Source organism: Quercus lobata, chromosome 9 (assembly GCF_001633185.2).
Source record: "Quercus lobata isolate SW786 chromosome 9, ValleyOak3.0 Primary Assembly, whole genome shotgun sequence".
NCBI lineage: Eukaryota > Viridiplantae > Streptophyta > Magnoliopsida > Fagales > Fagaceae > Quercus > Quercus lobata.
This window is the reverse complement of record NC_044912.1, coordinates 7,864,933-8,153,290: the sequence shown is the minus strand read 5'-3', so window position 1 is coordinate 8,153,290 and position 288,358 is coordinate 7,864,933. Positions and strand designations below refer to the sequence as shown.

At 35.0% G+C, this 288,358-nt stretch overlaps 18 protein-coding genes, 1 long non-coding RNA gene and 1 pseudogene across 32 annotated transcripts in view; 4 read left to right on the top strand and 16 right to left on the bottom strand.

The window, feature by feature from the left end:
* LOC115961147 overlaps positions 1-1,296 on the bottom strand; it is a 4,583-nt gene extending 3,287 nt beyond the window's left edge. Inside the window, exon 1 of the mRNA XM_031080178.1 lies at positions 427-1,296. Within this exon, the coding sequence (XP_030936038.1) occupies positions 427-1,296 (870 nt within the window). The remainder of the gene's footprint in view (positions 1-426) is intronic.
* Positions 1,297-47,401: 46,105 nt separating this feature from the next.
* On the bottom strand, positions 47,402-51,698 carry LOC115960751. 2 transcript variants are annotated; one of them, XR_004085234.1, is made up of 5 exons: positions 51,590-51,698; positions 51,112-51,232; positions 50,885-51,019; positions 50,147-50,328; positions 47,402-47,732 (listed from the first exon to the last, which is right to left on the bottom strand). It is a non-coding gene; the product is annotated as an uncharacterized LOC115960751 (long non-coding RNA). The 2 variants fall into 2 exon arrangements; XR_004085233.1 differs by lacking the exon at positions 47,402-47,732 and having other exon boundaries at positions 49,968-50,328.
* A 1,442-nt stretch (positions 51,699-53,140) lies between these two features.
* Positions 53,141-161,258, bottom strand: LOC115960747 (kinesin-like protein KIN-14C). 7 transcript variants are annotated; one of them, XM_031079730.1, is made up of 20 exons: positions 91,260-91,676; positions 90,927-91,034; positions 89,849-89,959; positions 87,721-87,763; positions 87,541-87,593; positions 86,782-86,906; positions 79,191-79,265; positions 74,059-74,118; positions 73,931-73,978; positions 66,896-66,958; positions 66,437-66,527; positions 66,245-66,354; positions 56,118-56,243; positions 55,923-56,044; positions 55,579-55,645; positions 55,362-55,481; positions 55,084-55,268; positions 54,855-54,989; positions 53,753-53,859; positions 53,141-53,671 (listed from the first exon to the last, which is right to left on the bottom strand). In XM_031079730.1, the coding sequence occupies exons 6-19, from the start codon at positions 86,899-86,901 to the stop codon at positions 53,790-53,792; spliced, it is 1,392 nt and encodes a 463-aa protein (XP_030935590.1). In that variant the 5' UTR covers positions 86,902-86,906; positions 87,541-87,593; positions 87,721-87,763; positions 89,849-89,959; positions 90,927-91,034; positions 91,260-91,676; the 3' UTR covers positions 53,141-53,671; positions 53,753-53,789. The 7 variants fall into 7 exon arrangements, with proteins under 7 accessions (XP_030935590.1, XP_030935591.1, XP_030935589.1 ...); XM_031079731.1 differs by having other exon boundaries at positions 90,927-91,031; XM_031079729.1 differs by lacking the exon at positions 91,260-91,676 and adding an exon at positions 91,123-91,251.
* Positions 94,181-101,485, bottom strand: LOC115960745 (nephrocystin-3-like). Its single transcript, XM_031079727.1, is given in 9 exon segments — positions 94,181-94,528; positions 94,763-95,094; positions 95,661-95,796; positions 96,146-96,237; positions 96,336-96,558; positions 98,660-98,728; positions 98,731-98,809; positions 99,452-99,725; positions 99,979-101,485. Coding segments are annotated over 9 exon segments (1,689 nt in total). The 5' UTR covers positions 100,212-101,485; the 3' UTR covers positions 94,181-94,277.
* LOC115960750 (vacuolar protein sorting-associated protein 52 A-like) lies at positions 121,927-126,080 on the bottom strand. Its single transcript, XM_031079738.1, has 5 exons — positions 125,976-126,080; positions 125,689-125,790; positions 124,818-124,898; positions 123,213-123,356; positions 121,927-122,128 (listed from the first exon to the last, which is right to left on the bottom strand). Exons 1-5 carry the CDS (start codon positions 126,033-126,035, stop codon positions 122,033-122,035), a joined length of 483 nt encoding a protein of 160 aa, XP_030935598.1. The 5' UTR covers positions 126,036-126,080; the 3' UTR covers positions 121,927-122,032.
* Positions 156,362-161,512, bottom strand: LOC115960748. Of its 2 annotated transcripts, none has more exons than XM_031079736.1 (3): positions 161,328-161,512; positions 159,232-160,165; positions 156,362-157,089 (listed from the first exon to the last, which is right to left on the bottom strand). In XM_031079736.1, exons 2-3 carry the CDS (start codon positions 160,149-160,151, stop codon positions 156,624-156,626), a joined length of 1,386 nt encoding a protein of 461 aa, XP_030935596.1. In that variant the 5' UTR covers positions 160,152-160,165; positions 161,328-161,512; the 3' UTR covers positions 156,362-156,623. The 2 variants fall into 2 exon arrangements, with proteins under 2 accessions (XP_030935596.1, XP_030935597.1); XM_031079737.1 differs by lacking the exon at positions 161,328-161,512 and adding an exon at positions 160,279-160,599.
* Positions 161,513-165,376: 3,864 nt separating this feature from the next.
* LOC115960872 lies at positions 165,377-172,498 on the bottom strand. Its single transcript, XM_031079869.1, has 9 exons — positions 172,400-172,498; positions 171,084-171,317; positions 170,562-170,835; positions 169,849-169,999; positions 167,503-167,725; positions 167,305-167,396; positions 166,809-166,944; positions 165,882-166,213; positions 165,377-165,647 (listed from the first exon to the last, which is right to left on the bottom strand). The coding sequence occupies exons 1-9, from the start codon at positions 172,444-172,446 to the stop codon at positions 165,397-165,399; spliced, it is 1,740 nt and encodes a 579-aa protein (XP_030935729.1). The 5' UTR covers positions 172,447-172,498; the 3' UTR covers positions 165,377-165,396.
* A 2,377-nt stretch (positions 172,499-174,875) lies between these two features.
* Positions 174,876-180,475, bottom strand: LOC115960349 (50S ribosomal protein L9). 4 transcript variants are annotated; one of them, XM_031079198.1, is made up of 6 exons: positions 180,347-180,475; positions 178,433-178,608; positions 178,206-178,340; positions 177,532-177,642; positions 176,526-176,630; positions 174,876-175,294 (listed from the first exon to the last, which is right to left on the bottom strand). In XM_031079198.1, the coding sequence occupies exons 2-6, from the start codon at positions 178,574-178,576 to the stop codon at positions 175,130-175,132; spliced, it is 660 nt and encodes a 219-aa protein (XP_030935058.1). In that variant the 5' UTR covers positions 178,577-178,608; positions 180,347-180,475; the 3' UTR covers positions 174,876-175,129. The 4 variants fall into 4 exon arrangements, with proteins under 4 accessions (XP_030935058.1, XP_030935059.1, XP_030935060.1 ...); XM_031079199.1 differs by having other exon boundaries at positions 180,352-180,475; XM_031079200.1 differs by lacking the exon at positions 180,347-180,475 and adding an exon at positions 179,290-179,713.
* A 3,869-nt stretch (positions 180,476-184,344) lies between these two features.
* LOC115960348 (RNA-binding KH domain-containing protein RCF3) lies at positions 184,345-190,038 on the bottom strand. The gene is made up of 8 exons (XM_031079197.1): positions 189,050-190,038; positions 187,188-187,661; positions 186,642-186,890; positions 185,887-186,147; positions 185,482-185,552; positions 185,188-185,296; positions 184,973-185,099; positions 184,345-184,859 (listed from the first exon to the last, which is right to left on the bottom strand). The coding sequence occupies exons 1-8, from the start codon at positions 189,722-189,724 to the stop codon at positions 184,840-184,842; spliced, it is 1,986 nt and encodes a 661-aa protein (XP_030935057.1). The 5' UTR covers positions 189,725-190,038; the 3' UTR covers positions 184,345-184,839.
* Positions 190,039-196,900: 6,862 nt separating this feature from the next.
* On the top strand, positions 196,901-199,592 carry LOC115958840 (protein PLASTID TRANSCRIPTIONALLY ACTIVE 7). Its single transcript, XM_031077085.1, has 4 exons — positions 196,901-197,043; positions 197,300-197,356; positions 197,459-197,518; positions 199,113-199,592. Exons 1-4 carry the CDS (start codon positions 196,981-196,983, stop codon positions 199,446-199,448), a joined length of 516 nt encoding a protein of 171 aa, XP_030932945.1. The 5' UTR covers positions 196,901-196,980; the 3' UTR covers positions 199,449-199,592.
* A 2,619-nt stretch (positions 199,593-202,211) lies between these two features.
* On the top strand, positions 202,212-207,218 carry LOC115960227 (protein phosphatase 2C 57). The gene is made up of 11 exons (XM_031079012.1): positions 202,212-202,637; positions 203,643-203,771; positions 203,903-204,005; positions 204,319-204,429; positions 204,932-205,011; positions 205,142-205,195; positions 205,859-205,975; positions 206,157-206,211; positions 206,348-206,380; positions 206,478-206,524; positions 206,869-207,218. The coding sequence occupies exons 1-11, from the start codon at positions 202,315-202,317 to the stop codon at positions 206,990-206,992; spliced, it is 1,176 nt and encodes a 391-aa protein (XP_030934872.1). The 5' UTR covers positions 202,212-202,314; the 3' UTR covers positions 206,993-207,218.
* A 5,970-nt stretch (positions 207,219-213,188) lies between these two features.
* On the bottom strand, positions 213,189-214,135 carry LOC115960851. The gene is made up of 3 exons (XM_031079849.1): positions 213,998-214,135; positions 213,851-213,903; positions 213,189-213,579 (listed from the first exon to the last, which is right to left on the bottom strand). The coding sequence occupies exons 1-3, from the start codon at positions 214,059-214,061 to the stop codon at positions 213,463-213,465; spliced, it is 234 nt and encodes a 77-aa protein (XP_030935709.1). The 5' UTR covers positions 214,062-214,135; the 3' UTR covers positions 213,189-213,462.
* Positions 214,136-218,917: 4,782 nt separating this feature from the next.
* LOC115962102 (sm-like protein LSM5) lies at positions 218,918-225,235 on the bottom strand. Its single transcript, XM_031080972.1, has 5 exons — positions 225,137-225,235; positions 223,095-223,176; positions 222,853-222,976; positions 219,593-219,665; positions 218,918-219,300 (listed from the first exon to the last, which is right to left on the bottom strand). Exons 2-5 carry the CDS (start codon positions 223,126-223,128, stop codon positions 219,268-219,270), a joined length of 264 nt encoding a protein of 87 aa, XP_030936832.1. The 5' UTR covers positions 223,129-223,176; positions 225,137-225,235; the 3' UTR covers positions 218,918-219,267.
* A 4,238-nt stretch (positions 225,236-229,473) lies between these two features.
* On the bottom strand, positions 229,474-234,567 carry LOC115959488 (importin subunit beta-1). Its single transcript, XM_031077903.1, has 3 exons — positions 234,409-234,567; positions 230,868-233,291; positions 229,474-230,765 (listed from the first exon to the last, which is right to left on the bottom strand). Exons 2-3 carry the CDS (start codon positions 233,282-233,284, stop codon positions 230,567-230,569), a joined length of 2,616 nt encoding a protein of 871 aa, XP_030933763.1. The 5' UTR covers positions 233,285-233,291; positions 234,409-234,567; the 3' UTR covers positions 229,474-230,566.
* A 3,415-nt stretch (positions 234,568-237,982) lies between these two features.
* Positions 237,983-240,029, bottom strand: LOC115959157 (reticulocalbin-2). Its single transcript, XM_031077471.1, has 6 exons — positions 239,525-240,029; positions 239,090-239,192; positions 238,910-238,975; positions 238,590-238,745; positions 238,301-238,397; positions 237,983-238,200 (listed from the first exon to the last, which is right to left on the bottom strand). The coding sequence occupies exons 1-6, from the start codon at positions 240,027-240,029 to the stop codon at positions 238,075-238,077; spliced, it is 1,053 nt and encodes a 350-aa protein (XP_030933331.1). The 3' UTR covers positions 237,983-238,074.
* A 2,786-nt stretch (positions 240,030-242,815) lies between these two features.
* Positions 242,816-245,569, top strand: LOC115961146. The gene is made up of 2 exons (XM_031080177.1): positions 242,816-244,615; positions 244,811-245,569. Exons 1-2 carry the CDS (start codon positions 242,816-242,818, stop codon positions 245,567-245,569), a joined length of 2,559 nt encoding a protein of 852 aa, XP_030936037.1.
* A 14,686-nt stretch (positions 245,570-260,255) lies between these two features.
* Positions 260,256-264,122, top strand: LOC115960008 (luminal-binding protein 5-like). Its single transcript, XM_031078704.1, has 8 exons — positions 260,256-260,400; positions 261,214-261,481; positions 261,573-261,787; positions 261,893-262,135; positions 262,278-262,757; positions 262,845-262,999; positions 263,169-263,251; positions 263,344-264,122. The coding sequence occupies exons 1-8, from the start codon at positions 260,343-260,345 to the stop codon at positions 263,843-263,845; spliced, it is 2,004 nt and encodes a 667-aa protein (XP_030934564.1). The 5' UTR covers positions 260,256-260,342; the 3' UTR covers positions 263,846-264,122.
* A 336-nt stretch (positions 264,123-264,458) lies between these two features.
* On the bottom strand, positions 264,459-267,002 carry LOC115961145 (annotated as a pseudogene).
* Positions 267,003-267,244: 242 nt separating this feature from the next.
* LOC115959865 (acyl-CoA-binding domain-containing protein 1-like) lies at positions 267,245-273,285 on the bottom strand. Of its 3 annotated transcripts, none has more exons than XM_031078499.1 (6): positions 272,472-273,277; positions 271,298-271,403; positions 271,008-271,111; positions 269,311-269,402; positions 267,922-268,019; positions 267,245-267,659 (listed from the first exon to the last, which is right to left on the bottom strand). In XM_031078499.1, exons 1-6 carry the CDS (start codon positions 273,026-273,028, stop codon positions 267,480-267,482), a joined length of 1,137 nt encoding a protein of 378 aa, XP_030934359.1. In that variant the 5' UTR covers positions 273,029-273,277; the 3' UTR covers positions 267,245-267,479. The 3 variants fall into 3 exon arrangements, 2 of the variants coding, with proteins under 2 accessions (XP_030934359.1, XP_030934360.1); XR_004085032.1 differs by having other exon boundaries at positions 267,585-267,659; positions 267,922-268,039; positions 272,472-273,283; XM_031078500.1 differs by lacking the exon at positions 267,245-267,659 and having other exon boundaries at positions 267,921-268,039; positions 272,472-273,285.
* A 3,020-nt stretch (positions 273,286-276,305) lies between these two features.
* Positions 276,306-278,731, bottom strand: LOC115959864 (glucan endo-1,3-beta-glucosidase). The gene is made up of 4 exons (XM_031078498.1): positions 278,271-278,731; positions 277,161-278,137; positions 276,733-277,069; positions 276,306-276,617 (listed from the first exon to the last, which is right to left on the bottom strand). The coding sequence occupies exons 1-4, from the start codon at positions 278,347-278,349 to the stop codon at positions 276,595-276,597; spliced, it is 1,416 nt and encodes a 471-aa protein (XP_030934358.1). The 5' UTR covers positions 278,350-278,731; the 3' UTR covers positions 276,306-276,594.
* Positions 278,732-288,358: the final 9,627 nt, after the last annotated feature.

The window sequence follows — 288,358 nt, the reverse complement described above, 5'->3', positions numbered from 1 at the left end:
TGGACCCTTGTAACAATCAAAGACCTTGAAATAAATTTTCATCCTTCTGACTGATGATTAAAAAAACATATTTAAATTAAATTAAATTAAATGATAATCCTATTTGAAAAATGACTTGATTACACCACTACACATTGATTATGGTCATGAGATTAAGCTTATCAATACCTAAATTCTATTAAAACAATTTGAATCATCTAGATGAGTACGTTGTAGTTTGTACTACTAATAATTGATGTGAAAATGTGAGGTTTCCATTTAGTTAGCACCCCATCATATATTACTTCATATGGTCAAAAGTATAGTAAGTAAGACAGTAAATAGCTTAAGCATCAATACACTACCTAAATGAAGCACCAATGATGGTGCTGTTGATTCTGAAACCACAAAAGGACTGTAGTGTAAAGTAACAATCTACAGTGTTACCTGAAATGCTGTGAGTAAACTTTCCCATGCACGGTTCTCCAGATTGGAGAATCCCTTATTAATTGTCTGATCTAAAGATGAAGCCAAACTCTCATCATGGTGGAAATGATCTGTATGAGCAGACAGTCCCTTCCTAAAATGCTTGGCCTGTGGCCTTGGAAGATCACAATTCTCAATATGTTCAAGTGACCTCTGAGCAACCAATGAAGCCAACTCATCTTGACCAGCAATGCGCCACCAGGTTTCAGTCTTCTCAGCTCCCACCCAATCGGATCCTAGATCAGAAGAAAGCTTCTTAGCTTGTTCATGGACCAAGCAGTTGAAAGAATCCAAGCCCATGAATTTGTCATCTAAGTACCAGAACTCCCACAAGTCTTTCTTCTTACGAGTTTTCTGTGAATCATTACGGAGTACATCCTTGACTTCACCCATTCCAGTATTATTTTCATTTTTCAAACAACTGGAAGAAAAATCCCAAGGTTTCTCCATAAAAAAATTATTTTCTTTAACAGTTTGATTACTAACTTCTGCCTTCGTTTGATGATCCTCATTAATTTTTGTAGTTTTATTAACAAATCCAGAACTTAAAACTTCAAGCTCAGCCTCCAAGGCATTTAGCTGTTCAAAGTTTGGTTGCAGGTTCAACGACCACCTCATGTTGGTTGGTGGATCAGAATATGATTTATGAGGTGTAAGCATTGGGGAGGGATGATCAGGTCCATTTGCAGCACTATCAGGTGAAACATCGGATTCTGATTTTGAGGAAGAAGATGGGGAACAAGAAAAATTTGGAGCTCTCCTGGAATCTTCTTTGGCAAAGCAATAGTTAGCTGTTTGCTGCCTTGTTTCTCTTGCTTCTGATGCAGCCATTATGTTACCAATCTCTGATGGATTAAACAGCAGCAAAGTTAGAATCTCATATAGGCAACTATATCCAGTAAAGAATTTGTTATAGTCCATATAATCAAGACATTTGAAAGCTCAAAGCTAAATAAATCTGTTAGACACTAAGCTCAACTCAGCAAAGCCTTGTCACAATTCACAATTACTTCATTTACTTGGGTCATGGATACCAATAGTCTAGTACTCCACAAAATAAACGGAATTCAGATCACAGAATATATGACCCAGACAAATTCAGCACAACTAAAATACGGTTCAACTGATAAGAAATAGGATGCTAGAGATAAATTTCAACACAAACTGAAAATTCTGGGAAACCTTTAGGAGCTGCTTTTGTTTAGTTACCAAACATTAAAAAAGTGAACTGTACATGAAAAAATTATGCAAATCATGCTGACAATAACACTAACCTTGATGTATAAACACAAAATAAATATCACACCCTTGATTAACCTACATTTACCAACATAAAAAACTTCTCAGTGAGTGATATTGTTCTTATCGGATTTAAAAGCAAGCCATGTTCATAAAGTAGATCAATTAGAAACATGAAGCAAATACCAAATTCCTCATACAAGCATGGTTGACAACCAAATATATAAGTATGTAACGTAAACCCCCAAATCATATTGGCAATTATAGATTTGACCCTGTAGACAGACAACTATAATAAAAATAAAAAATAAAAAACCCATTATGAAGTATTATTGTATTAACCAAAACCCAGGTTCCAGAAAGTGCAAACAGGCCCAAAGTCCAAGACCCACATCAAGAAATCCATAGAATTCACTTTGAAAATAACCACAGAAACTTAAGTATAAACAAAATGAAAGAACACCCACTTCTCAAAATAAAGAAAAGATAGCAATCAAATTGGTTTCACTGCGAACCCAGAAGGTGAAACAAGAAGCTGATGCAAATTTATAGGCTCAAAAGACAAGACAGATATTTGTTAGAGATATATTAGCCAATTAGCATAAGCACAAGCCTAATTCTACTTTGTGTGCAAGCCAAGTCTCCTACTTGTACTAGAAGTTTATTAGTCTAGGGTTTAGTCTACTATATATATACATGTTATGATTCATTATAACACATGATTTGTACTACACTATAATATATTATTGATGTAGTCCTTTAGGGTTTCCTTCGTAGATGTAGGCCGTTAGGCTGAACCACGAAACCCTCGTGTGTTATTGTGTTCTATACTTTATACTTTCGCTTCCGCATCCATACTAGTATATTCAACATGGTGTATCAATGCTAATATTTAACATGGTATCAGAGTCACCTTCCTGTGGCCATGGTTTTCTATCCTTACGGTATATTTAAGAGTAATCTTTGTCTTCCTCGGTGTTTTTTTCCGCTGTGTTCATCTTTTTTGGCTTCCTACTACTGCCGTCAAAACTCTCCGGTATAATCAAGCCACTATTAGAAGTCGCATTAACACTGTAAGACCATTGTCTTCCTCAAACTACCGTCACAGAGCCAAACTTCATTCAAGGGATCTTCTTAACCCTATCAAATCTCAAGATTTCATCAAACTTCCATCTTGAGTTTGAGAGGAGGTGTTAGAGATATATTAGCCCATTAGCATAAACTCAAGCCTAATTCTACTTTGTGTGCAAGTCAAGTCTCCTACTTATACTAGAAGTCTATTAGTCTAGGGTTTAGTCTACTATATATACACATGTTATGATTCATTGTAACATAGGATTTGTACTACACTATAATATATTATTGATGTAGCCCTTTAGAGTTTCCTTCGTAGATATAGGCCGTTGGACTGAACCACGTAACTCTCGTGTGTTATTGTGTTCTATACTTTATACTTTCGTTTCTGCATCCATACTATTATATTCAACATGGTGTGTTAGCATTTAACAGACACAACCTCTTCGTAACAAACCAAATATACAGAAATGAACAGAAGCAGATTCGGTATCCTTAAGTATAATACAAAAAAGGTAAAGCATAAAGAGTTAAAGAAAGCATTTAAAAATGAAGAAAAGAAGAAGGAACAGAACATGAACATGAACCAAAAAATTTGATGAGATCAATAAAGAGAGATAATATTACCTTGCCAAAAGAGATGGGTTTTCTTGATTTGCCGCTAAACCATATATGTACTTTGGAGATTAAAACAAATAAAAATGGTTTCAGGTCTGAAGTCGTCCTTCGCTGTTTTTTTTTTTGGTTTTTTTTTTTTTTTTGGTGTTTTTTGTTAGTGTTTCTTGGCACTTACACCACTGTTGAATCTGTTGATCTAAATCTTTACTTTCTTTTTTTCTTTTTTTAACAAAAAAGAAAACTCATTTATAAAAGAATTTTTCTGAATTTTTTTTTAAAAAAAAAATATAGAGGAAGAGAATTTATCTGAAGTTGAAGTCATAACTCAGTGATAAACCGATAATTTTCTCAAAAAAGAAAGGAAAAAAACCCTCAACATATCAAAAATAGAAATAAAATATAAACGAATTTTGATTTTTTCAAAAATAGAAATAAAAACGAATTTTGTTTTTTTCATGATTGGTTATTTGTTATTACCGAAAAATTTTTCTAGAAAATAATTTGTTTTCATAAAACATTTTTTTCTACAAAATTGACTATTTTTTCTATATTTATATTTGGTTGAATGCTGAAAATTAACTAAGAAATATTTTCACTTTTTTTTTTAATTTTTTTGTTACCGCCAAATAAAATCACATCTAAGAGAGCCTTGTAGAACATATTATCACCATGTTTGCTAGTCCCTGAACTTCTTGGAGCACCAGTTGTGGAGTAACTTGGATGTGAATATGCTTAATTATCTTTTTTAATGTCACAATATCATCTATGATGGGGACATTCTCCAAGCTAATCAAGTGATGTGTCTGAATTAGCTTCACTCGATTTGATTTTAGAAAAAAGATTACCTCCTTGAAACCTTGCATCCACGCCTCATATAATGCTTCTTTGGTTGTGGATAACAAGTTGTTCTCATCATTGCAGGAGTGCCATGAATAACAAACTTTACGAATGGACTGGCCTAAACGATTTTTTATCACAAAGGCACCTCCATTCCAATTAGCTTCGTACGAATGCTTTTTTGTGTCAACTATTATTATTGCTTGCCAATTCTAATTTTGGCATGGAATCTAGTTTCCAACAATTACGGCAGTTGTTGAACCAATTTGGAAACAATCATCTAAATTTGTTTTCCATCCTGTCAGGAGGTTTTAGGTGCTTGAAATGGCTTGTTGAACATCAGCAGTTTTATTTTCAAATATAACCTTATATCTGTTGGTCCAAATCACCCAAAAAGTGGCACTAATATCTGTAAAAATGTTATCTTCCTATCCATTACCTACTTTGTATTTTTCGAGTGTGGTTATCAACCATTGTCGAACAGATGGAATAGCATTAGATTGAATGTTTTGAGGCAAGGCAAACCATAAAGCTCTAGCAAAAGGACATTACAGGAAAAGAAGATCCAATGTTTCATCTTCTTGATCACACATTACACATTTGGGGCTAGCAATTATTTGCCTTCTAATTAGCTCCATTCTAGTCAGTAACCCATTGTGTAACAATTTCCATAAGAACATACAGATTTTATATGGGATTTTTAGCTTCCAAAGAATTTTCCAACCCATTCCATTCAAACCATAATTAGCTATCCCATCTTACTCCTTAGTAATTAATTTGTATCCTTCATCCACCTTGTATATCCCTTTCTTTGACTGAAACCATAAAATTTTATCTAGAGCTCCAAACTTTGAATGAGGGGTATTTATAATCTCTCGTGCTACTCTCGTGTCATATATATTTGCAATGAGATCAGCTTTCCAAGTAACTATTTCAGAATCCATAAGATCTCGAACTATGCCTTTGTCAAGTCGATATTCCAACAATGTTGTTTCATTACGAGGTTTATACCATAGCGGATTCCTTAATTTAATGTTATCACCCATTCCTGCTTGCCATTTAGCTCCTGAAAGTTGTGTTTCTTTTGTTCTCCATATTCCTTTCCATATTTGGGATGCAGTAGCTGGACATCTTTCCATACCCCAGAGATTAGGAACTTTTGGAAAATACTTTCATTTAAGAGTAGTGGCTAGTAATGATTGAGAATTTTGAGCTATTCTCCAGTATTGTTTGGCTAGGACAGCTTGATTGAATTGTTCTGTCTTCCTAATACCTACACCTCTTGTTTCCTTAGGTTGGCAAATTATATCCCAAACTATGGTATGTAATTTCCTTACTTCTACAATGTTTCCCCACCAAAAATCTCTAATGATTCTATCAATTCTGTGGCATGTATCTTTTGGTAATTTATGGATCAACATAGAATATATTGGCATGGCTTGCATGACCAATTTAATAAGAGTTAGCTTCCCTGCAGATGACGTAGGAGTTTACCTTTCCGAGTTTGAAGTCTACTCTATAGCCAATCAATGATTTGGTTGCCAATTTCTCTCCTTGTTGTTCCTGGGTCCACCGGGATCCCTAAATATTTCACAATCTTTGCTGTAATGTTTACTTTTAACTTTTTGGCTAAGTCTTCTTTTATAGCTTTATCATAGTTGGGACTAACCACCATGACTGATTTAGTGCCATTTATCTTTTGACCTGACATTTCACAAAAGCTTCGAAGGGTTTGGCTAAGCTTGTCTATAGTTTGATTGGCAACAACATGCATGAAAGAATATTTGTGCAGATAATGAATATGTATGGTGATAGGGAGTCACCTTGCCTTATACCACAATTGGGTTTGAATTTTTCTATGGGAGCTCCATTGACTAGAATGTTGTATGTCACTGTGCTGACACATTGCATCACCAATTGAGTCCATTGCTAGCTAAAGCCCATTTTCTGAAGTGTGGCTTCAATAAAATTACAATTTAGTCTATCATAAGCTTTGCTCAAATTCACCTTCAATGTAGCAAAACGAAGTCTTCCATTTTTTTTTTTCCTCTTAATTGTGTGGAGTAATTCGTGAGTCAAGATGATATTGTCAGTGATCAATCTACCCTTAACAAATGCATTTTGATGAGGAGTAATAAGATCATCAATGATTAGTTTTACTCTATTTGCTAAGACTTTGGCAGCAATTTTGTATGCCACATTGCATAAGCTGATAGGTCTATACTCACTGACTTCCTTCGGATTAAGACTTTTAGGAACCAAAGTGATAAATGTGTTGTTGAGTTCCTTAATAATGTTGCCTGTTCTGAGAAAGCTTAATGTTGCTTGTATTACTGTTTGTCCCATTGTATCCCAACATTTCTGGAAGAGCATTGCAAGAATGCCATCTGGGCCTGGTGCTTTCCAAGAACCCAGTTGGAAAGTGACCTCTTTAATCTCCTCTATATTGAACTCCCTATCCAATACTTGTTGATGTAGGTGCAAGAGTCTTGGTAATGTGTATGTATTCAAGACCTCCATAATACTCTCTGTATTTTTGTTTGATTCTGATTGGAAGATACTTTGGAAATGTTGTTGTATATGTGTAAGGTTGAATTTAATCAACCATCTTGTTGGCTTTATTCCGTGCCAAATTTGCTTGTATTTCAGCAATTAGTAACCCTGTATTTAGGTGGGATTTTTGTAAGGGTAGTGAGTGAGACAGTGTGAAGAAATGCTCAAGAGTGTGCAAGAAAAACAGAGACTCACAACTGGATCTCGCGGGTGACTCGCGGCTACAAGCCGCCAAAAGCTGCACACGTGCCAGGCATGCCAGAAGTTGAAGCGTCATCCTAGTTGGAGCACTACAGGACAAAATAGGACAACTGGCCATTCAGTTATCTCGCGGCTGGATCTCGCGACTCAGCCAAGCCTCGAGCCAGCCTTGTTTTGAAAAACCTGACTCTTCACATTCCATTCTCACCCCAGTATAAATACCCCAGTATAAATAACCCTTATACTCACGAAAGAAAGAGAGCTTCGAGAAAAAATTTTGAGAGAGAAACGCTAGAGTAATACAAGATTGATTCATCCACAATCTTCACATAAGAGACTCTTTAAATTCCTCTACTCTCTTCCTCTCCATTGTTAAATCCTTGAGAGGCCTTTTACCAAAACCTTTTCTCACCATATCCATTACTGTAAGAGGGCTATTTGGTGTTCTGGGAAGCAGTTAAGAAGAAACCAATTTCACATTGGTTGATGCTGTGGTCAAGTAGCGGAATCCGAGAAGCTAGAAAAGAAATAGATTCGGCGTAACCTCGTTGGAGCAAGAAGGTTGGAGGGCTTAGGTACACTGGGTAGATTAGGCTTGAAGGGTCTATTGTTGTTCATGTATCCCAACTACATTTTCTAGTGGATTACTTACTGCTTGGAGGGCGGCGGAGAAGTTTTACGCCGAGGGCTTCGGTTTCCTCTTCAATAACACATCATTGTGTTGTCCTTGTGTTTGCATCTCTCTTCCCTTAATCTTTGCCTTTTATTTTCTACTGTGGATGTGATTTTAATTGGCTTAGATTGTTTGCCAATTCTGTTTATAGCTTGTGTTCATTTTCCGCACACTTATTGTTTGTCATAAAGCTTGAATTGGTATTTTTGTTATTGGAGGTCTAAATGTTCAAGGGTGTTTTATACACTATTTGAACTTTCAATATGTTCCCTTAACTTCTGATCTTCATCTATCCATTGATCTGAGTGGTTCTTGAGTCTTGTGATGCGTTTGATTGCTCTTCTCTTATGAACAATAGCATGAAAGTATCTAGTATTTCTATTGCCTTTTTTTGTCCAATACTTCTTTGCTTTTTGTGCCTAAAACACTTCCTCTGTATTTAGAAGTTGTTGGAGTTCTTTTTGTTTTTGTTGTTCTTGTTGGGAAATTTCTGGAGTGTCACTATGGTTTTGTATATATGTAAGCTCCTCCTTTATTTTGGAAAGTTTTTGGTGCAAATTTCCAAATTCATTTCTGTTCGAAGTGATGCAAACTTGCTTGACATTGTACAGTTTGGATTTAAGGATATAAGTAGGGGGAACTTGAGATTTTTTGCTGCCATTCCTTCTAGATTATTTGTTTACATCTTGGGTGCATTAGCCACATAGCTTCGAATCTGAACAACCTTCTTCCGTAGATGGGAATGTTGTTGATGTCTAAAATTAGTAGTGCATGATCAGATACCATGATAGACCAGGCTTCAAGAGTGCAATGTTCAAAGGTATGTAATCATGCATTGTTAAATAAACGCTCTGTCTAATTTTTTCAAGACTAGAGCATCCCCATCTCTTTTATTTTTCCATGTGTATTTGACTCCTGTTGATTGTAATGAAATCATTTTTGTTTCTTGTAAACAAGTAAGCAAATCTGATGCTCCTGGGCAATTTTGGGAGGTTGAAGATTGTTTATCATATTTTCACTTATTTGACTCACAAGGGAAAAGCATTAATATGTTTTCTTTCTTTCTTTTGTTCTTTTTTATTTTTTTATTTTATTACCAAAAGCATTAATATGTTTTATTATATTATAAAAATATGTAACAAAAAATTTCACCTTTTTTTGTGCCATTTAGGAAAACTTCCACTGTTGCATAACTCTATTTGAAAAAATATTAATGATTTTTCGTGTTAAACCAAACAACATAAAATATTTTCAAAACTATTTTCTTGTAATGTTGTTTAAAATAATGTAAAAATTTTGGTTTAAAAAGTGTTGTAAAAACACGTATTTACAATATTCATAAAGCAAAAAATGTATCTGGTACCATATTTCAAGTGTGAAAAAAAACATAATTATGTGTTTGATATGTATGTGTGTTTTTTAAAAAATAGTTGACAAGTACAGTACAAGTGGGCCCCCTGGTTGGAATTAAAGAAGGAAGCTTTATATGTTGTCTAATCAAGTGGGCCCCATAGTTTTCAACATATTTACAAAAGTGTCATTAAGCAATGTTGTTTGAAAATTGAAAATTGGTAAGAAAAGTTTTCTAAATTCAATATTTACACACCCTAAACTGAGCAATGTAACTAAACACTCCAGTTAAAAAACCCCTATCAAACGCCCTTTTTTTTTTTTTGGCCCATAGCTTTCAATGTTTAAACACTAAAAACTGTTGTTCAAACACCCTAATCAAATAGGCTTGTAATCACATAAGTCCATTCTAGTTAACTCAACTAATAAAGATTTTTGTCATTAAATAAGAGATTTAGGGTTCAATCTCGGCCTACACTAAAAACCAATTGGGGTCTTGGTTTGATGATAAAAAGTAATAATCAGGAGCAAGCGTCATAAGTTAAAAATTTATCTTAAAAAATAAAATAAAAAATAAAAAAAAACTAACTGTATTGGCATAAGGAAAATAAGTTATTTTTCTAAAGAGACAAATGTTTTACTTTGAAACGTTTTAGAAATATTCACTGTTTTACTAAGTCATGTCATTTAAAATTCCAATTTACTTGATAAGTTCCCGTAAATTACACAAAATTAAAAAAAATAACCATTAAATTTTTAAATGTTACTTATCTTATATCTAGTTGACCATAGAATTTTTTTATGTTAAAGAAATTGTGAGATACCTTGTCTTATTGATGGATTTATTTTTTATTTACGAGGATAGTTAGCTTACAACTCACATTTGTAGTGTGGCCAATAAAGCAAGGATTAATTATAAATTATATATAAATTAAATGAAATAGTTTACTACTATTATCAAAATTATCTTAATAACTAGTGAATCACTTCAAATTTTAATTCTTCTCGAAAAAAAAAAAAAAAAAAAAAAAAAACTTCAAATTTTAATAGAGTATCCAACTTTCAACTAAAGTAATCAATAAGCCACGAGGCAAAAACATATTGATTTTACGTGTTGTACACATGATGAATTGATGAGCCCTTAGAGCAAGCAGTGCCAAGCACATTATGCAATATATATATATATATATATATATCTCTTATTTTATTAACCATGTATTCCGTAAGATGTAACTTTTATTATATTAAACATAGAATCATAATAGGTGATCAAAATTATTTTTAAAAATATTAAATTTTAGTTCAAAATTTTTCTTGAAACTTTTGAAAATAGAATTTTAGTTTGAGTATAATTTTAAATTTCTTAAATTTAGGTAACAGAGTTTATCTAACAAATTATCTTAACAATTTTTTTCGTCTAAAGTAGATTGTCTTTATAATTATTAATGAGTTATATGACAAACACATATTATACGATGTGTAAGTGTAACATATTTGTTAAACCACTTGTCACAATTATGATTTTTAAAACCTAATTTATATTATATAACTAGTATTATGCTCATATAATGCACGGCTTAATAAAAAATATTTTGATATTATAATTAAATTGAATAATAAATAAAATGAAAAAAAAATTAAGTAACATGGAAGATGTATATTATGTAAGTTCAAGTTTGGCATTTTTTTTTTCAAAAACAAATATTATAAAATATTTTAAAAACTATGGCAAATTGTAAAAATAGTATAACAATTATTAATGAAATCTCTCTCTCTCTCTCTCTCTCTCTCTCTCTCTCTCTCTCTCTCTCTCTCTCTCTCTCTCTGTGCGTGTATAAAAGATAAAAACAAAAAAATATCTATTTTTTAAAATCTAAATAATAAATGAATTTTGTATATTTGTCCTTATATATAATATATCTAATTACAATGATCAATAAAAACTTTTATAATTTTTTTAATAATTAATGGTGTACTTGTACACCATTAATTCAAAATTCTAATTTTTAGATTTTAAGAAAAAATTATGATTTTTAGATTTTAAGAAAAAAATATAAATGATGCACGGCTTAATTAAAAAGTTATATGTAAATAAATCATAATTAATGAACCACTCGAATAAAACCACATTAATTTATAAATATAATGGAGTCAGTTTATACAAACACCATTTATGACTTCAAAACTTTTTTTCTTTTAGAAACTTCATGACTCCACATGTTTGGTTTCATAGAACCCTTTACTAATCTTTTTGCAAAATTAAATATTTATAAGTATTAATAAAATAAATGATGAGCAAAATGAATAAAAAAAAGATTTGGAACTAAATCATATGTAATATATATATATATATATATATATATAAATATATATTACTCCCATGAGGCTTAATTCACAAAACATGAATTGCATGAAATAAACTAAAATACCTAAAAAAGAAGAAGTATGAGGATCTCAAAATAACAATAACTTCTTATAAACAAATTTGAAAGTTAAGCCATAGAGAGTATTTCAAGCTACATGAAATTATTATATGTACAAAACCTAATCAACATGACACGTGGATAAAAAAGAGGGGGGAATCATAAATAATTCCGGTTGTTATTGATTAGAATTTTAATTCTATTAGGAGTTATTATGAAACACCATTCCTTTATGTTTAGCATAAATCTACCTAAGTTTTCTAATTTTCTAAAAAGAAATGACAATGCACTAAGACATGCAAATATAAATATTAGAAACTAAAACAAAGTGATTTTTGTACGATGAAAATTAAAGATAAAGATCAAGGTTAATTTACCTGATTGGCACATTCAATACCAAAATGAAGAAGCAAACTATGAACAATAAGCATCCAAACCCTTTAGGCAAAACCATTGATATATGCACCAAATATTCTAACCCAAAGCATCGTAGTGTCCCACTTCCATATTTATATAGAAATAAAACCAATTATATAAGAAAAAATAGAGAAGGGTTGCAATACTTGTAGTATGTTACAATAATTATATATAAATTTTAAAATATATATTTTTTGATAATATAATTAAATTTAATAATAATAAAACAGTAAATATGTTTTAAAGATTATGGCAAGTTTTAAATTTCTAAAAGCTTTCAGTAGTAAACCGGCCAAGCTTTGGACAGTTTTGGTCATAAACTTATAACATGAATAATTTTATTGAGAAACACTAATTAATAATTGAAGAGAAATGTTATACCCAGTTGGACTAAGACATAACTTTTACTTATTCAAATAACAATTAAGATGAAGTAGGGTGAGGAACAACAAATAATAATTATAACATACCAGCATAATAACATTTATATTTAATTATAATGAAGCGCTTGCATATCAAAGTGTCTAATTAATATCAACACTAAACATGTTATTAGGCACTTTTGGATATACACCACTGTAAGTTTCTTTAAGATCTTCTCCCCTCTCCCCGTGTGTGTGTGTGTGTTAAAAATACTTAGTATTCTCAAAAAAAAAAAAAAAAAAAAAACACTAAACATGCTAAGATGTTTATGTTAATTAATGTAAATAAGCATAAAATTAATTGAAAATACCTCCTTTAACATTAACATAAGATGAGAATTGAGTAGTAATACCTTTTGGCAAGGTCTTGCATGCCGAAATTGCATCCTTTCTTGGGCTATTCTTGTGAACAACAATTTGTATAACGAGTAAAATCAATAAAAAATAATTTGTATAGCCTATGTAAAACAAAGAAAAGATCAAATTGAAATAGGAAAATTTTTATATAAAAATATGTCTCATTATAAAATAAAACCACTTTAAAAAAAGGCTAACTTGAAAAAAAAAAAAAAAAAAAAAATTCACACATCCATTGGCATCGTTTAAGTTTTCATTACTCACCTAGCATCGTGATTGAAGTTTTATTATTTCATTTAAGGTCACACCAATATTATATAGGTGTTAGATACATCATATAGAAGTTTGATAGAAAGAAGGCCTCTAACTCGATGTTTATGATTATAATTTTGTGATATGGATTACATCCGGTAGGATTATAATTTTTGTTAAATCTTATCCCTTAATCAAGAGTTTTGTAGCTTGATATTCTAATAAAATATTATTTATTTAATAATAATAATAATAATAAGTAATATATAAAATGTAGGTTGCAACTTGAGAAAAATAAAAACAATGAAAACGTGGGATGAGATTTAAATTTAGAAAAATTTTAGAATAGACTTTTAGTTAGAGTATAATTAAAATTCTAAAATTTAGATGATAAAATTTTATCTGAATAAAATTTTTGTTTGTTAAATACTATCCCTTTATTTAAGAAATATATCCTAACAAATAAAAATCATAATGTTAATCTAATTTTATTTCAACACTACACGTAAAAAATAAGGATTAGATACATTAGACGAAGAATTTGGATTGTAATTAAATTAATATTTTTAGCAACTTAGAGTAGAAGAAAAATTCTATATATTTTTTCTTAAAATCTAAAAATCTATAAAAAATACTGCAATTTGGTGAAGCCACTTGACGCAACTACGGCTTCTAAACCCAACTTTTATAATTTAAAATAGTTTCCCATAGGTATTGTATAGGTATCAACCTAGTAGGATGCAAATTTTAAATAAATAAAAAGAGACTCTAATGGTGGACGGTGGCTGCTTTTGTTTTATTATTTATCCAAAAAAAAGAAATAGAATTTGATAGGATATGAACAAATAAATTGTAGTAGAAGAATTTTGATTATAATCAAATTAAGATTTTTATCAACTTAAAAATTATATGAGAAGAAGATAAGACTAAAAAAATAATAAAATACAATTTTGTTAAAAAATAATAAAATGATAATGATGTGGCAAGTTCTTAAGAAGTCAACAAAAAGTCAAAGACTTCAGTTATATATATATATATATATATATATAACAACCACTAAACACATTATTTATGTAAATTATCCCAAATAGTTGAATACTGAATAGTTTAATATTTGACAAAAAAATATTAAAAATAATAATATAAAATATTATTAAAAAAAAATGTGAATCTATTGGTGGCATTAGACCACTGTTTGGGTGTGAGACTGGTATTTTACATTACTTTTTAAGTTCAGTAGGTTTAGAGTAGTAGACTTACTTTTAGGTTTAATAGATGGACATAACCGATAAAAAATAAAAATAAATAAAAAATAAAAAAAAAGGAGATGGACATAAACATCCATAAAATTAAAAGTCAAAAAATTTCTAACCAAAAAAAAAAAAAAAAGAGTCAAAAAATTGTCAGTTGAATTTTGAAATTTGCGATTTTTTGATCTATGCATATTATACTCCACTGGGGTTGTGATTTAACCACCGGACAAATGATAAGTATATAACTTTTCGTGGTTTTATACGGGATAATGTTGTATAAATGCTTAGAGAAAGAGAGTGACAGATGTGGAGGCTTCCGGCTCGAAGAGAGACAATCAGATTTGAGGGACTAAAAAGAGGAGAGGAAGAAAAAGAATCGGGTACCATTGGCTAAAAATAAGCATAAATTAATAAATAAATAAATAAAAGAAAAGAGAATATGCATAAAAAATAACAAATAATTAGATGATGTCTAAAATTAGAAGGCTTCTAATAGTAGAGTTTGTTATGGAGTGAAATTCTCAAAAGTAGACGTGCTCTAATTGGAATTAGTTTTATATATATATATATATATATATATATATATATAGATGATATGATATTACAATATATATTTAGATGATTGTGTAAACACTCATCCAAATTTTTTTTTTACTATTTTTAGTTGTTTGGATGTGATAAATAGGCTTTGAAAGGCCTTGTTCGCAATTCACCATTGGGGCCACATACTATCAACAAATCAAAACACAAGTAAAGAAAATCTCGAATCATTTTCAACTACCATTCCATCAATCACAGTATCACATCCCATCCTTTTCAGTCCTAGCCTTTCTTCAATTAAAGAGATTTGTTTTAAGGCAACAAAATGTGCCCCTAAAGTCTCAACCATGTAGGGTCCATGTATAGATTTATAGCAGAGAAGCCGGATAGGACACAGTCATAACCTTTTAATAAAGACTCAGCATTTGCCCTAACAACCTGACCTTTGAAAAAAAATGAAATTTTGAAGCTAAAAACTAAAAGTTTAAAACCCATTATAAATATAATAAATCAGAAAATATATATAATAATATTACCAATAGTTTTATAGTCTAGTGGCTTGAAAATGGTTCCAATTGTTATATACTTATTCAAAAAAAAAAAAATACATATCTATATATATCTAAAAGCTGAAGCGTAGCATTTATTGTTGTTACGCTCCAGTTGAGCCACATCATCGTCCACCTCATTATCATTTTCTTTCCAATTTTCCTATAATTGTTTTTAACATTTACTTTTTATTTTATTTTAATATTTACACTTTTTCCACACTTTCTCCACCCTTACCTTTTCATCTCCCCATTACCTTCTATATAAATATTATTCTTTTTCTTTTCATCTCCTCACTACCTTCTACATAAATATTCTTCTTCTTCTTTTCATCTCCCCACTACCCTCTACATAAATATTTTCTTCTTCTTTCTCTTCATCTTCCTTTATTTTGTTTCTTCTTATTCACATTTTCTTACTATAAATTTGTAACTATCTATTCCATTCTATGCATAGTTTTCTCTCACAAAAAAAAAAGGTTCTCTCTCTCTCTCTCAATTTTTCGATGAATTTTTTATACATTCTTCTATTTATGCCAAATTACTAATCTTTGGGAATCCTTTCTTTTCTTTTCTTTTTTTCCTTTTTTTTCTACACTAGAATCATTATGCTCATTTTCTCACTTAATTAAATCGAGTAGTTTGCCAGAATTCAAAAAAAAGGTTCTCTCTCTTTCTCTCTCAATTTTTCGATGAATTTTTTATACATTCTTCTATTTATGCCAAATTACTAATCTTTGGGATTTTTTTTTTTTTTTCAACACTAGAATCATTATTCTCATTTTCTCCTTAATTTGATTGGGTAGTTTGCCGGAATTCAAGTAAAACCAGACAATAAGGAATTTTACAGCATTGGAGAGCACCTGAATATATACCAGCCAAAAGTTGAAAGTCAGCAAATTAGTAGAGCTATGATTAAGCTTTAAACGGGATTGATGGTATTGCCAATGTTCTTTAATTAGCATCCTTATTTCTATTTCTCTATATATGTTTCCTAGAATTAGTATTAGTCTCATTTTTATTTTCTCTATTATATTCTAGGTAGACCAAGAGTTCTTTAAAACTCCACATTGGTTGATGCCATTTAGATTTGTTTTTTAAATTGTTTTTTTCTCTTTAATTGTTAAATGTTATCCTATTTTTGTTCTTTCTTATAACTCTAATTAATGTTGATGTTTTTTTTTGGTTAGTTAAGGTTGATGGTTCTTTCTTACAGAAGAAAGAAGAAATTGAAAAAAATTGAATTCCGTATAAACCTGTACCTAAAGGGGACAAGAGCCTTTGTTTATTTGATTAGAGAATATATTAAAGGGGCATATCCTTTGGTCATTGCATTGCATTTCTTAGAGGTTAAAAGATAAAGCTTGTCATTATAGGAAAACATTTGGGGTGGATATCATTTTAATATTTTTTTTTTGTGTATTTCATTAATATTTTTTAAGGTGAACCATATTCTTCTAACTTGTGTGTAGTGTGTTACATTTGCTTAATATACAACTCATCTCTTATGGAATAAGGAAATTATCATAATAATAAAAAAATCATCACAAAATTACAAGGCTAACTTAACCAAAATTAAAATAAAACTAAAGAAATAAAAAATAGATTTTATAATAATTTATTAGTCAAAAAATTGGTACACATATTCAAATTCCTATTTCCAAAAACAACTAAGTATTAATCCAAACCAAAATTCAATGAAAATTATAAAAGGAAAAGAAAAGACTTTCTAATGGGAAATTAAAAAAACACAATACTAAAACACATATTAAAAAAAAAACCATCAATCTTAATTAGAGTTATAAGAAAGAATAAAAATCTTTTATGTGCAATTGTTTTCTTTATTGGTATTTATTGTTATATATTTTATTTTTACTTTTTTTTTCTTCTCATCTTATGTTATTCAACATTTAAATTCAGTCACATCTATATATATATATATATATATATATATATATATATAGGGATAATTACAGTAAACCCACCTGAGGTTAGGCCCGAAAACACTATGCCTACCCGTGGTTCAAAACTTATCACTTTGCCCACCTGAGGTGCCTTCCGTTAGGGCTCTGTTACCCACCTCTCCGTTTGCCGTTAGAAAAACACATTTTTAAAGAAAAACAAACATAACAAAGATCAAAAAGTTAAGACTTTTTATTGCTTAAGAACTTCTTTAAGAACAAAACACAGGAATAGCACAGATCAAATGCTATTCCTGATTAAAAGTGATATCATTATGCATTGAGATTTTTTTTTTTTTTTTGTTTTTTTTTATAGATCTCTCCAACTTTTATTCAAACCAAACCAAACCCAAAAAAAAAAAAATTCCAAATCCCAGAAAACACAAGCCACAAATCCAGAAAAAAATGCGATCTCGCCGGCGCGATCTCGCCGGCGCGATCTCGCGAAGGCGATCGACGCTTCGCGGGATCGCGACGTCGATCGCGATCTCGCCGATCGCGAGATCGCGACGTTGATCTTTTTTTCTGGATTTGTGGCTTGTGTTTTCTGGGATTTGGATTTTTTTTTTTTTTTGGGTTTGGTTTGGTTTGAATAAAAGTTGGAGAGATCTATTAAAAAACAAAAATAAAAGAGCAAATGCTCAATGATATCACTTTTAATCAGGAATAGCATTTGATCTGTGCTATTCCTGTGTTTTGTTCTCAAAGAAGTTCTTAAGCAATATAAAGTCCTAACTTTTTGATCTTTGTTATGTTTGTTTTTCTTTAAAAATGTGTTTTTCTAACGGCAAACGGAGAGGTGGGTAACAGATCCCTAACGGAAGACACCTCAGGTGGGCAAAGTGATAAGTTTTGAACCACGGGTAGGCATAGTGTTTTCGGGCCTAACCTCAGGTGGGTTTACTGTAATTATCCCATATATATATTTAATAATTAAACATGGAATATTTTATTTAAATTTAAATCAATAAAATTATCCTTAAAAAATTGTACTCTTTTTTTTTTTTTTTTTCATTTACACTTTGTCCAAGCTTTTTCCTTACCTTTATCTTTTCATCTCCTCACTACCTTCTACCTTAATATCACTATTCATCTCCCCACATCTTCCATATCATTAAATTATTTATATTTTAATTTCTCTCCTTTTTTTATTAAAAAAAATTAAAATTTTAAAATTTTACTTAAATTCAATAAATAAAAGTGTCCTCATAAAGTGGAGTAATACTAGGGACACACTCATTCTCAAATCCAATACATCAAAGAAAAAATATAATACAAAACAAATGCCAATTGGGAAACACTAAATTAAAATAATAATAATAATAATGAGGATATCAAACCAAATATAATATAAAGACACTAATAGTTATGGATATACTAACTTAAGGGTAGCAAAATTAAATGAAAAAAAAATAAAAAACTACAATGCATATTTAATGCAATAAAATAATCATCAAGTTTTGGAAAACAATAGGTTGCCTATGGAGAGAGAGAGAGAGAGAGAGAGATGGTAAAGAAAAAAAAAATCAAATGTTAATTAGTAACTATTAATTGGAAAACAAAGAGGTTGTAAGGAGAAGTAAAAATTAAAAATAAATATGACCAATATGAAGAACATTAAAATTTTATAGCACAATAAAATCAACTGTTATATTCACTTAAAAAATTAAATCAATAATCAATAATTAAACACAATCATAGCAATATATTTAAACTTAAAACTAATCAAACTCTAATTCATAACTAAAAGGAGATGTTCTCGTGTAATAATAGAAATTACATAAGAAATGAAATTATGACAATAGTAAAAAACGTTATAAATGAAATTATGAAAAAAAGTGATAAAACTAATTAGCTACAATCATTATGAAGTAGTAGTCTATGATTTTGCACATCTAAAGAAGTGGAATATATAGAGTTTACTTAAGGTATATGTAAAGATTGACATTGAACAAAAGATATGTAAAGGTTAAAAAAATGTATATTCTATAAATAAATAAAAAGGTATATGTAAGGTTTTTATTAACTTAGAAGAAAATGAAAAATCAATTATTAATAACAGCAACAACAACAACTACAACAACAATAATAATAATATATGGGTAATTACATTCTCATTTTTTGAGGTTTGAAGAAATGACACTCTACCCCAAACTTGAAAGGAAAAAATATTTTCACCCTTTATATTTGTTTGACCAAACTTTGTTAAATTAATATTAAAATATTGTGTACTAACTTGCATGTCCTTAAGGTAGGTTCCAAAATTAACCTTAATTTTAAAATTAAATTCTTATTTTAAATTTTAAATTAAAGTGTATTTCAAAATATTAAGTAATGTCTTTTGCTTCTTCTTCTTTTTTTTTTTTTTTTTCCTTTTCTTTTCCCAATGAGTTATGGAGAGATTTGTCATTTCAAATGTTTTGGTATTTTATAAATTTGTATTTTAATTCTAAAGTTATGAGTAATGTCTTTACTAACCATGGTTAAACATTTATAAACAGATTCTTAAATAAAGTTAAAATATTTTTTTATTAATATAAACAAAATGGGAGAGTGTTATTACTTATTACCCCAAATATATTTAATAAGATCACCCTAAAAAAAAATTATCTCGCGCAATGCGCGGGTCTGCGACTAGTATATATAATACCAATAGTTTTATATATAGTATAGTGGCATGGAAGAGGTTGAGAGTGTCAATTTCAATTTTAATCCCCACTTGCAAGTTGTAACTAAACGATAATGTAATTGAAATTTTCATGATTACCCTCTTGTCAAAAAATCGAATCACTAGACTTGCAGTCCATTGGAATCACTAGACTTGCAGTACATTGGATATATTTTCAATTAGAACTTAACATGAGTTTCAATTGGATATATTTTGAAACCATGATTTGTAGTAAGCAGGCAGAACTTTGAGTTGAAAGAGATGGAATTGCCAGTATATTGATTTTACACCAAGTACTTGTTGTAAAGAGAATAGTATTTTTATATCCAACTCAAGTTGCCCTTTTGGCATTGTTGTAAGAAGTAAAGCTTTAATTCTAGAGCACTACATTTTACCACTTGTATACAACCAAGAAAATTGATGTTTGAATAATCAAAAACTTGCTAATGAAGTTTGAGTCTTTAGTTGTGGGTGGTGCTGAGAAGTGAGAACGTATTCCAACTCAAAAGTTAGGACTTGGGGGGTGTATGGCTATTGCTCTTGCTCTTGCTCGCGCTCTTGCAATGGCAATACAACAGTCCTGTAGATCCAAAGTATGCACATAAACCAGTCTAACAGACCAAAAGAAAAACATAAAACGAAGTACGCTTATGATATGGTTAAATAGATACATTTTGCTATCAACGGGGAGAAAAAATTAGAGACTTGAAATATACAAAGATAATATGCCATTAATATTGAATCCTTTATTTCATTCTAAGTATGGACAATCTTTTTTGCAGTGGAAACTTTTCATTCTGCCTACCCAGTTTGTCTAAGTAGTATACAATTATTTTCAGGGTTTCCATGACCTCTTCACTCTCCTAGCCAAATTCTTTCTCTTGGATACTCACAATTCTCTTGAGTAGCTCCAACAACTCACCATCATCGTTCCCTAATCTAGTCTGAATGGACACCAAACAGTCCAGAGCCTCCCCTGCCATACAAATTAGAGAACATCAGATAGACACAGATTAGACTTGTATAAGTAGTTCATGTGAAAATTTCAAATGGATTTTGACACTAGTCAAGATTGTTGGTCACAGCCAGATTAGGTAACGTGAAGTAATGGCTAATTCGTAATCATGACCATATCCAACATAAATAGAGAGCATAATAAACAAAATGACCCAAGTATCTCATCAAGCAAAAAGTAATAAAACAAGCTTACCAACAGGTAGACAATCTTTTCCAAATGCCTTTTCACGGATGTGCAAAACCTCCAGTGCAAGTTGCTCAGCTTCTTCATCCCGCTTTAGATTGTACAGAGTAACTGCAAGATGCAACATAGGGAAGGTGATGGATTGATCATCAGGCCCCACTGTCTTCCTCATGATTTCTAAACTAGTCCTGAGCAATCATTCAGCTTCCACAAAATTCTCTGAGCGTGAATAGGACGTTGCAAGATACAGCAGGTGTGTCACTGAGCTGGGATGCTCTTTTCCTTTATACTTCTCAGTGATCAACAAGCATTCCTCTAACATTTTTCGGCCTTCTTTTCCCCTAAGAGCAACAAGAGACGAAAGGGAAAGCAAACTAAGTGAGGTTGAGAACCACAAGTGCAAAAAATGAATTACTTGGTGGAGCTTCTCTTATTTACTGAAGTTTCAGAACTGTAGCCCATAAATTTTAGATTTTTTACATTCCAGCTATCCTTAAAAAAGGTAACTAAGCAAAACCATATAAAAGCTCAATTATCAGGCCCAAGATTTGACATCTCATCCAAACTTAAGAAAAGGATGTTTTGCTTGAAAAGCTTCGAAAGAGCAATTATAGGCCTTAAGGATGCTCTTTTGTTGAATTGGAAGTCATTTCAAACTCTTGGCAACTGTTATGGATTGGTTCCTGATGCTGATATTGCATGTAATAGCATTTGTTTGCCAAATGAAGATCTATGGCATCAACGGATGGGACATGCTAGCTACAAACATCTTTCCATTGTATCTAAGGCTGCGTTTGAATCGGCTTCAAACCAATTTCAAAAATCAATTTCCGGAAAATGCGTGCGTTTGGCGGTCACGGAAAACATTATTTTCCGGAAAATGATTTCCTGTTGACTGAAATTTTCAGTTTGACCACGGAAATGAATTTCTGCCTTCATTTTCACTTCAAAGGATTTCCGGAAAAAGAGAGAGAGAGAGAGAGAGCGCGCGCGCGAGAGGAGAAGACCAGTCCGAGCTCCAGTCCGCGCCGATCTCCAGTCCGAGCTCCAGTCCACGCGCGCGGACCAGTCCGACGACGGCGATCGACGCTTCGCGAGATCGCGCCGTCGATCGCGATCTCGCGAAGCGTCAATCGCGATCTCGCCTTCGCGAGATCGCGTCGGATCGAGATCGCGATCGACGGCACGATCTCGCGAAGCGTCGTTCGCGAGATCGCGCCGGATCGAGATCGCGATCGACGGCGTGATCTCGCGAAGCGTCAACCCGAGATCGCGAACACGAGATCGCGACGTTGATCGCGATCTCGCCTTCGCGCGATCTCACCTTCGCGAGATCGCGCCGGCGAGATCGCGATCTCGCGAACGCGATCGGGTTTTCTGGATTTGTGTTTTCTGGGTTGTGGCTTGTGTCTGGATTTGTGTTTTCCTTTCTTCTTTTCCAAACACTAGAAAATATTTTCCGGAAAATTTTTTGAAATGCAACCAAACACACAGAAATATTTTCCTTTTCCAGAAATTAGCATTTCCGGAAAATATGTATTTTCCGGAATACGTTTTACGGCAACCAAACACAGCCTAAGCATGAGTCAGTTTTAGGGATACCAAAGCTTAGTAGAATGAGCAATGTGGTATATGGACCGTGCCAACTTGGAAAACAGACTAAAGCTAAGCATCCTATCACTCAGACATCAGCTACATCTAAACCATTGGTGCTTCTACATCTACATCTTATGGGTCCAACTATAACCAAGTCTCTTGGTGGTAAGAGATACATCATGGTGGTGGTAGATGACTTCACTAGGTACACTTGGGTCATTCTTTTACGATCCAAGTTTGATGCTCCTGAGCACATTGAAGCTTTGTGCACAAGACTGCAAAATGAAAAGAGTTTGAAAATTGATCGAATTCGAAGTGATCATGGTAAAGAATTCGAGAACTCATATATGGAGTCGTTTTGCACAAGATCAGGTATCTCTCAAGAATTCTCTGCTCCTATTACTCCTCAGCAGAATGATGTAGTAGAAAGAAAGAACAAAGTTATTCAAGAGATAGCTAGAGCCATGTTGCACAATAAGGATGTGGCTAGAAACTTGTGGGGAGAAGCTGTTAACACTGCATGTCATACGGTTAACAGAGTATATTTTAGACGCGATACCAAGAAGACTCCATATGAGTTATGGAAAGGAAGGAAGCCGAATGTGAAATATTTCAGGATCTTTGGAAATACTTGTTTCATCCTAAAGGATAGGGAGAATGTGGGAAAGTTTGATTCCCGAAGTGATGAAGGAATATTTCTAGGTTATTCCTCTACAAGTAAGGCTTATCGGGTATACAACAAAAGAACCATGAAGGTAATGGAGACAGTGAATGTTGTTATTGATGAGTCTTCAGATTCTAGTTCTGAAAAAGGTATTGAGGAACTCACTAAAGAAATCCTTCCTCTTGAGCCTAAGGAAGTTCAAGAAATTGTTGAACAAGAACCGGCATCCCCTAGCACTCCAGGTACTCCTAGTATTATGGAAGATCCTGTAGAGATAACCACTTCACCAGATTCTGAATCCCATGAGGAGAAAGGACCTTCCTCAAGGATTAAGCTAAATCATCCTCCAGAAGATATTGTGGGAAACTTGAATGAACTCACATTAAGGAAACGTATAGTTGATAAATATGTTGCTAACTTTGTGTCTTATTCTTGTTATCTGTCACAGGTTGAACCCACTAAAGTTGAAGAAGCTCTTCAAGATGAAAGTTGGGTTGAAGCAATGCATGATGAACTACTTCAGTTTCAGAGGAATGATGTCTGGACTTTGGTACCTAGACCGAAGGGTGAACACATCATCAGCACAAAGTGGATATTCCGTAATAAGACTGATGAGGAGGGCAATGTGATCCGCAACAAGGCTCGACTTGTAGCTCAAGGATACTCACAAATGAAAGGAGTAGACTATGATGAAACCTTTGCTCCAGTTGCCCGTATGGAATCCATCAGAATTCTTCTTGCTTTGGCTTGCCAATTGAAGTTTAAGCTTTATCAGATGGATGTAAAGACTGTTTTCCTAAATGGGCTACTTAAAGAAGATGTCTATGTGGCTCAACCAAAAGGATTCATTGATCCACACTTTCCGGATCATGTATTGTATCTCAAGAAAGCACTTTATGGGTTAAAGCAAGCCCCCAGAGCTTGGTATGATCGATTTACACAATACTTGGTGTCACATGGGTTCACAAGAGAAAAGGCTGATCAAACTCTCTTCATCAAAAGAGAAGATGGTGAGCTGATAGTTGCTCAAGTTTATGTAGACGACATCATCTTTGGATCGACTAAGGATGAACTTGCTCATGGTTTCTCAAAACTCATGCAAGCCGAGTTCGAGATGAGCATGATTGGAGAGCTGACTCACTTCCTTGGATTGCAGATTCATCAACAAGATTCAGGTATATTCCTATCTCAATCTAAATATACTAAGAATCTTGTGAAAAAGTTTAGTTTAGAATCTGCTAGTTCTGTAAGAACTCCTATGAGCCCAAATGTTAAACTCACTGTTGACTTGTTGGGTAAAAGTGTTGATCATTCTCTATATATAAGCATGATAGGTAGTCTTCTTTACCTTACTGCTAGTAGACCTGACATTGGCTACAGTGTTGGAGTGTGTGCTAGATATCAGGCTAATCCCAAAGAGTCACATATGACTGCTTTAGAAAGAATCATAAAGTATGTCAAAACCACGGCTGAGTTTGGTGTGTGGTATAGCAAGGACACAAGTGATGTCTTAGCTGGGTACTCTAACGCCAATTGGGCGGGGAATGCTGATGATAGAAAGAGTACTTCAGGGGGTTGTTTCTATGTGGGCAATAATCTTATCTCTTGGATGAGTAAAAAGCAGAACTCCATCTCATTATCTACTGCAAAAGCTGAGTACATTGCTGTTGATAGCTGTTGCACCCAACTCCTATGGATGCAAAAACTCCTCCATGACTATGGTATTTGTCAAGAACATCTCACTATCTACTGTGACAATACCAGTGATATTAACATCTCTAAGAATCCGGTTCAACATTCTAGAACCAAACACATAGAGATTCGACATCACTTCATTAGGGAGCTTGTCGAAGATGGTATTCTCACTATTGAGTTTATTCACACCGATGATCAGAAGGCTGACTTTACCAAACCTCTTAATAGTAAATGTTTCAAATTCCTTCATCAAAACATTGGTGTTATCTCCATGGGATGATCTTCTTCTCTTTTCTCTTTCTTCCTCATGCATTTGCATTCTAGTTTTTATGATTTGGTTGTTTAACATGTTTTTGTTTGGTTATTTTTCAGTTTTGCTTTTTTTTGTTTTTCATATAAAAATAAAAATAAAAATTGAAAAATCAGAAAAATACAAAAACAGTGTGTGTTTTGTATACATTGGTACTTGTGTACCTTGGATGGCCATTGGAACAAAGTCTTCTAAACTTTGTATCTTTTGTAACTTAGATGAGCATCTCTATGCACAACTAAGCAAGTGAGCTTTGTGGCACGTGTTTGTGATGAGTAAGATTAAGTTGCCTCTTATACTTAACACTCATATCACTCTTTTTGACGGGAATGACTAAAAAATCCTGAGAGAAAGGCATAAGTAACCATCTCACCACTATTGCATACCAATCATAATATGACACTTGTATGCTTCGGCATAGCAAAAGTGCAGTGTCAATGACATTTATGTGCTTAGGCATAACAAAATTGGAGTGTCAAATATCATTGGGTATTTCTTTTCTCTCTAATATACCCATGCATGATATGCTTAAAAAGAAAAATATGCAAAGAAAATAAAAAGCAAAAAGATCAAAAATGTTTTAAATATGATTGCAAGCCTGTATTCTAGGAGATGTGGGAGTTATAGGATATACCTCAAAGGTGATAGTCCCCATCAAGCAGTTATGATTATGTGTAAGTTAAAGTGATTTTCTCATATCTCAAATCGTCATACCATGTATACACTTATGCAATCTTGCGATATTTTTCACACACAACACGCAATATTCTTTGCTATTCTTGATACATGTGCAGATACAATGTGATTTGGCCATCACAAGGTTTTACATGTGTTGATGTATGCTCACTAAATTGTCTGGACTTGTTTTTGAAATATAAAATTGGTTAGACATGTTTAGTGTGTGTGTGTGTGTGTGTTTTTGAGGATCCATGTGCTTAAATTTTTTTTTTTATTGAGAGATGATTTTAAGAGCTTAATATGTTGATTGGATCATTGATTGAGTTGCATGTTAGATTGCATTCATGTATGTGTTTTTCACATCTCGAAAAACTGTATTTAAATGCTAGCTTGACACCTCCTCGATACCTAGTTATCTGTCGAGCTTCTTCAGCTTTTTATAATCGCAATCCCAACAGCTTCTCGATACCTGGTGGATCGATCGAGAATGGTTCTGCAACCTCGATAGCTTCTCGACACCTAGTGGATCGATCGAGCTTCTATTCTTGGTTTTATTGAAATTGTTCCTCGACACCTCCTTGATACCTCAACTGTCAACGATCATTTTTCTTGACACCTCCCTCGACAGGTATCTCGATACCTCTCGACACCTGCATCTGTCGAGATTTACTGCAAGCACTATTTAAGCTCCTTGTGCGATCCGGTTCTCATTTCAATCGATCTCTCTCTCGATACTTCTCTGTTTTCTCTCCCAAAACACTCTCACCTCACTCCAAACTTTGTTCTTTAAGGATTCTTCAAGCTTTTTCAAGAATTTCTTCCCTTGGTAAGCTTCCAATCCTCTCACATTCATGCATTTCATGTTTTGAAACCTAGGTTTTGGGGTTTTTCAAAATTGATGAGTTATTATTGAAATTTTGGGACGGGTTTTCACTTAAATGAGTATAAAACCTCATACATTGCATCACATTAGCATTATAATGATATTGTCATGCATTTAGATGTGTTCTATATGTTTGTGTGCTGATAGGTTTGGATTGGGCTGAGCCCATGATGCAATTTCTTTTGCATGTCACATGTTCATGCATTTCCCATGCATACGTACTCTTTTTCAATATACTTGTTATATTTGATTTTGCTTGGGACTTTTCTGATTGTCATTCTTTCTATCCCTCTCTGTTTGTTTACGATAGTCGTGTCTATGGCACCTAAGCGTAAATCCACTCCTGCACGGAACCCTCTTCGTTCCGATGCTTCTTCATCATCTGATCCTACTCTATCTCATATCCGGTTCCGTGACGATGATGTCTTTAAGGCATTTTCGGAGAACTTTTATAAAACGAGGCATTCATTCGGAACACCAAGTCATTCTGTCAGACTTTGCCGACACCAACCTTCCCTCTGTCATTCATAGTAGAGGATGGGAGTCACTGTGTGACGTCCCGATCACTTGTCCTCTCATGCTTATCTAAGAGTTCCACTCCAACATGCACGGGATTGATCACTCAGTACCTCTTTTCTTCACTCGCGTTCGAGGTACGCACATTCCTATCACGCCGCAACTTGTTGCGAATATGCTTCGGTTTCCTAGGATAGAGTTTCCTGACTATCCTAGTTGTGAGCATCTCAGGACTATGTCTAGGGATGAGCTCATGTCTGCTTTCTGTGAGCGCCCTTCTGCTTGGGGTGAGCGTCTATTTACACCATGTCACCTTTTGCTAAAGGTCCTAGATTTATGAACATGGTGATAACCTTTGTTTTGCATCCACTCTCTCACTATAACTCCATTACAGAGTCTCGTGCTCAATTTTTGTTATCTCTTCTTGAGCATCTTACTATAGATTTTCCTTCTCATTTCATTCTGCCTATTATAGATGTTCATCTAGATTCGGCGTCCCGTGATAAGCTTATCTTTCCTTCCGCTATCACGAAAATCTTACGCCATTTTTCCGTTCCTTTTCCCTCTTCCGACCATTTCACCCTCATATGTGCCATAGATTACGCTACCGTTAAACGTAGCGAGGCCCAGTTTCGATCGCGGCAGTCGGATTCAGCAGCTCCTCCCTCGTGTTCAGCTCCCTCCCTTTCTGCTCCATCCACATCTGCTCCTCCCTCTTCTTCGGGCGATGTGATTTTAGGAGACATCATGGCGCAGCTGCAGCGCATGGATGCTCGCCTAGATACACTCTCTATGGAGTTGTATCAGGTAAACATTCGTGTCGGTCGTATTGCACGACGACAGGCGTCCATGAGTAGTTTTGCTCTTAAGGCTACTCCTTCACCACCTTCTCCCGTGGCTTCTGATTTTGAGGATGAGGATGATGATGATAGTGATGACGATGATGCTTCGGATGATGCTGATGGAGATGCTAGCTCTACCGATGAGATGTCTACTTGACACTCTTACCCTTTGTCATTCATGACAAAAAGGGGGAGTAGTTTTGGTATGAGAGTAGTCTATCTTAGGGGGAGAGTTAGTATAGGACCATTTTGTTAAGGGTAGTGTTGATACATTTTGAGGGATGTAGTGAGGATAGTATGTATCTCTTCTTTTCTTTCTGTTTAGATACATTACTCTTGTACATGAGGTCTTATAACCATTTATAGACATACATTGTACTTATCTCTTTCTTTATATTGATGTATGTTTTTTCTTTCACCTACCCTTTCATGTGTTGTTTCTTTTCTCCCTTTATACACATGTTTCTTATACTTGTATGTAATCTATTATTTCTGTTTCACACAAAGATGCCTTGATGAGTTTTGTTTAAAGTGTTTCAGAAATACAAGTTGTCAAAGTCTATTTGCCATAAACTCTCTTCTTGCAAAGTTTTTCAAGAGTTTGTATTAGGATAGATTTTATTGTATTCAACAAGTGAATATGAGTTGAGTGATTTATGACTTCTCTCATATGTTCATTTGTTTGTTGTGGTTTTGTCACGGATTGCTAAAGGGGGAGATTGTTAGGACATATGTGTTTCAAATTAAGAACATATGTCATGATTTTATGTAATTGGCTCATCCTTTGACAAAACGCACTTTACTTGTATTTTGGTAGATTTAGGATGTGTTTAAATACTTCAAGAAACCAAGTTTCAAGATCAAGTATTGAAGCCTTCAAGTCTGTTCAAGAAAACAAGTTGATAGTGCAAATTCATTAAAGCTCGACAGCTGACTCGACAACTGCATCTATCGAGCTTAAGAAAGCTATTCAAAGTTCAGGTATTCTCGACACCTGCTTGACAGCTGCTCAACACCTCCTATCTGTCGAGGTTTAAGATTTTTAGAATTCAAATATGATTTTCTTGGGATCTGTGAATATGTCTTTGGGCCTTCTTTTCTCCTAACCCTAGACATATAAAAGGATTGTTTTAAGGGCCGTCAAAGAGTTCACAAGTTGCACAAGCTTTGAGCAAACTCTGTTCAAGTAAATTGTGACCGAAGACGAAGTTCTTACCCTAGTTCATCTCTTTCTCTTGAAGAAGTTGCTGTGTATGTGCACCGTAGAGTTTTGTGACCAAGCATCTTCTTGATCTTCATCGTGTGGATGAATTGAAGAATTTTGCAACCAACAACCTTCTTAGTTGGTGATTGAAGTCGCATACTGGGATCCGCGCAATTGGTTAGTCACGTACTTAGGAGTCGTGCATCAGAAAGGGAAACTGTCACTACAGAACAAGTCCAATTGGGTATTGGGGTAAGGGTTCAACTGTAAGTTTGTAAGGTACTTGGGATTCCTTTACTTGTAACTACTTGTTATGATAATAGTGGAGTTTCGAGAGTGGTGACCTGAAAATCACCCGATGGGGGTTTTTGCCGTTAGGTTTTCCCCATTCGTAAACAAATCACCGTGTTATTTATTTTCTGCTGCTTAATTAGTTTATTAGTGATTTGTTTGTACTACCACGCGTTTGCATGATAAATTGATTAATTAATAACTTGGCTAATTAATTAATTAATTTATATCATAATAGGTCATTCAGTTTGTGGCCTATCACACGGAGTTGCAGAGATTTCACTATTATCAGGGAAAAGTACAAAGTGCGGCTACAAATATTCTCTCACACAAAAACACGGCAACACCACCTCTTAAAACCCTAATCACCAAAGTCGGATTCTATATATACAAAACGGGCCAAAAAAATTTTCCCACGCCCCCGAACCCCCATGAGGCTTGTCCATGAGTGCTCCGGCTTAAGCCTATCGGCCCAAGCCTTCACTCCATGGACTAAGCCTCAATAAATCTTCCATTAAAAACCATGCAATATTATTCGGGTTGGGTCGGGTCGTCAAACCGAATCAAACAAACCTAGGCTCCATAAAGCCCAATGAATCTCCCACTTGGAGACTAATTCAATCACCAACATCAACCGCAATCCTCCAAACACACAGTCCCCTCATCCCTGCAACTCATCCTCCTGTCGTCAAGCTAGAAGGCTAACTGAAGCTGCACACAGCTTCAGCTTCTCAATAGTGACACCCTTAGTCAACATGTATGCCGGGTTCTTAGATCCACAAATCTTCTCAAGTATTACCAACTTATCTTCAACAAGGTAACGGATAAAGTGGTATTTTGTCTGTATATGCTTCGACTTTGAATGAAAAGCCGAATTTTTGGCAAGAAAAATTGCACTCTGATTGGCACTGTGTAGAATGCCCATCTCCTGCTTCTTACCTAATTCATCTAAGAAACCATGTAGCCAAATCATCTCCTTTCCAGCTTCAGTTGTTGCAACATACTCAGCTTCTGTAGTAGACAAAGTAACAATCTTCTGTAAATTTAAAACCCATAATATAGCTGTACCACCTAGAGTAAAAACAAACCCAGTAGTACTCTTTCTACTATCAATATCACCAACAAAATCAGTATCTACATAACCCTGTAGTTTCAAACTTGCACTTGTGAAGCAAAGACATGTATCTGATGAACCCTTCAGATATCTCAGAATCCACTTGACTGCCTCCCAATGCTGTTTCGAGGCCTACTCATGAATCTGCTCATAACTCCCACTGCATGTGCAATGTTTGGCCTTGTACACACCATAGCATACATCAAGCAGCCAATAGCTGAGGCATAGGGCACCTTGCTCATATGGTCCCTTTCTTCTTCTGTCTTTGGTGACTATTCTTTGCTTAATTTGAAATGACTACCCAAGGGTGTGCTCACTGGTTTAGCTTTATTCATGTTGAACCTGCTGAGAACTTTCTTCACATACGCTAACTCTGAAAGCTTCAATGTACCATTAGCCTTGTCTCTAATGATTCTCATACCAAGGATTTACTTTGCAGCTCCCAAATCCTTCATTGCAAACTATTTGGACAATTGCTTCTTCAGATCATTAATCTCCTCAATGCTAGACCCTGCAATAAGCATATCATCCACATACAACAGTAATATAATATAAGAATTGTCAAAAGACTTAACATAGCAACAGTGATCAGCTTCACATCTCTTGAACCCAATTCTATGCATAAAATTGTCAAATTTCTTATACCACTATCTGGGAGCTTGTTTTAGGCCATACAAGCTCTTTCTCAGCTTGCAAACTAGATTCTCTTGTCCCTGAACAATGAACCCTTCTGGCTGAATCATATAAAAGTCTTTCTCCAAGTCACCATGAAGGAATGCTGTCTTCACATCTAACTGCTCAAGATGTAAGTTTTCTGCAGCCACCATTCCCAGTACCAGTCTGATTGTTGACATCTTCACAACTAGAGAAAATATCTCTGTGTAGTCAATGCCTTCCTTCTGCTGGAACCCTTTAACAACTAATCTAGCCTTGTAACGTTTGCTACTATCATGCTCATTCTTTATTCTGTATACCCACTTGTTGTGCAAAGCCTTCTTTCCTACTGGCAATTCAGTCAGTTCCCATGTCTGATTCCCCAACAAGGAATCCATCTCATCTTTCATGGCTAACTCTCACTTGCCTGAATTCTCATTTTGCAAGGCTTCATCATAACACTCTAGTTCACCACCATCAGTCAACAGGAGATAATTTAAAACAGGTGAATAACGCTGTGGAGGTCTAATGTTCCTGGAAGATCTACGAACTTCAGCTACAAGTGTACTCAGATCTACCTGTAAATTTACATTCTCCTTATCTTCTTCACCCCTTTTCTGGACAGTACTTTCAGTCAATTCATCTAAGTTGACAAACTCAGATTTCTTTTGATCTATCTCTGTAACATCTGACATTACAGTTGAACTGTCCTTGTACATAACCTATTCATTAAATATCACATTTCTACTTCTGATGATTTTCCTGTTTTGTTTATCCTAAAACCTATAGTCAAATTTCTCATCACCATAGCCAATGAAAAAACATATTTTAGATTTTGCATCAAGTTTACTACAAGTATCAGAATCAATATGAATATAAGAAACACAACCAAAAACTTTTAAATGTGAAAATTTTACCTCTTTACCGCTCCAAACCTCCTCAGGAAGTCTGAACTCCATGGGAACTGATGGCCCTCGGTTTATCAGGTAAGCTGCTGTGCTAACAGCATCGGCCCAGAAAGTTTTTGGTAGTCCAGCATGTAAACTCATACTCCTAGCACGCTCATTGAAAGTTCTATTCATGCGCTCAGCCACACCATTCCGTTGTGGTGTCCCAGGAATGGTCTTCTCCATCCTAATTCCCTGTGCAGCACAATACTCATTAAACCCTCCATCTATGTACTCTCCTCTATTATCTGTTCTCAAACATTTTACTTTCAAACATGTTTCTGTCTCAACCATGGCCTTCCACTTCTTAAAAGTTTCAAATACATCAGATTTATTTTTCAGAAAATAAATACATACCTTTCTGCTTGAGTCATCAATGAAAGTGATGTAGTACCTTGAACCTCCAAGGGATGCAACCGGAGAAGGCCCCCACAAATCAGTATGTACTAGTTCCAATTTTTCAGCCTTCGGTGTCCTGCCAGTTTTCAAGAAGCTCACCTTTTTCTGCTTTCCTAAGATGCAACTTTCACATATGTCAAAATCAATGGACTTCAATTCTGGTAGTTTTCCTTTTGACAGCAACATCTTTATCCATTTCTCACTCATGTGACCAAGTCTGCGGTGCCATAAGCTTATATCAGTACTTGCATCAGCAACTGCAATTGTGTCTCTTAGACATGAGGTCATATACAAAGTACCAGTCTTCTTTCCACGAGCCAATACCCTGACTCCCTTTATAACCTTCCAATTACCACTAACAAATAGTATTACATGTCCTTCATCATCAAGTTATCCAATAGAAATTAGATTCCTCCTCAGGTTAGGAATATGTCGAACCTTCTCCAGTAACCAAACAGATCCATTGGGCAACAATATCCGAATGTCTCTCATACCTACAACATTCATGGCTGAACCATCAGCCAAGTACACCTTACCAAAATTACCTGCAACATAATTCTGTATGATTTCTCGGTGTGGAGTGGTATGAAATGAAACTCCTGAGTCCAAAACTCAATTATCAAGTGGACTGCCTACTGCAAGAAGTAATGCATCTTGTACCTCTTCTGTTACAGCATTAGCAGAATCATCTTCATTCTTCTTCTTAGGACTTTTGCATTGCCTCCTAAAGTGACCTGTTTTCCCACAATTCCAGCATTGTACCTGTTGGCCTAATCTAGATTTACTTCTGTTCCGATTAGAATTTCTGGATTTTGATCTGCCCCAGTTTGAATTTCTGTCATTACCTCTGCCTCTTGTCTCAAGGTTTAGGGTAGAATCAAATCCTGAGGTTTCGCCTGCATCTCTTCTGCGAATCTCCTCAGCCAGAATTAAATCTCGTATATCATTATACTTGAGTCTTTCCTTTCCTGTAGAATTGCTTACTGTCATCCTTATTACCTCCCAACTGTTTGGCAAAGAAGCCAAGACGATCAGAGCACGAATCTCATCATTAAAATCAATTTCTATAGACGACAATTGATTTGTGATAGTGTTAAATTCGTTCAAATGTTGTGCTATTGATGCATTCTCTACCATCTTCAAATTGAACAATTTCTTTATCAAATGCACCTTGTTATTTGCGGACGGCTTTCCATACATACCGGACAAAGCCTTCATCAGATCTGCTGTGGTCTTCTCCTTTACAACATTGTATGCAACAGACCTAGACAAAGTTAACCTGTCTATCAGGAAGCGTCCATTCCTCAGCCTTCACAGTCTCAGGTTTTGTCCCCAAAAAAGGCAGATGCAATTTCCTCCCTTAGAGATAATCTTCAATCTACATCCTCTAATATGCGAAGTCTGTGCCATCAAACTTTTCTATTCCAGACGCCTTTCCTGCTTCCTCTGCCATTGCTCCCACTCAAACATAACCCTAGGTTCTGATACCAGTTGTAGGGAATTAACCCGAATTCCCAACCTGTGAGAAACAGAAAAAAAAAATAGAGAAAACACACGCCAAAGAAAAAAACAATCACACGCACAAGATAGTATTTACATGGTTCGGCAATTTGCCTACGTCCACGGAGTTGCAGAGATTTCACAATTATCAGGGAAAAGTACAAAGTGCGGCTACAGATATTCTCTCACACAAAAACACGGCAACACCACCTCTTAAAACCCTAATCACCAAAGTCGGTTTCTATATATACAAAACGGGCCAAAAAAAATTTCCCACGCCCCCGGACCCCCAGGAGGCTTGTCCATGAGCGCTCCAGTTTGGGCCTATCGGCCTAAGCCTCCACTCTATGGACTAAGCCTCAGTAAATCTCCCATTAAAAACCATGCAATATTATTTGGGTCAGGTCAGATCATCGAACCGAATCAAACAAAACTAGGCTCCACAAAGCCCAATATAAAAAAACTCACAAACCACACTTCATGATAAATATAGCAACAACGTTAAGTCTAATAGCAAATCTAAAAACCTATACACGAAATTACTTTAATTTTGGTTAAATAAAATTTTTTTACAAATTACCACATATATAGAAGACTGTAGCACTCTAAGAGATTGAATCAAAGGATTACAAATCACCTTTCTTAGAGAAATTTGATTAAACACATTACATGCAACAACTTTTTCTATTCATAAAGTTGATCTTTCAAATAAAATAAACAAACAATAGTAATTGGCACAGTCTCATTGACGGGTTAACGTTGATGAAGAGAAGACGTGAGAGAGAGATAGTAATTGAATTTAAATATATTATGGCAATGACCCTTAGGTTCATTTCACTTATAATAGATGAAAACAGGAATGTAAGAATAGCCATGTTAATTATGACGAGGACAAAGAGGTTGGCAATTTGAAACGACTAAATCTTGTAGAAGAAGAGGAAACAATAGCTAAGTTTTTGAAGAGAAGACAGAGAATGGAGTCCTACATAGCACTACACAATGTAAATGCTAACAGTAAAAATAAATAAATAAATAAAATAAAATAAAAATAAAAAGTTAATACGATCTTTTGGATAACAGTAAAAAAAGGTAAATGAGAAGAGGTTAAAGAAGTTAAATGCAATATTAGAGCGTCATATGGCAGGATCTCATGCATTCCCGCATGAGGTCTCTGCTTATATATATATATATATATATATATATATATATTGATGTTTCAGTGCTATGGGTTCTCAGAGAAATGGAGAAAATGGATAATGTATTGCATTTCAACTGTAAAATTTTCCATCCTGATCAATGGTAGTCCATCTGATTTCTTTGGAAGTTCTAGGGGGATTCGGCAAGGGGACCCATTACCTCCATTGCTTTTTGATATTGTTATGGAGGCATTGAGTCCACTGGGCAATTCTCAAGTTTTTCTGTGGGTAGTATGGCTGGTTCATCATTGATGGTGTCTCATCTTTTATTTGCAGATAACACTCTTATTTTTTGTGATGCTGAACCTTCTCAGATTGCTAATTGGAGGGCGATTAATACTAGATTTGAGGAGGCCTTAGGGTTATGTATTAATTTGGGAAAGTCTGAGTTGGTACCTGTTGGTGTGGTGCACAATTTGGAGGCTCTGGTGGGTCAGTTAGGGTGTGGGCAGTCTTCTCTGCCCTTAAAATATTTGGGCCTTCCATTAGGTGCTAAGTTTAAGGATTTATCTGTTTGGAAACCTATCTTAGAGAGAATGGAGAGGAGATTAGCAGGTTGGAAGAGACTATATTTATCTAAAAGGGGTAAGGTGACACTCATTAAAAGCACACTCTTGTCTTTACCTACATACTTCCTTTCCCTTCTTCCTTTACCGGGTAAGGTGGCAAAGCTTACAAAGAGACTTTCTGTGGAGTGGAATTGGTGGCGAACCTAAATTACATCTAGCTAAATGGGCCAATGTCTGTAAGCCTTTGCAGGTTGGGGGGTTAGGTATAAGACGTTTTGGGAGCTTTAATTCTGCCTTGCTAGGAAAATGGTTGTGCAAGTATGGCATGGAGACTGATGCTTTATGGAGGAGGGTTATAGAGGCAAAATATGGGAATATTTGGGGTGGTTGGTGTATGAAAAAGATGATGAGTCCTTATGGGGTCAACCTGTGGAGATTTATTAGAAGCTGGTTGAATTTTTCTAAACTCCTTGTGTATGATGTGGGGGATGGTATTAGAGTGAAGTTTTGGAAGCATGTGTAGTGCGGGGATTATACCTTCCAAGAGGCTTTTTCGGAGCTTTATTGTCTTAGTCTATCAAAGGATTCCTCAATGGCTGAAGTTATGGGTTGGTCTGCTGGGAGGTTTTACTGGAATGTGCAATTTCGTCGTCCACCACAAGATTGAGAACAAGAAGCCTTTGATCGGTTTATGCGGTTGGCCTATTCTTCAACTATGCGGGGGTTTGGCCCAAATAAGGTTGTTGGAAGCCAACAAGGAGTAGAGGTTTTGAGGTTAAAGGATATTATAGCTCCTTTACCCTCCTACCCTTGTATCCTTCCCTTGGAGAATGATATGGCAATCGAAGGTTCCTTCAAGGGTAGCTTTCTTCACTTGGTCTGCTTCCTTAGGTAAGATCTTAACAACAAATAGCCTTCGTAAAAGACGTGTGCTAATGCTTGATTGGTGCTATATGTGTAAGAGATGTGGGGAGTATGTGGATCATCTTCTGCTTCATTGCCCCATAGCTTGGGAGTTGCGGTCTCTGGTTTTCTGCTTGTTTGGTATTTACTGGGTTATGCCTTATACTGTTCTTGAGTGGTTTAAGGCTGGGCAAGGAAAGTTTGCGCCACATCATAACATAGATGTTTGGAGATTAGAGCCTCATTGCTTGATCTGGTGCATTTGGCGTGAAAGGAATGCTAGAAGTTTTGAAAGTTGTGAACGTTTTTTACTAGAGATTAAGTCTTTTTTCTTGCACACTCCCTTTGATTGGAGTGTGGTCTTTTCTCATTTTTCCTGTTATTCTTTTCCTATTTTTCTCGATCATTGTACTTTTGGTTCCTGATTTGTGCCCCCATAGTACATCCCCAATGTACTCGGTTTGGCACTTTTTCTATTATTAATAATATTTTTACGTTACTTATCAAAAAAAAAAAACTATTGAGGCTTGCAACAAAGAATAATGTACCAGTAAAATCCTTGACACTCTAACACATTATATTGCAAAAATGGGTAAAAACATGAATACTGCTGTCTGCACTTCTGTATCAGCTGGACAATCATTTGTGAGCATATATACCAGGAAATCTTCAATGGTAAATGCAACAAGTTTTCTTTGCAATTAAACAAGAATCAAGGTCAAGAAAATGCAACAATAATTTAGTCTTCTTTTTTCTTTTGGCTATGATTTAAGATAATTCTTGATAAGTATGATTTAAGATAATTTATCCTTTTATTATTCAATAAATCCCCATCTCCTGAATATAGTTGATCCTCAAAATTTCAAATTGAAGTGACAAATGTTTGAACATAAATAGCTCGAAAACCACTAGCAAGGCAAGTATAAGCATCATTCAGGGTAAGTGAGATAAAGCAAATCCCAATGGATCTCAGCTTTGTAGTCAGAGTATTCTAACTTCACAAAAATGATCCCACGTGAAAATTTTTTGCACGGTGGATATGTGAAAAGTGAGTCAATGCTAACCCTTCATAAACAAGGATGGCGTCTGGGCTTAAAAATATACTACTGAAAAATGGTTTGTGCTTAAAATAACCAAAAAATGTTAGCATTTCAAGGCGTCGTTAACTCACTGTAATAGAAGATTTAAGCAGTTACTTTAGCATTTTGTAGTAAAAGTTTTACAGATATATAGATTCCAGACTAGATGTTAGCTTTGTATTTTGTAGGAGTAACAAATAAAAGATACAGACAACTAATCTGCGATTCAATTTTTTAGACACCAGCAAATACAAGTAACAACAACTATATAAAAGTTTAGGGCCTTTAGGCTCCAATTACCGTATCTGTTCTCCAAAATATCAATAGATCTCCGGTATAGAAGCAATGATTTCTCAAACTTCCTCAAAGTCGAATATATACTTCCCATATGCACAAGCACAGAATCCAGAAATGGTTCGTTGTTGATTATCCTTTAGACTTTCAACAACCTTAGTCAACTGGCCATCAACAAAAATGCACCCAAAAAAGAAAAAAGGCTTTAAAAGGATAATTAAAGAAATGCAAAAACTTTATGAATTTGCACCCAATACATTATTTCCCATAGTGATCTAGGATGTACAAAGGTAAGCAATAATCTGCTATAAATAAATGAATTAGAAGGATTAAAACTGCTAGGTATAATTTCAAAATCTGCCCTAAAAATGGTTCAGTGTCGGAGTGAGAATAGTTCCAAAATCAATAAAACACGCAAAAAGGGACAATGCCTACTCTCTGAACAAGATGAGGTACATGTTTATGTTGCACATTAATCATCATTCAATTGGGTTTTCTTTTCTTTACTCCTTAAAAAAAAAAAAATATATATATATATATATATATATATATAATAAAAGAATACGGTTCTTAGCCTCTTCTTATCTTAATAAAGTCTGACGGAAAGCCCTAAAATCTCAAGTCTTTAATTTTATAATGGATTAGCACGAATAAATAACTTGGAACTTAAAAAAAATTATCCTACTATTTTTGGTTTCTTTTACCATAAGAGCATTCTCATCAAGAATTCTAAAAATTTTAGCATTTAACACTTCAAAAACCTACTTTATTCACTATACCATCCCACTTTAAGATACATCAAACATCAAAACTTCTATATTTTTTACCATTTCATTTAAATAATATAAACTACTCATTAAAATAATAATATAACAACTTCACAAAAAATTTATACCAAACAGCCAACCACCTCCTCCACCCACCCCTACTACCTCTCCATAACCACAGCTACAACAACTGCCACTATCGCCACCACCCACAACCATGACCACCAACCACCAAAATCATAACCAAATCACAAACCCGAACCCACAACCTCTTCACCATTCACCACCAACAACCGCAAAAAGAAAAAGAAAAACAACCCTCTAAAATCACAACCAAATCACAAACCCACAACCTCATCACCACCAACAATCGGAAAAGGAAAAAGAAAAACAACCACCGAGAGAGACCCACACCAAACTCTTAGTCGATGACCCACGCCGATCTACCCTCAACGCCGATGCCCACACCAGTCAGAGACCCATGAACCTAGACCCACAAAATAAAATCACCCTGCCGTCAAGCTCTACCTCCATATCGGCGGCAACTGCGTCATCATCAACATCATCGCTTCCTCCAAGCTCCACACGAGGACCAAAGAAGACCCGGGACCAGAGATGGTTCCGCTTACTCCTGTGCCGGTTGTGAAGGTCTTCGATGACGTACAGATCAACGATTATAGTGATGTGTATGAAAGTGGCGTCGTTTTGAGTGGTGGAGGATTAGGATATAGTGTTGGTTACAATGCAGCGGAGAAGAAAGTGATGGACGTGGTGACGATGAGGTTGCGGTGGATGTGTCGAGGCCGGTAGAGAGGAAAAATTCAATGGAGGGGAGGAGTTCAAATCGTGAAATTGAGAGAAACAGAAGCTACGAGGAAAGAGAGAAGAGGAAAGTGAGAGAGGAGAGAGAAGAAAGAAGAGAAAAAATAATAAAAAATAAAAAAGAAAGGGAAAAGTAACGGGAATAAAATATTATTTTCCATTTAAGATTTGTGCTACAGTGGGCTTGTATTAATACAAGCTCACTATAGCAGTATCTCAAAATTTTTGAGATTTGAAATGTTTGATGGAGTTGGTTTTGTAGTGTATTAGTGCTAAAATTTAGCATATAACACTTTTAGCATTCTTAATGGAAATGCTCCAACGGAGAGAAAACTTATTAGTAGGAAATCACCAGAGCCTAAGAACATGACATCAGAGTGATAGTACAGTACATGAGGAAAAGACAATTACCATAGCAAGTAGGGAACCAACGAACTTTGAGTCCCCAACAGCCATATAACCAAGGGCAATAACGTCAAGAAGAGCAGCCTCTTCTATGCCTTTCGTACCTGCATTCATCTGTTCTTTCACAGCTTCATAATTAGCTTTAAGTAGGTCTATGGCATTACTTTTGTTCCCCTTCATAATCATTCTTCTGACTTCACCAAATAACTCTTGCAATTGTTTTTCAAAATCACTCGTGTCATCCAAGGGATAACTTGTCTGGTCAAAAGACATTTTAGACCTGATAATCATAAATATCAGTTAATGATGATTCTGATCATGAAACTTCACATGTTTAGAATGCCTTGTGCTAGATCTTATATCTACAAATTTTGAGATAAATTTCTAATATCAGTTTATAAAAATTTACACTTTAAAATTTCAGATGTCCAAGAAAGTACAATACACATAAATCAGCATAGCTCATAAAAGAAAGCAATTGCAAGTACTGGAATTATCCCACCTTTTTTGAATGTTGTATGGAGTTGAAACACCAGGAGCATGATTTTTGTTAAGGACATATTTGATGTAATCCTTTAACAAAACACACTTTACTTGTAATTTGGTAGATTTAGGATAGGTTTAGTGCTTTAAGAAACAAGTGTTCAAGTTTAGTATTGAAACCATGCAAATCTGACCAAGAAACAAGTGAAAATTGTGCTGCTCATTAAAGCTTGACAGAAGTCAGAATCCTTTCTATCGAGAATTACTATTGAAACTCGACAGAAGCTCAACACAAGTTGTATCTGTCGAGAATTACAAAATCAGGTTTTCCAAATCTGATTACACGCATATCCTTGAGTATTTGTATAGGGTTTCTTTTTTCACAATCCTAAATATATATAAAGATTATTTTAAAAGCCGTAACATGGATGAAAGATGATGCAAAGTGATTATACACACATATTGTGACCGGAGATAGAAATTGCTCTAGTTCATCATATTTTTTGTAGAAGTTATTGCGTCTTTACACCAAGGGTTTTGTGACCAAGGAGCTTTTTGATCTTCATTGTTGGATGAACTGAAAAACTTTGCAGCCAACATTTTCTCAAGTTGGTGTGTTAGTCACATACTAGGATCTGTGCATCATTGGTTAGTCACGTACTAGGATTCGTGCATTGAACAAAGAGATTACCGCTACAATACAAGTTTAATTGGGTATTGGAGTAAAGGTTCAACTGTAGGTTGATATTGGTACTGGGATTCCTTTTACTTGTAACCGCTTGTTATTGATAATAGTGGATTCTCAGGAGTAGCGACCTTAAATTCACTCGGTGGGGTTTTGCCTCGGTGGTTTTCCTCATTCGTAAACAAATTACCTGTATCAAATTTAATTTCCGCTGCGTTTAGTTATTTAGTGATTTGTTTGTGCTACCAAACTATTGCATGTTAAATTGGCTTAATTAATTAATTAATTAATTTGCCAAATGGGTCAATATATTTTTGGCCTATCAATTTTCTTGGCTTGACAAATCTGCTTCTAATGAGCCAACTGATGCAAAAGGCAGGGTCAGTTGAACCATATAAGCAATTGATGCAATTTTCTAAAGCCCCCAAATAAAAAAAGGCCCCACTTGTAAAAAAAAAAAAATTATATTTATCTATATATTTTAATTACAAAAAAAAATTATTTTAGGTACTTTTATTGATCAATAAAATGCATTAAAAAAACCACATTGTATCTTAAAATGCAAAATAGTGCACAATAACAGTGCACACAACTTGATAGGATAAGATTGCACAGTGCACATAGCATTGTGCAGTCTTGTCCACAAGCCCCAACACATCACAAGGCCTAAGCTAAGCTGGCCCCCACACGATCCCACACTAATTAATAAGTTATCACATTTTTTTTTAATACAAACTCTTACTTTATCAATTATTATAAATTATCATACCAATTAATTATTTGATGTATTTTATATCAACTCATTTGTATTATAGTGATACTAATTTATTGAACCATGTACTAAATTAATTTTTATTTGTACAAATTTAGACTTTAAGTTTTAAAAAAAAAAAAAAATCCACTTAAAATTATCACCTAAGGCCCCCAAAATTGTTGAGCCGGCCCTGGCAAAAGGTTTCAAGACATGGTGACCGGCAATGGCTCTGAATCTGAAGGGGAACATGTAAAGCTTGATGCTCCATTTCTGCTTTTGGAGACAAACTGAAAAGCACGTTATAGCTTTCCGCAATTGATCTGACTGCATGTGTAGACACACTTGACTCATCCTAAAATGTTCAAGTAAGAAAAAAAATGAACGTGACAGCAAAAGCATGTAGCAAAGTCAGCCATAAAGTTAGGAAATTAGAGTTCATAATATTAGATTAAACTATCTGAAATGACTAATACACAAGTGACTAGGCCTCCCATCAATTGAGTCGAATTAATAGTCCCCTTACTTGAACCCCAACATTTTGTGTCTCTATGAAATGTGAATGAAGTACACACCCCTTTCCCATTAGTTTGATCACTATTAATTTTTCCATTCATAAATATCCATGTAATAGTTGATACCATCTTAATCAACAACCTGCAGTCTTTTCTTCAATTTGACCAAAAATGCCAAAGCTTTGCACATAAATCTGTATGGCTTCAAATTCAATTGACGTACATAATTGATATTTAAAATGGAAAACATATTGGGTGATTGAACCATATTCATAATTAAAATGGAAATCACTGTAAAAGCACCACCATGAGAGACCTTACTAGTACTACCTTGAGAAATTGCATCAACACCATACTTACAAATAGATACCCTTCGAGTAAAACATCAATTTTCTCCATTTATAGGACTAAAACATCATGTCTTTTGGCCATGGTCCCAAAAAAAAAAAAAAAAAAAAGAGGTTACTCTGGAACTTAGCACTAGCTTCAACATAAAGGGTATCACTTTATTAAATGTCCCATATGAACTCAAATAAAAATCTTTCCACAGTTGAGTTAAGCAATTTTCTTTTTTATCACTCAGAAAGCAGTTGATTATCAACCAGTTAGAACATTATAATTCCAGTAACATAGCTAGCAGAAGCAAAACTCAGTTAAAAAGAAACATAAAACAATGCTATATAGCTAGAAGGAGCAAAACCCAATACAAAACACTGATAGAAAAATTGAACTTATAGTAGTTAAAACACACAAATTCTACCAAAGTGTAAATTTCAAACAAAACACAGAGAAATTCTACCAGAGTGTAAATTTCAAGAAACCCACATGGAAAATTTGAATAGAGAGAGAAAGAAAGGACCTTTTGTTGTTGATAGAGGGAGAAAGAGAGAGAAAGGAAGTTGCCATTGTAGAAGTTTGCAGTGTAAGGAGTGATGAAATGAAAAAGCTTAGCATTATAAGGAAAACGATGTGGCCGAGTAGACTCAGCGAGTCACTTGAATGTTTTCAGTACTGGGCTTCAATATCTGATCATGGGCTCAGGATTTTGGGAGCCCAACTTGAATTGGATAAATTAAGCCCATCTTTGAAAAATCTTGAACTTTAAAAATAAAAAATAAAAAACTATAGGAAAAAACAGATTTTATTGAGGTAAAAATGGGGGAGGTACTGTTTGTCACGAGATGTCCCACAATAAGACACGATCACAAGAGCATTTTTTTGCGGATTAGTGTTTAGTGCAAATGAGTTTTAATAATTGGGTTAATTGTAATGAAATGCTTAACCCGAAATTACCCGATTTATTATTCAAGTCAATATCTTTTAACCCATGTAAATAAAATTTATTTTTGTTTGACTTAATTTTACATTTTAAGAATAGAATTTAGCAATCATATGATTTGTAAACTAAAGCCCCTGTTGATGCCCATTTTCTATGAAAGGCCCAATAATAGAAGAAGCCCAAACAATAAGGGAAATGGAAGGAAAAAGAAGTAAGAATGGTAAAAGCAAGTTAGTAAGCCCAATGAGCCAGCATGGCAGGAATGACAGTTAGTAGGCCCATGGGAAGAATAAGAGAAAAAGATTAAGTAAGCGGGCCAAGGAAGCCCAAGAAAAGAGCTAGCAAGCCTAATGGACCAACATGCCAGGAACGACAGCCAGCAGGCCCATGGGAAGAATAAGAGGTAAAGATGAAGTAAGCGGGCCGAGGAAGCCCAAAAAAAAAGGTAGCAAGCCCACTAGATCAACATGGCAAGAATGACAGCTAGCAGGCCAATGGGAAGAATAAGAGGTAAAGATGAAGTAAGCGGCCGAGGAAGCCCAATGGGCTAGCATGGCAGGAATGACAGCCAGTAGACCCTTTGGAAGAATAAGGGGAAAAGATGAGGAAAGTGGACCGGGGAAGCCCAAGGAAAGAGGTAATACGCCTAATGGGCCAACATGACTAGCAAGCCCGAGGAATGGCAAGAATAGGCACCCAATGGGCTATACGGACAGAGGCCCTTGTTTGGGCAATGCCTATTTCACTGAATGTAATGCAAGCCCAAAAGCCCACACATGCCTCACGCTGCAGAAGACAAACTTTACCCAGTATGCGTGATAGAAGAATACGGTGCAGGAACGGCAAGAATGGCGTGGGAATGAAAGAAGACAAACCCAGATGATAGTGGCACTCGCACAAGGCCCTGGGCACCACCTAGTTGTACATAGCCAATACATGGGAGGTGGGTCCTCGGTCAAAGGATTTAAGGGGGTGTGGTTTGGCGATGGGGAGAAAAGGGATCTATTCTAGGGTTCCTACCGAGACTCCTTTTGAAAAATGCCTTGCAAGGCATCACGTGGTCTCAGCAGAAGACAAGCTGAGACCACGTGATGCATGCCATAGGGGTAGGTATAGAGAGCCCTCAACCCTTATCCACCGAAGGGAGGCAAGGTAGTGAGCGGGAGAAAACCAAAAACAAAAACTTTTGTCTAGAAATGGGGAGTAGTGTGGCAAGCACCTTCTGAGCAAAGATAATGGTTGGACAACCAACAGGCCAGTGGGCAGTCTTGGAAAGATGCCAAAAGTGGTTGGTACAACCTTAGAGACAAAAGAGAGAAATCCCATAAATTTGAGCAAGTATAAAAGGGATAAAGCTAACCATGAACAGAGGATGAATGGGAGGAGGAAGGAGTGACAAGAGGTAGACAGAAAACACCCAGACAGAAAAGAAACTTAAAAGAAAATAAGAAAACTAAGTGATAATGTAGAGAGAGTTATGGCAGAAATAGAGGTATGCATCAATAGATCGATTTTTCTCTCCCCTTGACATTCCCACTCTCTTGAACCCATAATCCAGGACACGAAACCATTTAAGCCCTCTTCCTAGCACAAGTAAATTTTGCAACGGAAACCTGCATTGAGTTTGCCTACGTTGGGGATTGGTTCTCTTTTTGGACTCGTTCCTACCAAACAGCCCAACCAAAGGCTGGGGAAGACGAGGGTACCTTCGCTGCTTCACTGGACATCCTGTGACAGCTTCCTTTTAGTTTGTGTTGACAGTATTAATATTACTAGTTTCATTTTAGCGTTACATGTCCTGTTGTAGCTTTTCCTTTTCTGTTATATTTGTTGTATCAGTTGTTCTATTATAACTCTGCTTAGTTTACTAACAGCATTAGTTGTCTACTGTGACTCCATTAAACGTGTTTTACCAGAACATTCTGCCATAGTATATTTCTATTGTAACAGCCATCCAGCTACAACAACGCCTTGCATTCAATCTGCGATGCTCTCCATGGCCTGTCTCAACATTAGGGGAGCCTAGCTCGTGCACAAATTGGTCTACGGTGTAGTTCTAAACTAGGCCAGTCCTAACTTCCTTACCCTAGATTCATAGGCCTTGGTACGACAAAAGGGTAGAGGCCCAAGCTCACAAAAGGCCCCCACACTCTCTTACCCAAAAAAAAAAAAAAAAATCTCATTTAATTTATTATTAGATTGTTTTATTTCTAAACTTGAGTTGAATAAAAAATTTTAGATTGTATGTCATTGGAACTTTAATTGAATGTATAACAAAATATAAATTCTGTAGAATTTATTTATTTATAATAATTATTATTATAGTTTACATGCTTACAAAATATAAAAATATGTTAAATATTTTGGGTCATATTTTTTAAAATGGGTTGAGATGGATTATATTTTTTTTTTTTTATTCAGAGATGGATTATATTTCTGTTAACCCAACTCAATATGCTTATTAAAGGAGTTATGTAGGTCATGTCATGTTAATAAATTGACTCTGTTAGAGTTGGCTCATGAAGTTGAACACCTTTCTTATGTATCGGATACATGTTATACTTTTTCCTTGATAGTATTGATTGTGGGAGCCATGCTTACATATTGGTTTTGAGCCATGCCAATGCAAAATGTCGGAAGTCAAAAGTCTTGGTCAATGAGTCTCAATCAGCGGTCTTGGTCAGTGGTCAACCTGCTAATGTGACTAGTTGACGTGATTATATTATTAGCTTTTAGTTTACCTTTGCTTTAAATCTCTAGGTTATCTTTCAAATTGTTCTTTTAAGACATTTTTACTCATTAATAATGTTGGAATAAGTAACCTTTGGCCCGACCCATTCAATATGTTTATTTAACTCAATAAATAGATTGTGTTCGAGTTGGCTCATGTAATTGAACATCCTTCTTAGGTAACTCCACCATAAAATTTCTACAATTTTAACTAGTACTTTGAATTTTGCCACATCATCAATAATTTAAATAAATACCATAACAATGATGATCAACGTTTGTTGTAGAAACAAAACTTAAGATGGAATTGAACAGCCTATCTATAACATCAATCAATCTTTGTTATGATCATTGTATGATTGAATGATTGTGTTTGGACATATTCCATTTTCTGTTTTAGAATTCGAAGATGGTCTAAATTTCAAATTGCAATGCTTATAATGCTTTTGTAGTCTTTCCATCTTGTTGAATAAGATTACGTTATTCATATATATATATATATATATATATATATATATAAAAACAAATCTCCATTTTTCTGAACCAAAAGAGGGGGAACCAAAGAACCAAATTTATTCTTTTGACACCAAATATCAACTGAGAAAATGGACAATCTTTGTCACTTTTTCAGACAGAAATTTATAAGTAAAAAATACAAAATCGAACGGGCAACTTTTAGAACATCTTTTACTTAAAATACGAAACTTTATCACTACAATAACTAGTTATCAAATTGCAAAAGACAAAACTGACATCCCACAATAAGCTGGGACCTTGAGTGCTCATTAAGCTAACAAGAACATCTTTATTTACCCCGGATTTAACTGCAAGAGTCCACTGAACCTTCCCCTCCGGCAAATGGATAGATTTTGGGAAGCGTAGTGGCACCTCATACTCACCAAAAGTCGTCAAAGGAGAAAGTAGATGCACATTATCAGGTGTGATGCGCACACTAAGCTGCCTTTCTACCTGAAATGGTGAAGAGAACGTATCAGTAGGACAAATATAAAACAAAGCGGACAATACTAGCCTTACACCGTCTTTAGAAGACACTATTTGAATCTAAGTACTCAAGCCTCCACAAACACCTTAAGTGTGTGTTTGGCAAAAATTATTTTTGCCAACTTATTTTACCATTCAGCTTTTTTAAAACTATTCATGAGTCCCATTGTATTTTTTGATATTATTCATGAGTTTCACTGTACTATTTCAGCTAATTTTTACCTTTATTTACAGTATTCTTAGCAAAAAATTTTCAGTTTTAGTAAAATAAGCAGATCCTAAACAAACCTTTAATCTGTCAACTAGTAGCTTGCACAACTCAATAACCATAGCACATCCAGCAATAAAAGGACATTAAGTATCTACCTTTTGCCTGCTGGTTTAGAGTTTAGACAGCAAAAGGTTTTCTATTGTAAAAAGAAGTAAAGTTCTCAAATCAAACAGGGTTCAAATATTAACTTCCGAAAAATACTCAAATCAGACCATCCAGATTTTCTATGTCCTTTATAATTAGCAGGGTGGATCCTTGATCAGTTAACCATTGAAATTATTTGGTTAAGTTAAATGAAAGCCATCTTTCCGGTCAAAGGACTACGTGCAAATTGTTTCCCAACTGTATACACAAAGCAAGAAAAGGAAGTTTAAAACAGAAATCAACAAACCCAAAAGCGAAAAAAAAATAAAATAAAATAAAATAAATGATGTCTAAAGAGGAATCACAAAGTGAATCACATTGAAAAGTTTACAGATCAATAGTCACTAGATTGATTTCAGTCCTAGAATTCAAAAACTTTCAAGGTGCATTAAAGTAATTGCAGGTCCATCTAAGGAAAATTAGTACTCAAAAGTAAAGAGGAATCCAAGGATTATAATCACAAAGCCAACTTTTCTTTTTTCATGGGAACAATTTATTAAACGTTAACAATAAGACCAGCTATATTTTATGGTATGAATTCTTGGATGTTAAAGTGCAACATGTTCATTAGATACACGTAGTCAAAATTTGAATGTTAAGATAGATGAGTGGAAGTTATAAAAAAGATAAGGAATGAAGTCATCCACTCAAAGTGGTTAGCTCTTATCAAGTAAAAGAGCTCAGAAAAGTTACTTACGATGCATTGCAGAGAGGGTGATTTAATTCAAATTTAAAAAGTGAAAAAGATAGTGAAACCCTCAAATAACAGGGCAGAAGCAGTGATATGTTAAACAGGAAGACAATAGAAGTTAGGATAGGGAAGAATGGCGAAAAAAATATACGTGGCCAATTCCAATTAGTTAGCGAGCATCCACAGAGCTGAGTCCATAATTAATTAGGATTAAGACTTAGTTCACTTAAATAATTTATCAAACATATGAAACAAAACCAAACCTCAGCTATGATATTCTCCTTTGTAATAGGTGAACGCAATTCTATAGGCTCTTCTTTTGAGGCACATAAACGAAATTTTTCGACATTGATGAACCTCCACAATACCCGCAAATTCTTAAAAATGTCAGATACCCCAGATCTAAATTTAATGCAATCAACATTTAATTATAGTATTAGATACCTCTATTATTTAAATGATGGAATAAACTGTAATAGTGCAGCGTCCCATCAACTTTAATGGGACCGTACCTAGTTTCTCCTACAATAGTTAGATTATTAATAACTTCAAACCATTCAAATAAATCTATCAACTATAAAGGTATACAACATTGAAATTTTGCTTAAACTGAAATGGTAAATTTACTTATATCTTTACTAATATTTGTATAGTGAATAGTATAGCATGTATAAGTAAAAGATCAACATTGAAATTTTTATGACAAGAAATATCCAATTCACAATTTTCACTTTGTAAGCTTTCATATAAGACAGCTTTATGTATTGAACGGTTTGGATTGTTGTTAAAACCTACAATCATAAGAGAAAATAGGTGAGCACTATTAGTGTTGAAGGGCTGCCAAAAACTATTATAGTTTATCCCTTAAATGATAACTCCAAAAACATACATACAACTTCTTAATTGTTTTTTTTTTCCCTAAATGTTTGAGATAACTTCTTAATTGTTAAGCAACATATTTTTACTTCATTAACAAAGTTGTGAGAAATCAATTTGATCAAGTTTTTTTGGATAGGTAATTAGAGGGAGGCAGGCGGGTGGGTTTGAACCCCAGAGCCCAATCACCACAAGAGGTGCTAGAACCACTGGGGTATTGCTCAAATATCAGCATTTGTTAACAAATATCATAACTTTCACTTTTACACAAATTAAAGAATCATAGATAGATCAAACTCTAACCCTGAAAGAAGAAAAGGGATATACATATTCAGAGTCAAATGAAATGCCATAAACTGTTCTGATTGGAAACCATAAGCATCAAAATTAGGTGCAAACCAGCTTAGAATTATCAAGACATCTTGCTGCCTTCTCGAATTCTTTCAGCTTATCTTCCTTAGACTCTTTAACTACTTTAATCTCCTCTTCTTCCTCCTCATGTTGGTATATCTAAAGCAAGAATCTTCCTTAGACTCTTTAACTACTTTAACCTCCTCTTCTTCCTCCTCATGTTGGTAGATCTAAAGCAAGTAGATAAGAGGTATATCATCAACAATTTGATACATGACAAAAGAAAGGCATGGATGTCTCCCTTCTTGGAAAAAGACGTTGCTGTGATTTGGGCAAATAACATAGGTAAACAGTTTTCCATTTCTAGGTAAACAATCAGCTCATGCTTCACTAAAATAATGAAATAAATACGGTACCCTTAAAGATATGTAATGAGAGAGAGAGAGAATGTAATGCCAAATGCATAAGAAAAGACATACCCTCAAAGATCCAAGAGCATATCTACTGTAACTAATAAGATATGTAATGAGTTACACTAGCAGAATGTAACTACCAGCTGACAGCATAAACACAAGAACATTCCATCCTAACCACAGATTCATAAGTTTGCAATGGTGTAAGCATATTTGCATATGTGTGTCCATGTCCACACATTTTTGCTAAAAAAACTCTCTTCAATGCATTAATTTACACACACACAAACATGTTCAATGCATATGGGTCTAAAGCATAGTTACATGGAAATTAAGTACTGTAATAAGGCGTATCTGTGCAATAGAAAAGAACCTTGCGCTGTTCCCGGACAAGATAAGCATACTTCTCAATACTTGGAACCGCTAGAAACTTGGGCATAAGGTGGTTGCGGAAATGTCCAGGAGCAACCTTCACTGTTTCACCGGCTTTACCAAGCTTCTCTATGCTCTGAATGCATCAACACTAATCAATACTTAACACCCCAAAAAAGAAAAATCCAATCAACATACAAGCAAATTCTTAAAAATACCCCTACTCACCGTGGTTAAAACAACTTCCTATATCTAAGTCCTTGGCCAGTATATAGCACCAGATTCACCACACGATCACTGCTCCGGACACTAGTGTCCGTAATAACCACCCTCTTAGCTGAATCTCCTCCTTCACATTACAACACAATCAATAACAAAGACAAGGACTTTTTGGTCAACCATTGAAACAAAAATAAAAATAGCATGAAATGTAAGTTTTCCTTTGAAATGCTTTGAATTATAATCCAATCCAATCCAATCTACAATGATAACAATTTATGCCATTCTAAACAAAATTATCCTAGAAATGATTCAATATTTGAGTAGACATACAGTGTTGGGTTTGAAAATTCCACATTGAAGAAATGGGGTTTTTGAATTGAGATTAGAAGTAGAATTAAGGGTTGTTAGAGTGGAGATTGAGTGCTTTCTCGGGAACCAAACACAAGCCTTATGAAAAATAAGAGAAAGGAGAAAAAACACGTACCGAATACCGCGACGGACAGAGGGTACGACGGTGGATACGGTGGTCGGAGAGTAAGAGAGAGGGGTTAATGGTTAAGGTTTATGTTTGGGTGTGTTGGAGAGTTCAAAGAGAAGAGACAGAAGGGGATTATGGGATTTTGGTGATGAAATGTCTGAAATACCCCCTAATTTTTTTTTTTTTCAAGTCCCCTGAGTCCGTGACATTAACAATTAAAAAAAAAAAAAAAAAACCAAGAGTCTAGTGCAAGTAAAGAAAATAAAATTATACTATATATTTTTATGAATAAGCTCCTAAACAATATAACTCAATTTAAAATAACTAAATTTCGGTTCATTTATGGGCTTGATAATAAGCTTGGTATGAACTTGAAAATAAACTCATATATTACTGAGTCTTTAATTAAGTGGGAGATGGGATCACTCATCCAAATCATATGAGTTTGATTATGTACTTTGTTTGATCTTAAGTTTAAGAGCATTATGTTGATCTTGAGCTCGACTTGTTTAAGAATCAAGCCAAATTCAAGCTTGTAGACTTTTTAACAAGATCGAGTTCAAACATTAGTTAGGCTTGGTACTTTTGTTATCGAGCTGAACTTGACAACAACAACAACAAGAAGAAAAGGTGTATCCAATACCATATTGTTTAAAATTTAGTTGACGCGACGGTTAGATCTAAAAATAAAATCTTAACTATGAAATAGGGTGAATCATCTTCCAAAAAATAATTAGCCAAGAGTAGAACCCAAACCCAAACCCAATCAAACTTCAGATTACTCATGAATAAGATTTTTTTTTTTTTGTTTTTTTAATCCAAACCCTAATAGATCATAAAAGGAAAATAATGATTGACTAGATTACATAATTTAATCCTTAAATTTTGGACTTGATTTCATTTTTGGTCATTTTGATTTTAGTCCACCAAATTTGATTTTATTATAATCTTTCTACCCATGTGGCAAGTTGTGAACCTATTATTCACAATTCACCACATGGGAACGAGTTTATTATGATTTTATTATGATCTTTTCATCTATGTCCATGGCTAAGAATAATGCTATACCACAACAAAATCCACAACTAGTTCACGTGATGAGTTATGAGTTATGAACTTACAACTTTTACTCCACAACTCACCACGGGCAAATTGTGGGTTTTATTGTGATACTTGTGGGCTTTACTGTGATACTAGTATTATTCAGGGCTAATCAGCCTAATCTAATCTTAGCAATCATGAGAGAAAAGATAACAATAAAGAAAAGGCTTCCACACAAACAATCATAGAAATGAACAGTAGAGCAATTTAGCAAATAGAATCAAATTGTCTGGGGATGCATTTTGCTTATTAAATTTGAGAGTGGGAAGGGAGTTACACACAAGTATCTGCGATGAATCATGAACCTTGTAGTATTAAGTAATTGATGAGTTATCCGTCACTCTCGTTTACCCTCCTCTCTCAATCACTGATAAAAGTTTGCCTTTCTCTTTTGCTTGACAATGAAACAAAAAAAAAAAAACAAAAAAAACAAAAAAAAAAAAAAAACGAGTACGATTCATTACAATAAGGACGAAACTAATCGAATAAAATAAAATAAAATCATTACAAAGATTACTTCATTGACTAACTTTCAGTCAAAACTTGCAAAGCTTTACCCTAGGGAGTGTCCATTCAGGCTTTGTGGGAAAATTCCAAACTTGAAAATCCGAATGCTGGATGGTGGACACTACTCACACTAGAGCATTACAGGTACAATTGAAAAAGAAAAAAAACTACTTAAGTTCCCCCATACTCATGCAGGAAAATTGAAACATTGCAGAAATACAACAATTGAAGCTCCCTTAGATGTCAACATTTACAGTGGAATGGTTCTTTCAATTTGAAATTTTAATACCCTTTTTAACGGCAGCCAGATGATAAAAATATACAAAACATGCGTGGACCATGGCCCTGGCCCCTTGCACTCTGGGACTAAAAAACTATGGGAAGTCAGATCACAGATGAAACCTCAATGGCACCATTCCTGTTTAGGCTGCCTTTCCATATGCATGTTGTCCATAATAACTTAAGGGCCATCTTCTTGAGCTAAAAAGGGCAAAAAAGGTGTAACTGTCACTTCATATAACCAGAGAATCCAAGAATCAGGCATGCATGTACACAAAATACCGTTGTATGTGTGTCAGAGAGGGACTTGCTGCTCAAACTAAATCCCTGAAGCGCTCTCTCGGTCTGGTCTGTAGTACCTAATATTTGAATGGTCTTTTGTGTACAACCTGCAGGGAAACAACAATATCATATTTAAACTCCAATATCTTTATTGATAGCAAAAGGTTGAATATCAAATATTCAGAAAGTTTTCTTACATCATATGCCCTTCTGCATGGTCATATTAGATGAATTAAATGCCCTAATTAGACACTGACAAAATGACATAAAGCAACTCTCCCTTCCCCAACAAAAAGAAAAGTCCAAAGAATAAGAGCCAATTCCTCCATACAAGAACTGACTCAGACTTTCCCAAATTTCTTTTTTGGACCTGATATTGCCTCAAAAAACAAGAAAACAAGGAAAATAGGAGGAAGACTCAATTGACCTATAACTTATTGGCAGTTATGCTAGGAATCTCATTCTCATTTATGCTAGGAATCTCAATCTCATTATTATTATTTTTAAATAGCATGCATATGAATATATTTATCATCTCTCAGAACATCTAAACAACATGAACTGCAACAACTAAAACTGTTGGGTGACAAGGAAAATATTGTGGTATAGAATCAAGCTCATGCAAATATTTGGATAAGGACAACTATTTTACAGAGCATTTAAACATAACAGCATAAAAGTGTTAATTGTAGATTCTATAGCCCAATATTGATTCTATGAACCAAAATATTTCAACACTCACGTCCTAACTCTTGATACTCTATAAAGAAGTTTAGGACTAGTTAATTAATGAGTCTCCCTAAACGGTATTGTGGATTGTGCTCTAATTCCTAATTAATTTGACCAGATGTGTACCTACATAAAAGGGAAACTGCTAATTCTATAAGAAATTCTCATACACAAGCCCTTCGCAAATGAGTGCACGTAGTGTTTTTTTTTTTTTTTTTTTTTTTTTTGACAAGGGGGACAAGAATGCCTCCGAATGTTGTGTTGATGTCTCATATTAGTTCAATAATAAGAATTTCAAAGAAAAAAAATCTAAGAACAAAGAAAAAGAGAATAGTATCTTAAGAGGAGAGAGAGAGAGAGAGAGAACATTTACAATGTGCGTTGCCCCAAATTTGGTGTCTTGAGCTTTGCTGATGTAGAAGGTCCTCTTCTAAAAGGTTGTGAGACTTTGAAGCTGCTTATCCTATCTAACCTCTTCAAGGTCGCTGAGGCATGGCTAGAGGAGATACTAAGAATTTCAAAGAAAAAAAAAATCTAAGAACAAAGAAAAAGAGAATAGTATCTTAAGGAGAGAGAGAGAGAGAGAGAGAGAGAACATTTACAATGTGCGTTGCCCCGAATTTGGTGTCTTGAGCTTTGCTGGTGTAGAAGGTCCTCTTCTAAAGGGCTGTGAGAGTTTGAAGCTGCTTATCCTATCTAACCTCTTCAAGGTGGTCAAGTTCTCTGAGACATGGCTAGAGGAGATACTAGCCAAAATCAACAACTTTGCATCCTCATCCAAGTATGGCTGTTTACGCAACAACAAATAAAAACGTCAACGATAATAATAATAGTAAAACTAATGCTTTAGGTTTAAATGTTTTAAAAAGAAAAACCGCACCTTCAGAAAACTTGTAAGCCCCTCGGGCAATGACAAGCCAAAGACCTCAGTTTCATTTTCCACTTCTTCACTAGCCATATAAACGAAGTTTAAAACCCCATTTCTTTGTTGCTTAAAACCCTAGCAAAGCAAGAAAGAATTATGTCAGCAAATTAAAATCTACAAGAAAGATTACTTTTGAGTACAAACACAAATAGAACCATACAATAAAACATACCTCAACACAAGAAATATGCAATGTTAGAATAAAATGAGTTCTTGAAGACTGCTCATACATTTCCGTCCTACACATAGAATTAACCCAATAGTTAGCCTTTTTGCATTAAAACTATTCAGCTAAGTAAAATGGGTAATATTGGCAAGGGAGGGGGACTTAAAGAAAACCATACATTGAATGAAGTATGTGCTATCTTAACTAAAAATATGAAAATCGTTATGCACAATACAACAAAGTAATTCATTTTTCTTCTCAAAAAAAAAAAAAAAAAGTAATTCATTTTTATTGATAAGTATAACAAGATCAAATTGATGTGAACCAAATAAACTTTAAAATGCATTTACCTTTTCTCAACAAACTTCTGAAAAATAGAAGAAAACTCTTCAAAGTTGGACACGTCAATATTTTCTTCCGTGTCACACAATAAATTGTGGACACAATCTTCAGATATTGCACTCATGGATATCTGCACATATTTATGACATTCTTAAGAGTTTTATTAAAAACGATTAAGTAGATTAAGAAAAACATTATTTTACCTGCATTGTGATTTTCTTGCTAAGCCGTTGAAGATGCTGTCTTCTTTGACATAAATGCTCAAGAAAGCAATATAGTAATTCATCTTCAATAGTGTCAAAGCTGCCGCCAAAGCTAATCATACAAACCTGCCAAAATATCACAACAACATTGGATTAATGCAAGCTCATTATATAAGGCAAAGCAAAATGCAGCAATAGATGATATGCAACCAAGTGATGTAATAAGTTTAGACTTGGCCAAATAAAAAAATTCAAGCGAAATGGTAGGCACAACAACTATATACAATAAGTTTAGAAAGTTAACAACTGAGAACACAAGTGAACTAATGATGCACCAGCTAGATATGTTTAATACTTCTTAAAATCTGGTACCACAATGTGTGATGTGAATTATTTGGAGGGAACGTAATAAACTCATCGTTTTTTTTGTTGGGACTTTATTTGATTGGTCTCGTGTGTGGGGGATTCACTTACAGGACTCCATTCCAATTTTTTTAATTCTTTTTCTGCTTGTACATAACTTCTTTTTTCCTTTGTTGATTGTACATATATTTTTTGGCTACTTCATCCTTTTAATGAAGTAGTCTTTTCTCAATAAAATTTTTCTTACCTATCAAAAAAAATTTTGGTTAGATTATTATTTAGTACTTTATATTAATTTTTTTACCAATTGAGATATCAATTTTAGAGAATCATCCTCAACATTCCTAATTTGGGTTTGTCTCTTTATCTACCCTTTCTATTCTCCAATTTTCTTTTGCTATAAATCAATTCCACCAGCCCATTGGTTACTTTGATTACATCATCCAATATATTCGTCGATTCATTCATTGATCTTTTTTTTTTTAGAAAGTTTCAACTTATGGCATCCGCTCCTGATGATCGCTCTTTATAATCAGACCAAAACACCAATCACTTTTTGGTGTAAGCGGGGATTGAATCTCAGATCTCTTATACAGCTATTAGAGATTTTACCAAATGAGCTAACTGGAACCCACATAGATCTAATTGTACATTATTGCATCTTGTTTCGTCCATATCTAAAATTGAAAGAGAACAAGAAACTCAATCTGCAATTACAAGCCATGGAGCAGAAACTGCAGCATGGATGAAGTACTACAGAGAAACCTAGATAACTACCGATGAAGGGATAAAACTGTCCAATCATATTCCCCCCCCCCCCCCCCCCTTTTTGCTTTTTTCCCAAGCTTCACTCCTGGCCAAAACATTTTACATGTTCCTCCCATTAACTTTCAACCCATCCCTACACAATTAAGCCAACACCATGAGCCACAAAAAACCCACCTACCAAAGACAAAAAACCAAACAACACCATGAACCTTAGAAAGCCCTCAAGCCACAAAAAAACCCACCTACCAAAGCCACATACAACCCAACTACCAGAACCACAAAAAACCTTTCCACCAAACTTGTTGACCCCTCAAACTCTAAAGCCTCGACATGTTATTTCCAAATCAAAGAGACTTGAGACTAGGGGAAATTTACGTTCTTTTTGCATTGACGCAAAGACCTTCACGTTGGTCTTTGAGGGAAGCAGAGCAGATCTTTATTCAATCCAAGAGCGCAGGGGAAGTTATAAGGGTTCCATGTGGTTTGGCCGGTCCGGTCTACATTGGATATCGACCAACATTTCGGAGTTGCACTCTTCGGATTTTGGCCATAAAAGCTTTTTGCAGGTTGGAAAGCTCCTGCTTTGAATGCTTACAGGCAATTTTATATTCAGGGGAAATTCTGTAATTTCTGAAATTCTTGCGAATCAAAGGCATTTTGATAATTTGGTTGAGTCTAGAATCTTCTAGGAGATCCTACTTATCTTAGGTATATTTTCGTTCAGTCCAAGTTAGTATCTATTAGCTTTTATTTAAGTAGTTAAACTAGTATTTATTAGATTTAATTTAAGTAGTTAAACTAGTAGACCTAATAGAACAAGGAGTCCTATTACTACTAGAACAAGCATGAGTCTTTATATATTGTGCTCAATGTATTCAAAGGAAGTAGAATGAGTTGATTAATAAAATTGAGTGTTTTGAGCAAAAGGCACATTGGCCTTTTTCTTTCCCCCTCTCTCTGCTCTTTCTTTTCTTCATCTTCTTTTTCTGAAGTTACTGTTCATGGGTACTGTTCACACAGCCCCTGAACAACCCAAATTTCTCTCTAATTCTTCTTTTTTCCTATCCATAAACCCACCACGCATGGACTCAAGGCCTATTGCCCTAGTAGTGTTGACTTGGGTTTTGGCCCATCAGGTTCTAAATCTTGTGAAGCCCAAACACAAGATGTCTAGCAAGAACAAACCTAGAGGGATATATCTTTACCTATTTCTTCACACACTCGTGTATAGTTACAGCAATATCATGAGTTCTTTGGGGATGTCATCAGATTGGTTCATTGAGTTAAAAGGAGGGCAATGCCTCTGTATTCTGATGGAAATCAAACAACCGACACCTCTAAAAAATAATGAGGAACCTGTTGATGAGAATTGGAAGCTCGGAGTGGCACAAAGAGGACCGAGAGGAGGGTGCATGATGTGATGACACTGAATCGAAAACCGAGGTTTATTAACAAACACCACATGCACTTTGTTGGAACTAAAAAAAAAGAGTTATTCAATCATTTTTGAGGAGTTGGAATCAAGTGGGATAGGTGAATTTGGACAGCTTACGGTTCCGACAAATGAACATGAACTTATTTCTGTCTTGGAATGTCAAGGGTCTAAATGATGGGTATAAAAGATTGGGATCAGGAACTTGCTCAAGCTTTGGAAGGAAGATATCATTTGTTTTCAAGAGACAAAGGAGGAATTATTTTCGAGATGAATGGTAAGAAGCCTTTACGGTTGTCATCACATTGATTGGTTATATTCTGTTGGGGCCTCGGTGGAATTTTTTTAATGTGGGCTGAGAGAAAGTGGATGAGATAGTGGGTAATTTTTCTGTTTCTTGCAAATTTAAGAATGTGTCGGATCATTTTGAATGGGCATTTTTTAATGTGGGATGAGAGAAAGTGGATGAGGTAGTGGGTAATTTTTCTGTTTCTTGCAAATTTAAGAATGTGCCGGATCATTTTGAATGGGCATTCACAGGAGTTTATAAGCCAAACGTTGATGGTGAGAGGGATAATATGTGAGCTGAATTATCTGGTCTTATTGGTAGGTGGGATGTTCCTCGGTTTGTAGATGGAGATTTCAATGTCATCAAATTTCCTACAGAGAGGTTAGTGGCTGACTCTTACACTTCAGCAACGCATAACTTTTCAGATTTTATTTCTACTCATGGTTTGATTGATATCCCTCTTGAAGGAGGCAATTTCACTTGATCGAATAATCGTGAGTTAGCATCTATGTCTAAAATTGATAGATTTTTGTCCACTGCTGATTGGGGGAAGTGTTTTTCTTTTCTAGTTCAATGCAAGTCATCTAGAATATGCTCTGACCATTTCCTTATTCTTTTGAAACGTGGTAGTATATAGCAGGGAAGAAGTCCTTTCAAATTTGAAAAGATGTGGTTGAGGGCTGAAGGCTTGAAGGAGAGGGTTAACGAGTGGTGGAATTCATACCATTTCCAAGGTACTGAAAGCTTTGAAAGGGGACTTAAAGACATGGAATGAGAATGAGTTTGGCAATGTGTTGTTTAAGAACCAATTAATCTTTGATCTCAAAGAATTAGACACTTTAGAGGAATCTAGGCCCTTGTGTGTGGAAGAGACGAAAAAAGGGTTCAACTGCAGGTTGAGCTTGAAAAAAGTCTTATGGAGGAGTTAATTTGCAGCAGAAATCTAGAGCCTTATGGTTGCAGGAAGGTGACAAGAATACTAAAATTTTCCAATGGATAGCAAACTCTCACCATCGGAATAATAAAATTTGTCATCTGCTTAGTGATGGGGTCCTTACCTCTGACCAAGTAATGATCAAGGGCCATATTACTCAATTTTATGAAACTATGATTTGAATAGGAGAATATGTGTGAAAAGATATGTGTTATGAATATGTCCTATTCAAATCATAGTCATCACACATATCTTTTCACACATTCTCCTATTCAAATCATAGTTTTACACATATTCTCACACTGAGGTTGCTGGTGGGTTGGAAAGACCTTTTGAGGAAGAAATTCTTAGTGTGGTTAAGGACAATAATGGTGATTAAGAATCAGGAACAATGGTTTTTTGTTTTCATTTTTCCGGAATTGTTGGGATATAGTGTCTGTTTGGGAATAGCTTATCTAGATAGTGACTCTATTCCTTTATTCCTTAGCTCTCTTCTTCTTTGTATTTTTTGACTTTTTATGTTTTTGCTTTTTCTTCTCTTTTGTAATTCTGTTCTGCTGGTGTTTTTTTGCATCTAGTAGTTTTTTTTAATATACTTTTTCTTACCTATCAAAAAAAAAAAAAAAACATTTTGCTAAAAGTGTGCTAAAATATACTTATACCTTGAAAAAAGTGAAAAATAGTTGAAAAAAAAAAAGTGGGAAAAAGTAAGGTTTTAAAAAGCTGTACATAAAATTTTTTTTTTTTTTTGAGAAACACTGTACATAAAAGTTAAAAGCTAAAAACTGATCCCAAACTCACCCATAGTAAAACAGGATTTGTTGGCAGTTTTCCAAAAATTTTATAAACATGGGAGATTTGAGAAGAGTCTAAATGCTACATTTATTCCTTTAATTACGAAAAAATCTGGAGCGATGGAGTTGAAAGATTTTCAGCCATTAATCTGCTTATTAGGAGGCATTTATAAACTTATTGCTAAAGTTTTGGCTAACAGACTTCGATTGGTATTGGGAAATATTATTTTAGGCATCAAGAATGCCTTTGTGAAAAAGAAACAAATTCTAGATTCTATTTTAATAGCTAACAAATGCAAAGATAGCATATTAAAGTCCAGGATTCCAGGTATTCTTTGTAAATTGGGTTTGGAAAAAGCTAACAACCATGTCAATTGAAATTTCCTCCTTTATGTATTGCAGAGATGTGATTTTTTAGAGATAAGGAGAAAGTGGATTTTCTTTTGTATCTCCACGGCCCGTTTTTCTATTTTGGCTAATGGCAGTCGGTGTGGGTTCTTTGAAAGTTCCAGAGGGCTTCAACAAGGAGATACCTTTGTTACGACCCTAACTGAGTGTATCTAGTAAGGGAAGCTGTGAGTGCTGTACAAGATTGTTTTACAGGATTTATATCAATGCATTGTACTGTATAAATACCATGGTTGGTAGTCAGTCGGAATAACCAACTAACTGAAAGTAGCAGAGGGAAACGTGTGGATGTAATGGATCATAACTGAAATGATAATCTTGTTCCTAACTCCTTTCCTCTGTTAATATTTCAAACTTTTTTAGGAGGCTAGGTTCCCTTGAAGCAACCACAATCATAAACCATATCAATTCCACCATTCTCATAACTAAAACAACTAAGAAGCTTAACATTTGGTATCAGAAAAGCTGATGGCAGTTGGAGAATGTGTATAGACTATAGAGCTTTAAACAAGGCCACTGTTAAGGACAATTTTCCAATTCTTGTTGTGGATGAATTGATAGATGAACTAGCTAGGGCTAGCATTTTTTCAAAACTTGGCTTGAGGTCTGGCTATCATCAAATTAGGATGAGGGAAGGTGATATTCCTAAGACATCTATTAGAACTCATGAAGGGCATTATAAGTTCTAGGTGATACCCTTTGGATTAACAAATGCACCCTCTTTTCATATCAATCTCCTATGAATGTTGTCTTTAAACCTTACTTGAGACACTTTTCCCTAGTGTTTTTTGATGATATTTTTGTCTTTAGTAGCAGTTTGACTGACCATGTTATCCATTTAAGGGTTGTCTTAGAGGTCCTGTTTCAGCACAACTTATATGCTAAAATATCTTTCTGGTTATGGGGAGATAGAATATTTGGGACACAATATTTCTGGCCATGAGGTGAGAGCTAACCCTAGGAAGACAGCTGCTATGCAGCTTTTGTGATGCAGGACAATTAATAGAAAAAGAAAATTAAAGGCTAAACCTAAGAATCAGCACTTAGGACACTTGGAATCAGCACCAAGCTAAACCCTTAGGAATCAGCACCTAACAATTGGAAAAAATATCCAATCTGAATTTCATTAATCTCGTCTAATCCTCAATACAAATAAATTAGTCTCTTATATAGAGCTAGAGATAAAGATAACAACATACCAAAACTAATCCTAACCAAACTCAAATGCTAATAATTATCTAATCTCAAAAATAAACAAAGGAATCCCAAACAAATCCAACTACATAAGAAATCCAATCTAATTAGGTGTGCTGTCCTCATCATTTTGCCTATTCCCAAGTTTGTGAAGGCATTAAGACGTTTCTTGGGGCTCATAAGCTATTGTAGGAAGTTCATACAAGGGTAAGGCTCAATTGCTCAACCACTAAATGACTTGCTCAAGAAGGATTCCTTCCATTGCAGTGATAAGGCTCAAGTTGCTTTTACTCAACTCAAGGAGTCAGTAGCTAACCCTCTAGTTTTAACCCTACCAAAATTTTCTAAACCCTTCATTATTGAGTGTGATGCTTCTGGATTTGGGTTGGGAGTTGTGCTAATGCAGAATAGCCCACAGCCTTCCATAGTCAAACTGTGAAGGGAAAGAGATTTCACTTCTCCACTTATGACAAGGAGTTGCTACCTTTGGCCACTGCTATCAAGAAGTGGAGACCCTATCTGCTTGGTAGGCCTTTTGTTGTCAAAACTGATCACCAAAGTCTCAAATTCTTGCTTGAACAAAGAATTGGAACCCCAGCCCATCAGAAATGGATAACCAAGCTTATGGAGTATTCTTTTGCGGTAGAATATAAGAAGGGCATTGACAACAAGGTTGCTGAAGCACTTTCTAGGAAGCTGGATGAAGACCATGAGACAGAACAGCTCGAGTGTAAATCTAGTAGTCTGTTCTTGTTGTCTTTTCATGATCCAACTTGGATAAACCTTCTTAAAGATTGCTATCAACAGGATGCCTTGTCATTCAGTTGATTCAGTCCATTCAATCTGGGTTTGCAATTCCAAAAGGATTTTCACTACATAATGGGTTCCTTTTATACAAGGAAAGGTTTTATTTGGGGCCTCACTGCCCACTCATTCCTCTGGTGCTCCATCATATTCATAGCAGTCCTACTGCACACCACTCAGGTTACTTAAAGTCTTTGCATATGGCCAAGCAGGAATTTTACTTTTAGGGCATGAAGTATTTTGCATAATGGTTATCAATTTGATTGACCGGAGAATGATATCACTATAACCGCTCCTCGGCTAACTAACCATTTGCCTTTTGGTTAACGGGGTTTGGGAGAATCCAAAATGCTGAAGTTTTAGACTTTCCAAACCAGGAACAAGGAACATGTTTCAAACCATAAATTGCTTAAATGAAGGATCTGATGGTCAAACTGAAATTGTGAATAATATTTTGGAACAGTATTTGAGAGCCTTCACAGGAGACAGGCCTCACCAGTGGGCTGAATTGCTACCCTTGGCTGAATTTTGGTTCAACACCAATTTTCACACTACCCTCAAGCTCACTCCCTTTGAGGCTTTATATGGTTACCCTCCTCAAACGCTTCAGGATTACATTCCTGGTACAACAAGGGTTGCTGCAGTGAACTCTTTCTTGAGCCATAGACAGCAGGTTCTAGCTGTTATCAAGACCAACTTAGCTGCTGCCCAAGAAAGAATGAGGGCGCAGGCTGTTAAGCACAAAACTGAGAGGTCCTTTTAGGTTGGTGACTTGGTGTACTTGAGGCTCCAATCTTACAAACAGAAGTCTTTAGCTTACAAAGGCAAATGGAAACTCTCTCCCAGACATTTTGGCCCCATTCAGGTGCTTCAAAGGGTGGGGGAGGTAGCTTATAAGCTAGCTTTACATGATGACAGAAAAATTCAGAGTCTTCCATGTCTCTTGTTTGAAACTGAAGCTGGGACAACATGTAAATCCAATTCCAACTCTTCCACCACTCATTGAAACAGGGAAATTAATTCCAGAACCTATAGCTATTCTGCAGACCAGAAAAAAGACTCTAAGGGGTAAAACTATCACTGAAGTTTTAGTGCAATGGCTAGGGACTGCTCCAGAGGATGCTACTAGGGAATCCATGCATTAGCTGAGGCTGTCCTTCCCTCACCTTGTGGGCAAGGTGCTTTAAAAGGAGAGGGGTATGTTAAGACCCTAACTGAGTGTATCTAGTAATGGAAGTTGTGAGTGCTGTACAGGATTGTTGTATAGGATTTATATTAGTGCATTCTACTGTATAAATACCATAGTTAGTTGGTTGGTTGGTAGTCAGTTAGAATAACTAACTTAGCAGCAGTGTCTTACAAGAACCTATAAGAAGGAAATGTGTGAATGTAATGGATCATAACTGAAATGATAATTCTTGTTCTTAACGCCTTTCCTTAGTTCCTATCTCAATCTTCATGAGGAGGCCACTTTCCCTCAAAGCAACCACAATCATAGACCATATCAATTCCACCATTTTCATTACGAAAAAAAAACTAAGAAGCTTAACACCCTTATCACCATTGCTCTTTGCTATTGTTATGGAGGCTCTCAGCCATATGATGGAAAAAGTAGTTGATGTTTGTCTTATTTCGGGTTTTTCTGTGGGTACTGAGGTACCTAATAATATCACGATTTCTCATCTTCTTTTTGCAGATGACATTGATATTTTTGATAAGATGATCCAAGCCAACTATGGAACTTGTAGTTTTATTTACTTGGCTTGAAGCCATATCTGGTCTGAAAGTAAATTTAGCCAAATCTAAACTATGCCAATTGGAGATGTGGGGAATTTGGAGACTCTGGCCAATATTTTGGGTTGTAAAACACCCACTTTACCATTGAAATATTTGGGTCTCCCTTTAGGTGCGAAAATGGTGGCTTGGCTGTTAGAAAAATCAGAATACTCAATGAAGCACTTTGAGGGAAATGGTTGCGGAGGTTTGGCACAGAAAGAGCAGCTTTTTGTTAGGAACCCACGGGCAGAACTCTTGAAAACTGGCTAGCAAGGAGAGGTAAATATGTGGGACACTAGGATTATAACACTTTTTTGTGTAGGGTTATAGCCTTAAAGTATGGTCCTATGGACGAGAGTTGGTGCACAAAGGCAGCCCCTGCTGCTTATGGTATTAGTCTTTGGAAATACATTCAGAAAGAGTGGGGACAATTGTTCACGGTCTATTTAATTTGAGGTGGGAGATGCGTCTACTATGAAATTCTAGACCTCTTACAATCCAGAAATGGGTTAATTCATTGGGAGTTGAATTTCAATCGTGCAATTCAAGATTGGGAATTGGAATCTCTATCTATGTTCTTATATCTACTATATTCCACTGAGGTGGAGGGGGCTACAGTAGATAAGTTTTGCTGGAAGCCTTCGATTCAGAGAAGCTTTGAGGTTCTTTCTTATTAAAGAGTGTTAGCTCCCACTACTAGTGCCAGTTTCCCTTGGAAGAGTATTTGGAAAGCACTTGTCCCAAGTAAGGTGGCCTTTTTCCCTTGGGTGCTGCTTTGGGGAATATCCTCACAGTAGAAAACTTGAGGAAGCGTAACATTTCAGTGAGCTAGTGTTGTATGTGCAAGAGGGATGAGGAAATTGTAGACCATTTATTGTTACATTGCCCTATTGCTAGTGAATTATGGGGTTTTGTTTTTGCTCTTATTGGGGTGAAGTGGGTGATGCCTAGAAAGGTTGTCGATCTTCTAGCTTGTTGGCAAGGTAGTTTTGGGCATCATTGAAGCAGTAATATCTGGAGAACCATTCCACACTGTTTAATGTGGTGCATATGGAGGGAAATAAATGGAGGAGCTCTAAAGGATGTGAGCAGTCTACTTTAGAATTAAAGGAAAATTTTTTTGAAGACCTTGCTTGAGTGGATGGTAGCTTCAGGGAAGTTTTCTTTTTCAAATTTATTTGATTTTATCGTTCATTGTAATTTTAGATCTCTAGTATAACCTTCAGCTAGTATAATTTGTGTGTACTTGTTGATTCTTTTTGAATAAATAATATTGCTCATAAAAGAAAATGTAGTAAAACATATCCTAATGCACTCTATAACTACATTAAAATTCAAGTTAACAAGTGGTAGACACAAAATTACCTTATAGCCATCAAGTGCACTTCGTAAGAATTTAGATGTTTTTCCAAAAACATCATCTAGACTAGCTTGATGAGAAAACACTTGATCAAATTTGAAATGATGGTTTTTCCCTGCAGGCATTATGTAAGCTTACATTAGTATCTTTGATAACAAATTAAAAAAAAATATATTGTAAAGTATAAAAATTCATACCTTCTACTTTCAATGCAATATGCTGGTCAGGAACATCAATTGAAGTTCCATCACCACACCGGCAAAAAAACTGCAGCTTCCCTTCTAACTCCTAAAATAAGAACGAATTTGTTACAAGTGTTAAATTACAAATTGTCCCAAAAGCTTATACTATTAAGAAATGATGAATTTAAACATTTAACCATAATTCTAACACTTCCTCTCATGTGGGCCTAAGCTCTCCCTTAATAAGTAGGGTCTGAAACCTAGAATTTTTAACATTTTAGATGAGAGGTAAAGTAATGCAAGATCTCCTAGTTTGATGCCTTACCGATTGTTCTAAAAGATTAAGTTACAGAAATGGTAAATTTAATCATTTAATCATAGTTCTAAGAAGTAAAGACTCATAATACTAGTAAACAAGGAAAGAGGAAAAAGACTCATAATACTAGTAAACAAGGAAAGAGGAAAAACAATTACCATGATAGTGTTGTGTTGCGCCAGCATAGCATCATCACAAATAATCCAGTCATCATCTAAATTCTGTAAAAAAATAAAATAAAATAAGATAAAAGGAACTTGGAGGATTAATTTGGCAAAAGTAAAACTTTTTTTTATAAGAATAATTTTATTACAATGAGACTACTTCATAAAAAAAGACAAAGTAACCAAAGAATTACAAACAAAAAAATATCTACATATGAATTGACTCTATGAAATATTTGAACACAATTACAATCCGTGAGTCCCGAAGCCAAAGACCACAAAATGAAGACAAGGAAGAACTCGAGGAAAAAAAAGATTAAATTTATGTAGCCACCCTCTATCCTTAGGCCAGCCAACCAACCCCCCATCTACCATTAGGACTAACAACCAGCCACCCTCTACAAGCCAAACAGCCAAACACCCTTTTTAACCTCTTAGGGCAGCCAGTAGCCCCCTTATTTTAACTTCTCATATCTGCCATGTATCCTCTTTAATCACAACTTTGACTTATGTAACTAATAGCTATTTTATTTCCTAGTAGTTAAAGATTATAAATAGGCTTGCTATGTAAGAGTATGATCAGTTTTTTATTTAACTTTTAACTTAGTTTCAGACCTGGATAGAAACTCTATTTCTCCAGTTATTTTCTCTGTAATTCCAGCTTTGATTCTTAATTTTAATGCAATTCTAATTCAAGTTCTCAATTATTTGATCTTGATTTCCATCATTTGGTATCAAAGCACACATCTGGTGCTCTTTTTCCCTACTAATTAGATCATTTAAGTACTAGATTTCCTTGTATTCCATTCAAGATCCTAGAATTCAGATTTAGGTTCCTTGTGCCAATCAAATCTGTATTGTTGCTCCAAATATCACAGATTTGATCACTTGTGTTGTTGCAGCTATTTACAATTTTTTTAAAAGATTGTGAAGCTTTTAATGGCCCAAAGGAGAGGAAGGAGAGGTGGAATAAGGGGGAATCATATGGATGTTGGAGAAGGAGTTGAAGCCAACTATCCTGTGGGGAGGAATGGCAGACGGAATCAGCATATAGAGAGAGGAGATGAGATTTAAGAATTAAGGAGACAAGTTGTGTCACTTACGGAGGAGCTGCAGCATATGCAGCCTCCTCTTGAGGCTACCGATAACTCTCATTCTCATTTTCAGAACCCTTTTGGAGTTCCTCCAAGGGGTTGGCCTTTCATGGAAAGAAATGAGCTAAGGCTTGGCTACATTCCAAGGTTGAAATTCCAAAATTTAAAGGGAGTCTCAAACTGGAAGACTTTGTAGATTGGCTTAACACCATTGAGAGGGTGTTTGATTATTATGAAGTTATGGATGAAAGAAAGTGAAGCTAGTCACTATTCACCTTAAAGGGAGAGCTTCCGCTTGATGGGAACAATTGCAAATTTCTCGCCAAAGAAGTGGTAAAGTCAAGATCAAGAGTTGGGAGAAGATGAAGAAAAAGCTCCATGAGCAATTTCTTCCTTTCAACTACACCCAAACACTCTACAAAGACCTATACAACCTTAAGCAAGAAGGAAGTGTAGAGGAGTATACGGAGACATTTCACCAACTTGTAGTAAGGGTAGATTTGAATGAAAGTGAAGAACAAATGGTTGCAAGGTACTTGAGTGGATTGAAGCCATCCATCCATGTAGTAACCCAAAAAGGGGGGTCTTGCATTCCATGGAATCCCACATTGCCTAGGGAAGCACATGAGAATGTGTTTATAAGGGAATGACCTCCCTTTAATGTGTAGAGGCATTTTCCCCCACCGTTGTGTGCTTTGGGGGAGAACAAAACCATGAGGAGTATGAGGCCCCAAAGCGGACAATATCTACACAGATGAGATGGGGTCGTTACAGATGGTATCAGAGCCATGCCCTAGCCGGAAGTGTGGGCCCCACACACGAGGACACGTGTGCCCGTAAGGGGGGGTGGATTGTAGTAACCTAAAAAGGGGGGTTCTTGCATTCCATAGAATCCCACATTGCCTAGGGAAGCACATAGGAATGTGTTTATAAGGGAATGACCTCCCTTTAATGTGTAGAGGCCTTTTCCCCCACCGCTGTGTGCTTTGGGGGAGAACAAAACCGTGAGGAGTATGAGGCCCCAAAGCGGACAATATCTACACAGATGAGATGGGGTCGTTACAGATGGTATCAGAGCCATGCCCTAGCCGGAAGTGTGGGCCCCACACACGAGGACGCGTGTGCCCGTAAGGGGGAGGTGGATTGTAGTAACCTAAAAAGGGGGGTCTTGCATTCCATGGAATCCCACATTGCCTAGGGAAGCACATAGGAATGTGTTTATAAGGGAATGACCTCCCTTTAATGTGTAAAAGCCTTTTCTCCCACCGCTGTGTGCTTTGGGGGAGAACAAAACCGTGAGAGGTATGAGACCCCAAAGCGGACAATATCTACAAAGATGAGATGGGGTCGTTACAATCCAAGATGTCCTTAGCCTTCAATCATTGTGGAACATGTCGGAATCCTACAACTGGGCTTTAATGGTGGAGAAGCAACAAACTGGCCTGCTTTAAGGTCTCGACAATGGGGTTCCAGGTCTGGTCAGGGGATTTCTAACCAATATAAGATTGGGAATTCAAGTACAAATGGGAGAGGAGAAACCTCTGGGGTTGTTCAGCAACCAGCAGGTCCTAAATCTGCTATTACAGCCCCAAACAGTCACTGTTAGTGGGGGTAGACAGCAACAAATGGGTACTTTCAAATGCTTCAAGTGCAAAGAGCTGGGGCATCGATCTTCGGATTGTAGGAAGAAGGCTCTTATGTTGGAAGAAGTAAAAGAGCTTGAACATGAAGATGGAGAACCCATTTTTGATCAACCTTCAAATGAGGTTGGTGGTGATTTTGAAGAAGAAGAGGGCTTGACACTTGTGATGAGGAAGACTCTTCTTACTCCTAAATTCAATTCCAAAGAAGATTGGATGAGAACCAATATTTTTTATACAACTTGCAACATTGGAGGAAGAGTTTGTAGTATGATCATTGATGGGGGAAGTTGTGAAAATGTGGTCTCTCAAGAGGTGGTTGATAAGTTGAAGCTTGCCACTCAAGATCACCCACATCCCTACAAACTCTCTTGGTTCAAGAAGGGTAATGAGGTAAGTAACTACGCGTTGCTTGGTGCCATTTTCTATCCAGAAGAAATATTTTGATGGAGTTTGGTGTGACGTGGTACCAATGGTGTGTGCCATATCCTTCTTGGAAGACCTTAGCAATATGATCTCCAAACGATACATGATGGGAAGAAGAACACCTATGCCTTAAGCAAAGACAACCAACAATTTACTTTTCTGCCAATGAAGGAAAAGACGACTTCTACATCCTCTACAACCTCTTTATTTGCTTCTAAAAGCTTCATTCAAGAAAGTCAAGATAGTGGCTACATTTTGGCATTAATTCCAGTCAACACAGTGGCTGGAACTGATGTTCCGAGTGCTGTCACTGAGTTATTACAGCAATATGGTGATGTTTTTCCCCATGAGTCACCTCCCGATTTGCCTCCTATGCGGCACATTCAACATGCCATTGACTTGGTACTGGGTGCACCCCTTCCAAACAAGGCAGCATATCATATGGCTCCAAAGAAGAAGGCAGAGTTGCAAAAACAAGTTCAAGAGCTTCTTGATAGAGGCTGCATTCGGGCTAGTATTAGCCCTTGTGCGGTACCTGCTCTCTTAACTCCTAAGAAGGATGGCTCTTGGAGGATGTGTGAATAGTAGAGCTATCAACAAAATCACAATCAAGTATCATTTTCCAATTCCAAGATTGGATGACATGCTAGATTGCTTGGCTGGTTCAAAGGTGTTTTCTAAGATTGATTTGCTAAGTGGGTATCATCAAATTAGGATTCGCCCAGGAGATGAATGGATGACGGCCTTCAAGACACATCATGGATTATTTGAATGGCTTGTTATGCCATTTGGTTTGACAAATGCACCTAGCACTTTCATGAGGGCGATGACACAAATGTTGCAACCATTATTAGGGGTTTGTGTTGTGGTGTATTTTGATGATATTTTGGCGTATAGCCGCTGTTTGGAGGATCACTTGGTGCATTTACAGCTCGTGCTAAACATTTTGAGGAGAGAAGTTTTTTGATAACATGAAAAAGTGTAGCTTTAGGATGGATCAAGTGGTGTTCTTGAGGTATGTTGCATCCTCCAAAGGAGTGTTCATCAATGAAAACAAGGTTAAGGCAATTGTTGATTGGCCTACACCTTCTAGCATGCATGAGGAGTTTCCATGGTCTTGCTACCTTCTAGCAATTTCAGCACCATTGCAGCACCTCTCACCAATTGTCCCAAGAAAACTTCCAACTTTTGAAGAGGAAGTTAACCGAAGCTCCTATCTTTGCCTTGCCCAATTTTGACAAGATATTTGAGCTTAATTGTGATGCAGTAGGAGTGGGAATTGGTTGTTTCCTTAGCCAAGAAGGGCAGCCCATAGCATTCTTTAGTGAGAAGTTGAATGAAGCAAAACTTAGGTATTCTACCTATGACAAGGAATTCTATGCTATTATTCAAGCCATCAAGCATTGGAGTTACTATTTGGCCTACAAGGAGTTTATTCTACACACCGATCATGAGGCTTTGAAATATCTTAATAGCCAATCTAATGTGAACAAGAGGCATGCTAAGTGGGTAAGCTTTTTGCAGCAATTCACTTTCTCATTGAAACATCAGTTAGGAATTCTCAACAAAGTGCTGATGGGTTGAGTAGGAGGACTAATATCTTGGTGGAAATGCAAGCTAAGGTCGCTCGTTTTGAATTTTTAAAGGAGAATTACCAAGATGATCCACAGTTTGGTGATCTATACCAACAATTGCAACAGGGACAACAACCTGCCAAGTCTGACTTTTGGTTGAAGGATGGATTTCTTTTCAATGGGCTTAAATTATGTGTGCCTAAATGTTCTCTAAGGGAGTTAATGATTTTTGAACAACATAATTTGAGGCATTTTGGCAAATCAAAGACCCTAGAATTCCTTAAACAATACTCCTTTTGACAGGGAATGACTAAAGATGTTGAGTGGCATGTTCAAAGGTGCCAAGCTTGTCAAAAAGGAAAGGGTACAACCACTAATGCAAGTCTGTATTTACCCCTTCCAGTGCCTAATAAACCATGGGAATATATTAGTATGGATTTTGTTCTTGGCCTTCCACCTACACAACGAAAGAATGATTCAATCATGGTGGTAGTGGTAGTGGATCGTTTCTCCAAGATGGCTCACTTCATCCCATGCAAGAAGACTTCAGATGCTTCCAATGTGGCTGTTTTATTTTTCAAGGAAGTCTACAAGCTTCATGGTGTACCCCTATCTATTGTTTCCGACAAGGATGCTAAATTTCCTGCTCATTTTTGGCAAACTCTATGGCACAAGATAGGAATTGAATTGAGCTTTAGCACTTCTTTCCACTCTCAAATGGATGGTCAAACCGAAGTTGTCAACCGGAGTCTTGGGAATCTCTTAAGATGCTTGATTGGAGAAAATCCAAGGGATTGGGAAAGTATCCTTCCCTTGGCTGAATTTTCTTACAACTCTTCTCTTAATCGGACTATTAACACATCTCCTTTTGAAGTTGTGTATGGGAATAAACCTTAGCATATTAGATTTGGCACCCTTGCCACCTTGCCACTTTCTAAGAAGGAGAATGTAAGAGCAACAGAAATGAAAGATTTCATGCAATCTATCCAAGCACAAGTCAAGGAGAGAATTGAACAATCCAATGCAAACTACAAGGCTACTGCTGATATTCACTGAAGGAGACTAATTTTCAAGGAAGGGAACCTTGTATGAGTGATTTTGACTAAAGAAAGGTGTCCTCACGGCTCCTATTCCAAGTTGGGAGCAAGGAAAGTAGGTCCATGCAAAGTATTGACTAAAATCAATAACAATGCCTACACGGTCCAACTATTGAAGCCTTATTTTCCAGCTGAAACTTGAGGGCAAGTTTCCTTTATGGAGTGGAGTATGATGTAGCCACCCTCTATCCTTAGGCCAGCCAACCAACCCCCCTATACCATTAGGACTGACAACCAGCCACCCTCTACAAGCCAAACAGCCAGCCACCTTTTCTGACCTCTTAGGACAGCTAGCAGCCCCCTTATTTTGACTTCTCATATCTGCCATGTATCCTCTTTAATTACGGGTTTGACATATGTAACTATTAGCTACTTTATTTCCAAATAGTTAAAGATTATAAATAGGCTTGCTTTGTAAGAGTACAATCAGTTTTTGATGTAACTTTTAACTTAGTTTCAAACCTGGACAGAAACTCTATTTCTCCAGTTATTTTCTCCGTAATTTCAGCTTTGATTCTTAATTTTAATGCAATTCTAATTCAAGTTCTCAATTATTTGATCTTGATTTCTATCATAAATATACTAAGATTCAAGAATTGTGCTCTAGTTTTGATGTCGGGCCCTCTTAGCACCTTTGATAGGTCATTTTAGTTATTAGTATTGAGTCTTTTAGAAATCTAGAATGGGCTGTCCTTGGCCGTACCAAAGGCCCATGAGTCTTATTTTATGCTTACATATTATTAAGTCTTTTATTTAATTATTATTAGTATTCCTATTTATTCTAGGAATAGGTTATTTAGAGTCTAAGTCCTACTAGGAAAAGGATAACTATAGCCTCTATATAAAAGCTCTTTTGTAGTCATGTTCTTTCAGAATATAGCAATTGATTAATAAAATTCAACAGCTTATTTTAAACTTTGTTTGTGTGATGCTAGTGTTTTATTTATGTTATTTTTTGTTTATCCCCTATTTCAGCTCCAAGCAACCGTCAACATTCATTCTTTTCTAACCTAAACTCTTAAACATCAATCTTTATTCAAGAATTCATCAAGAAACCTAGTATAGTGCTTAACTTCTTAACGGTCCAATAGCAACCACTCATAAGAGAACTAATGTATGACCAAAATGACAATTAACCAAAATTTTAGGGTGTAAAAATGAACTTTAGCATACAGAGTAATTGAGCCATCAGCATTACCTTCACTTCTTTGTAGTATGCAATGATCTCCAGCTCGATCTTCTCTATCTGCATTGTGAGTGAAAATAAACTTAGTGCACACACACTATATACATATTGTTTATTCCCTAAAGAACCATCAATATTACCTCAATTGTTAAAACATCGAGTTGCTCTTTTGCAAACTCTAGTTCCAACTTCAAAGTCTCCTGCCCACATATTTTTGAGATGGAAATCAAAATCAAATAATTGAGAACTTGAACTAGAATTGCCGTAGAATTAAGAATCAAAACTTGAATTACAAAGAAAAGTTAGAGAAACATAGTTTTTGCTCAGGTCTAAAACTAAGTTACATAAATTTTTCTTTTCTTTTTTTTGATAGATAATAGATATTTTCATTAATAAAAAAGTACATCATGAACAGACTGTACTTGAAACAAATACAAATAAAAAATCACAAAGAAACAGAAACAGATTGCAGGAAATCAAATACAGAAATACATTGCGTAAAACTCCAAATACGAGACCACCCAAACAATGTCCCAACTAGCAAAGACTTCAAAAGATCAACAGATTGCTCAACATTGTTAAAAGTGCAGGTATTTCATTCCCTCCAAATTAGCCACATCAAACAGGCTAGCACCATAAGTTACATAAAAAATAAATAAAAAATAATTCTACTCTTACATAACAAGCCTATTTATAATCTTTAACTACTAGGAAACAGTTACATCTAGGGAGACTATCACAACATAAGTCAAAGCTAAAATTAATGAGAATATATGGCAAATCTGAGAAGTCAAAATAAGGGACTGCCTGGTTGCCTAGTACTGTTAAAAGCATGTTAAAAGCATGCTTTAAGCATGCTTAAGCGCAAAGCCCTTGGAGCTTTTCCCCTCTAAAGCGACGTGCCCTCACAAAAGTGCTAAGTGCGCCTTAGGCACGCTTTTTTGAGCTTTTTGTAATTATTTTTTCTTTTTAAATTCTGATTTGATTTTTAGCCATTAGATCTAAATATGTTTGATATAAGCCATTGATTTATTATATAAAAACTAATAGTGTGGTGTGCTACCATACACCTAAGCCTATCTCTTTAGATATTTTAGAACTTTTGACCACAACCACACAAACAAACACTAAAGTCAAACACTCCCAACCCCACTACACTCTCGGTATCAAGCTCAAAGGCATCTCTCTCTCTCTCTCTCTCTCTCTTATATTCTTCCTTTTTAAAGCTTTCTTTTTTACTCTTTTCAAACCTTTCTTCTTCTCTCCCTCTCTTTTTTTCCCCCTCATTCTGAAACCCACAACATAGTCACACAGCTCCTCTTTCTTCTTCTGTTTTTTTTTCTTTTCTTAAATCAGTTCCATTTTCCCCTCTCTCTTTTTTCCCCTCATTTTGAAACCCACGACCTAGTCACACAGCTCCTCTGTTTCTTTTTTTTCTTTTTTTCTTTTTTCTTTTCTTAAACCTGTTCCCATTTTTTTCCCCTCATTATGAAACCAAAAACTCCTATCTTTCTTAGTTGGGTCATTCATGAAAAAAAATAAACATGTATGAATGCATGAAATTATTTATATGTAGTAATTGTTTAGTAACTTTAGTTACTTTAATAGATGTCTAATAGATGTCAACATAGCACTTACTCATTGAATTTTTCTTAAATTTATTAAGTGATTAAATTATTAACTAATGTTAGTAATTAGTAATAGGGCATTAATGCATTATGGCTACTGGAGATTCAAATTCAAGAAAAAATATTGCATGGAAGTATGTGAATCTAGATCAAAACAATAAAAATGATTTAACTTGCAATTTCTGTGGAAAAGTTGCAAAAAGGAGGGGCTTATAGACTTAAGTAACACTTGGTTGGCGGTTAAAGAGCTATCGTTGTTTGTCAAAAGTGCCCTGAACATGTGAAGGAAGAAGTTAAACAATATATGCTAAGAAAAAAAAAACAAAAAAAGAGCAAGTAAATTTGATGGCTGAATTTGATGATGTGGCTTTTGATGAAGAAGAGGAAGATGAGGTTGTTGAAGTTGATGCTCATGGCAAACAAGTGAAAAATGTAGGTGGCAATGGCACTAGTAAAAAGAAACCAAGGCATGTAAGTCCTATGGATGCATTTGTCGCTCCTCCTAAAACAACTCAAATGGGAAAGAGCGGAAAGGGAGTCCAAACAACAATTAAAGATGCTTACAAGAAAGAGTTAAGAGAAAAGGCTTGCGTTGATATAGCAAGATGGACGTATGAAGCAGCAATTCCATTCAATGTTGTTAATTATGAGAGTTTCAAAGCTGCAGTTCAATCTATCGGACGATATGGAATTGGTATGAAGCCACCAAGTTACCATGAAGTGAGAGTTCCTTTATTGAAAAAGGAAGTGGCCCACACCAATGATATAATGAAGAGCCATATAAAATAATGGGCAAGAACTAGATGTTCCATTATGTCTGATGGAAGGCAAGACAAAAGTTAAAGATCTTTGATAAATTTTTTGGTGAATTGCTCTAAGAGAAGCATGTTTATCGAATCTATTGATGCGCCTTCATATATGAAGACCGAAGAAAGGATGTTTCAACTACTTGATAGCATGGTGGAGAAAATTGGAAAAGATAAAGTTGGATAAGTTATAACTAATAATGACTCAAGTTATGTGATGGCAAGTAAGAAGTTATTTATTAAACTATGTATTTTAATCTCATGAAATTAGAAAATAGTATTCATATTATATTTTTCTTTTCATCTTAATTGTTACTAATTGTCATACTTATATTTTTACATTATTAGGACGATTATTGGAGGCAAAACGACCTCATTTGTATTGGACCCCATGTGTTGCCCATTGTTTGGATTTGATATTGGAAGTCATTGCAAAGCTTCCTACAATCATGAGTACAATAAAAAAGGGCAATTGAGCTTACTGGGTATATATATAATCGTACAAGTCTCATAAACATGATGAGACACTATACAGGGCAAGGGATCTTGCTTAGGCCGGCTAAAACTCGATTTGCTGCTTCCTTTCTCACATTATCAAGTATACATAAGCAAAAGGAAAACTTGAGAAAGATGTTTACTTTAGAAGATCAGACCCATAGCTAGTGGGTAAAGGAGCTAACAGGAAAAAGGGTGGCTCAAACAATTCTAATGACTACATTTTGGAACACAGTTGTTTACAGCAGTGTCAAGTCCTCTTGTTCATGTGCTTAGATTGGCTAATGGGGAGAAAAAAAATTGTCATGGGGCACATTCATAAGGCCATGGATCGAGCTAAAGAAGCAATTGAAAAATCTTTTAATATTAGGGAAGAAAGATACAAAGAAATCTTTGAAATAATGGATCGAAGGTGAGAATGTCAACTCCATCGGCCTTTGCATGCAGCTAGCTATTTCTTGAATCCAAAATATTTTTACGATAATCGCTCTAAAATTGAGCAAGATGAAAAGGTGATGACCGGCCTATACAAAATGCATACAAATGTTCATGTGCTTAGATTGGCTAATGGGGAGAAAAAAAATTGTCATGGGGCACATTCATAAGGCCATGGATCGAGCTAAAGAAGCAATTGAAAAATCTTTTAATATTAGGGAAGAAAGATACAAAGAAATCTTTGAAATAATGGATCGAAGGTGAGAATGTCAACTCCATCGGCCTTTGCATGCAGCTGGCTATTTCTTGAATCCAAAATATTTTTACGATAATCGCTCTAAAATTGAGCAAGATGAAAAGGTGATGACTAGTCTATACAAATGCATACAAATGTTGGTTCTAAACATTAATCAACAAGATAAGATTATTGAAGAGTTGACATCATATAAAAGAGAAGAGGGCCTCTTTGGGTTGGAAATGGCTATTAGGTTGAGAAAGAAAAAAGCACCAGGTATTTGCTTTGTTAGCTTTTGTTAGTTGTTACTTATTAGTTTGCCCATTTTATTAAATGGAAAAATTATTTCGTTTTTATAAAGTTTGAGTTAAGGGTTAAGAGTTAAGACCATTTTTTATTTTCCTTAACAGCTGATTGGTAGTCTAATTAGGGAGCTTAAACTCCAAGTTTACAGCAATTTGCTGTAAAAGCTCTTAGCCTAGCTTATAGTTCATCAAGGTGCGAGCGGAACTGGTTTGAACAGTGAGAGACTAAAAAGTTAGGGACTTAATTGTGAAATTTATTTCATGATTTAATAATTATCATGATATCATCATCTATGCATATTAATATATGGCTATATGGATTATGTAGGTACATAGAATGAAAAGAAATAGGTTACACAATCCCGAATGAATGATTTGGTATATATTAAGTACAACAGAGCCTTGAAGCGGAGATATAATTGCGTAACACAATTGATTCAATCTTTTTGAAAGATATAGATGATAGCAATGAGTGGTTGACTAGAAGAATAGAAGAAGATGAACTAGATGAATTTTCTGAAGATGATCTTGCGTTTGATGATGATATTTTGACATGGGGTAGTATTGCTAGAGCTTCTGGAGTTGAAGAAGAAAGATTCAACTTGAGATCAAGAATGAGGCCACCAAGGCAAGCAACAGGTTCGAGTTCTAGTTCACAACATGCTCCTCATGATGGAGATGAAGATGATGAGGAAAATATGAGGGCTACAAATCTTGTGATGACAATGATGATGGTCCCTTACTTAATGAGGATGATGATTATGTGTATTAGGATTGCATTGCATATTTGCATTGATTTATTTTGTTAGGCAAAGATAACATTACTTAACATTTTAGTACTTTTAGCCTTTGCCTTTTTGGTTCTATACTTCTATTTTGATTCAACCATGTTTTGTAATCATGGCCATCAAATATCATGGTTGCATATGTTTTGTAATGCACAATAGAATTTTATAAATGTTATATAAATTATATAAAAATTTTTATTGTAATTTATATGATTAATTGATCACTTGATTGTTGTATTGATCATTAATATTTTTTTAAATTTTATTTTAAAAAAAAATAAAATGAGCACTTCACATCAATCAGGCATGCGCTTGCGCTTTGCACCTAGGCTCCAAGAGGCCTTTGCACTTAAGTGCACTCAGCACTTTTAACAACACTGTGCCTGCCCTAAAAGGTCAAAAATGTTGGCGGGTTGTTTTGGCTTAAGAGTAGAGGGTGGCTGGGCGACAATCCTCCTAAGAGTAGAGGGGGTTGGTTGGCTGGCCTAAGGTAGAGGGTGACTACATCATTTTGTGTGTAAAAAACGTATAATTAACTTAGTGTAGAACACACATTTTTTTCCAAACCCATCAGCATTACCTTTAATTCCAGTAATTCCATCTGTTTCTGCAGCTTGTCTTGCAATAGGGCAGTCTCCACGAACACCTCTTCTTCCTGCAAACACACATAAATATATATATATATATATCAATTTTTTCATTTTTAATTTATAAACTATCAACTTTACAAACAAATAAATGTAGTACCAAGCGCACAAAGCTTTACACACATGCTTAAGGCAAAAAAGGGGATACCAACCATCCAAAACATCAATCACAAAAAAAGAAATTTCATACCAAAATGTAAAACAAACTACTTTCTTGAAATGAAAGACAAATAGTGAAGGATGAAAAATGGTGAAAAGGAAAGATGTTTTAGAAAGCAAAGTTGCTTAGAGAAAAGAAATAATGAACTAACTTTTCAAGAGACACACTCTTGGAATAATAACTCATAAGCAAATTTCTTGGATTCAAATTCAACTAGTTAAAATAAGGGCAGCCTTGCTTATTTAAAGTTACATAAGCAAACCGTTGAGTTAGTTACAAGGACCCACCATGTGGCTGCCATGTGATTGGCCAAAGCCTAACTAACTTCTCTAACTAACTAATAGACTATTCCACTTATCACCGACAATCTATCAGCTAAATAACTTTTTGTTACAAGTGACAGAGGCTATTAAAAGTAAAAGGAAACTAATTATTATACAACATAAGCTGATAACAGATAAATTTAAAATGAACTACATCAAATAGGCCCAATAAAATTCTGATGCATTGACCCTTTATGTCTTATAGTTATGCTTCCAAAGTCCTCACAAATTTGGGCTATGGCCCACAATCTTTGGTTAGCACCAATTTAAAAGACTGAGCCTATGTGCTACCATTGGGCTTAAAAACAGCAGGACCCACCTCACTAACATTAGAAAAATCATGCCCCACCTCCCCCCCAATCTGAGCCTTCTCATTCCCAGGCTTGCCTCCACAAGAATCACATAAATCACTGCTGAATATTGAAAATCCAAGATTTTCCCCTTTCCCTTATTTCCTATCCCACTAGTGCACAACCGTGGTTCCTCCTCTGCTACCGTCTTTCCAAATCCTCTCCATCCACTCCCCTTCTTCCCTTCTGGTATTACTATGAAGCCCTTACATCTGCCTTTGGCTAATTCAGAAATCAACAAAAAGATTGGACCCCAATTGGAGGACAAAAACATTGTCCCCCTCTCTTACCGTACTCATGAATAGACCAATAGATTGCTTTGATATCAATTCCTCAACGTAAAACAAAATTCTCTTAGCACTCTCCTCTCCCATACAAACTGAACATAAAGTACGCTGACCTCTTTCATAGTGATGCAGGGATTTCAAGGGGGCTGCTGTTTAGGCCTAGAATTGATTAAGGGAAACGAGAGTTGCTTAGAACAGTGAACAAGGCATGACAAAACCTTCTTAAGAGAAATTCATCTCTTGAAAATAGCACTAGGCTAATCTATGCAATTGCATTCAAAAAACTAATCACAAAGTAACTACAATGTGGTACTTATACTATTTGTTTGGCATTGGAGCCTTCTAGATGCTTGACAAGTGTCTAAATCCTATTGGCTATTGCTTAAGCAATCATCTAACTTAGGGCTGTCCATCCCCAACCGTGACCCCACGAACCCGTCCGACCCAAAGCCACCCGAACCAAAATCGGACCAACCCGAGGATAGAGGCGATCGGCTGTGGGTTGCTGAGTTCCACAATCGAAGTCGGCGGGTCGGGTGGAGGGTCTCCTTCTCCAAAAACCAAGCCACCCAATCCGACCGCCTTAGTCCTTGAAACAGGGTAGATCTACCCAGATCCAACGAAACACACAATGGTTTTCGCTTAGGTCCTTTGAAGATCTTGTGACTTTTGGTAAAGATCTAGTGGTTTTTGCTTAGATCGGTAGTGGGTTTTGCTCAAATACGACTCAGATCTGGCGAAAATCTAATGGGTTTTGCTCAAATCCGACAAAAATCCTATGGGTTTTACTCAAATCCGACAAAGATCCGATGGGTTTTGCTTAACTCCAGCGAAGATCCGGTGTTTTTTTGCTCAGATCCAAAGGGTTTTGCACAAATTCGGTGAAGATCTGGTGTTTTTTGCTTAGGAACCTCCGACAGCACTTCATTGGCTTTGACCGACCCAACCGCCAACCAACTAAGTCCGATCTGACTTGACCTGTTGGTTTTTGTGGTCTTTGCGGTCGACAGTGGGTTTTCTTGCCGAAAACCTGATGTCATTGGGTTGGTTCCAAGTTGGGCACAAACCCAACCTGGACCGACCCGTGGACACCTCTAATCTAACTAAGAGCATCTCCAACAACTTCTCTAAATTTTTATACTGTTTAGAAAGTGAACAATGACATTTACCTTTTACCTACCAACTTTTTGAAATACACTTTTCAATAGATTTTCTATCATTTCTCCATTTCATTTAAATATTATTTCTTCATTCTTTCTTTATTATTTCTTTAATCTTTTTTTTATTCTTTTTTAATCTTTCTTTATTCATTCCCAACAACTATATTTTTCAAATTCCTACAGCTATATTTTTAAATTTAGCGACGGTAACATTTTCAAAATTTCCAACAATTATATAAGCTTTTTTTTAAGGGTCATATTTTTCAAATGGTAATATTTCTCAATAGTCATATGTTTCAAAAAGACTTGATAATTTCAAGATTTACATAGATTTGATAAATTTCAAATTACATAGAATTTTTAAAGTACTTGTACAAGACACATAAATGAAGAGAAATTTCAAATTAAAATGAAGAGAATTTTTAAAGTACTTGAGTCTAAAATTATTATAAGCTCATTCAAATTCAACAAAATCATATTTTTGCTTATAAAAGTGATTGATCATTCAAAAAAGAAGATTATTATATATCATTTATTCATGTCTACAAATGCATACAACTGTACATGCCACTATACACAAAATAATCTAGTTAGAATCATAGTTAAAGAAATAAAAAGAACATTAAAATGTCAAAATTCATTAGCAATGAGAGAAACATAGAACCTGCTTAAATGAACATATTAAACATACATTAAGCCAATTAAGAATCAGTAAAAGAAGGGGGTAAGGAAGGAAAGAAAATCTCAGAAACCAATCTCAGCAACACTAGCAGTCATTTAACACAGTTCAGAAAAAACTAAAAAGCTTATAACAAATTACGAAAGCCACAATTAGCAGTATTCATGAAGATCGCATGGTCTCTCATCTGTTGGCTAAAGCAATATTGTTTCAGCTTAATCATAAAATTTAGAATTGACACACAATTATAAAGAACATTATGTATTAAATTAACCCCACTCCTGTCAACAATTGGCAAATAAGTGATGATACCAACAGGGGCTAGTCATGGGAAGCATATATGAATCTCATCAGTACTACATTAAAGAATAAAAACATCAATACAAAAGAAGTTTGGCCCTATCTAACTATGCAACAAAAATGACTTGGATAAGGCACAGAGAGGGAATAAGGCCTCAATTGATGAGCACCAGTGCTTGAAATGGCTTGATTCAAAGGAACCAAGCTCTGTCACACCCTGCTATTGGAGGATTCCTAACACATTGTAGTTGATATTCAAATGCTTATTTGCTAGCAAGATTCACCAATTAAGTTCTCTTTTTTTTTGATAAGTAAGAAGAGAATATTATTGATAAAAGAATAGCAAGAGAAACACAGAGTTTACGGAAGTGAACAAAGGAAAAGAAGAAACAAAAAGACAGAAGCATCCCCTAATCTATTCTAATAGATGAAAGAAAATCCAAAAGGGTAGAACCATCCGAATAACCCCAACATCGAGACCAATCAAAGGGGGTCCACTGGCAAAACTCTAATAACTGAACCACAGTTTTTCCCTCATCCTCAAAAGACTGTCTATTCTATGCAATCCAAATAGTCCACATTAAACAACTTGGAACCAAATCCCAAAACGAGTTGATGGAGTAAAATTTTCACCAGTTAAGTTCTCTATTCTCTATCTGAACTCAAACAAAATAACCAATTACCATCACTCCAATATGTCAACATAAAGCTAATTTGTAACAACCATATATTAAATAAAAAATCAAAAAAATTCACATTATAATTTCACATAGATTTTGATACGACGTCTAAAGGGGGGGAAAATCAATTCAGCCTTTAAAACCCATAAAAAATCAACCATATATTAAAACCCATAAAGGGGGGGAAAATCAATTCAGCCTTTGTATAGCTGAACTCGCATTTTTAAGACAACTTCCGAATTATGTACAGGGGAAAAAAATGGAAAGAAAAAAACTTATCAATGTCTTGGACATGAAAAATAAACTAAACCCTGTTCCAAACACCCCAAATCCTCTCTAAATAACACTATTTTTTCATAAATGAAGACTACAAAAATCGTTGAGAATAAGAAAGAAAGAGAATTACTGTTAATATTAGGTATCAATAAAAAGAAAAATGAGTGAAGTAGGAAACCCAGAATTCATTTTTGGTATCAGGTATCAAATCTTGTATACAAATTCATTTTTCTATTAATGATCATGGGATTGAACGACAAAACAATCTATTCAATCATTGTTTTCAACAATTTGATAGAAAGATAAAGAACCCAGAAACCCAAAACCTAAACCTAAACCTAAACCCAAACCCAGATAGTAGTGAGGAAAAATAGCTAATCATTCAAAACCACCAAATCTTCAACTCATAGAATAAACCAATAAATTCAAACACTATGAAAAACCCATAAAATAAAAAACTTGGGTACCAATTTTTGTGGTTGAGTTGATGTTCTCAATCTCTATTCTTCCTCAAAGGTGGTTGAACAAACTCCAACCGATGATTTAGGGTTTTGTGAGAGAGAGCTATGTTGATTTTGTGAGAGAAGGGCTGCTTCCATTTGTTCTCTGATGAGAAGCGAGAGAGAGCAATGAAACAAAGGAAAGAGAAAGGGAAGAGAAGAGAGAGAGAGAGCAAAGAAACAGAAAAAAGAGAAAAGGAAGAGAGAGAAAGAAATAATATTTTACTCCAACAAGTATTTTTTTAATAGAGGAAAAGGCTTTGGAGTTGCTACCGTGCTCTCCAGGTCAAGAGAGCTATTGTAGCAACTCAAAAAAAAATAGAGATAGAGAGGTTGTTGGAGTTTGATTTTTCTGTTTTTGCTCTCCAAATAAGGCTTAGAGAGCCTATTGGAGATGCTCTAACTAGCTATTCACAAGAGGATTAGGGATGCAACAACTTGAAATGCATTAGGACTCTCCCTCTTAAGAAGCACTTGACCTCAAGTGCTCTTGATTGCCACAAGATTTGTATGAATTTCTAGCCTTCTAGGATGATGCAGTTGCATTGTGTAATGAGTTTTCTACTCTTGGCAGCACACCAAAGGCTGCTGCTTGTGCACAGCGAAGTTCCAAACAACTAAACCAACCTTCATCTTGACCATTGGCTTGGGGTTTACTTTCCTCTTCTTTGGTTTCAAATAGTAGGGGTGCACCATCTTGTACATAATGTGTGCGCTACACCTTCTTCCACGAATGGTTTTCCTATCATGTTGACGTGGCCTTTCACTTGCAAGTATGAGATGACAAACATTCATGGCCTTCTTATCATAAAGAACACAATCTTGAAAACAATTGATTGATAAGAACCTCAAGAACCCTCCTGAAACTCTAACTTCACCTCCTTCTTGCTCTATATTAGCATCTACTTCTTCCACAAATGAATCATACACAGGTTCTAGAATGCATTCCTTCACTTTATTGTTTTCAATCGGCAATATGCTATCACTGACTTCCTCTTCTTCTTCTTCTTCTTCTTCTTCTTCTTCATATTGATCATACATGGGTGCATTCATTAGCATATCTTCCTTGGGTGCTTGCAAGGTATTATCAAGGATCAAAGTTATACCTTCTTCTTTAATCCCTTCAGCCATCAAGGAGTTTCCTTCCAACTGCATGGCTGACTTCCACTGGTTAGGGGCTTCATAGACTTGTCCTCCACAATTGTAACACTTGAAAATTCCATTGCTTGTGCCATGCTTGCATGCAATGGCTGCCTTTGATAGACCAGGTACTGCATTAACAGAAAAACACTGCTGCATTTCCCTTGTCCTTCTTGGTCTGCCAATAATCATTCTTGGTTGGCCAAGATTGCTGCCAAGGACTTGCACTTGCTGGTACTTGGTTTCTTGAGGCTTCAGATTGCAATGACTTCCTATGCAAATTTTGGAAGATAGTTTGCATGTAGTTGAAAGGCAGGAATTGCTTTTGTAATTGTCTCTTCATTTTGAACCATTCTTGCACCTTCCCTTTTCCCATTCTCACTCTTTGGACCTGCAATTGCCTCCACCAAACAAATGCCCTGCCCTTTAGTTTATTTGCTACCAATTTCACCTTCTTGTAGTTTGGTACCTCATGGAAATCAAGGAATCTTTCCACTTGGTTAAGCCAGTCCATGAATTCTTCATGATTAAAGCTACCATAGAACTCAGATAACTCAATCTTGAAGTTGGATTCCCACTTTTGCTCATGATCCCTTGGTTGCAGAACAGGAGTTTGCCTTCCATGTCTTATCCTTGGGTTGTAGGCAAAAGGATCCTCATAGCTTTCTTCATTTGATGCCTCACTTCCATGATAATCATGGTTGTTTGGCTGCTGTATTTCGTCTCTTCAAACCTGCTCAGTCAAGGCATGGATTTGCCTCCTCAACGCTTCCACTTCATATTCTAAGGCAAAGTGCTGCTCCAAAACTTCTGGATCATTGGCTGCATGAGTCTCCAAGGCTGCCTCTTGAACCACTACTTTCATCCCTTTGTCCTTCCTTTCCTTCTCAAACACCATCTTTCACTACTGCAGATTCTGCCAGCACAATTGAAGGCTTCTATTTTGATAAAGGTAAGGTATTAAGGCTGGGAATGAAATCAACATAGGATCTTGACAGGTTCTTGATGACAGAAAATGAGAAACAATACAAGAACCTAAATCCTAAGGATCTCAAGCTCTGATACAAATTTGATGCAGGGATTCTAAGGGGGCTGCTGTTTAGGCTTAGAATTGATTAAGGGAAATGAGAGTTGCTTAGAACAGTGAACAAGGTGTGACAAAACCTTCTTAAGAGAAATCCATCCCTTGAAAATAGCACTAGGCTAATCTATGTAATTGCATTCAAAAAACTAAACACAAAGTAACTACAATGTGGTACTTATACTATTTGTTTGGCATTGGAGCCTTCTAGATGCTTGACAAGTGTCTAAATCCTATTGGCTATCGCTTAAGCAATCATCTAACTAACTAACTAGCTATTCACAAGATGATTAGGACGCAACAACTTGAACTGCCCTGCATCACATAGATACGTAACAAATAGAATGACCCCCCTTCCTTAATTGCATACTCAAAAGTTTTGGATTCAATGAAAACAAACATGGAACCTCCCATAACGATTAAAAGAAAAGACACAAAAAAACACAAGCACAATGAAAAAAAAAACTAATATGAAACGACCAAATCTATGGCTTATTGGATGTAGCTAGGCCTCATATGTGGCTTATTCAGCAAATATATTATGTGTTATTTATTATTATCTTAATACTTATTATATATAAATAATACCTGTTTCCCCTCCCTCCTGCTTATCCTCTCATCCCTTTCCTTCTTTTGTTTTGCAGCCATCTCCTTTTTTCTCTTTTCTTCTTCTGCTTGTGTGCGCGAGATATGCCCAGCTCTCAACATTTCTTCTACATTAGCAAGAACCAAGTAAAAACAATGTCAAATTGAACAAAAGTAAAAACTAAAAACAACGTCACAAATAATTTTTCATAACCAGCCTGCCACACACAAAAACATATTCCAACTCATACTTATACAAATTATACTCAATTACTAATTACTAATTACTAAATAAGAGAAAATACATTTTATGCTTATGTAATCTGGAAAACTGCATCTAGGAACATGACTCGAAGGAGCACAACTAAGACTAACATGATGCACTTACCTAAGGTCTGATCTATTCTAATCTACATGACACCACACTCTCTTAGTCAAATCTTCCCAAGCCATGGCCCCAAAGAACTATACTATTTTGCAGAAGCAAGTCTGTTTCAATTCAAACTGCATGTGTCCAACTAAAATCAACCAAAAGGACAACAACGACTAATATGCAATGTAACACTGATCATCCACAAGTACATAAATAAATAAATAAGTATATGAAAACATTGAAAAGAGACATTTTGCTAGTATAAACTCATATACCCAACCCAAGTACAAAGGTAATTCCAACTAAAACCACATGCCATATAATCATATATCAAATACTTAAGAAAACAAGTGCATTTCCCACAGAGTGATCAAGGAAAAGAAAGCTACCTTATCTTCAGCAAGTAGTGGAAGATGGAGAAGAATCTCAAGTGGCTCAATGCCTTTGTAGTTGAAACCCCCATTAAAAAGCAAAAACAAACAAGAACCATGTCAATATAAAGTAGGGGTGTGCGCAGTTCAGTCGGTACGTGAAAAAATTAAGCACATCATGCTGACAATAACACTAACCTTGATGTATAAACACAAAACAAATATCACACCCTTGATTAACCTACATTTACCAACATAAACAACTTCTCAATGAGTGATATTGTTCTTATTTGGATTTAAAAGCAAGCCATGTTCATAAAGTAGGTCAATTAGAAACATGAAGCAAATACCAAATTCCTCATACAAGCATAGTTGACAACCAAATATATAAGTATATAACGTAAACCCCCAAATCATATTGGCAATTATAGATTTGACCCTGTAGATAGACAACTATAACAAAAAAACCCATTATGAAGTATTATTGTATTAACCAAAACCCAGGTTCCAGAAAGTGCAAACAGGCCCTAAAGTCCAAGACCCACATCAAGAAATCCATAGAAACTTAAGTATAATCCATAGAATTCACTTTGAAAATAACCACAGAAACTTAAGTATAAACAAAATGAAAGAACACCCACTTCTCAAAATAAAGAAAAGGTAGCAATCAAATTGGTTTCACTGCCAACCCAGAAGGTGAAAAAAGAAGCTAATGCAAATTTATAGGCTCAAAAGACAAGACAGATATTGACACAACCTCTTCAAAACAAACCAAATATACAGAAATGAACAGAAGCAGATTCGGTATCCTTAAGTATAATACAAAAAAGGTAAAGCATAAAGAGTTAAAGAAAGCATTTAAAAATGAAGAAAAGACAAAGGAACAGAACATGAACATGAACCAAAAAACTTGATGAGATCAAGAAAGAGAGATAATATTACCTTATCAAAAGAGATGGGTTTTCTTGATTTGCCGCTAAAACCATATATGTTCTTTGGAGATTAAAACAAAAAAAAAATGGTCTCAGGTCTTTAGTAAAAGGCGAAAGAATAGTTCGCTCTGTGCTCACCGCGCAGCTGCATAAAATGGTCTCAGGTCTGAAGTCTTAGTCCTTTACTGTTTTTTTTTTATTTGGGTGTTTTTTTGTTAGTGTTTCTTGGCACTTACACCACTGTTGAATCTGTTAATATAAATCTATACTTTCTTTTGTTTTTTTTTTTCTTTTTTAACAAAAAAGAAAACTTATTTATAAAAGAATTTTTCAGAATTTTTTTTTTTTTAATTTATAGGAAGAGAATTTATCTGAAGTTGAAGTCATAACTCAGTGATAAACCGATAATTTTCTCAAAAAAGAAGGGAAAAAAACCCCTCAACTTATCAAAAATAGAAATAAAATATAAACGAATTTTGATTTTTTCATGATTGGTTATTTGTTATTACAGAAAAATTTTCCTAGAAAAATTTTTTTTTTTTCATAAAACATTTTTTTCTAGAAAATTGACTATTTTTTCTATATTTATATTTGGTTGCAATGCTGAAAATTAACTAAGAAATATTTTCACTTATTTGACTCACAAGGGAAAAGCATTAATATATTTTCTTTCTTTCTTTTTTTTTTTTTAATTACCAAAAGCATTAATATGTTTTGTTATATTATATAAATATGTAACAAAAAATTTCTCTTTTTTTTTCGTGCCATTTAGGAAAACTTCCACTGTTGCATAACTCTATTTGAAAAAATATTAATGATTTTCCGTGTCAAACCAAACAACATAAAATATTTTCAAAACTGTTTTTCTAGTATTTTTGTTTAAAATAATGTAAAAACTATTATGATATACCACCCTAAACCTCTTTCACACATGCTGCCAGAACTGCAATGACATTCACCACCCCTAACTCTATCATCGTAGCCAAAAAATAAAGTCTAAGAACACATTAACCAAAAAACCATTTAGTGAGCAAAGCCATATTCTAGCTACTGTAAGTGCCAACTCTGTTTCACTTAGATGAACTGAGCCATGACATTAGGCATCATTTTATGAGATAAATAAATAATTACATACACTAAGGCAATCTGCTAAGAAAGATTCAATAACGATGTCAAAAGTCTAAAATTTCCTATTGCAGAAAATAAAGTCTAAGAACTCATTAACCAAAAAAACATTTACTGAGCTAAGCCATATTCTAGCCTTATGCACGGTAACAAAAATCTCAGCCACTACAAAAATCCTAATATCACATTTGATTATCAATACCCATCAAAAATATTCTCTACAAAATACCAAAAACCCAAATATGAATACAAAAAAAAAAAACTCAAACCTCAAATCTGGAAATCAAGCTCGCCGTGCTCCAAAACCCATATATCGCGGAGTCCTCACTCTCCAAAGGTGCCGACACTCCCAACTACGGCCTCACCGTGCTCCGCCTCGCCTGTAATAAAATAAATTTTAAATATATAAATAGTGTCGTGGGACCCAGTTTTAAAAAAAAATTTGCTGAAAAAAGTACTTGCACATCCCGTAAACAGTGCCCGGGACCCACATGTTTAAAACGCAGCCGCAAACGTGGTGGATTTCATTGCAATCCAAACTCACACTAAGTCATGTCATTTAAAATTCCAAGTTACTTAATAAGTTCATGTAAATTACACCAAAAAAAAAAAAAAAAAGAACATTGAATTTTTAAATGTTACTTATCTTATATCTAGTTGACCATAGAATTTTTTTATGTTAAAGATATTGTGAGATACCCTGTCTTATAGATGGATTTTTTTTTATTTTATTAACCATGTACTCCGTAAGATGTAACTTTTATTATATTAAACATAGAATTATAACAGGCGATCAAAATGATTTTTAAATATTAAATTCTAGTTCAAAATTTTTCTTGAAACTTTTGAAAATAGAATTTTAGTTTGAGTATAATTTTAAATTTCTTAGGTAATAGAGTTTATCTAACAAATTATCTTTACAATTTTTTTCGTTTAAAGTATATACAACAAACACGTATTATACTATGTATAAGTGTAACATATTTGTTAAACCACTTGTCACAATTATGGTTTTTATTAAACCCCTGCTCTCTCTGTCTCACACTCACTTCCTCTCTGCTCAAAACAAACCATTTCTCTGTATGCCAATACAGAGAAATTTTCAAAGGCGCAATAGATTAGTGTGTTAAAATTTATGCCTATGCTATTTTTAGGCATACAGAGAAATTTATGTAATAGACTAAACACTAAACATATGATACATGAGAAATCCGCCAATGGCACACCCCAACACTAATCTTTAGATAATTTTCCTCTAAATCCCTAGCCGCTATTCAAAAACCAAACAAATCAAAACAAAATAATAATAATAACAGCAAAGAATCAGAGAGAAATAGAGAATCAGACCGAGTGAGAGATAGACAGAGGGAAGAATTTCTCGCGGAGCGTCAATCGGTGCCAAGATGAACCTTGAGGACTTCCTCTTTTGCTCTTTTGACCAGTCTTTCGGTCCTGCTGTTTACCAAACAAGAAATTAGGGTTTCGATAACAATAAACAGAAAAAAGAAATAGGAATCGATGAATGCAAAAGAGTTGTGCGTACAAATGCCAATGGAGAATGCAGATGCAGGAGCGATTGGAGAGAGGAAAGGAGAGAGAGCGATGAATGAGAATGAGAGAGAAGCAATGTCTCTGCGTGAGAGGGAGATCAAGGTCTAGAGGGAGAGAGAGAGCTCGAACCTAGATTAGAGAGATCTCGGTAAGGTTTTTTGATGAGGAGCAAGCCGCCTCCTGTGGTGGCGGTGCCGGTTTGAGGTGATGAGATCAGGTAGCTCAAGCCATGGGTTTCTGTCAAGAGAGTTCGGATGAGATAGCAAAAAGAGGGAAGGTTCTAGATTAGGGGCATGAACCGTTAGGGTTAGAAATGATAAGAGAAATGGGTCGGGCTAGACCTGACCCATTTGTTTTTGGACCTAACTAGGCTCGATTTTTGGGTGGTGGCTGTGGTTGGGGGTTGGGGGTTGGGTGGTGGTGGTGGCTGTGGGTTTGTGAGCAGTGGTAGAGATGAGACAGTGAGGAGATTTTCGAAGTGTCTGAGAGAGAGAGAGAGAGAGAGAGAGATTGTGTGTGGGAGACTAGCTAACAACGAAAAGGCGCTAAAAATGAACAGGGACAAAAAAAAAAACAGAGGGAAAATTTAATTTAGTTCCAGGTGGGGGAAATGTAAGGGCCTATTGCGGCGGGTCACTGACAAGCCTCTATATCTAAGTTTAGGGTCTATTACAGCGGGTCATTGGCCCGTCGCTGTAGTACGCCGCAAATATTATAACTATTGCGGCGGGCTATTGATCCGCTGCAATAGATCTCATGTACAGCGGTAGGCCCAAAATGTGCCGCAATAAACAACCTATAGCTACTGTTTTTGCACCCACTGCAACAGCTCATTTTTCTTGTAGCGATATATTTAGATGATTGTGTAAACACTCATCTAAATTTTTTCACATCCCATCCTTTTCAGTCCTAGCCTTTATTCAATTAAAGAGATTTGTTTTAGGGCAACAAAATGTGCCCCTAAAGTCTCAACCATGTCGCGTACATGTCTAGATTTATAGCTGAGAAGCCGGATAGGACACAGCCATAACCTTTTAATAAAGACTCAACATAACCTTTTAAAACCCATTATTAAATATAATAAATCAGAAAATATATATTACCAATAGTTTTATAGTCTAGTGGCTAGAAAAAGGTTCCAATTGCTATATACTTTAAAATACATATATAAATATATATATATATATATATATATATATTGTGGGGCCTAAAATTTGGAATCCCGGCCCACTTCACATTAAGGGCCCAAAGCCCAAGCCGAGGAGCCTTACTGCCGAGGAGGTATGATGAGAACCCCTTAATGGCCCAAGAATGTAGCCGAGGACAACCTCACGCTCAACGCCTCACAAAACGCTTGAAGGAAAGGACAAACTCAGTACAAGAGCAGTACAAGCGAGAAAGCTGTCAACACCATAACGTGGAGCCCAGCACCTGACAAGCCCATACCCCATACCATGCTATCCAACTTTTCCCAACCACTCTGACGTGAGGATTGATAGGACGAGTAATTGCCCCAAATAAGGAGAAACTGACACGTAGATGAAGAAGGGGAATGGAATACTAGTATAAAAGGGAAAAGAGAGCTAAAGAGGGGGGGGCCGGAGAAAGGAGGAGAAAAAGGAGGAAGAATGGTGAGAATGTAATGCTCCTCAGACTAATTCCGAGGAGCCAAACCTTTCAAACCACATCCATGTAAGGCTTAGTTATACAGGCCAAATCCACCTTCGTATGGGCTTCCATGAAAATCTTGACTAAACCGTTGCCCAACGACCAAGGTCCAACCTTTCTATCCCACTCTCTACAAATCATATTGTTCGGGCCCTTTACATACGAGCCCAACGACTTCCGTGGGTCGTTAAAAATCGTGTCCCTACATATATATATATATATATATATATATAAATATAATACCAATAGTTTTATAGTCTAGTGGCATGGAAGAGGTTGTGAGTGTCAATTTCAATTTTAATCCCCACTTGCAAGTTGTAACTAAACGATAATGTAATTGAAATTTTCATGATTACCGTCTTGTCAAAAAATCGAATCACTAGACTTGCAGTTAATTGGATATATTTTCAATTAGAACTTAACTTGAGTTTCAATTGGATATATTTTGAAACCACGATTTGTAGTAAGCAAGCAGAACTTTGAGTTGAAAGAGATGGAATTTCCAGTATATTGATTATACACCAAGTACTTGTTGTAATTGCTTCTCCATTGTGAAAAAGCTTATAAGTTGTGGAGCTTGGTTTTTAGATCTTTTGAAATTTCTTGGGTCTTGCCAAGATCAGTTGCAGATACGCTTTTCGGTTGGTAGAATTGGTTGGGAAAGCACTCTTCTAGCATTTGAAATTTAGCTTTGCTTTGCCTAATGTGGTGTATTTGGAGGGAGCGAAATTGGCGAACTTTTGAGGACAGGGACAAATCCGATGACCAGTTGCTTGCTTATTTTAGTGGTTCTCTCTTTGATTGGTCTAAGGCTTGGGGACTCACCTCTAGTGATTCTCTCCCTTTGTTTCTTAGTTCTCTCCTTTGTAATTAGCTCTTTGTTGTTTTCTGTTTGTTTTCGTGTTTCTTTTCTTTTTTTTCTGTTTGTTTCTTTCTCTGTAATCTTTGTTATGCCTTTTGTTTTCATGAGGTAGTTTCTTGAATATACTTTTTTCTTAATTATAAAAAAAAATAAAATAAGAATAGTATTTTGATATCCAACTCAAGTTGCCCTTTTGGCATTGTTGTAAGAAGTAAAGCTTTAATTCTAGAGCACTACATTTGACCACTTGTATACAACCAAGAAAATTGATGTTTGAATAATCATAAACTTGCTTATGAAGTTTTGAGTCTTAGTTGTGGGTTGTGCTGAGAAGTGAGAACCTATTCCAACTCAAAAGTTAGGACTTGGGCGGTGTATTGCTATTGCTCTTGCAATGGCAATACAACAGTCCTATAGATCCAAAGTATGCACATAAACCAGTCCATGCAATGGCAATACAACAGTCCTATAGATCCAAAGTATGCACATAAACCAGTCCAACAGACCACAAGAAAAACATAAGATGAAGTACGTTTATGATATGGTTAAATAGATACATTTTGCTATCAACAGGGAGAAAAAATTAGAGACTTAAAATATACAAAGATGATATGCCATTAATATTGAATCCTTTGTTTATATTTCATTCTAAGTATGGACAATCTTTTTGGCAGTGGAAACTTTTCGTTCTTCCTAACCAGTTTGTCCAAGTAGTATACAATTTTTTTCAGGGTTTCCATGACCTCTTTACTCTCATAGCCAAATTCTCTCTCTTGGATACTCACAATTCTCTTGAGTAGCTCCAACAACTCACCATCATCCTTCCCTAATCTAGTCTGAATGGACACCAAACAGTCCAGAGCCTCCCCTGCCATACAAATTAGAGAACGTCAGAGAGACATAGATTAGACTTGTATAAGTAGTTCATGTGAAAATTTCAAATGGATTTTGACACTAGTCAAGATTGTTGGTCACAGCTAGATTAGGTAATGTGAAGTAATGGCTAATTCATAATCATGACCATATCCAACATAAATAGAGAGGAGAATAAACAAAATGACCCAAGTATTTCATCAAGCAAAAAGTAATAAAACAAGATTACCAACAGGTAGAGAATCTTTTCCAAATGCCTTTTCACGGATGTGCAAAACCTCCAGCGCAAGTTGCTCAGCTTCTTCATCCCGTTTTAGATTGTACAGAGTAACTGCAAGATGCAACATAGGGAAGGTGATGGATTGATCATCAGGCCCCACTGTCTTCCTCATGATTTCTAAACTAGTCCTGAGCAAGCGTTCAGCTTCCACAATATTCTTTGAGCGTGAATAGGACGTTGCAAGATTCAGCAGGTGTGTCACTGAGCTGGGATGCTCTTTTCCTTTATACTTCTCAGTGATCAACAAGCATTCCTCTAACATTTTTCGGCCTTCTTTTCCCCTAAGAGCAACAAGAGACGAAAGGGAAAGCAAACTAAGTGAGGTTGAGAACCACAAGTGCAAAAAATGAATTACTTGGTGGAGCTTCTCTTATTTACTGAAGTTTCAGAACTGTAGCCCATAAATTTTAGATTGTTTACATTCCAGCTATCCTTAAAAAAGGTAACTAAGCAAAACCATATTAAAGCTCAATTATCAGGTCCCAAGATTTGACATCTCATCCAAACTTAAGAAAAAGATGTTTTGCTTGATAAGCTTTGAAAGAGCAATTGGAAGTCATTTCAAACTCATATATCCAGAGAAAAATCATTCGGGTATCTGATGATACAATGATATTTCCTGATGGTTTTCCTACACCTACCAATTAATGCTATTAAATGTTGAAAGGAGTAGTTCTCATCACAGTCAAAGCATTTATCACTAATAAAGTAGCACAATGACATAATGAAAGAAATAAAAATGCATAAATTAATTTCTTGTGGGTAAAATTATTAAATTATACATACAATATATATAATTCTGATATGTGCATTTTCATTTTTAATTCCAACGAGAATCTGACTCTACCTTCCAACAACATAAAGTGACTCTGCCAAATCTATTCTCATCTTCTCCATTATGCTGTCATCTAAAGCCACATGATTTGAATCCTTGATAACCTGAAGAGCATTTTCATATAATTGAATGGCTTCATCAGGGTTTCCTGTGTAAGAATGGCATAAGAATTAAACTGTTTGAGAGTCAGAGTGGTTATGAAACAGACACAACTTGATGACCTTGAGACTTATTGATAAAGTCCCTTGAACTTAGATTATTATCATAGGACATTTGCTCATCAGACTAAGAATTTTAAGCGAAATGAGGACTCTCACCATCCAAAAAATAAATTCATCTCATATCATTGACCATAATCACTTTCTAATGATGGCAAGGAATTAGGGCCAAATTGTTCTTCCCTTAAGCATCAATGTAGAAAATGAAGAAACAGCAAGAATTTTTATCAAAGTACTAGAAAAAGTGTAATTTGCAAGAGAGAGAGATTAGAAAGCTACCTTTTGCACACTCTACATGGGCCAAGGAACACATTGCCATTCCAACTCTTCCATCATTTTCACCATATAACTTCTTATATAGGTTTAAAATTCTACACAAGATTAATATAAGATATAAGTGAATAATCAATCTAAGCTCAGTTGACTGCAGTCCATATGAAAGAAAATAACATATATAAAAGATAATAACCTAACAAAATGAGTTTCCACATTAGTCGTTCTTCCTTCTTTGAGTAAAATATTTCCAAGACCAAATAAAGCTACAACCAAATCCTCGCTTTCAGCACCTTTGTTCAATTCCAAGATAGCAATTGCACGATGGTAGGTTTCTACTTCTTTTGTGGATCTGCCAATGGCTCCAAGTACTTTTGCCATCCCCAACAATGGTGTGATAAGATAAATGCTATTTTTCCCTAGAAAAAAAGGTTTGAAGACAACCTCTGAGTTTCTGACTTGCTCCTTTACATGAAGCTTTGGACAAAATAAATATCAAAGATGCAACAGTGACAACAGAAGCCTAAAGAATGATATAACGGGCTAAAAGTAGAAATTTATGATCAATAATATCTTTGCCATCACAAATTTTGAAAAGGCTAAAATGCAAACTACATGGGGATCTAAGGAATTTACATCCTAAAATTTAAGAATATGGATTTTACCCCCCGAAGTTTAAGAATACAGAATATAACTTCAGGATGTAAAATCCATATTCTGAAATTTCAGAGTGTAAAATCCAAAGATCCCCAAATATTAGGGGTGTAGTTTGCACTTTAGCTTTTTGAAAAATTAGGCCATAGCTCCAACTTCACTCAAGCATATTAAGAGCCCATCATACTTCCTTTTCTCTAACATTTTCTTTAGGAAACGAAAGAGTCTTCAAGTCATCATACAAAGGGTAAAACTTAGGCTCAGTTCCTTAGGTGTTGTACATAAGGTTCTCTAATCAAGTTTAACCGTGTGGTCGCATTGACCAATCAAGTACATGGTTGAATTTAATCGTCCTTGGAAAAGATCACATTGTTTTTGCTACCTTCATTAATACAACTAATACGAATTCAATAGGGAAACCAAAGGTATAGCACCTAAAAACTATGCCCAAGCTTTGCCCTTGTACAAAATTGTACACACTATTAACTAGAATGACAATGCATAATAAAATAAAGTCATCCTCAATGCCACTGTCTAATCTTTGGAAGCATCTTATATAATCTCTGGAAACATTTGAGAAACTGAATATTATGACACAATTGTTGCTCATTGCATCTATATTGCGCTATCTTGAATTTGTTGATCAATTTTATTTACAGTTGGGACTTTCATAGTCAGCCTAAGGTGGTTTCGTCATGGGTAATGAAGAGAGGAAGGACCAACGGGCAAGGGGTGAGGCAATGAGAAGAGAATAGAAAGCCCATGGTTTAGCAGAGGATTTAGCACTGGATATGAATGTTTGCTAACTCTAAGTAGCTGGCCTAAGAACTTTTTAGAATTTAGCTGATTTTTCATATTGAATTGTTCATTCTTATGTTTTCCAGGGACAGTGGGTTGAATTGAGTACATGGGCACTTTTCAGGAAGTATGAGAATTGGACCAACAGGGAAGAAAATTTTAAGCTAAATTTGTTATCAACTTAGTTACCACCTAGTTTTACTATTGAGGCTTGCAACAAAGAATGATGTCCCAGTAAAACCCTTGAAATTCTAACACATTATACTGCAAAAATGGGTACAAACATGAATACTGCTGTCTGCACTTCTGTATCAGCTGGACAATCATTTGTGAGCATATATACCAGGAAATCTTCAATGGTAAATGCAACAAGTTTTCTTTGCAAGTAAACAAGAATCAAGGTCAAGCAAATGCAACAATAATTTAGTCTTCTTTTTTCTTTTGGCTATGATTTAAGATAATTCTTGATAAGTATGGTTTAAGATAATTTATCTTTTTATTATTCAATAAATCCCCATCTCCTGAATATAGTTGATCCTCAAAATTTTCAAATTGTTGCAAAGTGACAAATGTTTGAACATAAATAGCTCGAAAACCACTAGCAAGGCAAGTATAAGCATCATTCAGGGTAAGTGAGATAGAGCAAATCCCAATAGATCTCAGCTTTGCAGTCAGAGTATTCTAACTTCGCAGAAATGATCCCACGTGAAAATTTTATGCACAGTGGATATGTGAAAAGTGAGTCAATGCTAACCCTTCATAAACAAGGATGGCGTCTGGGCTTAAAAATGTACTACAGAAAAATTGTTTGTGCTTAAAATAACCGAAAAATGTTAGCATTTCAAGGCATCGTTGACTCACTGTAATAGAAGATTTAAGCAGTTACTTAGCATTTTGTAGTAAAAGTTTTACAGATATATAGATTCCACACTAGATGTTAGCTTTGTGTTTAGTAGGAGTAACAAATAAAAGATACAGACAACTAATCTGTGATTCAATTTTTTAGACACCAGCAAATACAAGAAACAACAACTATATGAATGTTTAGGGCCTTTAGGCTCCAATTACCGTATATGTTCTCCAGAATTTCAATAGATCTCCGGTACAGAAGCAATGATTTCTCAAACTTCCTCAAGTTGAATACATACTTCCCATATGCACAAGCACAGAATCCAGAAATGGTTCATTGTCCTTTAGACTTTCAACAACCTCAGTCAACTGGCCATCAACAAAAATGCACCCAAAAAAGAAAAAGGCTTTAAAAGGATGATTAAAGAAATGCAAAAACTTTATGAATTTGCACCCAATACATTATTTCCCATAGTGATCTAGGATGTACAAAGGTAAGCAATAATCTGCTATAAATAAATGAATTAGAAGGATAAAAACTGCTAGGTATAATTTCAAAATCTGCCCTAAAAATGGTTCAGTGTTGGAGTGAGAATACTTCCAATATCAATAAAACACGCAAAAAGGGACAATGCCTACTCTCCAAACAAGATGAGGTACATATTTATGTTGCACATTAATCATCATTCAATTGGTTTTTCTTTTCTTTTCTCCTTAAAAAATAAATAAATAATATATATATATATATATATATATATATATAAAGAAAAAGAATACGGCTCTTAGCCTCTTCTTATCTTAATAAAGTCTGACGGAAAGCCCTAAAATCCCAAGTCTTTAATTTTATAATGGATTACAACGAATAAATAGATTGAAACTTTAAAAAAAATTATCCTACCATTTTCGGTTTCTTTTACCATAATAGAGAGAAAACTTATTAGTAGGAAATCACCACAGCCTAAGAATATGACATTAGAGTCATAGTGCAGTACATAAGGAAAAAACAATTACCATAGCAAGTAGGGAACCAACGAACTTTAAGTCCCCAACAGCCATATAACCAAGGGCAATGATGTCAAGAAGAGCAGCCTCTTCTATGCCTTTCGTACCTGCATTCATCTGTTCTTTCACAGATTCATAATTTGCTTTAAGTAGGTCTATGGCATCACTTTTGTTCCCCTTCATAATTATTCTTTTGACTTCACCAAATAACTCTTGCAATTGTTTTTCAAAATCACTCATGTCATCCAAGGGATAACTTGTCTGGTCAAAAGACATTTTAAACCTGATAATCATAAATATCAGTTAATGATGATTCTGATCATGATACTTCACATGTATAGAATGCCTTATGCTAGATCTTATATCCACAAATTTTGAGATAAACTTATTATATCATTTTATAAAATTTTACAATTTAAAATTTCAGATGTCCAAGAAACAACAATACGCATTAAATCAGCAATGCTCATAAAAGAAAGCGATTACAAGTACTGGAGTTTTTTGATAAGTAATTGCAAGTACTGGAATTATCCCACCTTTGAATGTTGTTTGGAACTGAAGTACCAGGAGCATGATTTTCTTGGCTTGACAAATCTGCTTCTAATGAGCCAACTGATGCAAAAGGTTTCAAGACATGGTGACCAGCAATGGCTCTGAATGGTAACATGTAAAGCTTGATGCTCCATTTCTGCTTTTGGAGACAAACTGAAAAGCAAGTTATAGCTTTCCGCAACTGATCTGATTGCATGTGTAGACACACTTGACTCATCCAAAAATGTTCAAGTAAGAAAAAAAATGAACGTCAAAGCAAAAGCATTTAGGAAATTAGACTTCATAATATTAGATTAAACTATCTGAAATGACTAATACACAAGTGGCTTGGCCTTCCATCGATTGAGTCGAATTAATAGTCCCCTTACTTGAACCCCACCATTTTGTGTGCCTCTATGAAATGTGAATGAAGTACACACCCCTTTCCCATTAGTTTGATCACTATTAATTTTTCCATTCATAAACATCCATGTAATAGTTGATACCATCTTAATCCACAACCTTAAGTCTTTTCTTCAATTTGACCAAAAATGCCAAAGTTTTGCACAGAAATCTGTGTGGCTTCAAATTCAATTGATGGACATAATTGATAGTAAAAATGGAAAACATATTCAGTGATTGAACCATATTCATAATTATAATGGAAATCACTGTAAAATCACCACCATGAGAGACCTTACTAGTACTACCTTGACAAATTGCATTCAACACCATACTTACAAATAGATACCCTTTTAGCAAAACATCAATTTCCTCCATCTATAGGACGAAAACATCATGTCTTTTGGTCATGGTCCAAAAAAAAAGGTTACTCTGGAACTTAGCACTAGCTTCAACATAAAGGATACCACTTTATTAAATGTCTAATATGAACTCAAATAAAAATCTTTCCACAGTTGAGTTAAGCAATTTTCTTTTTTATCACTCAGAAAGCAGTTGATTATCAACCAGTTAGAACATTATAATTCCAGTAACATAGCTAGCAGAAGCAAAACTCAGTTAAAAAGAAACATAAAATAATGCTATATAGCTAGAAGGAGCAAAACCCAATACAAAACAGTGACAGAAAAATTGAACTTATAGACATAGTTAAAAAACACAAATTCTACCACAGTGTAAATTTCAAACAAAACACAGAGAAATTCTACCACAGTGTAAATTACAAGAAACCCACATGGAAAATTTAAATAGAGAGAGAAAGAAAAATCTTTCCACAGCTGAAGAAGCAATTTTCTTTTTTATCACTCAGAAAGCAGTTGATTATCAACCAGTTAGAACATTATAATTCCAGTAACATAGCTAGCAGAAGCAAAAGTCAGTTAAAAAGAAACATAAAATAATGCTATATAGCTAGAAGAAGCAAAACTCAATACAAAACAGTGACAGAAAATTTGAACTTACAGACATATAGTTAAAACACACAAATTCTAACACAGTGTAAATTTCAAACAAAACACAGAGAAATTCTACCACAGTGTAAATTACAAGAAACCCACATGGCAAATTTAAATAGAGAGAGATAGAAAGAACCTTTTGTTGTTGATAGAGGGAGAAAGAGAGAGAAGGGAAGCTGCCATTGTAGAAGTTCGCAGTGTGAGAAGTGATGAAATGAAAAGGCTCGACTCAGCGAGTCGCTTGATTGTTCTCAGTGGGCTTCAATATCAGACCATGGGCTCAGGATTTTGAGAGCCCACCTTGAATGGGATTCATTAAACCCATCTTTGAAAAAAAACTTGAATTTTTTTTTTTTTTAATTATACGAAAAATTAGATTTTATTGAGGTAAAAATTGGAGAGTTACTGTTTGTCACGAGATGTCCTATGAATCAGACATGATCGCAACAAGATTTTTTGCGGATTAGTGTTTAGTGCAAATGAGTTTTAATAATTGGGTCAATTATATTGACACGTTTAACCTGAAACTACCCTATTTAAAATTCATGCCAATATCTTTTAACTCATGTAAATAAAATTTATTTTTGTTTGACTTTAATTTTCATTTTAAGTATAGAATTTAGCAATCATAAGACTTGTAAACTAAAGCCCCTAACTCTATTCCCAAAAAAAAAAAAAACAATCTCATTTAATTTATAATTAGATTGTTTTATTTCTAAATTTGAGTAGAATTTCCAAGGGTTGAAATAAAAAAAATAAAAAAAAATTAGCTTGTATGTCATTGGCACTTTAATTGAATTTATAAAAAAATAGAAATTCTATAGAATTTTTTATTTATAATAATTATTATTATAGTTTACATTCTTACAAAATATAAAAATATGTTAAATATTTTGGGTTGTATTTTTTAAAATGGGCTGAGATAGATTATAATTATGTTAACCCAATCCAATATACTTATTAAAGGCATTATGTAGGTCATGTCGTGTTAATTTACTTAATAAATAGATTGTGTTCGAGTTGGCTCATGTAGTTGAACGCCTTTTTTATGTATTGGATACATGGTATACTTTTCCCTTGGTAGAATTGATTGTGGGAGTCATGCTTCCATATTGGTTTTAGGCCATGCCAATACAGAGTGTTGGAGGTCAACAGTCTTGGTCAATCGGTCTTGATCAACGGTCATGGTCAATGGCAACCTGTTGACATGGCTAGTTGACGTGGTTACATTACTAGCTTTTGGTTTGCCTTTGCTTTAAATCTCTAAGTTATCTTTCAAATTTTTTATTTAAGACATTTTTACTCATAAATATTGTTGAAATAAGTAAAATAAAAGAACAAGATTTTTTTTAGTGGTAAAAAAATGATTGCTTGGCTTTTACGAGGGATGCATGTAGAAAGGCAGAATTTGTAAATCATTCTGCTTGACATGTTATTCGACATTCAAGAGTTAGGAAAATTATTGGGTATTCCGAGAGTATATTTCCTCCCTCTCACATAGAGGTGAGTCCCATGGTGGGTGGGATGCATTCCTATGTGAGAGGGAGGGAGTATACTCCTGAAGTATCCAATAACAATCCCAAGAGTCAAGATGCTACTATGACTTTCTTGATGGCATTCCAAATTTTTTTTAATGAATAATTGGGAGAAAAATTATTATTAAAATTTCCACACATTGCGTGGTATATAAATGTTGAGGTGGAAGTTTCTAATTGGTATACAATAAAAATAAAAACATGTGTGAAAGTATTGTTGTACTAACCTCAACAAGTTGTGAAAATTGAAAATAGTTTTTGTGTATCTTTAACATCACTGTAAATATAAGGAAAAAACTTGTTGCACATGGTATGTGTAAATACACATTACCCAAAACAATTGAAAACGTGACTTTAAGTTTGAAGTTTGAAATTTTGACTTAAAATCACATTTTCAGTTGTTTTGGATAGTGTGTATTTGCCCACATTATATGCAATAAACACTACTTTTCGAGCGTTTTTTGTGTGTACTGCAATGTCTTTCCATGAAACATTTGCTTATGAATTAAACAAATAGAATTTTTTTTTTAAAAAAAAAAAAAAAAAAAAGAGAACCCGTGTCAGCACTGTGTATGAAAGTGAATCACCAAAAAAGCAACCTTAGGCCTAACCCAACTCAATATGCTTATTAAAGGCGTTATGTAGGTTATGTCGTATTAACTCAATAAATAGATTGTGTTCAAATTGGCTCATGTAGTTGAACACCCTTCTTAGGTAACTCCACCATACAATTTCTACAATTTTAACTAAGATTCGAATTTTGCCACATCAATAATTTAAATAAATACCATAACAGTGATGCCAACGTTTGTTGTGGAAACAGAATTTAGAAAGGAATTGAACAGCCCATCTATAATATCAATCAATCTTTTTTTCTTTTTTTGTGAAACCGAAAGAGAAGAGTCAGTTTTGTTTCCCTTGATTTCTTCTTAATCGCCAAAGTTGGTTTGCAGCCAAAATGGTCTCAAAATCCAATTGTCCTTAATTCATAACATGAAGCTGTAAGGACTAAAGAGGTGCCAAGTTGGCACTGTCTTCTCTTCTTTAACTTTTCTTTGAATTTGATTTTTTTTTTTTTTTTTTTTTTTTTTTTCAAATTCATCCAACCAACGAGGTGTGCTAGCAGTGTATCAAGATTTACACTTGAAAATATCTGATTGTATTGAATTAATGGAATAGATACAAGATCTGCTGAAATTTGTATTGACCTGGAGACAATTGCTCCAATTTCTAGAAGAGGTCTAATTATCAAGATAGAGCAAGCACTTTTCTTTTGGAATGGATTGGAAAAATAACTCCATCCAAATTCATACATGCAAAACGATATCCAATTTATACAAGATAAAACTACAACTTATAAATCTAGATCGCATGATTGACCACAGGATTTTAGATCGCAGTAATATCACGACACAAATGGCAAAAGGTGTCTCAGCAACTTAACAAGGCAGGCAAAATGGTGCAGTATTAGAATTTAGAATTAAGTCAAATACTTCAAATGTGAAAGCTCCCCATTTTGCCAAGTTGGCACCTATTTCTGTTGGGTAATTTCAACAGTTTCTCCCTCTACTTGAAAGGACAAGTGGCCCCACACAATGGAGGAAAAACATACAAATCAGACTGGAGCTGGTTCCAAAGTTAACAGAAGGGGATTCCATTCCATTTGAAATTTAATTTGACTCCTTCGCAAATTGAAACTTAATGCATGACAACCATCTTGTCAGAGAAACCCAGACAGCTAAAAATGAATGGAAAAGTTGGGTCTTCTTGCTTGCATTCTTGTCCTCTTAGCTTGCACTTCAGAAGTTGTGCCCTCGCTCCAAGCGTGTACATGCAACAAAAGAAACAAAAGGCCAGCAGACAAGGAAAAGAGAAAGCAAAGAAACAAAGAAAGCGCACAAAGGGGCAAACAAGCATGTTATCAAACAAACATGTTATCAAGCAAAAGTGGGTGTCTTGGAGGGACAAATGTAGGTTTGGATTGGTGTGCGTAGTTCCATTATATTGAAGTACGGACAACACACGTGTGCCATCACACAAAGTTCCAATGAGAGACTCGAGATCTCGTGTACAAAAGATGGGTATGAACCCGCACAAGATTATGAATGGGAACTAGGCTTGATGACACAAACAAGCACACAAAGACACATGCATGAACATATAAGCAAAGATGCAAACAAAGTGAAGAAAGCCAAAGATGGCACAAAGCAAGCATAGCAAACACGTTATCACACAAAGAGGAAGGGTAAACATGTTATAAGGCACATAAAGAGGCTAACACAAGAAACCCTAACATGCAAGCTAAGCAAAAGAAAGAAAGGCATGTGGCAAACATGCCAAAAATCACTAGGATGTACTCCCAACACGGTTGCATCCAAACAAGTCACCAAAAGGGCGGATGCAACCAAACAAGCAAGTCGCCCCAAAGACCAACAAGCAACAAATCCATAAAGGGAAAACAAGAAAGAACATGGCAATGGCCTAGATCTAAGCAAACAAGCATGGATCTAAAGCATAAAAACCTGGAAGAGCAAACACATGCATAAAGGAAAATAATTCAAACCCTTTATTGAAACATGATTGTACAAATGTAGGCCAAGACCACTAGATCTAGGCATAGCATCCAAACAAAGCTTCAAGCACATGAACATGTAGATCCAAACACAAAAACATGGTAAAAAGCACATAAACAAGTAGATCTAAGCACAAGCATGGCAAAAAGCACCTAAACATATATATATATATATATATATATATATATATATTTAAGCACAAAAATGAAATTTAGACATCCTAGCCCAAGAAGCCTAGGCCAACAACATCAAAGCAATAAAACATGTTATAAAACAAGTAAACATGCTAAGAAAGCTATAAAACATGCTAGAAAGTAAGATAAAACAAGAGATATATTAGGAAAATCTATAAAACATGTTATAAAGCAAAAGAAAGCAATAAAAAGCTATAAAATTAAATGCGTGTAGATAGTAGCTAAAAAGCTACATCTACACCTCTGAAACCTCATATCCAAGGTACCAAGACCGAGGAGAGGAAGATGAGAGCAAGAACACTATCTCTTGATTGTTGGGAAAAGGTGAGAAATCAAAGGTTTTTGTGTGTGTTTTTTTAGAGAGAGAGAGAGAGAGAGAGAGAGAGAGAGAGAGAGAGAAAATCTGTCCAGAAAATGCTCCAAATTGCCTTAAAATCTTCTCTCTTTTTTTTTTTTTTTTTTTTTTCCCTGGGGGTCCGGGGGTATTTATAACTTTTTTGTGATTGTTCAGCTTCCGGCACACCCTTAGGGGCCACCAGCTAGCTCCAACGGCCCTTTAGGGTGCGCCAGGGCTAGTATGCTAACATCAACAATTCTATCCTATTCCCGCTTGACTTCAAAGGCGTATTTGAAGGCCTTCCCAGCCTGCGATTGAATTGATCTTGGTGTCCCTGCAAAGATATGGATGTCTAGTTTCCAGAACACTAAAGAAATGGAAATTCCAACGATGAGATCAATCGTTTTAACTCTAATTTCAACAAAAGAATAGTTGTTGGAAAGGAAATTCAATAATCTTTGGAATGGTGTTGGTTTCAACCCATTTTGATAGTCAAATCAAAATTAGGGTTTATAGTGTCCCAAGAGTCAACTCTGGGTCAAATTTGGTCAAAATTAGACAAAAAAAATTTCCAAATAGCTCGGGTTTGATATATAAACATGAAAAATGAAGTTTTGGGACCTAGGGTTGACCATGGGCATTTTGGTCATTTTGACTTGAAAAGGCACTTTGAGTGCTCTAATGCCCGAACAGGTTGTGCCACGTCAATCTAGATGTTTCCGTAGTCCCATAGTGAAAAGTCAATATTTTTGGATTTTTAAAGGACTGGCACACGAATCGAGGGTGGACAAAATACAATATCTACAATGGTCTTGAATTCCTAATTCCCATAAAACAAGACCAACATTAGCATTCCATTTAAATGTCACTTCATCAAATAATTGATGTTTGTTTAAAAGAAACATCAATTATTTGTGCCATGGTAGTGTATTTCATACCATTATTTTCTAGTATCTTAAGGAGAGAGAACCTTTTCGAGATAGATCTATTTCTTCACCGATGGTGGTGGCAAACTACAAGATGGTGGTGTTTGTTTATATGCTACATTGATTGTGGTATTGTGGAAATTGTAATGTGTGTTGCAAAGTTGGAGAGGATGTTATGGCTGTTTTTGTGCACTTTCATAGGTATTCAGTGTTTGAAAGGTTTTTAAATGCCTCGTTTCTCACTCTAATTCCCAAGAAAAATAATGCTATTGATGTTAAGGATTTTCGGCCTATTAGTTTGGTAGGAAGTGTGTACAAACTGCTATCTAAGGTGTTGGCAAATAGATTAAGGGTTGTGTCTCTGAAGCGGGCAAACACTCGGCCTAGATAATCTCATCTCTGAGTCTCAAAATGCTTTTGTTGGTGGGAGACAAATTTTGGATTCAGTGCTTATTGCTAATGAGTGCCTAAATAGCAGATTGAAGAGCCTCATTCCCGGGGTGGTTTGCAAATTGGACATTGAGAAAGCCTATGACCATGTGAATTAGGATGCATTGTTTTATCTGTTGGATAGGATGGGTTTTGGGGAGATGGAGGGGGTGGATTAAGACTTGTATAACTACTGTTCGCTTCTCCATTATTGTGAATGGATCACCGATTGGCTTTTTTGGAAGCTCTCGTAGGTTGAGACAAGGTGATCTGCTGTCCCCTCTTCTTTTCCTTCTTATTATGGAAGTTCTAAGTAGGATACTGGAGAAAACTGAGGATTGTGAACTGCTTCATGGCTCTCTTGTGGGGCCTACTAACTCTATAGGAGTACGCATTTCACACTTGTTGTTTGCAGATGATACCATTTTGTTTTGTGATGCGTCTAGAGATCAATTGTTGTCCATTAGGCTGGCTTTGACTTGCTTCCAAGCATTTACTGGTCTGAAAGTTAATGCGGGGAAGAGTGAGATTGTTCCGATTGGGGAGGTTGGAAATATAGATGCGTTGGCTACCATCCTTCGTTGTAGGGTGGGCAGTCTGCCTTTGAAATACTTGGGTATGTCGTTGGGCACCCCTTACAAAACAACATCTATGTGGAATCCTATTTTGGAGAGGATGGAGAAGAAACTCTCAGGTTGGAAGCGTCTTTATTTATCTAAGGGGGGTAGACTTACCCTGGTAAAGAGTACTCTTTTTAGCCTTCCTACGTACTATCTATCTTTATTTGTCATTCCTATAGCTGTGGCTGATAGATTGGAGCGTATTTAGAGGAAGTTTTTGTGGGGATCTTTAGAGGAATGTTTCAAATATCCATTGGAGGCTTGGGAGAAGGTATGTTTACCGATAGTTTTGGGTGGTTTGGGGATCAAGAAGATAGTGCATTTTATAAAGCCTTGTTAGGGAAACGGTTAAGGAGGTTTGGGCGAGAAGGCACTCATCTTTGGAGGAGGGTTATTGCATCTAAATATGGTGAGGGTCAAGGGGGTGGAATACTAAAATATGCAGAAGGGCCCACGGATGTGGTCCATGGCGTGGTATTCATGATGGTTAGGAGAGTTTCTCCAAACACATGACCTTAGTGGTGGGGGATGGCTCTCATATCCTTTTTTGGCATGACACTTCTCATTGGTGTCTCAAAGGGAATGGCAGGTCCCGGTCCTATTATAATATCACTAGTGGTGTAGTTGCTTCCAATTTTCCGTGGAAGGGGGTTTGGAAAGCTAAGATCCCTAGGAGGGTGGCATTTTTTGTATGGACAGCGGTTCATGGGCAGATCCTTACATTGGACGATCTTATGCTTAGGGGGTGCATTTTGGTGAATAGGTGTTGTATGTGCCATCGAAATGAGGAAACTGTGGATCATCTTCTCCTCCATTGTCCGGTAGCTCACTCTCTATGGGTTTATATGCTTTAGATCTTTGGGACACAATGGGTCATGCCAGGCTCTGTGGAAAGCTTGGTATATTGTTGGAGTTTTTGGCTGGGAAAATTTAATTCAGACATATGGAATATGGTTCCTGGCTGTTTGATGTGGATTGTTTGGACGGAAAGAAATCGGTGCTCTTTTGAGGATACCGAGAAATCCTTGGTTCAATTACAAGCTCTTTGCCAGAAGACTTTATTTGATTGGTCTAGGTGTTGGGGCTTCTCGGAATGCTCCACTATCTTAGAGTTTATTCCTTCTCTTAGTATTGCTCTTTAAGTTTTTTCTTGTTCTTTGCTGCTGTTCCTTTGTTTGTTGCTTTTCCTCGTGTTCACCATCATGAACACCTTGTATTGCTTTCAATTGTTTTTTAGTTTGTTTTAATAATATTCTTATTACCTATCAAAAAAAAGTTGGGGTCTTGGACCTTTTCTGTATTCATTGTGAAAATTGGGGTGGAAAATTGTAATGTGTGTTGCCCCAAATTTGGTGTCTTGGGCTTTGTTGGTGCAAAAATTTTGGGACTGCTCATGCTATGTACTTCCCCCAAATTTTGGCTTTGCTATTATAGAAGGTGGGGGACACTTTTAAAAGACTGAGAGTTTGAATCTGCTCATCCTATCTAACTAACTTCTTCAAGGTGGTCAAGTTTTTTGAGGCATGGCTAGGGAAGTAGCTAGCCAAAATCAACATCTTTGCATCCTCATCCAAGTATGGTTGTTTACGCAACAAATAAAAACATCAATAATAATAATAATAGAAAAACTAATGCTTTAAGTTTAAATATTTTAAAAAGAAAAACTACATCTTCTAGAAAACTTGTAAGCTCCACGCACAGTGACAAGTTAGAGACCTCAATTTCCTTTTTCACACCTTCACTAGTTATATAGATGAAGTTTAAAACCCTATTTCTTGGTTGCTTAAAACCCTAACAAAGCAAGAAAGAATTATGTTAGCAAATTAAAACATACAAGAAAAATTATTTTGAGTAAAAACACGAATAGAACCATACAAGGAACCATACCTCAACACAATATATGTGAAATATAAGAACAAAATGACCTCCTTAAGACTGCTCACTCATTTCCGTTCTACACATAGAATTAACCCAATAATTGGCATTTTTGCATTAAAACTATTCAGCTAAGTAAAATGAGCATAGGGCAAGGGAGGAGGGACTTAAAGAAAATCATACATTGAATGAAGTATGTGTTTATCTTAACTAAAAATATGACACAATTGTTATGCACAATACAATAAATTAATTAATTTTTATTGATAAGTTTAACAAGATCAAATTGATGTGAACAAAGTAAGCTTCAAAATACATTCACCTTCTTTCAACAAACTTTTGAAAAGCAGAAGAAAACTCTTCAAAATTGGACACATCATGAGCTCAACATTTTCTTCCACGTCCGACAATAAATTATGGACAGTATATTTGGATATCGCACACATGTATACATGCACATATTTATGACGTTCTTAAGAGTTTTATTAGAAAAAATTAGGTAGTTTAAAACAAACTTTAGTTTACTTGCACATATTTATGACACTCATAAGAGTTTTATTAGAAAAGATTAAGTAGAGTATAACAAATATTAGTTGACCTGCATCGTGAGTACCTACCAAGTTTCGGAAAATGCTATATTCTACATAAATGCTCTAAAAAGTGATTAAATAGTTCATCTTGATTAATGTCAAAAGCTCCTGTGGCCAAATATAATTATACAAACTTTCCAAAAACATCACAACAGCATTGGATTAATGCAAGCTCATTATAAAAGGCAAAACAAAATTTTGCGATAGGTGATGTGCCAACCAAGTGACTCAACTAAGTTACATCACTTGGTTGCATATCATCTATTGCAAAATTTTACTTTGCTTTTATAATTAGTTTGCACTAATCCAATGTTGTTGTGATGTTTTTGCAGGTTTGTATAATTAGCTTTGATCACAGGAGGTTTGACGCTAATCAAGATGGACTATTTAATCCCTTTTTAGAGCATTTATGTCAAAGAAGACAGCTTCTTCAGGACCTTGGCAAGAAACTCACAATAGAGATAAACTAATGTTTCTTTTAATCTACGTAATCTTTTCTAATAAAACTCTTAAAAATGTCATAAATATGTGCAGGTAAACTAATACTTGTTTTAATCTACTTAATCTTTTCTAATAAAACTCCTACGAATGTCATAAATATGTGCAAGCATTTATGGGTGCAATATCCAAAGATAGTATCAACAATTTATTGCTTGACACGGAAGAAAATGTTTAGGCTCATAACATGTCCAATTTTGAAGAGTTTTCTTCTACTTTTCAAAAGTTTGATGAAAAAAAATAAATGCATTTTAAAATTTACTTGATTCACATCAATTTGATCTTGTTATACTTATTAATAAAAATTAATTACTTTGTTGTATTGTGCATAACAATTGTGTCATATTTTTAGTTAAGATAGCACATACTTTATTCAATGTATGGTTTTCTTTAAGTCTCACTCCCTTGTTCTTAATGCTCATTTTACTTAGTTGTATAGTTTCAATGCAAAAAGGCTAACTATTGGATTAATTCTATGTTAGGACGGAAATAAATGGGCAGTCTTATGGAAGTCATTTTGTTCTTACATTGCACATATCTTTTATTGAGGTATGTTCTCTTGTATGGTTCTATTCGTGTTTGTACTCCAAGTAGTCTTTCTTGTAGGTTTTGATCTGCTAACATAATTTTTTCTTGCCTTGCTAGGGTTTTAAGCTACTAAGAAACAGAGTTTTAAATAGGGATGGCAATTTTTGCCCGACCCACGAGTACCCGACCCTAATGGGCCGGGTTTTACCCGGTCCAATTAGGAATAAGGTCGGGTATGGGTCTAAAAAAAACCCGGAGCGAGTCCAGGTTTTATAAAAAACCCGACCCGTTTAAAAACCCGGTACCCTAAATTACAAAAATACCCTCTCTATATATATAAACCTATAATCTAACCCTAAATCCCTAATCCGGTAATCCCTTAATTCAATTTTCTTTAGCCTCCCTCACTCCCTCTCCCTCAACTCATCTCCATCAGGTTTGTGCTCTCACTGTCTTCTTCTTTCATTTTCCTTTTTTCTTTTTCTTTTTTCTTTTTTTTTGTTGTTGTTGTAATGTTGTTATTGTTGTTGACCGACAGGTTTGACACTCCCTCTCCCTCAGCTCATTTTGCTCTGTTCTGATCTCCATCAGGTTTGTGCTCTCACCGTCTTCTTCTTTCATTTTCCTTTTTTTTTTTTTTTTTTGGTTGTAATGTTGTTGTTGACCGACACTCCCTCTCCCTCAACTCATTTTTACTCTGTTCTGATCTCCATCAGGTTTGTGCTCTCACCATCTTCTTCTTTCGTTTTCCTTTTTTTTTTTTCTTTTTTTTTTGGTTGTTGTTGTTGTTGACCAACACTCCCTTACTCCCTCTCCCTCAGCTCATTTTGCTCTGTTCTGATCTCCTTGGAAGACCTATCTGGTTTGTGCTCTCTTCACTTGGTTTGTTCTCTCTCTCTCTCTCTCTCTCTCTCTCTCCACTGTGTTTTTCTCTTCTTTTTTACATGTTTGTTTATTTTATACATGTTTTGTTTACCTTTTATGGGGTTGTTTAATTTTATTTAATCAGGTTTTTTTTTCTTGTGTTATTTTTCACTTCACTGTTTGATTGTTTGTAGGTAGCAGTAATATTTGTTACAGGAATTGGGTTCTTTCTTAGACACAAGGATTTTGATGAACTTGGTCAAGTTTGTTTTTGTGTGTGTGTGTGTGTGTTTTGCTTTTTATTTCAATTTTTAATCTTTTTGATTTTGAGTTTATCTGGTGGTTATGGTTGGAAAGTTGAAGTGGTGATGTGGGGTGTGCTTGGTGGCAGCTTTAATGGATTGTGGATATGGGTTCTGATTAAAACTTTTATTTTGGATGAATTTTTTGTATTGTAGTCCTTATATAACCTTGTTCATCATTTAACAATGTATTTGAACTCTGTGCGTCATTTTACTTGGGGTTTTGTGGTTCCCTAAGAAGAAAGTTTCATGCTTTTCCTTTCAGAAGACACAAGAAGAGCTCCTTACCTATAGAAATTTTATATTAGCTTTAACCAATATAAATGATCATTACAAAGTCATTTGCTTTCATTGCAAGATCCACGAACAATGAGTATTGTTTGGTTATCCTGTTATTTAATTATTGCATTGGGGTTTCCTTTGACAAGAGAGTTATGTGAACAGGATACCTTTTTCCAAGGAATAAAAATCTTTTTCTTTATATCTGATAGGTGATAAAACTCTGACGTCTTATTTTTCTCTCAAGTAAAAGGTATCCCCAAATAAAAGTAACAATTGTTGTTGCGCACACAACATTTTTCCATAACGAGGAAATTTTTAGCTTATATAATACTTTTTTTTTTTTTTTGTTGTTGAGAAAAAGCTTATATGACACTTTAATGTCTATCATACTCCTTTGATGAAAAGTAAATCCTTATTATAGATTTATTAGTTTCTCATTTATTGATTGTTTTCTTTTTCAATTATTGTTTTCTAGTATAACATGTATAAAAAAAAAAAAAAAAGTAACTGGGACAGTTGGTAAATGCATCTTAAACTCCTATAGATAGATTGATTTCTTTTCTTAAGAAATGATTTTGTTAACATGGAACTAATAAACATGAAACAGAGTATATAATACCTATTTCTTAATGCATATAATCTTCAAGAAAACAACCTACAACCTTAAATTATCTTTGATCATTACGCTTGTTTCATGTGATAACTTTGGTATCTTCTTCAATTCTGCATAGTTTGTTTAATGGAAGAAATTGTTTGTTTTTTGTGTTTGTTGAGAATGCAGATCCTAAAACGGAGATGGAAGACACAAACAAATCTGGTTCTTCCTCGCCAAGTGACTCTCCCTGAAGAACCGGACGTTGTCCCTTGCCGACTATGCGGTCTCCTTCGCCATTTTCACGATCACCCTCGCCATTGTCGCCTGGCAGCTCACCCTTAGGATCACCATTAAACAACGAGTAAGTGTTTGAATTTGTAGTTAATCATGTTTAATTATGATTGCGTTAATAGAATTTGTGAATCTGTGTAATTATGAATTTGTGCCTATTAATCAATGAGGATGTGTAATAATAAATTTGTGATAATTTGTTTTGTAACTAACTTCCAAACTTCTAAACCAATTAGGAATCAGAAATCCCCAACGGTGGACTTAGTGGGAGAAAACTTAGAAGTAGAGGAACAAGAAGGGACAGAGGGAGAGCAAGAGCCTACAAATGAGGACTTGGACACAAGTAGAAAAAGAAAGACTACCTCAGATGTTTGGTCTCATTTTACAAGGAAGAAAGTTGATGGAAAAGTTAAAGTCCAATGCCATCATTATAACAAACTTTACTTGGGTGAGTCTAGCCAAGGTACAACTCATTTGCATAATCATTTAGCAAGATGTCCATGGATGAAATTTAAAGATATAAGAAATATGCAACAACAAGTCTTAATTAAACAACAAAATAAGGTAGATGGAACCATGAGTTTGAATGCTTACCAATTTGATCAAGTTAGAGTGAGGAATAAGCTTGCTCGTATGGTCATCTTACATGAATATCCTCTTTCAATGGTTGACCATATTGGGTTTAAGGAATTTGTGGCTGATCTTCAACCTATGTTTAAACTTGTCACAAGAATACTTTGAAGAGTGACATTCTTAAAATCTATGATAATGAGAGGGAGAAAACTTTGAAGATGACGGACAAGAATGGAAGTAGGATGGCAATTACAACTGATATGTGGACTTTAAGTAACAAAAAGAGAGGGTTTATGGTCATTACCGCTCCTTTTATTGATCATACTTGGACGTTGCAAAGCCGGGTTTTAAGGTCATTTTTTTTATCTATAAATTGAATGTTAAAGACTTTACATTTAGAATGTTTATTGAGTTATGTTATAATTATTCATATTATTTTTCTAGGTTTGTTTATGTTCCTTCTTCACACACAAAAGATGTCCTTACTGAAGTTCTTGTTGATTGTTTTTTAGAGTGGAACATTGATAGGAAGTTGTCCACAATAACTGCTGATAATTGTAGTACTAATAATGCCATGATAAGACTTCTTTTTAATAAGCTTGATACTAGTTTTCTTATGTTGGGTGGGTCTATGTTGCATATAAGATGTGTTGCAAATATTTTGAATTTGATTATTCAAGATGGGTTGTCTCTTATTGGTGATGATATTGAAAAGATTCGTAATAGTGTAATTTATTGGACTGGATCACCAAAAAGGAGGCAGAAATTTGAAAAAAATGCACGTCAATTGCGTGTTCAATGCACCAAAGAGTTAGTCTTAGATTGTTAAACTCGTTGGAATTCAACTTACTTAATGCTTTCTACTGCATTGATTTATAAAGATGTTTTCTCACGTTTGGCTAAACGTGAAATATCTTATACTTGTTTACCATATGATTATGATTGGGAGTTAGCTAAAGATATTTGTGGGAGGTTGGAGTTGTTTCATAGTGCGATTGAGTTTTTCTCTGGTCGTAAGTACCCCACAACTAATATGTATTTTAATTTGGTGTGTAAGTTGAAAATTGCATTGAATGAATAGAGTTTGTCTTCAAATGAGATGATAAGTACGATGGCAGAAAGCATGCTTGCTAAATTTAATTCTTATTGGGCTAATGTTAGTGTTATTATGGCTATTGCTGCTATCTTAGATCCAAGATATAAGATGAAGTTATTAGAATTTTATTATCCTAACATTTATGGTGATAATTCTGATTTGGAGATTGAAAAAATTAAGAATCTTTGTTATGATTTGCTTGATGAGTATGTAGATATAAATGAGTCCTCTGTAGATAATGAAGGAAGTTCTCATATTCCTGCAAGTACTTCAAGCCCTGTGGCACAAATGAAATTTAGATTGAGTGGGGCAATGTCATCTTTTGATTTGTTTGTGAACAATAGTTCAAATAGTTCAAAGAAACATGGGAGTACTAGAATAGAATTTTATCATTTCATTGATGAGGGAGTGTTGAAGAGGAGTGAAGATTTTGATATTTTGGGATGGTGGAAAAGTAATGGTCTCAAGTATCCTACTTTACAAAGGATTGCAAGAGATATTTTAGCCATTCCTGTCACAATTGTTGCTTCAAAATCGGCCTTTAGCACTAGTGGGAGACTTTTAAGTCCACACTGTAGTAGGCTACATCCCAAGACTATAGTGGCAATGACGTGTGCTCAGAATTGGTTATGGAGTGAAATCATGGGTTAGCAATTGTCTAATTTCTATTTATAAAATCAAAATTGTATTTTTATATTTGCTAGTTACAATTTGATGAAGTTTATTCCATTCTTTAATTCATTGTTGTTGTAGGTTCTTCAACTATGTCTGGAGATTGTACACTTCAATCAATTCTTGATAATGGGGAGCCTAATGAAGAGGATGGGAGTTGTGTCACAATTGTGGATGATTAGACATTTTGTATTAATTTAGTAGCCTTTTTAACTTTTTAATTTCTTAAACTTGTTGGATTAATTTGTTGGTTTGTAATTATTCTAAGCCTTTTTAGCCTTTTGTAATTTCTTAACCTTTTTAATTTATTGGTTTGTGGAGGATAAGACATTTTGTAATTTCTTAGCCTTTTTAATTTATTGGTTTGTGGAGGATAAAACATTTTGTAATTTCTTAGCCTTTTTAATTTCTTAGACTTGTGGGATTTGTTTTGTAACTTTTTATTTTTTAATTTCTTGGACTTATTGGATTTATTTTATTTTTATGTTTAGTTGGTGATTTTAGTTATGATTTATTGATTTATAGATGTATAATTAACAGGTGATTTATTGATTTATGATTAACCTATAATTTGGATTGATTTGGCTGCATATGCCAAAAATCTTAATGGGCTTGAATTGGCTGCCCAATAATGCCTTGAATGGGCTTGAATCTGGCAAAAAACTCTTAATGGGCTTAAAATAAAAATAAAAAAATTGGTTGGGCCAGATTTGGGCCCAAGCGGTTAAATGGGGCTCGGTGGGGTGGGTCTGGGCCCCGAAGAAGAAAAAAAAAAAAAAAAAACCCGATTACTAATCGAGCCGGGTCCGGGTATGCAAAAACCCGGCCCGAACCCAGCCCATTGCCATCCCTAGTTTTAAACTTCATATATATGGCTAGTGAAGGTGTGAAAAAAGAAACTAAGGTGGATAAAGAAACTGAGGTCTCTAACTTGTCATTGCCCGAGGAACTTACAACTTTTCTGAAGGTGCATTTTTTATTTTTAAAACATTTAAATCTAAAGCATTAGTTTTACTATTATTATTATTATTGTTTATGTTTTTATTTGTTGTTGCGTAAACAGTCATACTTGGATGAGGATGCAAAGATGTTGATTTTGGCTAACATCTCCACTAGCCATGCCTCAAAGAACTTGACCACCTTGAAGAAGTTAGATAGGCTGAGCAGATTCAAACTTTCACAGCCTTTTAGAAGTGTCCCCCTCCATAGCAGCAAAACCCAAGACAATTTGGGGGAAGTTAGATAGCATGAGCAGATCAAACTTCCACAAACTTTAAGAAGTGCCCAACTTTCTGCACCAACAAAGCCCAAGACACCAAATTGAGAAGACAGTGCCAACTTGGCATCTCTTTAGTCTTTACAGCTTCATGTTATGAATTAAGGACAATTGAATTTTTAGACCATTTTGGCTGCAAACCAACTTTGGGGATTAAGAAGAAATCAAGGGAAACAAAAATTACACTTCTCTCTTAGTTTCACAAATCATACTACATTTCCTTCTTTCAGTCACTTTTGAATTGTGATATACTAAAAACAAAAGGATTTCATTTGTTTTGAACTTTTAGTGATTTTCAAATAAACCTTTATTTTTGACACTGCGGACGCCCCAAAAAAAGGGAAAAAAGCTGATTTAGAATATTTCCCCAATTTCTTTTGGTTTATCGCACATTGGGTCCTTGGCGACATGACTCTTTGTGTGCATGTGTTTCCAGGGTGAGGTGTGTTTGTGAGTCCTTTTTTCTTACTTTTATTTTAGGAGCCGCCATCAACCATTGGTTTTGTACTAGGTGTGATTGGTCACCTATAGGAATGGCAAAAATTGCCCGATCCATGGGTACCCGACCCGCAAAGTGAATGGGGCAAGTTTGGGTTTTAAAAACCCAACCTGTAGCGAGTTCAGGTTATATTAAAAAAAATTACAAAATCCTAACTATAAATACTAACTATTTCTAACCCTAATCCTAAGCCCTCATTCTCATCAGTCTCACTCATCTTAAGTCCAGCCACCTCCCTCTCCCTCACTCTCACTCTCACTTGCTGCCTAAGCCCTCCTCCACCTCGTTGCTGCCGGTCATCTCTCCACCTCACCAGTCCATCCTCCCTGCCTCCCTCACCGCGTCGCTCACTCCTCCACCTCACCACAGACGCTGCTCCCTCCTCCCTGCCACCCTCACCTCGCATTGATTGGAAAAAGGAGGGATTTTTGTTGGGTATTCCAGGAGTGTTGTGGTTTTGTTTTTGGAGTTTTAGAGGGGCTGAAACAGTGGTATCTTTCAGGCTGTAAAGGGCAGATCTTGTTTTGTGTTGGTGTAAAAGGAAAAAGGAAGGATTTTTATGTATATAGGATTTTTGTATTTGGGTTTGTGATTTTGAAAGGGAAAATGAAAAATCTGCAATTAAATTATTGTAGATTTGTGTGATTTTGCTACCAAATGCAATTGATATATATATATATATATATTTTAGTTAGGCCACGATTTAGGCCCTTCAAGGACTTCAAATTGGGCCCTAAAGGGGCATGGCAGGCAGGGCCCAATGGGGCTGGTTTGGAGGTAAAAAGACACGTTTAGTAAATGGGGCAAGTTCGGGTTTTGGGGGCAGGTTGGGTTCGGGTTTAAAGAAACCCACCCCAAACCCAACCCGTTGCCATTCCTAGTCACCTATGGGTCTAATTTATTTTAAGTTACCTAATTAACTAAACGAACTTTAAAGTGTTTGTTAATTAAGGTAAACCAAAAATCTCGAACCAAAGATCTTGGACTAGGAAGTTTGGTTACGAATGGGAAAGGTGCTAGGCACCCCACAATGCCTATCCAAAGGATAGTATCTCATTTTTATTTAATTCAAACATTATCTTTTGGAGAAGAAATAAGACACATGGCATTTTGATTTTTTGAAAAAAAAAGTTTTGCAAACAATACAAGTTTATACATGTGAGTATTTATTTACTTATAACATATCATGTGAATATTTAAGTCAAAGAATATTTTCAATCAAAGCATGATAAATATATACACATAGCATGTGAAGGCTAAATTTAAATACGCTTAATTAGCATGTAAGTAAGATATTTACTACATAACTAGCATGTGAATATATTTACAACGTAAAAAAAAAAAAAAAAAGAGTAAGACAAATGGTACCTTGTTGTTATCCTCCATTTTTCTCATTTCTCATGCACAAACATAACAAGCCAAAATATTAGTGCTAAATGGGGAGGGGGGAGCATGTTTGCTTGATTGGGCCATGGATAAACTTGCGAATCTCAAAGAGAATATCATGCAATTTTGACCTATCAACATGTGAATTTATTAACCAACAAAATACTTCATTCATTCAAAGAACTTAGAAAGGGGAATTTGGAGACCCTAGGGGCCAAAATGCAATTTTGGAAAAGTTTTGGGGTCAAAATACAAATTTGGAAAAGGATGTGGTTGAAATGCAAATTTGAAAAAGATTTGGGATTGAAATGCAATTTTTTGAGACATTTTAGGATTAAAACATGATTTTGGGAAAATGGGGATTAAAATGTAAATATGCAAAACATGGATAACGATGGATTATATCTTCTTCATATATCCTCCATCCTTGCAAAATTTATAGAATCAATAGCTATGTTATCAATAAATTATTTAAATTGCAAGTTTTTGTAGTTTAAAATTATGCATAAAATATAATCTTATAAATCATACAGTAAATAATATCCGATTAATATAAAATTTGACATTTGTATTAAGATTTAAGAATGTAAAAAACATGCAATTCAACGGTTAAATTTTCAAAATATATAGTAATATTTGTTTTATTAAGTAAGTTTGTAGGCTACAACTAATTTTATAGCTAAACTTTGTCCAAAGATTTTGGTTTCGGGTTTTGGGCGTTCAAAAGGTTGGATTTGTGTAAGCTGTGTTCATGTATGAATGTGAATATGAGCATGTGTAAACAAAATGTGTTCAAGCATGAGCATGTATGAGCAAAACTAACATAAAGGTATGAGCTTTTATGTTCAAAAATGCATGCTTGTGTGAATCAAATGTTCTGAACAAGTGCAAATGCATGCTTGTGTGATTCAAATGATCTGAACAAGTGCATAAAATTGGTTTCCAGTAGACACAGGGAAAAAGGGAGGTGATATTACCCATATTAGTCATCTTGTACCCTTTTTTGTTAATAACTGAAAAAGAAACAAGCTTTAAGTTAGATTTCAAACAAAAATCAGAAAAGAAACAAGAGAGTGAGGAAACATATTGGGTCATCTCTGCTTCTTCTTCTTCTCTTATCTTTACCCTTCTACAAAACAACCTCTACTTCTGAACAGGTGCTCCCCGATTTATCTAGAGTGCATTCCTTCAAACTATAATTAGATATAACGAAAAAATACAACAACAGATTATCTAAAGAACCAAAACAAAGAAAGAAAAGCAGGGAATGAAATTGATCCTAATAGTTTAAAGATCAAGTGACCATTCCCAAGTCCTCATAAAAATATAAACATAGCGGTGAACACTTCAGTCCTGCTACCAAAACTAAGTTCAGCAATAGATAATTGATTTGTCAGTATTTACCTTGTTCATTGTGTGATGTACACTGCATGGACCTCAATATATACCTCATTGCCAAGTTCTTTGAGGAAGGAAATAACATACCTACATGCTCATGTTACCATATACTATATTATAATGAGCCCACACTTGAACAGGGAAACAAGAACCAGAACTATTAATATGATATATTGCTACTTCTCATTTTTTATAAATTAAAAAAACTCTTATGGACAAAGAATTAAGGAATGAGTTTACACATGATGGCAACATAAAAATATATAAAACAAGTCATGTAAAACCAAAAACACAGCCCTACTTGGATCAGTTGCTCACTTTACAAATATAGATGCTGCTGTCTTAGCTAGTATCATATACAGACACTTGAATAAATGCTAGGGATTCACAAAAGATTGTATAACCATCAAAAACTTTTTCAGAACAGTTTGACAACAATGACTCAATAATAATGTCATTTGATCAGCCCTCCGACTCATGATCAAGGGAAAACTTACACATAAAATTGGGTCACATACAAGTGAAGTTTTCCTATCAACAACTCGTAAAAAACAATCAGGCTACTGTGCTGTTTCCCCAAAGACAAACAAGGTTCAAAAGGGAAAACTATACAGATGTGTGTGAGAGAAGAATTCATACTCCCTCCATCCCATATTGTTGGTCCTTTATTCCATTTTGAGATGTCCCAAAATATAATCATCTTTGAAAAATCTATGGACACTATCAATAACTTTCCTCACTTGACCTTATTTTATTTAAAAAGTCAATATCCCTCTTTCCCTAGAGTTTAAATTACGGGGGTAGTTGGAAACGTGCACTTTTTATTTGAAAAACAATGCATTAAATGACATTCCTTTAAAAAGTTGAAGTTTCTAGACAAGACCAATAATATGGGATGGAGAGAGTATTGTTTTGAATTGACAACAATCAATGGAAAAGGATATATCACAAGATGCACCTTCGTATAATATTAAACAAAATAAGAAACTGAGTAATAAAAAGATGTTCCAGTCATAAGTCAAACAAAAAGAAAAAATATAACCATTTGATTATGACGAATTCACAAGTTAGATACTAATCAGACAATGGAAAGATCAAACCAACCCATCACCATCTCCTTCAGAAAGAAAGGAAAAATCAAGCAGCACTCACATCAATTAACAAATCACCCATATCAATAGAAACACAGGGAGGAAGAACCAAAAAAAAAAAAAAAAAAAGATGAAAGATGAAAGTAAATCTGATAAAATTATATAAAATTCTAATGTCCCATAAGACCTATTAAGCACTGTATTTAGATTCTACTCAATTGTACTTTAAAAGAACACTGTGTTGAAGGATCTGGATATTTGTTTTGGGTTTTCTCAATGCATAAAGCTTCTGAACAATGAAGTCAAACACCTGCAAAAAGATAATATGGTTGGAAAGAGCCTATTTGTACTCATTAATCTACAGGTAAAGCAGTAGAAAAACAATTAGAAAGAGCTTATATGTACTAATTAATCAACATGTACAGCAGTAGAAAAACACTTAGAAAGGGCTTACATGTACTCATTAATCAACAGGTAAAGCAGTAAAACAGTTTAGAAGTGTGATATCATTACATGAGCAATAGATAATATTCAATATCCAATTATCCATATCAAAACATTTTTTGAAGTTTATATTCACCATATTTTCTGCCCAAACTATGAGACAAAACATAGAATATCATTATTGTCCTCAAGAGATTCTGACTCAATTAAATCCACAGAGGTTGGGGAGAAGGCGTAGGTGATATTAAGTTGAAATGTATTGACTTGCACTGTAATTCCAAAAAGTTCTCAGTACAAAATGGTCACTGTTCAAATTTTGAATAATAAGACATTCTGGCCTCAATACTATACAATGTACATGTTGAATCCTTATCGAATGAATGAAATTTGGATTGGCTACCTTCTGTTGAAGCTAATTAAGAAAAGAATTGTTGAAAAAAAGCTTTTATCCCTACCCTTGGCCTTGAGGAAATCTTTGGCCTTAGCAATTACCTCAAAACTCTAACCTCAGTTGTAAAAGCAAACTAAAAATATCTGATTATCAGTAAATATAGATTAAAATGTTGACCAAAACTAATATTCAGTCAACAAAATTATGTTCAAGTATCAAACATAAGTACTAATAACTAACTCTATTCAAGTTACAAATGTCAAATTGTAGCCCTTTCTAACATACATCATTGAAATGGTCACAAGAGTGTTAACTCATCAAGTCACAAGCTTGGGATTCTTCTTGTGCAAGAGTAAGGACTGCTATTACTAATTGATAGTTAAACAGTCCATACAAACAATATTGTATCCAAATGCAAATATGTACATGGGCAGATTAGTGTATATGATATGCATGACATTGTAGCACATTAATATTTTGGTAGGTTTAAAACATACATTAACACAAGAAATTGAATAATCATCATCAACCAAAGCATCAGGTAATTCTAGTCAATAACCTTTGAAATTGCTTTCTGCCTAACTTTTTCTAGCTCAGGTTGAACATCTTTCAGAGCTTTTGAAGCTTTGACCATAGGATCCACTTCTACAAACTTCAGCTTCTTACTCAGAATCTCAAGAGTTCTCATGTATTCATCATTGACCTGGACAAATTCCACTGCAAGTATGTTAACAGCGATAAAAGAAATGGAACACAAAAATCTCCCAAATCACTATGTTAACCAGGAAGCAACATGGACTGTACACCATGCACATTCAAGGACGTATGTTGTAACTCAATTGTGTTATAGATACGGCCCCCATATTAACAAATCAACTGTAACCTATAATGTGAATATCAGAAGAGCCTAAATCATGTACACAAGCATAAAACAAGTAGAAAGTGCTACTCTAACCAGAATACATATTTATAAAAGATGTTACAATTTAAATCAAAAAAAGATGGGCAGTAAATGAAGCAGATGACTAGATCTTTCTACAATCAATCCACAATAACCCATCACGCAATGATTTTTTTTTTTTTTGATAAGTAACCCATCATGCAATGATTGAATCACTAATACAATAAGGGAGAAGCGAGAGAACATGAGCAACAATTTATCATTTCAAGTAAAACACATTTTCCCACGCATTAAGTTCTCCCTCAAACTAATCTAGCAAGTCTTACAAGGACATAACAATGATATAAATCAAGCATAAAAGAGTATATGTAAATCCCATTTTGCCATCTAAGGCTTGATGTGATTAGTATCAAGCTAGAAAGCACGGACGCAGCTGGGAGGGTGCCACACCCGAGTCTGACGTGGCCCGACACGGCATCCGACACGGTTGCCTGCGCGTCGGTGCCGTGTTTGAGTTTTTTTTTTTTTCTTTTAGATTCGCGCCGAACTAGGCTGATTCGGCCAGAATCGGGCCGTATCGGCCATATTGGGTCGTATTGGCCGGCAGCCGAAACAGGCCAAAAACGGCTGAAATTGGCCTTGAATCTAGCCGGAAAATCCGAAATTTTCACCTCAGAGGCATAGTAATGTGTTTCTTGCCTTCATCTTTCTTTGTTTTGTGAATCAAAGCATAGTAATGTGTTTTTTAAAAATATTTTAATAGTAAAAATATATAGAAAATATAAATAAAAATATTTTTAATAATTTTTTAATTGCCGAGTCTTGCACCCGCACCCGAGTCCCGAAACACACCCGTGCTACATAGGTATCAAGGCAAAAGGATAAAGCTTGTAGCAAAATATTCAAAAAGGAGCCTTTTTAATTAAAGCAACTGTAAATCAAAATGAATGAAGCACAAACAGACCTCTCTCAGATTAATGCATCAATACTTTTCTCATAATTCAATTCCCAAACGTTAAAGAATAACCAAAGTCCTGATAATTTCATTGGATGGGTAAATCACTGAAACTCTTCTTCTCATTTTTACGTAACGGACATGTAAACAACGGCTAAACAAGAACAAATTTTTGGATGAGGACATCAATGAGCAAGTTTGTAAGCTAAGACCATCCGTGAGCAAGTTTGAAAGCTAAGACAAACATGTAATAATAGCAATTATGACAGTAACAGTAAAAAAGCAGGCTCTACAAAAATTAGAAATACCTCTCCGTCAATGACTATGCCAACCATCCTTGGAGGGACAATGATGTCTTCAACAAACTTTGCCAATTTTGATTCTGCCAACTGTTTATAGAACATAGAACAATCATATATTGTATAGAACATAAGAAAAATGGAAAGGTTTATAAACAATAATTTAGAGGTGTCACTTAATCATTACTCAAATGGCCGACTTCCAGGAAAATTGTTCAGACAGAAAAACTTCCAAAAAGTCTTTCAATGTAAAAAGAAAGTTAAACAAAGAAAGCCTTTATACCATTAAATGCATCTAAAGTTTGGGATCCATATTCTCCTTAGTTACATATAACAGTTGAATTAAAAACACTATCATTTTTGACAAATGGATGTATAGGAGAGGGAAAAAAAAATGACTGCGCTAGTAAAGACATCCTTAAAGCAGCAGTGATATAAAGCTAATGCCTACAATCTTTTTCAGCTTATAAATGGCCTACTTGCAAAAAGTAACCAATATTGGGACAAAGGGAAATTTTACCATCATAAACTAATGGCAAACATGTATAACTAGGTGTTTATGTGAGGTAGTGATTTATAACCAGGAACTGCTACTAAAATAAAGAATGCATGTAATCTTGTCCCTGAGCAAAAACAATGTATATAATTTTGTCAACATATACAAGAATTTTTTAAAAAAAATTATGATCATTGCAAAGTGACAGAGTTATAATAAAGATATATGCAACTACAATTTCAGCCAATATGCTTTATTAGAGGGTGATTAATTGTGTATATCCATCAAAATATATTTTATCAAGCATAAAATAAATGAAAAACAGTCTCGATGAAGCTGCAAGAAAGTAAATAATTGCTTATAGCAAAGTAAGGGACAACATACTTGAAATCCACCGAGGAGAGTTTCCATCTGTAACAAGATTCTGTCACATTCACGAATTTGATCACGAAGAGACACTAAATTATCACTTTCTTTTATGAAATCCTGCAATGTTGAAGGACAAGTTTTAATGCAATAAAAAGCATTTAATATTTATTAAATATAAAATAAAAGAGTACTCAAAAAGGATTCTGAAGAGTATCTCTGTTACACAAATCTTTACCAATGAATGAAAAAAAAATATAAATAAATAAATAAATCAAACACACATTTTCTATTTAAGTTCTTACCAAATAGATCTTGTTTCTATAATCTAATATAGTGCAATAGAAGAGCAATACAACAAACATGATGAGCAATCTAACAAGTCGAAAAAGTCTGATTCTTAGTTGATGTGCATACACATGATCTCTCACACAAACCCTCCCCATACACAAATTGAGACAGCCTGCAATATCTGATGCTTCTCCAACTATTCACTTAGGAGATATGATCATGCACATGCCATGGCCAAAGCTTCACTTAAGGAAACTAAAGTCGGAAATTAGCAGAGTCTAGTTAGAAAGTTTACAAAAATAAATCATGTCTCTATGAATTATAAAAATATTGATTGGCAAAAAAGGATTTTGTTAAGTAAGCACAAACCTGAATCAAGTCCAATTCAACTTTCCGTAAATTGTTCTCAACCCCCTCTGAATACTCCCTTAATTTTGTACCTTCAGATAGTATGTTTGCAACTACCTACATTATTAGAGAGACAGGGGGATCATTAATATATAAACCTCTAAAAATAGACATGAAACCTTTTTTTTTGGTAAGCAACAAAAACCAATTTACATGATAAAACACGATGAAAATGTACAATGAGAAAGCAAAAGAAATAAAATAAACAAAGTATTGCAGCTTAAAGGGGCGTTGATAATAAAATATATATCTAAAGGAATGAATTTTCAAAGGAAATGATATGGAATTACTTACATCGTCATTTTTTGCATTCTTGCAGTTCTTGCTCTAGTCCATCCAATGATACATCATCACTGTCAAACATGAAAACCAAATGTATTTTCAAGATGCCATATTCAAACTGGAGGCTGAATCGTGTGGACTGGAGGCGGTGAGAGGGACTGTGGAGTGGAGTGGAGTCTGTGAGAGTGAAAATATGTGGGCTGTGGGGTATGTTGTAGGGTAGGGTTTTTAACTTTTGTTTTTATAGTTTAATTAGATATCTAATTAGTAATTAGTTTAATTATGGTTAATCTAATGATAAAATGAAAACATTGAAAGGCCGGATCATCCTGTCAAAAAAAAGAAAAGGCCGGATCGTATAATAAAAAGAAAGGCCCAACTGTTTAAAAAAAATATAAATGAAAAGGCCGAATATGTATAGGAGGCCCAAATATTTATAAAATTTATATTATTATATATTTAAGAATAAGACTTAGGTACTATTTTTTAGATTTTTTTCTTAAAATTTTGTCATGTGAATTTTTTTTTTCATAAATGGAAGTGTATCTTTTAATTTAAATAGCCACATGGCAAAATTTTAAGAAATAACCTAAAGAATAACATTTAAGGTACTGTATATAAGTTTTATCCTATATTTAATATAAAATATATTATAATATGATTTGGTTTGGTTTCGGCCAATTCGGTGCATTCAAACCTGCCACCAAAACTAAACCAATTATTTTCGGTTTTTAAAAATTTAAAACCGAAACCAAACCGAAATTTTGGTAACAAGTCAGTCGATTTCTGTCGGTTTTTTTGGTTTATCAGTTTTGTGCACTCTCCTATGTGAGAGGGTTTCAATTGAATAGAGACAAAAAGTCTATAAGCAGCCACAATACCACCATTAGAAGAGAGTGTTTAAGTAAATTGTCGCCACATGCCACCAGATCTGCTAGAGGAAGTGAAGGTGGAACTTAAACCTAAGGTGAAAGATCCTTTTTTTTTTAATATATAGGAAAGTGAAAGATCCTTTAAAAATAAGTTTGGTTTTTTTTTTTTTTTTTGGATTATGTTTTGGGGGTTATTCAAATTTTGATTTGGGTCAGATTATGATTTTTTTTTAGTTATCTCTTAGTGTGCGTGGTGATAGTCTTGTTTGAATGTTCAAAGTTTGTGCCTTTTCTTGGAGGGTTGCAGCAAAAGAAGGAAAAAAAACTGTGTAAATTTTTCTAAATTTTTCTTTGGTAGTTTTTTATAGAAAACTATTGGTAGTAGTGGTAGAGTGGGTCAGTGGCAGTGTTGTTTTTTATTGAGTCATTGACCTTTTTTTTGAGAATCAATTGAGTCATTGACCTGATCGTATTGTTTTGTCTTTTAGTTTGCCATTTTTTTATTTTTATTTTAAATAGTTTGACATCTTTATAATTATATAAAAGACACAACAAAGTATTTTATTAGGTAAATAATAAATCTTAGCAATAATCTTACTAACAAATTAGTATTTTGATTATTAAAAAAAAAAAAAAAGTATTTTAGTTATGATTTTTTTTAGCCCCCCTCCCTTGATAGTCTGGCTCCGTCCCGAACTATACAATTACGGAATGACATTCCAAATGATACTCTATTGCTATCACCTTCTTTGCCATAAACCAAAGAATGAGCAATGTATACATTCACAGCTACTCTAAAATTAGAAAAATCCATAGTAAAAAATTGTACCAAAAGCAAAGCAAAGCAAAGTAGTTGTCCACATTCCTAACAAAATTAAGAACGACAGAATCATGAAGCATGATGAGGATGAAGATACCAAATCGTCTAGTGTAGTGTAGTGTAGCTCTAGTGAATTGAAAAGGGCATCGTCTCACAATAACAACAATAGTATTAGAAATTTGAAGCTTACCAAATCGGTGGACCGGTGGCCATAGTATTAACGAAATGGCTCAAACTTCGAACGTCTCCAGATTTCAGATTTCAGATTACAAAAGAAAAGAAGTTGGTTCACGCAAGTGCTGGATCGGGTCATATGTTGAGAATCTAGGCTAGTTTGGGCTTAAAAGCAATTGTGGTGGAATAGGCTTAATGTTTAATTGGAGAGGCCCAGTGCTCTCTTTAATTAAACCAAAAAACGTGGGCTTGGGAATCTGGGCTATTTTGGGCTTGAAAGCAACTGTAGTGGAATGGGCTTAATGTTTAATTGAATAGGCCCAATTCTCTCTTTAATAAAACAGAAAAAAGTGGGCTTGGGAATCTGGGCTAATTTGGGCTTCAAACCAATTGTGGTGGAATGGGCTTAATGTTTAATTAGAGAGGCCTTGTGCTCTCTCTCTAATAAGAGCTATGGGATGAGATCTGTTGTTCTTGGTTATTAGCAAATAGAATAAATAAACGTGTGGTAAAGTTAATGACCTATGCGTTTTGTTTTGTTTTTTTAATGGTGAGAAAAATTATAAAGTGGTAAAGCTAAAGATAAGCTCTCTTTTTTTTCTTTTTCTTTTTTTTCTTTTTTTGTGAATGAAGAGGGTAAAGATATATATAATAATAATCCAAAATCACAAATAATAATAATAATAATAATAATCCAAAAAATACCCCCAAAAATTAATGAATAAATTCATTCCAAATGGTATACATTGATAAGTTTCAAAACTAATGTAGATTTGGTTAAGATCAAATTACATAAAATTTTAAAGGTCTTACACAAGACTAATATAATTTTGATACGTAATTAAAAAAAAAAAAAAACATAGATGTGATAGATTCAAAGTTACAATAAAGACTAACATAAATAAATAATGTGAGCATGAACGTTAAACTTAATTTTTTTTTTTTTTTTTGGAGAGAAAGTTTAACATCAAACTAAGATATCAATCGGTTTTTGGTGTAGGCATGGATTGAACCCCAGATATTTTATTCAACCATCAGAAACTTTACCAATTGAATTAACTGGAATCCACTTACATGAACGTTAAATTTAGATGCTCATACGACTTGTTATATCATTGTTGCAAGGGACCCACAAAATCTAATTAAATGATCCTATGACAATTTGAAAAATATGACTGCTAAGAAAAAAAGGTGATTGTCGGAAAATATTATTGTTGGGAGTTTTTTTTTTTTTTTTTAAACTATTGGTAATTTGAAAAATATAATAGTTTGGAATGAATAAAAATGAAGAATAAAAAAAGTTTTAAAAAAATGAATAAAATAATAATGGAGAAATGTTAGAGTGTCAATTGGAAAGTGTACTCGAAAATTAGTTAGCTAAAAATTAGAAGTAATTGTTTACGCTCCAAATGGACTAAATTACTGAAGATGTTTGAGTTGAGTGAATTATAATAAAGTATAATATAAACAGAGACTTTCATGGACTTACTAATGCAATGTGTTGTGTTTAGGCTAAAAATTTGTTTGAAATAAATGTTTTATATGACTTAGTTATTAGGCTCACTTCTGATATTAAGCCACATGCTCTTGCTCCATAAAAGTTAGACCAAGCTATCAAAGATTTCTCTAGAATAAAATCCATCACAAAACAAGCTTTACCCTTTCTTTTCTAAATAATAACTGATAGTCCATAAAAATTATTAAGGTCATCCATCTTAATGGACGATCATTGCGTCATTAGTAGGCCATCAAAGATAGATGAGTAACCGTCCAACACATTCAATAATGATCATCAAAGGCCTTAAATTCTCTCATCAAGACAAAGAACGTTACAATTAGGGTAATAATCACCCTCATTTATGTCCAACAACTACCTAATTCACCTATAAAATGGACAATCTGTCCATTTGCTAAGGTACGTCTAAAACTACTATAAAACACTATCTATATAGGAAAGATAGGGGCAGATACTAACTTAAGCATCGAAGACTCCCCCACCGGGAGCAACCTGGTGGTCTCTTCGATCTATCTATCTTTTATCTTGCAGGTCTCACAAGATCGTCTAATGCTCCGGATTGAACGAGTGACCCAACTGACGATTTTGGCATCATCAATAACAGTTAAAAAATGTTAATTTTAGGCATGCTTTCACATAATAATTTTCATTTTGTTCAAATAATTAAAAGTTTTTTTTTTTTTATCAGAGATTTTATTTTGTTACTTTTACATATTTGTAATTTTGTCATTTTATTATCGCTTGTCTTGTCTAACTTGTCATTGCCTGAGGAGCTTACAAGTTTTCTGAACATGCAGTTTTTTCTTTTTAAAACATTTAAACCTAAAGCATTAGTTTTACTATTGTTATTGTTGTTGATGTTTTTATTTGTTGTTGCATAAACAACCATACTTGGTTGAGGATGCAAAGATGTTGATTTTGGCTACCATCTCCACTAGCTATGCCTCAAAGAACTTGACCACCTTGAAGAAGTTAGATAGGATGAGCAAATTCAAACTTTCATAGCATTTTAGAAGTGTCCAACCTTCTACAGTAGCAAAGCCCATGACACAAAATTTAGGGGAAGTTAGATAGCATAAGCAGATCCAAACTTCCACAGACTTTAAGAAGTGCCTAGCCTTCTACACCAGCAAAGTCCAAGACACCAAATTTGGGGCAATGCACGTCACAATTTGCTACCCCAATTTCCACAATACCACAATTAATACAGAAAAAGTCCATATTCTAAAATATATTCTAATGCACTCTATAACTACGTCAAAATTCAATTTAACAAGTGCACTTTGTAAGAATTCAAATGTTTTTCCAAAAACATCATCTATATTAGCTTCATGAGAAATTACTTCATCAAATTTGAAACGATGGTTTTTCCCTACAGACATTAAGTAAGCTTACATTAGTGTCTTTGATAACAAATAAAAAAAAAAATTGTAAAGTATAAAAATTCATACCTTCTACTTTCAAAGCAATATGCTAGTCAGGAACATTAATTGAAGTTCCATCACCATCAACAGGCAACAAATAACAACGACAAAAAAACAGCAGCTTCCCTTTTAACTCCTACAATAAGAAAGAATTCATTACAAGTGTTTAATTACAAATTTTTATAAGCTTATGCTATTAGAAAATGATGAATTTAATCATTTAATCATAATTTTAACACTTCCTCACACGTGTAAGCCTAAGCTCCCCCTTAATAGGTAGGCTTGACACCTAGAATTTGTAACATTTTAGATGGAAGGTAAAGTAAAGAAGGATCTCCTACTTTGACACCTAGAATTTTTAATTGAAACTTTTTTTTATAAGAATAATTTTATTGCAATGAGACTATTTCATAAAAAAAGACACAAAGTAGCCAAAAGAATTACAAACAGAAAAATATTTACACAAAAAAAAAGTTTATTGCAACAAAAAAAATCATTGCAATAACATTAGAGTCATTACAATAGTTGATATGAGGTGTTGCAATAAAATTTGAGGTAATAAGTTTGTGCAACAAAAAATTTTGTTGCAATAAACTCTAAATATTTTAATGACAACTTTAATGCAATGATAGCAATGACTAATAAGCAATGTAACACAGATCATTAAAGAAGCAAAAACAAATATAACCCAACAACCAAAATACCTTATCTTCAACAAGCCGTGGAAGATGGAGATAAATCTCAAGTGGCTCAATGTCTTCATAACTGAAACCCCCATTAAAAAGCAAAAACAAACAAGACACATGTTAGTAAAAAGAATAAATGTCAAATTATTTCAATGATAAATACGTTGCAATGATATATTCATTGGGTCGGGCAAGTATATGTAGGGGTGTGCACGGTTCGGTTAGTGCAGTTTTTTTCCAAATTTATCACCGAATCGATAAAAATTGGTTATCCCATAATCATAACCGATGCACACTACCAAGGGTTGGTTTCCCGACCTATAGCGGTTCGGGTTTTTGCGGTCGGTTTCATTAGTTTAATCAGTTTAAATATTAAAAGTATTAAAAATGTTTTTCTACTTAGACATTACTCAATTGGACAATTAGTAACAATAACATAATAATAGTTTGACTAAATAAATGTTTTACAGTGAATTTATACTACCTCAAAGACTTACGTGGTTTATTTAAAATTTTAAACTTCTCAACATATTATAATTCATAATCAAACGCAAAACCCACTGGCTACTACTAAAACGAAACAAACAAAAAGCCAAATATCCAATAGTCACTTAGGTAGTTAGGCAATAGCTCATCTCAGTATTCAGCCAAAAAAAAAAAAAAAAGCTCATCTTAGTAGCTCAAAATCCTTAACAATAAAAAATCAGTGGTCATTGGTGAATAGTATGATTACCACTTTTTTGCAGATTAAAGAGTGAAGACTAAGAAAGTGAGAATAATCTCCCTCAAAATCAATATTCAGTGAAAGAAAAAACACTGTCAATACTCAATGAGACATAGAGAGAGAGAGAGAGACAAAGTGGTGTTGAGAAAATAAAAATTGGCTTACAAGTTATCGACAGTCCAGCACTATTACAGTGAGTAGCTTTGGTGCTGCACTGCTACTGTGCTAAGAGTGAGACTTGAAAGGCGAGAGAGGCTTTCTGTGGAGACTAAGATAAAATAGAGTATTTATATGTGAAAAGTAAAAACCTAGCATAAAATGTAGTCGTTTTATGCTTCTTCTTTTTAACAACCTAGTGAAACGGCGCCGTTTCACTATCTTCTTATGTTTTTTAACAACCCAGTGAAACCAAGAGATCCAAGACTCTATCTGTATATATAAGAATCGGTCGGTATCGGTTTATGGGTCGGTTTTGAAAATCATCTCCGACTGTGTCACTACACCGGCGTCGGAAGGGTCACCAGGTTTTGCTCACCGACATCTGCTCCTTTGGCCATACCAAATTTCGGTGCGGTTTGGTCAGTGAGCCTTGGTTTTGTCGGTGAGGTTCGGTCACTGCTCACCCCTATCAGGTTATTGCAATGATATATTCATTGCAATTTCGTATTTGTCATTACAATAAATTGTAAAAGAATAAATATCAAATTATTTTAATGATAACTACGTTGCAATAAACTATTAGTTCAAAATTTTGGTTGCAATAAATTTAAAAAATAATTTGTATCAATTTATTGTAACGATTTCTTCATTTTCAGTTATTGTAACAATTTTCCCTAATATATTAAAGCTTTTATTGCAATCGAAAATTATAAGTTATTGCAACTTATTATTGCTGATGCAATAATTTAACACATATTGCAACAATTTTAACTTGTAGATGTGATATTTTATTTGTGTAGTGACATATGAATTGACTCTATGAAATATTGAACACAATTACTATTCGTGAGTCCCGAAGCCAAAGACCACTCATAAGAGAACTAATGTATGATCAAAATGACAATTAACCAAAATTTTAGGGTGTAAAAATGAACTTTAGCATGCAGATTAATTAAGCCATCAGCATTACTTTCACTTTTTTGCTGAGTGCAATGAGCTCCTGCTTGATCTTCTCTTCTGCATTGTGAGTGAAAAATAAACTTATTAGTGCACACACACTATATGCATATTGTTTATTCCCTAAAGAACCATCAATATTACCTCAATTATTTCAACATTGAGTTGCTCTAGTTTCGAGTTCAAAGTTTCCATGAGCTCTTTTTCCTGCCTCACATATTTTTGAGATAGAAATCAATATCAAATAACTAAGAACTTGAACTAGAATTGCCGTAGAATTAAGAATCAAAGCTTGAATTATAGAGAAAAGTTAGTGAAACATAGTTTCTATCCAAGTCTAAAACTAAGTTAGTCTAAAACTAAGTTAAGTTACATAAAAAAATAAAAAATAAAACTAATTCTACTCTTACATAGAAGCCTATTTATAATCTTTAACTACTAGGAAATAATTACATCTAGGTTTACGGTTTAGAGTATAGGGTATAAGGTATCAAGTCACGGGCGGCTCTAGGTGCAGCCCAGGGGGTTCAAATGAACCCCTTGAGCTAGGCCCAAAAAAAAATTTGTATATAAATTTTTTTTTAATTTGATCCTCCTAAAATAAATTTTGAACCCCCTAAACTTAAATTTTTTTTAAGCCTAGCTTAAATGAATTTGAATATGATCATCTTGATAATATCTTGGTCTTTTTAAACATTAAAAAAAAAAAAAAAAAAAAAAAAAAAAAAAAACCCAATAACAAACCAATATGATCTAAAATATGGGGGAAAAAATAGTAAGCCTAACAACAAAACAATAATTTTTTTCATCTTAAATCTAAAAAAAATCATTTACATCTTAACAAATTTGAAATAAACTAATACATAAAAGTTTATTGTATTTAGATCTCACTTGGAGTTCACTTAACAACAATAATTCATATGTTGATTGTATTTAAAAACAATAGATGATTTGTAAGATTTAATCTTAGCAACAATAATTATTATCTTCATCATATTAATAAACAATATGCTAGGAACTTATAGTTTATCTTATATGATGAATGTTATGTTCATAATACGCTCATAATAAAGTCTAATTGGCAAATTGTTACTAATGAAAAAAAAGAGTAATTTCAATAGTGAATTTAAATTAGAACTAATAACAACTTATAACCTAAAATTTGTTAGAAAAGTGTTGTGAAAATGTTTTAGATGTAGCACTTCTCATCTTTTATTCTTTTGCTAGTACATATTATGAAAAATTTTAGAATAAAGAAATCATGTAGACCGCAAAATTCACTTTTTTTTTTATACCCAAAATACATCTTCTCACTAACCCCCCTAAAAATATATCCTAAAGCTGCCACTGTATCAGGTATAGGGTTTAGGGTATTGGGTATAGGGTTTTGGGTTTATGGTTTTGGGTTTAAGGTATAGGGTATAGGGTATATCCAAACCCAATCCAATAATTTTACCCCTAAGGCTGTGTTTGGTTCCCGTAAAATATTTTCCGGAAAATAAATATTTTTCAGAAATGCTATTTTCGGGAAAGAAAAATATTTTCAAGTGTTTGGTTGCATTATGAAAATTGTTCTAGAAAATATTTTCATGTGTTTGGTAACATTCTGAAAATGCTATTTTCCACCACCACCCACACACAACCAACCACCACACAACAGAAAAACCACCAAAACACCACCACCCACACCACCACAACAACAACAAAAATCAAAATCACAGAGAGAGAAAGATTGGTTCGTGGGTTTCCGGCGAAGTCAAAGGGTCTGGGTCGAAGATCGGTGGGTCAAAGGCTCTGGGTTTGTGGCGTGATTTGAGCTCTGGGTTCGCTAGCAAAGTCAAAGATTGGTTCGTGGCGCGAAGGCTCTGGGTCGCCAGCGAAGTCAAAGGCTCGTGGGTCGAAGGCTCTGGCTTTGGGTCGAAGGCTTTGTGTTCGTGGCGTGATCTGGGCTCTGGGTTCGCCGGCGAAGTCGAAGATTGGTTCATGGGTTCGTGGCGCGAAGGCTCTGGGTCGCTGGTGAAGTCGAAGGCTCGTGGATCGCCGGCGATGGGCTCTCTCTTCTTCCTCTCTCTCTCTCTCTCTCTGTTTTCCGAAAAATGAGATTTGAAGGTAAAATAAAAATGGAAATGATTTTACACCCTAACACACGGTCAATTGAAAAGCATTTCCAGAAAATTTATTTTCCATGCGCAACCAACCACCCGCATTTACAGAAATGTATTTTCGGAAGTGATTTGAAGCCAAAACAAACACAGCCTAAATATTCTCTTACCCAACTAGCACTCAATACTCAATTATTATTCAAATTTTTACCTATGGATACCTATACCCAACCAATACCTTGTTTTTTGGGTTTTTATTTTTATTTTTTAATGATGGAATTTTAAACTAACTTTTTTTTAATAGTAATTTGCAAAGAGCTTGTATATTGGACTTTCTTATAGAATTAGCAGTTGCCCTTTTATGTAGGTACACATTTGGTCAAATTAATTAGGAATTAGAGCACAATCCACAATACCGTTTAGGGAGACTCATTAATTAACTAGTCCTAAACTACTTTATAGAGTATCAAGAGTTAGGACTTGGAGTGTTGAAATATTTTGGTTCATAGAATCAATATTGGGCTATAGAATCTACAATTAACACTTGTATGTTGTTATGTTTAAATGCTCTGTAAAATAGTTGTCCTTATCCAGATATTTGCATGAATTTTGATTCTATACCACACTATTTTCCTTGTCACCCAACAGTTATAGTTGATGCAGTTCATGTTGTTTAGATGTTCTAAGAGATGAAAAAAAAATATTCATATGCATTCTATTTAAAAATAATAATAATAGAATAAATAAAATTTAAAAGAAAAAAATCATAGCTATCTCCATAAACTATGAGAATGAGATTCCTAGCATAACTACCAATAAGTTAAAGGTCAATTGGCTCTTCTTCCCCCTATTTTCCTTGTTTTCTTCTATTTTGAGGCAATATCAGGTCCAAAAAATAAATTTGGAAAAGTTTGAGTCAATTCCTAAATGGATGAATTGGCTCTTATTCTTTGGGTATAGGGTCTCTACTCTTCCAATAAAACACTTGAGGCTGCCTTTAGGAGCTAAATTTAAATCTCAAGAGATTGGGAAATCCTATTTTGGGGAAAAAAGTAATTAAAAATTTTTTTTTGGAGAGAGAAGGCTAGAAAGTTGGAAGAAAATTTTATTTTTCTAAGGCGGTTGGCTCGCACAAATTTATTTGTAAGAGTTTTTTGGTTTATCAGAATTTGTGCTTACAAGCTGTCATTATGTGTTTCAGTTAATTCAATCGGTAAAGACGTAAAGTCTTTTGTTGTCAAACAAAAGATCTAACGTTCAAATCCCACCTATAAAAAAATTGATAGAATTCAATTAAGTGTTGAAAACAAAGGCTAATTGCAGAATCTGCATTAAGTTAACATGCTTGTAGTATTAAAATGACATTCAGGGATTTTCAAAGTTGGATTTACTAGGCCTTTGCTTTGCATTATTGATGAATTGACTACTCATTTTCCTGATGATTTCACTTTCTGGTCTTATAGTCAATAGGTTACATTCTTGTTGAATATTGATAAGAGATTGTAACAAAATCAAAATAGTAGAGAAAAGAACCAGACAAATTGTAGCGTTTGAATATGAGTGATAGACATAATGTTGGCTTTTATTGCTTGAACATACCTCAATGAGACCATTCTAGTTCCCTCAATAAATCAAATGAGAGGGCTCTTCTTATGGAGGTTTCTAACTAAAACAGGACATAGCTTCTCTTTTTCAACTTAAAAATATCTTGTGTAAATTAAAGTTATGACCCTTAATTTGAAAAACATTGCATTGATTTTGCCATAGCTTCTCCAAATTACATTTTGTGACTAATTGTAAAGCAGGTTTTGGTAAGTGGTTGAAGAAACAAAAATTCCCTTTTTCCAAATTTATTGTGTCAAACTAAATTTTGCATACTTCTTGCATGATCAAAGACCATGTTGAAAGGCAATCTTGTTGAAGAATATATCCCTAAAGAATATTATCCTCCACTCACTAGGCATTTTGTTGACACTTAAAATTGTTTTGTTACAATGAGAATTTTAAATTTATAAGTTGTAATTGTTGATACGGTTTTAAATTGTTTAGATGACATTTTTAATTGTTGTCTTATTTTTATTGAACTACCCTAACACATTGCATGGATTGTATATTTACCAATTGCAAGTGATATGCTTGCAAATGTTTTTTGGTCATATGTTGTACATGTTAGCCCCTAGTTCTGATTTACCTAGGTGATTTACAACATACCAAGTTGCATTTTACTGAAGAATATTACTATTTTTGGACCTCACTACTTAGTTGAAAGCATGTTGACCATAGTTTTCCTTTGTAAGATTATACCCTCTCAATTAGTCAATTGCTATTGCTCTAATGAAATTGGGGAATTCCACTTTGATACGTCAGTTACATTAATGTTAGGATTAGATGGGTATATTACTCATATGCTGTCTTTGGGGAATTCGGAGAGTTAATCAAGGTTTTATACTATTCCTCATGGTTCTTGCATCCTCATGGTTAAAAGTTGTTTCTTGCATGTGCTTGCGACAAGCTATGCGTCAAGAGTAAAATCACTTTATTCTTTTGACCTTTAGATTAGTTCTGGTGGATGTTGAATCAATCAGCCTAAAACATTCATAGATCAACTTTTACTCCTCAAACTTCCAGTCTTCAATTATTGCTCAGTTGGAAAGCTGGATTGCTTCAACTTCTTCTTTCAGGACAACAAATGGTATCAATCTTTGGGATCAGGCCGGACTCAAATTTTTCATGTCTTCCATAAACATCATGGTTCCAAATCAAACTGGTGATGGTGATTTCAAATTGGAATTCCTATGTTGTCCATAAACGTTCCTGAATCTTTGACATTTTCCCCTACATGATGTCCTTCAATCGGTCATTAGTGCTAAGAAGTTTATGATTGTGTCAATATGATATGCTCAGCTCAAATACAAACTGCATTATGTATGTCTATAGTAGGCCACATCTTTCTATAGTTTGAATAAAATTGAAAAATATCTTGGGAAGTTTTTCTTTGTCGTTGTAGAAGAGATTTAATTAGGGGCCACACATCAAATAGAAGTTATCGAATCATAATTATGTATTTTATTAAAAATATATATTGATTCATTTTGAAGAAATAATGAGAGACCTTATTCAAATAAGGAATAGGGTTGAAAGTCAATCAAAGTCTGTGTGAATTATTTAGAGAAAAAAAAAAAAAAAAAAAAAAACAAACAAACAAATAGAAAGTGTGCGAATTAAGATATAATGAACAAACTATATATAAAAAAAAAAGGAATGAAAATTTCATTCTTTTCAACATATTGAACCATTAAATTTTTATATAGTTATTAAAATATTTTATTTATTATTATCCAATTTTACCCATGAACTAGTTATAGACCTGTGCTTTGCACGGTTTCATCTATTTGAAAATTTAGAAATATTGTAACCATAGACTTTTTTTCAAAAGTATTGAGAGTAATACCAAAATTCTTAATATAATAGACATAGTATTCTTGTAAAGATTCCCCAAATAGATGAACAAAATTCTTAATGTAATAGACATAGTATTTTTGTAAAGAATCCCCAAATAGATGAACAAACACATACTCAATTATTCCTATAAAAAAAACACATTCTATTATTGTTATATGAATTAGTAAACAATTAGTAATTTAAATTAAAAGAAATAAATTGTCTATTATCATGAGATTTATAATTAGATTTAAGCTCAATACATATTTCATTAATTTTTTTTATTTATTTTTTTACTTGGACTACCTAAAATGTTTAAGGGGAAGAAAATTTTTTCTTCGCCATGAAATTTATAATTAGATTTATACTTAGTGTGCATTTGGCTCCAGTTTAAAAAGCCAGCTTATTTTACTATTAAGCTTATTTTTGGTAGTCCCACTATACTATTTCAACTAACTTTTACCTTTATTTACAATACATTTAGTAAAAAGTTTTCAGTTTTAGCAAAATAAACGGATCCCAAACAGACCCTTAGTGTGTTTGGCAAATATTAAAAAGCCAGCTTATTTTATTATTCAACTTATTTTTGCTACTATCCATGAGCCCCACTGCACTTTTTGGTACTATTTATAGGTTTCACTGTACTATTTCAACTAATTTTTACCTTTATCTACCGTACTTTCAACAAAAATTTTTCAGTTTTAGCAAAATAAGCGGATTCCAAACAATCCCTTAAGACATATTTTGATGTTCATTTTCATTGCTTGCATGTGTATCTTATAAATCCACGATTGGTGCTGAACGCCGATACCAAGAGAGACTGTTTTACATCGCTCCTCATTTTGTATTATCATCAATATGTTAACTGTTAAGCATTGAGAAAGTATCCTACAACCCACTCTCTTGGTCAACACTCTTATTTGGTAGGACTGACCAATGGATGAATGACATGTGTGTCTTTGGTTGGTTTCCCCAGCTTTGTTTGCATAACTGTGGTCTAAATTTTGATCCATGAAGTTGGTAAGTTAGGTTTTGCGAAAAGATTTAAGCACTAGAACCGGTTGGTTATAAGGTTCAAGAAGGTTTATCAATACAAGAACAAAAAGTTTACGTTCAAATGCAAAAATCCCTTTCCTTTGTGGCGTTTTTTACTCGAACGAAAATTGATACTTTTAGATCTAGTTTTATTTGAGTACTACTCATTAACTAAACATTCTTTGCACCAGTTTCACAGATCATAGCATAATAGTATGTTTTGTTGTTTTGTCATTAGAAGATGAGTTAGATGAGGCTTTAATATCAAGTTCCACACGTTGCATATTTGACTCTTCCAATCCCCTAACTCATGTCGTCCTTCATTTCAGACCCATGCTCAATCTAGCAGCTGGAATTAGTGTCGTGATCATCATCGAGAAGTCACAACCACAGGCATACATTACTGTTCATAGTGAGCTTTTCTATATCCAATCACTCCCTTACTTTGTCATCGCCAACGGTCTTTCCCGTTTTCCTTTTCCAAAGTCAAAATATATTTTACTCCATTTATACAAGAACTGAATGACTTTTAAGAAATTTTTAGTTTTTTTTTTTTTATTTTTAATATATATAATGATTTTTGTTAATGGGTTTTGCTTAAATTTGATATACTATTATGAAGTTATGTCTTCTCATTTCTGCTCGGCCCTGAAAATTTGTTAAATTGCTGGTTATGATGAATGTGTGCGTATGGGTGTATGAGTGGCTCTAAAGGTTGTCTTTGGTATAACATGTTTGAAGATAATGAGGAGGTGAATTGGCTGTGTGAAATTAGTTGATTTCCCTAACTTTTTGTTTGCATAACTGTGGTCTAAATTTCGATCCATGAAGTTGGTAAGTTGGAGTTTTTGCTAAGCGATTTAAGTTGAATGAGTGAAACCATGTTGGAGAATCTTAGGATTTTCAAGTATAAATTTTTGGGTATGAAAATGGTAGGTGGTTCTCAACTTTACCAATTTGAGGATTGAAAGCAAGGGGGTGGTGGTGTGATCATTGATGGTTTATGCTAGTCATGTCTTTGGTTCAGTGGAGTTGATTTTCGTGTGAGTATGAAATCTTGATTTACAATGTGGATATTACAAATTTTGTTACAAGTCTTTACAAACTGAAGTTTTATCTATATCCCCTAATTTATATCCCTAGATATATTTTTATATATCAAAAAAATGTACAATGGGTATGAAAATGTTGGTGGATCTTTTTATACTCACTCAGTATAAACTAGGGGATATAGATAAAGCTTTAATTGGAGAAGCCCAGTGCTCTCTCTCTCTGGGCTTAATGTTTAATTGTTTATTATAACCTTAAATGCAGGCTACCTAGACAAGCAAGCCTAACTTGATGAGGCATAAGGATAAAGGTGATAGCAGAGGATAAAAAACAATGTTATCCAATTAAACATTGAGCCCATTCCACCACAGTTGCTTTCAAGCCCAAACTAGCCCAGATTCCCAAGCCCACGTTTTTTTGGGTTTTATTAAAGAGAGCACTGGGCCTCCCAATTAAACATTAAGCCCATTCTATCACAGTTGCTTTCAAGCCCATAAGGTTTGATTCATCCTTATGTGTCTGCCTCTTGATTCATTTACGAATACATTATGCTCATTCCTGTTATATGATGACATTAATCGGTTCATCAGCCTCCTGTTTGAATATGGCATCTTGAAAATACATTTGGTTTTCATGTTTGACTGTGATGATATATCATTGGATGGACTAGAGCAAGAACTGGAAGAACGCAAAAAATGACGATGTAAGTAATTCCATATCATTTCCTTTGAAAATCCTTTTTTGCCAATCAATAGTTTTATAATTCATAGAGACATGATTTATTTTTGTAAACTTTCTTACTAGGCTTTGCTTTATGTTAACCAGAAAATTGTCTTATGTAGCTCATAGTTCTATGAAGTTCACAACATAGAAGTGATAGATGCTTTGTTGCCAGAAATCCTATAATTATCCACATATTAAAAAATAGTGTAAAGAGGCTTCTCTTCTATGTCAGGAAGGCTTCTCCACTTATAGATCATATTATATTGTGCACGAAATTTTTTGTTTCTTTAATTCGTAAGTTTATATGCACTTAGCGAGTTCTGTGCAAACACTTTGTGGAGCATTGCTTCCTTTTGAAAAGCTTATTGTCATGAGATCATTTAGTTGGTGATTTTGGTGTTGATTCACCATCACCCTTTTTCATAATGAATTATGGAAAGTTGGTTTTAGTGTCTCATGAGATTCTTATTGCTGAATGGTTTGTTAGTATAGTTATCCAAGTTAAAACTATAGTGATGATTAACAAGTAGACCATGCAGTTATTGTAGTGTGATTTATGTGTGTGAAGTTTTGAGAAGCTTTGATATCAGATCTGGAAGTTTATATTGCCGTATCTACCATTTATTCTAGTAGTTTCATATTGACCAAGTTTCATGCCACTGTCATTGTTTCCTTGTGCCAACTTTCTTTGACTGGTTAGAATTTGAACCAAATATTATCTTTTTCTGTCCCACCCTTTGTCAGTTAACTGCATGGCTCTGTTATCATTTTTATCCTTGTACTCCAGACACATTCTCATTCTCTTAGAGTTGGCAAAGTAAGCCCTGCCTCATCTAGTTAGGCTTGCTTGTCTAGGTAGCTTGCATTTAAGGTTATAATAATTAGGTGTAGCACTTGGAGCTAGGAGTGTGCAACCAACCCACCAACCTGCTAAAACCGACTTAATCTAACCCAACCTGCTGGGTTGGGTCGGTTTTTAGAGGTTGGTGGGTTGAGTTGGGTTGGGTTATGAAATTTGTTTTTATAGTGGGTTGGATTGGGTTCAAGTTATAAGATTTATAAATTCACCTAATTCAACCCGACCCACCTATATTTAATATATATATATATATAATTTAAAAAAATATATTATACAATTTTGTTATTTACTTTTTCACCGATCTTCCTAAATAATACTCAAACCCTAAATTCTCCTCATATAGTTTCTATTGATTTGGTGTTATGCTCATGATTATTTGGTTATAAATTTGTTCTTATTTGTGGCAATGTTGTTCTAATTCTCAATTTAATATTAATAATAGTAATTAAAAAAAATCTGTCCAACCCATGGGTCCAACTTGATCCACTGGGTTGGGTTGGATTGGAAATTTTTTTTTTTTAATCTATTATGGTGGGTTGGGTTGAAAAAATCCCTAAACCCAATCCATGCACACCCTTACTTGGAGCTAATGGGCCATGAAGGAGGATAGCTTTAGTGACATACACTTTGTGATGAGCTCTGGTTTATGGTTATTTTTTGGTCATTATTATTAATTAGATATTTTTAATTCTTTAAAATGGTTGTTATAATTGTGTTGGACATTTTAATTTGTTCTGCTTAGGTTTTGACCAATTTAAAATAGTTCAATTTGTTATTGTTAGGTTGTGTGCCATCATGGGTTTCACAACTGGCCTAAACTTGCCCTAAAATTGCTAGTTTCCGACTTTAGTTACCTTAAGTGAAGCTTTGGCCATGGCATGTGCATGATCATATCTCCTAAGTGAATAGTTGGAGAAGCATCAGATGTTGCATGTGTATGGGGAGGGTTTGTGTGAGAGCATGTGTATGCACATCAAAAGAATAAGACTTTTTTGACTTGTTAGATTGCTCATCATTTTTGTTGTATTGCTCTTCTATGGCACCATATTAGATTATAGAAACAAGATTTATTTGGTAAGAACTTAAATAGAAAATGTGTGTGTGTGTGTGTGTGTGTTTTTTTTTTTTTTTTTCATTCATTGGTAAAGATTTGTGTAGCAGAGATACTCTTTAGAATCCTTTTTGAGTACTCTTTTATTTTATATTTAATAAAGATTACATGTTTTTTATTGCATTAAAAATTCTTCTTCAACATTGCAGGATTACATAAAAGAAAGCAATAATTTAGTGTCTCTTCATGATCAAATTCGTGAATATGACAGAATCTTGTCACAGATGGAAACTCTCCTCAGTGGATTTCAAGTATGTTGTCCCTTACTTTGCAATAAGCAATTATTTACTTGCTTGCAGCTTCATTGAGACTGTCTTTCATTTATTTTATACTGATAAAATATATTTTGATGGATTTACACAATTAATCACCCTCTAATAAAACATATTGGCTGAAAATGTAGTTGCATATATGATATATCTTTATTATAACTGTCACTTTGCAATGATCATAATTTTTTTTTTTTTTAATTCTTGTACATGTTGACAAAATTATAAACGTTGTTTTTGCTCAGGGACAAGATTATATTCATTCTTGATTTTAGTAGCAGTTCCTGGTTATAAATCACTACCTCACATAAATACCATAAGTTATACTTGTTTGCCATTAGTTTATGACAGTAAAATTTCTCTTCGTCCCAATATCGGTTACTTTTTGCAAGTAAGCTATTTATAAGCTGAAAAAGATTGTAGGCATTAGCTTTATATCACTGCTGCTTTAAGGATGTCTTAACCAGTGCAGTCATTTTTTCCCTCTCCTATACATCCATTTGTAAAAAATGATAATGTTTTTAATTCAACTGTTATAAAGGCTCTCTTTGTTTAACTTTCTTTTTACAATGAATCTTGCAGAATTATTTGTTGTTGTTGTGTTGTTTTGTCTTTTATCCTCTTCTTTTAGTAATACCCCGGGGTTTGAATTCTACTTTTCAATGAAGGTTTTCTCCCTACCATTTTTTTTTTGTCCCAGGTTGAATTTGGTTCCCTAAGTTCAGACATAAAAGTCCTCCAAGAGAAGTCTATAGATATGGGCCTGAAGCTTAAGAATCGCAAGGTGTCATTGTTTGCATGAGTAGCTCCGCTTCATTGTTTGGTTGGAGTTTAAATTTTGAGAACCACAGAAACATGCTTGTGGATCTATTAGATGTTAATGACCACTAGTCAGTACAACAAAAACATAAGAAAATTTGTATTTGTTTAAAGTTCCTCTTAGGGGTTAAATGTGCTTTTTCAATGATATTTTGTGGCAACAATTTCTCAGCAGGGGATTAAGCTAGCTGAGTAAGGATTCTTCAATTGGTACTTTGTATGATATGACCTAGCTGGATTGCATTCCTTGTCTTTTTCAATGACAAGTTTCTTTCTCTTTTAGATTTATGCAATTTTTGTAATTGATTGTCTACCCCAGTATATCTCCTGTATACTTGAGTGACTCTTTTTGCTCATTTATATAATCTTATTACTTATCAAAAAGGAAAGGATAGAGGGTGGGGGTTCAGACTCTGGGACGATTTTCGAATTATTATTGACCTGTTTGTTTTTGTGCTGTGATAACATTTTACTTCTTCTTGGAGTTAAAAGAACACAACCGAAAAAACTGTGAAAATGTGGGGAAAAACTTTTTTGAAGTTTTTCTGTCTGAACAATTTTCCTGGAAGTGGGCCATTTGAGTAATGCCAAAGTGACATCTCTAAATTATTGTTTATAAACCTTTCCATTTCTTATGTTCTATACAATATATGATTGTTCTATGTTCTATGTTCTATAAACAATCGGCAGAATCAAAATTGGCAAAGTTTGTTGAAGACATCATAGTCCCTCCAAGGATGGTTGACATAGTCGTTGACGGTGAGGTATTTCTAATTTTTGTAGAGCCTGCTTTTTTACTGTTACTGTCATAATTGCTATTATTACATGTTTGTCTTATTGGCTCTTAGCTTTCAAACTTGCTCACAGATGGTCTTAGCCTTTGTTTACATGTCCATTACTTAAAAAAGGAGAACTTAATGCGTGGGAAAATGTGTTTTACTTGAAATAATTAATTGTTGCTCATGTTCTCTCTCGCTCCTCCCTTATTGTATTAGTGATTCAATCATTGCATGATGGGTTACTTATCAAAAAAAAAATTCATTTCATTGCGTGATGGGTTATTGTGGATTGATTGTGGAAAGATCTGGTCACCTGCTTCATTTGCTGTCCATCTTTTTTTTATTTAAATTGCAACATCTTTTATAAATATGTATTCTAGTTAGAGTAGCACTTTCTAGATGTTTTATGCTTGTATACATGGTTTAGGCTCTTCTGATATTCACATGATAGGTTATAGTTGATTTTTTAATATGTGGGTAACTCAATTGAGTTACAACATACGTCCTTGAATGTGCATGGTGTACAGTCCATGTTGCTTATTGGTTAACATAGTGATCTGGGAGATTTTTGTGTTCCATTTCTTTTATCGCTGTTAGCATACTTGCGGTGGAATTTGTCCGGGTCAATGATGAATACATGAGAACTCTTGAGATTCTGAGTAAGAAGCTGAAGTTTGTAGAAGTGGATCCTATGGTCAAAGCTTCAAAAGCTCTAAAAGATGTTCAACCTGAGCTAGAAAAAGTTAGGCAGAAAGCAGTTTCAAAGGTTATTGACTAGAATTACCGAATGCTTTGGTTGATGATGATTATTCAATTTCTTGAGTTGATGTATGTTTTAAACCTACCAAAATATTAATGTGAGACCCCCCTCTACAATGTCATGCATATCATATATACTAATCTGCCCATGTACATATTTGGATACAATATTGTTTGCATGGACTGTTTAAGTATCAATTAGTAATAGCAGTCCTTATTGTGCACCAGAAGAATCCCAAGCTTGTGACTTGATGAGTTAACACTAGTGACCATTTCAATCATTTATGTTAGAATGGACTATAATTTGACATTTGTAAATTGAATAGTGGTTATTAGTAATTATGTTTGATACTTGAACATAATTTTGTTGACTGTATTAGTTTTGGTCAACATTTTAATCTGTATTTACTGATAATCAGATATTTTTAGTTTGCTTCTACAACTGAAGTAAAGTTTTGAGGTAATTGCTAAGGCCAACGATTTCCTCAAGGCCAAGGGTAGGGATAAAAGCTTTTTTCAACAATTCTTTTCTTAATTAGCTTCAACAGAAGGTAGCCAATCCAAATTTCATTCATTTGATAAGGATTCAACATGTACATTGTATAGTATTGAGGCTAGAATGTCTTATTAGTCAAATTTGAACAGTGACCATTTTGTTCTGAGAACTTTTTGGAATTACAGTGCAAGTCAATACATTTCAACTACATCACCTATGCCTTCTCCCCAACCGCTGTGGATTTAATTGAGTCAGAATCTCTTAAGGACAATAATAATATTCTATTTTTTTTCCCATAGTTTGGACAGAAAATATGGTGAATATAAACTTCAAAAAATGTTTTGATATGGATATTGAAAAATATCTATTGCTCGTGCAATGATATCACACTTTTGAACATGCCTACATCCAATTGGTATGGCCTAACAAGGTATAGGAAAAGTAAATCAAACATTGTCATACCCTAAGAATGTGGCCTAAAGCTGAATACAATAAAGAGAACCCTAAAACATGGTTCTAAAGAAAAGGCTAAAATGGTGAGAGAGAAAAGCACTCGAGGAGGCTAAGCCCCCTATCTACTTCCTTTTTTGCGCTTGCATCTTCTAGCTTGCATTTGCCCTTTTTTAGCTTGTGTCTTGGGAGTTGCACCCTCGCTCCAAGTGTGTACATGCAACAACAAAAGAAACACCAAGCCAGTAGATAAGCCAAAGAAAAGACAAACAAACAAAAGGTAGCACACAAAGGGGCAAACAAAGGAAAGCACAAAAAGGGTAAACAAGTATGTTATCAAACAAACATGTTATTGTACACACAATTTTCGTAAAAGATAAATCACACGATCATGAAATAGTGTAACAAATAATCAATTTGTATTTGATTTGTATATATGTTAGTACAATCCTCTGTATGAATCTTTACAATGAAATAGTAAAATAAATTTCTCTGATTCGATCACCAAGAAACATTACGATCCGAAGGGGCTATGAAGCTTGATCTTGATTCGTGCTTTGATGTCTCCAAGTTGAATGAATAGTTGAACGTGCTTGATTTGATACGAGGGCTGTTGGCTTGATCTTGAACTAGGTTAAAGGAGAATCCCCACTTTGTTTTGAAGAACCTTGATGAACAATGAAATTCTTGTAAACTTTAGAGATGACTTTCTATTTTGGCAGAGTGTCGGTAGTGTTTTCTCTCTAAGTGTTCTCATTTTTCTCATATAAGAAACCTCTATTTATAAGCAACTCAATAGTATTTAATTTGGAATTTTCTCTTAGCATTTATTGAGAGTTGAATTATGAATTTAATTTGGTATTTCATTTAATAAAAACTTTCCATATAGGTCTTTTCTTCTGACGTTGCCATATGGCTTTCTTCATTTGATGTTGCCACGTGGCTTGATTTCATCAGCTAATCATCCAGGTCATTAATTGGATATTAATTTGATCACAAATATTTTATCATGAACAATCGGACGGTTGTGAATACATCACAAAATTTTGATGTCTACAGTTATCAAGCAAAAAAGGGTGTCCTAAAAGGACAAATGTGGGTTTGGATTGAGGTCCATAGTTCCATTATATTGGAGTATAAACGACACAAGTGTGCCATCAAGCAAAGTTCCTAAAAGGGACTCAGGATCTCAGGTACAAAAGACAGGTGTGAACCCACACGAGAAGGTAAGTAGGAACTAGGCTTGATGACACAAACAAGCACACAAAGACATATGCATGAACATATAAACAAAGGTGCAAAGATGCAAAGATGCAAACAAAGCATAGAAAGCCAAACGAGATGGCACAAAGCAAGCAAAGCGAGCACAAAGGAAGCAAAGCATGTTATCACACAAAGGGGAAGGGTAAACATGTTATAAGGCACATAGAGAGGCTAATATGAGAAACCCCAACATGCAAGACTAAACAAAGGAGGAAAAAGGCAAGAGGCAAGCAAGCCAAACATCATGAAGATGTGTCCTCACATATGGTTGCATCCAAACAAGCCACCAAAGGGGTGGATGCAACCAAACAAGCAAGTGGTCCCAAAGATCAACAAGCAACAAACCCACAAAGGGAAAACAAGCAAAAACATGGAAAAGAGCCTAGATCTAAACAAACAAGCATGGATCTAAAGCAAAAAGCATGGACATGGGCAAACAAAGCATAGACATGCACAAAGGAAATAATCCAAACCCGTTATTGAGAAATGGGTGTGTGGATGTAGGCCTAGACCACAAGATCTAGATCTACACCCTACCCAAAAGACAAACACAAGAAAAAGGCAAAAGCAAGAGATATGAAGCTATAAGAACTTAAAATCATGATGTTTGAAAATCAAGTCGTTTTTCACTTTACACATTTCTTTGTAACCTTTTTATTTGAAATGATTTACACATGATATCTATAAGAACTTAAACGCGAACCCAAATTGACAAATACCTAAAAAATTAATCTGGGTATTTCCTCTTTTCCTTGTAAATCAAATAACCAGTATTACATAAGCAATCCCATTTGAGTAAGATTCACGCCAAACCCAGGTCACAAAATGCAAGAAAATTAAACCCAAACAGGATATTCACATAAAAATTAAATAAAATAAAAAAATCAAACCCAGGACAGATTCAGAAGCAACCCCATTTGAGTAAGATTCACTCCAAACCCAGATCACAAAATGCAAAAAAATAAAACTAAAAAAGAACAAATCGAAAGTTACCTGTGAGAGATGGAGTCAAAGCTTTAATCCCATTGCTTTTGCAAGCCCCCATCCAAAATAAAACCTCTTATTACCAACACTTTCAGGAACCCTAAAATACAAAAACTTGAACAAAATCAAAATGGGTCCTTAAAAAAACTAGTTTTGCTGCTTGTGAGTACAATTCAAGCCAAACCCACATCACAAAATGCAAGAAAATCAAACCCAAAATCTGAAAGTATTAAAAACCCAACTAAATTAAGGGGGAAAAAAACCCCCACAAAGAGAAGGATGACTTACATACGTAGAGATAGAACTGGGTGAGATTGAGACTTGGGAAAGTAGCTTGAGTAAGATTCACAGAGCTGAGAGAGGCTGGAGAGCCGAGGGAGGCGGAGAGAAACCAAAAGAGTAGGCTTTATTCACAAAAAAATCGGGTCCAGAAGCTTATTTATAAGACCCGACATTGACCCAAACCCGAAAATAACTTGACATTAAGGCTCGAAACCCGACCTGAATATTCTCAGACTCGTCCAAAACCTATCAAGTCGGGTCGGTGGGTCGAGTCCCCTGCTCAGTTCTACTATTAGGAAATGATGAATTTAATTGTTTAACCATAGTTCTAAAAGTAAAGACTCATAATACTAGTAAACAAGGAAAGAGGAAAAATTAAAATATTCTAGTCATCATCTTCTTTCTATAAAAAAATTAAAAAATAAAATAAAAAGAATTCGGAGGATTAATTTGACAAAATTGAAACTTTTTTTATAAGAATAATTTTATTGCAATGAGAGTACTTAAAAAAAAAACAAACAAACAAACAAACACAAAGTAGCCAAAAGAATTACAAACAGAAAAATATCTACACACTACAAGAAAAAAAAGTTTATTGTAATGAAAAAAATTGTTGCAATAACATTAGAGTCATTGCAATCGTTGATACAAGGTGTTGCAATAATATATATATATATATATATATATTATTGCAATAAACAATTTACTGTTTTGAATATCTATATTGACTATTACTTCACAAATTTTATTACAATATATTGCAAATAAATTACCAAAATAAGTTGGATTAAATTATTGCAATGATATTTTTATTGCAATAGATAATTAATTCATTTTGTCATTGCGAAAGATTATAAAATAATTGATATCAGGTTATTGCAATGATATATTCATTAAAATTTTGTATTTGTCATTTTAATATATTGTAAAAGAATTAATATCAAATTATTGCAATGATAACTCCATTGTAATAAGCTATTAGTTCAAAATTTTCATTGCAATAAATTTAAAAAATAATTGTAATTTTTTTAGTGATTGTAAAACCAGTTTTTTGTAGTGGTTGTAATTTTAGATCTCCAGTATAAACTTTAGTTAGTATAATTTATGTGAACTTTTTGATTCTTTTTTAATAAATATTATTGCTCATAAAAAAAATGTAATAAAACAAATTCTATTGCACTCTATAACTACGTTAAAATTCAATTTTACAAGCAGTAGACACAAAATTACCTTATAGCCATCAAGTGCACTTTGTAAGAATTCAGATGTTTTTCCAAAAACATCATCTAGATTAGCTTCATGAGAAAACGCTTCATCAAATTTGAAATGATGGTTTTTCCTACAAACATTAAGTAAGCTTACATTAGTGTCTTTGATAACAAATAAATAAAAATTGTAAAGTATAAAAATTCATACCTTCTACTTTCAAAGCAATATGCTAGTTAGGAACATTAATTGAAGTTCCATCACCATCAACAGGCAACAAATAACACCTTCAAAAAATAGCAACTTCCCTTTTAACTTCTACAATAAGTAGGGGTGTGCAAAAAACCGACGAACCGAAAAAACCAAAAATTTAGGTTCGGTTTCGGTTTTATTATATAAAAAATCGAAAATTTCGGTTCGGTTTTCGATTGCAGATTTGAATGCATTGAATCGACCAAACCGAACCAAAATATATTATTATATTATATTTTATATTAAATATAAAATATAAAGTTTGTAGCCAAAATAATTACAAACAGAAAAATATGTACGCACTACAAGAAAAAAAAAGAGAGTTTATTGTAATAAAAAAAAATCATTGCAATAACATTAGAGTCATTGCAATAGTTGATACGAGATGTTGCAATAATATATATATATATATATATATTGTTGCAATAAACAATTTACTGTTTTGAATATCTATATAGACTATTACTTCACAAATTTTATTACAATATATTGCAAATAATTGACCAAAATAAGTTGGATTAAATTATTGCAATGATATTTTTATTGTAATAGATAATTAATTTATTTTTTCATTGCGATAAAATATGAAATAATTGATATCAGGTTATTGCAATGATATATTTATTGTAGTTTCATATTTGTCATTGCAATAGATTGTAAAAGAATTAATATCAAATTATTGTAATGATAACTTTGTTGCAATAAGCTATTAGTTCAAAATTTTCATTACAATAAACTGTCAGCTTTACAAACACATAAATGTCGTACCGAGTGCACAAAGATTTACACACATGCATAAGGCAAAAAAGGGGATACCAACCATCCAAAACATCAATCACAAAAGAAATTTCATACAACAATGTAAAGCAAACTACTTTCTTGAAATGAAAGACAAATAGTAACGGAGGAAAAATGGTGAAAAGAAAATATGTTTTAGAAAACTAAGTTGCTTAGAGAAAAGAAAGAATGAAATAATACCTCATAGGCAAATTTCTTGGATTCAAATTCAACTAATTACAATGAGGACAGCCTTGTTTATTTATAATTACATAAGCAAACTGCTAAGTTAGTTACAAGGACCCATCATGTGGCTGCAATGGAATTGACCAAAGGCTAACTAACTTTTCTAACTAACTAATAGGCTATTGCACTTATCACTAACAACTTATCAGCTAACTAACTTTCTGTTACATGTGATAAAGGCTATTAAAAGCAAAAGGAAACTACTTATTATACAACAAAAGCTAGTAAGAGATAGATTTAAAAATGAATTGCATCAAATAGGCCCAATAAAATTTTGATGCGTTGACCCTTTATGTCTTATAGTTATGCTTCCAAAGTCCAAACAAATTTGGACCATGGCCCACAATCTTTAGTGGGCACCAATTTAAAAGATCGAGCCTCTATGCTACCATTGGACTTAAAACGGCAAGGCCCACCTCGCTAACATTAGAAAAATCATTCCCCCGTCCCACCCCCCCAATCTGAGCCTTCTCATACCCAGGCTTGCCTCTGTAAGAAAGAATCATGTAAATCACTACTGAATATTGAGTTTTTTGAATTTTGAAAATCCAAGATTTTCTCTATTCCTTTATTTCCTATCCCACTAGTGCACAACCGTGGTTCCTCCTTTGCCATCGCCACCGCCATTGCCTTTCCAAATCCTCTCCATCCACCCCCCATCTTCCCTTCTGGTATTACTATGTCTACCTTTGGCTAATTCAGAAATAAACAAAAAGGTAACATGGGTATTGGACCCCAATTGGAGGATAAAAATATTGTCCCCCTCTCTTACCATACTCATGAACTGATCAATAGATTGCTTTGATATCAATTCCTCGATGTAAAATAAAATTCTCTTAGCACTCTCCTCTCCCATACATACTGAACGTAAAGCATGTCGATTTCTCTTTCTCCCTCATAGATATCAAGTTAGGCTAGGGATTTTGATGGTGGGTTTATATTGAGTGAGCTAGACCATGGATTGGATATGGGGTATTGGGTTTTAGGTTTACGGTTCAAGGTATAGGGCATAGGGTAGTATAGGGTATAGGGTTTATGGTTTAGGGTATAGGGTATAGGGTATAAGATATAAGAGAATAAGGTTTAGGTTTTACGGTATTGGGTGTACGGTATAGGGTTTGGGGTATATGGTATAGGGTTTTGGGTTTACAGTTTTGGTTATATGGTTTAGGGTACATTTTTTTTTCTTCTAATTTCTAAGCTATAAACAACAATTCTAATTAAAGTGTTAAACAAACTAATTTAAACCTTCTAAATATGTATAGATGATCAAATAAGTTAAGGAAATAAAAAAGACATGATTGACATAATCTTGCTAATTACTTCAATATGCATCTTTTGGAAGGTTGATGTGCACAAACAAAATCAATTAGTAATTAAAAGGAAGATTGATGTAATACGTTCTTATAAATTCTTTAAAAAAAATTTGAGACCAAATTACATCAATCTATTATTTTATGGAAAGTAATTATACTAATAGCATCAATACTTTCCATGCAAGTGAAAGTGAAAATCATGATATAAGAGATTTGACTTTACAAAGAAGGAATAAGTAGCAATAATACTTTATGTACAAATGAAAGTCAAATTCATGTTTCTATATTTATGGAAAATTCTCTTAGCCTGTGCACTAAAAAAATTAGGTATCACATTTTTAAATTTAATGAGAAAAATTGAATCCAATCATTTGGGGGATTGAGTTTAAAGGAGGGGGAAAGAAATAGGGAAACAAATGACATGGCCCATGAATGTAGGGAATTAAAATTATTTAGGATAAGTTTAAATTATTATAAGATATTTAGATAGCTTGATTTAATGATTTTCTCATTAACTAAAGAATTTAGATTTGACTCGATCGTTAGTAATCTGTTATTGTTTAATGGAGGAAGGCATGACTTAAAAGGAAACTGTAATTTTCAATTTTGCATTAGGAAAGTATATGAATAGATAAGAAACCGGCCACAATAAATGCATAATTAATTGCCTAATTGTCTAGCTTAAGTCTTTGAAAGCAACAATTGAGAAAAATTGAAGGAATTAACCTTCCTTGCGGTTGGAACCGTGGGTTTGAGAAGAGAGTTAAGAGAGCTTCCTCTTTTTTTTTTTTCATCTTTTGTTCAGAAAGAGATCAACCAATGGAGATGGGAATGAGACCTTTGCATGGCTGGCCATGTGGTTAATTTAGGCTTAATGTACAAAACATGTGTCATCATGCATGGCTCTTTGGCATTAGGAAATGTATGGTGGTGGGTGAATAGAGAATGTGTGATTGCATTCACTTGGCTACCCCCACAGTACCTAAGCTTAATAATTTGAAATTTAAATTAAGATATTCAGTATTTGCATTATAGTTTAATTTTGTACTTTTGGAGTGCCTAATATAGAAAATTAAAAACAAGTTAAATGTAAAAATAAAAAAAATTTGTCAACATTTACACAATTTATCAATTTTTATAAACATATTTTTTTAATACACGAATTGGGTTATAAAGTACTTAATTTACATTTTAAATTATTTTATAGTACTCTTTATACTAATAGTCTAATATACACAATAGGAAGTAGGAACATAGTGAAAAAAAAAATTATTAATCATATTTTTATTCAGCCCTAAAACACAAATTCCTAGCTCTGCCAATGAGTATGTAAGAAACTCCTGAGGGCAGTTTCTCCTCAAATTTTTTTTTCCTCAATTAAGTATGAAACTGTGACTATACAAAATACATCCATACATTATACATATACAAGTCTATTATATAGGCCTACAACTAGTGTGGCGTGTATTATATATACACATGCCATTGAATTTTATTACGACTTTCAGTAAAAGGTCCGAAAGGCTATCATTGCTTATGCTCTGCGCATAAGATTTTTGTAGGGAAACAAACCCACCATTTGAATAACCAAAGAGATAGTAACAAATGAATACCAAGAGCTTGTAACTCAACTAGTACCTCTACCTCCTAGCGTTTCCAAAGGAGGTATCCAAGGTTCAAATCTCCTCTCTTCCAACTATTGAACTATAAAAAACAAAATGAATAAAAGCAACTGGGATTTGCTGCCAAATAAGCTACTTTTGGCTTGTTTTCTAATCAAACAAGCTGACTCCAGATAGATGGTTTTTACAAGAGCTTGAGTTAAACCTCATGAATCATTGAGGGAGGCCATAAACCCTGTTTGCAGTATTATAGTTCATAACTCTCAAAGAATTATCTGTAAAATTGGAAAGAAAAATATAGCCAATGATGTAAGAGAATTGCATTCAAGCTCTTGCTAAAGCTTGAATTGGACTCTTAAGCTTGCACAAGCTTTTAACTGACTCCAAAATTCAGCCAAGAGATATTATGCAGAACATCAAGGAAAGTGAACATTATGAACATGATGATGACAAAGAAATCGCATTCAAACTAAGATGTTTAAATTAGGACATAGCTTACAAACCATTTGGGATATGCATGGTAAATAATATATAACAGACAGACAATCCAATCTAAATTTTTTTTACTCAATTATATACATATCTATATCTAGTCACATAATTTGTACAAATTATGTACTTAATATACACAGTAAATAAATCCAAACTGCATTAATACTTACAGAAGTTTGAAAAAAAAGTCACCAATCTGAAACATGCATCCCCATGTAGCCCAATTATGAACATGAAGAGCAAATTCCATTCGTAGCATGATAGCAAATGGCATGAGTGCTATTGACAGCCATGATAAAGGATCAATTTAAAGAGATGGAAACAACCATCCCATGGTCCAACCAAGGAGCAAACCAGCACTGGCAAGACCCAACCCCACTGCAAAAGCAACAGCACGTTTTCTAATCTCACTCCTTCGTTTACTATGCCTTCTCTTTCCAGCCTTGTGCTGATCCTTCTTTGTCTGTCTGACCCTGTGCGGAAACCAAGGTAAGCCAGACGGAAAAAGACCAGAGATAGGTTGGTTTTTGTTCTTACGCTGGAGGCACAGGTTCTCCAGCTGCAGCAATTGGAACCACTGTTTATAAGCAAAGACCTGTGACGCCTGTTTGCAAAAGAGTGTAACAACATGCTCCTTATCAGCATAGGCTTGCTCAGCTGCTTTCTCAGCTTCCCTTGCTCGTGTTTGAGAATGACACAGTGCCTCCAACAACTCTGTCTTGCTAGGATCATCGTCAGGCTCAACCTTGGTAGTACTATTACCAATACTGAGGCTGAAGCAAACATATGTACCATTGTTCATCAATAAATTGACCTCAATATGACAATAATTTTTACAGCACAAGTAAAGTAACAAAAAGTACACAGAAGGCAATGACACTAGGGAAAGTAATGGCATTAACATTTAAAACCTTACCACAGGCATAATTATGGGATTTTGAGACATCCCTATGAAATAGGGAAAGTGGGAAACCAGTCGGAACAATATAATTTCTGAGAGTTCATTATAATTTGGAAAGAAAAAAGGATATATTCATAAACTTGGCAAATAATCCAGCATGATTTACGGCAGAGGACATATACTGTGATTGAAATTTAGTATAATACATATACTTGGGTCACTTAGGTGTAATTAATGACCCCTTTAAAATATGAAGAATTTGTCACACAGTAGATATAACAGAGAGATGGATAAAACAAATTTTGTTGTAGCAATCAGTTATCTCTTTCTTCAGATCATCTAACTGGTTTTATTAACTCATGGTCACAATCATATAATATTAACAGTAAATAAAATTATATGTTCCAGGAGAGCTACAAGAATGACTTCTTTGTTACAGCTTTTTAAAGCCTCACTTTCTTTCTTTTTCTTCTTCTTCTTCTTCTTCTTCTTTTTTTTTTTTTTTTTTTTTTTTTTTTCCTCCTCCCTAGGTACAACTCATTACTCATTATAACCTCACTTAAGCAAGCTGCCCAAAATAAGTTATCCAAATGGACACTAAGTAGGGGTGGTCTTCAAGATGAGCCATAAAGACAATTAAGAAAGATCTTGGAGATAGTAGAAGGCTTAGTTTAGGATGCAAAAAATTCAAAAAGAAAAGGGAGGTGCACAGCAGATGATGGCATGGATAATAATTCAAATACCTCCCACAGTTAAAAGTAGCTGTCATCATGAGGCAGATGCAGTGGTTCAAATCCTACTGCCTACAAAAGAGAGAAAAGGAAGAAGGGGGGAAAGCTCCCACTGGTTAAGGGACGTAAAAAAGCTATGGCTATTGTCAAATCAAATAGTTTAGTACAATTCCCTCTGTTTGTTTGGGACAGATAGCCTAGAAAAAGCACTTGAAAAAAGTGTTAGAAGGGATCCCAATATTTTGCCCACATCATGGGTGTCAAGAAACATAAACTCATGTTCTTGCAACTTAATAACTTAACAAACTAATGAAGATTTCTGACTATATTAAGGACAACTACAGGTTGTATGTGAAAACCCTTTTTTTCTTTGCTGGGGGTGGGGGAATTAGAACACAGTAAATGTGACTGTCAACAACCCCCCCCCCCCCTCACCTTTTTTTTCTTTTTCTTTTTTCTGTGGGACTACTAGATTCATCCCTTCATAATCATAATATAGGAAACACATTCTTTGGACTTGAATTTCTGCAGTATTAGTTGTCAGCAATTTATCATTAAAAGATGTAGATAACAGTGTAATGGGATCTTTTCTTTTCTTTTCTTTTCTTTTTTGACAGATAAAGAAAGCATATGCATGTAAATGACAGAAGGTTGTACATCAAATCACAACAAGTCTATTGTGGCTTTGCATGTGATAGTAAACTTACCCCCCCCCCCCTCTTTTTTTCCCTCAACTTCAGCTTAAAATAAATAAATAAATTACATCCTTCATATTTCATTTGGAAATTATTATATAGTGTTTACTTGTGGATTCTAATCTTTCTGTAAGGGGGGACATCCTCACTACAACATTGGCAAAATGGTGGACCATTGTAACAATCAAAGACCTTGCAATAAATTTTCATCCTTCTGATTGATGATTAAAAAAAACTTATTTAAATTAAATTAAATGATAATCCTATTTGAAAAATGACTTGATTACATCACTGCACATTGATTACAGTCATGAGATTAAGGTTATCAATACCTAAATTCTATTAAAAAAATTTGAATCATCTAGATGAGTACGCAGTAGTCTGAACTACTAATAATTGATGTGAAAATGTGAGGTTTCCATTTGGGAAGCACCCCATCATATATTACTTCATACGGTCAAAAGTATAGTAAGTAAGACACAATGGATCGCTTAAGCATCAATACACTACCTAAATGAAGCACCGATGATGGTGCTGTTGATTCTGAAACCACAAAAAGGACTGTAAAGTAACAATCTACAGCATTACCTGAAATGCTGGTCCGAATTCTGTTGTGAGTAATCTGTAGTGGAACTTTCCCATGCACGGTTCTCCAGATTGGAGAATCCCTTATTAACTGTCTGATCTAAAGATGAAGCCAAACTCTCATCATGGTGGAAATGCTCTGTATGAGCAGACGGTCCCTTCCTAAAATGCTTGACCTGTGGCCTTGGAAGATCACAATTCTCAATATGTTCAAGTGACCTCTGAGCAACCAACGAAGCCAACTCATCTTGACCAGCAGTGCGCCACCAGGTTTCAGTCTTCTCAGCTCCCACCCAATCGGATCCCAGATCAGAAGAAAGCTTCTTAGCTTGTTCATGGACCAAGCAGTTGAAAGAATCCAAGCCCATGAATTTGTCATCTAAGTACCAGAACTCCCCCAAGTCTTTCTTCTTAAGAGTTTTCTGTGAATCATTACTGAGTACATCCTTGACTTCACCCATTCCAGTATTATTTTCATTTTTCAAACAACTGGCAGAAAAATCCCAAGGTTTCTCCATAAAAGAATTATTTTCTTTAACAGTTTGATTATTAACTTCTTCCTTTGTTTGATGATCCTCATTAATTTTTGTAGTTTTATTAACAAATCCAGAACTTAAAACTTCAAGCTCAGCCTCCAAGGCATTTAGCTGTTCATGAGTAAAATCTTTGGGGTGTCCAAAGTTCGGCTGCAGGTTCAACCACCACCTCATGTTGGTTGGTGGATCAGAATATGATTTATAAGGTGTGCGCATTGGGGAGGGATGATCAGGTCCATTTGCAGCACTATCAGGTGAAACATCGGATTCCGATTTTGAGGAAGATGACGGGGAGCAAGAAAAATTTGGAGCTCTCCTGGAATCTTCTTGGGCAAAGCGATAGTTAGCTGTTTGCTGCCTTGTTGCTCTTGCTTCTGATGTGGCCATTATGTTACCAATCTCTGATGGATTAAACAGAAGCAAAGTTAGAATCTCATATAGGCAACTATATCCACTAAAGCATTTGTTGTAGTCCATATAATCAAGACATTTGAAAGCTCAAAGCTAAATAAATCTGTTAGACTAAGCTTGACTCAGCAAAGCCTTATCACAATTCACAATTACTTCATTTACTTGGGTCACGGATCCCAATAGTCTAGTACTCCACAAAATAAACAGAATTCAGATCACAGAATATATGACCCAGACAAATTCAGCACAACTAAAATATGGTTCAACTCATAAGAAATAGGATGCTAGAGATAAATTTCAACACAAACTGAAAATTCTGGGAAACCTTTAGGAGCTGCTTTTGTTTAGTTACCAAACATTAAAGAAGTGAACTGTACATGAAAAAAATATGCAAATCATGCTGACAATAACACTTAACCTTGATGTATAAACACACAACAAATATCACACCCTTGATTAACCTACATTTACCAACATAAACAACTTCTCAATGGGTGAAATTGTCTTATTCGGATTTAAAAGCAAGCCATGTTCATAAAGTAGGTCAATTAGAAACATGAAGCAAATACCAAATCCCTCATACAAGCATAGTTGACAACCAGATATATAAGTATATAACATAAACTCCCAAATCATATTGGCAATTATAGATTTGACCCAGTAGATAGACAACTATAATAATAAAAAAAACAAACCCATTATGAAGTATTATTGTATTAACCAAAACCCAGGTTCCAGAAAGTGCAAACAGGCCCTAAAGTCCAAGACCCACATCAAGAAATCCATAGAATTCACTTTGAAAATAACCACAGAAACTTCAGTATAAACAAAATGAAAGAACACCCATTTCTCAAAATAAAGAAAAGGTAGCAATCAAATTGGTTTCACTGCCAACCCAGAAGGTGAAACAAGAAGCTGATGCAAATTTATAGGCTCAAAAGCCAAGACAGATATTGACACAACCTCTTCATAACAAACCAAATATACAGAAATGAACAGAAGTAGATACGGTATCCTAAGTATAATACAAAAAAGGTAAAGCATAAAGAGTTAAAGAACGCATTTAAAAATGAAGAAAAGAAAAGGAACAGAACATGAACATGAACATGAACCAAAGATTTTGATGAGATCAAGAAAGAGAGATAATATTACCTTATCAAAAGAGATGGGTTTTCTTGATTTGCCGCTAAAATCATATATGTACTTAAAAAAAAAAAATTGGTCTCAGGTCTGAAGTCTTAGTCCTTTACTGTTTTTTGTTTTGTTTTTTTGTTTGTGTTTCTTGGCACTTACACCACTGTTGAATCTGTTGACAAAAAACTATACTTTCTTCTTCTTCTTTTTTTAAACAAAAAAAGAAAACTCATTTATAAAATAATTTTTCTGATTTTTTTTTTTAATTTAGAGGAAGAGAATTTATCTGAGGTTGAAGTCATAACTCAGTGATAAACCATTAATCTTTCTCAAAAAAGGAAGGAAAAAAACCCTCAACTTATCAAAAATAGAAATAAAATAGAAACGAATTTTGATTTTTTCATGGTTGGTTATTTGTTATTACCGAAAACTTTTTCTAGAAAATTGACTATTTTTTCTATATTTATATTTGGTTGCAATGCTGAAAATTAACCAAGAAATATTTTCTCTGATTAGAGTCACAAGGGAAAAGCATTAATATGTTTTCTTTTTCTTTTTTTATTTTTTTTTATTTTTTATTTTTACTACGAAAAGCATTAACATGTTTGTTATATTATATAAATATGTAACAAAAATTGTCTCTCTCTTTTTTCTTTTTCTTTTTTTGTACCATTTAGAAAAACTTCCACTGTTGCATATGAAAAAATATTAATGATTTTCCGTGTAAAACCAAACAACATAAAATATTTTCAAAACTGTTTTCTAATATCGTTGTTTAAAATAATGTGAAAATTGTGGTTTAAAAAGTATTGTAAAACACATGTTTACGGTATTCATAAAGCAAAAAATGTATTTGCTAATATGTTTCAAATAACATATTTCAGTGTGTAAAAAAACATAATTATGTGTTTAGTATGTGTGTGTGTGTTTTTTTAAAGTTGACAAGTACAATGCAAGTGGCCCCCTGGTTGAAATTAAAAAATGAAGTGTTATCTAATCTAGTGGGTCCCATAGTTTTCAACATATTTACCAAATATCATTGAACAACATTGTTTGAAAACTAAAAACTGGTAAGAGGAGTTTTTAAAATTCAATATTTAAACACCCTAAATTGAGTAACATTGCTCAAACACTCCAGTAAAAAAAATCATTAACAAACGTGTTATTATTATTATTTTTTTGGCCCACAATTTTCTGTATTTAAATACTGAAAACTATTGATCAAACACCCTAATCAAATAGGTCTGTAATCACATAAGTGAGTTCTAATTAACTCAACTAATAAAATTTTTTGTCATTGAGTAAGAGATTTAGGGTTCAATTTCGGCTTACACCAAAAACCAATTGACATCTTGATTTGATGATAAAAGGTAATAATTAGGAACAAACTTCTTAAGTTGAAACTTTATTAAAAAAAAAATGTATACGCATAAGTAAAACAAGTTATTTTTCTAAAGAAACAAATGTTTTACTTTGAAATGTTTTAGAAATATTCATTGTTTTACTAAGTCATGTCATTTAAAATTCCAATTTACTTAACAAGTTCATGTAAATCACACCCAAAAAAAAAAATAACCATTGAATTTTTAAATTTTACGTGTCTTTTATCTAGTTGACCATAGAATTTTTTTATGTTAAAGAAATTGTGAGATACCTTGTCTTATAGATGGATTTATTTTTTATTTAAAAGGACAGTTAGGTTACAACTCACATTTGTAGTGCGGCCAATAAAGCAAGGATTAAATATAAATTAAACGAAATAGTTTACTATTATTATCGAAATGAGTTTGGCTTACTTCTATTATCTTTTTAACTAGAATTTTCTTTTATTTCAATGAGAAATTATCGCATCATCTACTAACTAAATAAAATGTGGAGATTAAGGGTCCATTTGAAATTCGCTAATTTTACTGAAACTGAAAACTTTTGGCTGAAAGTACTATAAATAAAAATAAAAGTTAGTTGAAATAGTACAATGAAATTTATGAATAGTACTAAAAAGTGCAGTGAGACTCATAAATAGTAGCAAAAATAAGTTGAATAGTAAAATAAGTTGGCAAAAATAATTTTTGCCAAACGGACACTAAAACCCACTACAACTTGCTATTGTGTATTTAAAATAAAATGAAATTTCCAGTTAAAAAAGTATCGGAGATAAGTTAAACCCTATCAAAATTATCTTAATGATTAGTGAATTACTCAAATTTTAATAGAGTTTCCAACTTTCAATTAAAGTAATTAATAACTATTGCACACCATTGGTACGATGGTCATTCCATAAGTATAAGTGTTTATAAAGTGTGGGAAGTAAGAATCAGGATTCAAGTTTTCAGGAGAGAGTTTCACACACACACACATATATATATATATATATAAATTAAAGAAGAATAAAATTTCTAACCTGTAAAAAAAAAAAAAAAAAAAAAAAAAAACTAACTGCTGCTGCTGCTACTACTGCTACTAAAGTAATCAATAAGCCACGTGGCAAAAACACATTGATTTTACGTGTTGTACACTGATGAATTGATGAGCCACTTTGATGTAACTTTTATTATATTAAACATAGAATTATAATAGGTGATCAAAATGATTTTTAAAAATATTAAATTTATCTTAACTTTAGGTAATAGAGTTTATCAAACAAATTATCTTAACAATTTTTTTCATCTAAAGTAAATTGTCTTTATAATTAATGAGTTATACGGCAAACACGTATTATTCGATGTGTAAGTGTAACATATTTGTTAAACCATTTGTCACAATTATGATTTTTAAAACCTAATTTTTATTATATAATATTGCAATATATATTTAGATGATTGTGTAAACACTCATCTAAATATTCTTTTACTATTTTTAGTTGTTTGGATGTGATAAAATAGGCTTTGAAAGGCCTTGTTTAGCAATTCACAAAATAGGCTTTGAAAGGCCTTGTTTAGCAATTCACCATTGGGGCCACATATTAGCAACAAATCAAAAACACAAGATAAAAAATCTCCAATCATTTTCAACTACCATTCCATCAATCACAGTATCACACCCCATCCTTTTCAGTCCTAGCCTTTCTTAAATTAAAGAAATTTGTTTTAGGGCAACAAAATGAGTCCATTAAGTCTCAACCATGTAGGGTCCATGTCTAGATTTATAGCTGAGAAGCCGGACACAGCCATAACCTTTTAATAAAGACTCAGCATTTGCCCCAACAACCTGACCTTTGAAAAAAATGAAATTTTGAAGCTAAAAACTAAAAGTTTAAAACCCTTTATTAAATATAATAACTCAGAAAATATATATATTACCAATAGTTTTATAGTCTAGTGGCATGAAAAAGGTTATTATTAGATACTTACTCAAAAAAATATATATAATACCAACAGTTTTATAGTCTAGTGGCATGGAAGAGGTTGAGAGTGTCAATTTCAATTTTAATCCCCACTTGCAAGTTGTAACTAAACGATAATGTAATTGAAATTTTCATGATTATCCTCTTGTCAAAAAATCGAATCACTAGAATTGCAGTCAATTGGATATATTTTCAATTAGAACTTAACATGAGTTTCAATTGGATATATTTTGAAACCATGATTTGTAGTAAGCAGGCAGAACTTTGAGTTGAAAGAGCTGGAATTGCCAGTATATTGATTATACACCAAGTACTTGTTGTAATGAGAATAGTATTTTGATATCCAACTCAAGTTGCCCTTTTGGCATTGTTGTAAGAAGTAAAGCTTTAATTCTAGAGCACTACATTTTACCACTTGTATACAACCAAGAAAATTGATGTTTGAATAATCATAAACTTGCTAATGAAGTTTTGAGTCTTTAGTTGTGGGTGGTGCTGAGAAGTGAGAACCTATTCCAACTCAAAAGTTAGGACTTGGGGGGTGTATTGCGATTGCTCTTGCTCCTGCAATGGCAATACAACAGTCCTATAGATCCAAAGTATGCACATAAACCAGTCTAACAGACCACAAGAAAAACATAAAAATGAAGTACGCTTATGATATGGTTAAATAGATACATTTTGCTATCAACAGGGAGAAAAAAAAAAATTAGAGACTTAGAAATATACAAAGATGATATGCCATTAATATTGAATCCTTTGTTTATATTTCATTCTAAGTATGGACAATCTTTTTTGCAGTGGAAACTTTTCATTCTTCCTACCCAGTTTGTCTAAGTAGTATACAATTTTTTTCAGGGTTTCCATGACCTCTTCACTCTCATAGCCAAATTCTCTCTCTTGGATACTCACAATTCTCTTGAGTAGCTCCAACAACTCACCATCATCCTTCCCTAATCTAGTCTGAATGGACACCAAACAGTCCAGAGCCTCCCCTGCCATTCAAATTAGAGAACATCAGATAGACACAGATTAGACTTGTATAAGTAGTTCATGTGAAAATTTCAAATGGATTTTGACACTAGTCAAGATTGTTGGTCACAGCCAGATTAGGTAACGTGAAGTAATGGCTAATTCATAATCATGACCATATCCAACATAAATGGAGAGGATAATAAACAAAATGACCCAAGTATCTCATCAAGCAAAAAGTAATAAAACAAGCTTACCAACAGGTAGAGAATCTTTTCCAAATGCCTTTTCACGGATGTGCAAAACCTCCAGCGCAAGTTGCTCAGCTTCTTCATCCCGTTTTAGATTGTACAGAGTAACTGCAAGATGCAACATAGGGAAGGTGATGGATTGATCATTAGGGCCCACTGTCTTCCTCATGATTTCTAAACTAGTCCTGAGCAAGCGTTCAGCTTCCACAAAATTCTTTGAGCGTGAATAGGATGTTGCAAGATTCAGCAGGTGTGTCACTGAGCTGGGATGCTCTTTTCCTTTATACTTCTCAGTGATCAACAAGCATTCCTCTAACATTTTTCGGCCTTCTTTTCCCCTAAGAGCAACAAGAGACGAAGGGAAAGCAAACTAAGTGAGGTTGAGAACCACGAGGGCAAAAAATGAATTACTTGGTGGAGCTTCTCTTATTTACTGAAGTTTCAGAACTGTAGCCCATAAATTTTAGATTGTTTACATTCCAGCTATCCTTAAAAAAGGTAACTAAGCAAAACCATATTAAAGCTCAATTATCAGGTCCCAAGATTTGACATCTCTTCCAAACTTAAGAAAAGGATGTTTTGCTTGAGAAGCTTTGAAAGAGCAATTATAGGCCTTAAGCATGCCCTTTTGTTGAATTGGAAGTCGTTTCAAACTCATATATCCAGAGAAAAATCATTCAGATATCTGATGATACAATGATATTTCCTGATGGTTTTTCTACACCTACCAATTAATGCTATTAAATGTTGAAAGAAGTAGTTCTCATCACAGTCAAAGCATTTATCACTAATAAAGTAGCACAATGACATAATGAAAAGAAATAAAATGCATAAATTAATTTCTTAGGGGTAAAATTATTAGATTATACCTAAAATATATATAATTTTGATATGTGCATTTTCATTTTTAAATCCAACGGAATCTGACTCTACCTTCCAACAACATGAAGTAACTCCGCCAAATCTATTCTCATCTTCTCCATTATGCTGTCATCTAAAGCCACATAATTTGAATCCTTGATAACCTGAAGAGCATTTTCATATAATTGAATGGCTTCATCAGGGTTTCCTGTGTAAAAACAGCATAAGAATTAAACTGTTTGAGAGTCATAGTGGTTATGAAACAGACACAACTTGATGACCTTGAGACTTATTGATAAAAGGCCCTCGAACTTAGATTATTATCATAGGACATTTGCTTATCAGACTATGAGTTTTGTGCAAAATGAGGACTCTCACCATCCAAAAAATAAATTTATCTCATATCATTGACCGTAATCACTTTCTAATTATGACAAGGAATTAGGGCCAAATTGTTCTTCCCTTAGGCATCAATGTAGAAAATGAAGAAACAGCAAGACTTTTTATCAAAGTACAAGAAAAAGTGTTATTTGCAAAAGAGAGAGAGAGAGAGAGATTACAGAGCTACCTTTTGCACACTTTACATGGGCCAAGGAACACATTGCCATTCCAACTCTTCCATCACTTTCTCCATATAACTTCTTATATAGGTTTAAAATTCTACAGAAGATTAATATAAGATATAAGTGAAATAGTGAATAATCAATCTAAGCTCAGTTGACTCCAGTCCCTATGAAAGAAAGTAACAAATATAAAAGATAATAACCTAACAAAATGAGTTTCCGCATCAGTCGCTCTTCCCTCTTTGAGTAAAATATTTCCAAGACCAAATAAAGCTACAACCAAATCCTCGCTTTCAGCACCTTTGTTCAATTCCAAGATAGCAATTGCACGATGGTAGGTTTCTACTGCTTTTGTGGATCTGCCAATGGCTCCAAGTACTTTTGCCATCCCCAACAATGGTGTGATAAGATAAATGCTATTTTTCCCTAGAAAAAAAAGGTTTAAAGACAACCTCTGAGTTTCTGATTTGCTCCTTCACATTAAGCTTTGGACAACAAAATAAATATCAAAGATGCAACAGTGACAACAGAAGCCTAAAGAATGATATAACGGGCTAAAAATAGAAATTTATGATCAATAATATCTTTGCCATAACAAATTTTGAAAAGGCTAAAATGCAAATTACATGGGGATCTTTGGAATTTACACCCTAAAGTTTAAGAATATGGATTTTACCCCCCTAAAGTTTAAGAATACAGAATATAACTTCAGGAGGTAAAATCCATATTTTGAAAATTCAGGGTGTAAAATCCAAAGACCCCCAAACGTTAGGGATGTAGTTTGCACTTTAAGCCTTTTGAAAAATTAGACCATAGCTCCAGCTTCACTCAAGCATATTAATAGCCCACCATACTTCCTTTTCTCCAACATATCTTTAGGAAATGGAAGAGTCTTCAAGTCATTATACAAAGAGTAAAACTTAGGAGTAAAACTTAGGCCCAATTCCTTAGGTGTTGTACATTAGGTTCTCTAATTAAGTTTAACACTGTGATTGCATTAACCAATCAAGTACATGGTTGAATTTAATTCTCCTTGGAAAAGATCACATTGTTTTTGCTACCTTCATTAATACAACTAATACGAATTCAATTGGGGAACCTAAGGTATAGCACCTAAAAACTATGCCTAAGCTTTGCCCTTGTACAAAATTGTACACACTATTAAGTATTAACTAGAATGACAATGCATAATAAATTAAAGACATCCTCAACGCCACTATCTAATCTCTGGAAGCATCTTATTTAATCTCTGGAAACATCTGAGAAACTGAATATTATGACATGATTGTTACTCATTGCATCTATATTGGAATATCTTGAATTTTTTTATCAATATTATTTATGGCTGGGACTTTTGTATTCAGCCTAAGGTGGTTTCATCATGGGTAATGAAGAGAGGAAGGACCAACGGGCAACGGGTGAGGCAATGAGAAGAGAATAAAAAGCCCTTGGTTTAGCAGAGGATTTAGCACTGGATTTGAATGTTTGATAACTCTAAGTAGCTGGCCTAAGAAATTTTTAGAATTTAGCTGATTTTTCATATTGAATTGTTCATTCTTTATGTTTTCCAGGGACAGTGGGTTGAATTGAGTACATGGGCACTTTCCAGGAAGTATGAGAATTGGACCAACAGGGAAGAAAAATTTAAGCTAAATTTGTTATCAACTTAGTTCCCTTCTAGTTTTACTTTTGAGGCTTGCAACAAAGAATGATGTCTCAGTAAAACCCTTGACATTCTAACACATTATACTGCAAAAATGGGTACAAACATGAATACTGCTGTCTGCACTTCTGTATCAGCTGGACAATCATTTGTGAGCATATATACCAGGACATCTTCAGAGGTAAATGCAACAAGTTTTTCTTTGCAAGTAAACAAGAATCCGGGTCAAGCAAATGCAACAATAATTTAGTCTTTTTTTTTTTCTTTTGGTTATGATTTAAGATAATTTCTTGATAAGTATGATTTAAGATAATTTATCCTTTTATTATTCAATAAATCCTCATCTCCTGAATATAGTTGATCCTCAAATTTTCAAATTGTTGCAAAGTGACAAATGTTTGAACATAAATAGCTCAAAAACCGCTAGCAAGGCAAGTATAAGCATCATTCAGGGTAATGAGATAGAGCAAATCCCAATGGATTTCAGCTTTGCAGTCAGAGTATTCTAACTTCACAGAAATGATCCCACATGAAAATTATGCATGGTGGATATGTGAAAAGTGAGTCAATGCTAACCTTTCATAAACAAGGATGCCATTTGGGCTTAAAAATATACTACTGAAAAATGGTTTGTGCTTAAAATAACCGAAAAATGTTAGCATTTCAAGGCATCTTTGACTCACTGTAATAGAAGATTTAAGCAGTTAATTACTTTAGCATTTTGTAGTAAAAGTTTTACAGGTTTCTAGATTCCACGCTAGATGTTAGCCTTGTGTTTTGTAAATAGAAGATACAGACAACTAATTTGTGATTCAATTTTTTTGACACAAGAAAATACAAGTAACAACAACTATATGAAAGTTTCGGGCCTTTAGGCTCCAATTACCGTATCTGTTCTCCAGAATATCAATAGATCTCCGGTACAGAAGCAATGATTTCTCAAACTTCCTCAAAGTCGAATACATACTTCCCATATGCACAAGCACAGAATCCAGAAACGGTTCATTGTCCTTTAGACTTTCAACAACCTCAGTCAACTGGCCATCAACAAAAATGCACCCAAAAAAGAAAAAGGCTTTAAATACATTATTTCCCATAGTGATCTAGGATGTACAAAGGTAAGCAATAATCTGCTATAAATCAATGAATTAGAAGGATAAAAACTGCTAGGTATAATTTCAAAATCTGCCCTAAAAATGGTTCAGTGTTGGAGTGAGAATACTTCGAATATCAATAAAACACGCAAAAAGGGACAATGCCTACTCTCTGAACAAGATGAGGTACATGTTTATGTTGCACATTAATCATCATTCACTTGGGTTTTCTTTTCTCTTCTCCTTAAAAAAAATATAAAATAAAAGAATACGGCTCTTAGCCTCTTCTTATCTTAATAAAGTCTGACGGAAAGCCCTAAAATCCCAAGTCTTTAATTTTATAATGGATTAGCACGAATAAATAGCTTGAAACTTAAAAAAAATTATCCTGCCATTTTCAGTTTCAATTACCATAACAGAGAGAAAACTTATTTGTAGGAAATCACCACAGCCTAAGAATATGACATCAGAGTGATAGTACAGTACATAAGGAAAAAATAATTACCATAGTAAGTAGGGAACCAACGAACTTTAAGTCCCCAACAGCCATATAACCAAGGGCAATGATGTCAAGAAGAGCAGCCTCTTCTATGCCTTTCGTACCTGCATTCATCTGTTCTTTCACAGCTTCATAATTTGCTTTAAGTAGGTCTATGGCATCACTTTTGTTCCCCTTCATAATCATTCTTTTGACTTCACCAAATAACTCTTGCAATTGTTTTTCAAAATCACTCATGTCACCCAAGGGATAACTTGTCTGGTCAAAAGACATTTTAGACCTGATAATCATAAATATCAGTTAATGATGATTCTGATCATGATACTTCACATGCATAGAATGCCTTATGATCTATGTCCACAAATTTTGAGATAAACTTATTATATCATTTTATAAAATTTTACAATTTAAAATTTCAGATGTCCAAGAAACAACAATACGCATTAAATCAGCAATGCTCATAAAAGAAAGCGATTGCAAGTACTGAACTTTTTTGATAAGTAATTGCAAGTACTGGAGTTATCCCACCTTTGAATGTTGTTTGGAGCTGAAACACCAGGAGCATGATTTTCTTGGCTTGCCACATCTACATCTAATGAGCCAACTGATGCAAAAGGTTTCGAGACATGGTGACCGGCAATGGCTCTGAAGGGTAATATGTAAAGCTTGATGCTCCATTTCTGTTTTTGGAGACAAACTGAAAAGCATGTTATAGCTTTCCGCAATTGGTCTGACTGCATGTGTAGACACACTTGACTCATCCTAAAATGTTCAAGTAAGAAAAAAAATGAACGTGACAGCAAAAGTATGAAGCAAATTCAGCTATAAAGTTAGGAAATTATAGTTCATAATATTAGATTAAACCATCTGAAATGACTCTAGATTAAAACTGACCACAATGATAAACCTTCCTTTTTTTTTAGGCTTATTAATCTTGTTGTTCTTCATAAATGTAAATACACAAGTGGCTTGGCTTTCCATCGATTAAATCAAATTAATAGTCCCCTTACTTGATCCCCACCTTTTTGTGTCTCTATGAAATGTGAATGAAGTACACACCGCTTTCCCATTAGTTTGATCACTATTAATTTTTCCATTCATAAACATCCATGTAATAGTTAATACCATCTTAATCCACAACCTGAAGTCTTTTCTTCAATTTGACCAAAAATGCCAAAGTTTTGCACAGAAATCTGTATGGCTTGACATAATTGATAGTAAAAATGGAAAACATATTGGGTGATTGAACCATATTCATAATTATAATGGAAATCACTGTAAAATCACCATCATGAGCGACCTTACTAGTACTACCTTGACAAATTGCATCCAGCACCATAATTACAAATAGACGCCCTTTTAGCAAAACATCAATTTTCTCCATCTATAGGACTAAAACATCATGTCTTCTGGTCATGGTCCAAAAAAAAAAAAAAAAATGGTTACTTTGGAACTTAGCACTAGCTTCAACATAAAGGGTATCACCTTATTAAATGTCTCATACGAACTCAAATAAAAATCCTTCCACAGTGGAATTAAGCAATTTTCTTTTTTATCACTCAGAAAGCAGTTGATTATCAACCAGTTAGAACATTATAATTCCAGTAACATAGCTAGCATAGCTAGCAGAAGCAAAACTCAGCTAAAAAGAAACATAAAATAATGTTATATAGCTAGAAGGAGCAAAACCCAATACAAAACAGTGACAGAAATATTGAACTTACAGATAAAACACAGAAATTCTACTTCAGTGTAAATTTCAAACAAAACACGAGAAATTTTACCACAGTGTAAATTTCAAGAAACCCACATGGAAAATTTGAATAGAGAGAGAAAGAAAGAACCTTTTGTTGTTGATAGAGGGAGAAAGAGAGAGAAGGGAAGCTGCCATTGTAGAAGTTTGCAGTGTAAGTGAGGAGTGATGAAATGAAAAGGCTTAGCGTTATGAGGCAAACGGTGTGGCCGGGTTGACTCAGCGAGTCACTTGATTGTTCAATATCAGATCATGGGCTCAGGATTTTGGGAGCCCACCTTGAATTGGATTCATTAAGCCCATCTTTGAAAAAACTTGAATTTTTTTTAAAAAAATTATAGGAAAAAATAGATTTTACTGAGGTAAAAATTGGAGAGGTACTGTTTGTCAAAAGATGTCCCACGAATAAGAAGATCACAACAAGATTTTTTGCGGATTAGTGTATAGTACAAATAAGTTTTAATAATTGGGTCAATTGCAATGACATGTTCAACCTAAAACTACTCTATTCATTATTCGTGTCAATATCTTTTAACCCATGTAAATAAATTTTATTTTTGTTTGACTTAAATTTTCATTTTAAGAATAGAATTTGATTTATCCAAAAAAAAAAATCTCATTTAATTTATTATTAGATTGTTTTATTTCTAAATTTGAGTAGAATTTCCTTGGGTTGAAATAAAAAAAAAAAAATAGATTTTATGTCATTGGCACTTTAATTGAATTTATAACAAAATAGAAATTCTATAGAATTTTTTATTTGTAATAATAATTATTATAGTTTACATGCTTACAAAATATAAAAATATGTTAAATATTTTGGGTTGTATTTTTTAAAATGGGTAGAGATGAATTATATTTATGTTGACCCAATCCAATATACTTATTAAAGGCGTTATGTAGGTCAAGTCGTGTTAATTTACTTAATAAATAGATTTTGTTCGAGTTGGCTCATGTAGTTGAACACTTTTCTTATGTATTGGATACATGTATTTTTCCCTTGGTAGAATTGATTGTGGGAGTCATAATTCCATATTGGTTTTAGGCCATTCCAATGTAAAATGTCGAAGGTCAAAAGTCTTAGTCAATGGGTCTCGATCAACAGTCATGATCAATGGTCAACCTGTTGATGTGGCTAGTTGACGTGGTTACATTACTAGCTTTTGGATTGCCTTTGCTTTAAATCTCTAAGTTATCTTTCAAAATTTTCATTTAAGACATTTTTACTCATTAATAATGTTGAAATAAGTAAAATAAAAGAATAAGATTTTTTTTTTTTTTAGTGGTAAAAAAATGATTGCTTGGCTTTTACGAGGGATGCATGTAGAAAGGTAGAATTCGTATATCATTATGCCTAACATGTTATTTGACACTCAAGAGTCAGGAAAATTATTGGATATTCCGAGAGTATATTTCCTCTCTCTCACATAGATGTGAGTCCCATGGTGGGTGGGACACACTCCTATGTGAGAGGGAGGAAGTTTACTCCTGGAGTATCCAATAACAATCCCAAGAATTAGGACGCAACTATGACTTTTTTTTATGACATTCCATTTTTTTTTTATTTTTTTTTTTATGAATAACTAGGAGAAAAAATTATTCTTAAAATTTCCACACATTGCGTGGTATATAAATGTTGAGGTGGAAGTTCCTTATTGGTATACAATAAAAATAAAAACATGTGTGAAAGCATTGTTGTACTAACCTCAACAAGTGTGAAAGGTAAAAATCATTTTTGTGCATCTTTAACATGGCTGTAAATATAAAGAAAAAACTTGTTGCACATGGTATGTGTAAATACGCATTACCCAAAACAATTGAAAACGTGACTTTAAGTTTGAAGTTTGAAATTTTGACTTAAAATCACATTTTCAGTTGTTTTGGATAGTGTATATTTACCCACACTATATGCAATAAACACTACTTTTCAAGCGCTTTTTGTGTGTACTGCTGTGTTTTTCCATGAAACATTTGCTTATGAGTTAAAAAAAAAAAAAAAAAAAAAAAAAAAAAAAAAAAGGAACCCAAGTCAGCACTGTATATGAAAGAGAATCACCAAAAATGCAACCTTAGGCCTAACCCAACTCAATATGCTTATCACAGGCGTTATGTAGGTCAAGTCATATTAACTCAATAAATAGATTGTGTTCGAATTGGCTCATGTAGTTGAACACCCTTCTTAGGTAACTCCACCTTACAATTTCTACAATTTTAACTAAGATTCAAATTTTGCCACATCAATAATTTAAATAAATACCATAACAGTGATGCCAACGTTTGTTGTGGAAACAGAACTTAGATGGAATTGAACAGCCAATCTAAAACATCAATCTTTTTTTCTTTTCTATTTTTTTTTTTTTGGGTATAAACATCAATCAATCTTTGTTATGATCATTGTATGATTGAATGATTGTGTTTGGACATATTCCATTTTCTGTTTTAGAATTCGATGATGGTCTAAATTTCAAATTGTAATGCTTAATGCTTTTGTACTCTTTCCATCTTCTTGAATAAGATTATTTTATTCATATATATACAAACAAATGTGCATTTTTCTGAACCAAAAGAGGGGGAACCAAAGAACCAAATTTAGTCTTTTGACACCAAATGTCAACAGAGAAAATGGACAATCTTTGTCACTTTATCAGACAGAAATTTATAGGTAAAAAATACAAAATCAAACGGGCAACTTTCAGAACATCTTTTACTTAAAATACGAAGCTTTATCACTACAATAAATAGTTATCAAATTACAAAAGACAAAACCGACATCCCAGAATAACCTGGGACCAGAGTGCTCATTAAGCTAACAAGACCATCTTTATTTACCCCGGATTTTAACTGCAAGAGTCCACTGAACCTTCCCCTCCGGCAAAGGGATAGATTTTGGGAACCGTAGTGGCACCTCATACTCACCAAAAGTCGTCAAAGGGGAAGGTAGGTGCACGTTATCAGCCGTGATGCGCACACTAAGCTGCCTTTCTACCTGAAATGGCGAAGAGAACGTATCAGTAGGACAAACATAAAACAAAGCGGACACTACTAGACTTACACTGTCTTTAGAAGACACTATTTGAATCTAAGTACTGAAGCCTCCACAAACACCTTTAATCTTTCAACTGGTAACTTGCACAACACAATAACCATAGCACATCTAGCAGTAAAAGGACCACACCTTGGTCTGTATTGTCTAGGTCTAAAGACTAGCATGATTAAATCACATTAAGTATCTACCTTTTGCCTGCTGGTTTAGAGTTAAGACAGCAAAAGGTTTTCTATTGTAAAAAGAAGTAAAGTTCTCAAATCAGACAGGGTTCAAATATTAACTTCCGAAAAATACTCATATCAGACCATCCAGATTTTCTATGTCCTTTATAATTAGCAGGGTGGATCCTTGATCAGTTAACCACTGAAATTATTTGGTTAAGTTAAATGAAAGCCATCTTTCCGGTCAAAGGACTACATGCAAATTGTTTCCCAACTGTACACATAAAGCAAGAAAAGGAAGTTTAAAACATAAATCAACAAACCCAAAAGAAAAAAATGATGTCTAAAGAGGAATCACAAAGTGAATCACATTGAAAAGTTTACAGATCAATAGTCACTAGATTGATTTCAGTCCTAGAATTAAAGAACTTTCAAGGTGCATTAAAGTAATTGCAGGTCCATCTAAGGAAAATTAGTACTCAAAAGTTAAGAGGAATCCAAGGATTATAACCACAAGGCCACCTTTTCTTTTTTCACGGGAACAATTTATCAAACATTAACAATAAGACCAGCTATACTTTATGGTATGAATTCTTGGATGTTAAAGTGCAACATGTTCATTAGATACACCTAGTCAAATTTTGAATGTTAAGATAGATGAGGGGAAGTTATAAAAAAGATAAGGAATGAAGTCATCCACTCAAAGTGGTTAGCTCTTATCAAGTAAAAGAGCTAAGAAAAGTTACTTACGATGCATTGGAGAGAAAGAGTGATTTAATTCAAATTTAAAAAGTGAAAAAGATAGTGAAACCCTCAAATAACAGGGCAGAAGCAGTGATATGTTAAACAGGAAGATAACAGAAGTTTGGATAGGGAAGAATGGTGAAAAAAATTTATGTGGCCAATTCCAATTAGTCAGCGAGGATCCACAGAGCTGAGTCCATAATTAATTAGAATTAAGACTTAGTTCACTTTAATAATTTATCAAACATACGAAACAAAAACCAAACCTCAGCTATGATATCCTCCTTTGTAATAGGTGAACGCAACTCTATAGGCTCTTCTTTTGAGGCACGTAAACGAAATTTTTCGACATTGATGAACCTCCGCAATACCTGTGAATTCTTAAACATGTCAGATACCCCAGATCACAATTTAATGCAATCAACATTTAATTATAGTATTAGATACCTCTATTATTTAAATGATGGAATAAACTGTAATAGTGCAGCATCCCATCAACTTTAATGGGACCATACCTAGTTTCTCCTACAATAGTTAGATTATTAATAACTTCAAACCATTCAAATAAATCTATCAACTATAAAGGTATACAACTTTGAAATTTTGCTTAAACTGAAATGGTAAATTTACTTGTATCTTTACTAATATTTGTATAGTGAATAGTATAGCATGTATAAGTGAAAGATCAACATTGAAATTTTGATGACAAGAAATATCCAATTCACAATTTTCACGTTGTAATCTTTCATATAAGACAACTTTATGTATTGAATGGTTTGAATTGTTGTAAAACCTACAATCATAAGAGAAAATAGGTAAGTAGTATTAGTGTTGAAGGGCTGCAAAAAACTATTATAGTTTATCCCTTAAATGATAACTCCAAAAACATACATACAACTTCTTAATTTTTTATTATAAGTGTTTGAGAAAACTTCTTAATTGTTAAGCAACATATTTTTACTTCATTAACACAGTTGTGAGAAATCAATTTGATCAACTTTTTTTTGGATAGGTAATTAGGGGGAGGCAGGCTGGTGGGTTTGAACCCCAGAGCCCAATCACCACAAGAGGTGTTAGAACCACTGGGGTATTGCTCAAATATCAGCATTTGTTAACATATATCATAATTTTCACTTTTACACAAATTAAAGAATCATAGATAGATCAAACACTAACCCTGAAAGAAGAAAAGGGATATACATATTCAGAATCAAATGAAATGCCTTAAACTGTTCTGATTGGAAACCATAAGCATCAAAATTAGGTGCAAACCAGCTTAGAATTATCAAGACGTCTTGCTGCCTTCTCGAATTCTTTCAGCTTATCTTCCTTAGTCTCTTTAACTACTTTAACCTCCGCTTCTTCCTCCTCATGTTGGTAGATCTAAAGCAAGTAGATGAGAGGCATATCATCAACAATTTGATACATGACAAAAGAAGGGCATGGATGTCTCCCTTCTTGGAAAGAGACTTTGCTGTGATTTGGGCAAATAACATAGGTATACAGTTTTTCATTTCTAGATAAACAATCAGCTCATGCTTCACTAAAATCATGGAACACATACAGTACAAGGAGAGGAGAGCTTGTGAAGGAAGAGAGAGAGAGATAGCGTGTAATGTCAAATGCATCAGAAAAGACATACCCTTAAAGATCCAAGAGCATATCTACTGTCACTAATATGATATGTAATGAGTTATGCTAGCAGAATGTAAACTACCATCCGACTGCATAAACGCAAGAACATTCCATCCTAACCACAAGTTCATAATTTTGCAACGGCGTAATCATATTTGCATACGTGTGTGCGTGTCCACACATATTTGCTAAAAAATCTCCAATGCATTAACTTACACACACACAAACATGTTCAATGCATATGGGTGTAAAGCATAGTTACGTGGAAATTAAGTACTGTAATAAGGCGTATCTGTGCAATAGAAAAGAACCTTGCGCTGTTCCCTGACAAGATAAGCATACTTCTCAATATTTGGAACCGCCAGCAACTTGGGCATAAGGTGGTTGCGGAAATGTCCAGGAGCAACCTTCACTGTCTCACCAGCTTTACCAAGCTTCTCTATGCTCTGAATGCATCAACACTAATCAATACTTAACACCCCAATAAAGAAAAATCCAATCAACATAAAAGCAAATTCTTAAAAACCCCTCTACTCACCGTGGTTAAAACAACTTCCAACTTCCTAAATCTAAGTCCTTGACTAGCATACAGCACCGGATTCACCACACGATCATTGCTCCGGACACTAGTGTCCGTAATAACCTTTCGAAGGGCATTTCTGCCATATTGCATATAAGCCATCTAAAACAACCCTCTTTAGCTGAATCTCCTTCCTTCACATTACAACACAATCAATAACAAAGACAAAGACTTTTTGATCACCCATTGAAACGGAAATAAAATATAGCAAGAAATGTAAGTTTTTCTTTGAAATGCTTTGAATTATAATCCAATCTAATCTACAATGATAACAATTCACGCCATTCTAAACAAAATTATCTTAGAAATGATTCAATATTTGAGTAGAATGAAAGTGTTGGGTTTGAAAATCCCACATTGAAGAAATGGGGTTTTTGAACTGAGATTAGAAGTAGAATTAAAGGCTGTTAGAGTGGAGATTGTGTGCTTTCTCGGGAACCAAACAGAGGCTTAATGAATAATAAGAGAAATGAGAGAAAAAAAGTCGTACTGAATACCGCGACGGAGAGAGAGTGCGGCGGTGGATACGGTGGTCGGAGAGAGTAAGAGAGAGGGGTTACTGGTTAGGGTTTATGCTTGGGTGTGTTGGAGAGTTCACAGAGGAGGAAGAGACAGAAGGGGATTAAGGGGTTTTGGTGATGAAATGTCTGAAATACCCCCCTAAAATTTATTTGTTATTTTTATTTATTTTTTTAATTATTGTTAATGTCTTTTTCTTTGGGGTAGACAACAAAATAAGTCTCCATGGACGCTCCTAGCTTCGCCAAATGGTCCGCACACATGTTTGCTTCTCTGTAAACATGTCTAAAACTTACTTGGGGGATCTAGTTTGCCAAATGTCTGCAATCCTCCATCAACGAAGAAACAAAAAGCATTAGATTTAGTCTGGTTTGAGAACGCATCTACCAAGGCTTTGGCATCCATCTCCACAATCAGTGCTTGAACCTGGGCTTGCACACAAAGGAATAGCCCATCTCTAAGGTACCACAACTCAGCTAGGAAATCATTCAGCTAGGAAATTACCCTGCTCGTCTCTAACCACACCTCCACCTCCAGCCAACCCGAGAGAATCAACTGAAGAGCCATCCGTGTTGAGCTTCTTCCAGCTGGTATTGGGCTTTTCCCATCTAATGCTTTTCAACACCACTCTTTTTGCTGCCGTGTGACTACTTGCACAGTAATTGTATTCCATGACTCGGCCCAAAATCTCCTTAGCAACATTCGGGTTCTGCACTTCACCTTTGAAAACATGATGATTTCCATGGTTTTAAAAACCGGTACGGTGAAAGAACCGAAAAATGAACTAATTACCGGTTTTATGGTCGGACCGGGGTCCGACCGATGGTCGAACCGATGACATTATAAATAATTTAATTAATATTTATTTAAATTATATAAATAATTAATAATTTTTTAATATACTAAAAACATAATTAGGCTCATGACTAGCATATTACAAAGAGTTCACTGCCACACATTTACAGATTTACAACATTTATCAACAAGTCATTGAAAGCCCATCAAAAAATCCTCCTCTAATTAGGCAATTACAGGGAAAAACAGTTAACAATTTGTACAAAATGGTGACTTGGATTATCATTCATATTCTATTCTATTCAAATTCTATTCAATAGATACACATTCATATTCTATTCAACAAACTCAACAATTTATACAAAATGGTAACTTGGCTTATCATTCTCCCTGCTTTGCTTCAAATCCACCCAAGTTACCATCCAACCCCAACCACAAAAAATGTAGGACTTTAGAGGGCGAGACCGAGAACCCGTAAGGACGAGAAAAGAAAATTATCAAAATCAAGTAATCAAAATCAATTAATCAAGTAATAAAATCAAAAGAAAAGAATGTTACCTTACCTGATGAAGCCGAGAAGCAGAGAGCAGAGCACTTTAGAGGGCGAGACCGAGAACCCGTAAGGATGAGAAGGAAAAAACCCAAAAAGAAAAAAAAAAACCCAATACTTTAAACCCGTGAGCTTGAGTGAGGCGGAGAGGAAGAAAAATGTTTGAGGCGGAGAGGGCAAGGCAGAGAGGAAGAGACTAGAGAGTGTGAGCTTGAGTGAGGCGGGGTGGGCGAGTCAAAGGGTAGAGAGTGTGAGCGGCAGAGAAGGCGAGGTAGAGAGAGTGAGGCGGAGAGGGCGAGGCAGAGAAGGTGAGGCAGAGTGTGAGGCGGAGAGGGCGAGGCAGAGAAGGCGTGGCAGAGTGTGAGGCAGAGAGGGCGAGGTACAGAGGCAGTGAGGCGGAGAGGGCGAGCGGCGACTGGCGAGGCAGTGAGGCGGAGAGAGTGAGGCGGAGAGGGCGAGGTCTGAGCGGCGAGGCAGAGAGGCTGTGAGCGGTGAGGAAGAGAGGCTGTGAGCTTGGGTGAGGTGGAGATGTTGAGATTTGAGAGTCTGAGAGTCTGAAAAATGAAAATGACAAACGCAAAATGAGAGTGGGGCAGTGAGCTTTAGGGTTAGGAATTAGGATTCCAGCCTAAAACGACGTAGTTTTGTTGTTTTAGGCTAAACTACGTCGTTTTAGGCCTGGGAAAAGAAAAAAAAAAAAAAAAAAAAGTAACCAGTCAGGAACCGGTTTAACCGTGCCGGTTCCCGGTTTTCCGGTTTAACCGGCCGGTTTTTACTGTTTCGCGGTTTTTTCATTATTTTCGGTTTTTTAATATAATCGGACCAGATTGGTGGCCGGTTCCCGGTTGAACCGGTCGGACCGACCGATCCGGTCCGGTTTTTAAAACTATGATGATTTCTATTTTTTCAGATCTTCCTTATTGAGAACAAAAACACCTGAAACCACGACAGATGACCTGACCTGACCTGTGACTCGGCTTAGCATTGCAATTATAAACCAACCACTCCTTAAGATTCTCCACAAAAAAAACACCGGGTTCGAGGGAAGCACACCAAATTGGTGCCAAATGGCTTTAGCTAAGGGGCAGTCCCTCAAAGCATGGACTATACTTTCAGGACCATTAAGACAGATGGAACAAGAATTTTCTATTGCCATACCTCTTGCCAAGAGGCACTCCCTGACACCAATGCTGTGGTGCATGCATGGCCAAACAAAAAATTGGATTCTTGGCAAGGTTTTGAGCTTCCAAATCCACCTCCCCCTAAAAGGCACATCCAGATTAGGCACTAAGGTCAGAGAATACGCTGATTTTAAGTCAAAATCACCCCCTTAGACGAAAGCTTCCAGGCCAATTTATCTTCTGATCTCGCTGCTAAGGGTATGGGAGTGGCTTAAATGACCCTTTTAATATCATTTGGCTACTCCATCTACATTCTTTCCCAATCCCATCCCCCAGGATGGCCAACCTCCTTAACTTTAATCCCGGCAAATTCTAGAGTCAAAGGACCCTGTATGGCATGCCTTAACGGCCCAATCCCTGACCAATTATCATGCCAAAAATCCAAATTGCTATCAGCCCCAGGTAACCATCTGATGCCTTTCTTGAAAATTTCCTCACCTTTCTTTAGACTCTTCCACACTCTATAGCTAGACAACTTTTTAACATTCCTCGAATTCACCCGTTGATGATTACAGTACTTCATTCTCAACACCCTTGCCCATGGCGCTTTTTCCTCAGTGTGGAACCGCCAATTTAATTTTGTGAGCAAAGCCATATTCCTACCCCTGGCTGTTTGGAGGCCCAACCCCCCATCTTCCTTTGGCCTAGTAACCTTTCTCCAGCCTACCTAATGCATTTTTTTGTTATTTTTGAGGAGCCCCATAGGAAATTCCTATTTACTCTATCAATGCCCTCTAGCACCTTCCCAGGCAGCATGCAACTTTGTATCATATAAGACGATATAGTCGAAGAGGTAACTTGAATTAGGATTGATCTTCCTGCCATAGACAGGAGGTTTGCCTTCCACTCGACTAATTTCGATTTAACTTTATCTAACACAAAATTAAAGTCCTGATTTGATCCTCCGCGATGTCTAATGGGAAATCCAAGGTACTTCCCCAAACAGCTTGTTGATTGAAACTTGAGTATGGAGATCAAAGCTTCCTCTGACCAATATTTGGGGAAAAGAAGACTCTAGACTTTGCATCGCTTATAATCTGACCTGAATCCATACAAAACTGGTCAAGGACTTCTTTAATAGCCATACAATTCTCAGTATTAGCCTTGGCAAAAAGGATCAAATCATTGGCAAAAAGTAGATGAGAAAAGGAAGGGTCGCTTCTAGAAGCTTTCACTACTTTCCAAACACCCTCTTCACATTTTTCTTGGATTAACTGACCAAGATACTCCATGCACATGATAAAAATATACGAAGATAGGGGATCCCCTTGCCTTATTCCTCTAGTTGGTATAAACGGCTCCAAGCTACCTCGATTAAAGAGGATAGAAGTTGTGACGGTGGTAATGCAACTCATGATAATCTCAATGAGACTACTAGGGAGATTGAATCTGCTCAACATGCTTTTTAATGTTATTGTTATTGTCATGGACTCATTGAAAAAAAAAAATTTAAAACACCAAGAGCGGAGTGCAAGTAAAAAAAATAAAATTATAGTCTTATATACATATAAATAAGCTCGTAAACAATATGACTCAATTAATACGTAAGTCTAGGTTTATTTATGGGCTTGATAATAAGCTTGATATGAGCTTGAAAATAAACTCATATGTTACCGGGTCTTTAATTAAGTGGGAGTTGGGATCGCTTGTCCAAACCATATGAGCTTAATAAGGGTTTGTTGATGTACTTTGTTTGATCTTAAGTTTTAAAAGTTTTATGTTGATCTTGAGATTGACTTGTCTAAGAATCAAGCCAAATTCAAGCTTGTAGACTTTTTAACAAGATCGAGTTTAAACATTGGTTAGGCTTGGTTCAAATATTTTACTTTTGTTATCAAGAACTTGAGGACAACAACAACAACAACAACAAGAAAAGGTCTATCCAATACCATATTGTTTAAAATTTAGGTGATGTGATAGTCTACACACGGTTAGATCTAGAAATAAAATCTTAACTATGAAATAGAGTGAATCATTTTCCCAAAAAAAAAAAAAAAAAATTAGGCAAGAGTAAAACCAAAACCCAATCAAACTTCAAATTACTCATGGATAAGATTTTTTTTTTTTTTTTTTTAATCCAAACCCTAATAGATCATAAAAGGAAAATAATGATAGACTGGATTACATAATTTAATCCTTCAAGTTTAGACTTGATTTCGTTTTTGGTCATTTTGATTTTAGTCCACTAAATCTGATTTTATTATGATCTTTCTATCTATGTCCATGGCTAAGAATAATGCTAGTATCATAGCAAAACTCATAATTTGCACACGTGGTGAGTTGTAAACCTACCACTTTTATTCTACTGCTCACAATTCGCCATGTGAAAACGAGTTTAGTATAATTTTATTATGATCTTTCCATCTATATACATGGCTAAGAATAATGCTATACCACAACAAAGCCCATAACTCGTCCACGTGACACCCATAACTTTTACTCCACTTAACTCACCACATGGGCAAATTGTGGATTTTATTGTGATATTCAAGACTAATCTTGGCAATCATGAGAGAAAAGTTTACAATAAAGAAAAGGCGTCCACACAGACAATCATAGAAATGAACAGTAGAGCAATTTAGCAAATAGAATCAAATTGTCAGGGGATGCATTTTGCTTATTAAATTTGAGTGGGAAGGGAGTTGCACACAAGTATCTGCGATGAATCATGAACCTTGTAGTATGGTATTAAGTAATTGATGAGTTATCCGCCACTCTCGTTTACCCTCCTCTCTCAATTACTGATAAAAGTTTGCCTTTTTCTTTTGCTTGACAATGAGAGAGAGAAAAAAAAAAAGAAGAAAAAAGAGTACAATACATTATAATAAGGACGAAACTAAAAATAAAATCATTACAAAGATTACTTCATTGACTAACTTTCAGTCAAAACTTGCAAAGCTTTACTCTAGGGAGTGTCCATTCAGGCTTTGTGGGAAAATTCCAAACTAGCAAATCCGAATGCTGGATTAGTGGACACCACTCATGCTAGAGCATTACAGGTACAATTGAAAAAGGAAAAAAAAAAAAACTACTCAAGTTCCCCCATACTCATGCAGGAAAATTGAAACATTGCAGAAAAACAACAATTGAAGCTCCCTTAGATGTCGACATTTACAGTGGAATTGTTCTTTCAATTTGAAAATTTAATACCCTTTTGAACGGCAGCCAGATGATAAAAATATACAAAACATGCGCGGACCATGGCCCTGGCCCCTTGCACTCTGGGATTAAAAAACTATGGGAAGTCAGATCACAGATGAAGCCTGAATGGCACCATTCCTGTTTAGCCGCCTTTCCATTTGCATGTTGTCCATAGTAACTTAAGGGGCATCTTCTTGAGCTGAAACGGGAAAAAAGGTGTGTAACTGTCACTTCATTTAACCAGAGAATCCAAGAATCGGGCATGCATGTACACAATATACCGTTGAATGTGTGTGTCAGAGAGGGACTTACTGCTCAAAATAAATCCCTGAAGCAAACTCTGGGCTCTCTCGGTCTGGTCTGGAGTACCTGATATTTGAATGGTCTTTTGTGTCATATCTGGTCTATCTTCTACCAGGGTTACATTGGCTCCTGAAAGCTGTTCCCAAAAGAAGAAAGGTCAAAAGGCCATTCCACATGGTATTGAGTTTAAGTAAATAAATTGCAATAAAGCCAGTCTGACTTACCTCACTAATCTGACTAAGCATGTTCTTTGATTTCATGATGAGTTTGGGAATCGCGTGCTCTGGTATGGCAACTTCAAGTGTACTCCTAGTTACAAGTGTTACAGGGATTCTAAAAAAATGAACATAGGCAGGGTCAGGTCAGGTGGGAAATCAATGACTAGTAGTCCCAAATTCAAAAAGAACATAAGCGACCAGCTGAATGAGTCTTAGGTTCATATAGGGACCAAATAACAAAATGAAGCCTAAACAGATTCATTCAGGGACCAAATAATAAAATTAAGCAGAATTCAGTACCTATTCAACCCACTTGGCACATCTTCACGGCGGTCACTATCATTTTGCTTTGGTATTTCGCTGCCAGACTCCTACAAAAATGCGGGTTACAGTATTATAATACCAAATCAAGAGCCCATGTGAACGGAAAAATCTGCTGTCAATTCAAATCATAATAAGGCAGTAACCAGAAAGTTAACTAGTCTTGTTTGCCAAAGACATTTTCACGATTAAGACCAACACATAGTTTGGCTCGCTCAAAATTTCATTTATCTATTTGACTGCCAAAGGAAAGAATGGTAGACAGCCCAACAATTGTATACATGGTAGCCATTGATAAAGAAAAGGCAGTAAAGAGAGAAGTATTATCCACACACAGACTTAAAGAGTCAGTGAGTTTCTCAATCTATCAAGGAATGAAGTTACCTTTGATGGCTGAGCTGCTGCCACAGTTTGAACATTCTGATATGTTGCAGTAGGAGGATCACCTCCAGTATGACCTTCACGACCTGGAGCTACATTATTGGGAGAAGATGCCTCCAGTCCTAGACCGCTGCCCACAGGGCCTGGTGCAGAGACAGAAGGTGGTGTCATATCCTTTAGAAAGAACTCCCTATATATATGACTCCTTAGTCTTGATGTCACCTCAACAAGAGCATCTCGAGCCGCTTTTATCTCCCCTACAATCTGCAGATGACACAAAAGAGCCTTTAAAAATGCCCAAAGCTGCCAACCAGCCTTTTTGCTTGTTGACCTTGTGGGCCACAGGTTGGGACCTTTCCATTATTTTTTTTGGTAAAAACATTTTAAATGATACATGACAGACAGATAAAATCTAGATGCCCTAATCCATAAATGTAAAGATGCAAATACACATCACATACACAAGGGAAAGAAGCAAAATCAGAAAACAAGACATTTACCATTAATAGCATAACAAGATGAAATTAATTTTGCTCTGTCCCTGGATTGTTCATATCTAACAGTCCATAATAATAACCGAAAAAGATATCCAAACCCAGTTATGAGGGAGCCACCATCTGCACCATTAGTCTGCTTTAACCTAGAACTTATTATCGTTATAAAGTCTATTGTTCAACTTACATCATTATGTGAAACCCCAGGCATCTAACCAATTCAGACAGCTAACCAAATAAGAAGGTATAAATATAATGACAAACCTGTACAAGTTCCTCAGCTCCTGATACACACAGAGGAAGTTCTTCTCTTGGCAGTATTTGTATATTTGCACCAGTCAACCTCTTCATCTCCAACAATGATCCATCTCTTCCTTCCAAACATCCAATATCACTAGTCGGGACAAGTAACCTAGTGGTTATAATGTTGTCCTTCTCTGGAACAAGATCAACAATGCGGGTTTGGATATGCAACAAAGCTTCCTGGGCTGGAAACATCTCATCATCAGGACCCTAAGTATAGAAATAATGGGTGGTTAGAACCTACTGAAGTATAATATTATTTACACAAGCAAATCAACATCAAGAAATATATATATATATATATATATGTTTTAACATTTTGATGCAACAAGAGGTTTATACTTGTTTCAAACTTATCTTAGAACTCAACAGCCTGAAACTCAGAATTAGCAAACTTAAAAGAGCACCATCACTTCCAAGATAAGCACTACCAGATTATTATGGAACTCCAGAGGTTTTAAAATTAATTATCCACATTGCTTCAAAAGATAGAGAAGTGGCAAGTACCTCCTCTGAAGAAATGATAATTATCTGCTCATCTGAACCAACAACAGGATCAGTCACCCTAACATCGACCCCAATTTCATTTCGAAGCAATTCTAAGATTCCATCAGCCTCTCCAACAACACTATCCACCTTGTCAATGGGGCAAAGTATTCGAAACACAATGTCCTCTCCATAATAGGGCTGCACATGGTCAACCATGGGAGCAACCCCAGATTCAATAAAACCAGATGAACGTGAGGCATAGTTGTTGCCTCTGATATTGTTGGCGGATAATCGTGGTCCAAAATTGGCACCATCGGACGAACGGCGTGCTGTACTGTTTATGTGAGGCATATAATCATCATCAGGAGGAAAAAATCGTTCTGGTGAATGCATTCGTCCATGGAAATGACCGCGATCACGATGCTGACTCTCCCTTAGGCGTGATGAAATAATAGCTATAGCATTCTTTACAGCATTCACATCACCTACAACCTGCAGGGAAACAACGATATCATATTTAAACTCCAATATCTTCATTGATAGGAAAAGGTTGTATATCAAATATCCAGAAAGTTTTCCTATATCAAATGCATTTCTGCATGGTCATATTAGATGAATTAAACGCCCTAATTAGACACCCACAAAATGACATAATACAACTCTCCCTTCCCCCTCAAAAAGAAGAGTCCAAATTGGTGATGAACATTCATAGCTGTATTTAGTATTCATAAATGCAGAAATAAACCTCAGTCCTCAGAATGTTGTAGGCAGAGAATTAGAACCTGACAAGGCTGGTAAACTCAAAGAAATGTAAAGGTATGACCTTGGAGAAAATCAGACTACAACATTGACTACCAAACCTAAGGTATATTCAACATGATAATTCGTCCAAGAAATTTATAACAAAATAAGGAAATATAATCTGCAGTTCAAGTATAACAGTGAAAAAATGCAGCTATGAATGTTCACATATTGGGCATATTAAAACAACTTCAACCAGACCAATTTAGAATCTGGCAAAACTAAGATTTGTTCCCTTCATTCCCTTCTAATGTACTGTCATGAAACTAGTCATTTCAAAAACCTGCCCATGGTTGTTTAATTTCGGCCATTTAAGAAGGCAATATCATCAGGTTACTCTTCATTAACTTTCTAAAGTTCGGGGGTTCAAGTGATAGCCCAGTGGTAATGGCAACCTTTATGATGCTGCATGTCTGATTCAAACCCCACCTCCTCGTCCCCCCAGTATTTAACTATCCAAAAAATAAACCATTCTGAAGTTCAAAAATTACCTTTTCAAGACCAAGTTCACCGCTATATAGTCTAACCATAAAATACCCAAAAATTAGCACAAACTAATACACCAACTACCAAAAAGCACCAAACTCAACATCAAAACAAAGTGACAATATACTTTTTCTGGAATACCCCCAAACACCATTAAGACACCAAATCATGTTCTTTTGGTCTTAATGTAAAAGCAATTAATATAATCAATGGGGTCCTCTTAAATTCAAATTTGGCTGTCTCACACACCATATCTCCTGCCACTTCCAAGTCTCAGCAGCAACAGCAATGGGTTTTTTTGGTGTGTTGTTTTGGGTCTTCTACAAAAAGGCAATAATCACACACACTCTCAGTGACATTTACTCACAGTAAGCAAGTAGTAGTAGTAGTAGTAGTAGTAGTAGTATTTAGTAGTACTTAGTAGCATGGCAATCTAAACCGTCCAAAGATCCAATCTTGATTGGGTTTAAGTACTAAGTACTAGTAGTAGTACTCAACAAAAGTATCATAATCAAATTGAAATTTTTAGTTTTGTGATTTGGGTTTTTGAAACTTTGAACTTTTTTGAAGTAGTATATGTGTTCCCAGAGAACCTGAACAATCTCCTCCGACATTGAAACGCAACGTGGTAGACTATGATCTCTAGGCAGAATTCTAATCTGGGTCTTTGTCTCAATCCTCATTTGCTCAATGATCTTCCCTCCTTTTCCCAACAAACAACCCACATGCATTCTCGACACAACAAGTCTCGTCGCCACTCTCTCCTTCCCGCCACTCATCACCAGCCCAAAACCCTCCTCGCCGGCGCCGGACACGAACTCGTCGGAGCTCTCGAGGATCCTGTCGTGGATGAGGAACAGCGCCTCCTGCGCCGGCGAGAACGCCGGCATTCTCCCGTCTGGGTCTCGCCGGCGCGTGTCGGAGATCTCGATGATCCGCTCCTCGTCCCCGGGGATCAGCTCGTGCACGTTGATCCACGCGCCGGTGTGCTGCCGAATCGACTTGATGATGCTCCCGGACTTCCCGATCACCCCTCCGGCCTTCATGTCGTGGCACAGAATCCGGTACGACGTCGTCACGGTCAGCGAAGGGTCCGGCTGGGGCTTCGCGGTTCGACCCGACCCGCCCCGGTGGCGGTGGTGAGGCGGGCCTTGCGGACCCGGAGCCGCCGCGTAGTGGTGGTTGTACCGAGGTCTCGTCCTACCTACCGTCTCGGAATCATAGTCCTGGTCATAGTAGTAGTTCCTCTTAGATCTTGACCTCTCCATACCTCTCTAGGGTTTTTCTACTACTTCAAAGCTCAAAAAACAAACACTCAGATTCCACACATTGTTTGATTTGTTCTTTTCTCCCAATTTGTTCTCGCTGTGCTTCGGAGCTAGGGTTTTCTCGAATCTCGGTTTTTTTTGCTCTGCTTTGTCCCTTTGTTCTCTGTTTGTTTCTTGGGAAAATGGGATTTTTTTTTTTTCAAACTTGGAAAACCCTAGATAATGGAAAGAAGAGAAGAGACTAGAGAGAGAGTTTAGAGTGTATGTGTTCAGATTCTTTCAGTTTGAACTTTGAAGTGTGGTTTACTTTACTGTGCTGTGCTGTGCTGCGTGTGTGTTGCAGCAATAATTTATAGTGGGAGATTTGGCGAAAAACGACACCGTTTCCTGTGTTCTGGTTTCTACTAGAGGTAAAAAAAAAAAGTTGCTAATTTTAAACTTGTGTCAGTGACAGTGTCATAGTGACTTTTTCAGTTTTTTCTTTTCTGTCTTTTTTTTTACCTTTGGTGGAAACCTCCAAGGTTGCCACGTCAGCATGAACAATAGCTTTAATAATGATCATGACATCCTCAGATTGATAGGATGGTAGTTACCACAAATTTCATATCTATTTGAGATTTTAGACTCTTCTCCCCCAAAAAATAAAAATAAAATTGAGACTTTTAAGATTCTGAATTTTTTTATTTATGGGTTTTTGTACTAATTAAGTATAATTTATCATGATAGTAGTGATGAAATTTGTTGTGAAGTTTATTATATTTGTGGCATTGTTGATATTTTGTAGATTTTACAAGTCAGTTTTTTTAACTTTTGAATACTTTGATAATCGGAATGATAGATGATAAATTGATAATAATAAATGTTTTATATGAGAAAATAATTGTAGAGTGCAAATTTTACTTCCATTTTGTTGCATTTATACTTCATGAATCAAAATGATTGGATTGGCATAAATATCCGGTTACACAAGCTATGGAGTAGGAATAAAAGGTTAGTCATTTGTCCATCCATCATTAATGATAACTAAAATTTGATCATATTTGAAATTTTGAGCAGTTTTTGAGTGAGAGTTGGATTTTTCTGAATTTGCATCACACTATCTTTATGTGATTTTAATTTTAATTTTAATTTTAACTCAAGCTTTTTCTAATTATAGCTGGAAAATTGACTGCATTTTTGTCATGCTTGCTGGGAAGAATCAAAACCAAATACATAAGCAAGCTTCATTGGACTTAGCAGACATAGAAAGTGAAACTTTAATTAATGCCATTGCCATGGCTGATGGCCCATACCCATGTAGTCAAATTAGTCTTCAAATGAATAGAATTCTCGATCAAATAAATAAATACTACTTTAAGCATGTTAATTTAATTGGTAAGTTTTTTTATGGTCAAATAAAAAATTTTAAGATTTTTACTTACTCTACGCCAAAAATCGATAATAAAGTGGTTATTATAAAGAGGTTATTAAAAAATTAAAATTTTATTGTATTTATAAAAAATTAATTAGAGATCTGTGTGGTTTCGGTGTAATTCAACCTCTACCTACCAACCAAAACTTTCAAGTAAACAAAGACTAAAGAGATAAGAAGAAAAAGGGGTTTGTGGACAAAAGGTGGCAAAGCCAGATCATCGGCAAAATGCGTTGGATGGGTTGCTTTTGATGATTTTGATTGGCTAGTTCCAATAGATGGGGTACTCTTTTTTATGCTTTAATAGTGACAGTGCCCAAAAATACAAAACAGTGGTGAATGAATCAACATTAATTAAAGTACTTTTTGGAATTCAATATTTAAAATGTTAGTTAGAGAGAGAGAGAGAGAGGAACCGGAGAAGAAATGTTTTGAAGAAATATTCTGATTTATACTTTTCGGTTGTGTTTAGATACTTGAATTTGAATTTTGATTAAATTTTAAAGTGATGAATTTAAAGTATTTTGATTTTAAATCTAAATATAAATACTTGAATTTAGATTTAGATTTGTCATATGAATTTTTAATATACGTGGAAAATTTTACAAATCACCACCTAATAGGTTTGAAGAAATTTCTTAGAAGATGTTTAGAGAAAGACTTTTTTTTTAATGAAATTTGGAGGAAGACTTTGTCCAACGTGAAATACATTATTACAATACACTTTAGTCAGTACCCTCACCACCATCACCGCCACCAACACTACTGGCAAGTCATCACCATTGTCACCATTGCTAACTCTAGCACACCACATTTTACCACTATTACTATTCTACCAAATATTGATGAATTTTCAAAAAACTTAATGTTTTTATAATTTTTTTTCGAAGGTGCAAACTTGCAATCAAATACATGAAACAAGTCCCTTTTTTCTAATATATCATGTTGGAAAATAATAGTGAATAAACAAGTTTGATACAACAAACAATGTCCCAAATAATTAGCAAGAATGTAAATAAGCAGTAATGAATCAACATTACTCTTTTTTATGCTTTAATAGTGACAGTGCCCAAAAATACAAAACAGTGATGAATGAATCAACATTAATTAAAGTACTTTTTGGAATTCAATATTTAAAATGTTAGTTAGAGAGAGAGAGGAACCGGAGAAGAAACGTTTTGAAGAAATATTATGATTTATACTTTTCGGTTGTGTTTAGATACTTGAATTTGAATTTTGATTTAAATTTTAAAGTGATGAATTTAAAGTATTTTGATTTTAAATCTAAATATAAATACTTGAATTTTGATTTAGATTTGTCATATGAATTTTTAATATACGTGGAAAATTTTACAAATCGCCACCTAGATTTGAAGAAATTTCTTAGAAGACGTTTAGAGAAAGACTTTTTTTTTAATGAAATTTGGAGGAAGACTTTGTCCAACGTGAAATACATTATTACAATACACTTTAGTCAGTACCCTCACCACCATCACCGCCACCAACACTACTGGCAAGTCATCACCATTGTCACCATTGCTAACTCTAGCACACCACATTTTACCACTATTACTATTCTACCAAATATTGATGAATTTTCGAAAAACTTAATGTTTTTATAATTTTTTTTCAAAGGTGCAAACTTGCAATCAAATACATGAAACAAGTCCCTTTTTTTTTAATATATCATGTTGGAAAATAATAGTGAATAAACAAGTTTGATACAACAAACAATGTCCCAAATAATTAGCAAGAATGTAAATAAGCAGTAATGAATCAACATTACTCTTTTTTATGCTTTAATACTGACAGTGACCAAAAATACAAAACAGTGATGAATGAATCAACATTAATTAAAGTACTTTTTGGAATTCAATATTTAAAATGTTAGTTAGAGAGAGAGAGGAACCGGAGAAGAAACGTTTTGAAGAAATATTCTGATTTATACTTTTCGGTTGTGTTTAGATACTTGAATTTGAATTTTGATTTTGATTTGTCATATGAATTTTTAATATACGTGAAAAATTTTACAAATCGCCGCCTAATAGATTTGAAGAGATTCCTTAGAAGACGTTTAGAGATAGACTTTTTTTTTAATGAAATTTGGAGGAAGACTTTGTCCAACGTGAAATACATTATTGCAATACACTTTGGTTAGTACCCTCACCACCATCACCACCACCAACACTACTGGCAAGTGATCACCATTGTCACCATTGCTAACTCTAGCACACCACATTTTACCACTATTACTATTCTACCAAATATTGATGAATTTTCAAAAAACTTAATGTTTTTATAATTTTTTTTCAAAGGTGCAAACTTGCAATCAAATACATGAAACAAGTCCCTTTTTTTTAATATATCATGTTGGAAAATAATAGTGAATAAACAAGTTTGATACAACAAACAATGTCCCAAATAATTAGCAAGAATGTAAATAAGCAATAATAATATAAATTTAAGTAAAGTTATGAACAATCTCACAGTGCTATAGAATAACGCAAAGAGCGTTGTCCTTAAAGGTTGATTCGTGCCACCCAAAGTAAAATTTGGTGCGATTGGTTCTCTTGGCCAAACAACCCCCCAGGATTAGACTATAGCGTCGACCTTTGTGATGTACGCACTTCCACTCACAAAAGGTTTAAGAACAACCCTCTATTGCCTTTCCTTAGAACAAATATTCTTGTAGAAAAAATATGTGGGAGAGGAAGATAGTAGACTTGTGTATATCTAAAAATATAGAATAGTAAAAAGACTCTTTAGAAAGTGTGTTATGATGAGTATTATATAGGCTATTTATGAAGATAATAATCTATAGTTATTGGTTACTAATAACCCTTAAAAACCCAATGGCTATATTATCAATTATTGCCTAACAGTTATTTTTCTCATAATTGTCCAACGGCTATTTTACTCATAAATTTCCAACAGCTAGAAAATAAATAAAAATAAAAGTATTTGGAACATACACCACATCAACATATCACACTATTTAATAGCTCTAAATTGTTAACTCATTTATTTGGATTGCTACAGAGGTGTTATAAGAATATTTGATGATTCTCCTCAAAAAAGAATATTTGATGATAAGTGCGCAATTAAATACTATACTTTGCTTTCTCAAAAAAAGAAAAAAAATAGTATACTTTGTTTACTATAGTAAATAAATATTCTCTTCTTTTACTTTCATTTACTTTCTTATTAGTTTGACTTTGATAATGTTGCGTGTAAAAGAAGGTGTACACACAAACTTCTTTTGAGAAAAGTTTAAATTGAAATCAATGATCAATCAGCTAAAGGTAAAGGCATTGGTGTCAGGTAGGTCATGAGCTCGAATCTTTTGAAACGATGGCATGAAATTGATTAGGCAGAAATATTATTGCTTTATATTGTATAAAAACTACTTAATTTTTGAGGGAGTTTGAGATTAGAATATAATTCAATTTTCTTGAATGAGCATCTATAGATCCCTCACTTGGGTTTTTATCTCATGGACTGTCTAAGACCCTCTATTTTATCCCAAAATATTTCTTAAACTAACTTGGTATCCTCAAATGAGTTCAATATTGTCTAAATTAAGAGGACTTTGATAAAAACAATAACGATAAATAACATAATACAGATAGACTAATAAATCTCAAACACTAAATTACATTAATTGAAGAGGGTAATACAAAGATTTCCATAGTGATTGTATTTTTGATCAAATTCCAAGTAATTATCCAATGAAGAAGACCTTGAGAATTGTAGGGACGCGTTTTGGATCCTAGACCTAAAGCGTGATTGGATCCAAGCCCAATAAGCCTAATACAATAAATTTGTAGAGAACGTGTTGGAAAACTAGACTCTAATGAATGAGACAACAATTAGAATAGATTTTAACAGACAATCAAACAGAAATGGATTGGAGTTATCTAAGTAAATTTGTCTTCGGCACAATCCGAGGAGGTTTGTTCTAGTATATATTGATTGAAAATGGTTACAAATATAGTTTAAGCTGCTACAATGCTTTCTCTTACAAATTTTTGATCCTCTTTACCATTGCTCCTTCTTTCTTTTATACTCTCTTCCTCTTTCATCCTTATCCTCCATGTGCAGACCAGATGGTTGGTGCTTGATCTTTGTCCCATCAGCAATTTTTTGAAGTCTTTAGGTAGTATCTGTAAGGCTGAAAATCACTGTTCAAATATCACCTCCACATTAATGCGGTCAAAGAGTTAGCTGCAGAGCATTAAATGCGATGGTAGCAGCGTTCTCCTTAGAGATTTTAGGACTCCCCTCTGTCCTTTGTTTCTACGATGTTTATCCATGCCAACTGAGCTTCCTAGATCATTCCCCCGGATGGCAGATTACCTCTACGAACCTCAGCTTTGGTTAGTCGAGGAGGCACTCATCCTCGGCCCAACCTCCTAGGCTATTATGATCAAATCCAACTTTTTTTTCTACTAACACGGACTCTCCTGACCACATCTACTCCTCCTCAGATAGTGTTACATCCTCGAATTGGGGCCTAGGCCTAGTGTATACATAGATAGTGAATTCCTGGGCCCACTATCCCTACAAGAATAATCTTGATCAAAATCTTATACAAATGAGTAAAATTTCTAAATTACATTATTCCAAAAACATTTATATATGCTTCTAAGAGATTAAGTTAGATGAAAGAGATTTAATTTTTTTTTCCTTTTTATACTACCATGTAACCAACCCACAATGTGAGTGGTAGTTTCAACCCTTCTTGTGGATTCCTTTTTGTTATGGTCGAAATAGTTGAAAAATACCACATTGTTAAGAAAACCGGAACAAGAAATCCTTTCATTCCACTTTAGGGTAAATTATGGTCATTCTAGGTCATTTACGCTCTATTTGTTTTGGCGATAATGTTTTTTAGAAAATGGGTCATTTTTCAAAAAATATTTTCTATAAAACTATATTATTTTTCTATGTTTTGTAACAACCTTAAATTTTCAAACTTCCCCTTATTTAGACAATCTCTACTAAAAATAAGCCATACAATGTTGACTGAAGATAGTTTTCCATTGATTATTTTTTTTTATGCTATCAAACACTGGATAACACGAAAACCTATCTTTACACAAAATTTTTTATCGAAACAAACAAAGCGTTAGACTAATTCTAATTGGTCGTTCCAATAAAATCATGGTTTACTCATCTTAAAAGACACTAAAATTATGTTGTTTTGATTTGATTTTTATTATTTCATCTAGGATGAATAAATATAAGTATTAAATATCTATTTAGTGGAAATCCCGAAACAATATCGAAATATTATGTTTCAATAAACAAATCAGAATGAAAACTGAAAAAAAAAAATTTGAACAAGAGTAGATGATGGTTGTGGTGTGTAAAAAGAGAGATTTTTATTTAAAAAAAAAGAGTTTAGAATGAATAATATGATGTGGATAACTTGAAAAGTGGTTAAACAAAATAGAAAAAAAAAAGACTCTTATTCTAACTAACAATTTTTTTTTTTTTGAGAAACAAAAACACAATAGCAGAAGAGAGAGGAAAAAGAATTCTAACATAAAAACATACCACAACTTCACTTAAAAACCATAATAACTTTGAAGGGATAGTGACCAAGTTATTCTATCCAACATTTTTTTTTTTTTTTGTTTGAGGTACAGTTATTCTCACGAACATGAATGCTCTTATAAAAAACAAAATCGACCCGGTTCGCAAATGTTACCTTTAAAAGTTACGGGTCAAATACCCGAGACCCAACCAATGATGGCATTATCGTAGTTTAGGCAAGAATTCGGTGGCAATAAGTAAAGAAAGCAAAAGAGAGGGACACATAGAGATAACGCAGGGTCCAGCTATGGCGATTTCCACACTACTACCCTTCTTCACTCTCTCTTCTTCTTCTTCTTCAGCTCCACCAGTAATTTTCTCTCTCCCTCGCTTTCCTAGAAATAATTTTCTGTTTGTTTCTCTAAAAAGCTTTTCAACAAATAAAGTATAACCAACAAAAAAAAAAAAACATAAATATTTAGTGTTAATGTTATAATCTAAGTAACATAAAACTTGAAATCTTATTGTGTTTAAATTTTCATTCATTAGATTTTTTTTTTTTTTTTTTTGTTTGGTACTATGTTTAGTCCGTAGTTGTTTTTTTGTTGTTGTTGTCGGAAATGTAGAGGATTGAGATAGGAGCTGGAAATTCATGGAGGCTGAGTTGTTCTATTCGCTCGCAGGTTAATATTTAGTTTTGTTGTTTATGTTGGAAATTATTAAATTAAGGTTTTTTTTTTTTTTTTTTAAATAAAAAATATGTAATTTATTAGTTTCATGTGTAGGTAATGTCGAAAATGCAGAAGGATGGTCGTGGCCGGCGAGTATGGCGGCGAAGAAAATTGGTACTAAGAAAATTCCCCTATTTATTTTATATTTATTTGTTTATTATTATTATTATTATTATTTTTTTTTGGTAGATAATATGATAGAATGACTGAAAAGAATACATGTGACCGACCTTGACTGACCATGTGTGTTGCGGCTTAGAAGATGACCTGAAATAACACTATTAGAAAAAGTTAAAAAAGACACTAGTTTGGATATCATTGAATGACAGAGATGAGGATTTGTAAAAAAAACCCTTAATTAGTCTGTTGAGGATTCATTTCCTTCCCTGTTGTTTTGAGATTAAGGTTTTTTGTTGTTGTTGTTGTAATTATGTGTCGTTGATAGAAATTATACAAATTGAAAGAATTTTTTTGAGGGTAGTGTTATTAAAATGAATTTTTCTCATTCGAAAATGGATTGTTAGTGCATTGGTAACTTTAACTCTGCTAGGAAATAGTAGCAATTGGTGGAGTCCTTGAGATTAGAGACGATTATCTTCTGTAGTAAAATTAAGGGGTAGGTGCTGATTGTTAGGAAGGGAGTAGAATTTGCAGTTCGAAGGTAGTCTGCATTGGTGAAAAAGTAGTCGTGATTGAGGGTTCCAAAAGCTTGAGGAGCAGGTTTATCATTTTAGATAAAAGCTAATGGATGAAGGGAGGCTTAAATGGGATTAATAAGAGTTTTTTCTTGCTCTTGCTTATTAAATTGGAACACATGATTCATGCTGTATATCTCATATAACAAGGAAGCAACTTTTCATACTGCTGTTAAGAATTTTGGGTGGCTTTTACATTTTCTAATGTGGTAATGTGTATTTTTCTATATCTTGATTATCGGCTAGAATGGCTAGATGGGTATTTTACCGATCAAACTAAATACTGATGAGAGTATGACAGGTAGCTCTGACCTTGCATGAATGACAAAGGGGGAAGTAATTCTAGCCTACTACCAGGACTTGGGACTTGGGAGTTGGGGAATCAGAGAAAGTCTTAAGAGTTCCAGCCAGAAAAATTTAAATGTTTAACAACTGAATCGGATTGTAAATTGGCCATTTCGTGTGCAAGATAGGACATTTTATTCTTCAACGTAAGTTAACGGAAGTAAACTTCTGTGTGGATGCTGTTCTTATAAAATTCAACTTGACACCGGAAGGAAAGGGCCTTTTCCCACTACTGATTTAACTGGAGTGCCCTACGTTAGCTTTTAGTTTATATCCCCTATAACCAAACAGAAACCCTTCGATTATTCTGCTTAATCCTGATGAATGCATTATTTAGAGCTAAGGTAAGATACTCCCAACAGCCTTGTAGTTCAGTGGCATTGTTTGGTTTCTTTTATGAGGGGAATCAGGGTTTGAATCCCTCTTCCCCCACTTGTTGTAACAATTGAATACAGCTACAGCAAGATACTAGGCGAGCAGTTTAGTACTGCAGCAGCTGCTTCTTATGCATTATTGTTTATCTGCTTGAGAAATGAAATTGTGATTGAATCACGATTTAATATATTTGCTGAGACAATAATTGTTGTGATTATGTTATTGGAAAACCTTCTCTCACATGCTCATTAGCATTATCTAGTGGTACTCATGCAGTAATTTCTTTGTTTTAGATGAAGAAGGATGATGTGTTGCGCTACCAAATGGAGCGAGTTCCTTTCCTTGAGGAGCAGGAGAGGAAGATAAAGGAATCGGGAAAGGTAATGACTATGGACATTGAAAGATTGTTGCTATCAGAGGAGAACCGGTTTGCTTTTGTGAATGAGGTTGCTGCCGAGGCCAATAGCTATGTTGAGAACAACCCAGATGAGTATGGAGGTAAGAAAAAAGCAGTCCTTCATGTGCTCAGTAATCGTGTGAACGATTTGGGGGCTTACCGAAAAGATGCATATGAGGAATCTGATCCCTATAAGCCTGGGCCTAATTATATGAAGGAATTCTATACATAAGGTTAAATTGATATATTATGTTACTGAAAGTTGTAATTGTTAGTTTCTTTAAAGACTGTCAGTGTATTCTTATCTTTCCTTGACCTTTTTATTATATCCAATGGTTGTTTACTTCTTGTATATGCAATTATGCATGCAAGCTTACATTTTTTTTCCCGGTAAGGTACACATTTATCCAGTGGGTTTCGATTTTGAACCCACAACCTTATTATCCACGTATTCTTATGGAAGGAGGAACTGTCATTTGAGTTCATAGTGAATTTTGAAAATTTGGGCAAACAGTACATGAAACATAAATTTCTTTGGAAATGCATATCGGAAATATAACCAACCAGCTCCATTGCGTTAGTGTTACCCGGTACCAGCAAACTCATCTGAACTATTAATATTACTGGTCGCAGACGCTGCAATGCGAGGAAAAATTTGACAATTTGTTTTTTTTTTTTTTTTAAGTGAAAAATGAAAATAATAAATGAGACTTATAAGTGTTAGTTCAAACCCTTCTTAAAATGATTTGATTATTTTTATAACAAAATATAGTCTATACAATATTTTTTTTATTTTTTAAATTAACCTATTTATATTGTTATATTGTTATTTGAAAGTATTTTAAATTTTGTAATTTTTTAAAAGGAAACATAATGCTTTTTAAAGCTAATTATTATAAATGGATTGAAGTATACTGAAATGCTACACTAATGTAGTTTAATAGTAACAACAATAAATGTTACACTTTATATTATATAGATTATTAATGAAACATAACATCTAGTGCATATAACTAGTCATTTCTCTGGCCAAGCAAATTGGTGCTAACACAGATTTTCTTTTACCCTTCCTAATGAGTTATGAATTTTGGAACAAATGAAATTTCTTTCTCGTAAACAATAGAAGAGAATAAGATTATGAATCGATGATGGATTCAATCAATCTCGTATAAGCACTGTAAAACTCATTTTTTGAAATTTAAAGAAAGGATTATAAAAGTTATTTTCATTTTCTCAACAACTTGAAGCAATACTTTTTAAAGAAGTACTCATCATGTTCTTTCTTCAGAAGCAAAGCTTGTGGGTAAATCAAATATATGATGAACCAATTGTTGTTTCTAAGCTGCCTATATAATTCTCTTATTAAAAAAAAAAAAAATAAAAGCCTATGATTTTCTAGAAAATAAGAAAAACTTCTCTCAAAAAAAAAAAAAAAAGTAAGAAAAACCACAGCCAAGCATTCTGTAGAAAAGCAAATAGTCATGTTTGACAGTTTCCCAATAGTATATCTGAATCTCACCCTCCTTTAATATCAAATGACTTTATCCAATCTTCATTTGTTTTGATACAAAATGATTTTTAAATTTTTATTTATTTATTTTTTAAAATTGATTGTTTTTCCCTTTGATTGTTTAGTTGTGAATCTGAGTAAGTCAGAAAATATTTTCTATCATATGCCCTGCACAAAAAATTATTAATATTTATTAAAATTCCTTATAATTATATGAGCAAAAGCTTTCATTCATGAAAAATAATCCTAGATAGGGGTGTCATCCAACCCACCAACCTGCCAAAATCGACCTGACCCGACCCAACTCGTCGGGTTGGGTCAGTTTTTAAGGGTGGATGGGTTGGGTTGGGTTATGAAATTTTTTTTAATAGTGGGTTGGGTTGGGTTTGGGTCATAACAATCACAACCCGCCTAACCCGACCCGACCCACATATATATTTAAATTTTAAATTATATATATAAAACTATATTATATAATTAATAATTTTTTATTTAATTTTTCCCCCTATTCAGCTCTTCCTATATAAAACTCAATTACTTTGCAAACTCTAACAATCTTATTTCTCTCTCTGCCACCTCCCATTCCCACTCTCTCACTCCACTCTTATTTGTTTATAACTGACTTGAGATACTCCCTCCGTTCCACTTTTTTTGTCCTATATTCCATTTTGAGATGTCTCAAAATATTGTCCTGTTTTTAAAAATAAACGTCATTAATTTACTAATGATCCTATTATACCCTTATTAATTTACTAATTCAATTTTTTGATAAATTTTTTTAAGGGTAGTTTTGGAAACTTATACATTTTTAAAAGGTAAACAAAACAATAAATGATATTTCCTTAAAAAGTTTGACTTTTCAAACAGGACAAAAAAAGTGGGACGGAGGGAGTACTAGTTTATGTATATTTTGTTTATCAACTCAGTTGGATATATTTTGTTTATAACTAAGTTAAAATATTAGTTTATGTATATTTTGTTTATCAACTTAGGTAGCAAATGAGATATATTTTTTTGCTCAATTTAATAATCATAGTAATAATAATAAAAATTGTCCAATCCATGGGTTCAATCAAACCCAACCCGACCCATGTGCGTTGGGTTAAACCCCTATGACGGGTTGGGTTGGGTTAGATTTTTTTAACCCACCATGGTGGGTTGGATTAAAAAATTTCCTTAACTCGACTCAACTCGACCCATGCACACCTATCCTTAGGGTAAAAATTTGTGGCAATTTGGGAGCTCAAATTGGAAACAAGCACTATTTCAGAGAATGTAATTTTCCCTATTAAAACATTTTCATTTTCACCAAACACCCCAACCCAAAAAAAAAAAAAAAAAAAAAAAAATCACAAACAAAAAGTGAATTTGTATTGGACCCACCAAGTACTGGGTCACATCTGACTTGGCAAAATCAGAGGCTTCTGTGATTTCCACCCAATCTTGAATCCAATCCGTTAAATCAGTTAAAGGCCTTCCTTCACTCTCTCTTATCCTTCACAAAAACCAGACATCCACCACTTCTCTCACAACCAACTGTTCCAAACACTTTCAACCCACATCCAACTGAGTGCTTCAAACTCAGTTAATGGCACTACTAACACCACAGTTACAGAAGTTCCTCTTGACAAAGCTGACCCACTGTAGCTCTAGCTTCAAGCCACCTAAGAAATATACTAGTAGTAGTAACACTACCAAAGCAAGAACCCCATGTTGCTCTGCTATTGCTATTGATGCACCATCATCACTCACTGGTGGTGTAGCCGGTGTTCGATGGGGATCAACGGCTCTGCAGGGTCTCAGGGAAGAGATGGAAGATGATATTCTTGTCAGGTCTGATGGCTTTGATGGGTTCTACTTTGCTGCTGTGTTTGATGGCCATGGTGGGTTGTCTTCAGTCAAGTTCCTCAGGTTAGACTACATGGAAATTTGTGTAATAAAGTTGAGGAATATTGTGTTTCTTTTCTTGTTTGTATGGTTTAATGTTTTGTATTTTAGATGGTATGCAATATTGGAGTAGCATTTATGTTGATGGGCTTGGTGGGTTTCCATGCTTTGTTTGTATTTTCTTGCTTTCTTCTTGTTAGAATAGTAGTTTAATGATTAAATTTCTCATTTTCTAAAATTGTAAGCTTTTGGAGCAAGTGGTAGAACTGAAATAGTGTTTTTACAACACGATTTCAGTATAAAATGAATACTATTTGAACTTTTGCGTTAGAGATCTCCAAACCTTAAAGATTTGGATGTGTGATTTCCAAACTAATATATAGAATTGAAATATTCTTTCTAAGACACGATTTTTGTATAGCATGGATACTATTGAATTTTTGCCTTAAAGATATGTGTAATATCCAAACCGATATGTAGCATTGAAACCGTGTATTCAATGTGTCTTAGAAACACTATTTTAGTTCTATCATATCAGTTTAAATATTAGGCAAAAATTCAAATAGTATAATAAATAAACGTCTTTGTTAGAAACACCAAGAGGTGTTAGTTGAACTATGGTGTAAGCATTGCAATTAGGATTTGAAAATTTTGAGTTGATATTGCAGAATTTTTCTTGACCTTTTCATTAACTAGGTGAATTAAATGTATCCTCTTTATATTTGGAGGGACTCCTCAAATTATATCCAAGTATCTCAAATGCTATAAATGTTACTTGACCTATACACGGTGTGGGTAAATGGAACATTCTATCTTATTCTGTATAGGGTTTAAACAACACTATTGTTTGGAGGTATGATATCCACTCAATAAAATTTTATCATCACATGTCATGCTGAACCCATACTTGAGCCCCTTGCTTATGCCTGGATTTGTTATAAAGAATGCCCTGGAATATAATCTGGAGCAATTAATTCTCAATTAAGTTATCTTTGCAAGATCCTATCTGATTTTATGTACCAATCACAGGGATGAGCTTTATAAAGAGTGTGTTGAAGCTTTACAAGGCGGGTTGCTTTTGAGTGGAAAAGATCTCAAAACCATTAGAGAGGCATTACAGGAGGCTTTTGCAAAAACTGATGCAAAGTTGTTAAATTGGTAGGCAAATAAATGTTTTAGGCAAAAATCTGTCTTGGTCAGCCTAACACATAGAAACCATATAGTCTCAATATGATTGTATATTCTATATCACTGCATTGAAGGTTTAGATGGTGTTTCATTTTGTAAAGGCTTGAAATGGCTGGGGAGGAAGACGAATCGGGATCAACAGCTACTGTTATGTTCCTTGGAAATGATACACTGTTTATTTCACATATTGGTGATTCATGTGTGGTATGTATCCCATCCTAGCATTAATTTAGGAGCCCATGAATCTTATGGTTTAATGGTTGTTTTCCAGCCCTTTTTTTTTTGAGGAATTTAGAATTATCTATAGATAGTTTTTCAAACTTGATTCCCATTAAGATATACAAGAAGGAAGGGAAATACAACCAAAAAAAGAAAAAAAATTGAATAAGGTAAAAGTAGCTGACTCCAAGAATTTTTTCCTCTATAAGTTTTCATGAATTAGATTGAGCTTAATGAAAGAAGAGATTAGAAAATTTTAATGATTTTTCATGTTTTCTTGGTGAACTCGTTGATGCAGGCTCTATCTCGTTCTGGAAAAACAGAAGTCTTAACCAATCCTCATAGGCCTTATGGAAGCAACAAGGCCTCACTTCAAGAAATCAAAAGAGTTAGAGATGCAGGTGGATGGGTGTGTCTTTCTGTTCATTTTCTTCCAAATAATAAAGAAAATTTTGAAACTGCTATGGAAGTGCAAAAATCCATTTACCTTAGTAAAGCGGGGTGGTTGATGTTTTGAATTGACATCTCATCTTCACTGCTTTTGCCTTGTTCCAAGAATTTGAGGTCAACAATACTCCTCTCCGCAACTTTATTTAGCTTTACAATAGGAACCTGAGTCCAATAACCTAAGGTGAAATTTATATAGCTTCTGTATTCTCAGATTGCCATATACTAGGAAGTTGGAGCACCTGAATGTTAATAGACATTTAAGATGCCAATTCTGGTTGAAAATCCTCGGTTCAATTCAATTGGCATCTTTACATGGCTTTTACTGTTTTGGCGTTTTTGCAATTAAAACCTCATATCTTTCAAATTATTTAGATTATTAATAGAAACTCCAGTGTTTATTTGGAGTTCATATCTAATCCATATTACATGTCATGTAACAAGTGTTCTTATGGTGTCTACAGATTGGCAATGGAAGGATTTGTGGGGACATTGCTGTATCTCGTGCTTTTGGTGACATGCGGTTCAAGACAAAGAAAAATGAGTTCGGTCTTTCTCCTATCTTCTTTTTCAGAACAAAATTATCAATTATGATTCTTTTCTTTAAACTTAAAATGTATGGCCTACCACTATATGCATCTGCTGATGATTTTGTGTGTTTTAACACAAAAAAGGATGCTGAAGAAAGGAGTACTAGAAGGGAGATGGTCTGAAAAATTTGTTTCTCGGTAGGTAATCTCATATATTTCTTCATAATATGTGTGTTTCCACTCATATACTTCAGACCAGCTTATTTTTGTTGTTGTGATATGTCTGTAGTGGATTGCCCTCATTGTTAAGTTCTCACATTTTCAGTCATATCAGATGATTGGGTGAAATCAAACACAAAGTTTAATCTGTTGTCAACTCTTAATGAACTATATGGCCATTCTTGGCCACAAACAACAACAAGGCATTAGTCCCAAAAGGCCACAAGCTATATGTAATTTGGTCATTATTTGAGTGCTCCTGGAGCTTCAATTTGTGCTTGAGGGCTACCAATCGAATGGTTGAGAACCCAATATCTGATTTTCCCCCCTTAGAGTGGAGGGATGAGGAACCATTCTTCTCCTAAAAAATTTGTCATGTTATTCCCCATAAATCAAAAACCATTTAAATTTATCAAATGATTTGGATGTATCTTTTCTTGGTCTGAATATAATGATTCAAAATTCTAAATTTGGTTGCCACCATAATGATTTGGATGTATCTTTTCTAAGCTATTATTTCAAGAGGTTTCTAAAATAGTTTTGGCATAAGTTGGATATTCCCTTTTTTGTATGATAGCAGTTGATAGAATCCGGCAGAAATTATGAGATTTATTTGACAGTTAACACATTTACTTTTTACAGTGTGCAATTCAATGCAGACTTGGTTAGTGCATGTCCTGATATATTTCAAGTAACTCTTGGGTCAGATGTGGAGTTTGTACTCTTAGCATCTGATGGCTTATGGGATTACATGAACAGGTCTGTTGGGCCTCCTTTTTACTCTTGGCTATTTCATTAGGCGGTCAGGTTAAAAGCACCTGCAATTGTTTTAATTAGCTTCCTTTGTCTGATAACATTAACCAAGGAGAATCACTTAGCACTTTTGCTATTTTTTTTGGCTGGTTTGCAGTTGCTTAACATTTTTGCTATTGCTTTTCAGCTCAGAAGCAGTTAGTTTTGTTAGAAATCAACTTCGACAGCATGGAGATGTTCAGGTATTGTGTTAGTACTTATTATACTAGTTCCATAACATTGTTATAACCTAGAAGTCAGTATAAATTGCATATTCTTTTCTTTTCATTTATATTTTAATCATGGGCAGTGTTAACTTTCCTCTTGTTCTGATTTCAGCTTGCTTGTGAAGCACTGGCTCAAGCAGTTCTGGTAATGCGTTAAATGATCATTTCTTTTAATCTACACAGATTGGTTAGTTATTTTACTTGGGAACTTATAATGACCTAAAAATGCATATGCCCTGCAGGACCGACGATCAGAAGATAATGTCAGCATTATCATTGCTGATTTAGGGTATGCACCTATTCGTTCATATATAAATTTTATAATTTATTGGTGAAGCTAAATTGAGTTGACTGAATAAATCTGATTCATCCTCTGACCAAAAATTAATACATCATTAGAATGACAATGGATCTCAAGATTCACAATTAAATGTTCTTTTCCAACTGGAGGTTTAATTGTTTATGAGCTAAAGTTCAAAATATGGTTCAAAATTTTTGTTGGCACCTATTATTCTTGTAATACTGTGTGTATAGTTATTCACTTTGTTTGATTATTCAGAGATGGAATTTTACCATATTCTGACTATTTTTGTTAATCTTTCTCACTTTGCCTTGGTTCTGACTTGTGCATAGGCGGACAGATTGGCAAAGTTTGCCACTTCAGCAACAAAATTTTGTATTTGAATTGGGCCAAGCTTTTGCTACAATTGGTATCGTGTCACTTGGAATTTGGATGTCATCTCAGCTGTCTTTATAAACTTAAACCTCTTAAAATGTAAATAATTCAACATAGATTTCCACACATTTTGTATGTATACTTTAAATGTACAAGTCTTATACCTTTATAATGTTAGTTTAGGAAAGTCAGAATAGTCTAAAAAGAATACTATGACCTTTGTTAATGTCATATTTAACTTCTGAAGTTCAGTAATTGTAATTACTGCAACATAGTGATGGCTAAACTTAAGTCAGGATTTATGAGAGATGCATCTCAAGGATTGACCATTCATTCCTGGTCTGTTAAAGCCTAACCAGAAAATCTATTCTCATTCACCAGAATGAGCTGATCGAGTTCATTAATAGGACTGATCCTGTTATATCTCCTCACTGATTGGAAAGAACATCTTAGTATCAAGATGCATCAGTATTAAGCCCAGTAGGAGAACTGAAAGGAACAATTATAATATCCAAAAGTCTATGCATTGTTTGGACAAAAGATTTATACAACATGGATAATTCATTCTTTTATAGGAAAACATGGATTTGGACCAACATACACATAAGTATCAGAGTTTCTTAACATAAGGACAATACCTAGAGTAATTAGTAGGAATTGTTTCAAATTCTTATTCTGACATGGTTACCTACTTAGGTTTTCTTGGTATAAAATAGAAGTTGACTTGGCTACCTCTTTTAAAATCTATTCATTGTCAAAGAAACAATTGGTATTCATTATCAAGGCGTAATATTATATATCGTGTTCATGAAGGAATAGAAGTTTTGTTGGTTTTGGCCATAAGGTCTTCCCATATGGTGGAGAGGAAAAGACTTTTAAAAGAACTTAAGAGTGAAACAAAGAGAGTAATCACAGTCAGTGAGCCTTTGTTGTGAGGCAGCTATGTGAGAGATTGAGCACTGATATATTAATTGAGAACAGTGGAATTATTTTTCTCTCCTTGGATGTAGGCAAACTTGTGTAAATTCTTATCTCTATTGTGTGTACATATTGTTCTTTATTTGTCTTTACTGTTACTTGTTCAAATTTGTGTAATTCATCCAAAAAATAAATTGAGATGGAAAATAATAAGCACAACAAATAAACAGCTAGTTTTGGACCTTTTACTTTGTGGTTAGGGACCAATCTATAGAAAGCTTGGTCATTGTTTACCCTCTGAATCCTTCCCTTAATGATTGGACATTTACTTGAATCAATTGGTGAAAGGGGAACCATGATTTTTGCAAGAGGAAAAGGGCTATATTCTTTCTCACAAGAAATGTGAGATGAGGGAGCTTTTTATCCTGTCAAATAGAACTTACTGGAGACTAATCCAAGTTCCATGAGAAATCATGTTAAAGAGAGAGAGAAAAAAAGGGGGTGGGAATTCTTTTTTGTCACTAAGGCCACCTAATTTTTAAGGGATTAGATGTCACTATCAAGTCTAATTCACAAAAGTTCCATCCATGATTGTGCATAAACTATGTATGCAGTTCTAACTCGGTTGAGAAACCACAGAGTTGTGCTATTGATATTCTGTGCCTTGATTAGAGAGGACTAATCTATCCTTAGAAAGAGACTAGACATGCTCTAGAGGTTTCCAGTAATCTAAGTGTGCTATGATCAGCCATAGTGTAATGGTGAAGTTGAATTGTGTTAGATAAATGAGTTCCAATAAAAATGTTGTAACAGAGAAGAGGATGAAAAAACAAAGTCAGCACTGAGGAGCACTTCTAAAAGAAATGAGTCTCACAGCTTTTGCTGGTAATTAAGAAGTTTGATGCGTAATGATATTTTTAAAGTCACATTCAAATAGACCATTGGATTCTCTGTTGAAAAGACTGTCTTTGAATTCCCAAAATCATATCATGTGCATGGTTTCTGTTATTTTATAGTAATATGTTGTTCAAATCCATAGTTGAAAACAGCAATTAAGTAGCATATTACCTACTATTGATGTACAAAAACTTCCAAGTTTTGACCATCAATTTGGAAAAAAAATAAAATAAAATATTAAATGGTTTTGATGAAAGTGGATGGAACTAACTTGCCAAAGGATGCTTCTATCAATTGGGGACCCCTACCTCCACTATCTTCTAAGCACTAATAATAGATACCTCAATATTGTGTGTTGTGTAGAAAGTAGAAAACTACAAGGTGCATAAGGATGTATGTTCTTGACTTGATAATTCTGAAACCCAATTTCTCAAAGCAGTCAGAACATGGAATCATTGCAAGAAAGAAATGTTTGGACGGTGAGAACAAAGATTTCAGCAAATGTCCAAAAAAAAAAAAAAAAAAAAAACCATTAAATTTTAAAAGTGAGTTTTCTGATCTCTTGGCTCTTGGCTCTTACTGAAAGAACTGTAGGTGCTTTGTTCTTTCTGTAATCATATTTTGACTTTGCATTGTAGTCACAAAATTACTGGCCATTTGTTTTCAATTTTGACTGCACTATATAGTTTATATACATACATCTTCTCTAGAGCATTTTCTGAACAAAGTAATGATTCTCAAATATAATAATCATTTTCCAAAGTAATTATTATATTTGAGTAATAATTACTTCGGAAAATTCACTGTTAATTAAGATTGGTCAACTAGTAAACGTCGTGCATGGCCATTAGCCCAAGTATACCTTGAATGCCAATTGTTTCTGTCTATTCCTTTCTTTTTGTTTATGTAATTATATCTTGTACTAATAAGGATAGAGTTTAAAAGGGCCAACTTGTAGGATCAAAATGAAACTATATCAAACTAAAAAAAAGGTGGTTATAGACCCGTAGGTGCTATTGTCGTAGAGTATAGGCCATGTGTGTAAGCGCAACTATAAATCAAACAGGCCTATAGCCGCGTTTTTAGGGTAAAAGCCATGTTTTAAAAATGCAGCTATAACCCTCGTTTTTTGTAGTGGCAAACACCATGAATTTGCTATTTGCTTAAAACTATGAGTGAATTTTTTTCATATTTTGTGAGAGAACTAAATTAAAATTATAGAGATTTTTAATTCAATTTATTTTTTATATTTTTAATATATAAGTTTTGTTTAAATATAATCTTTCATGTCAATTTAAATAATGAAAGTTCAAAAACGTGTATAAACAACTTTGAACGTTTAGACCCCCAAATTACAACTTAATCAATTCAAGCAATATGTCAAACAACTAGTGTGCGGAAACTTAACATATGCTATCATACGAAATTGATTAAATACTATCTAAGCCATAACAGATTAAAATCCACAGCAGATAATTAAAAGGCAAAGATAGAGAGGAAGGAAGATGCAAACACAAAGACAACACGCGATGTGTTATCGAAGAGGAAACCGAAGCCCTCGGCGTAAAACCTCTCCGCCGCCCTCCAAGCGGTAATCAATCCACTAGAAAATATAGTTGGGATACAAGGACAGCAATAGACCCTCCAAGCCTAATCTACCCAGTGCACCTAAGCCCTCCAAGTTCTTGCTCCAACGAGGTTGCGCCGAACCTTTTTCTTTTCTAGCTTCCCGGATTCCGCTACTAGACCGTAGCATCAACCAATGAAGATTGGTTCCTTCCTAACTGCTTCCCAGAAATCCAAACAGCAGTCTCACAATGATGATGACGGTGAGAACCTGATTTGGTATAATGCCTCTCAAGGATTTAACAATGGAGAGGAAGAGAGTTGAGGAATTTGAAGAATCTCTAAGGTATAGATTGTGTGTGAATCAATCTAGTTTTTCTTTAGGGTTTCTCTCTCAAAATTCACTCTGGAAGCTCTCTTTCAATCGTGGGTAATAGGGGTATTTATACTGGAGTGGAGAGGAATGTGAAACGTCAGGTTTTTACAAAACAGGGGTGGCTCGCGGCTTGACCTCGCGGCTTGACCAAGTCGCGAGATCCAGTCGCGAGATAACCGTATGGCCAGTTGTCCTGTTTTGTCCTGTAGTGCTCCAGCTAGCATGACTGTTCATCTTCCAGCATGCTTGGCACGTGTGCAGCTTCTGGCGGCTTGCAGCCGCGAGTCACCCGCGAGTCCCAGCCGCGACACTCTGTTTTCTTGCACACTCTTGAGCAAACTTCACTCTAACTCACTCACTACCCTTACATCAAACCCACCTAAATACAGGGTTACTAAATGCTGAATTACAAGCAAATTTGGCACGGAATAAAGCTAATAAGATGGTTGAATAAATTCAACCTTACAAATAAGTCAAATATTATTGAGTTCATATCAATTCAAATAAGTAATATATTATTATTGAGTAATTGAAAGATTTTAAAGTTTTATATGAAAAAAATATAATCTAATCAATTATTTATATGGTATATGTGATATATTTTTAACTTTATTTAAATGTATCTAAACTTTTAACTTCTTGAACTTTAAAATTTTATTTTGAAAAAATAGAGAATGCACTAGATACATAGCATATATAACAATTATTTGACCCACAAATTAATAACAAAACAATACACCAAATGAAGAATCAATCTATAAAAAAACTCAATTTTCTTTTGAACTAATCTCATATCAATTTGCACTTTTTTCTGTCCCTAAAATAAACAAGATAGTGGAAATAAGAAAATATCAATAAATTGAAAAAAATATTGAGAACTCAAGGTTATTATAAAGATTGAGCATATTGAACACATAATTCAAAAATTGTTGGAACTTGTTTGACAAAAGCTAAAACTTATTAGAGCATTCGCATAAAAGGTGTTAAAAGTTTTAGTTTTTAACAACTCAAAAAGTTACCTTATCTATTTTAATACTTCATTTTACAATACACATTATATCGATGTTGATATCAAATACTTTATTCTTTTACTACTTCATTTAAATATTTTTTCTTTACTTTTTTCTTTTACCACTCATCTCTCTCTCTCTCATTTAAATAATGTTTTTGTGTGTTTAACACCCAACTATGCCAAAGATGACAATTTTTTGTAATTAGGTATTAAAAATTTCAACTTTTGACACCTTTGATGTAGTGGGTTATTGTTTTGGGTGCTAAAAAATAGCATTTTAGCTATTTTAGTGCATGTGAATACTAGACAACATTTTATTTTGGGTATGAAAATGTATTTTCTTTAGCCAGATTTCTTAAATAATTTTTTTAAGAAAACAAATGCCTTAAATATAATTTTATTAGAACCACTAAGGAGTTCTCATGTATTATCTTTACAAAAATAATGAATTTGATTGGAACTTTAATAAAAATTGTATAGTCCATTTGTAATCTTGTTTTTATATGAGATACTACAATCTTTTTAAAAATATTTTTTTTAGGGGCCAATTCATGTAAATTATTTACAAATTTTGAGCCAGGGGGTGGGCCCATGGCCTCTTGCGTGATGTATGGGCAATTCATAAAATATCAATGAAAATTTTTAGTCACATTGCTCATTTATTTTATGAGTCATATGATTTGTTTAAATAAAACTAAACTGGCTTAAAGAAAACTTTGTTGGTAGTAAGGTCTTTTATATATTTTATGGTGTTACAGGCTTACAGCAATAGCAGAAACTTGATTTGTTTTTATTATAGCAGAATAGGCAATAGCAGCAGAACTGCATACATACGAAATATTTGATATACAAGGAAATTAAGCTCCTATGGCCTTTAAAAATTCAGTTTTAAACCTCTAGACCATAAGCTGACTATTTATTTTGTGGTAGATGATCACTCATTGGAGCTGTAATATTGAGCACCTAAATTGACCATAAGCTGATCACTCATTGTAGCTGGAACTAACTTTTTTTAAGACCGTGTAATTTATTTAAATAATTTAATGAGACATATGATTTAGTATATGCTAATAATTTTATGAATTGCTACCTAATGAATTGAGAAGATCAATATTAAAGCCTGGGTTGATATTGATAATGTCACCAACAGGAATAAAAATTGTTAAGATTGGGGCCTGAGCCATCAGTGAAATACCATTTTGAAAGAGCTAAAATTTTAACCTTGTGTTAATATCTGCAAGCCTTCATATACAACAGATGATGCGAAGGGGTCGGGGAAAGCTTGAACCCAATTCCGATAATGATGAATATAAGAACAATTGAAATTCTTGGGGAGTTATGAATTTGTGTAATAATAAGACCATTCACTATCTTTTGAAGTTTGATCTTTCACCCAACCCCAGATGAACCGTATAGCCAAGAAACCATGAACCATAATAGAAGAGCTTGCCCCGCTCATGAGTATCATAGTAGCCTAGGAGGTTTGTCTAAATCGATTTGGAAGACAATTTTGTCACAATAGCATAAACTTGTTTTATTTGTATCATAGCAGAATAAGCAATAGCAGCAGAAACTGCATACATAGGAAACATCTGATATACTAAGTGAGGTCCTACATATTTTAAGGCCTTACAACACCCACTACTAGGGTTGGATACCATATATATTAATAAAGAAACTCATTTAGAATGCTATATTGGCGTTTCCTCAAACATTATCAAACCCTCTAGAGAGAGAGAGGCAGTAGCTTCTATTATAAGGTTAGGGCCCAAAAGGCAGTACTTAAGGGTTTCCAGGTTTCTTCTTCGGGTCATGCCTAGTATTGGGTCCTGCACCTTCATAATCGTGCAGCAGTGCATCAAGCTCTGGAAGCTTCCTCCAGTTCACTCGGATACCATCCTTAACAAAGAAATAATTAACATCTGTTAGCAATTTAAGAAGAATAATTTCACTTCCGCAGTGTCTAGGAGAGGTGAAGAAGTATGATATACCAACTAAATCTTAGTTTGACATAAGATCATAAAATGTAACTAGTTAATTGCATTCACTTATAATGAGTGTAACATTAGTTGTAAAAGAACAGGTTATTCATCTTTATCACTATCTCTTTTTGTCTTAATAATGTGACTTTCATTGCTTATAAAGTTTGCATGAGTAGTAGCTAGGCTACCTTGCGAAGTGAGTGATTGGGATTCATGCCATCCTTGAAGCCTTCAACCATGCCTGCAAAGAAAGAGAGCATTTGTTATTAAGCAATAACTTAATTAATTAATGTTTGGAAAAGTTTTAGGTAATAATATTGAGAACTATAGCTAACCTGATAAGGGCATAAGCAGTACAAGAAGAAGCAGAAGAAAGGCCTTGATTTTAGGAGTATTCATGGCTGATCTTCTCTTCTTGTTAATTTGCTTGATACTTAGGAATGTGAGCTATGGCTTTAGCGTGAAAAATGGTGGAGGGAAGGTCTGCTTTTATGCTTACTCGGTGGTACAAAATGTGCCATCATCAAAGATGCTGTCATGGTGCACCCCCACCAAGCTAAGAGCAACAGAATGATGATGATATGCATTAACTTTTAAGGCCACAACCCTAAAGTCAACTGCATTATTTTATTTTGCCTCAATAAAGAAGAACTTGTATGCATGTGGACACTGCAAACAGTACCTTGCATGGCTTAAACTCTTAAACTCTAGGCACTTTCAGCTTGGCTTTTAGGGGGTATTTTCACCTTTTTTACAAGTCAATCTGCATTCATTCTCCCTAGTCTCAACACACATAACATGTGCCATAGGCTCATCACTCATCTTTTTCATTTGGATTGTTTAGGCTTCCAATATTGTTCTAAATGCACATAAATCTTGTTTTACAACTTCAGAAACCCCAACCACCCCCCCCCCCCCCCCCCCCCCCACATACAATTTTTGATAAAATTTTGAAAACGGCAATGTCAATATTGTTTGGATTAGCAGCAGAGTCAGAAAGGTTTTTCAAAGGTTGGCCTAGCTATATATTGACAAAATAAATTCTAGCTAAGATGGTCACCTGTTTAAACTTGATCCACCTCAATGCATATGTAATATGCATGAGTTTGAAACAAATCAGCAGTGTGTATGAATTATGAATGCAAGTAGCGATTGACTATCACTTAATATATTGATATAGTAGTTTTCAACTTTTGAGTTTAAGAATTTGATTAACTATTTTAATAGCATAATTTAAGGTTTTTTTTTTTTTTTTTTTTTTAAAGAGTTTCAACTTATAGCATCTGCTCCTGATGATAGCTCTTTATCATCAGACCAATATACCAATTGATTTTTGGTATAGACAGGGATTGAGCATTAAATCTCTTATTCAACTATCAGAGACTTTACTAGTTGAGTTAACTAAAATCCACTAATATAACAATATATAAGAAGATAAAGATATATAACATAACATAAGAAGATATAAGACATGGTTATCCTACTACGTTAAAATAGAACAAAGAAAATAAAATATTGAAGAGAAAGAAAATAAAGGCAAAAGAATTAATGTGATGTAGCCTAGCGGCCTATGTACAAGAGATTCCTTAGCGACATCTTTTTTAATGTACCAAACTATGTGTTGCTATTAGCTTAGTGTAGGGTATATACTATATGCAGTAGCTAACCTTAGGATTTTGGTACTTACATTACAATTAGATTAGGATAAGCTTGGACTCTTGGAATATAATATTTTTAACAATAAAAATAACATTAAGAAAAGCATGGATACTTAAACATTCTTAATTTCATATTTAGGATTATAATATGGAGAAAATGAGACCTAGACTTGTTTGGACTCGACCTAATTCCTTTAGATTATAGAAAACGAGACCCATTATCAACTGAAGAGAAGTAACAAGTTAGTCAGGGTCAATTGTCCACGGTGGTAGTTAGTTTCGGTCAAAACTAGAAGAAATGACGACGAGGAGAGATTTTGGCGATCTAGCCAAAGATCGTGAGATCTCCACCAATCTAGGCAGAAATTTGGGTAGAAATGGGTTTTTTCTATCGAATCTGGTCAATTTAGATTTTGGATAAGGAGACCCGCTATCAATAGGTTTTTAAGGTGAACACTTGTCGTTAATTGCCACAATTTTCAGATCAGTTGATTTCTGATTCAGGTATGATTGGATGGATTGGGTCGAACGTGTTTGTGGACAACCCCAATTTGAATGTTAAACTATTACAAATGAAGGAGGTGATGGTTTGTAAAAGTAATATGTTACAAACCATGAATATTAAAGAAGGGATTCAAAAGACCAGGGGCCCTTTCCCCCGCCACATGTTTTGATGATTTGATTATAAATTCAAAGCACAATAGGATGTGAACGTGGCATACAAAGCTCCATTAAGTTTGTCTGGCTTATATATGAACATACTTCCTCCAGAGGCTAGGAAATTAAAATAATGATACTACAAATTTTCATCACTGTATATATGGACAGTGATGAAGCAATAAGAAACATGGACTATATTTCTGAAGAGATCATCATCATAATCACCATCACCTATCTTATGCTCTCTGATCATTAGGTAGTGGGAACTCTCCTAAAAAACTTCTCCTAGATTTCATTTTCCGTGGTACCAAACACCACTAGTGTGCGGTGCTTTTGGTCCTCATATTTCGGCTTTCATCACACACTTTCTTTTCTTAGTCAAAGGTAGAGACAATGAACATGAAGAGTGGGCTACAGATGAAATCAAATTATAAAGTATTAGGAGGGTTGAATTTGTTGGAGGCCATTAGTGGGAGCACTAGCTAAAAGTTGGGACACAACTCAAAAACATTTTGAACTCTCAACGTTGGTTTTACTTTAACCATACATTAAAACAAACAAACAAAAATTAAGTTTATTTTAATCAATCCTCTTAGAGACCACACATAATTTTATATATATATATATATATATATTTTTTTTTTTGGTAATTATGATGTTTACAAGGTAGTAATTGAATAATAAAACTTAAAAAAGTGGTACGTTCACAATATTTTCACAACAAATCATAAGTCATAAATTGTTATTAGTTTTAATTTAAACCCATAATTGAAATTATTTTTTACCTATTAGTAGCTGCTAATAATAACTTGACACGTAAAATTTTTTACAAAAATATTGTGAACGTAGCATTTCTCATAAAATATACTAAAAAACTCTTGTTTTTTTTTTTTTTTTTGGTAATGGTTCTAGGTTGTCGGGGAAACAGTTTGGTGATATGGTCTGTTACATTCGTACATTAATGCTCAAAAATGTGCAAACGCAAATGTGACGAATGGCATGTGCTATGCTTTGCGAAAATTGAAATTAATTAAAAAAAATGATAAAGATGAAATATGGGGTTTGCCCCTCCAAGTCTAGCCTCTGATTGTGATTAAGCATTAACAATATATATGGTGGTTGGTGTATACAGTGTCATGATATAATTTTTTTTTTTTTCCTTTTTAAGTAATTTTGAGGAGAATAACGGAAATTTGAACCGTGGACATCTCTATTGAATTATAAGACAATTAGCATTACCAATTTTACTTTAAAAGACTTATAAATGTGAATGAGTTCTAACTTAACTAGCATATCCTCTCCTAAAAAAAAGACATACAAATATACAATTGCTGCGAAAATGAATGTGACCAATGCCACATCAATGACATGATACATAGATTACTTAATTATTGTTTGTTTCAATTTTAAAAGTTGATACATCAATTTGAAATACCTAAATAATAAAATGTAACATTTGTAATATTGCTCAAAATTATTTCCATCTTGAATTGTTTTAACTTAGATATTCAATAAAATCATTATCCTCGGTCTTTTCTTAGCAATGTGAGACTTCATTTATGGGCTCATCTTTTTCTTTTTAGTGATACTAGGGATACTACAAATTATAGTAGTATGAGCCCATAGACTAGTTTCATTTACATTAGCACTATTAGTTTAATTTTGAAATTCAGCAAAAAAAAAAAAAAAAAAGGTTTAATTTTGAATAATATTAGGGATAATACGGAGTTTACTACGTGACTTTTACCAATTAATGTGTCACTAATCACAAAAAAGTAAATTCATTTATTATACTATTGATATCAACTAATCACGTTCATAAGCACGTAAAAGATTATATATTAAAATTTGTTGGATCTTTAGGATTTATTTTGTTTTTATATCTAGTTCTATGGACCTAGTATTGACAAGGCAAGACTGAGGGAGAGGATAAGTGCACTGAACGGCACTTTGAAGTCACTACATGACTGCTCAAAGTGGTTGGTTCTGTTCATTTAGGATGCTTACTGTACTTTCATTTTCTTCCACTGTCCAATCTTTCTTGATTTCTTCTTCTTCTTCTTCTTCTTCCTTTTTTTTTTTCTTTTGTGAGTATATATGTCATGGAGAAACCCCAAGCACATAGAGTGATAGAGCCATAGAGATAGAGGTACACAACAGCACTAGGAAAAGAACAAAAATAGGGAAATTATCCAACCCCACTGGCTTTGTTAGATATGGAAGGTGGGAGTCATATCACTAAGGGGTACTACGGCACTTTCTCTGTACGACTTTTAAAGTAAAACCTAATATCTCTTTCCATATAACTTTATGCTCACTATGATGCTCACTTTCTCAATCCATTTAATTTCTTTTCCTTCATCTAGTTCGTTTTTGTAGTTACATACATTGTGTATTGCACCCCAACTTTTTAATATTTTCTAGTTTGAACACCATGTCACATTATAAAGTGTTGAATTTTCCTATTACTTCCAATGACATTTTGTGGTTACTTTTTTATTAGTGAGTTAGACATGTACTTGTAGATCTTAAATCAATAGCCTCATCATCCACCTAGAACTCATTGTGTTAAATTTCTCTCTTTCCCACTAACAGAAATGCTCTCTCTCTCTCTCTCTCTCTATATATATATGTGTGTGTGTGTGTGTGTGTGTAGAAAGGTATTCTTTCATGTGTTGTGCAAGCAAGGGCTATTGACAACAAACTGCAAATCAAATGCTCTCTTAGTCTTTGGCAATTGACAGTCAACTCAGGAAGATCATAGACTTGGAAACCTCTAGTATCCAACCAAACCCTTTAAACCAACTAGTAGCCCTGAAGAGGTCTGTTTGAAACTTTGAATCCAAAGGTTTCCAACAAGTCTTTCAAGTTTCAACAAACATCACAACTTGAGACCAGAAAAAAATCATTAAAGCCAACAAGCTATACCCAAATGGCATTACAATTAACAAAGAAGTCTACTTAGCATTGATTTAACTGGCAGCAGATAATGTTAAATTTTGTCTTTGAAACCATACAATATCATCTAAAGCAATAGTAGAGCTCATGGCACACTAACTATGATTAGCAATACAAACTAACTATTAGGACAAACACAATCCATCATAATCTATGATCATTGTTAGACCCACCACCATTATCCAACAATCATGATAACTAATGAATAACAAAGCGGTGGAAAAAAGAGCATCTTGGTGGTCAGAATTCTCATTAAAACAGAAGAGTAATCTGACCCCAACCACGGTAGAGGAAGAGGAAATCAATAACAGAGTAGAGGCTAGCTGCACTCATTCTGGATCAGGTGAACCACCCGGGACCAGCTGCATTCCAACAAAAGTATTAGAAAGGAAATTTAGATATTTGAAACATATATTTCCCATTTTTCACATTATGGCTCCATTTAAATTTAATCAAAATAGGCAAATAAGCAGCTAAGTAAAGGCTTGCAGAAAGTAGTTTAAAAAGCGTAGGGTTTACACTTTAAGATGAAATGTTTGGGATGTTGAAATTCATTCTTTGTATCAATGATAGAGGAAATACATCCCGCAAACTTGAAAACAAAACTAAACTGCTCAAGCATAATGAATAAAAAAACCATTGTATCTCACTTACAATGGCAATGTTGTTTCCATTTAGTAAAATCTGATCAAGCTTTGTTATCCGTCTCCCTTCAGCAGTGATCTCACTGTGACATGATATTTGAACCATAAAGTGATTAATAAAACCTCTATAGTTGTTCACTAACAAATGAAAACAAAATATTAAATCTTGAACAGGAACAGAAGCTCACACTGAAGTACTGAACTGACTGAAGCTAACATATTAGCTAAACACAGTTCTTTTAAGAGAATAAAAATGAAGAAAGATACAGAAACTAATTTCAAATCGTATAAAAGAAGACAATATAAATAGCTAAATCTTACAAAAGTCCTCTTTTTTTTCCTCAGGAAGCTAGTGCTATGTTTTTCACACCTTGTAATTTTGTCAGCCTTAGATATTCATCCTTGCAATTCATATTGTTTGTTGAAAATAGAAATTCAGAAGAAGAGAAGGCACTTTTCAGTGAAACGAACACTGTCCTAAACACCCACAAAATGCAACAACAAAGGCTACAGTTCCCCTGTTTAGCAAAAAAAAAAAAAAAAAAAGGCTACAGTTCCCATTTTTCATCCAAAAATCAAATTCCCCAGGTTAAGAATCCCACCTCAGAATCTGCTTCCCTTTCATCCACACAAAAAGAATGTGGTTGTCCAAATACTATCAACCTCCCGCAAAATTTTAATACTTCAGACTCAATCTACATTACCTTAAATTTTTTTAGCAGCATTTGGGTGATTACCTTCAATAACAACTTTTTAACCAAGGGACCTTATGTTTCAATCACATTATCTCCCTCACATCTGAACACCAAAGGCTTGGACAAAGTGGAAAATGAAGTATCAATAATCTCCTACTGTATTAAACTTCACAAAGAGTAAGTAGCCAACTAAATTGAAAGATGTGTCATGTGAAGGATGTCACTAAACTCAATGATGGGGATAAAAATACAGTAACTTTCATGCCAAAAAGAAAAAGGAAAAACACAGATACAATTTATTAAGCTCCAGAAAGACCCCATAAAATCAAAGCATCAAGATCCAGGAAAACAATACCACATGCAATCTCTTCTATGGAGTCTAAAGATACCCTAAAAACTTGTGCTCCTTTTCCCTGCAAAATATATATATATATATATATATTTTTTTTTTTTTAAAATTTTTTCAACAAGTAAACTTTCATATGAAAATGATAACTCCATGCACCAATAAATTTTTACAAGGGTCCCAATGGCCCTAACCAAGAATGGAACTTCTTGCAATTGCAAAACCACCTACTATAACACGATCCTGCAAAAATTTAGAAAAGAATGACATCCTCCACAAGGGCCAGACTGAAAATTGCCGTTTGGAATAAATACTTTCAATTATTAGACAAGATCAAGAAGAAGTAAGATCATTTGTTTTGCCTGCCTTTTGGCATGTTATGCACAAAAGAGATGAGACAGTTACAAAACTTCCTATTTGAAAGCAATTTTGCAGTCTTTATTTATAAAAGCAACAATAACAGGTGAAAACCTTAGAATTGGGAGGAGCAGCAGAAGAGAAGGAGAAAAGGTAAAAATCTCAAATAATTGACGAAAACCGAAAACAAATGCCTTCCAAACAGGATTTGCCAAAAAGGCCAAGCAAAACAGTGAATATGGCATGACACATAATTCTATATTAATCTATGAGATTGACTATGGAATTCTGTATATTTACCATAGAGCGAGTATCCTTCCCCTCCTTTTCCTGCTAGGATTTGAAGTCATGTATAATGGAAAGGAGCATGTGCCTATTCACATAATAGATCATATGGTGGGCCATAAATAGGGAGGCTGATACGAAAAATCTATATTTGTTTGTAAACTCTCCTAGCAGATGGATAGTACCTAGATAGCTATCTATGACCTCCATTATCTTTTTCTTTTTTTGAACGATAATTTACACTCACCAATTGGTTCTTGAACCCATGATTATGGAAGGAGGAAGTAACATTTAAGCTAGAGTTCATTGGCTATAACCTCCATTATCTTTTAGAAGGCCCTTGTCCCACATGAACTGGCAAATTAAGAGTTGTCAAATGATAAAACTTACATGCTCAAGATTACACCATGACACAATCTACTAAGTTTCAATGAAATCTTCAACTCTACATTTTAAAGCAATATCTCAGAAAACAGTCTATCAACACGATGGTGAATCTATTCACATTCTCCTTCTTACTCTTATATTCCAATGACATCTATAAAAAAATTTTAAAATTGATATGTCACAATCTAGAATGTCTATAAGGGTTGAGGTCAGGTGAATTTACCAACAAGAAACAAAAGTTTTTCTTCAGCATACTGATCTGTTACAATTGGGACTAAAACCCTACTGCTCTACAATTTTTGTGGAATGCAATTGAATAAGTTTATGAATCCAATAACTAACTTCTGAAAAACAAAGTACTCCAACCAAGAACAAAAGTTATATCACACAACAAAATGACAAATGCTCTAAGACTATTGATTTTTATCACAATATATCATACAATCATCAATGAGTACTAGCTCAAATCACACCCCGTTCCATTGTAAGAGAAAAGTGAAGGGTGACTAGATGCATGTGTAACTTACCAATAAAAAATAATATAGCACACAATCCATCGTTTTTGATACACTGTGTGTATCAAAACTTTCTCATCTTCCTAATAAATTTAGTTTTACTTATCAAAGAGGATTTCTACTTTGATCTTGAACAACTCAAAAATGCATTACCTTGGGCCTTGCCTCAACTTGTCATCTTCCTAATAATCAACCACCTTGCCTAATGCACCACCTCACTGCCAAATACGCATAAACCATTGCTTTACTAGTGTGATATAGTGAGACAAACCCCAAGACTACATCCTCAGCCCACATAGAACATTTCACCAACAGGCACCCTCAGTTACAAAGCCAACACATTCCATAAATTTGTCTTTGCCTCTCATGGTCCCTTTACATTTACAAAGCCCAAACCAACACAACCTTAACCTTCTTTCAAGAAAAAACTAACCAACAGTTTTTTGATAGGTAAAACCAACCACCAATTTGACCTCTCTTTCTCTCTCTCTCACCTAATCCTCTACCAACAGTAATAGCCAAAGTCAGTGAACACGAAACTAAATTTACACTGCTATACACAATAGTACTAGTATAAATTAGCGGAAAAAAATAAAATTAAAAATCCTATATGTAGAGAATATAAGAAAGAAATGAGTGAGACTTATCAAAAAGAAAAAAGAAAAGAAATGAGTGAGGGGCATACTATTCAGTGACGTCTTCAAGGACCATGTTGACATAGACATCAAAGCCCCTAAGAGTGCCAACGAGCTCCTTGTCTCCCTTCATTATCACCCATATCTTCGACCCTATGCACCTATCAATTAGCTCTGCAGAAAATAAATAAATTAAAGTTTTAATATTCTAATGATTTTCTCTTAAAAAAGATAATAGAAAACACAGAGAGAGGGGGGGGGGGGGGGGGGGGGGGGAGAGAGAGAATAGGACCTGATGGGAGCAGTTGTGAAGGATTGTTGGCCATGGAGAGTGATCGAAAATGGAGTTTTATCAAGAGTTACTCCTAGAAATCCTTTCAAAACAAACAAAAAGTTACAACCATCAGTTTTGGAGCATGCATGCATTTGCCACTAACTAATCTAATACATTTATTCTACTCTTTATATAAAAGAGATACATCAAGAAAAGTCAATGGTTCACGATATATACTATAGTCCTTTTTTTTATAAGTAATAAGAGTTTTATTGAAAATGAAAAGTACTATATGGTCATGGTGGTGAACATAGAGTATCTTTAAAAATTACAAGAATATCAAGGAGAAAATCTAATGGAATTTTGGAACTCAAAAATGGAATAACAAAGTGTAAAAACCCATGCCTGAGACCAACCAATTAAGATATGTATCATCAAGGATTTCAATTGATCAAGAGATCTCTTGACAGCCTCAAACGTATGACTATTCCATTCCCTCCTTACTATCCACATCAAGATACTGGCACTAGATTCCATACATCCAAGGAATGTTTCCCAAACCAATTTCTCCAACCAAATAATAGAGTTGGGATAGTCAATGGCATCACCCACTAAATCTCAAACATCCTAAACACCTCACTCCACAAAATATATGCAACATCACAATGGAGTAACAAATGGTTCACCGTTTCCTCACTACACTGGCACGTACAACACCAACGTACTAAAGAGAAAGCCCTCTTGATTAGATTATCAAGAATGAGAATCTTACCCCACGCTGCTGTCCACAAGAAGAAAAACACCCTTTTTGGGGCCTTAACTCGCTAAATGCTCTTCCATGGACAAGAAAGAATGATCATTAGTGCCACAAATGGCCTTGTAGTAAGACCAAATATCAAATGCGCCACTCCCATTTAATCACCAAGTCATCCTATCAACCCCCTCTCCTCCATCTACCAATCATGAAAGGCTTTGTGGAACCTCAAATTCCAACAGATTAAGGTTGTAGATACTTAAGAGGAATATGACCACTCCAAAGATCATACCAAAATCTTATTTGATTGCCCTCACCTACCTTGACAGCCACATGTTGGAAGAAACTATCCCAAGCTGCTCTACCAAAAGCCTCATAGCTCAATTGGCACCTCCTGGCATTTCCCACTAAAACAGGCAGAGTTCAAATCCCACGACCCCCCACTGTTGTAACTGTTGAATTATCAAAAAAAAAAAAAAAAAAAACTATCCCAACCTGTTCTGATACTCCTCCAAAAACTACACATGTGCATGCCTGTACTAACTTGTGTGGCCCATCTACCCTTATCCTTCCCATATATGGATGCAATCACCCAACCCCACAAGTGAGTAACTTCATACCCCCAATCTCCATGGCCATTTCCCTAGTAACGCTTGATTATTCAAATGTGACGGGTAGATATAATTTGTTTGCAGGAGATGAAGACGCAGGTGATTACTAGAGCGTTTATAAGAAGCTTATGGGGTTGTCATTATGTGGATTGGTTGTATTTGGGTTCTGCGGGTGCTTCAGGTGGGATTTTGATGATGTGGTATAGTTCCCACTTTTCGCTTTCGTGCAGACTTAAAAATATGGGTAACCAATTCAAAGAATTCAAAAGCACAAACAGATGCAATGCCACATGAAGCATGTTTCCTCCACTGTAATAATATAGGAGCTATTAACTAAAAACTATATGTACTGCATGTTTTCACTTTACAAAGATGGTTGTTTTTAACTAAAAAACTATATGTAAACCCCTCATAATTTTAACCAAACATTCAAATATCAGCTGTCAACAAGAATTTTGTAACATGTACCTTCATCATAGAAACATAAAAAATTGTAATAATAATTAAAAAAAAAAATACACAAACAAACTATAAGACAGTACATCAATTCTGGCTCCTAATTATATTCCAGTTCCTAATTAACCAACAAAACCAAAAACAAAAACAAAAAAAAACATGTATTTCAGTTCCTAATACCCATCAAAACCAAATCTTTCAAATACCCATTTCGAGAGAGAGAGAGAGAGAGAGCTTACAGTCGGTGTTGAACGGTGGAGAGTTTTGAGACTGAGTGATCGACGGGTGAGACTGAGAGTTTTAGAGTGGACTTCGTTTCCCTATATTGGCTTCTACTCTCTAACATGGGCCCTCACTTTTAGCCCAAACAAACCCTCGTAAAGAAAATACCAAACTAACTTTTGGGCTTTCTCAACATATGGATCACACGGTCCACCCAACAGAGTCAAGCCCATGAATTAGATTGTGTCTTGCCTTTTTTTTTTGATTAGATAGAGACATATAATACAACTTCAACGGTGTTTATTCCATGATAATTGTTTTTTGTCATCAAATCAAAATATCAATAAGTTTTTAATTGTAGGTAAAGTTCGAATCGTACATCTCTTATTCAACGAGGAGATTTCACTAATTGAGTTAACTAAAACCTATTGATAGATGTTTGTCTTAAAAATTGCACAAATTAATATTTAATATGAATTATGAAATAGAACTATTATTATGCATGGTTTTTTTTTTCTTTTTTTGGGGTACCTTAAAACGGAATAATAGAAAAATAAAAAGCCCAAAAGCGAAGCAACAAATATTAACAACTAGCTCCCAAGGATGATTTGGTAGTTCATACTTCGACAAAATTTGGATCCGATAGGATGGGCGAGGGAAGACTGAGATCACCCAATGAAGTGGGTATAAGTATAACTCTTATTTGGTTATATTCGGTCCATTCTATCCAATGCGGTCCAATTTGGTTCTATTCGGTCCATTCTGTCCACTTTGATCTTATTCAGTCCATTTTGGTCTTATTCGGTTCACTTTGGTTCTATTCGGTCAAATTTGGTCCTATTCGGTCCACATTGGCTCTATTCAGTCCATTCAGTCCACTTTTGTTTTATTCGGTCCGCTTTGGTCCTATTCGGTCCATTCTGCCAACTTTGCTCTTATTTGGTCCACTTTGGTCCTATTGAACAAAATGAAAATATTTAACATTTGCTAACTATTCGGTGTATTACACGGGTTAGTAATTAGTTCATTATAGATTTAAGATATTGTGAGACATCAGTTAAGATATTTTTCCTCTTTACAATTGACTCTTCAACTTTTTTTTATGCCACCATGCTTGTTCATTTTTTTTAAGAATCTAGTTGTTCTTAGTTTTTAGTTTTAGTTTTTATTTTTTTATTTTATAGAAATGTAAGTTGTTCTTACTTTTTTTTTTTTAGATAGTTACAATATGTTGTTCACTCGCAACTCTAACTTTTTTCTTCCAAACCTCTCAAGCACTTTTATGCATAAGAATGTGTCAATTAAACTACAAGACTCTTGGCTCAGTTGTTCTTACTTAAATCTAAATATTGTAGTTTCAAGAATAACAAATTGAGCCTTGAAATTACAAAAAGTAAAGTTAAATATTATGATTCTATAGGCTAAATATTTCATCAAGTGAATTATATGCTAAGGGTTTTGTAAGGATTGAAATGGGATTAGGCCCAAAATAGGATTGGACTCTAGCCCAAGCGGCCCAAATAATAAATTTATGGAGCGTGGATGAAAGAACTAGATTTATTCTAGAAGAAGAACGATTAAATTTGATAATCTAAGATGATTAGACACACATAAGATGAGAAAATTTGTCCTCGGAGTAACTCGGGGTTTATATTATATTGTACTTGTAAATAATAAGATCATACAAGAGTTCGTAGTCTTTTTTCTAATTTCTTTCTGCTCCTCATTTTAGTATATCTTTCCATGTTATATACTTCAGTTTTGGTGTCATCCCTACCACACATGTGTAGGTTAAATTTGGGAAATTTCTTCCTGTCTCATTCAGCACCTCCCAGAACCATCAACTAGTAGCTGTAAGGCTACTTGATCACTGTTTAGGCGTTACTTTCACATTAATGCGGCCAGAGTGTTGGTTGGGAGTCATTTAATGCGGAGATAGCAGCTTTTTGAAGATATTTGTTGTCGTTCTCCTTTCTTATCCCTTGTCCGACGTCTAACTCTTAATGATGATGTAACTTCGAAGTAAGTCCATGATGATATGACACTCGTACTGACCTCGAACACTTGTTGCCGAGATGACTTTTATCCTCTGACGCTCGTTGGACTTATCTCATATTATCTCTACTCCTCTCTTCATTCCGTTCTTTTTATATTCTTATCTGACCTTCTCGGATGGTCTTACGTCTTCAGATTGGGTCATTGGCCCAGTTAGCACTGCCTTAACAGTACCTCCTGATTAACTGGTCCCCACATGTTTAATTTGTTATTTTTAAAAAAACTTAATTTAATTTATTACTTATTAATTATTATGATTCTATATGTTTTAAAAAAAAGGGAACCCAAAGATTTAAAAAAACGAGACAACGACCAAGGAGTTATAAAAATAGGCCTTTTCTCTGTCTGATTCTGTATCCTTGCAATTAAAACAAGAATACCACCAGTGGCACTGTCCTTTCGGCCATGCCAGCTTCCAGTGGGTCAGATTGGAACCTTTGGGAAAAGAAGAGGACACGCAATCTTTAAATAATGCCATCTTTTAAGGTTGTCTAGTAATCATAATCAATCATTTTTAATTATTGTCAATTCAATGAAGGTAGATAAAGATTTCATTCTCAAAAAAAAAAAAAAGGTAGATAAAGATTCAAAATTACAAATAGAAGGATATCAAAGCATCCTTTTTTATCCAAACTTCCATGCAAATTGATGTATCTGATGCGTACCTCTTTTCTTTTTTTCTTTTTTTTTTTTTTGCATATTAATTGTGTGTTTAAATACTGCTTATTACTGAAAATTGAAAATTTATTACTAAAAACACTATAGCAAAATAGTTTTTAAATATGAATAATACTGTGTGAGACCCAGAAAATTGCCTGACTATGCACAATTGCCGTGGAACCCACTATAGCAGTGGGTCCCATTGTTTAAAACACCAAACTCCAAACACAGGCCATTTTAAGCGCTATAAGCGCTATACAAACGTAGCTTAATTTATTACAGTACATAATATCAAAATTTAAAATTCTCATCTCTCTCTCTCATTTATTCTGGTAACCAAATAGGGATACAAATTTGAGTCCAATTAAGTGCATGCATTGTCAAAAAAGTTAGTCACATTTTCATTTTTCTATAAAAAAAAATTTATTAATATATGCTCTAAGAGTATTTATTAATATATGCTCTAAGAGTATACATTAGTAAAACCTAATTTGCTTTTCAAGAGCAACATCAGACAGACATAAATTTCAATGCTTTCTTATTTAATTTGACGCTAGCTTTCTAAACCTTGACTATCCAAAACTAAATTAACACAAATACCCTAACGTAAAACCAAATCCAACAAAAAAATATGCAGACAAAACAAAAGAAAAGAAATACTAACTCAAAAACATGAATCAAACCAATGCAACCAAAGCACTGAAATTAATCATATTTACTGTCCAAAATTTTTGAAAAAAAAAAAAACCTTTATGATATTAGATGTTTAGAACAGGAATGGTTGCAACAATTTTTCAAAAACATAATCAAGCAATGCTAGAGAGAGAAGAAATATTGGAATACCTTGCAGTCTTGTCATCGTTGCAGCTCATGACCCATTGCTTATTCCTAATTTGGCTCTCTATGGTTCAAGGTTTTTGTGTGTGGGAAAAATAGATTTAAACACCATTTCAGTTTTTTTTGGTCACAGTAGATATTACTAATGTAACCCAAATATCCATAACAAATCCAAATCTAACACACAGACAAAAAATTGAACCAGCTCAAACAAAAATCATTCCAAAAACTTATTTGACGCCTAACAAAAAATTAATTAATTAAAAAATGTACTAGTTACAGTTCCAGCAGTATCATGGTGGTGGTAGGCAAAGCAGACGGCAGTGAGGCCCTCAAGATTCTCTCTCTCTTTGCCCTACGGACTCTGTCACTCACCATCTGAAACGGTGCATCATGGTTATACACTTATACATACTATTTGTGTACGTCGCGGTGTGCTTTGTGGAGTTTTAAGGGGTGTGTTTTACACGATGTCTTAGAGAATTACCAACGGGGATCACCAATTGTGGTGGTTCGGAAATTTCATAAACCACATCTTTATGGGAGGGAATTGAGGATTAGGCTTCTGCTATATTATATATATATATATATATATATATATATATATATATAAACCAATTGCAGCTGAAGCATGGATTCTGTGATGTAATGCAGATTATAATAAGTTCTTGACCAATGAGGTCAATAATTTGGGCAGCAAGGATCTGGTATCCAATTCTTCATGGCAGGGGCCAAGGCTAGTTTGTAAATGAATTATGGCAATTAATCAAACAGAAAGGCAAGAAAGACCAATAAACAGAAAGAAAGAAAATAAAGCTGCCCATATTCACAAAATTCATCGTTTCTATAAACATTAATATCACTTGAAAGATAACAACTGAGGCAGGACCACAAATACACTGCCTCTAGCAAAGGGTGACACTTCAAATCCTTACATAACCTTTTAATGTCATCACAATTCGTGACATTCCAATATACTACCCTCCACAGGAGGGGATAGATATGAATATGATTACACATTCCAAAGCAAAATCAAAACCTATACTCATTTACCACTCTTCATGAATGCATGGTATTACATTTGACCTGAGAAAACACCTACTAAGACTGACAAAAATGAAAAATGAATGAATGAAATGCAAGATGAAATGCTCTTAGACTCAGTAAATGTGGGTGAATCCCAACCCGCATACTAAGTAAAAGAAAAAATATGAAAAGGATGAAATAAAACTGACCATGATGGACATATGATGAACAGATGAAGACACAAATTAACAAAAGAATGAGAATCTGCTATTGACGGAGAAACCAGGAATGAAAACGTTCTCCAGGAAGGAGAAAATGGAAATAAAAACATGCCGATGGAAGGAGAAACTCGGGAATATAGCACTTGGGTGCTGTTGAAATGTCACAACACCAGAACCGACCTCTTCGCATTCTTCTGTTCAAAAACCTGTAACCATTTGGGACTAACCTCAACAAGAATAGGACTATCGTTTAAGGACCCAAGCGCACAGCCAATCATCAAGCAGTTTGAGCAGCATCTAATTTCATCTCACACTTACCTCCCTCTCTGTCTGCAACTGCACTCCTCCATGAGCCCTCTTTGCTCTGATTTTCTATGGAGACCTCCACCCATTTCAGTGAAGCCATGACTACCCTCTTCTCCATAACAACCCTCCCCCCACCCCCGGGTGTGCGCGCGCGCTGATGCATTAGTTAGTGACAACATTTGGTGATGACGCAATAGTTAGTGACAGCTTGAAGACCAACAGTATTGTGTTGTCAGAAAATGGTGATGACTCAATGAATATGCAACCCTGGACCCCAACTCGACACGACCAAATGCATGCAGGGACTTCTAAAATAAAGGAGAATACCAAGCGATGCTAGCCTCAAACAGAAATGGCGCGACTGATGGCCAACTTAGCCCATTCAGCAGATTCTTTGATCAAATGGTCATCTGAGGACAAGCATTCATCTAAAAAGTCTTTGCTTGACAGAGATTGCTGTATCAGAGTACCTGCATTACTTCCAAGTGTATCTGCAAGATCTCCAAGGACTCCAACAGCAGTTTTCATTACCACATCATCCCTATAAATCAATTTTTTTTTAAAAAAAATCAGTAAATAATGCGGAACAAAATATTTAAAATAAGAACACCAGAAAAATAAATGTCTTCTACAGAGAACTCACATGTCTTTCTCCATATAAATGCTGTCCAAAAACTGGAGGATGTGAAGTGCAAAGGGAATCAAGAGCTGGGTTTCAGGAGAGTTCTTAAACCCTTGGAAAATCCCAGAATATGCCTCCAAGATTCCATTTCTCAGAGAATTGGTGTAGTCTACCAAATCATCATCAGCACCCGATGTGTGGGCAGACAACTCTGCAGCACTCTGGAGCATGGGCATGGCATACATCAAATACTTTTTGAAGTTCTCTCCAATAGCCAGTGCAATATCACCAAAGCATGAGAATATGGGAGGCTTAACAGAACGGTGCAACTGATTGCTTGATAAGTTCTTAAGTAGTTGTGTCATAATCCCATCACAGTAAGGAAGAATCTGATCCTCCAATGCCCTGCATATATCTCCCACAACACCAACTGTCACAGCACACACTTGGTACTCCTCAAAATTTTGAAGACCCATTTCCAAGTACTTGTAAAACTCTGGCATGTATTTTGCAAAATCTGGCCCTGTTGCATAGGCAAGGGCTCCAATGGCAAGCATGGCCTCCTCATGCACAGTGGCACTTCTACACGCAAAAACTCTCAGGTATAGTTCCATTATCTGATCTGCATACTGCATAAAGAGATATTTAGTTGGCTCCGATGACCCTAGCTTCTGAATAATGACCTGTAAACACCCACAAAGCAGGCCTTGTAATTCACTCTGCTTCTCTCTCTCATCAGATGAGAGTTTCTGCCCCTCAAGAGTCTTGTGCAGCTCCATCATGATGATAGGAACAAGATGCAACACCATGCTAGCTGTTTCATCAGTTGAACACCTCACCACTTCATTCAACGTTTCATATGCAGCAGTCCTCAATCGAGATTCACTAGCATCTTCTCTGTGTGTAACAGTGAGAAGGGCCTGAACGATTTCCTGGAAAAAAGGAGTTAGAGTTGATGATGGGCCCCCCTCCTCAAACCCTTGAGCAAGAAAATAGAGAGCACCACAGGCCTTCTCAGCAACATTTGGAACATCTTTCATGCTCTGAAGCAGAACAGTAATGATCTGTTGGCAATTTGCTTGAGTAATTATGGGTGAATCTATGGTTGAACCATGAAGAAATTCAAAGATTCGCCCCAGGGTCCAAGCAGTAGTGTCCTTCACATGGTTATTTGGGTCCTTAGTTAAAGCAGCGAGCATGAATGTTAACGCAACATTGACAATAGGTGTTAACTTGTCAGGGGAAGGACCCTCCAAAATTGAACCAAAAGCATACGTGGCTGCTTCCCTTTGCCTCCACTCTGGTTTTGTTATGTTCTCTTCAATAAATGGCATAACGAGTGGGACAATATCATCTCCCACTGTACGTGCAACCAAGCCAAGGCAAGTGCCCCCAGCCATTGCAATATTCCAAGCTCCCTCATCCTGATCCTGATCCTCCTCTTGCTTAAGGAGTGTCTCCAACAGCATAGGGACAAGAGCAGGGAGGGCCTGCTTTATAAAATAAAAACAGGGAATAGCAGAGTCCCCGGTAAAATCACCCCCATAATCTTCCAAGATATCTATCTCCTCATCACAAATTGAACTCCAGAACTCAATGGCTTGAAGAGCAACAGGTTCCTCATCTTCCCTCACGGCCTTCGCTGTAATGTTAAAGATGTCCTGGATGTAATGAGCCAATTTCTCATAGTAAGTTGATGAAATGGAGACCAAACACTCAAAAGCTGCCTGCCGTATTTTCACTTCTGGGGAGAGAGTTGCCTCACAGACAACTCTCATGATATAGTCACGCTCCATATCATTGCTAAAATTTGCCTGAGCAAAGCCCAGGGCATTGTACAGTGCTCGAGTAGCAGCAAGCCTAACATCATTGTTCCCTTCAGATGCATTCATACCCTGAACTACAGCTGTAAGTATTTTATTCACTTGATCCTGATCCACAACATTAGGAGAGACTTCCTCACACAAATATCCAAGAGTCTCCAAAGTGGCTTGCCTGACATTAGCTGCTTGCTGGTGAATATTTGACAAAAGGGACACTATAAGCTCAGGCCATTGTTTCTGAGGCAATTCAATGCCTGCAATCTTTGCAATGACTTGAGATGCAGTTGATCGAGCATCAGATACAGCAGAAGATAGGGTCTGTAACAAACATGTCTTAATCTGGGCCTTCACGGCAGTGTCCAGGGTCACCCAGCTTTGAACAAGCTCAAACTTTCTATGTTGTTCCTTAGCATCCAAGGCATTCTTAAGTATCAAACCTGCTAATTTACGGCTCTCTACAGGCTTATCATCATTCGCTAGCTCTCCAGACAGAGATAAGAAGAAACTGGGGAGGTTTTGCTCCTGAAACTGTTTTATACTGTCTTCTGCATGCTTCCGCACATTACCATCGATCGATTGTGCATTCAGAAGAATCTGGGTAACTTCCATCGCCATATTGTATCTGAGAGTATCAAATATATCTTAATTCAGACACATAAATGTTCAACAAGCTTCCCATCCCAAACCCAAGTCCATAAAGAACTCAATAAATGATCAATAGTTTAAGAACGGACATCACAATGTGATTAAAACGTCCATGAAAAAATTGTAGTAACCAAGAACTCAATAAATGATCGATAGTTTAAGAATGAACATCACAATGTGATTAAAACATCCATGAAAAAATTGTAGTAACCAAAACTATCATATTTCAATTCCAACAATAAATCGAAGTAAAACCACAACAACTAAGCAAACACATATATTTTGTGCAGTTAACTCGGATATACTCCTGCATCCTTTTTCCCTTAATTTATCTATATCCATTGCGTCAAATTTCTGGAAACCAAATTTCATTTAAAGCTTTGATATTTAAATTATTTGTATTTCTCATCATTTTCTGCATCCAATGTAAAAATAAAACTTAATTTAAGGTGAAAATTAAATTTAAAAACATGAAGCATGAAAAGATGACTAAAAAGAAAATCTGCTCTGCTGTGCAATTTGAATATTAATATTATAATCAGAATGAGACAAATATCAGAAAACAGTTCAAAATCCACTGAGACTAGTAACCTTAAACGTAAATCAGCTGCACTACCTAAATTACATCAAAGTGAATCTATATGACTATTATCACATCAACCCCACTAATCACTCAAATTTTCAAAATAAGAATTAAAAGCAATAAAAACATAAACTTGAAAGAAAAAAGAAAAGAAAAAACTAACTTTTTTGCCCCAGAATTTGAAAAGCTATTATATACCCGCAAGACCTTGAGCACTTAGAATTGAAACCCATGTAAGTAAATTTGAAGAAAGTCACGGATCGAATCAGATTGAATCCAATAACACATACAATTCTATCAAATTCACACTTCAATTAACAAAAAGAATGAAAACCCACTAAAATTACAACCACAAGCTAATCAAAATTCAACCCATTTGCCAAAAATTGAAGCAAAAACACATCAGCAAATTATAGATCGAATGCCCAAATCAACATACCCAAAAAATAATAATAAACCCTAATTTCAGTCAAAAAAATTGGGGGTTTTGATAGAGGAATGATAAAATTACCTGGTGGTCCACGGAATTGAATGAGACAGTAGCAGTACTGTCACCGATCGAGACAAACTCAACGGCGCTCTGAAAAAGTGAAACCCTAGCTCAGAGAAAGAGAGAGAGAGAGAGAGAGAAAGAAAACGAAAATTGAAAAACAAGAAGCTTGAATTACACAAATTTATAGTACTATAAATTTTGATACTTTTTTTTTTCTTTTTGTATTTGAAATTTTTATGAATTTTATTTTGTGGGACCCGTCAGATTGTTCTCCAAGTCAGATCAGAGCCGTTGATTTTTTTTTTTTGCTTTACGCGTCTTTTTTTTTTTTAAATTGACCTGGCTTCGAGTTGTGACGGTGGGTACTGAGTTGTATTGTGGACCCAATTATTCTAATTTTGTAACTTTAAGTTGTTCAAATTTTTATCTCAAAAAAAAAAAAAAAAAAAAAAATCAAATCAAATCGAATTGATAAGATTAAGAAGTATTTTTAGAATGTTGAAATTATTGGGGGAAAGTCAGCTTAGTTGACGAATAAGATTTCTTTTTGAGAAAAAGGTTTTTGTTCTTCGCCGTATGATTAAAGTAAGACGTGTGGGACCAGCTAGAACCAATTTTGCTGATTTTGAGATGGGATTTTTCCTATCATTAACGTTAAGCAAAGGTTATTATAAGAAGGTAAAAAAATTATTGGACTACTATGATTTTGAGGTCTTTCTAGGAAATCCAAGCCACTATAAAATAAAACTTGGTCTTCAAGAATTCCAAAAAAAAAAAAAAAAAAGGTATACTTACCAATTCAATGCATTTTTATTCATTTGCAAATATTGAATGCAATTATTTAGGAAACAAAATGATTGAATGTAACAGTCACTATTTTTTTCTTTTTTTTACATGTACAAATAATTTAAAAGGAATTAGAATCTAGATCCAAACATGCACTATTCTCACTGAAAAGAGGGAGACTCTAGTCTAGACCAGAGCCCCTTTTTTTCTCCAATGTGATTAGGTGAAGCAACTATCAACTATGGTTGTTACTTGTTAGCCCCATGGCCTTTAAATTTGAGCAACATGTGGAACCTCTTTACCATTCTTAGGCCTAAAGCAATCTTGGGGGGGTTAGAATGACGAAGTAGTTAGCTAATTTTAGCTTTTATGACACTATTTTGTGTGATCAAATTTGGATGGCTAGGAACAAAGCTAGAGTGGATGGCAATAAAAGTTCCACAACTGATCTATCCATGCAAGTTCTCAAATCATATATAGAGCATAAGGAAGCATGGGATGACCAATAGAAGAGACCAGCAAAGGAGAAAGGTGGGAAGCACCCACCAAAGAATTGGGTTAAGCTCAACCTTGGTGAGCGTTTGGATCCAGATGAACCTGCGTTTGCGTTTTACTCTTTTTTTTCTTTCTTTCTTTTTTTTTTTTTTTTGGGTGGGCGAATTTCAACTTTAGGGGACAAGTGCACTATTGAGTACTATTCATGCACTGTTGAGCCGTGATTTTTGATATTTCTGTGCACACTAGCGGGTCTCGTGCACTGTTTACGGGACCCATAAACCTTACTTTTCAGCAATTTTTTCATTAAAAATGGATCCAACGGCATTATTCACACATTTAAAAATTATTTTGTTACAATGTTTTCAGTTTTCAACTGTATCTCAACAGATCTTGAGATAGTGATGGTAACAAAAAATGAGAAACAAAAGCTATTATCGGCCTAAACAGAGCAGTTGTTGGGTGAAGCAAAGGTAGCCTTATGCGTTCTTAGAAGAGCTGCATTGTGTGATTGGATTTGGGCTAGTGCCCATCTCTAGTTTTCCATCCCTAGTCTCGTAGGCAATAAACCTGGGCCTCTCCTTTTTGTGTCGTTGGGTTGATCAATAAAGTGTTTATCCGGGGGGAAAAAAAAAACCCACTTGATAGTGAAATATTTCTTTTTTGAGATAATATTTAATAATGAAATATTTAAAGTTACTAGTTTAAATTCTTTCTTTTAAAAAAATAAATAAATGTTACAATAAGTGATGGAGGGGGTTTCGAACTTTGCTCTACTCATAAGGAAGACTAAACAATGCTAATGAACTACAAAAGGTTCTTGACAAATCACAAACGTGTTCAAATTCTCAATTACCTTTACAACTCAAACTTTTCAAGCCTTAAATCTAAGCTTGACAGCAATGTGAATTCATTTTAAAACCAAAGAACTTTAAAAAAAATAATAATAATAAAATAGAGGAACCCAAAACTTTTTTTTTTTTTTTTTGAATGGAAGATATAGAAAGAGGAACCCAAAACCGTAATCCTGGATAACATGGGAACTACCTTTGTAAATGTTGATAAGCAATGGGACTTTGATATGAGATGAATATAGCATCATTCTTCTTTTTAAATCTTGAAAGTTAACAGTGAACTTAAGGAATGCAAAATTTGGTGATAATGGCCTAAAATTATAAAAATCAATTACAAATCTGCCATTATAAAATTTAATTACTTGTTTAATTATATTTTATAGTTAAAAAGTATTGATCCTTATTATTTATAAATAGGTAGATAATAGGAAAAGAGAGACAGAATTCGAACCAAATATGGGACACCACAAAGATTGTACTCTCCTTCTTGTATTTCTGTATGAGTGTTATTTCCAATGTAACATAAAATAATAAAGCTTTGCTAATAAAACAAATCTATCTGAAGTGGATGGAATGGATCCATGGACCATGACAATGGTTGTTCACTAATCTAAGCCAAGTAGTTCCTTATTTAATAATTAACACTACAGCTGAAAGCCTTCTCGAAAGAGACATACTGTGTACATAATTCAATCTTCTTCAGGAAAAAATAATGTTTGAAAAGATTATTCTATAAACAAAATGACTAAAGCAATTCTAAGTAACAGTTCTAATAGTGTTGTTTTTCAAGTTATTTTGTACACATATTTGGAAAGATAAAAGTAACTGGTGTAACTTGTCTAATGCAGTAGTGAATCAAAACCCAAGGAATCTGGGAGATATTACTTGAATCAATCAACCAATATTAAGGATGTTGATAATGGAGTAAAAAACTAAGCCTACTCAAACTGTCTATTGAGGAAAAATATTTCATTTTGTGATATGCTTAATTACTACTCTGCCTGTTAAATTACTGATTGTCCCAAAAACTTAAACTATTAAAATATGGTAAATTTAATCATTTAACCATATATTTCTAACACTACCATGGAAGTAGCTTTTGTAGAAACCACTTGAATCCACAAAGTGATGACTATATACTTTTACCACAATACTAATAAAAAAAAAACCCATACCAGACGGTCCAGACAACACACTTTTGGTCACATTAAGCACATACCCAATATTCATTGCATTAGATTTCAATCAAAAGAGGTTGGATATTTCCTCTATTTGTGACATTTTAGGAAAAAGAAATTAAAAAAAAATTGCAACTCAAGTTAATTCGGACATCCATTGCTGCATCTTTACACATGGACTGACCTTTAATTACATTCTATACTAGGTTAGATCTACTCAATCATTATAAAGGAAATTTAGGCATGTTTGAAGAGCTAAGGCTTCTTCATAAATAGAAAACTCAGTACTTTCTAAGAGAGAAGGAAAATTTTGTTTCATTTTTCATTTTCTTCTGTATTGTTATGTTAAAAAATGTTCTGGGGATCACAGTTTAGAGTTCATCATGGAAATCATCATCGTAATCTTCTTTGCTTTCATCAAAGACTGTGTTATACAAAATATGCTCATGATTGAGCATCTCATCAAGCGATAAGTTCCCATCTTTGTTGTCATCAGCCTGAATGAAATAAAAGGCACAAAGTTAGAAAGTTCAATGTCCTTACAGTTAGAAACCAACAAGTAATGCGAAGACTCAACATTATAGAATAGCAACTGACCTCATGAATCAGATAACTAGTATAATATTTTGCATAAGTCAGTTCTCCTGGGTGAAGATAACCTAGCATGGGTTTCAATTCTTCCACTACCAACAATCTGAAATTTTTTTGTCAATATGAGATTAGCGAATAACCTAAACAACAACAGCTAGTTTAAACCATCCACCAACAACATTGAACATAAAGATATAATCCTATAGTTTGCAAAAGAACTTAACATTATTCAACGGGAAAATTATCGTGCATAATTTGAAAGAAAAACTTGTTCTTAAGTTCATAGGATGCATACTTGTCCTTGTTCACATCAAGCTCTGCAAACTTCTCTTCTGCTGTGGGTACATCAGCCCCACGAGATTCAAAATCAGCATAATTCTTATAAATATCATAAGCATGGTCTAGGAATTCTTCAAAGTTGAGTTTCCCATCACCATCATTGTCCATCCGCCTGTAAAGAAAATCATTTTGTCAAGGCACTAAGCATACAAGAGGTTTTGGACTAAAAAGGTTAGGGGAAACTAAACTATCATCATTCATATCATATCTCAATTGTGTACATTATTACAATGTAAATGCAAAAGGAAGAAAATATTAGACTTGTGAATTACTTACTTTATCTTTTCTCTCAAAAGCCATTTCTGAATTTTCTCATTCCCACTGTCTTCTGGGTGCAAAAAACTGCATGGAGATAAGGCTTTAATTCATCAAATTCCCCAGCATGCACAAATCATTTGTGTATCTTAAACACATGAATAAGATGAAATGGAGAGCAAAGGAAGTTCGAAAATTTACTCTTTGAACTCATCAAAGCTAAGAGATCCACTTCGATCAATGTCAGCATTATCAAATTGCTCCTTCCACCATCCAGCTTCACCATGCCCCATTCCATTTTTCTCTGTTTCACATTCTTTATATCAAATTCTATCCAATACAACATCTGTTTGCTCATATAGGTTACCAAGAAAACAAGAGAAACAAAAGAAGTTTCTAGCTAATATTACAACAACCATTTTGTTACAATAAAGTAAATTCTTACATTTCTTAACAACTTAATCTTTTATTCCAAACAGTAATTGATCATATTCTAATCCCAACTAGCTCTAAATTCCAAATTTTTATTTCACAATTGGTTATGTCTAGGAAGACAAATGGAGCAATTTCTGTATTATTCGCACAATCAGCTTGAGACCAGTTTTTGGTTTAAATAAAAAAAAAACTCTTAAGTACCTATATCTTCTTTAAAAAACTGAGGTAGATACTCATTGAAAGCTATGGCCCCATCCACGTCCTTGTCACGCGATGCCATCTCTTTCTGTGTTGTATAAATCAATCTCTGATGTGCTTGATGTTCAAACCAAGCCTCTAGCTCCTTGCAACTAACCACCCCATCGGTTGGTGCTTTGTCTATCAAAGGGAACAAAATGTACAACCTTAAGGTTGTATTTAATTTTCCTTCACTAAAATATTCATATGCATCGTCAACCTCATCCACAAAGGAACCGTTTTCAAAATTGAAGGAAGAAGTAGTACTATTAATGGGGTCTTCTTGTCCCCTATTTTCAGCCAGTCTTTCCAACTTGCTGACTAGAGGGTCGAAATTTGTGATCCGGAATTCGTAGCCTAGGCGGCGATTTAGGCCCCGATGATCACGACCATGTTGTCTGGAGGGAGAGAATACCATGATGATGAAGAAGGCGGTGGCTATGAGGGCGTAAACCACCGCATTGGCCATTAGAGACAGAGAGAGAACAAAGGGTGAGATATGGGCATGCATAGGAGAAGTTGGTGGTGGGTATATTGTTTTTTTGGTTTGGTTTGAAGGAACCACATTGGTGGTGGGAAAAACGGTTATTGACAGTTATTATTGAGGGGTTGCCTAAAATACATTGTGTGTTTCAATTTAGCAACCTCATCTTTCCTAACTTGTTTTTTACCAAGAGAGAGAGAGAGTAGCTGAACTGGTTGTGAGTTGTGACCTCCTGCTATTAATGATGGAGAGAAATGACGATGTGTCATTTTAGTTTTATTAGGAGAAATGGTCAACGTGGCACCCTCCCATCATTTTTTTTTTTTTTTGGAATAATCCCACAATTGGGAAGGAGAATAGATAATCTGTCATCTTTGATAATAATCTGTAACATTTGAGAAATATTACGTTTATAATATTTTTACAACAAATCATTGGTAATTAGTTGTTATTGGTTCTAATTTGAATCTACCACTGAAATTACTTTTCTACACTACTAATAACAATTTGTAACAGTTTGCCACATAGGATTTATTGAGAAAGTGTTGTGAAAATATTATAAAAATATCATTTCTCGTAACATTTTGAGATACTTCCACCTCTGATTGTCCTTTTAAATATGACCCAAGTTTTTAGCGCAATGATGGACACCACTCTTTAAATTAAACCTTATTTGCTGTTTAGTAGTAGATTACAATGCAGTCTCAAGATTTTGTGATGGTCTACGGTTACAAACAGATTAATTGGGATCATTATATATACTTTTCATAATACGATGCAATGTTTCACTACAGTGGCGACTCCAGGAATTTTATCCAGGGTATTCCTATTTTACTTTGAAAAAATTTCGGGCCATTTCAGTCTATTTCGAGTGTTTTGGGACGTTTTGGTAAATACCGGCCGAAATTCAAAATTTGGCCGGTATGAAGTTTGTGCTTTAAAAAAAAAAAAACTGTTCTTAAAACCAAAACAAATTTGCATTTTGTACATCCAAAAACCTCAAGAGGAAAAAAAAAATGAAAAGAAAAAAAATGAACAAAGGTTACTTATAATAAACTATAAGTTCATTTGAAATATTAATAAAATTATTAATTATTATTGTTTAGTTATTTTATTAATTTATTTGTCTTTTATAAACTATAATTTGTTATATTATTATTTTATTAATTATAAAATTATTAATTATTATTTAACCTAACATAATTTAATTTATTTGTCTTTTATAATGTATTGGTTAATTATAAAGCTTTAATTATTGTTGTTTAGCATACTACGCCACCTGAAAGTTTTTCCGAATACTCTGTTTTAAACAAAAGAAACAGAGAGATTGACGAGGAAGACCATTTGGATTTACCAAAGAAGAAAGTCCTGGTTTCAAAAGATAAGAACACAGAAACTTCAATGGCGGAGGCTGCTGTGCAGTCCCGCCAAGAACCATGAGCATCATTGTCTGGAACTGCCGCGGGCTTGGGAACCCGCGGACAGGAACAGAGCTTGAAGTAGTGATTCGAGCAAAAGACCCCTCCGTCCTGTTTATAGCCGAAACGTGGGCGGATGAAGCAAGGCTGAAAGAAATCAAACAGAAAATCGAATTTGATAACTTATTTTTTGTAGAAAGAAATAACAGAGGTGGAGGTCTAGCACTCTTTTGGCGAAACTCAGTAGACTTGCATGTCGATTCTTGCTCGCCAAATCATATAGATTCCATCATCAACAAAGGGAAGGAGGAAGCATGGCGTTTCACAGGCTTTTATGGTGAACCTGTGACGCATAAACGGATTGACTTGTGGAACAAGCTTCGACAACTTCACAGAAAGTATAATATCCCTTGGCTGTGCGCCGGGGATTTCAATGAGATCATGAGAAGCTCTGAAAAATTGGGAGGAAGCAGCAGGAACCAATCACAGATGCAACTATTTCGAGATGTAGCAGATGAGTGTGGCTTTATTGACCTTGGTTTCTCAGGACCTTGGTACACATGGCAAAAACATTTTACAGCAGGTCACTCATTATGGGAAAGACTTGATCGAGCCTTGGCTACTAACGATTGGCTTTTAAGATTTGCAGGTACAAAAGTCCACCATCTCAAGTCAGATTCTTCAGACCATTGCCCATTATGGATAGATATGGCGGGCCTAGAATTTCAATGTGCAAAAAAACCATTTCGGTTTGAAGAGGCATGGCTGTCGGACCATACATGTACAGAGGTTGTAGAAGCCAGTTGGGAAGAAAGGGGAGTGGATGATCCAGCAACAAAAGTCATTAGAAAAATTGAAAGGTGTGGCCGAGAACTAAAAAGATGGGAAAGGGACCACTTCGGCAACATTAGAAATACCTTGAAGAAAAAGAGGAAAGAGTTGACTGAAGCTGAGAAGGAGGCGATGCGCACTGGACAAAACTTCAAAATTCAGAGATTAAAGCAAGAGATTACAGAATTGATGGACAAGGAAAATAGGCTATGGTTCCAAAGATCAAAGGTGCTATGGGCTACTCAGGGTGACCGAAACTCAAAGTATTTTCACAGCCGGGCTACCCAACGAAGGCGGAAAAATACCATCCAGAAGCTTCGATCCACTAATGGGCAATGGAGTTCAAGCAATGATGAGGTAGCCGAGATACTCATTGGCTATTTCCAAGACTTATACACATCTGCAAATCAGGATTCATGTGATGCAGCCACAGAGCCTATTGAGAAGGTGATCAACTCAAACTTGAACAATTAGTTGGAGCAAGAATTTGCCGCATGGGAAGTTCAGAAAGCAATTAAAGAAATGGCACCTCTCAAAGCCCCTGGCCCAGATGGAATGCCTCCTTTGTTTTACCAACACTACTGGGGTACAATTGGTAATGACGTTACTCAATCTGTGTTACATTTTCTTAATTCTGCTTGCCTTCCTGATAATCTCAACCACACTTTTATTACACTCATCCCAAAAAAAAACTCCCCTGAATATGCTTCTGATTTTAGACCCATCAGCCTTTGTAATGTTTTATACAAAATATTTTCAAAGGTATTGGCAAATAGAATAAAGAAAATTCTCCCAATGATCATCTCTGAGCATCAAAGTGCTTTTACAAAAAGCAGACTAATTTCTGATAATATTCTAGTTGCTTTTGAATCTCTCCATAGTATGCAGAAGCATGTGGGCAAGGAAGACTATATGGCTATCAAATTAGACATGAGCAAAGCATTTGACAAGGTGGAATGGTCATACCTCGAATCAGTCATGAGAAGGGTGGGATTTACTGAAAGATGGATTAAACTTATGATGCTTTGTGTCAAGACGGTCTCTTATTCCATCTTGGTGAATGGAGAGCCAAAAGGGTTGATAAAACCTACTCGTGGTATCCGTCAAGGAGATCCACTGTCACCATTCCTTTTTTTGCTATGCACAGAAGGCTTAAACGGCCTCATCACTAAGGCGGAGGAGAAAGGTGATATTAAGGGTTATGGCCTATGCAGAAATAGCCCACGACTAACCCATCTCTTTTTTGCAGACGATAGTCTGTTATTTTGTAGGGCAACAATCCGGGAATGCCAACAAGTTCTGGATATACTTGAACTTTATGGAAGATGTTCGGGTCAACAAATCAATAAAGCAAAAACTACCATCTTTTTCAGCAGGTCCACATCTGAGGAAGTCAAAAATCAGATCAAATCTTCCTTGGAAGTACCAGAAATCCTACAATACGAGAAGTATTTGGGATTACCATCCTTGGTGGGAAAAAACAAAAAGGCTAGCTTCAACTACATTAAGGAGAGAGTATGGAAAAAAATTCAAGGGTGGAAAGAAAAGCTTTTGTCTCAAGCGGGTAGAGAGATCCTAATCAAAGCTGTGGTTCAATCAATACCAACCTACACAATGAGTTGCTTCAAGCTTCCTTTAGGACTTTGTGGAGATATTGAGAGTCTCATAAGAAAGTTTTGGTGGGGCCAAAAAGGTGACAGAAGAAAAGTACATTGGGTCAAGTGGGACACCCTTTGCAAACCAAAATTGGAAGGGGGTATGGGTTTCAAAGATTTGGCAAACTTCAATGATGCCCTTTTAGCAAAGCAAGCATGGCGATTACTTCACCAAAAAAACTCTCTTCTATATAGGGTTTTCAAGGCGAGGTTTTTTCCAAATTGCTCTATCCTAGAAGCTTCCTACTCAAGTTCGGGGTCTTACGCTTGGCATAGCATACTAAAAGGAAGGGATTTATTATTGAAGGGAGCAAGGTGGAGAGTGGGATGTGGAGATGCTATTAGTGTGTGGAACGATGCTTGGTTGCCTTCTAAAACCCATCCGAGAATTGAATCACAAGTGGTAAGTGGTTTGGAGGAGTTGAAAGTTTCTGCACTCATAGATCCAACCACAAAGAAATGGGATCATAATATGTTGAATGGACTCTTCACCCCATCGGAAACAGAGCTGATTTTAAGTATTCCATTGTGTCAAAATACGGTGGAAGATACTGTTGTGTGGCCGTTCACTCCATCAGGAACTTACACAGTGAGATCGGGTACAAGGTTCCTCACAGCTGACCATGCACCAATCCCACAAGACGTTCCTGCACAGCCAGATAAGGAAGTATGGAAATTAATCTGGAGTCTCAATGTACAAAACAAAGTCCGAAATTTCCTTTGGAGGACCTGCCATAATGCATTACCGGTGAAACAAAATCTGAAGCGAAGACATATTCTAAATGACGATGTTTGCGACCTGTGCAAACAAGAGACCGAATCGGTTTTTCATTCACTCTGGAGTTGCGCACAACTTACATAGGTGTGGGGTTCTTTATCAACCTTTTCGTTCAGGCAGATGAAGGTGTTTTCTTCCATTCAAGAAGTGCTTCTGTACACGGACAAAGAAAAGAAAAATCCAGAACTGTTGGCATCAGTAATGTGGACTATTTGGCATCGCAGAAACCAGGTCCGCACCTCTCCAAAGGACTTTCCACTAGCACAGGTCGCTCCAACAGCCACTCACGCTTTGGAAGTCTTTCAACAAGCTAACCTCGATGCAGCCGCACTCTACAGAGACCCTCACCGTTCGCGGGATTGTTGGTCACCACCGGCAGAAGGAGAGATCAAAATTAATTTTGATGGAGCCCAATTCAGAGATATGGGCAAAGCGGGATTGGGTGTTGTTATCCGAAACAGCAGAGGACAAGCTCTGGCTTCTCTCTCGGAGCAAGCAAACCTTCCATACTCTCCAGACATTACAGAAGCTTTGGCTGCTGCCAGAGCTATTTCTCTTGCACGGGGACTTGGCTTCACTTCATTCATTTTAGAGGGAGACTCCGCAAATATTATTAAAACACTTAAGTCTGAAGAAGCATCTCTATCCTCCTTTGGACATATTCTCAGTTCAGCAAAATCTATGATGGCAGATGGCAATATTAGATTCTCTCATGTGGGTCGTATGGGTAATATGGTAGCACATAAACTAGCTCAACATGCTAGACATGTTAGGGGATTCTCGGTATGGACGGAAAATGCCCCTCCACACCTTTCTCATGTACTTGGTGCCGATCACGGCTGATTTGTTTCTTCCTCCCTAATAAAGATTAAAGTTCTTGTTTCTCAAAAAAAAAAATAAACTATATTACTTTAATTTATTTGTCTTTTATAATGTATTGGTTAATTATACAGCTTTAATTATTGTTGTTTAGCATAACAATAAACTATATTACTTTAATTTATTTGTCATTAATTATACTACTTTAATTTATTATATTATTTAGCCCCTTGTACACATTACACTAAAAAAACCTAACATTACACATTTCATATGCAGCACAATAATTAAAATAGTGTCATGTACAACATATTACATTGCTTTAATTATTGTGCTCCCGGCCCCATGTGTGATGTGCAGATCAACCCATCTATCCCCACCCCACTCCATGGACAAGCATAAGCCTTATTGCCTGATGCCCAATCACAATTGCCTGCCAATCAGAAAATTTCGCAATATTCACAAATCACAATATTCACTAAAAGACAATTAATATTACACCAACACAGAACACACACTGACCAACACAGCACCAACGGATAAAATAAACACCAAAGCCAAATTCAAAAAGACAAAATAAGTAAAAGCAAAATATAAATAAAGACAAACGATGATCCATTCGGCCAGCCAATCAGAGAGAGGAGTGATTCATTTGGCCAGCCAAATAGCCAATCAGAGAGAGAGAGAGTTACTGAGTTAATTTAAATAAAGACCAAAGAGAGAGAGACGCTTATTATTTTAGAAAATCACACTCAGTGAGAAAAAGAGAGAGAGACTGAGAAACTGAGAGAGAAAAAGAGAGAGAAATTAGAAATACCTTGAGGGAGCTGAAGCTCAGGGAGGGTCCGCCAGTCCGGAGGGATCTGCAATCTGCTAGCACCGAGCTACGGCAACGACGACTGCAACTGCGATTTGCGATCTGCTAGCACCGAGCAGAGCGATCTACGACTGGCGACTGCGATTGTGATCTACGGTCTACGATCTGCGATTTGCTATAAGGGGCGAGCTACCGTGACGACGACGAGGCGCGAGCTACGGCGATGACGACGAGGAGCAAGCTATGGCGACCGAGGAGCGAGTATTGGGGTTTTTTGGTTTGGTTTTGCCGTTTTGGTATAGAGGCTCTGTATTGGGTTTTTTTTTTTTTTTTTTTTTTTTTTTTTTATTTTTATAAACACAGTATTTCTTTTGGTTTGTTTTGCTTTTGCTCTGTATTGTATAGACTGTATCGTGTATTGGGGATTGGTTTTTTCTGCAGCAACGTGACCGGGGGTACGGTGGGTAAGATTGATGTCTGATTCTGTGTTGGTTTTTTTTTTTTTTTGAGAATCTGTGGGTCGGTTTGCTCTATTGGGCTCGCCGTGGGCTTGGCTTACCATGGGCTTGGTTCTGTTTCAATTTTTTTTTGTTTTGGGCTTTTTTTTGCTTGAAAGTTGAACAGATAAATTTTGGCTTGGCTCTGTTACAATTTCTTTTTTTTTTTTTTTTTTTTTTTTTTTTTGCTTGAAAGTTGAACAGATAAATTTTTTTTAATCTGAGGGTGTTCCTAATTTAGCTTAAATATAATTTTTTTATTTTTTTTAGTAAATTTTTTCAGGTCAGGGTGTTCCTGGGAACACCCTGACCTGTACGTGGCGCCGCCACTGTTTCACTAGTAGGAGATGATGCTCTAACATCATGTCAATAAAACTATTGTTCATAATAAAATGATTAAATTTAATGTTAATTGTCAATCTATCATAACCTTTCTCTTTCCCCAAAGAATAAGAGGTATAAATTCAAATTATATCACATCTATTAAAAAATGGGTAAGAAACCTATGTAAAGACATATGTGGAGTCAATGATTTAGTATAGGATTTTGTGCATCATCAGGGTGAAAGAAAACAAACCAAATCAAAGCAAAAGATACGTGATGTTAGATAATTTATGCGAATTATTAACCCAAATTTCTATAGGAAAAGGCACTTAATTTTGAACTCCATAACCCAATGGCTTTAAGAGGGAAAAAAATTGTACTTTTTGTGTCGTATTAACCCAAAATATTTTACTAATGGCATAAAAAATATTTAGTAAAATATTTAATTTTATTTACATATAAATTTTAATTAATCCATAGACATATTACTAATATTATACTTGTAAGGACACGATTTTGTAACGAACCTAAACAGTAGTGGGTTCGCACGTAAAAAGGCCCAGACAATATGATTTGTAGAACGTGGGTGTTAAGAACTAGGTTAACTGTGGGCCCCCCTAAAAAGATTCACTCTCAAGCACGTTAAAGATCTAAAGTTGATACAACGAACGTTTTCTTTAGTGACCAGTGCAATTATTTTTCTCTCCTCTTACTTTCTTCTTTTTCTGTTTATGTCTTTTTCTCCTTTCCTTTTTCTGTTCCGATCCCCTTTCTTCATGCTCTTCTTTTAGTTTATATACTCCCCTTTGCGTTCCATCCTTACCGCACACGTGTAGGTTGGGTCCGGAGGATTTCTTTCTGTCCCATCTGGCACCTCCTGGAACTTCCTATGGGCAGCTGTAAGGCTGCTTCCTTACTGTTCAGGTATCACTTCCACATTAATGTGGCCAGAGAGTTGGTTGAGAGGTCATTAATGCGGAGGCAACTGGAGTTATAGATATTTGTTTGTCTTATCTCGTTCATCCTTAGTCGGTTACTCTATCCTTTACGGTGACCTAATTCTGAGATCTGGTCGCAATAAGACCACGTTCCGATCGTCCTCGGACGCATACTGCCGAGGAGTATGGTGTCCTCGGACGGATACACATCCTCGAATGGGCCACGGGCCCAACAATCCTGAATCAATTCTGAACCCTATGGGCCTATTGATCAAACGGTCCCCACAATAGCCCTTCAAAATCCTACTTTTCGACTCCTCGGGAGAGAAGGTGGATTTTGACGTCATAAGCCTGCACTTGTGCGTATTTTGGGGCATGCCCCTGACGCTTCAGCACCCCGATTTTGGCTGCATTAAATTCTGACAACCCCCTTATCTCCCACGTTCGATGGTGGGATCTAAATCAGACGGTAGGGGGCTTCCCTTGTTTTGTGAGCGGGAATTTCACCGCTCACAATCCTCACATGACTATAAAGGCGCTCCCTCATTAAACCTGCACTTGACCTTCGATGATTACGTGGTTTCAGAGCTTATACATTGAATCTGCCTTCTTCCAGTCTTCGCTATTCTCCTGGCGACTACAAATAATCGTACGTTGTCCGAGGTCCTTCCTTTGAACCTGTAAGTCCTCTTGAAGTTTTTACCACTTTTGTTTAAAGCCAAAAGGTCTTTTATACTAAGTTTTTTAGAAAAATGGGGAAACAGAAGAATCCCTTTCGATGTCTCGTTGAATCCGAGGAGGGTATTAGAAACTTCCGCTCTAAGTACAATATCCCCCCAACGGTAGGGATGAGGTATGCAGCCCAAGGGCAGTGGGTTGATGTCAGGCAAACTGGGGAAGTAGTTATCCCCATGATCGCCTTTATTGAGGGCGGGATGACTATCCCCATGGGTAGTATCACTAGGGGTTACCTCAACTTCTTTAGGCTATCCCCCACCCAATGTGCTCCCAATATGTTTAGGGTCCTGGGAAGCGTAGATGCTCTGAACCAGAGAATGGATCTAAAGCTAACCCATCATGACGTGAATTGGGTGTACAACCTTCACCGCCTAGCTGACCAGGGCTATTATCTCAAGTCGAGATATCCTGAAGTAAGGCTAATTCAGTGTCTCCCCACTTCAAATAAGAACCTAAAAAAGGATTTCCTTATTTTTTCTGGGGAATGGCATGATGGTCTACCTTGCCCGACAGTAGAGGGAACACCAGGTGGGTGCGAAGTTATAGACCTATACTATTTAGCTCGCGAACACATTTTACTTATCTTTATTATTTTCGTGTCTTACGACCTTAACTTTAGAATCAACGACTTTGCAGATAGACGCTACACGAAGCCCAATCTCAGATTAGTCAATAAAGCGAGCCTAGACAGGTTATTGAAAGCTGAAATATATGTGAACGAGGCTGATGGTCAGCTCCGGATAGCACATTTAATTCTTGGCTATACCCCCCTTTCTTTTGGCTTTCAGGCGCCGAAGTGCGTGATTAAAGCACGTGATTCTCGGCTTCACCGTATCAGTGTTGCCTACGAAGGGTTTATCGTTCCAGAGGGTATTCCATTTCCCAAATACACACCTCGCACAGAGCCTCTTTTCGTGGCCAGCGTCTCGGCGGGACCTTCTACACCTTTACCTTCCCTTAAGAAAAAGGGAACCAATAGGGGAAGGAAAAAGGGAAAAGACGAGGAAACCGTTGTAACAGTATCTGAATCCTCGGAAGATTTCGGGATTTTTGATTAGCCCACAAGCCCCGAGGAAAATCTTGACGAGATAGGAATACAAAGGAAACCCCAGAAAAGCTTGATGGAGCTGATGGAGGTCAACCGGGGAAGTCTGCACCTGCCAAAACAATACCATCCCAGGCTTCATCTCTTCCAGCCAGGTCTCCTCCTCCAGCTCCTCGCCACCCTCCTCGATCATCTCCACAACCAGCGCCGCCCAGCGCTGCCGAGCAGAAAAAACGCAGGGAACAGAAGGGCAAGGAGGTGGCAGACGCGAGCAAGTCTCATCCCACTCGAGAGGAGGATGTCCAACGAGCTGCAAAGCAGCAGAAAACTAAGCACCCCGCTACTCGGGGCCAAGAGAAATCTGATTCCCCACATCTTGAGTCACAAGCGTGGCTGCCAGCTCCTATGCTCGATGGGGAGCCCCTGCGAGACGATGCCTCTATAAGGGACTTTAACGGCGGCATTGGGTGTCATGTAGCCTCGGCCATAGAGGAGGCCTTACTGCTCCCAAAAGATATGGCTGAGATAAAAAATATGAGGAAGAATCAAATCATCCTTGACAACAAACGATACTTGGGCATGGTGAGAAGCTGTCTTTTACACTATTTCATTTTATAACTGTTACTCCCTAATGCGCACTTTTCATTGACTATAATGCTAACTCCCCCCCCATTTTTTTACAGATCATCCAAAATACTTTCAAGCTAAATGAAATGCTCAATGCTTGCTCCAATCAACTAGATGGTGAAAGGAAAAGAAGGGTAATGACTGTACAGACCTTGTCCAAATCTGAACAGGATTTAGTCGACACAAGGAAAAAACTACAGGTCGAAGAAGAAGCTCGCAAGAGTGCTGAATCGACATCAGAAGGCTACCAAAAGCAGGCCGAGGAACAAGCAAAGCTTCTGCGCGAGGCGAATGCCGAGCTGAAGAAGACTCAGGAGCAAGTTCTTGTTCTTAAGAAGCATCTAGAGGAAACTCAGAAACTAAGGGAGCAAGCTGAAAAGCTCAAAGAACAAGCCGAGAAAGCGAGAATCAACTTCGAACAGGCAATGAATGAAGCCGAGCAGAGGGGCTACGAAATTGGGATAGCTGAAACTGAGAAATCTTTAAGAGCCGAGGTTCCGGAGGTGTGCCGCATCTACTGTGCGAGAACCTGGAGTGAGGCTCTTAACCGTGCTGGGGTTGAAGCCTCATCTGAGCTACGTAGGCCAGAGTACGTATATTATCCCGAAACGATACGCCCCTCAGCTCCTCAACCCTATCAGGCTGATACTCCTCCTCAAGTTATTAACCTTAACGGGGAGGTTTTGCCTCGCAATTCCCCTCCTCGCGGCCAATCGGGATTGTTTGAAGCGGGACTAGCCCCTCTAGGAGCTTCCCCAAACAAATCCACCACTGCTTCGGAGGCAGAGACGGCCTCACAGGGTTTTCAACAGGAATTGGACTCCACAGTTCTACCAACTGGGGGCATTACCAAAACCAAAGATGGAATCGCAACCTCGGAGGCAAACCTACCCTCCAGCCAGACCCCGCAGATCCAATTGAAAGTAAAAAAGTAGAAATTGTTTTGTAACTCTAAATAGACACTTAATAGAGGACTTTTTCGCTTACTTTCTTATCGTTTTGACGGCTCCATGTTATCTTTACACTCATTTACTTTGTCGTCGTAATTTTGTATGGGTTCATTTCAACCACCTTTTTCATTGTACGCCAATCTTGCGTCCGAAGATCTCTCTTTCTGACTCCTTAATGAATGTTCATAGGGCATTTATTTTCGTCAAGTTTATGATTTAGAAAACTCATCACAACTCTATTATCATTTAATAATTCAATACGCCACTTAGAAGGTCAATTTCTTCCGAGTTTGCGGTCCGAGGATCTGGCATAACTTAGCCTTTGTTCCACGTTTTAATATATATCACAAGATGTTAATTTCCACTAAGTTTGCGATCCGAGGACCTGGCATAATTTAGTTTCTGTTTAACAATTCAGTATGAATGATAGGATGTTAATTTCCACTAGGTTTGCGATCCGAGGACCTGGCATAACTTAGTTTCTGTTTAACAATTCAGTATGATAGGATGTTAATTTCCACTAGGTTTGCGATCCGAGGACCTGGCATAACTTAGTTTCTGTTTAACAATTCAGTATGATAGGATGTTAATTTCCACTAGGTTTGCGATCCGAGGACCTGGCATAACTTAGTTTCTGTTTAACAATTCAGTATGAATGATAGGATGCAAGATTTTACAGGATGCATAATTGACGTAAGTTAAAAGAGAATATTTGAATTGAAACTTCTTTACTAATAATAATACCTTTTGAGATTATTTACATTCCACGGATGGAGTACAGGTTTTTCATCTAGGTCCTCTAGATAGTAAGCCCCTATTCCTGCTACAGAAGTAATCCGATATGGCCCCTCCCAGTTGGGTCCCAGTTTTCCCCAATTTGGATTCTTAGTGGCCCCCAGGACTTTTCTCAGCACTAGATCTCCTATGGCTAACAGCCTCATCCTCACATTGATATCATAGCCCCGCTTGAGTTTGTGTTGGTAGTAAGCTAGTCGAACCATCGCGCTCTTCCTTCGTTCTTCAATCAGGTCTAAACTTTTTCCCAACATCGCATCATTATTACTCGAAGAGAATGCACTGGTCTTTAATGTTGGGAATCCGGTTTCCAGGGGAATGACGGCCTCGGCCCCATAGGTCATGGAGAAGGGAGTTTCTCCCATCGAACGTCGGGGTGTTGTCCGATACGTCAAAAGCACATGTGGCAGTTCTTCCACCCATTTTCCTTTCGCATCATCCAGTCTCTTCTTAAGCCCATTGACGATGATTTTGTTAACAGTTTCAGCCTGCCCATTACCTTGCGGATAAGCTGGAGTGGAATATCTGTTCCTTATTCCCAGTTCTGAACAATATTTTCTAAAGGCATTGCTATCGAATTGGAGCCCGTTGTTCGAAACAAGAGCTCGTGGGATTCCAAATCGCGTAACAATGTTCTTCCAGACAAACTTCTTCACATCTACGTCCCGGATGTTCGCCAAGGGTTCAGCTTCAACCCATTTAGTAAAGTAGTCTGTGTCGACCAGCAGGTACTTCTTGTTTCCTATGGCTTTAGGAAAAGGCCCAACAATGTCCAGCCCCCATTGCGCAAAAGGCCAAGGGCTTGAGAGAGGGTTAAAAACTCCTCCCGGTTGGTAGATATTCGGAGCATATCTTTGACACTGATTGCATTGCTTAACGTACTCCTGCGTTTCTCTCTGCATATTCGGCCACCAATAACCTTGCATTAGTGCTCGGCATGATAGAGACCTTCCTCTTGTATGGCTTCCACAAATGCCCTCATGCAACTCTTCCAGGATTGATTCTGCTGTCTCAGGAGGCACGCAGAGCAAGTATGGCCTATAGAAGGACCATCTGTACAGCTTTTTATCCTCGGATAACCAGTACCGAGGAGCTCTCCTTCGTATTTTCTCAGCTTCCACCTTATCCTCGGGCAATATGTCACTTTCAAGAAATTTTAATATAGGGTCCATCCAGCTTGGCGACAAACTAACTTGACGGACTTGGCAAACCTCCTTTTCTGGTGAAGTGGGAGTACGCAAGTCTTCGACGATAATCACCCGAGGGAAATTTCGTATTGAGGAGGTGGCAAGGGTCGCCAAGGAGTCAGCGTGGGTATTTTCACCTCGTGGAATATGTAATACGTCGAAAGATTCGAACTCAGTTCACATACGCCTAACCCGGTCCAGATACCCTTGCATCCTTGGGTCTCTGGCCTCCAACTCTCCGGTCACCTGGCCAATGACCATCCTCGAGTCCGAGAACAGTTTCACCGCCTTTCCACCCATTTTATGGACCATGCTCATTCCCATTATCAAAGTTTCGTACTCTGATTCATTGTTAGTAGCCGAGAACCCTAGTCTTAGCGACTTCTCGATGATGACCTCTTCGGGGGATATCAAAACCAATCCCAATCCAGCTCCCCGTTGGTTTGCGGCCCCATCCACGTATACTTTCCATACAGACCCTCCTTGTGCGGATATCACGCCAACCGATTTTTCACCCATGTGATTTTGATTCCTACTAATTTCCTCAGGGCACTCAGCGAATTCAGCTACCAGATTGGCGAGAACTTGACCCTTTACAGAGGTGCGGGGCATGTATTTGATGTCAAAAACACCCAGAATCGTACCCTACTTGGCAATTTTGCCGGTGTAGTCAGCACTTCTAAGTATGGACTTAAGAGGCAATTGAGTCAAAATAACCACAGTGTGAGCTTGAAAATAGTGTGGAAGTTTACGTGTTGCATAGACCACCGCCAGTATAGCTTTCTCTAATGACAGATATCTCACCTCAGCTTCATGGAGGGATTTACTTACATAATAAACTGGCCTCTGGACGCCATTGTCTTCTCGCATCAAGACGAAACTGACTGCGTGCGGAGCCACCGCCAAATAGGCATACAACACCTCATCCACTTCAGGGCTAGACATGATCGGCGGTTTGGACAAATAGTCTTTCAACTGCTGGAACACCTCAGCGCACTCCTCGGTCCATTCGAATCCTTGCCACTTATGTAACAGGCGGAAAAAAGGACGACACCTTTCAGCCGACCTGGAGATGAACCGGTTCAATGCAGCAGTCATCCCAGTCAGCTTCTGCACCTCTTTTGGATTCCGAGGCGCTTGCAAATCGTTAATGGCCCTAATCTGGTCTGGATTCACCTCAATTCCTCTATGGGTTACCATGTACCCCAAGAATTTCCCGGATCCTACACCAAAGGAGCACTTCGAAGTATTCAGGCGCAACTTATGTTCTCTCAGTATCCCGAAGATGCTAGTGAGGTCCCCTACATGTTTAGTCACTACTTTACTTTTCACAACCATGTCATCTATATAAACTTCAATACTTCTGCCCAGTTGTGGCTCAAACATTTTCGTCATCATGCGTTGGTAGGTAGATCCAGCATTTTTCAAACCGAAAGGCATCACCTTGTAATGGTAGTTCCCAACCGGAGTCACGAAAGCGGTCTTTTCTTGATCGTCGGCGGCCAGCGGTATTTGGTGATACCCTTGAAAGGCATCCAAGAAACTCATCCTAGGATGGCCCACGGTCGCATCCACCAATTGGTCAATCTTCGGCATAGGAAATGGATCCTTGGGACAGGCCTTATTAAGATCCATGAAGTCCATGCACACCCGCCATTTCCCAGTTTTCTTCTTTACTACCACCGTATTGGCCAACCATTGAGGGTAAAAGACTTCCTTGATAACCACAGCCTGTTTTAGCTTGGCAACTTCGCTTCTAACTGCCTCGGCATGCTCCTTTGATGGTCGCCGAGGAGGTTGCCTCCTGGGGACAACGGCAGGGTTCACGTTGAACCGGTGACAAATGAAATTTGGGTCTACTCCTGGGGCTTCGTACGGGTCCCATGCAAAAACGTCCACATTGGCTCGGAGGAACTCCAGCAAACTCGCTTTCTCTTGCAAAGGCAACTTGGTCCCAACCCGGAAGAATTTTTCTGGATCATCAGCAACAATTACCTTTTCCAGATCTTCACACTCTACCCCATTGGTTGGTACGTCTAAACCTGATGCTGGGGACTTTAATTGCTATGACTCATTATCGGCGATAGCCGAGGTTTCTGCCTCTGGCCGATGCTGAATAGCCGCTACTTGGCATTGCCGAGCAGCCGCTTGGCTCCCTACTATCTTCAGTACTTGGTATCCGGATGGGTACTTCACCTTCTGATGTAGGGTGGATGAAACTGCTTTAAGTGTGTGAAGCCAAGGTCTGCCCAAAATAGCCGTATACGGAGAAAAAACATCTACGACAATAAAATCTACCTCCACCACCTCCGTGCCTGACTGCACGGGCAGCCTGATTAGTCCCATAGGAATGACCAACCTTCCCTCAAAACTGACTAGAGGGGAATTATAGGTTGTCAAGTCCCCTGGTTTCAAACCTAGCCCCTTGTACAAATCTGGATACATCACATTCGCTGCGCTTCCCTGATCAACCATCACTCTTCGGACATCGTACCCACTAATCCTCAATGTTACCACCAAGGCATCCTCATGGGGTTGTATGGTCCCAACCAGATCTTCGTCTGAAAAACCCAAAATCAAGGGGACACGCCTCTTGGCTCTCTTCAATGCTTGAGAACGATCCTCGGCCAGGGATCGGGACACCGACAACACTCTCGAGGGGCAAGATCCAGTCCTTCCCGGGGCCGCAAAGATGACGTTAATCGTACCCAGGGGGAGCCTTGATGAAGCATCTCCACGCACCTCGGAACCTGCTTGGCTCGCCCTTCCGCTGGAGTGATGCAAGAGTTGCTTTAATTTCCCTTCCCGGACCAACTGCTCCAAGTGGTCCCATAAATTCCTGCAGTTGTCTGTCGTGTGCCCATGGTCCTGATGGTAATGGCAATACAAATTCGGGTTGCGTTTTCCAGGCTCTCCCGCCATCTTGTTCGGCCATTTGAAGAATGGCTCGTTTTTTATCTTCTCCAAAACCTGCTGAACAGGCTCCCGAAATACTGCATTAATAACCTGGGCGTCCGCCGAGCCCGACTGCCCAACAAAGTCCCTTCTTGGTCGACTATTATTATAACGATCCGACCTGAAATCCCTCCTCTCCTGAGGGATCACCTTGGCCTTTCCTTTCCCCTGAAGTTGATCTTCCTCTATCTTTTTGTACTTCTCTATTCTGTCCATCAGCTGGCGCACACTGCTGACAGGTTTACCCGTCAAGGATTTCCTCAAGTCGTGATCAGCTGGGAGACCGGCTTTGAAAGTGGTTATAGCCACAGGGTCATTCTTCCCCCCTATTTCGTTAAACATTTCCCAGTACCTATCCGAATAGCTCTTGAGAGTCTCGCCCTCTCGCATAGACAAAGTCAACAAGGATCCCAGAGGCAAAGGAGTCCGACTGCATGTAATAAAGCGAGCACCAAAAGCCTAGGTCAGTGTTTTGAAAGATCCAACAGAATTGGCCCTTAAGCCATTGAACCACCTCATCGCCGTTGGACCCAAACTCGATGGAAAAATCTTGCACATCAGAGCATCATCCCTGGAATGAATAGCCATCTTCTGGCTGTAATAGCTTACATGTTCCACCGGATCCGAATGGCCATCATACAGAGAGAATGTAGGTTGATTGAACCGCCGAGGATGTGTAGCATCATCTATGCTTCTTGTAAAGGGTGACTTGGAAATTTGACTCAGGGTTTTATTCATGGCATCGTTTCCCAAGCCCCTGCTAGTTGGACTTCTACGCCTACGCCTATGGTGACGTTCCTCTTCATAGGAGAAAGTCTCGCTTTGCGGAGTCCTCGACCTCCGCCTGTAGCTAGTTCCATTCGACTCCCCGGATGATGGTTCAGAGCACGGTGGGGAACGTTCCCGTCATGCATGGCGTAACTCTCTCTTCAAGTCCGCAATCTCACGTTGCAGATTCCCATCATGTTTCGCGTGGGAGACGTGACTCTTCCAGCGTGTATGGCTCCTGGTGGTATGAGTGGTATGTATACTCCCCTCCCGGACTTCCCTCCGTTCGGGACTCCTTCGAGGACCATCATGTTGAGAGCCCCTTGACTCCGCCTGATGCAGGTTGGCATCATCCTGATGCAGCCCTGCTGTGGGATGAGGTAGTTCCACTCTTTCCATCGAAAACGTTGTATCAGAAGTTGTACAAGCTAACACAAGCTCTTCCCACAGACGGCGCCAATTGTAAGGACACGATTTTGTAACGAACCTAAACAGTAGTGGGTTCGCACGTAAAAAGGCCCAGACAATATGATTTGTAGAGCGTGGGTGTTAAGAACTAGGTTAACTGTGGTCCCCCCTAAAAAGATTCACTCTCAAGCACGTTAAAGGTCTAAAGTTGATACAACGAACGTTTTCTTTAGTGACTAGTGCAATTCTTTTTCTCTCTTCTTACTTTCTTCTTTTTCTGTTTATGTCTTTTTCTCCTTTCCTTTTTCTGTTCCGATCCCCTTTCTTCATGCTTTTCTTTTAGTTTATATACTCCCCTTTGCGTTCCATCCTTACCGCACACGTGTAGGTTGGGTCCGGAGGATTTCTTTCTGTCCCATCTGGCACCTCTTGGAACTTCCTATGGGCAGCTGTAAGGCTGCTTCCTTACTGTTCAGGTATCACCTCCACATTAATGCGGCCAGAGAGTTGGTTGAGAGGTCATTAATGCGGAGGCAGCTGGAGTTATAGATATTTGTTTGTCTTATCTCTTTCATCCTTAGTCGGTTACTCTATCCTTTACGGTGACCTAATTCTGAGATCTGGTCGCAATAAGACCACGTCCCGATTGTCCTCGGACGCATACTGCCGAGGAGTATGGCGTCCTCAAACGGATACACATCCTCGGATGGGCCACGGGCCCAACAATCCTGAATCAATTCTGAACCCTATGGGCCTATTGATCGAACGGTCCCCACAATACTATATAATAAAAGTTGAGTTATATAAATAACATTTATGATAAGTGGATACACTCTCTTTATACCACTCGTATAATAAAAGTATCCTCACAAACCATAGCACATATACATCATCAAATTTATTAATTTAACTGTGCTCTACTTAAAGTTCTATTATTAATTAAGCTAATTATACTCTAGATAAATATCTCTTACCAAAGTTTCAATAAATTTAAATTAATATTTCAATCAAATTTTAAAATTTCATTATTCACTTAAATTGTTTGTTCATCTACTGTGACTTTTAGTTTTTTTTTTTTTTTTTTTGCTTTGAAAAAAATCTTTCTTATATATAACATAAGGTCATGTTAACCGGTGCCCTTAGGGCAATTGTTAACAAACTATTTTAGGAAAATTTTAACATAATTTTTATGGGAAATAGAAAAATCTGTCAAAATATTAAGGTTATGTTTGGTAACAGTTTTTTGTTTTCTATTTTCAAAAACTTGTTTTTAGGAATATAAATAAAAAAATAATTTTCTTATATTTTTGAAATTAAAAACATGTTTGGTCAGTTGAAATTAAAAAGATATTTTTTGAAAAAAAAATAGAAAATACTAAAATATATTGTTACTAGGATTTGAACTTTAATGCTAACTCATTAAATGAGACAGATTCATTAAATTAAATATGTGTTTTCATTGACTTTTAAAAATTAGAAACTTAAAACAACATTTTACAAGTTTTCAGATTCCTTCATGAATTAAGTTTTCAGAACAATTTTTTTTTTTTTTTTTTTTTGTCTATTTTAGGTTGCCAAACAAGTTTTTTAGTCTTAAAAATAGAAAATTATTTTTAGAAATAGAAAATAAAGGGAAAAAAATAGTTACTGAACATACCTTAATTGTTTTTTTCTTTTCTTTTCCTATAAAACTTTTCCTAAAATGATTCATTAACAAATGCCCTTAGGGTTTAGGGCATCCATTAATATTTCTCCATAAAATAAGATAAATTTTTATTATTATAATGGAAAAAATTTAGTTACAAAATTGGTTGTAACTTAAAGTTACAACCTTACTCAATATCATCAACATTATTGCATATTTTGAGAATCTAATCATTGGATTGCATGTTTTTTACACTCTTAATACACATGTCAAATTTTGTGCCAATTGGATATTATTTACTATATGATATATAAGATTATATTTTATGCATAATTTTAAACTATAAAAACTTGAAATTTAAACAATTTATTGATCTTAGAAATTTTGCAAGTATAAAGGATATAAAAAGAAAATATAATCTAATAGTAAATTTGTCAAAATTCACCTCTAATAAAAAGATATTGAGTTGCAAAATTTCTAAGATCGGTAGCAATCTCATCAATAAATTGTTTAAATTTCAAGTTTTTGTATTTTAAAATTATGCATAAAATATAAGTTTACATCATATAATAAATAATATCTGATTGACACAAAATTTAACTAATAAATATATTAAAAACGTAAAGAAAATACAATTTAACGATTAAATTTTTAAAATATGTAATAATATTTATTCTATCGAATAAGATTGTAATTTTACGTTACACCCCAATTTTGTAGCAAAACTTTTGTCATATTATAATTATAATTTTATAATAACGTGAGTCTAACCGTGAATGACACTCTTTTTGTCAACGTTGTATTGTTTTTGACCAAAGACCAGGAAGACCTCAAAGACGTGGGAAAATGAAGGGCCAGGATCATCCCAACACAAAATATAAATCTCATTGGCTTGACAACACAAAGCTTGAACTCCATTGGTCCACGTCATCACCAATGACGCTCTCTCTGAAAAACACAAACTCACAGCCGGACCCGACAGTTACGGAAGGTCCCATATAAATAAACTTCGAACTCACAAACACAAAAACAACAACATAGTCACATACAATTTTTCAAGTAGTTCTACAAGAAAATTTAAAGGAGGTTGGAGCTTTTACGTGATGGACAGTGCGTTTAGACTACGCGCTTCTCTGATCTTTCTGGGCATCGTTTTGTTTGGTGAGTCTTTGTGTTTTTTCACTTCCTCTTGTACTTTGTTTGAGAGCTTGTTTCTTTGGGCAACTGAGAAAGAAAGAAAAATTCGTTTTTTGGGTCTTATTTTTCATGATGTTTTATTCAGAACCAAAACCAAAAGCTTAAATTTTGATGGAGAAGATGACTAACTGTTGTTATATTACTATTAAATTTTGAGTCTTTTGTTATAAAAGCATAAATTTTGATAGAGAAGAAGACTAACACTATTGGTACAATGGTATATATATTTACTGTTGGAAATGTTTGTATTGGTTTGAAACTTGTGATACTTTATTTGTTGTAGAGGGAAGAAGATCAATTGTTGTTATATTAATCATATGTTTATTGTGATTTGTTTGAATGCACTTAGAAATTGAAACTGGGTCTTTTTTCATTTTATGTGTTTTGAGATGATTAAATATTATAGATCGAAGGTTTTGAGTGGTTGAGCTAAAATGCTACTTAGTTTAGGATAGCATCTATCTTGTTTTCATGGCTGGGGATGCTTTAATTAATTGATTATGATTTGATTTGATTGAGTTTGATGATTTGGTGCCTTACTCTGCACCCTTTAGTTGAAAAGCCATGTTAGGGGCACTAAAAAATTTCACATTTTTCTCGACTTACTAAGATGGTAAGTTTTGATTGGAATAATTTCACTTTTTATAATGTATTGATCAGTTAGTTGTTGTGAAAAAATTTGTGTTACTAGATTTGTACTTTAGTTGAATCATCTAATTAATTTTCCAAAAGGACAGGGGAATGAGATGTAATTAATTCTGATTTTTTTGTTAACAGGGAGTTTATTCGCATTTTCTATTGCGAAAGAGGAGGCAAACAAGTTAGGAACAGTGATTGGGATAGACCTTGGCACAACTTACTCTTGTGTTGGTGTTTATAAGAATGGACATGTTGAAATCATAGCGAATGACCAAGGTAACCGAATCACCCCTTCATGGGTTGCATTCACTGATAGTGAGAGATTGATCGGCGAGGCAGCTAAGAATCAGGGGCCTGTCAATGCCGAGAGGACCATCTTCGATGTCAAAAGACTTGTCGGAAGAAAGTAATGTGTCTTTCACTCTGTCTGTCTCTCTTGTAGATAAAATGTGTGTGAGAATAGTGCTCCTCAAGGGTTTATATTGTGCCTTTTGCAGGTTTGATGACAAGGAGGTACAGAAGGACATGAAACTTGTTCCATACAAGATTGTGAACAAGGATGGAAAACCCTACATACAAGTAAAGATCAAGGATGGGGAGACTAAAGTTTTTAGTCCTGAGGAGATAAGTGCTATGGTTCTAACAAAGATGAAGGAGACAGCCGAGGCATTCCTTGGGAAGAAAATTAAGGATGCTGTTGTGACAGTTCCTGGTAAAGTGAAATTTCTTGTTTTGGATTTAAATTCCAAGTTGATCTAGGAAGCAAACTATGATTAATATATGATTGACTAATATACTCAGTTCATGAACCCTACAGCTTACTTCAATGATGCCCAAAGGCAGGCTACCAAGGATGCTGGTGTTATTGCTGGACTGAACGTCGCAAGAATTATAAATGAACCGACTGCGGCAGCCATTGCCTATGGTTTGGACAAGAAGGGTGGTGAGAAGAACATCCTTGTCTTCGACCTTGGAGGTGGAACATTTGATGTTAGTATTTTGACAATTGACAACGGTGTTTTTGAGGTTCTTGCCACAAATGGAGACACTCATTTGGGAGGTAACTTCCCTGCATGCTTAATGCTATGTTACTTGTGCCTTTTGCTTTCTATTAGAAGAATGGTGGATTCTGTGAGCTGGGTAGAGAACAATTTAATTTGGGAAAGGATAAGAAGTTTAACACACATTCATTTCTCTTATAGGTGAGGACTTTGATCACAGAGTTATGGATTATTTCATCAAATTGATTAAGAAGAAGCACAGCAAGGATATCAGCAAGGACAATAGAGCTCTTGGGAAGCTGAGGAGAGAAGCTGAGCGTGCCAAAAGAGCCTTGAGCAGCCAGCACCAGGTTCGTGTGGAGATTGAATCCCTCTTTGATGGTGTGGATTTCTCTGAACCACTTACCAGAGCTCGATTTGAAGAGTTGAACAACGATTTATTCAGAAAGACCATGGGACCTGTTAAGAAGGCCATGGACGATGCTGGATTGGAGAAGCGCCAGATTGATGAAATTGTACTTGTTGGTGGAAGCACCAGGATTCCAAAGGTTCAGCAACTTCTTAAGGACTTTTTTGATGGTAAGGAGCCCAACAAGGGTGTGAACCCAGATGAGGCTGTTGCTTATGGTGCTGCTGTACAAGGAGGCATTTTGAGTGGAGAGGGTGGTGATGAAACCAAAGGTACTTTTCCCTTGCAATTACGAGTCATGAATATTTTAGGAATATGGCTGGTCCACTGACTTCTATTATCTGTTAAATTGTATTCAGATATCCTTCTCTTGGATGTGGCCCCACTTACCCTTGGTATCGAAACTGTTGGTGGAGTGATGACAAAATTGATTCCTAGGAACACTGTTATTCCAAGCAAGAAATCCCAAGTCTTCACAACTTACCAGGATCAGCAGACAACTGTCACTATCCAGGTACAAAATATTTTTGCATTAGTGTTTACTGTTTAGTTAGCATAATGAATGGGAAGAAATCATATCTCCATACTAATCTTGAAAGTCAGTGTGCAAACTGGCTTTTATGTGTAAGTTTGATTAATTCCTTTTGCATCTGTTCTGATGCCAAGTTGGTTCTCTCCAACAGGTTTTTGAAGGAGAAAGGAGTCTCACAAAAGACTGCAGACTGCTTGGGAATTTTGATTTGACTGGAATTGCTCCAGCTCCAAGGTTGTTTTCCTATGCCCCTTTTAAATCTGCTTCCATTCTATCAAAGTTTTGTGTGCTTTAACTTACTAGAATTGGCTTGTTTCTTTGAGCAGAGGAACACCTCAGATTGAAGTCACATTTGAGGTTGATGCCAATGGTATTCTAAACGTGAAAGCTGAAGATAAGGCCTCAGGGAAATCAGAGAAGATCACAATCACCAATGACAAGGGTCGGCTGAGTCAAGAGGAGATTGATCGGATGGTGCAGGAGGCTGAGGAGTTTGCCGAGGAAGACAAGAAGGTCAAGGAGAAGATTGATGCCCGAAACAGCTTGGAAACCTATATCTACAACATGAAGAACCAGATCAATGACAAGGACAAACTTGCAGACAAGTTAGAGTCTGATGAGAAGGAGAAGATTGAGACAGCAGTTAAAGAGGCACTTGAGTGGTTGGATGACAATCAGAGTGCTGAGAAAGAGGATTATGAGGAGAAGCTGAAAGAGGTAGAGGCTGTTTGCAATCCAATTATAACTGCTGTCTATCAGCGGTCTGGTGGAGCCCCTGGCAGTGAATCAGATGGAGGAGAAGATGATGATTCGCATGATGAACTCTAAATCTTTTAAGCAATTCAAAGACATTTGAGGAATAGGATAAACAAGGTGGTCTAATTTTATTTGGTTTTTGGTTTAGTAGGGTGGAAGGAAACACAGTGTGGGGTTTAACTCCCTTGTGCTTCCTTTCCTTCAGTTCAATTTTGCGAAGGTGATTTGTATAGAGTGATCCTATATTAGAAGCATAGGATTTTACATCCCTTATTGGGGAAAATAACCCACATAAAAGTTGTTTGTCAGCAATTAAAGTACAGGCAGGTGATTTCTATGTTTCACTTTTCTTTGTAGTGTTAATTTTAACAAGTCAGGTTGCCTTGCACTGGTAGGAAGGGAATACTTTAATTATGTATTGCTAGAAAAATATATATGGTGGGAATCATAAAATCATCCTCTTCTTCAGGGAGTGCCTATTTCCAATTAGCAAAGGGGATCTTGGAGGTAGGGCTCAGCTGCACACATATAAGGACTGGGATTCATTTTTCCTGAGAAAATCAAACTCATCCATTTAATATTGGATCTGATAAATGATTGACATGAGAGAATTTTACCACAACAAACTAAGATACAAAACATCAATCAGTCTCCCACAAGATTGTGAAGAAACGACATCGAGCATTAGAATCTTAATTCGACCAAGCACTGTTGCCTTCGTTTTGTATGAAATCATTTTCCCCACTAACAATACCTTCAAAATCCCCATCCTCAGTCTCCTCAACAGCCTCGTCCTCAAAATCACATACATTATTCATCAACTTAGGATTGTACGTCAAAATTTCATTCTCTTCAAAGATTGTGAAGAATCAACTACCCCACTAACAATACCTTCAAAATCCCCATCCTCACTCTCCTTAACAATTTCATCATCAAAATCATATACCTTTTTCTCCACCTCAGGGTTGTATGTCCACTCCAATCTCTTCAAAACATCACGGTCCTTCCATTTCCCAACAATACTACCTCCTTCTTAGCCTTCCCCATCAAAACTTCTCTCCATGAAAAACCTGCATCTGCAATCCTCTTCGAAGCCCCATCATTCATATCCCCCACAACAACCGTCTTCAAACACCTTAACTTCGCCTCCTTCAAAACATCCACAAAATCCAATGATGAATCATCCGATACAAGCTTCATACATTCAACTCTCCTCCTATCCATGACATCCACCATATGATTCTTCAATGCAAAATCTGCCGCTTGTGGTTTATCCGACACAATTTCAACCCAAAACCCCGCTGCTTCAACTCACCCGCCATCCCCTAACTTGGGAGTCATGACATCCCTTGCAGCATTCTTATACTCTCCATCTTCATGGAATATTCAGCCACCAACTTCACCCTCCTCTTCCCTCTTGCCGACTCTATCTAATTCAACCTTTTAACCAGCTCATGCTCATGAATTTGCTCAAAATGATTCACAAATTTCTCATTTGTATAAAAATTCCTCCCGCAAACCCAAAAAATATATTGCTCAACTGTCTTAATCATTCCCTTATTCTCCATCTGATCAACACTTCCTCTCTTTAGTTTGCTCCCTAACAACTTGAGGGACATACCTAAATGCATGGCAATTTGCATAAGCCACTGTGTATCTAACAACCCCAAAAGATGCTGCCTCAGCCTTTAGTTTGATAGCAGCCTCTTAGAGCATCCGCACTAGTGGGTGCAAAATTTTCCTTCTATTTTACAATACAAACCTACTTTTTTCTATTTTATACAATCAATTTGTAAAAACACCCACATCAAATTATCTATAATACACTCTTTTATTTAAATAATACTTTCTCACCTTTTTTTATTAATTATTTCACTTACCCACAGCCCCACCACTTTACCCCACACACACACTCCACCTAAACACTCTCTTTTTCCTTTTCTCCTTCTTCTTCCTTCTTCTCCTTCTTTCTTCCGCTGCGTTTTTTCTTTTTTGGCATCTTCATCTTTCTTTCTTCTTCTTCTTTTTCTTTTGCTATTCTTTCTTTCTTCATATTCTTTTTCATTTCTAAAAAAAAAAAAATTATTTCTCTTTCTCCCCCCATCTCTCTATCAAACTGGTGCTCTCTTCAAATCTGAAAAAAAAATTTCTCTCTACCAAGCCTCCATGACTCAATACACTCACACTCTGACACTCTCTCTCATGGTGGCAGCAAGCATTCCATGGTAGCAATGGCTTGGGTTTTGGGTTGATTTGTATTTTTCCAAATGGGTTTTCTGGTGTTTTATTTTGAGTTGATTTTAAGTTGGGTTTGTGATGATTTTTCATTAATTTTGGGTTGATTGTGTTTGGATTAAATTGATGTTGTAATGGGTTGGCTATGGTGGTGGTTGGTTAGTTGTGATGGTGGGTGGATGTTGGGGGTGGTTGATGGTGGTTGGATGGTGATTGGTTGTGATGTTGGACGGATGTTGTGGTGGTCTTCTTCTTCTTCTTCTTCTTCTTGATATTGAAGAGAGGGTGAGAGAGAGTCTAACAAGGCAAGGGAGAGAGGAGAGAGAAAAAAAATCATTTACAAATCTACAGTAATCATGCATATATGCACAGTTACTGTAGCAATTTTGCATATATGCACGATTACTGTAGCAATTTTGCATATATGCAAAGTTATGCAAACTTTTACAAACACTGATGCAGGTCTATTTTATGCTATATTGTGCAAATTTTTGCACATTTTGTATTTTGCACCCACTGGTATAGATGCTCTTATGGTGGGAATAAGTTTGGTGCTTTATTGTCCAAATCCCATATATTGCAACATTGATTTTTTTAGCAATTTTTGGTGATGGATCCTGAGAATTAAAGCCTGGTTTTGATTCAAAGTGACAAAATCTAGTCAATAGGGGAAAAGGGTTTACGATCTGTAAAGTTTTGAGTTGAGTTTGCAGAAAAAGTTGTGTGATTTGATGAATACAACAATAGGCGGTGAGATCTCTTCTTTTTGTTTTATTGTTGAATTACTCTTAAGATCTTGACATGTTTGTTTTTGTTATGTTTTACTGTTTTTAACAGTTAAAGTAATGACATGGATTATAGATGACTAATAAAAATGGGTCAGGTGGGTTAAGTGACATTTTTCAAACAATGAGTAAATACTATTAAAACAAGCTAAACAACAAGTGTGTAAATTACAATTACCTCTTATTTTATTCACCATATCTCCTGCCATTCTCTCTCCTCATTAGCAATTGTGTTGGGTTCTGTACTATTGTAGGTAGAAAATAGATTATCTTAATGAGATGTAATGCAAAATAAATAATAGGACATGTGATGTGTTGTAAGAGTGGTTGTGTAAAATAAATAAAATGGGCTTTGATGATGCAAAAAACATATTTTTTTTGAAGAAGTTGATGGGAATGCTCTAACTCCCCTATTCTAGGGTTTATATTTGAAACTAATGCGCAATTAATCAGACCATAAATCAATTTCACTATTCCATATGCATGCTGTTTTACCCCTTGAATTCATTCTTCACAATTGCTTTAGTCCAATATTAGTAAGAAACAAAAAATTGGGTAGAAAAAACCTTAATCACTAAATATATTTGGATGAGGTAAAAACTTTAAAGGGTTAATACATAAACATATACATCAACTAAGAATTTGCCAAAAATGACTTCAGCAAGATTCCTAAGACTAATAAACCATCAGTCAATCTGCTTCCCCACACTTTGCATCCAAGGCCAGTTTGCCTTACAGAGATCAGAAGGGGAATCACCATCATTGTCCTTTAAATCTGTACCTGCATTTTGCTTCACAAGACATTCGGCAATGGCTTCTCTCTCGCACACAACAGCATAATGCAAAGGGGTTTGGCCATCATTGTCCTTCCAATAGAGAGATAAAGACAATTTAGACAACAAAAATGAAAGTTGAAAGGGAAAGAAATAACAAGCATGGAAGAATGTTTTAAGGTGATGCTTGAGATGAACAGTATTGAGAGCAAGAAAGAACTCCAAAATGCAAAAAATGATCATATAAACTATCCATGCAACCCTTGGACTTGGCTCAGGTAAAAAAGGGGTAGTGTGGGGTAGATTTTAGGTCTGTGTTGCCCAGTAAAACGAAATATGTAGCATTTCAAACTACCTTTGCATTTACATCAGCATTCCTGCTAAGAAGCAATTCAGTGATGTTAAGGTGTCCACGATCTACAGCCCAATGCAATGGGGTACGACCCTCACTATCTGCAACAAATTTAGGCAAACTGAGAAGGCAACATAAGATTTGATTATCTTTGGAAGGAAGAGTACATTTAAAAATAAAATAAAATCCTTTGAACTCCTCATTTTATTACACAATGAGTACATAATAAACATCAAGAACAGAAAATAATACATGCATCTTGTGTCTATAAAGCTTAATGAATTTGCGGCAGTACAACAAAAAAATTCTCTGATTTAAGCTCTTATAGATCATTCAAGTGAAATTTCAGTATCATAACAAGTTTCTGTGTGTATAAATATTGGGGGGTGGGGGATAAAGAGAGAAAGAAAGAAAATGCACAAATAAGTATAATGATAAGCCTATTACTCCTACAAGAAAAAATTATGCCATACTTAAAAAAAAAAAAACCAATCCATATATTGGAAACGGAGTTGAGTATTGGGCAGTTCAAATCAGCTTGTTCGAATTTATGTCAAGATCGATGTTGATCTAAAATAAGCCAATGTTTTCTAGATTTGGTTAAGTAATGCTTCCATGAACTTGGGTCTGTTCTCAAGCTGTATCAGCTTACCAGTCAGTCCAATCTAACATGAAAATTTGTGAACATCCAAGACTCCTGCCATCACTAATCCAGAAACATTATTACAAGTTACTAGAAAGGTTACTTTCTCAGCCAGTTTCACTTATCAATTATGCCTACCTTAATTGTGCACAAGCCTAAGAGAACCAAACCTAACTTTGCCCTAGCTTTGGCTTCTTAAGCAATCAAGCTCATAAAATAAGCTTGCCCTTGGCTCCTTAAATGGGTGAAACACACTTCTGAAGAGCCGAGTCTGAGCTGTTAACAAGCACCCTGGGCTGTTTTAATCACCCAAAATATTTTTAAGTGACATAAGGAAAATCCCCAATTTTTCTGCATGTAGTTGTGTTGGATTTAGGGTTTTGATATAAAAAGAGGAAGGTCTTGACTTAGGGTTATAACTTATAAGAAAGAAGGAAAAGAGACATTTATAGTGTTCAAGGTTGTATGATCAGTATCCCAAGAAAGAGAAAAAGAAAATAGAAAGGGACTAGACCTTTATAACCAAATCAATTTTACTTTAATTGCATTCCACACATGGGCCCCCATAAAATAAATCTCAAATAGACAAATTTGCAAAATAACAACAAATTAATATTCCATGATTGCATCATAAAGACATTGCAGAAACACCTATAGGATCTCAACATCTATTCTAAATCCAACAATGATGTTTACATAATTGAAAATTTTACGAAGTTAAAAATGGGGACAGCTAAAAAGAACCAAACCTTTCAGATTTACTGAGACACCACCTTCAATACACTTAAGCAAATTATCCACTTCTCCTTCCCTAGCAAAGGCATGAATAGCATCCATTTTCCTGAAAATAAAACAAGAAACATTTATCTCAGCCAAAAGAAAGAAAGAAATGCCCTTGACACTGTTATCAATAATTTATTCTTCCAACAAATGGTATCTCTTGGTGAAAGAAAATGTTATCAAGGAATAATTAATATAATTTATGAAAAATAAATAAATGCTTTGTAATGCTAAGAGGAAGTATAGTATGGCAGAAAACAGGCACATCCATAGACATCTTATTAACTTATTATGCACCGTACATTAGGATTTTAAGCCTAGCTAGCATAAAACTACTTTATTTTTCTCTCATAAGCAAGAAAGCAGCCTCTTAAAACCTTTATTAGTTCCTCAACAAGAACAAAATTTGTTTCTATTGGTAAGCTACACAATTTTTAAATCCATGACCTCACTCACCACCCATTCTAACGGGACTAGGAATTGTCATTTAAACCAAAGTTGATTGTTGCTAACCAAGAACAAAATGAGAGTGCAGATGGACATGATTCATGATAGTTTTTTTAAGGACATGATTCATGATAGTTATGCTAAATCACTGATTCCCAGGTCAAGACAAACAGAAAAGTTTTGACTTATAACAGTCAGACAAAGCCTCTTCCATGGGTCCCAAAAAATACAATATCCTAACCTGCAATGACCTCCAAAGAAAAGTTAGCAATCATAAAACCATTAAGTAAAATTGACAACAGGAAGTTAGTGTTGAGATCTCACTAAGAATCCATCAAAAAAATTATTAAAGGCCCTCTCTCCACACTATAGAGTTACAACTTACAACCAGACAAGTCATAGACCACCATCCAGTAATCAGCCATCCATAATCAGGTCAGATACCAAGAATGGAAAACCCAACTCATTCCGAAAGGGACATTATGTTTTGGTAAGTTAATAGGAAATTGTTAAGATCGTTCTGCATCCAATTACATTCAAATATGCACCTGGTAGGTGGTGGTTGTTATTTATAAACACACCCAGTGGTCCAGTATTGGTAAGTTACACCTGAGAATGGGTTTTGAAACCACAACCACACCCTCCACCCTTTCTTATAAGAAAGAAGTGTCATTTAAGCTAGAGCACATAGGCCAAAGTGTCTATTAAAAATATCTGATCTCCTCATCTAATAATCAGTCAACCATATATAATTTGTTGCAACAGGTCATGCAATAAGGTGTGCAGAAAATCTAAACATGACTGTTGACCTGGATTCTTGTCAACCTTCAAATCATAGTAACTAAAAAAAGACCACTAACAAGTGAGAAAGAGCCCTAATAATTACTCTTCCAAGAAATTAGTCATCCCTGTTATGTATAGAGCTAACTGCAGCCCCCATGACTATTTATCTTGACTAGCTGTTATCCTCTTGAGGATTGTGCATGGGCATGCATGCAGCTGCAGATGGGATTGTTAAATTCAGAATATGAGCAGCCTCCAACTAAGCATGATCAAAGCCAAGAAAAAGACATACATGCACAAACTCTACATGTTTTTTTTTTTTTTTCATATATATACAGAATCACTTAAAGGCCATGAAACCACCTTCGTGCTGAACTAATTAAGGCTTTAAATGAGAACACTGGACTTGTATATTAAGAAGTTCTAAGAACCTTACAACTCATTTCCGGATTCCTCCTCATAAACAAAAGTGCTGAAAACTGGTCCCATTGGTCCTTTCGCATCTGTATTTGATGCATCACCTCCTCTACCTTTGCTCTTCTGATTATACATGAGTTAATAAACCAGGAAAGAGTTAAAAAAAATAATAATAAAATTAAAATAAAAAAAAAATAAAAAAATAAAAAAAGAAGAAGAAGAAGAAGAAGAGAGAACATCACATAGAAAGTAAGTACATGTACAGAAGACTAAAGAAACAGCAAGTCAGAAAAACAAAAATATTCTCACCAAAGTTGAACCATCTGCCCAAGTGGGATACAAATCTGTAACAATATCAATGTACTTCTGCATAGCTTCTTCTGCAGGCATAGCACCCAATTTCTGCCATGCTTGCCTACCACACATCAGCCAGGACAATATATTTCACACACTCAACCAGGAAGTCTTAAAGTGGAAACAATTTCATGTACCCTAAATAAATATAATGTGCGCAATCGAAAATGAAGTCTGAACAATAGCAACTCTATATACTAATGTGCTTATTTCAATCTCTTTTTCCCCCTTATGTTAAGTATATATTAAAACTGATACTGTTGGCATATGTGTATGTGTGTGTGTAGTATTGGTAACTAGAGGTGACAGATGTTAAACAGATCTTTTTAAAAAAAGAAATTATCACAGGTGGATGATAAGAAAAGAAAAACAATGTATCCATATAAAGGCTGAAATTTGATCAACCAAAGAAACAAAAGCTGGACAATTCATGCAAGCAAAAATCATTCTTTTTTTTTTTTTTGGATAGACATGTTAGGAATTGAACCTATGGCATCTGCTCCTTGATGATTGCTCGTTACCAATAGGTTTTCTTTTGGTTAAGGTATTCAATCACAAGTCCATATTCAATAACAAGAGACTTTTACTAATTGAGATAATTAAACCCCACACAAAATCATTCACTTGTTTTTGAAGCTTTACCGAAAAGTAATCAGATTCTCAATACATCATATGACAGACTCCCCCCACACACACACAAAGTTCTACCCCAAAAGCAAACATATTTCCTAGTAAAAATAAATGTCATAGTCATATCCATTACATTCTATACATTCTAATTCGACAACAGCTAAGAATTATGGTCTACTTTAGTGCTGAATTCCTAAAGATCCAACATCAAAATTTACATACAATTTTCTTCAAATTCATCTATAACCTTTCACAAACATAAACAACTTTGTTACTTAATACTAAGCACAACCCCCATTGCCTTTAAAGTCAAATACCCAAAACCTTCAAATCCCACATTGAATCAAACACACATAACACCTCATCACCAAGCTTGTGCAATCAATCACATTCACATTCGACATAAAACCCACAAGACCCATTAACACAAATCAAAGAAACACACCCAAAAACTATCAAAAAAAGTGACAATGACAGCGCAAAAAACGACATTCGATACCATTTAGCTCGGGCCGTCATTTTCAAAGCGGAAGGCTGAGGCGTACTGCAGGGACCTTCAGTGGCAATCTTGTAAAACCCATAAAGCTTCAACTGCAACTCGTTCGACACCTTCTCCGACACCCGATCGGCCGCCGCCGCCGCCACGAACGCCGTGGCGGCACTGAACGTCTCGTCCAATTCTGTACTCTCCACTCCCTCCCAATCATCATAATCATCCTCGTCATCATCATCATCGTCATCGTCATCGTCACCACCATCGTCGCCGTAAACGCTGTCGTTTCCAACGCTGCCTTGCTCGGCAACCATGGAGTAAGAATCGTGGGAATCGTGGGCCGGGGGGCTAAAAGCACTGCCGTCGTGGTCGTGGTCGTGGTCGAGGGTTTCGGTTTCGGGTTCGGGTTCGGGTTCGGGTTCGGGTTTCTTGGGCTCAGCGGAGCGAGAGATCGAGAGGTTGTCTTCTTTGAAAGAGATGACTATCGAGATGAGCTTGGCGAGAAGGTAGGAGAAAATGAGACCAAGGACTACGGATTGGACGAGTTGTTGCCAATCAGCCATGGCTGTACGGAAAATTCGATTTCTGTGAAAAAAAAACCCTAATTGTACGGAATGGGGGTTTTCAAAACCCTAGAAATGGAACATATGTGAGAGAGAGAGAGAGAGAGAAAGTTAGAAACTAAGAGCTAAAAAATTTTCAGGGAGAGAGGGGAGAGAAAGAGAGAGAGAGATGACAAATGTGAAATACAGAGGGAGACGAGAAAGAGAGAGTTGTGTTTTTTTTTGGTTGCGCCAGGTGGAAACAGGACGCACAGTATTGATTGATCATATGGTGAAAATAGTTATATATCACATTTTTTGACCAAATTTGTAGCAAATTAGTACTGTTTCGAAAATATTTAATAATATATCAGTTTTTTTAATACTTTAATTTCACAAAATCGAATTCTAAATAGTACTCAATATTATGAAGAATTTAGTACTTGAGCTTCACAAAATCGAATAACTTGTTTTTCTTTTTTTTCTACTTTTTATTTCCATACAAAACTTATACTTATTTCATTTTTTCTTTTTGTGTATAGGTAGAATATCTTATTAAAAGGATAAAGTAATACATGTGTAAGAGGGTCCAGGAAGCTAAACATAGGTTGAAACAGCTATCCTAAGCCCATGGATAAGACATATATCAGTACTACAAACCTAGCACTAGCTACATAGTTCTTTGATTTGCCACTAGCGTCTGATATTCATCAAGTAAAGAAGAATTAGATTTGTATTTTCTGAAATTTGTGAACTAAGTACCTACAGATTTTTCTATGCTCTATTGCGTTAAGTGTAAAAAGAAGCTGTAGATTTTTAGGCTTTTGGGTTCGGTTTTGCACAAGTTACCAAAGTGTGGATTTCGGTGAATAAGAAATGTCAAATAGACTAGGCTTGAGGCCTAACAAGTTCTCAAATATAACATGTGGTGTTGTGCTCATCTCAAAAGAAAATTAATGGCAGCAGGTGGCAGAAAAAAGAAAAAAAAAAAGGAAAAAAGAAAAGAAAAGAAAAGAAGACAGTATAGAAGAAGATGGGTCTAGGATGGATTTTCAGGAAATTCTACAGCAGTGCCAGCCTGATATATGTCTTGTTTATAGGCTTAGGATAGCTGTTTCAGCCTATGTTTAGCTCTTGGACCCTCTTACACACACATGTATTACTTTATTATTTTAATAAAATATTCTACCTATTCAGTAAAAAAAAAAAAAAAAAATGACATAAGTAAAAGTTTTGTATGAAACAAAAAGTAGGAAAAAAGAAAAAGAAAAATAAGGTACTCGACTTTGTGAAGCTTGAGTACTATAAAGAAGTACTTGATTTTCATAATATCAAGTAGCATATTACTTTTTTTAATTTCACAAATTCAAGGTCAACAGTGTCATGCTGGTGACTCACTTAGGAACTCGAGTTTACGAAACTCAAGTACTATTTAGAACTCAATTTTGTAAAACTCGAGTACTAAAAAAGTGGTAGATTACTAAATATTTGATATTTCCGAAACAATATTAGTTTGTCACAAATTTTGCCAAAACGTGGTATTTGGCTATTTTCATCGATCATATATGTTCCTTTTTTTTATTAGTCTTTTAGAGGAGCACAAAATAAATATCTCCTGTGCCGGTCTTAAAAGTTAAAAAGTCAAAAGTTGACTTAATTAAAAAAAAAAAAAATTGGGCTTGAAATTTAGATAAATTAAGCAAAAAGTTAGCTTATAATCAATTGCCAAATGCACACTGAGAAATCTCAAGCAATGCACATGATAATGTGTATGATGATTTGGTGAATGTGCAATAGCTAGTGTGTGATAATCATTAAACATACAAATTATTAAGTGTTTTCGGAGTAATATAATAATCTTCACTACATACCCTCACATGAATGAAGAGTCCTAATGTATGAGTAGTGCTATGAACGGTGAGTATGTCAGAGTATTTAGTATTGTATAATTACAAGATGAGTTCTATGCTTGTGGGGGGTCTACTTCCCACCCAATATAACCCTTTACACAAGGTAATAAATCAACATGGGGGCGGTGGCTCTTGTCATCTTTGATAATGACACTTGGTTGATTACTGTGTGGGTGGTGGGGCATCACTATGTGGTTCTTGCCATTTTGAGACCTCTTTGGCCTTTGCCATCAATATGAGGTGTATGGACAGTAGTAGCTTGGTAGTTGCCACGTTGGCTATAGGTCATTTCGAGTCATAAGTTGATGTGCTAAAACTTTGAAGGTTAAGGTTGCAGTTATCTTGCTGCCATTGGTCTAATTAATACATTCTAGTGTTTGGTTTAATTTTGCTCTTTTTAAATGTATTCTAGTTGGAAATCCGTGCAATAGCAAAGCTATTGAAAGTAAGATCTAATAATATCTTGGTTATTTTCTTCTTCTCTTTAATATGTCCTTTTCTTTTTGTGGTAATTTGAAATGTTGTAGTAAGTAAGAGATTTGTTCCAAATCATTAATTACCACAATCAAACTATAGGCAACCAATTTTAAGGAGGTCATTGAAACCAATTGCATGGCAATGCAAATTGACATTATCATCCACATATATTTTATTATATAGCCCATCTAGGGAATAAGTTATTACAAGATGAATACGTTGGAAACTGAACCATGGAGGTTGGATATATATACCCACCATAAGGTAGAGATGACATTATGCTGAAATGCTATTAACATTTGTCACCAATATTTTTTGTTTTAACTTTTGACTTATGTTGCTTTTGTACAACTTTTTAAAATCTCACTTTTTCAAAGTACAAGTATAGTTTAACCCACCTCTAATAAAAAACAATAAATAAGAAGTCAAATAAATGGACATGCATGTTATGGTGCTTTTATGTTTGGCTAGATTATTTGCTAAAATATGAGATAAAAAGAGTAACATTAAACAAATAAGCTAGCTAACTTGACTTATTTTGAGCGCATGTAAATGATTTTAAGCAAATAAGCTAGCTTTAAGCAAATAGCCCAATCATTCATGTAATTTCCAAAGAGCATTCTCTTGTGGTTGGATAAATTTAATGAATCATGAATCAATAATATTTCAGTTGCATGAATAATATTCTTCATCCCCTTTCGTTTTTGGATTTTTAGTCTGATGAATGGAGATGGCTTAATCTTATTATATATCTCCTCTTTCTTAACAAAATTTATTATTATTATTATTATTATTATTATGAGAGAGAGAGAGAGAGAGGGAGACTTTATGCCAAGCAATTGCACTAAAAAAAAAGAAAAAAAAAAAACTGGTAACATACTAGATTGCTGCAAAGCACATCCATTAATTGTTTGTTGAAGTTTCAAAAAATAAAATCAGAAAGTAAAATTTTGTTTAATGAATTATCTTCCTTTAACATTGATGACTATCTATAAGAAGCCAGTGAAACTCAAACTGCTATGAATTTTGACTAACACTACGTGTCCATGTCTAGAAACAAATGTTACTAATCACTTATTCTACCATCAAAAAAGAAAAAAAGAAAAAAAATAATAATAATACTATAATAGCTTTAAAAGCCTGCATTAACTTGTAGCAATGGTCCATCTCTAGCGAGTATCCTTGCAATTCAGCTCATTCTCAATATTTGCATCTTCCATAGCCTGTTCAAAATAAAAGATAAATGAAATCAATGCCTTCAAAAAAAAAAAATTTATAATTAAAAAAAAATTAATTTTAAATAAATAAGGAAGAAGAAGGAGTATATATGAGACTTACTTGGATCCACATCTGTGAGGGCTCCAGAATGTTCAAAATCACAATCATACTCATAACTTCCCATTACTTGATAGTACATATTCATGGCATAAGCTGCATGGGCCCGAACTGTATTTGGATCAAAACACATCCCTCCTTCTTGGATCGGCCCACAGTCCAAGCCCAGCCCACAAACATAATCAATATTCCTTTGCAAAGCATCTTGATCGACCCCTGATTTGGGCAGACACCATCTTTTTCCATCAACTGGCTGTGAAGTTGGGCTTGGGCCAATTGGTGAAACCGCTGGGCCTGGGCTTTCATATGGGCTTGGGTTCATAGGAACAGATGATCTACCCTGCCAGAGCCAAGTCCACAAACCAATCAAGAATTAGCATAATGATGATTAGCAAAAATGTTTTATGGTGATTATTGGCATTGGCAGCTACCGTGGGCCGCATGATCCCTATATCATAGACGGGCGTCATATCGGGCCGAAACAACCCAAAGTTCCTCTCGCTTATTGGGCCGGGCTTGAGATTTTCGTTAAATAGAGCAAAAATGAATGTCTCAAATGTCCTGTTGGGCATGAGAGGTGTCCCAGCACCAGAGTTGACATGCCTCATAAGATTTCCATTGTATTCAGCAGCATTCTCTGGGCTAACACCAACTTGGGCCGAATTTGCCTCCGAAGGCCAACCCGTTTCCGCAATAACTATATCGAGGTCCTCAAAGCCCAACAATTTCATGGCTGAGAAAACTGCATCCAATTGAGCATCCAACATGTTTGTGTATGTAAGCTTAGTGTTCTCATCAAGAACCCCTGGATTGGGCCTAAAAAGTGCATAATCCAATGTGTCATCCGAATACCCAAAATATGGATATGGATTTACCATGAAAGGTGCATTGGTGGATCTAAGGAAGCTAAACAATGGTTTAAACACATGGGTGTCATAGCCTTGTCTAAATTTTCCAGTGGATGGTGGGCTTGAGGTTGATAAAATGCCCAAAGAGTGAGGTGTAGAAACCTTAATTTTTGGGTCCAAAGAGGCTGCCACAAGTGCTGTGTGAAGGGTCTGCATGGCTGGGACAAGGCTTGCGATGAACAATTTATTAGCTGTGGATAATACTTCATTGCCTACTAAAATTCGGACTATATTGGTGGCAGGTGTATAAGCTTGGACATTGGTTTTAACCCATTGTTCAGCAAAGCTTAGTTTGGTTAGGTGAGGGATTTGGTCATTAGGGACACTGATTGTGACCTCAATTCCTGTGTGAGCAAAGGCTTGCAATATTTCAGGGTTGGAATCAAAGAGCCTGATACGGTCGATAATGGTGGATTCTACAAGGAAATGTGCAACTTGGGGTGATGGAGGAAGATCATTTGCCACTGTGCCATAGTTGACCCCAATGGTTCCTTGCGCACCTGAAAACAACATAGTAGAATTTTTAGTCTTTTGAGTATTATGTTCAAATCAAAGTGTACAAAGTTAAAGCTAAGTGTAAAGGCCAAAAATGCCAAACTTTTGAATATAGGCCTAATGTTTATCTGGACATACCTTGGAACAGAGTTGATGCAAGGAGAAGCAAGATTTGGCTGACCATTGAAGCAAAAATGATGGCAATGGAATTATCCATGACTCTAGTGTGGAGGTGATGAAGATGATGAATGGTACAATGGAAGCAGCCATTGCTGAAGAAGTAACCTTGAGATGCTTTGCTTTGTGATTGGGGAAGATTTTGGTTCTAATGGTTGAAAGTGTGCAATGAGAGAGCTTTATCTTTTGTGCTTGCTTTAGATGACACTTTGAATATCGGCGTGGCCTTTGAATCTGTTCTACTTCTATCATAATCTTTTTGCAGTTTGGGAGGAAATTTTGTTAACATATGTCTAGTCAAATAAAGTGTTTTAGTCTTCTAAATTTGTTTTTTTTAGTATAAGCAAGCAGTTCATACTTGAAACTAAGAATCTGGTAGTTGCTAAAGCTATGTGCTTAGGCTAAAGATAGATCTTGCTTTTGTTGGGAATAATCTTTGCTTAAAATGGTGGAAAAGGAATTGTCATAAACATACTCTAAAGAATAATTTTCTTATAAGTTTTTTGTTTTATTAAATTACACTTGTTGCTTGTGTATACAGAAACAATAGTGACTTCCGAAATTTTGCAAAAAATTGACAATCCTCCTAAGTTTTATGTCAAGAAGAGTAGATACAATTAAATTTCTATTTTACCGAATTACATTTTTACAATATTTAATTAAATCATATATATATTATGAACAAAATATGGATTCCAAGCCAAAGGAAAATAAAAACACTATCTCCTAACAAAGGACAAGTAGTCTACAAAAATAATAAATAACTAGATTGTAAATTAGGAATTACAACGTATCAATTAGATTATCACAACTCATCCAAAAAAAAAAAAATTTATATTATCACAAAGCTTAATAGGGGATTTTTTTTTCTACAAAAATTTAAGGGTAATTGCTGTTTTCTTATATTTAAAAGGAAGTTGATGTTATTTATTTTTTAAAAACTTACTTATGCTTTAAACTATGTGAAGAAGTTTGATTCATATTGTCAAGTGAACTTATTTTTAATTAAGGCCATAACTTGGCATCTCCAAGAGGCTAACAATCCCTCTTTCACTCATTTTTTTACAAAGCTAAACATAAAATAAATGCCCCAATAGACAGGTTTGGAGGGTTTTTTTTTTTTTTTTTTCACTTGCTATAATAACTCTCAAGATTGAGTTGTTACATATATCAGATACGTGATATCTTTTTTCCTTTAAGTCAGAGAGTCATCATAACTTAAAATTTGTTTTTTTTCACTTGCTACAATAACTCTCAAGACTGAGTTGTTACATATATCAGATACGTGATATCCTTTTTCCTTTAAGTCAGAGAGTCATCATAACTTAAAATTTGTTTTTTTCACTTGTTACAATAACTCTCAAGATTGAGTTGTTACATATATCAAATACGTGATATCTTTTTTCCTTTACGTCAGACAGTCATAAAGACTGAGTTGTTACATATATCAAATATATGGTATCTTTTTTTCCTCTACGTCAGAGAGTCATAATAACTCTGTGGTCCAAAAATTTATAATATTTTGTGGACACCAATGAACACAATCAAGAAACCATGATTCAACACCCATCACACTCTACCTCACTAAATTTTGAATTCAGTACAAAACACAAAATATCGATAGTCAAGTACACACTGCACACTTTTCGGCCAAAAAAAGAGAAAAGTACACACTGCACACTACACACTCCAGTGCAAACAAGTATTTAATAAATTACAAGTGCTGAATTGGTTATTATCGATGGAACGTGTTTCTGTGATAGATAGCCACTTAATTATGGAAGGTTTGAGGAGAAGATGTAATTTTTAAAGGAAATGTAAATGGCCATAAATATGAAATACTTTTGGTAATTCAAATTATGGGTAATGCAATAATCATAAACTATTTTATAATATTTTTACAATATATTGATGTAGTTAATTTCTTATTAGTTTCCATCTAGGCATATTATTAATATTACATTTTCATTTACTAATAATCACTCACCACATTAATAGTTTATAAAATTTTTTGTAAAATAGTTTGTATCTCTAACATTATTCTTCAAACTATTATTATTATTGAATATTAACATTGTCAACATTATTTTAATATATCAATAAGTCTTTCTTCGTCTTTATAAAAGATAAAGTGTATTTTTACTGATAATTGATCAATATTTGCACAACTAGTCAATTTTGAACTCACACCCTATCCTTCCATCTTTATGTTATTAAAATTGGTTGATTAACTTTTTTTTTTTTCCATATACAGTAGACCAAATTTTTTTTACTCCTACACCAATCTAAGCTAAAAATTAATAAATAAATTGTAATTAAAATTATACTATTTGAGTTAATTAGATATAATTGTTTTTATTTAATAACTTATAAAAATTAGATTCACTAACCTTATGCGGTTAAAAAAATACTATAAAATAGACTTTTTATGTTATTAATAAGTTACAAGTAGTAATTTGATATCTTATAAATTTATTTGCGAATTTACATAATCCAATCTCTATTCTATATAAGTATATTTTAAATGTGTATGCATATAAACATATTATATTATGTATACATTAATTGAGGCTCATACTCATAAGTTTCTTCACAAAGAAATTATTATGTTCAAGTTAGACTTATTTAATAATCGAGCTTAACTTGTGTTTGGATTGGCTCATTTATTAAATGAATAAACATTAAAAAGTTTTTTCCCAAGCCTAATTTGAATTGTTCATAAGTGCATAATAGTAGTAGTGTAAAGAGAGAGAAAAACAAACAAACAAACACCCTCTTTGAATATACACACACATATATATTTTTACTCAAATGTGCATAAGGAAATGACTGCACATGCCACATGCAATTATGGTTAGATATTCAACTAAGTAGCATACTATATAAAGAGGAAAGCTCTAAAAGGAAACCTCTCTCTCTCTCTCTCTCTTAATTCTCAAACACATGCATGCATGCGTTTAGGTGCGGAGCTAGGAATTTTAATTTAGGGGGCTGAGGCAAAACTATCATATTAGCTTTTACTAGTTATCTTTTAGGTCCACACCCCACCACTAACATCATTTTTTTTTCTTTTTTAAGTAAGACCATAACTTGGCATCTCCAAGAGGCTCAACAATTCCTCTTTCACTCCTTATTTTTTTACAAAGCCAAACATAAAATAAATGCCCCAATAGACAGGTTTGGAGGTTGGTTGGTTGGTTTTTTTTTTTTTTTTTTTTACTTGCTACAGTAACTCTCAAGACCAAGTTGGTACATATATAAGAAGATGGTACATATATAAGATACGTGATATCCTTTTTCTTTTAGGTCAGAGAGTCATCATAAGTCATAACTTTGCGAACCAACAATTTATAATATTTTGTCAATACCAATGATCACAAACAAGAAACCATGATTAGCGGAGATCCATCACTCTCAACCTCACTAAATTTTGAATTCATTACAAAAAACATATAATATCGATAGTCAAGTACACACTACACACTCACCATAAACATAAACCCACTTTGTCTTTTTCTTTAAAAAAAACAGAAAGAAACAATAGTCAATTGCAAACAAATATTTTAATGCAATACAAGTGCTGATATATATGCATTGTTTATTATTGATAGAGCGTGTTTCTGTGATAGCCAGCCACTAAATTATGGAAGGTTTGAGGAGATGTCGATTTCAAAGGAAATGTAAATGACCATATGAATTACTTTTGGTAATTCAAACTATTATTATTATTAAATATTAACATTGTCAACGTTATTCTAATATATCACACTTGATAAGGCTTTCGTCTCATTGGTAAAAGATAAAGTGTATTTTTACTGATAATTGATCAATATTTGCACAACTACTCAATTTTGAACTCACACCCTATTCTTCCATCTTTATGTTATTAAAATTTGTTTATTAAAATTTATTTTGAATACAACCTAAGCTTGAGTCCATTACCAAACCAGATTACATATTCAAACATAGTTTGTTTTCTTATCAAAAAAGCTTGAACTTATTTATAAGCTACTTGATTAACTTTTTTTTTTTTCTCATATACAGTAAACACTAGGACCAAATTTTTTTACTCCTTCACCAATCTAAGCTAAAAACTAATAAATAAATTGTAATTAAAATTATACTATTTGAGTTAATTAGATATAATTGTTTTTATTTTAGAACTTATAAAAATTAGATTCACTAACCTTATGTTGTTAAAAAAAAAAAAAACTATAAAATAGACTTTTTATGTTATTAATAAGTTACAAGTAATAATTTAATATCTTATAAACTTATTTGCTAATTTACATAATCCAATCTCTATTCTATATAAGTATATTTTAAATATTTATGCTTATAAACATATTATATTATATATACATTAATTAAGACTCATACTCATAAGTTTCTTCACAAAGAAATTATTATGTTTAAGTTAGATTTTTTTAATAATCGAGCTTAAACTTATGCTTTGATTGGCTCATTTATTAAATAAATAAACATTAAAAAAAAATTTCCCAAGCCTAATCTGAATTGTTCATAAGCGCATGGTAGTAGTGTAAAGAGAGACAGAAACAAACAAACAAACAACCCCCTTTGAATATATATATATATATATATATATATATATAGCTCAAATGTGCATAAGGAAATGATTGCACATGCCACATGCAATTACGGTTAGATATTCAACCGAGTAGCATACTATATAAAGAGAAAACCTCTAAAAGGAAACCTCTGTCTCTCTCTTTCTCTCTCTCTCAACTCTCAAACACATGCATGCATATGTTTAGGTGCGGAGCTAGGAATTTTACTTTGGGGGGCCGAGGCAAAACTATCATATTAGTTTTTACTAGTTATCTTTTAGGTCCACACCCCACCACTATCATTTTTTTTTTTTAACCTAGCTATAACTAACAATTAGCCACATCAACAGGTGTGAAATTTTTTGTATATATATCGTACATTATTTTGATCCAAAAAAAAAAATCTTTCAATTAATTTGGAAGAACCTATAACAGTGCAAAATTTTTGTTAGAAATTTTTAATCAATGTAAATATTATTAGTACCCAAAATACTAATAAAAATAAATGACCAATTGATCATCTTAAGGGTAGTTCTCAAAAAAAAAAAAAAAAAAAAAAGATCATCTTAAGGTCTTTTTTTTCCCCTTGAGATTCTCCTATTCCTTTAAACAGTTATAAGTCAATAACATTCATAGAAATAAAATATAAGTATATAATAAAACTAAACTACATTGCAAGAAAAAAAATATTAATAGAAATTAAATATAACAAAATAACTCTTAGCAGCCATAAAACAAATATTATCTAAATTCAAACAAATTAGATTACTGTCATGAAAATTAAAATTAAATTCAAGATCACTTTTTTGCCTCAAATATATAGAAATTTAACTTAATAAGAAAACCATAAACCATAATCATAAGATTAGTAAATAGAGATTGAACTATAATAGAAATGAAAGGGCAAAACAATAATTGTGTACCTCTCAAAATTCGCATAAGTGGGTGAAGCGAAATTGAAAAGAATTTGAGAATAACTGGGTGATGAAAGGTTTTTGGGTGACTAGAAGGTAAACGCTATAAAGTATTTTGAAAAAAAACTCGACTAAAGAAACTAGTAAAAATATGAGTAGTTGGCAATTGAGGCATTAGTTTTACCTGCTCTATAGCATTTTTAAAAAAAAATTTGGGGTGGTACACTTGATCTTAGCCAAAAGGCTGAGAAAGGTATGGGTGGTGCACATATATAGCTCTGCCACTGCATACATTTAAGGACATATATACAGAACGTATACATGTGACTTACTTTTTTGGACACAACACACCTTATATATGTACATACTGAAACAAACGTACAGTACGCATAAATTCAAAAGGAAAATGTATATGAACCAAGTCCCATACCCATATACGGATGTCGTAGTATCAGTTCAAAACTTAGCCCTAGAAGCGAAAATTTTGTATGGGATAGGCGCATGCAACTAATGTCTCACTGACATGTGGCCTCTCATGCATGTGGAACCCACCTGTCAATGAGACATTGGGCACATGCGCCTGTCTCACATGCAAGATACTTACTCGCCCCATAATTGGTAATTCCTAATTTGAAGCCAAGATTTAGTTGAATAGTGAGCATCAATTTTTTTATATATATATAATTTATAGGTTAGAATGGTAGTTGTAATAAGCTTATATGTATATAAAGAAAGAGAAACTTACAACGACAAAGTTCAGTTACAAAATTGGTTATAGCCTAGAGCTACAACCTTATTCAAATTTTTTTTTATTGAAGGAGAATTTTAACAAATCTACCATTGGATCAAATCTTCTTCTTATATTCTCTATACTTGAAAATTTTCTAGAAAATTAAAAATCAATAATTATGTCATCAATAAATTGTTTAAATTGCAAGTTTTTGTAGTTTAAAATTATGCATAAAATAAAAGCTTATAGCTAGATCATTTAATAAATAATATCCAATCAAGCGTAAAGAACATCAAATTCAACGGTTAGATTTCCAAAATATGTAATAATGTTCATTTTATTGAGTAAGGTTATAGACTTAGGCTATAACTAATTTTATAGTTAAATTTTGTCCAACTTAAAAATGTATGGAAAAGAACACTAAATTTTCCTTATATTTGTATTTTATCTTGCTTAATTAGTTTCAGGTCAATATACTATGTTAACTGAAACTTAGCCTTCGTAAATCCTAACGCGAATCAGGATTTAGTTTGATAGTCAGCATCGATCAGATTTATTTTTATAGGTTAGAATGGTAGTTGTAATACTTTTCTTTTATATATGTAAAAGCTAAGTTTTAGCATTTTATCACTGACCTTAAAACAATTAATTTATTAGTTAACTTTTATCATACGTTTTATACTGATGTTACTATTTAATATTGTTATATGATTAAACTTGTTGCACACAAATTGTTTTACACATCTTAAAATGCAATTGAAATTATGTGTAAAATTGTGTGAAACAATTTATATAAAATAAACACTACTTATTATTTTTGTGGTTTTTCAAATATACATCCTATCCGAAATAGGTACTTTGAGAGTTTGAGTTCCTTCAAATATTAGCTGAGTAAAAAAAAAAGAGTTAATGAAGTTTGTTAATACCCATTTTCGCGACACATTTTTATAAGCCCAATTCATGTATTATGTTTTATTTTATTCTTTTAAGCATGGCCCAAGCCTATGCGACTTTTTGGGGAAATTAAGGAAGTGTGGTTTGGAGGGTATAAGTCGGTTCCTTTCGAACCTTTTGCATGAGCTCAACTCATGCGTGCTACCAAGTGGGCAAGGGACACTTGTAGCACCTCAGGTAGGGATAGCAATGGAGCGGGGCGGGGTCGAAGGATGGGGTCTTCGTCCCCGCCCCGTATAGTTTTGTCTTGCCCCATCCCCGCATGACGGGGAATACTTTCTCACCCCATCCTCGCCCCTTGGGGCCCCACGAAGCCCCGCCCCACCCCATAAAACTCTACTTTTTGTTAATTTGCCCTACAACTAGTACAATTTTTTTAATGAAACCTATTTCATTAATAAAAATATATTTGAAATTACAACTAAATTTATCCCATCAAATCAAATCAATTTTTAGAAAAAATTGAATAATATATCCAAGTGTTTAACAAGACAATCATTAAAAAAATAAATAAATAAAAATCTCTTAGTATAACACAACAAAATAAAGGCAGAGAATCACATTGGATAGAATAAAATATGCTAATATTAATATGTTTATTTAAATAGTAGGGTTTTAGGATATGAAAATTTTATAATTATAACCTTTAGTAACGCAGGGCGGGGTGGGGCGGGGACGGGGAGCGGCAGGAACGGGGAGGGGTAGGGCGGGGTGGGTCTAAAAGGCCTAAACCCATCCCTGCCCCGCCCCGTGGTGCGGGGTTAAAATCTTGCCCCATCCCCACCCCACCACGTTTGCGGGGCGGGGAAAACTCGCGCGGGACGAAGCGGGGAGGGGCGGGTTAAGCGGGGCAGGAAAAAATTGTCATCCCTAACCTCAGGCTCATGGAAGAGGACTTGTGTCCAAAATTTTCACCTCAAAATAGCTTTTATGCTCTGTGTGACTGTGGCCCAAAGTTTCTGTCCGAACCTTTTTTTTCCTTTAAAAATGGTTGGCTCTTATTGGCCAACTTCAGCTGCTAGCTCTCATCTAGTTGAGCCTCCCAATGGTCTGAAACAACTGAAAATGAGGAGCCAATGAAGGGTTTAGTCAAGCATTTCCTTTAATGATGATAAAAGTAATCCTTCCTTTTATCCAAACAAAAGCAAACCTGAAAATTACTACTTGCTTAACACTTTGGGGTCCAAAGCCTTTTCTATTGACCAAAAACCAGTCACTTAGAGCACCACAAACTCAATATAAATTCCACAATCAGAAGGAGGAGGTTTTACTCGGAGAGCAACACCCCAAGCTCAATACAAGAGTCTTTCTTCAACTAAAAAAAACAACAGGCCATATTCTACCTAAAGAACTGAAACTTCAGAGCAAAAGCCCATTCAGCCAGTCAACAATCTCACAATTCCGAAGCTTGGGGGTGGAAATATGGGTACAGGGGAACCTTCCCTCTCTTCCTCACAACCTCCCTCAATTTCCTCTTCTGTGTGACTATGGGTCGAAGTTTCAGACCTGTTAAACCACGTTTTCCCTATAGAGCTAAAACTTGAGAGCAAAAACCCACTTAGCCAAGAGACATTCTCACAATTCTGAACCTTAGGGGTGGAAATATGGGTACAGGGGAACCTTCCCTTTCTTCCTCACGACCTTCCTCAATTTCTTCTTCTGTGTGACTGTGGGTTGAAGTTCCAGACCTGTTATGTTTTTATGCTTTTTCTGCACTTTCATTATTAGCATTTTGATACTCTCTTGTCAAAACACCATCAGCCTTTTGTTCATTATACATTTGGAATTTTGGGCTTGATTCTCCACAAATAAACACTTCTAAAGAACCCAAGGGGAGATTTGGGTCATTCTCGCATTTTCGGCTCTTGTCGCAAAAACGTCCCCGACAAAGTTTTAATTTACCTTTAGTAAAGCGATGCATGGTGAAGAAAAGTTAAAATCTTATTTTCAATTTTAATTTTAAATTGAGAGAGAGACCCTTGCATGAGTACTAATTGGGGTGTCAGTATGTCACTACATGATTGGTGCCATGTGTACTCAAGTGCTTTTTTTTTTTTTTTAATAAGAAATTGTTCCATGTAATATGAAAGGTGGATGGAAAGATATAAATTGGAGCATCATACAAAAATTTTGCATGTAAAAGGGTGAGAAATTTAGGAATGAAATCTATATTTTAGCCTTTAAATTATTTCAATCCCATCCAAATTCTAATTAATAGAAGCTAAGCAGTTTTAAGCTTTGACTATTTTTCTTATGGTGATGTAGTCTTTTTTGACATAGCTCTCTCCTTGGCCTTTGCATTGTGGAACTAAGGTTGTTGTGGTATGTTCACTTTTGGACTAAAATTTCATTCTATAATAAATGCAGTTGACTACAAAATTTTGGGACTTAAATTTAGATTGTATTTCTTATTTTGGTGGGAAGAGGGGGTGAATAAACACTAAAATTCAACATTTTGATTTTGGAGTGAAAGCATTTGAAGAGAATTAATCCCATTCTAAACCCTTTTTTTTACCAAAAGGTTATCAAATCAAAAACAAATAATCACTTATTAAGAATTTAAAGAGTGTCTAGTGTAACTCTATCATGGAGTTCCTAAAATTATATCTATTCTTTTTGAAATGAATGGATTAGATTTTATCACTTCATCAACATTTAAAAAAAAAAAAAAAAAACATACTACTACGTACCCTTAGTGCAGTGGTCACTCTACAAGCATATGTGATTGTGGGGTGTGGGGGCAAGAGCCGAGATTCAAGTCTCCAAGAGAGAGCTTTATATACATATACACTTAGATTAGACTAGAGTAGAAATTCTATATTGTAAAAAAAAAAAAAAAAAAAACTATATTATATTTATTTTTCATGCTTAAAAAATTTTTAA

Excerpts from the sequence above, each read along its gene's own strand:
- LOC115960008 (XM_031078704.1), top strand. The coding sequence starts at position 260,343 with ATGGACAGTGCGTTTAGACTACGCGCTTCTCTGATCTTTCTGGGCATC. Across the intron at positions 261,788-261,892 it reads TGCTGTTGTGACAGTTCCTG|CTTACTTCAATGATGCCCAA; the intron begins GTAAAGTGAAAT and ends TGAACCCTACAG. Across the intron at positions 262,136-262,277 it reads TGGAGACACTCATTTGGGAG|GTGAGGACTTTGATCACAGA; the intron begins GTAACTTCCCTG and ends TTTCTCTTATAG.
- LOC115959488 (XM_031077903.1), bottom strand. The coding sequence starts at position 233,284 with ATGGCGATGGAAGTTACCCAGATTCTTCTGAATGCACAATCGATCGAT. Across the intron at positions 230,766-230,867 it reads ATTTATATGGAGAAAGACAT|GGATGATGTGGTAATGAAAA; the intron begins GTGAGTTCTCTG and ends ATTGATTTATAG.
- LOC115959865 (XM_031078499.1), bottom strand. The coding sequence starts at position 273,028 with ATGGCTGATTGGCAACAACTCGTCCAATCCGTAGTCCTTGGTCTCATT. Across the intron at positions 271,112-271,297 it reads GGGCAGATGGTTCAACTTTG|AAGAGCAAAGGTAGAGGAGG; the intron begins GTGAGAATATTT and ends ATGTATAATCAG. Across the intron at positions 269,403-271,007 it reads GAGGAATCCGGAAATGAGTT|GAAAATGGATGCTATTCATG; the intron begins GTAAGGTTCTTA and ends TTTTATTTTCAG.
- LOC115962102 (XM_031080972.1), bottom strand. The coding sequence starts at position 223,128 with ATGGCCAACAATCCTTCACAACTGCTCCCATCAG. Across the intron at positions 222,977-223,094 it reads TTCACAACTGCTCCCATCAG|AGCTAATTGATAGGTGCATA; the intron begins GTCCTATTCTCT and ends TATTTTCTGCAG. Across the intron at positions 219,666-222,852 it reads CTTGAAGACGTCACTGAATA|TGAGATCACTGCTGAAGGGA; the intron begins GTATGCCCCTCA and ends ATCATGTCACAG.
- LOC115959157 (XM_031077471.1), bottom strand. The coding sequence starts at position 240,029 with ATGGCCAATGCGGTGGTTTACGCCCTCATAGCCACCGCCTTCTTCATC. Across the intron at positions 238,746-238,909 it reads CTTTTGAGAGAAAAGATAAA|GCGGATGGACAATGATGGTG; the intron begins GTAAGTAATTCA and ends TTTTCTTTACAG. Across the intron at positions 238,201-238,300 it reads CTAGTTATCTGATTCATGAG|GCTGATGACAACAAAGATGG; the intron begins GTCAGTTGCTAT and ends TATTTCATTCAG.
- LOC115960872 (XM_031079869.1), bottom strand. The coding sequence starts at position 172,446 with ATGGCAGCTTCCCTTCTCTCTCTTTCTCCCTCTATCAACAACAAAAG. Across the intron at positions 167,726-169,848 it reads TATTCTGGAGAACAGATACG|GGAAAAATAGCATTTATCTT; the intron begins GTAATTGGAGCC and ends TTTTTTTTCTAG. Across the intron at positions 167,397-167,502 it reads GCGGAAACTCATTTTGTTAG|AATTTTAAACCTATATAAGA; the intron begins GTTATTATCTTT and ends AATCTTCTGTAG.
- LOC115959864 (XM_031078498.1), bottom strand. The coding sequence starts at position 278,349 with ATGGATAATTCCATTGCCATCATTTTTGCTTCAATGGTCAGCCAAATC. Across the intron at positions 277,070-277,160 it reads TAGGGATCATGCGGCCCACG|GGTAGATCATCTGTTCCTAT; the intron begins GTAGCTGCCAAT and ends TGGCTCTGGCAG. Across the intron at positions 276,618-276,732 it reads CCTCACAGATGTGGATCCAA|GCTATGGAAGATGCAAATAT; the intron begins GTAAGTCTCATA and ends TATTTTGAACAG.
- LOC115960227 (XM_031079012.1), top strand. The coding sequence starts at position 202,315 with ATGGCACTACTAACACCACAGTTACAGAAGTTCCTCTTGACAAAGCTG. Across the intron at positions 203,772-203,902 it reads GATGCAAAGTTGTTAAATTG|GCTTGAAATGGCTGGGGAGG; the intron begins GTAGGCAAATAA and ends CATTTTGTAAAG. Across the intron at positions 205,196-205,858 it reads TCTGAAAAATTTGTTTCTCG|TGTGCAATTCAATGCAGACT; the intron begins GTAGGTAATCTC and ends TACTTTTTACAG.
- LOC115960851 (XM_031079849.1), bottom strand. The coding sequence starts at position 214,061 with ATGAATACTCCTAAAATCAAGGCCTTTCTTCTGCTTCTTCTTGTACTG. Across the intron at positions 213,904-213,997 it reads ACTGCTTATGCCCTTATCAG|GCATGGTTGAAGGCTTCAAG; the intron begins GTTAGCTATAGT and ends CTTTCTTTGCAG. Across the intron at positions 213,580-213,850 it reads CCAATCACTCACTTCGCAAG|GATGGTATCCGAGTGAACTG; the intron begins GTAGCCTAGCTA and ends TTCTTTGTTAAG.
- LOC115960348 (XM_031079197.1), bottom strand. The coding sequence starts at position 189,724 with ATGGAGAGGTCAAGATCTAAGAGGAACTACTACTATGACCAGGACTAT. Across the intron at positions 185,297-185,481 it reads GTGCCAAGTGGGTTGAATAG|AATCCCTGTAACACTTGTAA; the intron begins GTACTGAATTCT and ends TCATTTTTTTAG. Across the intron at positions 185,100-185,187 it reads TGCTTAGTCAGATTAGTGAG|CTTTCAGGAGCCAATGTAAC; the intron begins GTAAGTCAGACT and ends TTTTGGGAACAG.
- LOC115958840 (XM_031077085.1), top strand. The coding sequence starts at position 196,981 with ATGGCGATTTCCACACTACTACCCTTCTTCACTCTCTCTTCTTCTTCT. Across the intron at positions 197,357-197,458 it reads GTTGTTCTATTCGCTCGCAG|GTAATGTCGAAAATGCAGAA; the intron begins GTTAATATTTAG and ends TTTCATGTGTAG. Across the intron at positions 197,519-199,112 it reads TATGGCGGCGAAGAAAATTG|ATGAAGAAGGATGATGTGTT; the intron begins GTACTAAGAAAA and ends TCTTTGTTTTAG.
- LOC115960750 (XM_031079738.1), bottom strand. The coding sequence starts at position 126,035 with ATGTTTGTTGTATTGCTCTTCTATTGCACTATATTAGATTATAGAAAC. Across the intron at positions 125,791-125,975 it reads ATAGAAACAAGATCTATTTG|GATTTCATAAAAGAAAGTGA; the intron begins GTAAGAACTTAA and ends TCAACATTGCAG. Across the intron at positions 122,129-123,212 it reads GGCAGAAAGCAATTTCAAAG|GTGTTTGACTTCATTGTTCA; the intron begins GTTATTGACTAG and ends ATCTTTTTGCAG.
- LOC115960748 (XM_031079736.1), bottom strand. The coding sequence starts at position 160,151 with ATGGCCACATCAGAAGCAAGAGCAACAAGGCAGCAAACAGCTAACTAT. Across the intron at positions 157,090-159,231 it reads AATTCGGACCAGCATTTCAG|CCTCAGTATTGGTAATAGTA; the intron begins GTAATGCTGTAG and ends TGTTTGCTTCAG.
- LOC115961146 (XM_031080177.1), top strand. The coding sequence starts at position 242,816 with ATGGCACCTCTCAAAGCCCCTGGCCCAGATGGAATGCCTCCTTTGTTT. Across the intron at positions 244,616-244,810 it reads CTGCACAGCCAGATAAGGAA|GTGTGGGGTTCTTTATCAAC; the intron begins GTATGGAAATTA and ends CAACTTACATAG.
- LOC115960349 (XM_031079198.1), bottom strand. The coding sequence starts at position 178,576 with ATGGCTTATATGCAATATGGCAGAAATGCCCTTCGAAAGGTTATTACG. Across the intron at positions 176,631-177,531 it reads GTCTTGATAATTCTAAGCTG|GTATTGCGGAGGTTCATCAA; the intron begins GTTTGCACCTAA and ends AAGAATTCACAG. Across the intron at positions 175,295-176,525 it reads AGGAGGATATCATAGCTGAG|GTAGAAAGGCAGCTTAGTGT; the intron begins GTTTGGTTTTTG and ends TCGCCATTTCAG.
- LOC115960747 (XM_031079734.1), bottom strand. The coding sequence starts at position 86,901 with ATGTTGAGAGCTGGGCATATCTCGCGCACACAAGCAGAAGAAGAAAAG. Across the intron at positions 66,528-66,895 it reads CGCAACACAACACTATCATG|GAGTTAGAAGGGAAGCTGCA; the intron begins GTAATTGTTTTT and ends TTCTTATTTTAG. Across the intron at positions 66,355-66,436 it reads TATTGCATTGAAAGTAGAAG|GGAAAAACCATCATTTCAAA; the intron begins GTATGAATTTTT and ends TAATGCCTGCAG.